This window comes from Phyllostomus hastatus, unplaced genomic scaffold (assembly GCF_019186645.2).
Source record: "Phyllostomus hastatus isolate PE091 unplaced genomic scaffold, TTU_PhHast_1.1 phas_contig_151, whole genome shotgun sequence".
NCBI classification, from domain to species: Eukaryota; Metazoa; Chordata; class Mammalia; order Chiroptera; family Phyllostomidae; genus Phyllostomus; species Phyllostomus hastatus.
In genome coordinates this window covers 317,849-592,268 of record NW_025333616.1, presented here as the reverse complement: position 1 = coordinate 592,268, position 274,420 = coordinate 317,849, and the positions used below count along the sequence as shown (strand labels likewise).

At 52.3% G+C, this 274,420-nt stretch overlaps 17 protein-coding genes and 1 long non-coding RNA gene across 41 annotated transcripts; 6 read left to right on the top strand and 12 right to left on the bottom strand.

The window, feature by feature from the left end:
* Positions 1-12,885: 12,885 nt before the first annotated feature.
* On the top strand, positions 12,886-21,605 carry LOC123813389 (leukocyte immunoglobulin-like receptor subfamily A member 5). The gene is made up of 9 exons (XM_045830381.1): positions 12,886-12,981; positions 13,434-13,469; positions 13,693-13,956; positions 14,186-14,485; positions 14,747-14,794; positions 16,763-16,810; positions 19,733-19,840; positions 20,467-20,519; positions 20,609-21,605. Exons 1-9 carry the CDS (start codon positions 12,948-12,950, stop codon positions 20,735-20,737), a joined length of 1,020 nt encoding a protein of 339 aa, XP_045686337.1. The 5' UTR covers positions 12,886-12,947; the 3' UTR covers positions 20,738-21,605.
* Positions 21,606-36,026: 14,421 nt separating this feature from the next.
* NLRP2 (NLR family pyrin domain containing 2) lies at positions 36,027-55,597 on the top strand. The gene is made up of 10 exons (XM_045830386.1): positions 36,027-36,335; positions 37,788-37,887; positions 38,040-39,618; positions 42,780-42,950; positions 46,168-46,332; positions 47,577-47,747; positions 48,063-48,233; positions 50,386-50,556; positions 52,813-52,983; positions 55,459-55,597. Exons 1-10 carry the CDS (start codon positions 36,027-36,029, stop codon positions 55,595-55,597), a joined length of 3,147 nt encoding a protein of 1,048 aa, XP_045686342.1.
* A 904-nt stretch (positions 55,598-56,501) lies between these two features.
* GP6 (glycoprotein VI platelet) lies at positions 56,502-66,014 on the bottom strand. The gene is given in 9 exon segments (XM_045830385.1): positions 56,502-56,680; positions 57,223-57,276; positions 59,986-60,039; positions 60,384-60,413; positions 61,207-61,491; positions 63,672-63,852; positions 63,855-63,934; positions 64,028-64,063; positions 65,934-66,014. Coding segments are annotated over 9 exon segments (933 nt in total). The 5' UTR covers positions 65,968-66,014.
* A 5,935-nt stretch (positions 66,015-71,949) lies between these two features.
* On the bottom strand, positions 71,950-84,852 carry RDH13 (retinol dehydrogenase 13). Its single transcript, XM_045830318.1, has 7 exons — positions 84,664-84,852; positions 82,467-82,585; positions 80,293-80,448; positions 77,615-77,719; positions 76,419-76,631; positions 75,356-75,457; positions 71,950-73,881 (listed from the first exon to the last, which is right to left on the bottom strand). Exons 1-7 carry the CDS (start codon positions 84,726-84,728, stop codon positions 73,673-73,675), a joined length of 969 nt encoding a protein of 322 aa, XP_045686274.1. The 5' UTR covers positions 84,729-84,852; the 3' UTR covers positions 71,950-73,672.
* Positions 84,853-95,504: 10,652 nt separating this feature from the next.
* Positions 95,505-106,612, top strand: EPS8L1 (EPS8 like 1). 2 transcript variants are annotated; one of them, XM_045830290.1, is made up of 20 exons: positions 95,505-95,591; positions 96,235-96,289; positions 97,990-98,030; positions 98,338-98,396; positions 98,996-99,157; positions 99,430-99,579; positions 100,023-100,105; positions 100,449-100,710; positions 100,961-101,087; positions 101,280-101,368; positions 101,481-101,555; positions 101,662-101,810; positions 102,448-102,589; positions 102,709-102,737; positions 104,651-104,783; positions 104,873-105,004; positions 105,183-105,297; positions 105,449-105,623; positions 105,993-106,125; positions 106,214-106,612. In XM_045830290.1, exons 2-20 carry the CDS (start codon positions 96,273-96,275, stop codon positions 106,298-106,300), a joined length of 2,160 nt encoding a protein of 719 aa, XP_045686246.1. In that variant the 5' UTR covers positions 95,505-95,591; positions 96,235-96,272; the 3' UTR covers positions 106,301-106,612. The 2 variants fall into 2 exon arrangements, with proteins under 2 accessions (XP_045686246.1, XP_045686245.1); XM_045830289.1 differs by having other exon boundaries at positions 97,987-98,030.
* A 2,191-nt stretch (positions 106,613-108,803) lies between these two features.
* PPP1R12C (protein phosphatase 1 regulatory subunit 12C) lies at positions 108,804-126,071 on the bottom strand. Of its 6 annotated transcripts, none has more exons than XM_045830287.1 (22): positions 125,651-126,071; positions 121,987-122,117; positions 121,781-121,899; positions 116,789-116,948; positions 114,313-114,457; positions 114,144-114,218; positions 113,348-113,421; positions 113,138-113,271; positions 112,960-113,033; positions 112,540-112,698; positions 112,397-112,464; positions 111,665-111,799; positions 111,357-111,447; positions 111,159-111,242; positions 111,016-111,076; positions 110,785-110,867; positions 110,625-110,665; positions 110,448-110,541; positions 110,134-110,238; positions 109,768-109,818; positions 109,527-109,577; positions 108,804-109,450 (listed from the first exon to the last, which is right to left on the bottom strand). In XM_045830287.1, the coding sequence occupies exons 1-22, from the start codon at positions 125,969-125,971 to the stop codon at positions 109,364-109,366; spliced, it is 2,343 nt and encodes a 780-aa protein (XP_045686243.1). In that variant the 5' UTR covers positions 125,972-126,071; the 3' UTR covers positions 108,804-109,363. The 6 variants fall into 6 exon arrangements, with proteins under 6 accessions (XP_045686243.1, XP_045686239.1, XP_045686241.1 ...); XM_045830283.1 differs by having other exon boundaries at positions 110,785-110,870; positions 125,651-126,070; XM_045830285.1 differs by having other exon boundaries at positions 112,960-113,036; positions 125,651-126,069.
* A 4,207-nt stretch (positions 126,072-130,278) lies between these two features.
* TNNT1 (troponin T1, slow skeletal type) lies at positions 130,279-139,756 on the bottom strand. Of its 2 annotated transcripts, XM_045830300.1 has the most exons (14): positions 139,717-139,756; positions 138,622-138,664; positions 138,503-138,516; positions 138,134-138,175; positions 137,873-137,917; positions 137,076-137,097; positions 134,966-135,026; positions 134,583-134,699; positions 134,256-134,333; positions 132,194-132,307; positions 131,826-131,935; positions 130,833-130,923; positions 130,682-130,722; positions 130,279-130,419 (listed from the first exon to the last, which is right to left on the bottom strand). In XM_045830300.1, exons 2-14 carry the CDS (start codon positions 138,651-138,653, stop codon positions 130,374-130,376), a joined length of 813 nt encoding a protein of 270 aa, XP_045686256.1. In that variant the 5' UTR covers positions 138,654-138,664; positions 139,717-139,756; the 3' UTR covers positions 130,279-130,373. The 2 variants fall into 2 exon arrangements, with proteins under 2 accessions (XP_045686256.1, XP_045686257.1); XM_045830301.1 differs by lacking the exons at positions 137,873-137,917; positions 139,717-139,756.
* A 1,637-nt stretch (positions 139,757-141,393) lies between these two features.
* TNNI3 (troponin I3, cardiac type) lies at positions 141,394-144,827 on the bottom strand. Its single transcript, XM_045830326.1, has 8 exons — positions 144,671-144,827; positions 144,364-144,376; positions 144,134-144,211; positions 143,639-143,680; positions 143,212-143,343; positions 142,726-142,815; positions 142,017-142,193; positions 141,394-141,518 (listed from the first exon to the last, which is right to left on the bottom strand). The coding sequence occupies exons 1-8, from the start codon at positions 144,679-144,681 to the stop codon at positions 141,435-141,437; spliced, it is 627 nt and encodes a 208-aa protein (XP_045686282.1). The 5' UTR covers positions 144,682-144,827; the 3' UTR covers positions 141,394-141,434.
* Positions 144,828-145,523: 696 nt separating this feature from the next.
* Positions 145,524-151,561, bottom strand: DNAAF3 (dynein axonemal assembly factor 3). 4 transcript variants are annotated; one of them, XM_045830314.1, is made up of 12 exons: positions 151,462-151,549; positions 151,255-151,343; positions 150,806-150,948; positions 150,349-150,442; positions 148,854-149,011; positions 148,358-148,540; positions 148,126-148,251; positions 147,897-148,019; positions 147,517-147,646; positions 146,552-146,666; positions 146,313-146,387; positions 145,524-146,231 (listed from the first exon to the last, which is right to left on the bottom strand). In XM_045830314.1, exons 2-12 carry the CDS (start codon positions 151,337-151,339, stop codon positions 145,814-145,816), a joined length of 1,650 nt encoding a protein of 549 aa, XP_045686270.1. In that variant the 5' UTR covers positions 151,340-151,343; positions 151,462-151,549; the 3' UTR covers positions 145,524-145,813. The 4 variants fall into 4 exon arrangements, with proteins under 4 accessions (XP_045686270.1, XP_045686271.1, XP_045686272.1 ...); XM_045830315.1 differs by having other exon boundaries at positions 146,552-146,663; XM_045830316.1 differs by lacking the exon at positions 150,806-150,948 and having other exon boundaries at positions 151,462-151,545.
* LOC123813334 lies at positions 146,176-147,984 on the top strand. Its single transcript, XR_006784741.1, has 3 exons — positions 146,176-146,227; positions 146,762-146,897; positions 147,927-147,984. It is a non-coding gene; the product is annotated as an uncharacterized LOC123813334 (long non-coding RNA).
* A 1,755-nt stretch (positions 151,562-153,316) lies between the features above and the next one.
* Positions 153,317-159,868, bottom strand: SYT5 (synaptotagmin 5). 2 transcript variants are annotated; one of them, XM_045830331.1, is made up of 9 exons: positions 159,743-159,868; positions 158,511-158,613; positions 157,767-157,939; positions 156,007-156,126; positions 155,749-155,916; positions 155,260-155,427; positions 154,891-155,008; positions 154,453-154,586; positions 153,317-153,888 (listed from the first exon to the last, which is right to left on the bottom strand). In XM_045830331.1, the coding sequence occupies exons 2-9, from the start codon at positions 158,587-158,589 to the stop codon at positions 153,688-153,690; spliced, it is 1,161 nt and encodes a 386-aa protein (XP_045686287.1). In that variant the 5' UTR covers positions 158,590-158,613; positions 159,743-159,868; the 3' UTR covers positions 153,317-153,687. The 2 variants fall into 2 exon arrangements, with proteins under 2 accessions (XP_045686287.1, XP_045686285.1); XM_045830329.1 differs by having other exon boundaries at positions 159,688-159,857.
* Positions 159,869-160,644: 776 nt separating this feature from the next.
* PTPRH (protein tyrosine phosphatase receptor type H) lies at positions 160,645-172,343 on the bottom strand. The gene is made up of 18 exons (XM_045830328.1): positions 172,211-172,343; positions 171,458-171,491; positions 171,050-171,316; positions 170,518-170,781; positions 168,839-169,105; positions 168,301-168,570; positions 167,333-167,632; positions 166,744-167,010; positions 165,374-165,452; positions 165,002-165,034; positions 164,668-164,758; positions 164,186-164,276; positions 163,884-163,960; positions 163,663-163,797; positions 163,225-163,347; positions 162,868-163,028; positions 161,349-161,484; positions 160,645-161,224 (listed from the first exon to the last, which is right to left on the bottom strand). The coding sequence occupies exons 1-18, from the start codon at positions 172,262-172,264 to the stop codon at positions 161,105-161,107; spliced, it is 2,769 nt and encodes a 922-aa protein (XP_045686284.1). The 5' UTR covers positions 172,265-172,343; the 3' UTR covers positions 160,645-161,104.
* A 3,799-nt stretch (positions 172,344-176,142) lies between these two features.
* Positions 176,143-178,608, bottom strand: TMEM86B (transmembrane protein 86B). 2 transcript variants are annotated; one of them, XM_045830280.1, is made up of 3 exons: positions 177,931-178,608; positions 177,467-177,707; positions 176,143-176,898 (listed from the first exon to the last, which is right to left on the bottom strand). In XM_045830280.1, the coding sequence occupies exons 1-3, from the start codon at positions 177,979-177,981 to the stop codon at positions 176,516-176,518; spliced, it is 675 nt and encodes a 224-aa protein (XP_045686236.1). In that variant the 5' UTR covers positions 177,982-178,608; the 3' UTR covers positions 176,143-176,515. The 2 variants fall into 2 exon arrangements, with proteins under 2 accessions (XP_045686236.1, XP_045686237.1); XM_045830281.1 differs by having other exon boundaries at positions 177,467-177,704.
* A 141-nt stretch (positions 178,609-178,749) lies between these two features.
* Positions 178,750-198,367, bottom strand: PPP6R1 (protein phosphatase 6 regulatory subunit 1). 3 transcript variants are annotated; one of them, XM_045830279.1, is made up of 24 exons: positions 197,760-198,367; positions 190,578-190,810; positions 188,795-188,981; positions 188,580-188,717; positions 188,426-188,491; positions 187,146-187,258; positions 186,941-187,054; positions 186,394-186,556; positions 186,149-186,301; positions 185,869-186,003; positions 185,330-185,394; positions 185,127-185,242; positions 184,957-185,042; positions 184,774-184,863; positions 184,578-184,675; positions 183,504-183,561; positions 183,249-183,421; positions 180,976-181,109; positions 180,723-180,891; positions 180,542-180,612; positions 180,355-180,436; positions 179,829-179,939; positions 179,675-179,746; positions 178,750-179,596 (listed from the first exon to the last, which is right to left on the bottom strand). In XM_045830279.1, coding segments are annotated over exons 2-24 (2,622 nt in total). In that variant the 5' UTR covers positions 190,805-190,810; positions 197,760-198,367; the 3' UTR covers positions 178,750-179,595. The 3 variants fall into 3 exon arrangements, with proteins under 3 accessions (XP_045686235.1, XP_045686233.1, XP_045686234.1); XM_045830277.1 differs by lacking the exon at positions 197,760-198,367 and adding an exon at positions 195,715-195,733; XM_045830278.1 differs by lacking the exons at positions 178,750-179,596; positions 197,760-198,367 and adding an exon at positions 195,715-195,734 and having other exon boundaries at positions 179,674-179,746.
* A 1,963-nt stretch (positions 198,368-200,330) lies between these two features.
* On the bottom strand, positions 200,331-212,636 carry HSPBP1 (HSPA (Hsp70) binding protein 1). 3 transcript variants are annotated; one of them, XM_045830321.1, is made up of 8 exons: positions 212,480-212,636; positions 211,847-212,146; positions 208,754-208,958; positions 206,430-206,654; positions 203,383-203,538; positions 203,171-203,267; positions 202,579-202,690; positions 200,331-200,659 (listed from the first exon to the last, which is right to left on the bottom strand). In XM_045830321.1, the coding sequence occupies exons 2-8, from the start codon at positions 212,048-212,050 to the stop codon at positions 200,585-200,587; spliced, it is 1,074 nt and encodes a 357-aa protein (XP_045686277.1). In that variant the 5' UTR covers positions 212,051-212,146; positions 212,480-212,636; the 3' UTR covers positions 200,331-200,584. The 3 variants fall into 3 exon arrangements, with proteins under 3 accessions (XP_045686277.1, XP_045686276.1, XP_045686275.1); XM_045830320.1 differs by having other exon boundaries at positions 211,847-212,053; XM_045830319.1 differs by having other exon boundaries at positions 211,847-212,143; positions 212,480-212,635.
* A 4,114-nt stretch (positions 212,637-216,750) lies between these two features.
* Positions 216,751-232,408, top strand: BRSK1 (BR serine/threonine kinase 1). Its single transcript, XM_045830299.1, has 19 exons — positions 216,751-217,009; positions 219,154-219,248; positions 219,368-219,453; positions 221,410-221,550; positions 223,875-223,991; positions 224,071-224,104; positions 224,190-224,258; positions 224,529-224,675; positions 225,093-225,124; positions 225,417-225,587; positions 226,319-226,416; positions 226,593-226,752; positions 226,972-227,032; positions 227,438-227,807; positions 228,236-228,284; positions 228,383-228,506; positions 229,024-229,225; positions 230,328-230,417; positions 232,094-232,408. Exons 1-19 carry the CDS (start codon positions 216,874-216,876, stop codon positions 232,249-232,251), a joined length of 2,340 nt encoding a protein of 779 aa, XP_045686255.1. The 5' UTR covers positions 216,751-216,873; the 3' UTR covers positions 232,252-232,408.
* Positions 232,409-232,766: 358 nt separating this feature from the next.
* On the bottom strand, positions 232,767-240,228 carry TMEM150B (transmembrane protein 150B). Of its 7 annotated transcripts, none has more exons than XM_045830332.1 (8): positions 240,126-240,228; positions 239,459-239,598; positions 239,039-239,133; positions 238,782-238,841; positions 238,625-238,692; positions 238,290-238,417; positions 236,400-236,586; positions 232,767-233,310 (listed from the first exon to the last, which is right to left on the bottom strand). In XM_045830332.1, exons 1-8 carry the CDS (start codon positions 240,184-240,186, stop codon positions 233,099-233,101), a joined length of 951 nt encoding a protein of 316 aa, XP_045686288.1. In that variant the 5' UTR covers positions 240,187-240,228; the 3' UTR covers positions 232,767-233,098. The 7 variants fall into 7 exon arrangements, with proteins under 7 accessions (XP_045686288.1, XP_045686289.1, XP_045686294.1 ...); XM_045830333.1 differs by having other exon boundaries at positions 238,818-238,841; XM_045830338.1 differs by lacking the exon at positions 240,126-240,228 and adding an exon at positions 239,905-240,046.
* Positions 240,229-263,551: 23,323 nt separating this feature from the next.
* KMT5C (lysine methyltransferase 5C) lies at positions 263,552-270,763 on the top strand. Of its 2 annotated transcripts, none has more exons than XM_045830275.1 (9): positions 263,552-263,624; positions 265,096-265,314; positions 265,459-265,624; positions 265,983-266,092; positions 266,776-266,939; positions 267,050-267,069; positions 268,769-268,905; positions 268,994-269,166; positions 269,366-270,763. In XM_045830275.1, exons 2-9 carry the CDS (start codon positions 265,205-265,207, stop codon positions 269,860-269,862), a joined length of 1,377 nt encoding a protein of 458 aa, XP_045686231.1. In that variant the 5' UTR covers positions 263,552-263,624; positions 265,096-265,204; the 3' UTR covers positions 269,863-270,763. The 2 variants fall into 2 exon arrangements, with proteins under 2 accessions (XP_045686231.1, XP_045686230.1); XM_045830274.1 differs by having other exon boundaries at positions 263,564-263,669; positions 269,366-270,762.
* Positions 270,764-274,420: the final 3,657 nt, after the last annotated feature.

Sequence of the window (274,420 nt, the reverse complement as noted above, 5' to 3'; positions counted from 1 at the left end):
AAGATGGAAATGGAGCACAGAATATACAAATCAGATTAGACTGACAGCAGGCCCTTTTTTTTTTTTTTTGAGCAACAGTGTCAAGGCACACCCTGGCACTTAGAAGCAAGAGCCATGAGCTCACAGAGTATTTCAGAGCTGGTTAGAGAGTCATCCTGCAAAGCAAAAAGTCATTGGTTCAATGCCTGTGTTCAATGCCAATACATCTTGGGAACTACTTCTGACCTACTTTTTATCAGTGCCCCCTGCTCAATGTGCACTTTAAACACAACAATTAAATGCTCCTGCAAAACTGGGGACAGAAAATAGGGACAAAGTTGGACTGGTGATACTCTGAAAGTCAGATAACTATCATCTTCATGACTGAGCTGCATCTGCAAGACTCACCCAGAAGAAGTTGTGACATGTCTTCTTTCACTCTGGGGGTGAGACCCAAGGCCACTGCACCACTTCCTGCTGCCTTGCATTCCTCTTAGAGAAGTCCATGCCTCATAACGCATCATTGCTGGGGCAGGCGGCCAGCCAGAACCCTCGATCATGTCCCTGGTCCTGCCCACTCTGCTCTGTCTCGGTGAGTCTAGACAGAAGGGTCAGGTGCAAACACAAGGCTACAGGGGGCAGGTTGGTGGTTCTATAAGACAGGGCTCTTCTCCATTAAGTGGAAGAAAACAAAACAGAAAGGAACTCATAAGCACAGAGAGCTGACTGATGGCTACCAGAGGGGAGGGAGACTCGGGGGCTGAGGGGAAAAGGAGAAGAGATTGAGAAGTGTAGGTTGGTGGTTATAAAATACTCACTGGATGTGAAGTACAGCACAGGAAATATAGTCAATAATGTAATAACTGTGTGTACAGTACAAGGTGGGTGCTGGAAATATCAAGGAAACCCTTTAAAAAGTATGTGATTGATGGTCTAACCACCATGCTGTACACCTGAAAATGATACGAAATAATATTGAATGTGAACTGTAAATGAAAAAAAAATTGTTTTAAAGACTGGGCTGTTGTCACCTGCTCTTTTCTTCCAGACCTGATTCTGGGTCAGAGCACACAGGCTCAGAAAGGTGAGTATTTGTTTATATTATTTTTTTATTTGTATCTTTTTTCTTATTATGAGGTGAGTATTTTTTTTAATAGTCCAAGGACTGAGTTGGTTTTGGCCAGATATCAGCTCTCCTGGCCACTGGGATGAGGCATCTTTGCCTTAACCTTGTGGCTCTAAGTGTGCAGGCAGTGGGGAATGGCATGAGAAACAAATACACCTGTCCATGTCTCTCCTGTTCTTCTAGGAGCTTTACCCCAACCTAATATCACAGCTCAGCCTGGATTCATAGTTCTGTCTAATGAACCTGTGACCATCCAGTGCCAGGGGCCAGCAGAAGCTGAAGCATACAATATAGTTAAAGAGGGATGACCTGAGCCTAGGGAAGCTGAGACATCCACTTTGCATATCAAAGAGATGAAACCAGACCATACAGGATGGTACCACTGTTCCTACAAGAGTGGAAGACACTGGTCCCCACGCAGTGTCCCCCTGACACTGGTCATGACAGGTGAGTGACACATGGGCAGCAGGGCCAGGTGGGACCCTTTGCAGGGGGAGAAGCAGGCTCTCAGATAGGAAGGCTGAGTCTCTGGGAAGGAACCAGGGTGGTGCAGGGAGGGCTTTCCTCAGGATGGGACAGGGAGCAGCTAGAACCCAGAGCCCCATATCTTGTTGGGAAACAGAAAAGACAATAAATGTACATGACCTCCCTTTGTCACTGAACTTCTCTCTTTCTCAGGAACTTATGCCAAACCCTCACTCAACAGCATGAGTAGCACTGTGGTGGCTTCAGGAGATGAGGTGATGTGGAAGTGTTTCTCAAAATTCAAGTTTGATAGATTTATTCTCATCAAAGAAGATGGATTTCACACCATCCAGAATAAAAGCTCCACATGCCAGGACAATCAATGCCAGGCCATCTTCCACAGGGGTCCTGTCACCCACACACAGGCAGGGACCTATAGGTGCTATGGTGCCTTCAACAACAACAACCCCTATTTGTGGTCTCACCCCAGCAACCCATTAGAACTTGAGGTCAAAGGTAAGGAAGCTCGTTTGTCTTCATGTTCCCATGTGAGGTTGATGATGTCCAGTTAGAGGGGAGGTTGGGGGAAAGAGGGCAGTTAAGGGGGTGGCAGTGATCAGCACCCTGTTCTTGGACAGGAAGCTGTGAGGTCACCCTCACCCCTCACCCACCCTGCAGCCCTCCCACACTGTGCCTGGGCCTGTTTGGGACTGTGGATCATTGCAAGTCTTTGCACAGAGAGCCTGAGAGGAGATAATGAAACCAGCCCATTTTGTCCCCATTTGCAGAATGTCCTGATGGTTCCACCAGACCCACAGACCCCAGACCTACACAGGGTGAGTCACTGGTGTGTGTAAAGAATTCAAAGTACAAGTTTTCATACCTCTTCTCACAGACTTGGAGTAAAAATATTGGGTTGGCCAAAAAGTCCATTTAGTTTTTCTGTAACATAAAAGTCACATTTTTCATTTTCATCAATGACTTTATTAATTTAGATATTTTGAGTATGTCAACACTCTCAGGCTATTGGCTAGTAGTGGGTAGAGGCCAGGGCTGCTACTCAACATGTTCCAATGCATAAGACAGCCCTACAGCAGGGAATTATTTGGCCAAAACGTGAATAGTATGAAGAAACTTCACAAACCACTTTTGACCCATTTGATCAGTCAAAGCACCTTCCCCATACACTGCACAAATCTTTTTCTTTTTTGCATTTCAGCTGCATTTTTACCTTTTTTAAAATAATAAAGTATAATACCCTGGAAATGTTGCATATTTTCTTCTATCTTCAATATTTAAATGGCTGCACAAAAATTCACCAATTTTGGTAAGTTTCTTTTAAATGCATGCTGATATGACAACTGTCACAATACAATCTAACAAAATTGTTTCAAATGACGTTAAAGACAACTAAGCACTACTTAGAGCCATCATGAGGAAAATACTGAAAAAACACTTTGGCCAGCCCAATATTATTTAACAGAGACAGAGTCAGCTTTTTAAGAGGACTTCTGGCCCTGGCTAGTAAGCTCAGTTGGTGGCAGCATTGTCTCAATATACCAAGGTTGCAGGTTCAATCCCTTGTCAGGGCACATAAGAATCCACCAGCCAATGCAAAAAATGATAGAACAACAAATGTTTCTCTATCTCTCTCAATCTCTCTCTCTTTCTCTCTCTTCCTCTTCCTCCCTTTCTCTCTCCCTCTCTCTAAAAGTCAATTAATAAATTTTTATAAACAAAGGTCTTCTGATGGCTGGAGGCAGAGAGCAGATAAAGGAGATGGGCTCTTTTCCATTGGCCAGAGCAGAAGGCTAGACAGTGTGTGGATGGCAAATAACATCTCTAGGGTCCATTGATACCATGTTCAGGGATCCATGTCCAGTACTCCTGAGAGCATCTTAGATTCAGAGCCCTCCTCACCGAGCTCTCCCTACTCCCACAGGGAAGAGACTCATTCAGTCTTCTCCAAGTCATTGAGATCATCAGATAAACTTTTCTCTGCAGGCTCATCCCTGTACTTCACTGAGGACACAAAACTCATGAGAACTATTTCTGCAACTAATTCACAGTGTCCCCTGCTACTCTTTTCCCTCCTCAGAACCTCAATTTCTCCACATACAAGGAAGCAAATTCTGTGTAGAATTAAGAAGGACTACTGAGCCCTGTGTGATGTGGTTCAGTTGGTTGGAACATCCTCCAATAGACTGAAAGTTCACAGGTAGAATTCTTGGTCAGGAAAAATACCTGAGTTACAGGTGGGTCCCCAGTCAGGGGACGTATGAGAAAACTAATCAATGTTTATCTCCCCTTCTCACTCTCCCTCCCTTTCCTTCTCTCTTTAGATTAATAAGCATGTCCTTGGGTAAGGGTAAAAATATTAAAATATAAAGCAGCCTCCCTGTTTTCAAAAAAGTATACACTGGGAAAAATTAAAAGTTGGTTGGGTGATGCAAAAGATCGAATTAATGACTTAGAAGACAAGGTAGAAAAAGAACACCAGATTAAAAGGCAGCAAAAATTTTTTTAAAAGAATTAAAAAGAATGAAGACATTTTAAGGGGAATTTTGGACAACATGAAACATAAGAACATCTGCATCATAGGAGCACTTGATGGAGAAGAGAGTGAGCAAGGGATCCTGTTTGAAGAAATAATGACAGAAAACTTCCCTATAACATGCAGATAAAAACTCACACAAATCCAGAAAGCACACAGATTCCTAATTCATATGAACCAAGAGGCTTACACCAAGACACATCATAATTAAAATGGCAAAAGTTAAAGACCAATAAAAAATTTTAAAAGCTGCAGGAGAAAGGCAGTCAATTACCCACCAGGGAGCTCCCATAAAGCTGCCAGCTGACTTCTCACCAGAAATACTTTAGGACAGAAGGTACTGCCATGAAGTATTCAAAGTAATGAAAAGCAGGTATCTGAAACCAACACTACCATATACAGCAAGGCTATCATTTAAAATTGAAGGAGAAATAAAGAGGTACCCAGACCAAAATAAAAATATATATACTGAAAATGTTCATTACCCCAAAACCAGCATTGCCAAAAAGAAAAAAAAAAGATAAATGGACTACTTTTAAAAAGGAGAAGAAAGAGAAAGAGATAGGTTTTAAAAAATGGTAATAAATAAGTACATATCAATGAGACCCTTAGCTGTAAATGGATTAAATGCTCCAATCAAAAGACATACAGTAGCTGAATGGATAAAAAAACATGACCTATACATATGCTGCCTACAAGAGACCCACCTCAGAACAAAAGATTCACACAGGCTGAAAGTGAAGAAATAAAAAAATACCCCGTGCAAATAAAAACAAATAGCTGGAATAGCAATGCTTACATCTGATGGAAGACTTCAAAACAAAAGCCGTAACAAGAGACAAAGAAGGTCACTACATAATACTACTCAATGACTCTCTAGAATGGATGGATTTAATTGATATTGACATAGCATTTCATCCCAAGACAGGACGTTAAACATTCTTTTCAAGTGCTCATCGAATATTATCAAAGGCAGACTGCATGTCAGGACATGAATAAGTCTTAACAAATCCAAAACGATTAAAATCATATCAAGCATCTTCTTGTATCACAATCACATGAAACTAGGAATTAACTACATTCAAACACAGGAAGGCTAAAACGCATCTTATTAAACAATGAATGGGTTATCAATGAGTTCAAGGAAGAAATCAAAAATTACTCAGAAACAAGTGAAAATGAACACACAACAAACCAAAATCTGTGGGACACAGTGACAGCAGTTTCGAGAGGGAAGTTTACTGCCTTGCTAGCCTGCCTTGGGAAGCAAGAAAATATCAAATAAACCATCTAAAACTACACCTAAAATAACTGGAAGAAGAACAACAAGAAAAGCCCAGAGTAAGTAGAAGAAAGGAAACAATAATTATCAGAGCAAAAATAAATGACATAGAGACAAAAAAAATTACAAAGATCAATGGAACTAAGAGATGCTTCTTTGAAAAGATAAACAAGATAGGTGAACTTTTAGCCAGACTCGTTAAGAAACAAAAAGAGGGAAGACCCAGATAAGTGAAATCAGAAATGAAAGAGGAGAGATACAATCCTTTATATTTCTCTGATATCAAAGAAATACAAGGAATTGTATGAAAATACTGCCAACAAACTGAAAGAGGTAGGCAAAATGGAAAAATTCCTAGAAACATACAATCTCCCAAAACTCAATCAGGAAGAATCAAATAACCTGAATACACTGATAACAACCAATGAAATTGAAGCAGTAATCAAAACACTCCCAGCAAATAAAAGTCCTAAACCAGGTGGCTTTACAGGTGAATTTTACCATTCATATAAAAAGGAACTAACACCTGCTGTCCTGAGACTATTTCAAAAACTCAAGAGGAGGAAAGACTTCCAAGCTTTTTTTATGAAGCCAGAAGCATCCTAATTCCAAAACCAGATAAGCACACTTAAGAAGAACAATTATACACCAGAACATAGATGCTAAAACCCTCAACAAAATATTAGCAAATCAGATCCAGCAATACATTAAAAAGACCATGAGCAACCAGGATTTCCAGGGATGCAACACTGGTAAAATATTTGTAAATCAATAAATAGGACATACCACATAAACTATAGGAACAGTAAAATCACTTCATTATATCAATAGATGCAGAAAAAGCATTTCATCAAATCTAGTGCCCATTTATGATTAAAAAAACACTTAGTGAAGTGGAAGTAGATCAACCATTATACAATATAATAAAGGCCATGTAAGATAAACCCACAGCCAACATCATACTCAAAGGCCAAACACCAAAAGCATTTCCCTTAAGATCAGAAATAAGACAGGGATGTCTGCTTTCACTTTCTTTTCAACATAGGACTGGAAGTCCTAGCTACAGCAATCAGATAAGAAAAAGAAATAAAAGGCAACCAAATTAGAAAGGATGAAGGAAATCTGTCATTATTCTCAGATGACATTATATTATACATAGGAAATCTTAAAGACTCCACCAAAAAACTACTAGACCTACTCAATAAACTTGGCAAAGTAGCAGGATACAAAATTAATATCCATTTTTGTGGGACTAATAAATAAAAAATAAAGTAGCAGGATACAAAATTAATAAATAGGTGGCATGTTTATACACCAATAATGAACTCTCACAAAGAGAAAGCAAGAAAACAATTCCATCTACTATTGCAACAAAAAATATAATGTACCTAGGAACAAACTTAACCAAGGAAGTAAAAGACCTAGACCTCAAAAACTATAGAACACTGAAGACAGAAATTGAGGAAGATATAAGTCGAAGCACATACCATGTTCATGGATCATTAAAAAGTTTATACCACCCAAAGCAATTGTAGATAGAATGCCATTCCTATTAAAATACCAATGGTACATTTCACAGATCTAGAACAAATTCCAAAAATTTAGATCGTTCCAAAAAGGACACCAAATATCTTCATCAATCTTGAGAAAGAAGAACAAAGTGGGGGAGGATCACAATACCTGTTATCAAACTATACTACAAGGCTACTGTAATCAAAACAGCCTGGTACTGGCTAAGAACAGGCATGTACATCAGTGGAACACAACTTGAGAGCCCAGAAATCAGTCCACACCTGTATGGTCTATAAATACTTGACAAAGGAGGCAAAAGCATACAATGGAGTAAAAATCGTCTCTTCAATAAATTATTTTGGGGAAATTTGACAGGTACATGCAAAAAAAATGAAAATACACCACCAACTTACCCCATACAGCAGAATAAACTCAAAGTGAGTAAAAGACTTAAGTGGAATGGAAAAATCAAAATTCTAGAAGAAAACATAGTAAATCTCAGACATCTCTCGTAGCAATATTTTTGCCAATACATCTCCTAGGGTGAGGCAGACAAAGGGAAAAATAAACAAATGGGACTACATCAAGTAAAAAGCTTCTGCACAGAAAAAGAAACCATCAGCAAAATGAAGAGGAACCCACTGAATGGGAGACCATATTTGCCAATAATACATCTGATACAGGAATAATTTCCAAAGCATATGAAGTATGTACTTATACACTTAACACCAAGAAGACAAACAATGCAATTTAAAAATCGTCTGCCCTGCATAGATACACGAAACAAGACTGACAATTGTAAGAGAGAGTGGGGGAAGTGAGGGCGGGGTGAAAGAAAGGGAAGGAATTAGCCAAAGCACATTCACCCATGACCCATAGACACAGGCAGCAATGTGGGGAGGGCCCGCAGAGGGGAACACATTTGCCAGGTGAATGGGGGCAAATGGAGGACATCTGTAATAGTATCAACAATAAAAAATATATACGTGTGTGTGTGTGTATATATATATATATATATATATATATATATATATACACATGTATAAATGAATTTAAAGAAACAGAAATAAGATGGGGGTGCCCTGGTTGGACATCCAGGGTCCTGGGGTAACTTTGGCCTGCTCTGACCTCTGCCCCCTCTTGTCCACATTTTCTAGCTTCGCACCCCCAAGACTACACAGTGGGGAATCTCATCCGCATGGGCGTGGCTGCCTTGGTCCTGGTGGTCCTTGGGGTGCTGCTGTTTCAAGCTCAAGACAGTGAGAGACGTGTCTCTGATGCTCCCAGAACATGAGCACAGAGGGGAGAGGGGGCCTTTCAGAGATGGGGAGCCATGGAGCCCATCTGATGACCCAGGAGGTGGTGAAGGACAGTCTGGACCACAGGTGGGGAGACTGTCTGCTGCTGTGTCCAGGACAGTGAACAAGCTTTGGGTTCAGGGAGTGTCTGAGCGCTCCCTGTGCAGGGCTCTTCCTCCATTAAATGTCTGTTTTCTCTACCTTCTTGTTGACTTTCTGTAATGACCCCCTTGTTTTCCCACCCCTGTGCCATGACGGTCCATCCCACATGGCTGGTTTGTGCCCACACATCTAAAACCTCATGCTCCCTTCCAATTTATGTAATAAAATGTTCTTTATTTCTACTCACTACCTGACCAGGTGGACACTATTGAGTCTTCCTCTCCTCAGTTCACAGGAGTTATCCAGAAATCAATCAAGTAAAAAAAAATGGGCTAAATTAGATGTCACCCTGGAAAGATGAATACATCTCGATGCCACCCCCCTCCAAACCCACCATCCTTCCCATCTGCATCAGATGCCACGTGTCCCATTTCCCCAGAACTGCCCTCACTTGGTGTTTGAAGGGACAGCCTAGTGGAGGGCTGCCTCTGAAAATAATCATTTTTTCATAATAATATGATTTGTACAATTGTCCAGAGTCTGAATACATCAAATGGAATATCATTCAACCTTGAGAAAGAAGGAATTCCTGTCACTTCGGACCACACACAATGACCTCAGGGGCATTTTGTTTAGTGAGATAACTCACACAGAGAAATACTGAATGACCTCAGGTATATGTGGAATCTATAAAAGCCAAGCAGGTAGAAACAGAGAGAGTGGAATGGTGGTGACCATGGGGAGTGTGGGAAAAGGAGAGATGTCAGTCAGAAAGCATCAACGTTCAGTGGTACTAGACCTAATATATATTATGTGGGAGACAAATTTCATATTTCTTCTGAAAACAGTTTTATATAATTAACCAGTGTTATACATCAGCTTGGCCAGGGAATAGTGAATAATATAAACTGAATGATTGATATCACTTTCAATAGCAGCAAGCTATGTGATTGAAGAGCTCAGGAAAACAAAAGGTGACACCTTAGACATCAGGGGTGTTGAGTCATGGGGCTCAGGTCAGTCCCTCAGCACCTGCTATTTTAGGATAAAAAGAAGCTGTTCCTCTTCCTGTGAGAGAGGCCTCTTGTGGACAGTACAAATGTGGTGTGGGAGAATCCCCGCCACCACATCCTGTGAAGTTGTCAGCTTTGCTCAGCCCCTCCTCCTGTTCAACAGAAGAACCATGTTCCCCAAATTCCTCAGCCTTGGGAAGTACAGGCAAAAAGTGGCACCTCATTGGAGCTGACTATGGACATAGTGCTTGTGAATTCTTGCTCCTCGCCTTCTTCTAAGGTGACAACACAAGTGTCACTCTCATAATCATCAGGGAAATAGAAATAAAAGCCACTGTGAGACAGCTCATACCTGTTATAATGGCTGTTTTCAAAGAGACAAGAAACAGCAAGGTTCAAGATTCAAATCGAGGTGCAAAGGTTCTTTTGTGTTGGTGTTTTAGTGTTCTTAGGATATAGTCCCAGCAGTGGAATTGCAGGGTCAAAAGGCAGATCCATTTTTAGTTTTCTAAGCAAAATATAACCAAAGACACTGAAATAGGGGACAGACTGACAGTGACCAGAGGGGAGAGAAGAGGGAATTTCAGAGGAGATTGGGAAGGGTTTACAGGAACAAATATAAAGGACACATGGACAAAAACTAGGGGGAGGGTGGTAATGGGAGGGAAGTGGGGAGGGTTGGGTGGGTGGGCTGGAATGAGAGTAGAAGGAAGAAATCTGTACTTGAACAATGATTAAAATAAAATTTTAAAAAGAAAAAGAAAAAAAAAAGATTCAAATCGAGACCGGACAGCAGACAGTGTCTTGAACTACTAGCGAAACCCAAAAATGAACTCACAGCTAACTAAATGAACCGATCACCAAAGGCATGAATTAAAGTATACAGTGGCTTATTCACACTCGCTCTGCAGCTGGGGAGGGCCAAGGGGCGCTCCATACCAAAGCAGCTCATTCACCCTTGTGCAGTGATCTCAATGCACTGAATCTGGGGAGAGAACGAGGTAGCATTTACTCCTCCCATGGGGGGAAGTGTCATTGTTATAACACAGTGAGAATTTTATGATGAAACTAGCACCAACAAGAAGTAGCTCTCAGATGCTACCAAGTGTTAATAAATCAGACATGAGGAAGATTACCACGAAGGTGCCTCTGTCTTCATAAAGCATTCAAATTTCCTCAGCTTGTCTCCATCTCTCTGACCACAGATCTTTCTTATTATTAAAAAAAAACAAAGATGACCACATTTCTCAATTGAACTTCATGCTGAATAACCATTAATGTTATATATCTGTGATTTAGCCAAGAGGAGTAAGAAAATGATTTACCTAGGGAAGGACTGACCATCATCCACGATGGATAAAAAACCTTTGTCCCTTCTTCCTGGGAAATGATTGGCTTGCATCTCATTGTGTGAACAGGACTGGCATCATGCAAAGTGAGACCATGATTTTGCTGTTGAGGTATGTTTAAAAGACACAAGTTTGCCCTAACGGGTGTGGCTCAGTTGGTTGGAGAGCCTCCCTGTGAACTGAAGGGTTGTGGTTTCAGTCCCAGTCCAGTCACATATGGGAGGCAATCTCTGGATACAAAAATAAAATAAAACAATAAAATAAAATAATAAAATAAAACAATAAAATAAAATAAAATAAAATAAAATAAAATAAAATAAATAAAATAAAATAAAAGTTCCAATGCCAAGTCCACTTGATAAGGAACAGCCATGATGACTTTGCACTAGGTCATTGTAGCTAAGCCTGAACTATGTTTTCTAGAATTTTCCTTTCTGTGGTCCCAGGTGTGGAATGACCACCACAGATACTGGAACAAGACTTAGAAAATGGAAGTGAAACCACAGGTGTGTCTATTGCTAGGCAGCGGGTGTGCAAATGCTGGCTCAGTGACTTGGCATCCCACACACATGACACAGGACCCGCTGTCTCAGCCTTTGTGTAGGACACAGCCATGTCCACAGTGCTTCTTTCCCCTCAGCTCCTCCCTCCACTGGGCTGTCACCTGCACCAGCACAGGTATTTCTGACACTCTGTAGTGAAGACCACCACACATCACTGGGGTGGCAGAGGGTGATAGACACACTGACCCCAGTGTCTCTGGATCTGGCCACATCCTATCCAGCATTTCCTCTCAACACCCATCATGTCCAGCATCATGATGGCAACCACAAGACACCACATGACCTTGCACAGAGTTCTTCAGCTGCCACCACAGCCCCACAAAGTCTGATGCCCTCTGTCATCCTCATCACTCACATGGCCCTGACTTCTGATGGAATCCCATACCAGAAGCATTCAGATCTACAAGAGGATGACCCAGATGACTGTATGTCTTGGGACAATAACCCCAGCTACCACAGTTTTTGTGAAGATTAAGTGCAAACTCCCTCCAAGGACTCTACCTGTCTGGAATAAAATAGAGACTCAGTAATAGCTTAGTTATATGTTGTTTTAGATTTAGAGTTAAGATCACCACATGAAGGTGGAATGCGGGGGGGAAGATTACAAATCAAAGCTACATGTTTACCCAGGAAAAGAGTTGTTGTGAGCATGTAGTAAGCTTCAACCTGCCTGCCAATTTGGGACAATGATGAAGAAGGGTGGGAGTGAGAGAGGATGAAGAAGGTGAAGGGATTCAAAATCACAGTGACACAAGGAAGCCACATGTTGGCTGGTCACCACACAATGCAATATACAGATGATATAACAGAGAATAACACGCTTAAAACCTATGTAATGTTATTCATAGTTAACACCACCCCAGTTAACTTAATTTAGAAAAAGACCAATGTGTGACTACAGCCAATGTGACATCTCCTTTAGGTTCAACATTGACTGATCTCCAGGAACAGAATCCGTGCCAACATGACCTTAAAGAAACACACAGAAACAGGGCAAATGATAGTCCTGCAACAGCCCCTCCAGCGAGGTCCATCTGGAACATTTTGCACACTGGGCAGTTGGCACTTTTCAGAAACTTATTGTCATTCCTGCCACTTTGGATACGAAGAAGGGAACACAGAATTGACAGAAGAGGACCACATGTTCCCATGGTATTTCAGAGCAGACCTCAGGTTGGAAATTATTTATTTCTTCTTCTCTACCCTGTGGTTATCTTACCCCATCCATTGCACAAAAGATGGAAATGGAGCACAGAATATACAAATCAGATTAGACACACAGCAGGCTTTTTTTTTTTTCGAGCAGCAGTGTCAAGGCACACCCTGTCATTTAGAAGCAAGAGCCATAAGCTCACAGAGTATTTCAGAGCACATCTTGGGAACTACTTCTGACCTGCTTTTTCTCTGTGCTCCCTGCTCACTGTGCACTTTAAACAGAAAGATTAAATGCTCCTGTGAAACTGAGGACAGAAAATAGGGACAAAGTTGGACTGGTGATACTCTGAAAGTCAGATAACTATCATCTTCATGACTGAGCTGCATCTGCAAGACTCACCCAGAAGAAGTTGTGAAATGTCTTCTTTCACTCTGGGGGTGAGACTCAAGGCCACTGCACCACTTCCTGCTGCCTGGCATTCCTCTTAGAGAAGTCTGTGCTCATAACGCAGCAACACTGGGGCAGGTGGCCAGCCAGAACCCTCGATCATGTCCCTGGTCCTGCCCACTCTGCTCTGTCTCGGTGAGTCTAGACAGAAGGGTCAGGTGCAAACACAAGGCTACAGGGGGCAGGTTGATGGTTCTATAAGACGGGGCTCTTCTCCATTAAGTGGAAGAAAACAAAACAGAAAGGAACTCATAATCACAGAGAGCTGACTGACATTTGCCAGAGGGGAGGGAGAACAGGGGGCTGGGTGGAAAAGGTGAAGAAATTGAGAAGTGCAGGTTGGTGGTTATAAAATACTCATGGGATGTAAAGGACGGCACAGGAAATATAGTCAATAATATTGTAATAACTGTGTGTACAGTACAAGGTGGGTGCTGGAAATATCAGAGGACACTTTATAAAATACCTGATGGTCTGACCACCATGCTGTACACCTGAAACTGATACAAAATAACATTGAATGTGAACTGTAAATGAAAAATATTGTTTTAAAGACTGAGCTGTTATCACCTGCTCTTTTCTTCTAGCACTGGTTTTGGGTCAGAGCACACAGGCTCAGAAAGGTGAGTATTTGTTTATATTATTTTTTATTTGTATCTTTTTTCTTATTATGAGGTGAGTATTTTTTTAATGTTCCAAGGACTGAGTTGGGTTTGGCCAGATATCAGCTCTCCTGGCCACTGGGATGAGGCATGTTTGCCTTAACCTTGTGTCTGTAAGTGTGCAGGCAGTGGGGAATGGCATGAGAAACAAATACACCTGTCCACTTCTCACCTGTTCTTCTAGGAGCTTTACCCCAACCTAATATCACAGCTCAGCCTGGATTCATAGTTCTATCTAATGAACCTGTGACCATCCAGTGCCAGGGGCTTACAGAAGCTGAAGCATACAAGATATTTAAAGAGGGAGGACCTGAGCCTAGGGAAGCTGAGACGTCCACTTTGCATATCAAAGAGATGAAACCAGACCAGACAGGACTGTACCACTGTTCCTACAAAAGTGGAAAACTCTGGTCCCCATGCAGTGTCCCCCTGACATTGGTCATGACAGGTGAGTGACACATGGGCAGCAGGGCCAGGTAGGACCCTTTGCAGGGGGAGAAGCAGGCTCTCAGATAGGAAGGCTGAGTCTCTGGGAAGGAACCAGGGTGGTGCAGAGAGGGCTTCCCTCAGGGTGGGACAAGATAGCTGGAACCCAGAGCCCCATATCTTGTTGGGAAACAGAAAAGACAATGAATGTACATGACCTCCCTTTGTCACTGAACTTCCCTCTTTCTCAGGAACTTATGCCAAACCCTCACTCAGCAGCATGAGTGACACTGTGGTGGCTTCAGGAGATGAAGTGATGTGGAAGTGTTTTTCAAAACTCAAGTTTGATAGATTTATTCTCATCAAAGAAGATGGATTTCACACCATCCAGAATGAAAGCTCCACATGCCAGGACAATCAATGCCAGGCCATCTTCCACAGGGGTCCTGTCACCCCCACACAGGCAGGGACCTATAGGTGCTACGGTGCCTTCAACTGCTACCCCTATGTGTGGTCTCAGCCCAGCAACCCATTAGAACTTGAGGTCAAAGGTGAGGAAACTCGTTTGTCTTCATGTCCCCACGTGAGGTTGATGATGTCCAGTTAGAGGGGAGGTTGGGGAAAAGAGGGCAGTTAAGGGGGTGGCAGTGTCAGCACCCTGTTCTTGGACAGGAAGCTGTGAGGTCACCCTCACCCCTCACCCACCCTGCAGCCCTCCCACCCTGTGCCCGGGCCTGTGGGTCATTGCAAGTCTTTGCACAGAGAGCCTGAGTGGAGATAATGAAACCAGCCCATTTTGTCCCCATTTGCAGAACTTCCTGATGGTTCCACCAGACCCACAGACCCCAGACCTACACAGGGTGAGTCACTGGTGTGTGTAAAGAATTCAAAGAACAAGTTTTCATACCTCTTCTCACAGACTTGGAGTAAAAATAGTATTTATCAGAAACAGAGTCAGCTTTTCAAGAGGACTCCTGGTCCTGGCTTGGTAGCTCAGTTTGTTAGAGCATCGTCCCGTACGCCAAGGCTGCAGGTTCAATCCCTAGGCACTGTGTATATGAGAATCCACCAACAAATGCATCAATAAGTAGAACAACAAATCATTGTTTCTCGCTCCTCCTCCTCCTCCTCCTTCTCCTCCTCCTCCTCCTCCTTCTTCTTCTCTCCCCCCCCCTCACATATCCTCAGGTGAGAATTTTTTTTAAATGACTCTTGAGCCAAGACCTCTGCAGTTGTGGCCACCATCTCTGCATCCCTACATGCTGAGAAGAATTTAGTATGAATTTGCCTTGCCTGCAGTCCCACAACACATTTCTATCAGTACCTGTGATATGCGTGTGTTGTGGGACCATTCATAGAGAAATAGACACATGCGTTTTCAAAGGCAGATGAGATGAGGTGAGGAGTTCTGTCTTGGACTTGTGCTTCTGAGAAAGCTGTGCATTATCTTACATGCCTTCAAAGTTAGCTTATAAATGTTGAGCTACAAGAGTTCACTGCAGATACAGGTACAGAATTGATGAGCATAAAGATTGCAAAGGACATAGGGGAGAGAAAGAAGAACATCCTAAGGTGAAACATAACGCAAGCAAAAAAAAATCTATTGGATTAAAAACTACATAAGGGATGGGTAGAACAGGGGCTGAAAGGCTATGACCAAGGGCTAAGTCCAGCTCACTGCCCATTTCATTAGAAATCCTTTTACTGTGAGGGTAGGTAGAAGAAGGTAAAGGGAGAATAAATGGTGATGGAAGGACACTTGACTTGGGGTGAACACACAGTACCATATACAGGTGATGTATTATAGAATTGTACCCCTAAGCCCTGCCTGGCATGGCTCAGTGGATTGAGTGCTGGCCTGAGAACCAAAGGGTCTCTGGTTCAATTCCCAGTCACTGCATAGGCCTGGGTTGTGGGCCAGGTCCCCAGTTGGGGGGGTGTGAGAAGCCACCATACATTGATGTTTCTCTCCCTTTCTCCATCCCTCCCTCTCTTTCTAAAAATACATAAATAAAATATATTTTTAAAGAATTTTATATAGATGCCCCTGAAACCTATATAATTTTATTAAGCAATGTCACCCCAAGTAGGGAAGGAGAGAGTAATGGGGAAGGGGAGGAAATGGAGACAACTGTAATTGAACAAAAATAAATAAGTAAATAAATAAGAAATCATTTTTGGGGGCTCTAGCATGCATTAACCATACTTCTATTGGAATCTCACCAACATGTAAAGAATTTTTTATGTGTAGTTTTGGCTGCAGCAAATGCATATTTCCCACAAATTTTGACATAGCAGCTCAATTCTTAGTTCTTGAAGTATGCTCTCCCATTAGCTTTGCTATCTTTACACTCCTTCTAATTTTTCATTCACTCTACTGGAGTCACATTGATTAATAACATTATATGAGTGTCAAGCATACAGTTCTGTGGTATATCATGTGTATATTGCATCATGTGCCCACCACTCCAAGTCAAATCATCTTCCATCACCATGTATTTGACCCCTTCACCCTCTTCCACCTCCCCCAACTCCCCTTCTCTCTAGTAACACCATACTATTATCTGTGTCTATGAGTTTTTGTTTGTTTGTCTTGTTTGTTTGTTGCTTTCAGTTTTATATCCCATTGCTTTCAGTTTTATATTCCACATAGAAGAGAAATCATATGGTTCTTGGCATTTTCTGATTGGCTTAGCCTGATATTCACCCACCATGCAGCCCTGCTACCCTGTGCCCAGGCCTGTGAGGGCATGTGGGTCATTGCAAGTTTGTGCACAGAGAGCCTGAGTGGAGATAATGAAACCAGCCCATTTCGTCCCCATTTGCAGAACGTCCTGATGGTTCCACCAGACTCAGAGACTCTGGACCTACACAGGGTGAGTCACTGGTGTGTGTACAGAATTCAAAGTACAAGTTTTCATGCCTCTTCTCTCAGATTTGGAGTAAAAGTAGTATTTATCAGAGATTTATCTCATCTGGCTCTTCCCTGAGCTGTTCTTTTCTCTACCCCAGGGGTCAGCAAACAATGCCTGTCAGGCACCAGATTGTAAGTGATTTGGGCTTTGTGAGCTGTGGTCACCTTTGCAACTACTCACCTCACAGACAACCTCAGAAGAGAACACAGTCATGTGCTCCCACGAAGCATCACATACAAGCACTGAAATTTGTTTTCAGATGTTTGTACATGTCATGAACTATTCTCCTTCTCTTTTTCTTTCCTCTATTTTTATTGTTGGCACTATTACAGTTGTCCCTATTTGACCCCATCCTCCCAGCCCTCCCCCCACTTCCCTGGGCTTCACCACCCTGTTGTCTGTGTCTATGGGTTATGCATGTACATTCTTTAGCTAATGTCTTCACCTTCTTTCATCCATCCCCCCATTCCCCTCTGACAGTGATGTCCATGCCTCTGTTTCTATTTTGTTTGTCAGTTTACTTTGCTCATTCAGTTCCATGTATGAGTGAGATCATATGTATTTGTCCTTCTCTGACTGTCTTATTTCACTTAGCATAATAATCTCAATTTGTGTCAACAGTTTAAAAATGCAAAAATCCATTCTAAAGGCCAGGTCCACACACACAAAAAAAACAGCTGATCTCTATATTGATACAAATTTCCATATACAAGCTCTCTCTTTTGAATATAAGAACTTTACTGAAGTCAATGCAATTAAATTTATTGAAAGCTTAAAAGGGGGAAACTTGAACACCTCTTTAAGTGCAGGACTAAAGGCAAAGTGGACTCTTCCTGGATGTGGTAGTCAGACAGGTATGTGTCCATCTTCCAGATGTTTCTCTGCAAAGCTCATCCTCTTCTGGTCAGTAGGGATGTTCTCTTTGTCTTGGACCTTGGCCTTGACATTCTCAATCATGTCACTGGGCTCCACCTTCAGTGGAGGCCTTTCTGTTAAGGTCCTCATGAAGATCTGCATCCCACCCTTGAGGTGGACATGCAAAACCAAGAGAACATGCCCGCTGACCAGCAGAGGTTGATCTTTATTGGGATGCAGCTGAAAGATGGCACACCCTGCCTTACTACAATACCCGAGTTCTTTCTTCTTTTCTTTTTTAAATCCTCACCTGAGGCTATATTCATTGAGTTTAGAGAGAGAGGAAGGGAGGGAGAAAGAAAAGAAGAAGGAGCAATGTGAGAGAGAGACATCGATCAGTTGCCTCCTGTACATGCCCTGACCGGGAATCAAGACCTAACCTGCAACCTTTTGGTGTATGGGACAGTGCTCCAACCAACTGAGCCACCTGGCCAGGGCCAAGTTCTTTCTCATCTGTGATTTCATGAATGAAGCAAAGGAGGTGATCAAAGCCATTCCTCTTTCTAAAAAACAGGGTATTAACCTAAAAGGCTTATTAATTAAGGGTATTAATTAAAGGCTTTTCCAAATGAGAGGCAAGTAACATTTATTGAGATCAATAAGAATAGCTGTTTGGGAGTCTTCAATTCAATCAGAAGGCCTAATAGTTTTCCAATGAGGAGACAAAGCCAATGGGCCTTTATGAGAAAGGGAAGGAGAACAATTCATAAAAGGAAGACATTGCTATTGGTGCAGATAACATAATTAGTGATGTTGTCATCATACTAAAGGGTGTCTGTCATTCACCTGCATTCCTCAAAGTCCAATCAAACATGAATGGGAGTTTGCAGCCAAGAAAGTAAAGGTTTATTTTAAGGAAATGGCATGAAATATGGAGCCACAGCTGAACTAATGCTCCAAGACCTGGCTCTTAGATGGCTTCTAGGGGGTGTGTTATACTAAAAAACATCATTAATCATAGTAACTAAGGGTTCTAGTTAGGGTCGTGGTCTCCCCTGATTGGTCTGCACTAGGGCAGGAAGTAGGTGGTCACTGCATCAGGCCCTGATGTCAACCAGGGCATCGCTCCATCTGATTGGTGGGTCTGGAGCTGAAACACAGCTAAGGCCTAGATGTTATCTCTAGTTCAACTGAAACTCTGTCTCAGTGGTTAACAGATCCGAGGCTTTGTCCCCAAGGGTATTTAATGCTGACCAGAACCTCATTGTCTTCAGGGCTTAATGATTAAAGTAGTAGATGTTTCAAGGGAGAGGGAGGGGGGAATGAGTCAGGGTGCCGGAGGAGGCCAGTTTTGAATCAAAAGGACAAAAAGGGAGAAAAGGTCCCATTAAAGAAATGAAGTTTCTGTATGGTTATAATGTTAAAGCTGAACAATGTTTGATGTTTTGTTTTGTTTTGTTTTTAGATTTTATTTATTTGTTTTTAGAAAGAGGAGAAAGAAGGGAGAGAGGGAGAGAAACATCAATGTGTGGTTGCGTCTAGAGTCCCTCCTACTGGGGACCTGGCCTGAAACCCAGGGATAGACCCTGGCTGGAACTCGAACCAGTGACCTTCTGGTTCTCAGGCCAGCACTCAATCCACTGAACCACACCAGCCGGGGCAACAATGTGTTGTTGTTGTTGTTGTTGTTGTTTAATTTTAAGCCAAGGAGTCATCAGCCCAGTAGTCATAATATTGGCCCTCTTCTTGTCTTGCAAACAGTTGTTTGGGACACAGGGCTGCTAAGACCCAATCCAAGGGTTCCTTTGCCCTCTTTTTCACATTCCAGGGTTTGAGCTGTACAATGTGCAAGGCAGCTGCTCTGATCTGGCAGCTCTGGATCCGTGTTAAAGTGACTCCACTCATATTACAGGAATCAGCCCTCAGCAGGCAGTCGGGATGGGGTCTGCAAGAGCACACAGTAACTGCACCTTCTGTGAAGGTCCTTCAGACAGGGCAGCTGCTCCAACACTCTCTTGTCCTTTGCAGGCCCATCCCAAAACCTGCCTCTTCTGATTGGCGTGCCAGTGGCCATCCTGCTGTTTCTTCTCCTCGTCCTCCTTTTCTTATGCATCCGCCATCGCAAAGCCAAAAACAGTACGTCCTAGAGGGAGGGAGGGAGACATGGGCAGAGCCCCCTGTGCTGCAAATCCTATGTGGAAAAGGGGGAGGGGCATTTGCTCAGGGAGGGGTGGTGAGAGAGCCAGCAGTGTGGAGATGTAGGCTGATCTGCTAGCCCCAGCTGTCGGTGTAATTATCTTCTGAGCGCTCCTATCTGTGAAGTCAGAAGACAGGGCCCGGACATCCACAGTGGCCTCTCTGAGAACATGACCACCTGTGTTCTGGCTGTGCTAACAGAAATAGACTGGGAGGCTGAGGCAGCGTTCAGTTCTCACAGTTCTGAGGGCTGGGAGGTCTGCGGTTGAAGGTGCTGGTGGTTTGGGTCCTGGGGGTGGGGAGGGCATTCTCTTGCAGGTAGCCACCTTCCTGCTGGGTCCTCGCAAGGTGGCAGGGAGAGAGCTGGAGTTCTGGCCTGCTGCTACAAGGGCACTAACCCCACTAGGAGAATTCCACCTCTAAGACCCCATCTAAACCCAGCCATCTCTCAGCAGGCGGCACCACTGCCCAATACTGTCCCAGGGCGGGTTAGGGTGTCAGCATATCTACTGGGGGGTGGGGTGGTATCCAGCATGCTGCCCCTAACAACTACCTCTTCCCTCCAGAAGCCACCAAGACAGGGAGACAGGCACAGGCAGCAGAATCAAGGAATAGACAGGTAAGAGTTTCCTCCTCTGCTCTGCCCTCCAACAATTCTCGGGTCCCCAACATCACACCACCATATCATAGTCTCCATTCCTTCCTCAGGCCCCTGAAACTAGAGACCCACAGGATGTCACCTATTTGCAAGTGGCCTTCAATGGCCCTAACCAGGGGACATTTTCAACACTCAGACAGACCCACACCAACGAATATGCAACCATTGTCCCAAAATGAGCTCTGCTTTGGACAGTAAAACATAGAGCTGCCTGTTGGAAGGTTCCTCCTCTGGAGTCACTGTTTCTGTATCTGAGGCTGCTGACCTGGCCAAGGGGACCCACATGACCCCCTGAATCTGGAGACCTGAACACTATCACCCAGTAAGTTCCAGAAGCTCTACTACAATTGTCCAGCAATTTCCAGGACACTGCAAAGTTACTGGGACAATGACAGAGTGGTTTTTGTATGTTTTCATTGATTAAAAAAATAGACTTCAGTACTTTCGGGTGCCAGGTTTTATGTTACAGTCTAGAAGCACAGAAAAGATCCTAAATTCATTCCTCTCGTCAAAAATGTGAGATCTAGTGCAGGGCTCCGGAGATGATCACCCAGAGGCCAGCTCTGGCAAGCCACGTGATTTTTTTATACAGCACCTACATTTTACTTTTTTTTGTATTTTTAGTGTTCATATATATATATAATGTCAATGTAAGAATATATTCACTTTTCTTGTGCGGGGGGCGGCCATGGTGGTGGAGTGAAAATGGAGAGAACTGTACTTGAACAACAATTTTTAAAAATGTAAAAAAAAGAAAAATCCAAATTTGTAGGGAATTTTTGTAAGAGTTTATTTGAGCCAAACTGATGTCATATGCCAGAGGGCTAGATGTCAAATGCTCTGGGAATAATAATTTTGTGGGGTTTTTTATGCATTTGAAATTAAGAAGGGAATAGAAGGAAGATTACACTGAAGTGGGAGAAAACAAGGCAGATATAAGATTACAGGATAGTAAGAGTACGTGCTCTCCCATTTGAACTCACACGCAAAACAGAGACAGACTCAAGGAGAGCAGATGACAGCTGGTCGGGGGATGGGGTGAGGGGGTGGAGGGATTGAGCAAAAAGGAAAAAAGGACTCATGGACAAGGACAATCATGTGATTGCTGGGGGCGGGGGTTATAAGGGAACTACATGGTAGTGGAAAAATATAATAAAGATTAAATTTTTTTTAATCCACAAGACAAAAAAAGATTATGTGCTCTCTCAGGGGTTGTCACAGCTTATTTCAAAGGTATGTTAACCTCTATGCACAGAAACTGCACACAGAGCTTGCTTAAGGCAAAGATAAACCTTTGACTAAAGAACTCATAGGCCTGAGGGGGTAGGTGACTACCCAGTTAGGAATTTATTATCGGATCACCCTGTGAAGTCACTTTCCCTAAAACTCCTTTTTCATTTGCAATAACATAAAATGTACCACTTGAACCATTTTTAAGTACAGGCTTCAGTAACACACTGTTGTACAACCATCACCAACAGTACATCTTATATGGCTGAAAAAAATCAAAAGAAGAATATTTTTAAGACTTTATTCACTTATTCTTAGAGAGGGGAAGGGAGGAAGGAAGAGAGGTAGAAAAACATCAATGTGTGGTTGCCTCTCACACACCCCCCACCAAGAACCTGGCCCGCAACCCAGGCATGTGCCCTGACTGGGAATCAAACTGGCAACCCTTTGCTTTGCAGGCCAGCATGCAATCCACTGAGCCACACCAGCCAGGGTAGAAGAAGAATATTCTTAACAGCTTTATTGAGGTATCATTCATATACAAAGACCTGAATATAATTAATATTTAATATGTACAGCATATTAATGGAATTAATATGCAAACACCCATAAAACCCTCATCACAATCAAGATAATAGATATACCCACATTCACAAAGCCCAAAGGACCCCAAATAGGATAGAAGCATATGAAAAATAAAATAACATCTATAAAAGAGAGTTTAAAGAAAAGTTTTGTTGAAACACAACCACTCATGTTCATTTACATATTACATGTAATGGCAGAATTTAAGTGTTGAAACAGAAGGAGCAGAAGGCGGATGGTCAACAATTGACCCTATGGCTTCTTCACCCAGCCGAGGACAGCACACAGGAAACAGAGTCATTTATAAAATCCTCAGTTAGTTTAATACAATCAAGACACAACAACTTAAGAGGTGTGGCTCTACTACACAATTTTCAAGCTCGGTTGTATAGTCAAGTCAATGAAATTGTTTTTAAACAACCCAAAGATATGAAAGCAACCCAAGTGCCCATCAATAGGCAACTGGACAAAGAAGTTGGGGTGCAGGTATGCAATGGAATATTACTTGGTCATAAAAAAGAATGCCATCTTACCACTGTGGCAGGCTAGATGGACCTAGAGGGTATTGTGTTCAATGAAATAAGTATGGCAGAGAAAGACAAATAACCTGTGGTTCCACTTCTATGCGGAATCTAAAAATCAAATTAAAATAAGTGAACAAATAAAACACAAACTCATAGATACAAAGAGCAAACTGATGGTCTTCAGATGGGGGAGGGGTTGAGGATGGGTGAATAAGGTGAAGGGATTAAGTACAGATTGGCAGTCATAAAAATAGTCACAGGGATGTAAAGTACACCACAGGAAATACAGTCAATAAGATTGTAATAACTGCCCTGGCTGGCGTGGTTCAGTGGATTGAGCACCAGCCTGGGAATCAAAGGGTCAGCAGTTCAATTCCCAGTGAGGGCTCATGCCTGGATTGTGGGGCCAGGTCCCCAGTAAGGGGCATACCAGAGGCAACCACACATTGATGTTTCTCTCCTTCTCTTTCTCCCTCCCTTCCCTCTCTCTGAAAATAAATAAATAACCTTTAAAAATAATATTGTAATAACTATATATGAGGCCAGGTGGGTACTGAAACAATTAGGGGGAACACTTTGAAAGTATATGATTGTCTAACCACTAAGCTGTACACCTGAAACTAATACAAGATACTACTAAATGTCAACTGTCATTGAAAAAAAATTAGAAATAAAGTAAAATGGGAAAAGAAGAAAAGGGGGTTGGGAATCAAGGAGGAGTGTCAGATGGGGTGGTGAGGCTTCAGGATGGGGTCTGAGACAGATTTACCCAGAGACCACAGAGAAGGTGAGACTGAAAGGCAGGCTAATGGAAGAAGTTGTATCAGAGAAGGTCGAGTCTGAGCCTGAACTAGGTCATGGGCATGAAGGGAAAGGGTAGACTTTAGGACTGTGCCAGAAGCTGCATCAACCAGCCAGCCTCCACCATCGAGTGAAAGTGGGGAGTTGTCAGGAGCATCTGTTGTGCAGAATTTCTGGGAAACAGTTTGCAACATGTCTCCAAATAGAAGCCATGGGTCACATTCCGGTGAACAAACCCATTTTTGGGAACTTGTCCTAATGGGGAGAAGTTTCACAATGTAGAATTCTCAAGAAGTCTCAGTTCTGTATTCTTAAAATAGTCACAGACAGGCCCCCATGCACCCACACCCGCACATGGAAAAATATGACCTGTATTTTGCCATGTATAATACACAGGGTTTTTTGCCCCAAATTTTTCAGGGACAAAGAAGGATGCGCATTATACATGGGCATAATGATCACATACCATGCATGTAATAATCCTGTGTATAATGCACACGGCACAGAAATGTCAGTGTGCATTGTACGTGGCAAAATACAGCCTGTAAAAGTAGACCATCACATGATAAAAACAATGGATAGATCAATGGATAAAGTAGATATGGCATATATATACAATGAAATAAGCAACCTAGGTGCCCATCAGTAAATGAATGGATCAAAAACTATGGTACATTTACACAATGGAATTCTATGCAGCAGAAAGAAAGAAGGACCTCCTACCCTTTGCAACAGCAAGGATGGAGCTGGAAAGCATTATGCTAAGTGAAATAAGCCAGGCAGTGAAAGACAAATACCATATGATCTCACCTTTAACAGGAACCTAAACAACAAAACAAAGAAACAAGCAAAATATAGTCAAAGTCACTGAAATAGAGGTCAGGCTGACAGTGACCAGAGGGGAGAGGGGAGGGAATTTCAGGGGAGAATGGGGTTTACAGGAACAAATATAAAGGACACATGGGCAAAAACTAGCGGGGGTGGAAGTGGGAGGCAGGTGGGGAGGGATGGGTGGGTGGGCTGGAATGGGGATAAAGGACAGAAAAATGTACTTGAACAATGATTAAAATTTAAAAAGACAAAAAAATAAAAATTTTTAAATGTTTTAATTTAAAAGTGAAATGTTACCATTTGTAACAACATATCTGTCTGTGCCTTTTACCTTTAGGGTACTTGCTCTCCCAGGACATACCTTGGTCTGTCTATCAGTTATATGTTGTCACATAGCATACTGCCCCCAAAATTCAGTAGTTTAAAAAAATTAAAAATTAGCCCAGGGTGGTGTGGCTCAGTGGATGGAGTCCCAGCCTGCAAACCAAAAGGTCACTTGTTCAGTTCCCAGTCAGGGCACACGCCTGGGTTGTGGGCCAGGTCCCCAGTGGGAGGGTGCTCAAAAGGCAACCACACATTGATGTTTTACTTCTTCTCTTTTCCCTTCCTTCCCCTCTCTAAAAATAAATAATAAAAACTTTTTCAAAAAATAAACAGAAAGGTACTTTAAAAAATTAAGTATCGGTAATGAGAAAGAGAAAATTTAAAATTACAGAGGAGTTTTATAATACATACTTCTTAAATTACTTCATTGTACTAAATTATTTTATTTTATTCACCTTGTGTAGGATTCTGTGTTGGTCTAGACACTTTTCAAGTTTGAGCAGAGAGATGACAGATGTTTAGATATATTCCCTCTAAAACATAAACAGAACTTCTAAATGCAAAACATTACAGTTTTATTTATATACCTACAAAAATTAATGTTGTCAGTATAAAACTGATGAACTTAGCCCTGGTCTGGTAGCTCAATTGGTTGGAGTATGGTCCCATACACCAAGGTTGTGGGTTCAATCCTTGGTCAGGGCATATGCAAGAATCAACCAATGAATGCATTAATAGATGTGTCACAGGTGTGCACAGGTGTGCACAGGTAACCAGGTTCTTAGTGATCGAGGACAAAGAATTGAACCGAACACACAAAGTTTATAGCATAAAGAAAGAGGGGAGGTTTATTAAGTGATAGTACACACCACAGGACACGGGAGTGAGCCAGCTCTGAGCAGAGGAAAAAAAGGGCATGTGGGCTGGGGGATTCTATTCTTATAGAGGCAGAAGCCCCCTGCTAGTCTTTGGCGGGCTTTTTCCTGCGCAGGTACAAGGAGTTGGATTTCAAAGTTACTGCGCATGTGTGGTTTCCCATGACTTTCTTGATTGGCTACTGGAGAAGGGAGTCCCACAATGTTATTTCATTATAATGATATTATAATGAATCAGGGGTAGCGTGCAGGCGCATTCTATGATTCAGAGTTATCCGAGAAAACAGGAACAACCCGTCTTAGGGGGTCTTTGTCATGTATAGGTGTTTTCTACCTCAGCCCTGCGGGGCCTTGGGAGCTTCCTTCCTGACTACCTCCTGCCTCAGATGGAACAACAAATCTTTCTTTCTCCCTCCCTGTCTCTCTCTCTCTCTCAAATCAATAAATAATTTTTTTTATTTTACAAATTAATGAACATGGCTCTTGATGGACTTCTTGTAGTTAATGTGTCACTTGCGTTTAACATGAAATTGCATTTAACATTAACTTGCAGTTAATGTGTCACTTGCATTTAATGTGTAGGTGGGTTTTTAAATACCTGCATGACAGCAGGAGGCTGCTAATCACAGCTGAAGGCACTGAGCCCTGGTTCTCAAGCTTGGCTCCAATTACAATCACCTGGGAATCTTTAACGACCTCCCCCCCACACAGTGTCCGGGCAGCCCCCATGGATCTATATGTCATAATCTCTGGGCACTAGTACTTTGAAATAATGCTCCAGATGGATGAGTTTAACATGCAGCCAAGATCGAGAACACTGAGAATATGATGCTCCCATTCAAGAAATAGTCTCTACCTATCAGTAATCGCACTGGATACAGGAAGTTCTCAACAACGGGATTGGGTCCCAAGGACCAATCACAGAGCTTGGGCAGGAACAGAACCTCTTTTATAGGAGCTTTTCCAAACCAGCAGCACTCGGCCAGAGTAGGTTTAGGTGTTGGACAGGTGAGTAGCATCCCCACATCACCCCTTTTTGCTTATTTAAAATTTTTTTCTTTTTTTCTTTTTTTTATTGTTGTTCAAGTATAGTTGTCTCCATTTTCCCGCCACCACTTTCCCCCACCCCACCCACCTCCATCCCAATCCCCCCTCAATCCTACCCCCCCTTAGCTTTGTCCATGGGTCCTTTCTACAAGTCCCTTAACAACCCTTCCCCCTTTTCCCCCGTGTTATCCCTCTCCCCCTCCTCTCTGGTTACACAGCTTCTTCTTTACCCCACTTGTCTATTTCTTCATTCAACTGTTAAGTCTCTACAATAAAAATTCCTCCTCCCTTTTTCTGAGTGCTTGCATGTTAAACCTTGGAAGGATTACTGAGGTTTCAAGTCAGGGGCTTGTTTGTTTGTTTTGTTGATTAGGGTCCACTTACAGGTAAGATCATATGGTATTTGTCTTTCACCACCTGGCTTATTTCACTTAGCATAATGCTCTCCAGTTCCATCTGTGCTATCTCAAAGAGAAGAAACCTTTCTTTTTGCATCTAATGCCTATAGACATTAAAGTGGTGTCCACCTAAATCAATTAGCAGAGGACTTGAGGTCACAGGTTCTGGAATAAGACTGCTTTGCTTAGACTGTTAGCTTCCACATCCTCTGCGGGGGAAGAGACCATCACTAACCTACCTAAATGTCCTTTCTCTGTTTTTTAAAGGCTCACCTTACAAATGACCTCATTCAACTCTCTCCACAAAAGCTAAAGCTATGCTTCACACTTGTTAAGCATATGAAAGGCACTGGGAATGGAGTACTTGCCACGGTATTTTAAGAAGGGAAGGAATTAGAAATCTGCTGGTAAATGTGACCTGAAGTCAAATTTGAGGAGATCCCAGGCCCAGGGGGAGCTGTGCAAATGCGGGGTGGAGAATCAAGGCATTCAGGATCTTAAGGAGCTGCTCTTCACGATTTTTTTAAACTTCATTTGCATGGTTGACACTATTACAGTTGTCCCCATTCCTACCTCCCTTTGCCCGCCTCCACCCAGCCCCTGCCCCACCTCTCCCATTCCCCCTGGCCCTCACCACACTGCTGTCTGTGTCTGTGGGTCATGCATGTAAATTCTTGGGCTAATCCCTTCACCTTCTTTCATCCAATCCACTCCTCCCCCTTCCCTCTGACAGCTGTCAGTCTGCTTCATGTACCCATGCCCCGGTTCTGTCACAGGTGTGCACAGGTGTGCATAGGTAACCAGGTTCTTAGTGATCGAGGACAAAGAATTGAACCGAACACACAAAGTTTATAGCATAAAGAAAGAGGGGAGGTTTATTAAGTGATAGTACATACCACAGGACACGGGAGTGAGCCAGCTCTGAGCCGAGGAAAAAAGGGACACATGGGCTGGGGGATTCTATTCTTATAGGGGCAGAAGACCCCCTGCTAGTCTTTGGCGGGCTTTTTCTGCGCAGGTACAAGGAGTTGGATTTCAAAGCTACTGCTCATGTGTGGTTTCCCATGACTTTCTTGATTGGCTACTGGAGAAGGGAGTCCCACAATGTTATTTCATTATAATGATATTATAATGAATCAGGGGTAGCGCGCAGGTGCATTCTGTGATTCAGAGTTATCCGAGAAAACAGGAACAACCCGTCTTAGGGGGTCTTTGTCATGTATAGGTGTTTTCTACCTCAGCCCTGCGGGGCCTCTGGAGCTTTCTTCCTGACTACCTCCTGCCTCAACTTCCCCCTGAGAGACATGGTTCTCAAAAAATCTTTTTGGGGGTTGTTGAAGGATGAAGATCCGTCTTCCATAGCTGCTTCAGGCTTAGATTGGACAGTAGACCCTGCCTATTGAGAACCACGGAACTCTCGCCCTATTCTATCTAGGGGTTGAAGAGGAATTTCTGAGGCCACCGCAGATGCTGTCTGTTGGTCAGCTTCGACATCGTTCTCAGGGATTGGTTGGAAACCTTGGAGCGTCATCAGTTTGACGTGGAACTGCTTAAGTCTAGAAGAAACAAATTTAACAAGTAAATTAAATAAGCAAGGTCCTAAAAGTAGTAAAACCAGCAGTATCTTTGGAGATTTCTTCTATAATCTTAGTGAGTTCCCTTAGAGTGACCTCATGATAGGCAAAGCCTCCCCAGGGGGCTGCAGTGGCTATAGTGGCAGCAGCTCCAGCCACTACTAGATCAAAAGCTCGTTTTTTTCTGCTGAGAGATGGACTCCCAGGACCCATGGTTATATTTATAATGGTAAGGTCTTGGGGTGCCCAGGTCCCTAAGGTACAGTCACCCCCACGTTTAGATTTGCTGAGATGAGTATAAGCAATAGCTTCTTGAAGTTCTGAATGATCCATTAGCCAGTTATTGGGAGTCCCACATAGCCAGACGAGCCCCGGGGGTGCTGCAATAACTGTGGCATCAGTGGAGTTATATTTGTTAAGGAGGGCATATGGCAAGGGGGAAAGGCAGTCTTTAAAAGGGCCTAAGTTATTTCCTTGATCTTTCCCCACTGCAGGAGGTGGTAGAAATTTTGCTAATACTCCTTGAAGAGATTGGTTTAATTTCCAAGTAACACATTTAGAAGTATCGTTTGTATCTGCATTGTGAGTTTTGTCAAAGCAACAATGGGTACTATTAGGAATACAGTTAGAATCATAATTCGGGTAGCATACTATATGTGACCAATTTAAAGGTTTGAAAATTTCTTCCTCAGAAAGATTCTCTAGAAAGCTGGAACTTGAAAGAGAAGCCAGGGCTTTAAATGGGTCAATGGCCCTTGTATGAGTATTATTATAACATGGGGTGCATCCCATCGTACTGTCACACTTAAGAGAGGTGCTGGAGTAATCAAATGGCTTTAACTCTAGTGGGGTCATACGGAAACACAAAGGAGGATTTCGCTCCCATCTGACTCTTAAAGAAAAAGAGGAACGTGTGTAATTGGCAGAGGAATTCAAAGCACTGATTAAGGATTCATTAGCTATTGGGTAGGCTTTTATATGAGTATTATATCTGGAAGGAGTTTCTGGGTTAGGATGACATATCCAACATTGGGCCAGGTTTTCTCCTGCTGCTAAGGTTCGAGAAGCATTCACTAGAAAATTTTCATCCCATTCCATTAGACAGGGTACAGGTGAGTAGAGAATGGTTAATAGAAACAACAAAGACATTTTCATTTTAACTGGATTTTAACTGGTAATGCAGTCTTTGCTCTTCCAGGAATCCCTGACTCCCAAACTAGTGGGTTTACTGCATCCAGAACTGAACTTGGGATTTCTTCCTGATTTCGAACACTACTGATTATCATTACCTTACTTAACTCAAATGGCACTTCAGTGAACAACAAGATGGTTCTCATCCGAGCTAAAAGGTCCTGGCCTAACAGAGGAATAGGACACTGAGGAACAATTAAAAAGGAGTGTTTGAATATTCGACTCTCAAATTGGCAAGTGATAGGGAATGTATAAAAATATGCCTTAGGATTTCCTTCGACCCCCCATTACCTTAACTGATTTGGAGGAAAGAGGTCCAGAGTAAGAGTTAAGGACAGAGTAAGTGGCCCCTGTATCAACAAGAAAGTCGATTTTCTTACCTGCCACATCTAGAGTTACCCGGGGCTCCTCGGTAGAGATGGGAATATGAGTATTCCCTGGGGCTGACCTGTTCCCCGGGCACCTTCAGTCCTCAAGAGTAGCCATGGCCTTGGGAGATGACCCCTTTCCACTATGGGAACGGGGGGCAGTCTACCTTCCAGTGCCAGGGATCAGAACTGAAGTTCTTGCATAGAGGACAGGGCCTCGGAGGTGGCTGAGTGCAGTTCTTTGACCAGTGTCCAGGGCACTTGCACTTATAACAGGTCTGATTCTTTTGCCCCTGATTCTTTTGAGGCCTCCCCGAGCTCCCCTGATGGGGCTGGTTTCTGCCAATGGCACTACTAAAGGCTAGTGCAAGGAGCTCTGCTTGCTTCTCCCTTTCCTTCTTTCCCTGTTTTCTTTCCTCCAAATCCCTATTGTTAAAGACTGAAAAGGTTGTATCCATGAGCTGATCTAAGGGGGTCTGTGGGCCCATTTGTAATTTCTGAAGCTTCCTGCGAATATCAGGGGCAGATTGAATTATAAAATGCTGTCCTATCAAGATTCGACCCTCCGGGGATGAAGGGTCCAAGTTTGTATATTTTTGGAAGGCTTCTACTAGCCTGTTTCTGAAGAGAGCTGGGTTCTCTTCCTTGCCCTGAAAGATTTCCCTAACCTTTTCATAATTTACAGGTTTCTTGATGCAGTTTCTCATTCCTGCCAGTAAGCAATCTATCATTGCATCCCTACTCCGGATCCCTGCCTGAGTATTGTATCCCCAGTTAGGTTCCTGGTCCGGGACAGCTTGGGCAGCTGACTGGTTAGTGCCAGGGTTCTGGGTATGCAGCTGATCTGCATACTTACGGGCCTCCTCCCAGATCCGCTGTTTCTCGTCTGGGGAACAGCAGGTGGTCAGAATTATGTACAAATCCCTCCACAACATACTAAATGCTAGAGTAAGAGTCTGGAAATTACTAGTGAAACGTGAAGGGTCCTCTGAAAAACTCCCTAGCCTGTCTTTACATTGTTGTAAATCAGTTATAGAGAATGGCACTTGTACCCTTATAGCACCTTCAGGGCCTGCTACCTCCCTCAAGGGTAGGAGTGCAGGAGTGGTAGGGAGATAAGAAGCGCCACTTCTAGTATGTCCTGCAGGGCTGGGTTTTTCCTCAGCTGGTGGCTTTAGGTTATCCATAGCATAAGGTGGTGGAGAGGTCGCTCCCTCTAAGGTAGGGGCAGAGACTTCAGAACTCTGGGGTTCCCTTAATCTCCCTTGAGAGACAGGTGGGGAGCTAAGGAGGGTATCTTCTAATTGATCAACACTTGGGCCTGTAGGTTTTGTCAAGGTGGAGCTGGAACAAAATGAGGGATCTCGGTACAGAGCCATAAACGCCTGCATGTAAGGAACTTCAGACCATTTGCTTTCCCTCCGGCAGAATAGATCTAGCTGTAGGATAGTATTATAATTTGTGCTCCCATTCTCAGGCCATATCTCTCCACCCCCTAATTTATACTGGGGCCAAACAGTGTTACAAAAGAAAACTAATCTCTTCTTTTTTTTAAACTTTTTGGGTCAAATTTATCCCAGTTGCTAAGAATGCAACCCAATGGTGATTTGGAAGGGATGGAAGATGTAGTTCCCATCTCGACTGCGGTGATCCTAAGAGAAAAGAAACACAAAGATACTCCTTTGCAGACTAGAGGCGTCCCTCTCTTTGCTGCCCTTAGGAGATTCCTAGTGGGCCATGGGTGTCCCCTGGGATCCCACCGAACTACCAGACGTCTCTGGCGAAAGAAATCCTAGTGAGTGTCGGCCGACAGAAATCAAAAAGACTTGAGAGAATCACCACAGTCTACTTTTGTCTCTAACTATTGGGAAGGAACCAGTCCTGCATTCTTGAGCAATTGCCTATAATCCTGAAAATCCCAGACTCTACCCTTGTGGCCCTAGTACATTTCCATTTCTGTGTTCTTCATCTACGGGGACCCTCATTTTCCTGTAAGCTTTAAGATCTGGGGCAAAGGAAGTGTCTTACTAGAAAAATAATTTCTGGCCCTGTAAACCATTCAGAGGAGCACCAAGATGATCTTATTATAAAATGACTCTTTTTCAGATCACAAAGAAGACCCTTAAATATTCCATGTAACTTTCCAGAGCTTTAAGAAATTGTACCTGCGTCTGAAATCTCCCAGAAGGGACCTCAAGCGATGTCTAAAACACCACCCTTCATACTGGAGGCGGATCTCATGGAGGGACAATGAACTGAGAGGGGAAATTAAAATACCCTTATAGAAACAAGTAAACCACCTTAGAATTCCAAATTCAATTGATTAGGTAAGAGTGGCTCTACGCAGCCATTCTAGTAACCAGCGACCAGCAGGCACCTGTTGTGCAGTTCTGAGCGATGTTGCTGCTTACAATGATAGTATACACGTGGCAAACATGGGAGTGGCTCATTCCTGCAACTGTACTTAGCGCTAGCCTAACAATGACCCCAAGGTAGATATCTTAGTACAAAGACAGCAGGAACCCTTCATACATAAAAAGGCAAGTGGGGTGTGAGTGAAGGTATAAAGATCAGAAGTCAGTTGGGGAGGAAAAGCATAAAAGACTGTCCGTGGGCCTGATGAAAAGACTGCAAAAGGAAGTCATAGCGCAGGTGAGGTGGTGACTGATATCCCGCATGGAAGGTCCGACTATGCCTACTGGGGGAGTGGCCGCGGGGGTGGGGGCAGTGTTTTGTGCTTTCCACAGTGTGCCTGACCGTTGTGCAGACATTTTCTTGTACCTGGCGGGGACTAAGGCTAACCCCATTCCGCATCCAAGTTATCCTATCACAGGAGTCTTCAAGTGGCGGGCGCCCTTGTGGCTTTTAACTGCCCGACCTGTGCCCGCAAATTAGCAGCCGACCTTCCATCACGGAACATCAGAGTCACCGAAACAGAATAGGTGATAACGGAAAAGGGCATCCCGGGTGTCAGAGCAGCAAAGGAGGCTTACCACTCCGGTGTCTTCTCCTAAGCTGGCTCGCCAAAAACTCGCACAGGTGTGCACAGGTGTGCACAGGTAACCAGGTTCTTAGTGATCGAGGACAAAGAATTGAACCGAACACACAAAGTTTATAGCATAAAGAAAGATGGGAGGTTTATTAAGTGATAGTACATACCACAGGACACAGGAGTGAGCCAGCTCTGAGCCGAGGAAAAAAGGGACACATGGGCTGGGGGATTCTATTCTTATAGGAGCAGAAGACCCCCTGCTAGTCTTTGGCGGGCTTTTTCTGCGCAGGTACAAGGAGTTGGATTTCAAAGCTACTGCGCATGTGTGGTTTCCCATGACTTTCTTGATTGGCTACTGGAGAAGGGAGTCCCACAATGTTATTTCATTATAATGATATTATAATGAATCAGGGGTAGTGCACAGGTGCATTCTGTGATTCAGAGTTATCCCAGAAAACAGGAACAACCCGTCTTAGGGGGTCTTTGTCATGTATAGGTGTTTTCTACCTCAGCCCTGTGGGGCCTCTGGAGCTTTCTTCCTGACTACCTCCTGCCTCAGTTCTATTTTGTTCTTTAGTTTATTTTGTTGATTAGATTCCACATATAAGTGAGATCATATGGTATTTGTCTTTCTCTGACTGGCTTATTTCACTGAGCATAATATGCACCCACCAGTTCCATCCATACTGTTGCATAGGGTAAGAATTCCTTTTTTTTTTTAACTACCATGTAGTGTTCCATTGTGTGACCATACCACACCTTTTTTATCCACTCATCTACTGATGGGCACCTGGGCTGTTTCCAGATCTTGGCTATTGTAAATAATGCTGCTATAAACATAGAGGCAAATATAGTCTTTTGAACTGGTATTTCAAGTTTCTTCAGATATATCCCCAGAAGTGGGATCACTGGGTCATAAGGCAGTTCCATTCCTAATTTTCTGAGAAAACTCCATACTGTTTTTCTCAGTGGCTGCACAGGTCTGCATTCCCACCCACAGTGCACTAGGGTTCCCTTTTCTCCACATCCTCGCCAGCACTGGTTGTTTGTTGATTTATTGATGAGAGCCTTTCTGGCAGGTGGGAGGGGCTATCTCTTTGCCTTTTGAGGAAGAAAGGGAGATGGGAAGGGAAGATCACAGTTGCCTGTTAATATGAGAGGAAATGCCTGTTAGAAAAATGTCCTTTCTCATAAACCTGCATGAAACTTTAGGCTGCTGTCAAACAAAACAGTAACAGAGGGATAGACATATGGACCAGACTGACAACTGTCAGAAGGGAGAGGAGCTGAATGAAAGAAGGTGAAAGGATTTAGTAAAAAAAAAACATGCATATAAAACACATAGACACAGACAACAGTGTGGTGATGGCCAGAGGGAAAGGGAGTGGGGACAGGTGGAGGGGACAAAAGGGAGGAATATGAGAACAGAAAGAAACGTTATTGGGGTGATGGGCACACCATGCAGTGAGCAGATGATGTTTTGTTGAGTTGTACACTTGAAACCTGAATGGTTTTGTAAACCAATGTTACCCCAATAAATTCAATAATAAATCAGTCAATCAATAAACTTGAGGCAGCTCATGAATACCTTGAAATGTTAGGTAGTTTTTCCTCTCTCACTTAGGTCTTTGGCCCATTTTGAGTTAGTTTTTGTGTAAAATATGAGCCATTGATGTGAAACTTTTAGGATAGAATAATTCACGGAGACAGGTGGTTCCCCAGGGCTGGGAGAGGGGAGAATGGGGAGCTGCTGCTGAATGGATATGGGGTTTCCTTCTGAGGGGAGGTGAAAATGTCTGGAACAAGACGGAGGTGATGGCCACACTGCACTGGGAATGTCACTAAATGTCACTGAAGTGCCAGGCTGCGAAAGACAACCACCATATAATCTCACCTATATCAGGAACCTAATGAGCAAAACAAACAAACAAGAAAAATAGAGCCAGAGGCATGGGAACAAGGAACAGACTGACGGGGACCCGATGAGGGGGAGGGGATAAGGAAGGAAAGAAAAGGAATAGTCAAAGAACACATATGAATGACCCATGGACAGCAGGGTGGGACTGACTATGGGTGCTAGTGGGTGGGGGGTGAGCAGGAGAGAGCAATGGGGGAAAATTAGGATAACTAATAGAACAAGTTTTTTTAAATGGTTAATGGTTAATCTTATGTGAATGGTTTTTTCCTTGTTTCACTCTCTGGGCTGTAATTTTTTATTACATTTATTGGAGTGACATTGGTGAATAAGATGATATAGGTTTTGGCATGCATTTCTACAAGACATGATCAGTTGTGTGAATTTTAAGAAAAACATGTATATCCTTTCATGTGAACAAAAAGCTTGAGTGATCAATAGGGTTTGTTCCAAACCCCAATACAAATAGAACTGTTGCTGGCATTGGGATTCTTGGGTTCCCGAGATGGAAATTGAGAGGGGAAAAACAGAGACACTTCCAGACAGACTTTATGAAGCTTGTGCTCAATCCCAAGGGAGGCAGCACCAAAGACAGAAATGTCCTCTGACCTGCTCTGGGGCTGGCTCTGCTTGGTCAGAAGTCAGGGTTGGGGAGCTGCTTCTTAAAGTACCAGGTTAGGTAGTGAGACTACACCAGTTCCTGGCACAGAGGCAACCAGTGTTTGAGATAAGAGAGCTGATCTGCTGTCTCTTTCCCTATCTTCCCTTGATTCTTCTTTCATGCCAAAGGCTCAGATATCACACTTAGGACAAATGATACCTTCTGCACAGCTGGGTTTCAACCTGCAGCCTCTTCTGGAACAACTCAACCAGGATGAATTGAACAAATTTAAGTCTCTGTTGAGGACCATTTCCCCCCAAGATGAGTTACAGCACATTCCCCAGATGGAGATAGAAGAGGCCAATGGAAAACAACTGGCAGAAATTCTCACCAGCAGCTTTCCCCACTGTTGGGTGGAGAAGGTGACCATCCAGGTCTTTGACAAGATGAATCAGACAGATCTGTCTAAGAGAGCAAAGGATGAACTCCAAGGTGAGCAGACTGTGTCCCAGGAAGAAGGAGTAATAGCATCCAGGGATGAGAAACACAGAAATGACGTTCTGAATTCAACTGTCCTGAACTGCTGCCTGTCCTGAATAGACATGCTAGACCTTCCCAAAGACTGGTGGTGTCTTTTCCGGTTCTTTATTTTTAAAGATTTTATTTATTTTCAGAGAGAGGGGAAGGGAGGGAGAAAGAGAGGGAGAGAAACATCAATGTGTGGTTGCCTCTCAAGCACCCCCTCCTGAGGACCTGGCCCACAACCCAGGCATGTGCCCTGACTGGGAATCAAACTGGCAACCCTTTGGTTCGCAGAACAGCACTACATCCAGTGAGCCACACCAGCCTGGGCTTTCCTGGTTCTTTCTTATATTCTAGCTATTTCCACTCTTTCCGGGTACTGAATACCTACCCTGGACTCCTCACCATGTTACATCCCTTCTCCCATTCCAGAGTGTTTCTGAAATGTATTCATGGTATCCTCTCATATGTCCTCCAAGATGCTGAATTACCACCTACCCTCTGTTTCGTTTGCAGTTCCTACTTATCATGTTTCCTTCCAACACAGAATGTCTATAAACACCCACCCACTCGCACAAAGCCTCACCTCCCTTCAGATTGGCAGCATTTGGAGCTGGGGAATTCCTTTCTGGGGATGCATTATAGGATAGTTAGCAGCAGCCCTGGTACTCCCATGCTAGTGTCCCAATACCTTTACCCTTGACATTTGTAGCCCACTCTCCCCACTGGTGACAACAAAAACTGTCTCTCCACATGGCCAAATGTCCCCCTTTGGGGTTCTCCTGAGTGGAGAACCACATCTTATGTCAGGGGTCACTAACTGCACCTGTCCTTGGCAATATCCTGGGGAACTTTAAATATACTGATATCGAGAAACTATCGCTGGAGATACTGACTTAACTCACTGATCTATGTCTCCCCCTAGGCATGGAATTGTTTTTTCAACTTTATTTTTTAATGATAGTTTACATTCGATGCTACTTGGTATTAGTTTCAGGTGTTCAGCAGTGTGGTAAGATATTCGTATACCTTATGAAGTGATCCCCCTAATAATTCTAGTACCCATCTGACACTATCCATAGTTATTACACTATTATTGACTATATTCCCTGTGCTGTATTTTATATCCCTGTATTTTGTAACTGCCAGTACATACCTCTCAATCCTTTCACCTTTTTTATCCAGTCCCCCAACTTTCCTCCCCTCTGGTGACCATCAGCCCATTCTCTGTATCTGTGAGTCTGTTACTGCTTTATTTGTTTATTTATTTTGTTCATCAACTCCTCCATATAAGTGAAATCCTATGATATTTGTCTTTCTCTGTCTGAATTATTTCCCTTAGCACAATACCCTTTAGGTCCATCCATGTGGTCACAAATGGCAAGATTTCATTCTTTTTTGTGGCTGAGTAATATTCTATTGTGTATATAGTACACCTATTTTGTGTTAAGTTCACTTTAACTTTCTATTTTTCAGGGCTCACACAAGTACAGGGCAAAGGTGCCACACACCCAGAAGAAGTAAAAGAAAGTTTGGAAGGAGAAAAACCAGGTCTGTGTGATATTTTCCTCACTGAGCTGGGTGTCAGGTAGCTATTTATAACCCTCTCCATTTGTTTTTTCCTTTCCTGCTTAACACAAAGCACTTTCTTCCTGATGATTAACCAGCTCCATCTGTCTACCTCCTGTCTCATGTTACTGAAGATGAAGGGGAGGAACACAGAAGTGGAGTGAAGGCAATCGGGCAAACCTTGAAGGAAAACTACTGGCCGGAAGTCAGATCCCATGAATTCACCCAGAGATATGAGAGGCTGAAAACTTTCTGTAACCCGGAGACGCTCCCAGGGCCGTTTCCATACACAGTGGTGCTGCACGGCCCTGCAGGCATTGGGAAGACTACACTGGCCAAGAAGTGGATGCTTGAGTGGACACAGGATGAGCTCCCCAAGACGCTCAAGTTCGCCTTCTATCTCAGATGCAAGGAGATGAACCACCAGGGGACCTGCACATTTGCAGAGCTGCTGTCTAAGACCAGACTGGATGTGCAGGAGGCCAAGATCCCAGACCAAGGCCAGAACATCCTATTTGTCATCGATGGCTTCGATGAGCTAAGGATCCCCTTGGAGTCACTCATCCACTACATCTGTGGTGACTGGAAAAAGCAGAAGCCAGTGCCCATCCTGCTGGCCAGTCTGCTGAAGAGGAAACTGCTCCCCAAGGCCACGTTGCTGGTCACCACACGCCCGGGGTCCCTGAGAGAGCTCCGACTCCTGGCTGAGCAGCCTATCCTCATAGAGGTGGAGGGGTTCTCGGAGCTGAGCAGGAGGGACTACTTCCTGAAGCACTTTGAGCAAGAGGACCAAGCCCTGCGAGCTTTTGAGGCCATGAGGAGCAACCCGGCTTTGTTCCACATGGGCTGCATGCCCCCTGTGTGCTGGGTCACCTGCACGTGCCTGAGCCGGCAGATGGAGCAAGGACAAGACCCTGCCACCACCTGCCAGACCACCACCTCACTCTTCCTGCATTTCCTGTGTAGCCAATTCACGCCAGTCCCTGCCAACTGCCCCCGAGAGCCCCTGGCAGCTGCACTGAGGGCAGTGTGTCTCCTGGCTGCTGGGGGCCTCTGGGCGCAGACATCCGTGTTGGATGGAGAAGATCTCAAGAGGCTGGGGCTCCAGGAGTCCAACCTCCAGCCTTTCCTGGACAAGAACATCCTCCAGGAGGACACACACTGTGAGGGCTGCTACACCTTCGTCCACCTCAGTGTCCAGGAGCTTCTGGCTGCTGTGTTCTACATTCTGGACAGCGAGGAGCAGAAAGATGAGGCCAGCTGCAGGCTGGACATCGGGGACCTGCAGACGGTGCTCTCGAAGGAAGAAAAACTGAAGAACCCCAACCTGGCGCACTTGAGATACTTCTTATTCGGCCTCTCCAATGAGCAGAGAGCCAGGGAGCTGGAGACGACCTTCGGTTGCCCAGTGCGGCCTGGGATCAAGCAGGAGCTACTGACGTCATTGTCTGAAGGGACTGATCCCTTCTCCTCAACCACGGATGTGAAGGAGGTGCTGTACTGTCTCTACGAATCTCAGGAGGAGATGCTTGTGAAGGAGGCCACGGCCCACACCAGGGAAATGTGCCTGCATTTGCAAAACAAAGTGGACCTTGTGCACTCAGCGTTCTGTCTCCAGCACTGTCAGAACTTGGAGACGATTTCGCTGCAGGTGGAGAAGGGGATATTCCTGGAGAATGAGGAAGCCTCAGAATCACACGTGTGGGAGGAGAGGTAAGAACTGCCCCCTCTTACTCTCCTTTTCTCCACCTTTAGCCTCCTCCAGGTTCCATTGGAGAAGACGGTAGCCTGCTCTGTGGGGTTTAAAGTCAGTCTTTTCTTCTTGCTGGAATTTCTTCCCACCAGCTCATCATTCAAGACAGATACTATGGTGTTCAGATTAGGAATGGGGGCTTTGGAACCCAAGTTTGTTTGGCAACCTTTCTTTGAGCAATTTTTTCAAGTCAGTCAACTTGTTTTAGCCTTCCTGTCGGTATGTAGATTTCAGGAGCTGTCTGAAGTGACTGTCCCATTTTTGGAATGACTGCCTGTGAAATAAACAAAGATTTGTCCTCAGGGGTTGAAACAGGGCTCTGAAAGTTACACCTCATCCATAATCAAGGAAGTTCTCTTCCCAGACACCTTGGACAGACTTAGAATGTGAGATAGACAGTCAGTTCTGAGCCTGGTATTCTTTTTTTTTTTTTCAGTTTTTTCTTGTTCAATTACAGTTGTCCCCATTTTTCCCCCATTACTCTCCACTGCCCTACCCACCACCCACCTTCCATTTTCAATCCTCTCCCCCACCCCATTGTCTTTGCCCATGGGTCCTTAATATATGTTCCCTTTTTAAAATATTTTTTAAGATTTTATTTATTTATCTTTAGAAACAAGAGAAGGGAAGTAGAAAGGGGGAGAAAAACATTGATGTCTGGTTGCCTCTTGCATGCCCCCTACTGGAGACCTGGCCTACAACCCACGCATGTGCCCTGACTGGGAATCGAACCAATGATCCTTTGTTTCCCAGGCCCACTCTCAATCCACTGAGCCACACCAGCCAGAGCCCTTTATACATGCTCCTTGACTTGACCCTTCCCCTTCTTTCCCTTGTTATCTCCCTCCCCTGACCTCCACCGTTACTGTCAGTTTGTTCTTTATTTCCATGTTTCTGGTTCTATTTTGCTCACTTGTTTGTTTTGTCGATTAGGTTCCACTTATAGGTGAGATCATATGGGATTTGTCTTATACCACCACCTGGTTTATTTCTTGATTTAGACTCAAGTAACAGCCTCAGAGCTCAGATAGAATTTCCAAACACTGCTTCTAACCTGGCAGCTACTCGAAACATGTAATCTTCCATGTTGAGATGGAGACACTGGCCTCAGAAAAGAGTGCTTGACTTGGATTAAGACTCAAGTCTATTTACTGTCCTGTGACCACAATTCAAAATCAGTACCTCATGGTGCTGGGTAGAGTCCCCCAGCACGATAACATCTTATCGACATCTTATCGACCCACCTCTTCCACACCCTAGGTTGTTATCCAAAATCCTCATGCATAGTTATTGGGCCAGAACAAAATGCCCTCATTTCTTTCCTGGTGCAGGTACCTGTTTTCCATATTTCCTGAACATTCTCTCACATTTCTTCCTCACTCAGCTGAGAGTCATAAACTTGCAGTACCACCAGGGAGCATTAAGACCATGATAGTTTGCCCTGGCTGGGTGGCTCAGTTGGTTGGAGCATCATCTTGTATACCAAAAGGTTGTGATTTTGATCCCTGGTCAGGGCATGTATGGAAGGCAACTGATCCATGTTTCTTTCTCACATTGATGTTTCTCTCTCCCTTCCCTCTTCTCTCAAATCAGTAAACATATCCTCAGGTAAGGATTTTTTAAAAAAGACCTTGATAGCTTGGCACAAATATTTCTCTACTTTATGAATAACCAACCAGCAGTCCACAGACTTTATTTACCCCTCATCCTTATTCTGTTTTTTTTTTCCTTCTCTCATCCAAATGCAGGAGGATTATTTAAGAGAGGCTTTGAATGAAAAAAAATATTGTACCCCTAGCCTTCTCTCTGTCTTCCATCCAAGATCCCAAGCCAAAATACTCTCTATTTTTCTTTTTCTTTAATTTAGTCTTGGTGTGGTTAAAATCTATGAAAGGGCTGGTATTGAAAGGCAGTAACTAAGCTAACTTTGGGTTGCCTGATTCTTACAGCTGCTGTCTGAGAAGAAAAAGATTTCATTGTGATAATTGTGGTCTGTAATGCAAATTCATGCTTTTTATGAATCTGTTTTTCATATGGTCTAGCCACTTCCCCTTGTTCTACACATCACAGCCGGCTCAGAGCATTGCTGGTCTACAGCCCTCACAACAGTGGTTAAATCACTTCCTTCAGGAGCAGGGTTACCAGGGAGGTGCTCCACTTAGTGGCTAGATTTTATCTTATCTTGATAAGACAGTTGCTAACACTAAACCCCACACTGCTTTTTAATTTTTTCCCCAGCACACATTAACCACACTCTTTGAAAAGTTACAGATTCTGTCCTGCCTGGTGTGGCTCAGTGGATTGAGTGCCAGCCTGGGAACCAAAAGGTCACTGGTTCAATTCCCAGTCAGAGCACATGCCTGGGTTGTGGGCCAGGTCCCATGCAGGTGGCCCAGAAAAGGCAACCACACATAGATGTTTCTCTCCCTCTCTTTCTCCCTTCCTTTTTTACCTCTCTAAAAATAAATAAATAAAATCTTTTTTTTTTAAGAAAAGTTGCAGATTCTAAGTGTATAACAACTTGTCCTCCTCAGGTGACCTCAAGATTTATAATAAAGTCATTGATGTTAATTGTGTCTTTGGTCAAGGCAGACACCACTAGTAAAACCAAAGGTATAACCTAGTCTTTTTAATATTTTTTATCAATCACAGCTGACAGACAATATTATATTAGTTTCAGGTGTACACCATAATGGTTGGACACTTATACAACGTATGAAGTGATCCCCACAGTAAGGCTAGGGCCCACTTGGCATTGTACACAGTTATTATAATGTTATTGACTCTATTCCCTATGCCGTACTTTATATCTCCATGACTATTCTGTAACTACTCATTTGTACTTCCTTTTCTTTAAGGTAAAAAAAATACAAAGACTGAACTTATTTACTTATCTTATTTACTTATAGTTCATTTTTATTTTATTTTTTTCCCCATGACCATGTGCATGTCTTAACCCTTCATCCTTCTCCCCCAGCCCTCAATGCCCTCCCCTCTGACAGCTGTCAGTCTGGGCTGTACGTCCACTCATCTGTCCTAAATACTTTCATGATGATGTACAAATGTGAGTTTTCTCTCCGGCACTATTTTGTAAATTCCTTCCTTTGTTGCTTCCCCATAGGTCCCAGAATGATCCGCACATGCTTTCTTTGTGGATGGACCTTTGTTCCGCATTTGACTCAAACAAGAATCTGATCCATCTGGATATCAGTCAGAGTTTCCTCAGCACCTCATCCATTAGGATCCTTTGTGAAAAAATTGCCTCTGATACCTGTCATCTCCAGACAGTGGTGTAAGTAGAAGTGAATCCCAAGACTAAAAACCCTAGGGCATGACTGAGCCTTTTGGTGCAGTATTGGAATTGTTGTCCCAGACTCCACCCAAGTGCTCAAGATGCAAGACAGTGAGGTGGTCCAGTCTTCAAATTTGTCTGCCATGTAAATTTGTCTGTCATGTAATTTTTTCCAGGTTTTATTGTAGCAAAATGTGCCTAACATAAAACTAACTATCTTAGCCATTGTTAAGAGTACAGTTCAGCCCTGGCCCAGTGATCCAGTTGGTTGGAGCATTCTCTCATACACCAAAGTGTTGTGGAATTGATCCCTGGTCAGGGCACATACCTGGTTGTGGGTTTGATCCCTGGTCAGGGTGTATATGGGAGGCAATCAATTGATGTTGCTCTCTCACATCAGTGTTTGTCTCTCTCTGCCTTCTTCTCTCTCTAAAATCAATAAACATATCCCCAAATGGGGATTTTTTAAAAATTTTTATTTATTTTTAGAGAGAGGGGAAGGGAAGGAGAAAGAGAGGGAGAGAAACATCAATGTGTGGTTGCCTCTCTCACACCCCTACTGGGGACCTGGCCCACAACCCAGGCTTGTGCCCTGACTGGGAATCGAACCAGCAACGCTTTGGTTCCCAGGCCCACACTCAATCCACCGAGCTACACCAGCCAGAGCCAGGTGGGAATTTTCTTTAAAAGAGTACAGTTCAGTGGCATTAAGTACATTCATATTATGCAATCACTACCACCATATATCCCTAGAACTCTCTTCATCTTGCAAATACCAAACTTTATACTCATTAAACCGTTACTCCCCATGACCCCTGCTCCCCAGCCCCTGGCAACCACCATCCCACTTATTTAAAAAAGTAACTTGCCTGGCTGGCGTAGCTCAGTGGATTGAGCGTGGGCTGGGAACCAAAGTGTCCCAGGTTCGATTCCCAGCCAGGGTACATTCCTGGGTTGCAGGCCATAACCCCCAGCAACCGCACATTGATGTTTCTCTCTCTCTATCTTCCTCCCTTCCCTCTCTAAAAAATAAATTAAAAAAAATTTAAAAAATAAAATAAATAAAAATAAATAAAAATAAAAAAGTAACTTGGACACAATGTGAAACATAGCTGGATGTCCACAAAACACCCTGAGGACATCATCAAGATTGTGAGAGAAATTTCAATCCTATTATAACAACCCCAGGGCTGCATGCAGAGCACGGTTTTTCAACTTCTTGCTGACATTTCAGGGTGGACATTTCTTTGCTATGAGGGCTGTCCTGTGCCTGGTAGAATGTTGAGCATCATCCTTGGTCTCTAACTTCTGATGCCTGTCATACCCACACACGCCCAATGGTGACAACCAAAAATACCTCCAGACAGTAGGCAAGTGTCCCCAGTGGGTACAAAATCACCCCTGACTGGGAACTTCATGTAGAGAAATGGTCTCAAAGTGCGGAAACAGGTCTGAACATTAAAGTTCACTTGGAGGTGGATGTGTCTGTCTGCAAATCCTCAACAAATGTATGTAATGTCCCGGGCTGGGTGGTTCGGTTGGTCAGAGAGCATTGACTTTTTTTATTAATATTTTGTTGATGTTTTTTGTATGTATTTATGAGGAATTTTAGTCTGTAGTTTTTTTCCTTGTCATAAGGACTCCATCTTTACAAATAAATAATATGGAAGCAACTGGGCCTATGGGGGAGTATATTGAGGTTGGTGGGCTTTTTCATCACTCTGAAATTGTATCAGTATACTTGAAATTGGCAGAGAGATTTGATCTTAAGTGTTCTCACCACAAAATTTAAGGGAATGGTAACTGTGGGAGGTGATGATATGCTAATTAGCTTAATTATGGCCATGATTTCACCAAGTACACCTATATATCAAAACATTAAATCCTATACCTTAAATATGCACAATTTTTATTTGTCTATAATCCCTCAATAAAGGTGAAAATATGAAAAAATAGTGTCTGATTGTTACAGGGTGCAGCCAAGAAGGGGGGTCCCAAATAGGCATTTGAAATGGGGTCGAGAACTCAAGGTATCCAGGAGATTTTAAGGTGTCTTCACCCCTTCCCCCACAGGTGTGAGTTGGGGGAAGGGGCACCCAGAGCAAGAACATGCAGGGCAGCTTTACAGCTAATCCATGGCATGGTCATTTAACATACCTATAGCCTTTGGCTGGTCACTTAGATATGCTAAATAGCTATGGCCATGCTCAAGGCCAGGGGGATGGAAAGGGACCTCCCCCCAAGATGGGACTGGGGGGCAGGTCCCCTGAGTTACAGTGCCTGCGTGGGAGCTCGGAGAAGATTGGCTCCAGGACATGGGGCCACACCTGCCCAGACTCATGATGGCAGCCCAGTAAAGCTGGAAGGGTATGAGTTCTGGCATGTGAGGCCGAGTGTAGGAGGAGTCAGAAATGGGGCTGTAGAGGAAGATTGGCACGGGGATTTAAACCGAGACATGGCAGCCATTGAGGGAGAGAACCACGCGGCTATGGAAGTGCAGAGAAGATCACAGCTATTGAGGAGAGAGAACCACACAACTTTAGCAGAGTGAAAACTCCCTCGGCCCTGAGAGAGAAAACCATGCGGCCTTGACAGAGTGGAGACTCCCGCAGCCCTGAGAGGGAGAACCACGTGGCCTAGACAGAGTGGGGACTCTTCCGTAGCCTTGGTAGAGAGGACTACGTGCCTTTGCCAGAGTGGGGACCCCCGCAGCTTTAGAAGGGGGAACCACCACCTGGTTTTAGCAGAGATCCTGGTGACTCAGCTGAGGGTGCCGGGAACCCAGGGAGGTCTCCCAGTCAAGATGGAGCACTAACTGGGAATAACCAGAGGACTGCCTGAGCCATGGACTTCTATTTCCTTTCCTGAGATATGGTACTCTGGACTGGGCAAAGGGGGAAGGAAGGAAGGACTGTGTCTGTTTGTGGGTGTTTTAAGGGACTTTAGGATTTTTTGATAAAGACATTAGGTCACTACTTTAAGTTTGTATAGCATTAAATAAACATTTCCTTTCCTTTTCACGAATCTCTGGCATTGAGAGACGTCTTTCCTTGGGCGGCAGACACGACGGACCTGGGGGCTTTTTTTCAATAATAGTATATCATCCCAGGCCCCCCTTGTTTGTTCTGTAATATGATGTCTAAATATACTGCAGCCATTTGTTTACACATATATGCAGTAAAGGTACAAAAACTCACCTTTGTTTTCCTTGCTCTAGCCTCAGAAATATTTCCCCCATGGATGCTTATCAGAATATCTGCACCTGTTTTGGCGGTTACGAGACACTAACACATCTGACCCTCGAAGGGAATGATCAGAATGATATGCTTCCCACCCTGTGTGAGATCTTGAGGCACCCAAAATGTAATCTGCAATATCTCAGGTATAGCTCACCATCGCAGACAACCCTCAGCATGCAGAGGTAGCTGTCACAAGCCTCTGGTGCGATTCTGCATCAATTAGAAAAAAATCTCTTATACTGATTGGAAACAGTACCACCAAGGGTACACATCCCAGAACAGAAAATGGGCTGGGCTCTGGGCCAGTGGTTGCATTGGTTGGAGCATCATCCCACACACCAAAATGTTGCAGGTTTGATCCCCGGTAAGAGCTCATACCTAAGTAGCAGGTTTGGTTGTCGGTCAGGGCTGCGTGTGGGAGACAACTGATCTCTCTCTCCCTCTCCCTCTCCCCCTCCCCCTCCCCCTCCCTCTCCCCCCCCCTCTCTCAGCAAAATCAATGAACATAGGCTGGAGTTTAGTTTCCACTTGTGTCGATCACTGAACGCCCTGGACAACTACATAATGGCTCCAAGTCCACATAAACAGCCAGATACCTAAGAGTTATCATCTTCAATCGGAGATCATTTTTTCACGGTTCACATTTCTCATGGTCATGACTCACAATACCAGCTGCCAGACTTATCTTTCCAGGAAAGGATGCCTCAGGAGCACCAGGTTTTCCCCCTGGGACATGCTCCACTTGGTTGCTATAGCAGTGATTATCACTCATCATTGGGTTCCACTGATCCTTATGTGACCCCATTTGAGTAGTAACAGAAACAGAGTTTAATGTGCTGCATTGGTCTTGAAAGACAGCTCTTCCTGTACTTGTAGACTTGTGGGCTATTTAACTAGGTCTTCTCCCCATGAGTAGAATGGAATAAATACATATCTCACAAGGACTTGAGAGAGGATCAAATAAAACCAAGTCCAGGCACATGTAGGGAGCATCATTACTCTCGACTTTCCTTTCTCTCTCCTGTCAGGATTCACCAGGAAAATGCATCGTGTGTGGTTTTGTTTTGTTTTTGGTTTTTGTTGTTTTTTTTTAAACTTTGGGTCACTAATCTGTCTCTCAATGAATAAGTGGATACCCAGCATAGAAGGTAACATAACAGAGTGCAGAGAGGGATGAAACTGGAAACAACAACCCAGTGTCTGGTTCTCAGGAATGATTTCTGCCCTGACCAGGTGGCTCAGTTGGTGGGAGCATAGTCCCGTACACCAGAAGGTTGCCAGTTTGATTCCCAGTCAGGGCACATTACCTAGGTTGTGGGTTCAATTCCCAGTTGGGGCTTGTACAGAAAGCAACTGATGGATGCTTCTCATCCCATTTCTCTTGCAGGTTGGTGTCATGTTCTGCCACCCCTGAGCAATGGGCTGATCTGTCCTCCTCCCTGGAAACCAACCAGTCCCTCACATGTTTGAACCTCACGGCAGATGAGCTCCTGGATGAGGGTGCCAAGTTGCTGTACTTGACTTTGAGAAACCCACAGTGCTTCCTGAGGAGGTTGTCGTAAGTCTATCCTCTTTTCCCATGGAGCCCCTTCATGTTTAGATCTGGGGCTACATAAGGAAGAGCTATGGTAACAGCCCTATTTGCTGGGCAACCTACAATGGGAACACCTGGGAAAAATGGGAACACCTGGTTCCCATGCATCTCATTCTTCTCTGGCTCCTGTTCCTTCATGACTGATCATTCCTTCATGACTGATCATTAGCACATGATCATTGAGAGCGGGTGGGGAATTAACAAGAAGAGTTATCAGTCGAGAAGGCTGGCCTTCAGAAATCTTCTCACCGTCTTACCACAGGTGTGGTGCTTTTGCAGGTTGGAAAACAATCACCTTACAGGAGCCTATTTCAAGGATCTCTCTTCTGCGTTGATTGTCAACCTGAGGCTGACACACCTGTGCTTGGCCAAGAATGACCTTGGGGATAGCGGGGTAAAACTTCTGTGTGAAGGCTTAAGTTACCTTGACTGTCAACTACAGACCTTGGTGTAAGTCCCCATGGGCTGTGTGTGTGTGTGTGTGTGTGTGTGTGTGTGTCTGCTGGATTCCAGTGAGACAGTACTGTGAGCACTTCATAATTTCTCTGAATACCCCAAGTATGATGCTGATGGTCAGATCTGATGAGACCTGGGGAGAGAGTGATAGAAAAAAGAGTTCAAGTGGTGCCCTGACAGGTGTAGTTCAGAGGATTGGGCATCATCCTGCAAAGCAAAAGGTCGCTAATTCAATTCCCAGTCAGGGCACATGCCCAGGTTGTGGGCTAATCCCTGGTTGTGGTGCATACGAGAGACAACCAATCGATGTTTCTCACATCAACATTTCTCTTCCTTCTTTTCTTCCTCCTTTCCTCCTCTAAAGATAAATAAATCAAATCTTTTTATAACGCAGTATTAATATTCTCTAGGAATTTGGAGGATGTAGCTGACTTCTAGGTTTGATTTTTTTTAATGTGTGTTCTTAGAACTATGTAACATGAACTGTAAGTGAAGTTGGGGATAGATGGTGTTATTTACCAAGAAACTCAATAGAATCCTCCTGTAAATACTAAAATCATAGAACGAATTTTTAGACAAATGGGGCTGCACTGTTTCTCTTCAGAAATTCAGGGTTTTTTTAAGATTTTATTTATTTTTAGACAGAGGGGAAGGGAAAGAGAAAGAGAAAGAGAAAGAGAAAGAGAAAGAGAAAGAGAGGGAGAGAAACATCAGTGTGTGGTTGCCTGTCATGTGCCCCCTACTGGGGACCCAGCCCTCAACCCAGGCATGTGCCCTGACTGGGAATCAAACCAGCGATTCTTTGGTTCGCAGGCTGTTGCTCAGTCCACTGAGCTACGGCAGCCAGGGCCAGAGATTCAGTTTTAATATCTCTGTTGTTTTTGCTCTCTGAGAGCTACCTGAGTGCTCACCTCATCTTCCAAAGAGCCCTGAATTCCTTGGTTCATGGCTCTCTCCCTCCTCCTTCAGAACCAACAATGGTGGGTCGAGTCCTCATGTCACCCCTCTATTCACTTCAGCAAGAAAGGACTCATGTGATTAGATTCTGCTCCACTGTATAATCCAGGGTAATCTCCCCACCTCGAGGGCCTTAGTCTTAATCTCATCTGCAAAGACCCCTTGTATAAGGTCACATAGTCACAGTACTGGGGATTAGGTCATGGACTCCTATGAGGGTCATTGCTGTGCCTGTGGCAGCAGCCTATGGTAACATCAGCCATCTCCAGTTTTCTGTTAATATAACCAAGTTTAGGGCTCTATAATAGTAAGGCAGGAAGGAGAAGGCAAAAAGAAAAAGTCAAGATGAAGTGCCAGGGATATGCCATGTAGTTGGATACTTGATACCTAAGATCTAGCACCACACATGTTGAGATCAGAGTAGGTGCCCTTCTCGTCTAAGATACTACTTTTCTGGTAACTGCATTTAGGTAATTGTATCTGAAGTACAATTGGCCACGTCCCCTAATAGAAGGTGGCAGACCAAGGTAAGATTGAAATTCTCTGCCCGTGGTTAGAGTAGAAATCATAGAAACCAGTCATTTTCTTCTGGCTTCTGTAACAAACTGTCACAAATGAAGAAGCTGTAAATTTGTAATCTTAAAATTAGGGAGGACAGAAGCCTATAATGGGTCTCCCCAAACTAAAATCAAGGTGTCGGCAAGGATATATTCCTTCTGGAGGCTGAAGGGGGGAGTCTGTGTCCCCACCTTTTCCAGCTGCTATAAGCTCTCCATCCCTCAGCTCATGGCTTCTCCTTCCATCTTCAAAGCCAGTAGGATGTATCTTCAAATGTCCTTTATCTCCCTCATTGCATCTTTCCCTCTGGTTTTCACTCCATTCCCTCCTTCTTCTAAGGATCCTGTGATGACATTGGGTGCACCTGGTTAACCGCCGAATCTCAAGATCCTTAACTCAGTCCTATCTGCAGAGTACCCTTGTGTGGAATGTGATATGTACTTACAGATACTAGAGATTAGGATGCAGACATCTTCGGTGGGAAGAAGGGAGCATTATCCCGTCTGCCACCCTGCCCCATGCTTTCATGTCCATGTGTCCCTGGTCTAAAACCTGTGGCTTCAAATCGTCAATCATGGTTTGGGTGCATCACTAAAAGAGCTTTTTTCTTCTTCCTGTGATTGGTTCCTAGGCTATACTACTGCAACATAACCTCTGATGGCTGCATTAATCTCTCAATGATCCTGCAACAAAATTCAAGCCTCACACACTTGGACTTGGGGCTGAACCACATTGGAGTCACCGGACTGAAGTTTCTGTGTGAGGCTTTGAAGAAACCATTGTGTAACCTAAGATGTCTATGGTAAATTATGGGGTTTTTTTTTTAACTTTAATCTGCATCTGAAATATCAGTGTAGTGGTATTTCCAACTGTAATACAAAGGGTTGGAATAAATTCAGTTCAGTATTTTTTAAATCCTCCAGAATATCCCTGGCTGTGTAGTTCAGTTGCTTCAAGCATTGTCCCCATACACCAAGGTTGTGGTTTGATCCCAGGTCAGGGCACATACAAGAATCAACCTGTGAATGCATTAATAAGTGGAACAACAAATTGATGTTTCTCTATCTAACTATCTATCTCTATCTCTCTATCTCTCCCTTCCTCTCTATAAAAAAATCAACAAATAAAAAATCTGTTAAATTCTCTAGAATAATATTTTTCACCCACACACACACAAAAAAATCTAAAGCCCAAAATTCATAGGAAACCACAGAAGACCCCACATAGCTAAAAATAACACTGACAGAGTACAGCAAAGCTGAAGGCATCATACTTTCTGATTTCCAACTATAAGGTCAAAACAATATGGTCCTGGCATAAAACCAGATACATAGATCCAAGACCCAAAGTAGAGAGCCCAGAAATAACCCCCCCCCCGCACCATGTATACAGTCCTCTAATTTTTGGGGGGGAGGGTAGAATTTTTTTTATTTTAATCATTGTTCAAGTACAGTTTTCTCCCTTTTACTCCCATTCCAGACCACCCACCCATCCCTCCCCACTTCCCTCCCATTACAACCCTCCCCCTAGTTTTTGTCCATGTGTCATTTAAATTTGTTCCTGTAAACCCTTCCCATTCAGTCCTTGCAGTCCTCTAATCTTTGACAAAGGCACCAAGAATACTCAATGGGGCAAGCAGTCTCTTTAATAAATAATGTGGGAAAACTGGGTAGCCACATGCAGAAGACAAAATTGGACCCTTACACCATACACAAACATGAACTTAAAGCGTATTAAACCATACGCATACGACCTGAAACCACAAAACTCCTAGGAGAAAAGATAGGGCAGAAGGTCCTTGACGCTGGTCTTGACGATGTTTCCGGGAGAGGAACAAGGTACGTGGTGATGGAGGTCTCCTAATCACACACACTGCTGGGGCAGGAAGGATGGCTGCCCTTCATCTGGTCAGCAGCCACTTTCTGGCCATGTAATCTCAGACACTCTAGGAAACAGTTTGTTGCATCTATCAGAAAAGATTATTACGATTATGTATGCATGTCATTTTACCATGTGCCAAGAAGCACACTGAATGTTTGCTATTATATTTAGCCCCTTCTAAGTCCTAGGGTAAACTTAATACATGATCCAGTCCCTGATCTCAAAAGATTGTTTTATTTACTTAAAATCCTTTGTATGTCATCCTTTGTTCCTTTTCCTTTTAAATATCAAGTCTAACCCTGGCTGGTGTGGCTCAGTGGTTGAGCACAGGCCTGAGAACCAAAGGGTCGCTGGTTCAATTCCCAGTCTAAGGCACATGCCTGGGTTGCAGGTCAGGTCCCCAGTAGGGGGCACACAAGAGGCAACCACACATTGATGTTTCTCTCCCTCTCTTCCTCCCTTCCTTCCCCTCTCTAAAAAATAAATAAATAAAATCTTTAAAAACATATCATGTCCAATCCTTGTTGAAATCATGCTACCCCCTTCCAGGTATCTAGAACATGTTCCCTACTCCCACACACATGCTAGTAACATGTGGGCTGTTGCGGAGCTTTCAAATTCATCAGTATCCTGACTCCTTTGTTCCCCTACAGTTTTCAGCCAAGCACAAAACTAACTTCTAAGGAGCAACTTTTCACCCTCCTGATCAGCACCCTCAGTGGTTCCTCATCTCCTTTCAAGTAAAACCCTATGTTTACAACGGCCTAAGGACTTTATTCCAGCTGGGCCCCTCTTCTCGATGACCTCACACTCCAGCTGGCTGCCTCGAGGTTGTTTTACATGCTACTCACATGCAACCTCGTGGCCTTTGCATCATTTATGACCCTGCCTAGAAGGCTCCTACTCCAGCTCTCTCGAGGCTCATTCCCTTCACCCCTTATGTCCTGTCCAGCCAGCTTCTCCCTGTACCCCTTTCCCTTCATAACCCTCCTTTGCATTAAACTTGTATATAGCACACTAGATGTGTCTCTATTTCCTATTCCCAAACTCTGAGAGAAGAGACACGTGTTGTTCACTGTTGGGTGCCCAACACCCAAGACTGTGCCTGGAACAAAGGATGCACCAATAAGCACTGGTTGAATGAATGAATCAGTGAATTTTTGTGTTTCACCTACAGGTTATGGGGATGTGCAATCACCCCTTCTAGTTGCGCCGACCTCTCATCTGCCCTTAGTAGCAACAAGAACCTCGTCACTCTGGACCTGGGCCAGAACTTCCTGGGGTACAGTGGAGTAAAGATGCTGTATGACGTCCTGAAACTTCAAAGTTGCCCTCTCCAGAAGCTCAGGTATGATCCTCCTATGCCCCGCAGAGTTTGCTTCATGATGGTAGGTTTTGGGGGGAGCACCAACAGCAGGATTCCTGGTGGACATGTCTATTGCTAACATTCAGGTTTTTTAAGAAGATTTTACTTTTTTATATTTATTTTTAGAAAGAAGGGAAAGGAGGAAGAGAGGGAGAGAAACATCAATGTGTGGTTGCTTCTCACATGGCCCCCAATGGGGACCTGGCCTGCAACCCAGGCGTGTGCCCTGACTGAGAATCAAACCAGTGACCCTTTGGTTCACAGCCCACGCTCAATCCACTGGGCTACACCAGCCAGGGGATAACATTCAGTTTTTATCCATTGATGTTTGGTCACCAGATAACTCCTCTGCTGCTTTCTGCTGTTGCTTTGGTGGGTGAGATGAGTCCAGAGATAAGACCAAAACTCCCCCTGAAACCAAGAAGCTAGATTCAGGGCTTGTGTAAGTGAAAGACACGTACAGTGGCCAGCCATTGTCTTCTCACAAGGTGCTTTTGGAAAGGGTTGGTTTGTGGCTTTATCAGTTATGGAGGTCTAGAAGGTCAATGTCAGCCCTAGAGGAGTGGTCTCTGGAGTAAGTCTGCAGTCTGATGAGAATGGCCTGGGATAGCAGAAGCAATCACCAGCTGCTGTCCTCCACTTGCTCCTCAGAGCAAGTTGTCGTTGGGTTCTGTTGTGCACTTGCTACCATGGCAACAAAGAGCCATAAAGCTCAGGAAGAATGTGGGAAGTTCCTGTAATTCTCAGATGGAACCTAGGTCCTGAATGTCTTGAAACGATCAGAATTCTGTAGAAGAAACATTATATACTGACTTAACATGAATCTCAGGTCCCAAAGCACATTGCTAGTCAAAAGTTGGGATGTGTGGAAAACACTAAAGCTTTTTTATTTCTTTTTCTAGCCCCTTTCTCAGGGGTTAGTACTCTCACTTTAGATAGTATTGGTCATCTCAGTGAAGATGTAAAGCCCCAGAAAGACAACATTGAATCTGTTTCCTTATACCAACCAGTCAGACATTCTTTCTTGGGTCTTTGAATCTCAAGATGATGATTCATGGTGGAGCCTTCTCCATGAACCATAGATCCTAGAAAGGCACAGATCCCCTAGCCCTGCCCTTCCAGGATTTGGCATTAGTTCTTCAGTTCTCTCAGCTACCCCATATCCTTCTGGTAAGCCCTTTCACATTAAGTATAGTCTCTTTCTCTTGCTCACAGCCAAAAAAAAAAACACCTAACATCACACCTCATTCTCAGAGCAATGATTCTTCACACTCATTTCTGACTTCTTCAACACCTTGCCCACATACGTCTACTACGGGAACTATTTTTATTCTGCCAAAGACCAAGACCAACCTCTGACAATCATGAGTAAACACAATTACATTTGACCTTGAAGGGTCATATTTAAAATAGTTTGGAGCTGGTGGGCCTTTATTTTAGCCAAAGTTATCTTGATGTGAGGCAAGATATCTACTCAAGCTAGCTGAACACTGCATGGGTGTATTAGGCTTTTTTGTTGTTATTTTCCATCTTTATTGAGCTAAAAATGACAAATAGGAATTGTATATATTTAAGGTGCACAATGTGATGCTTTGCTGTATGTGTACATTTTGAAATGATCTTGAAAACCAAGCTAATTAACACATCCATCACGTCACATGGTTACCTTTTGGTGTGTGTGCTAGGACACATGAGACCTACTCTCTTGCCCGTTTTTAAGCAGATGACACAGTATTATTCACGATCGTCACCATGCTGTGAATTAGAGCCTCAGAACCTATTCATCTTATAACTGAAAGTTTGTCACATGGATGTACTGGGAATCTCAAATAGCAAAAATTGACTCATATGCTAGCAAAGCCAGGATTATGATGCTAACAAGAAACAAGGCAACTAATGTCCTTGGTCTCTTATTTTTATACATATTTTTGTTTCATTATCCCCTGTCCCTGACCACCTCATATTTCCACATGCACATGGCTGAATATGGTTACCAACAGGTGACTCTACCATCAGAAGTTAAAGAAAGTGTAGTCATTAAGTAACATCTTGTAGCCAAACTGAGACAGAAAGCTGGTCTGGCTGACTTGGGTCAAGTTTGTGTGTCTCCTCCTGGGTCCACCTAGTAGCAGAAGTTGACAAGGTGATTTATGGAGTAGGTAGATATGAGAGTTATGTTATAGGTATGTTCACCAGTTCCATCTCTCACATCAAGTGTGATAGGATAATCACCCAAGACCACCTGAGCATCCAAATCAATGCAGTGGCTTTATGCACAATATTATATTTTATCCCTATCAAATTGATATGGAACTCTCCTTGGCAGCATAGAATAATACATAAAGGTGGTCCCTGCTCTGAAAATCCCTAAAGCATGAGACTTGCAGGGGCTTGGGGGTCTGGAACAAACCTCCTTGAAGCAACAAGAAACCTTTTGTTCCCCCATTGTACCACCAGGTTGAATATAGATAAATCTGATGCTCAAACTCAGAAGCTGCTGAGCAAAATCAAAGAGAGCAACTCAAAACTGACTATTGAGAGAGATGATCAAGAGCCAAAAAATAACAGACCTTCTTCTCACGACTTTATTTTCTGAATCTCCCTGGAGTTATTTGTTCTCCAATCAAGTCATCCATCTTCAAGGTGATGGTAAACTTCCTGTGAGTTCTCCCAGCGATGTTCATTGCCGGACCAGATGTAATGTTGGCCTTGGTTGTGTCTCCAACTTATATGAGATGCGCACAAGTCACTTAATCCTGTTAGGATGAAATGTCTATATCACAAGTATACCAAGAGAAATAAAGGTGAAAGCATTCATGAAGAAGGTTGTATTTATTTATTTTTATTGATTTTACAGAGAAAGAGGAAGGGAGAGAGAGAAAAAAAAATCATTGACTTGTTCCACTTATTGATGCCTTCATTGGTTGATTCTTGGCAACAAAGAACTATAAAACTCAGGAAGAATGTGGGAAGATATGTGCCCTGACTGGAGATTGAACCCCCAACCTTGGTGTATGGGGATGATGCTCTAGCCAACTGAGCTACCCAGCTGGGGCCAAGGGGGTTGCATTTATTCATGGATTCTGACCAAATACAGAGGTCAAACTGGAGCCTGTCTGAAGGAAAGTTGAAGAAATAGGGAAGTATGGTGTCCAGTGAAGGAGCCATAAGATCCACAGTGTACAAAATATCAGTGAGGAGACTTCGGCATCCATTAGACTCCTTTCATTTCAAACAGAGGGAGTCCTCCAACAGAAAGCTAAATAAATAGACACTGACTCAGCAGCTCCTTGGTGGAGCGCCATCAAGAAGCACCCCCCACCCTCCTGTTCCACAGTGGTAGCTTCTATCATATTCCTTTCATACCCCACACACTCCACACGCACTCTAGGGCCCCTCCCAGCTCTCATGACCTATCTCTTAGATACAACAGAGTCTTGGGATTCTAATGGTGGCAACCATCATTACAGCCATCTAGTCGACCCCCATGCTAATGACTGTCATTTCTGGGTCTGTGGGAGGGGTGGCAGTGGCCTGTGGATAGCTCGGACCTGGTGCTGCAGGGATTTCTTTTGGCTGTACCAGTCTTCTGCCAGGATCCCTACCAGGAGAAGGAGAATCACAGCCCCAAGGCATATCCGGACCAGGTTACCCTTGGTGTAGTACTGGTGGGAGACACCTGAGGAATGAAGACAGGAGCAGGTGATAAGAACCCACCTCCAGGATCTGCTCCAAGCCACATCTCATGTTCCTCATAGCTGAATCCCTCATCTGAGATCTTGTTACTCTCTGCTAGCAAGGATGCCAATCTAGGATGCCTATCTTCTTCCTGAAGGGTTCCTCCCCACTTCACCAGGGTCAGGGCAAGACAATTCCAGCTCCCTAGATATAACCTCTTCCATACACCCCATCACAGGCCTCTGATACAACCTGTCTCATGCACAGACATTACCTGGTTATTCGTCTCATTGTGGAAGAGAAGACTATTATAAGGGGTAGAGAGTGAGAAGGAATTGATCTTTCTATAGAAGATTGCAACCTTCCCACCTGATCTTATTGCCAAGTTCTGGACTCTGTGTATTATCATTTCCCCTCCCCTTAATACTTGATACACCAGGACCCAAAAATCATAGCTATAGCTCTGCATAGGGAAAGCAGTCAGCTTTAGATAAAGACACAGGGAGGGAGAGAAGGAAGGTCCAGAGAAGACTACTTACTCACCAGTTGGAATGCTTGTCCCCTGTGTAGAGATGATGATATTCTTCCTAGAAGGCTCTGGGATCAAAAAGAGTAAGTGTGAAGGGATGGAACCATCTCCTATACCCCTGTCAATGTGAAAATCAAACTAGTAGTGGTCCTGGCCAAGTAGCTCAGTTGGTTAGAGCATCATCCCAATATACCAAGGTTGTGGGTTCAATCCCCGGTCAGGGCACATATGGGAATCAACCAGTGGCCCTGGCTGGTGTGGCTCAGTGGATTGAGCACTGGCCAGTGAACCAAAGTGTCTCTGCTTTGATTAGCAGTCAGGACACATACCTGGGCTGTGGGCCAGGTCCCCAGTCAGGGGGCATGCAAGAAGCAACCACACATTGATGTTTCTCTCCCTCTCTCTCTCCTTTCCCCTCTGTCTAAAAATAAAATCTTTTTTAAAGAAGGAATAGCCTACAAAAAGCTCAAGTCAGGTGGACTCAGGAGACATCTGACCTATCCTCAAGGTTTTCTGTTTTGGGAAAAATGGAGACTTCATTAATTTTTAGAGACAGAAAGAAAGGAAGGGGGGAGAGAGAGACATTGATCTATTGTTCCACATACTGATGCATTCATTGGTTGATTCTTCTACATGCCCTGACTGGGGACTGAACCCACAACCTTGGCATATCAAGATGGGATGATGCTCTAACCAACTGAACCACCCAGCTAGGGAGAAATTGAGACATTTTCCCAGGAAAAGCAAAGGGGAAAAGAACTACAACATGAGGGAAGTGTGTATGCATTGAACTGGGGTGGTAGCAGGGTACACGATATCTAGGCTGCCATGACCCAAGTGGGGCTGAATACATGGGTCAGAGCCAAGTCAGAAGAGCAGTGTGTACGGATGAGTCGTGATCTTCCCATCACAGGCTTGACTCCACCCTCTTTGAAATGGCCACATGACCAGATATATTCCTGTGTCCCCAGGCTCAGAGGCTGCCTCCATCCCATCCCCCACCTTCAAACCAAGGACTTTCCTGGGAAGAGTGAAATGGTTTCATAACACAGATAAAATGCTTGCAAAAGACAGAAAACTGTACTTGAACAATTAAAATAAAATTAAAAAAAAAAACACCTGCAACAGCCTTAGATGATGCAGAAGAGAGCCCAATCCTCATCTTCCTTTCTGCTGAGCTCTGTGCTGGTTATGGGGTTGTTGTTTTTTTGTTTTGTTTTGTTTTTTAATTTTCTGAGGCACATACCTAGGAGCAGAATTGCTGGATCATATGGTAATTCTATGATATGACTATATGGCAATTCTTTTTTTTTTTTTTTTTTGGTTAATCTTCACCCAAGGACACTTTTTCATTGCCTTTAGAAAGAGAGAAAGGGGGTGAGAACAACATTGAGGTGAGAGAGAAACATTGATTAGTTGCCTCTTGTAGGCCCCCTAACTGGGAATCTAACCCACAACCCAGGTACATGCCCTGACCAGGAATCAAACCTGCAGACTTTTGGTGTGCAGGATGATGATCCAACCAACTGAGCCACACTGGCCAGAGCTGGCAATTCCTTTTGAGGAGCCACCAAGCTCTTTTGCACAGCAGCTACACAATTTTTATTCCCACCAGCAATATATGAAGATTCCAGTTTTTCCACATCCTCACCAGCACTTGTTGTTGTGTTGTTGTTACTATTATTGCCATTCTGGTGGATATAATAAAGTTCATAACATGAGACTTTATATCTCAATTTTAAAAATGGGAAGTGTCCTGGCTGGTGTAGCTCAGTGAATTGAGCAAGAGATGTGAACCAAGGGGTCACCAGTTCGATTCCCAGTCAGGGCACCTGCCTGAGTTGTAGGCCAGGTCCCCAGTGGAGGCCACAAGGGAGACAACCACACATTGATGTTTCTCTCCCTCTTTCTCCCTCCCTTCCCCTGTCTCTATAAATAAATAAAACCTTTAAAAAATAAAATAAAAGTAGGAAGCATAGCCCTAGTTGAGTGGCTCAATTAGTTGGAGCTTTGTCCTGGACACCAAAAGGTTGCAGGTTCGATCCCTGGTCAGGGTACATACATGAAGCAACCAATAGGTGTTTCCCTCTCACATCATTGTTTCTCCCTCTCTTTCTCCCTTTCTCTCTCTCTAAAAGCATGAAATGGAGGAGCTCTGTGGTCCCACAGAATTTAGTGCAGTGGCTCTCACAATAACATCACAGAAAAGCAACATCAGCCTCACCTGGGAACTTGTTAGAAATGAAACTTACTATACCCCGCCCCAGACCTTCAAAATCAGAAACTCCACAGGACTAGAAATCTACTCTTTATAAACCCCCCAGGGAATTCTCAGGCCCACAAACATTTGAGAACCACTAACCAAAGATCTCAGAGATTCAGGTATGGGGTCCAGGAACCTACAATTCTCCTTTTTCTTTTTTTTTTTTATTTTGTTGCTGTTCAAGTACAGTTTTCTGCCTTTCCCTTCCCCTGCCACCTTCCTCCCTGCCCCAGGAACCTACAATTCTATAAAACATTTAGATATTCTTGTACACCTTTGACATAAACCAACACCCTGAGGCTGGATACAAGTGGGGACCTAGGCAGCATAATAATATCTATCTACTATGACACTCACCTTTTTTATGGGCAAAAATAAAGAATTTTTATAATAAAGCAAGTGTATGAAAGAGACAAGTGAGTCACATTGAGAAGTCTGGATGAAGAGGAAAAAGAGAAAAAGAGACCCAGGCACCTGGGACCCTGGAGACCAAGGTGAACCCTTCGGGACTTACCTGTGACAGCAGAAGATGCTGCTGTGGGTACCGAGTGGGTTGTCACAGTGGTCTCTGAGAAATCAGAAAAAGAGGGAATTCTGTGCACTGTTAGCTGCGGGTCCTGAGCAAAAAGATAAAACCTTTCTGCCACCCAGATCCCTCACCTGGAAAAATCAACATAAAGCTGACAACACGGGAAGGACTGTCGTGAGAGTTGAGTAGCCTTTGAAAGGAGCCTCAGTCCATTCTGGGGCTAATCCATCATGACAGTCCCCGTCCCTACATGACGAACCTCAGTTCTGCCCAGTCTCTGCATCTCTGTGCCCTACGCCCTGAGCTGGTTCCCAGGAGCCAAACCTGCTCTCATAGGTGGAGGAGGGGACAAGGATGTATATCTATCTGCTTATGATACTCACCTTTTTTAGAGGCAGGAATAAAGGATTTTTCTGTTAAAGCAAATGTGTGAAAGAGTCAAATTTAGAAATCTGGACAAGGAGGGGAAAGAAAAGAAGACCTCTGGGACCCCAGATACCAGGGTGAACCCTTCGGGACTTACCTGTTCCAGATGAAAGGGTGAGCTTGGGCAGAGAGGCAGGTACCCATGTGGGAGGAACAACATGGGCCCTTCCTCATCTCACACCACCCTCCCTCCATGCCAGCCGCACCACGTGGCACCAACCGGCCAACCCCCTTCCTGCCACAATTCCACCACCCTGCAGCCCACCCCACCCCCCAGGTCCACTCTGCCCGAAGGTCCACAGCCAACACTGATGGCTCAGAGAAGCCTCCCCTTCTAGGTGCTAACAGAACTATGTAATTCTTTTTTGTAGATTTTTTAAATTTTTCAGTTTACCATGGGCATTCAATACTACATTCACTTCAGGTGTGCAGCATAGTGGTTAGCCTACATACTTCTCAAGCTTGAGGGTTGTTTTCACAGTCACCATGATACAGGTGTCAGGTGTGTCTTTGAACACCATTTGTTCTGTTAACTACTGTGTGTGTACACGGCGTGTGTGTGTGTGTATGAGAGGACATACTGGACACGGAGTGTCATCATGTAGCCCGGGCTGAGACTAGAGATGGGCTTGGAAAAGGCTCTGGGGACAGAAGGGGCTCTGGTATTGACATAAAGCACATCCTTTGCACCTGTGGTCCCGCCCCCCAGCCCTGCCCCTTGGAACCTGCACCAGGGCCTGCAAAGGCAGAGGCAGAAAGGTCTGGTCTGCACCCCCTCACCTCTGACCACGAGCTCCAAGGGGTCACTGGGGGCCGACCACAGGTAGGGGTTGCTGCTGGAAAAGCTGTAGCACTGGTAGGTCCCACTGTGAGCCGCCGTCACCGTGATGATCGAGAAATCAGCCTGGTACCACATCTCCGTTTGCTTCTTTTGTCCCTTGTCCCCCTTCTTGCACAGAGCATACTGGTCAAAACTGTATTTGCTCTTACACTGCAGAGTCACATCGCCTCCCGGGGATACAGCCGGGCCGGGCTGGGCTGAGAGCGTGGGCTTCTCATAGATTCCTGGGAGCGGAGAGAACTCTGGTGTTAAAGACAGTGGTTGGTATCTCAGCCAGGCATGGGAAGGTTCCCCACCTCCCTGAGAGGTGGAGAACTTCCCAGGCATATCTATTCTGGAGAGACCACTTTCCACCAGCTCACAAAGTGGCTAAGGGAACAAGGCTGGAGTTATATCTCAGTGTTCCAGCTGAACTCCTGGCTCTGCCACTCAGGGACTGTGTGAGACTGGACATGAATTCCCCCTGTGTGTGTGCCTCAGGCTTCTGGGCTACAAAATGGGAATGGCTGAGTGAAGCAATAGATATTAAGCACTGAGCTGAGTACCTAACGCCTTGCCAGCACTCACACTATGGTGGTAGTAACAACATAGCTTGAGCTGATTTTCTATTGTAAGCTTGGGTTACAGTGTGCAACAGTTATATTGGTATTATGTGTTATTGTACCAGCTTCCAGCCCTGGCTGGTGTGGCTCCATGGATTGAGCACCAGCCTGAAAACCAAAAGGTTACTGGTTCGATTCCCAGTCAGGGCACATGCCTGAGTTGCAGGCCAGGTCCCTGGTTGGGGGTGTGTGAGAGGCAATCGATTGATGTATCTCTCACACATAAATGTTTCTCTCCCTCTCTTTCTCTCTCCCTTTCCCTCTCTCTAAAATTAATAAATAAAATCTTCAAAAAATGCAAAAAAAATTTTTCAAACAAAAAATAAAATAAAGTACCAGCTTCCAGATGGTATTCCAAGGCCATGACTCACAAAGACCTATGACTTCATCACCCCTTTTTCATCAACAGAACTAAAGGACCCAATGCTCAATAAAGCATCCATGTTCATAAGATGGGAAGAGGCAGAGCTGAAATTTGCAATCACAGGCCCAGGCTCTAGGCTCTCGGCTCCTGAAAATGAGCTCACACTGCTATAGATATAATGTGATTTAATTATCATCATGGAGCGTGGTGAGCCACACCTGGTGCATGATGGTCCCCACAGAAGCCACATGAGAATTATGGCTTGTTCATTTACACAGTAATTTTTTTTTCCTTAGCAAGTCTCATATGTCCATCTCTGTGCTCAGAAAAAATAAATAATTCCCATCAGGAGGAGAGAAGAGGCAATAACTAAGCTAAGTAAGTAAACGTGTGTTGCCCATCAGAGTGATCAGTGCCATTTCAACCAGGTGCAGTGTTAAATAAGGTGGTGAGGGAAATAGTTAATGAAAACACAGGATTGGGGTTTGTCCCCAAGGTGCATGCAACACCTGATGGACCACTGACCACAGATTGTGAATTAGGGTAAGACAGTGGCCTTTGGGGGCAAATTTAAAAGGTTGGAGACAAAACTCAGTAATCAAGGTAAATTTTACCATCAACATTAATGCAAACACATTATTAAAATCAATTTTAAAATCAAAATTAATGGAAGCACGTCCACAGTGGGCAAAAAAATGTCAACATTGGGGTCACATTGAAGCTGAGGCAAGGACTCCAAACATTCTTACACAGGTTTATTGGTTACTAGAATGTAGAAAAAAACAAATAGTTTTCAAATAAGTTATTGAAATTTGCCACATTATTTCCAGTTTAAACATTTTATGTAGACCAAAAAATGAACAGGATTTATTATCATTCAAGTCTCTGGCTTTCATGGAAGCAAAGTCATCAATGATATTTTTGAAATTTTCTTTGGGAAAATTAAAAAAAAATTTTTTAATGCATTAGAAAGAGCCTGGGCCCGGTGTCTCCGTTGGGTGGAGCATCGTCCCCTGCACCAAAAAGCTGTGGGTTCAGTGCCCAGTCAGGGCACATGCAGGAGACAACTAACTGATGTTTGTCTCTCTTCCTCCTGCCCTCTAAAATCAATGACCACCTCAGGTGATGATTTCTTTTCATTGTGGTTTTTTGTCCATAGTGGAGTGACTGCATCGATTTGGATTTTTGTAAGCAGAAATTGCATTAACGTACTGATCTTGATAGCTGAGTTTGGGGGGGGGTACCTCCCCTAAATTGGGTGCACAAGGCCAGTGCCTCACTTGCCCCCACCCTAATCCCAGCCTCCAGGGGACATTGACATCACCTGTCACCCTCATCCCCATCATCACCCTGGTGGAGCCCAGGACTGAGCACCATATAGCCCCGAGGCCACATATCAAGCCCCACCCAACACTCCCACACACACTTGTCCAGTTACCCGTGATAACCAATGTCAGCGTCTCACTCGGGGGAGACCAGAGGCTCCCATTCTGGTAGGAGCATCGGTACCGTCCCGCATAATCCGGTGTCATGGCTTTGATGATGAGGACCGCCTGCCTCTCATAATACTTCCTGGATTCCAGATTCTCCAGGCGGTACAGGTCCACCCCTGGGGGGCCCCTTGGCAACGCAGGGTCACCAGCGTATGCTGGGACACAAGGGAGCTGGGCTCCGCCCGGAGGGTGGGCTTGGGGAATGGGGCTGGAAGGGAAGCAGAGGGTGGTGGGTGTCAGCTGGGGCCTCGCCCCTCCCGCCCTCTCGCTGGCTGACCCCAGAGGAGGGATCCAGACTCACCCATCTGAGCTTGTATCACTTGCCCCAGACACAGCCCTGAGGAGGGAAGAAAAGGACAAAGGGGGGTGGGGCGGGGAACGGGACAACTGTAATAGCATAATCAATAAAATATATTTTAAATAAATAAAAAAAAGAAAAGGGCTAACACTAGGGCCTCATGTGATCCCACACTTCCTGTGTGCTGGGCACAGTGATAAGACAGTTGCATGCATTATATGTCTTTGGTCATAATTGTTTTGAAAGATACACATGCACATAACTGCAGTGAAAGACACTAACCAGAAAAGGCCACTCTGATAGCCCTGGCCGAGTGGCTCAGTGGGTTGGAGCATCGTTCTGTGCAACAAAATGTCTTGGGCTTGATTCCTGGTTGGGGCGCACACCTAGGTTGCTGGTTGGATCACCTGTCAGAGCCCCTACAGGAGGTGACAGGTGGATCGAGGTTTCTCTCTCTCTCTCTCCCCCACCTTCCTCTGCCTCTCAAAAACATCAATAAAAACAGCCTCGGGCGAGGATTTAAAATAATACTAATAACAAAGGCCACAGTTGTATGATTCCATGTATACGAAATGTCCAGAACAGGTCAGTCTGTCCAGAGACAGAGAGTCAATGGGTGGCTGGCAGGGGCCAGGGGAGGAAAGCTGAGGGCTGAGTGTGGTGGGTCCCGAGTTCCCTTTTGGAAGGGTGACAGTGTGTCGGAACTAGACACGGGCGATGATTGCAAGACCCTGTAAATGTCGTGAATGCCAAGCTTTACGTTAAGTACATTATTTTACCATGCCTTTTTTTTTTTGAAGTGCCAACAGGGATTTCTTACTCAGCCAGCTCCCTCCAGAAACCCTGCCCCATGTGCACACTTTTGACAGCTACATAATTGCCTCTTCTTTGAGAAGGGGCCTGTGAGCTGGGTGAGGTCTCTTTTTTTTTCCCTCAGCTTCATTGAGATGGAATTGGCATATAACATTGTGTAAGTTTAAGGTGTACAGTGTGTTGATTTGGTACAAATACCTGTTGCAAAATGATTTTTACTGTAGCTTTAGCCTACACCTCCATCACGTCACATAATTACCATTTTTTGTGGTGAGAGCCTTTAAGATCTACTCTCTTAGCAACTTTCAAGTAGGTAATACAGTGTATTGTTAACTACAGTCACCATGCTGTATATTAGCTCCCAGAATGTATTCATCTCTTAACTGGAAGTTTCTACACTTCCCTCACCTACCCCCCTAGCCCCTGGTAACCGCCCTTCTACTCTCTGCTTTTGTGTTATTTTTACTTTTTAAAGATTTTATGTATTCTAGAGAAGGGAAGGGAGGGAGAAAAAGAAGAGAAACATCAATATGTGGTTGCCTCTTGCACACCACCACCCCCCAATAGGGACCTGGCCCTCAACCCAGGCATGTGCCCTGACTGGGAATTGAACCAGTGACCCTTTCGTTCACAGGCTTGTGCTCAATCCACTGAACTTGGCCAGGGCTGGGTTTGTTTTTTTAGATTCCACGTATAAATGAGATCATGCAGTACTTTCTTCCTCTGTCTGGCTTATCTCACTTAGCACGACGCCCTCCAGGTTCATCCATGTTCTTCTTTTCCATTAGGGAAACGGACCAACTGAATCGACAACTAGCCCTGATATCACCGAATCCATATTTTATTTTTTTTAAGTGGGGTAGTGGGAGAAAGTTTCAGCCAGTGCCAAAAAACCTATATTCGCTTCCTGAGCCAGCCCGGAACAGACTAGAATAACTCACACCAACACTCTACCTCCCTGAGTCCCGCCCAAGGAAAAGGGACCCTCAGAAGTCACCTCTCACTCCAAAATCCATGGCTCACACTATTTTTTAGAAAATTACTGGTCTCACAGCCTACCGCCTCGGCATTTCCCAGATCAACCCTCAGAACTCACCGAGACAGAAGCAGGCAGACAGGGAAGGGGACATGGTTCCTCAGCCGGTCCTGAATGCTGGTGCCCCAGAGGGAGGCCGTGAGGGGCTGGAGCGGAGGAGACACAGGATGCGATGAGGGTGAGGAACGCTCTGCTCCCTCCCCCAGCCAGCCTGGCTTTTCCTTACTGAGACTTATCAGGCTGGAACGGTCCCCTCAGCAGAGTGACTTGCACACAGACTCCACGGATCCTCGCTTATCTCCGGCCACCAGCCCATTGAGGGACTGTCCATCCCCCCAGGGCTCCCCTGAACTTCCCGACATTCACCGGGACCTGCAAATCAGAACCCAAGTGAGAGAATGTTTCTTTCGCACCCAGGAGGAGGGTAGCTGTCCTCAACAAGACAGATGTTGACAGACGTCGGCAAGGATGTGGAGAAGTGGGAACCCTTGTGCATGGCTGGCGGCCACCTCGGGAAATGGTTTGGTGGTTCCTCAGAATGTCCCATGTGGAAACAGCGTATGATCCTACAATGCCACTTTCATTGTTTGTTTGCTTGTTTGTGTTTAAACTTTTGTTCTTCACATTTTTTATTGTTGTTGAAGTGCAGTTGTCTCCATTTTTCCCCCCACCCCAGCCATCCCCCACTTCCCACCCCTGATCCTACCCCCCTTTGGTTTTGTCCATGTGTCCTTTATACATGTTCCTGGGAACACTTTCCTCTTTTCCCCCCATTATCCCCTCCTACCTCCCCTCTGGTTACTGTCCGTTTGTGGATTGAATGCTGGCGTGTGAACCAAAAGGTCACTGGTTCGATTCCTAGTCAGGGCACATGCCTGGGTTGCGGGCCTGGTCCCCAGTGGGAGCCATGTGAGAGGCAACCACACATTGATGTTTCTCTCCCTCTTTCTTCCTCCCTTCCCCCTGTCTAAAAATAAAGAAATAAAATATTCTTTTAAAAAAAAAAGAAGGTTGCGGGTTCAGTCCCAATTTGGGGTGTGTGCAGGAGGCAACCGATCAATGTTTCTTGCAAGTCAATAAACATAACCCCAGGAGAGGATTTTTTTAAATAAAATGAAAAATTTAAAAAAAACTTAAAAATATATTTGATTGGAAAGAAAAGGAGGAAGCAGATCTCAACATCATGCTGGGGACACAGCTTGACGAAAGTACTCAAAAAAACAGGCAAGGTGGCTTCTTTTTCCTCATTTTCAATGGGGAGAATTCAGCCTCTTTTTTGCTAATTTGCCATTGCCTTCACAGTCTCAGCTCCCCGGTCATGGTGCCAATTCTGTGGCCAGACCAGTAGCTTCCTCAGCTCTCCCACAAACCCCTCCACCCACAACCCCCAAATTCAGGCTGGAGATATTGATGACTATTTTTCCAATCATAGTGCTAATCTCCCCAAATTCACTCCTCCACCCACCTCTCACTCTGGCCCACCAATACGCCTCATTCTGTCTGTCTCAATGAATTTGACTTCTCTGGATGCCTGATATAAGTGGAATCTGACTGTATTTGTCTTTTTGTGTCTGGCCTATTACTCAGCATGATGTCCTCAAGCTTCATCCAGGTTGTAGCAGGTGTCAGAATTTCCTTCCTTTTTTTTAAAGATTTTATTCATTTTTTAGAGAGAGGGTAAGGGAGGGAGAAAGAGAGAGAGAAACATCAGTGTGTGGTTGCCTTTCACCAACCCCCCACTGGGGACGTGGCCGGCAGCCCAGGCCAGTGCCTCGGCTGGGATTCGGACCAGTGACCCCTGGATTAGCAGGCCCGCCCTCAATCACCTGAGCCACACCAGCCGGGGCTCCTTCCTTTTTAAGGCTGCATAATGTTCCACCAGGTGGATGGACCACGTTTTATTATCCATCAATCTGATGATGGACACCTGGATTGCGTCCACCTCTTGGCTGTTGCGAATAGCGAATAGCGCCGCTTTGAGCCCAGTGGAGGAGGGGTGACAGGTCGGCAAAACATTACTGTGTGACCTGCCAATTCCACTCTTAGGCGTCTATCAAGTGAATTTTGGGATTCTCATTATTTTCTGGTTTATATTGGTGGCAGCGTTTGATAACTACTGTTTAGGCCTGTGCATTTCTGTAGTTTGGTGTGATTCCTACATTTTCTTAACCGTGTTCTTAAACAGTTAACGCTCCTTGTTGCTATTGTGAAGATTTTTAGGGCAACAGCGCCATCTACTGGTAGCATGGTGATGTACCGGTTTTTATTAGGCGGAGATATTTCCTTTCCTTTTATTTTTTCCCCCTTCTCTGCAAAACCCTAATTTCCCCCTCTTTCTCCTCTTTCTCTTGACCATACAGAGTCCAAAAGGGGCCCATCCTCTACTTTCTTATGGCTGGAGATTCACTTTTCTGAGACCACAGTTGGTGCTTGATCTGCCTGCATGCTTTTCACCATTTTCACACTTTCCCTTTCTGATGGTGGTTTTCACACATTTGCAGACTTGCCAATAGCACCGTTTTTCAGTTTTTCTCAGACTGGTGTGGGGGCATCCGTATGATACAGCCGTGTAATAAAATCGTGTACAGGTTTTGTCTGTGGTTTGTTGTTGTTGTTGTTTTTAAGAATGTGGTATCCTTAGCCAGTAACTTAATTGATTAGAGCATCGTCCTGATACTCCAAGGTTGTGGCTTTGATTCCCAGTCAGGGCACGTGCAAGAATCAACCAATGAATTCATAAATCAATGTAACAACAGATCAATGTTCCTCTCTCTCTTTCTCTCCCCTCCCCCTTCTCTCTCTCAAAAATCAATAAACATATCCTTAGGTGAGAAGGAAGGAGCTTTTCGTCCATGGATTCTCCGCAGCTGTTCTCCTTTTCCACCCTGAGCCTCATGCCCTGGAGCGAGCCCAAACAGGTGCCCCAGGTTCAACCAATGATGCAATGATCCGGGCAGGTCTTGATGGGAATAAACATCACCTTGGGAGACACATGTTTGAGGAGGGCCCGTGCAGTAAAGGAGAGCTGAATGGGTGGGGGACTGTTCCAGGTTTTCAGGTGTGTCCACACAAAGGCCCCAATCCCAGATCTCAGGCAGCTCCAGAGCTTTCGCAGCTCTGCCCCTGTTACAAACCCCCAGTGTGGCTTCCAGCAGAGCCCACCTGTGAGAGAGGCCCCCTGATTTCATGCCACGTCTCCCCCAGGAATTAACTGCTCCGAGACGGTCACTCTTTCTTGCCTCAGCCTCTCCCATCACTTGCACTGTTTCCGTAACAATACCCAATCCAGAGCATGCATGCTCAGCCCCTGGCCTCCCCTCCACCTGAGCGTCACCTCAATTAACCACAGGTGGAAACCCATGCTTGTGGTCCCCCTGCGTGCCAGTGACTAGGTCCAGCTCACTTGCTGTCCATTTGCAGCTCCTAAAACTCACAGTCCGGGAAATGGATCCCATTCTGTCTGCATGTGGTTCTCCACTGAAGGTGACCTTCCCCTCCCAGGACACACCTGGCAGTGTCTGGAGACAATGTGGGGGTCACACCTGTGGGGCTGGGGAGAGGTGCTACTGGCATCTAGTGTGGAGGCCAGGAACACTGTTTACACCCCACAGTGCACAGGACACCCCACCCCACAGCAGAGATGTGTCCAGCCCCAAATGTTAACAGCTGGTTAACTGGTGTTGGAAAATCCTGCTTGAGGTCCATGAGGTCTCGGCATGTGTGTGGGATGTGTATGGGTTTTTTTAAGATTTTATTTGTTTATTTTTAGAGAGAGGGGAAGGGAGGGAAAAAGGAGAGAAACATCAGTGTGTGGTTACCTCCCCCACACCCCCTACTGGGGACCTGGTCTACAACCCAGGCATGTGCCCTGACTGGGAATCAAACCAGTGACCCTTTGGTTTGGGGGCTGGTGCTCAATCCACTGAGCCACACCAGCCAGGGCGTGCATGGGTTTTAAGATGAGCACATAATGCTATCACATGGAAGAAATTGAAGTGCTTCTCTCTCCCACATCACAGAAACAAGAAAGAAAGTGGCTCTTGTGGGCTCTGGCAGCCTCCTTGTGACCCCAAAGAGACTATATGTGTCCCCTGGCTGTTGTGACAAATTGCCATCCCCTTAGTGGCTTAAAGAAACACATTTATTCTCTCAAAGTTCCAGAGGCCAAAAGCCCAAGGTCAAGGCATCAGAAGGCCCGGCACCCTCAGAGGCTCCCAGGGGGAGGGGTCAGTCTCCAATTTGGGGGTCCGTCATGCCTATCTCTGTCCCCTGTCCCCACATGTCTCCCCTCCTATCTCTTGTAAGGACACTTGTAGTTGGAGTTAGGGCCCAACCAACTCATGTAGGAAGAACTCATCTCGACCCTTAACTTTGTTACAAAGAACCTTTTTTTCCAAACGAGGTCCCATTCACTGATACCAGGACATGGACCTAACTTTGGGGGGACCACCATCAACCCACCACAGATGTCCAGCCTTGAGGTGAAGTTGGACCTAGTGATGGGTCAACAGGCAGATGGAATCATGACAATGTCACCGAACCCAAAGTGTGTTCCAGAACCCTTGGATCTCCCTTCTCCCTTGTGATGGGCGTAAACAGAAGTCCAGCTGATACCCATCAGGTACAGCCCATCACCAGCAGCCCACAGCATCTGGCACAATTTCCAGACCTCCAAAGAGCCCCCTGTACCCCCACTGGTGTCCCTTTACATGAAGCATCTGCCACCCCCCCCACCCCAAGCATTGCCCGACCTCGTTCAAGTCTTTGGTCTGTTTGTGACTTCATCACAATCTGCCATCTGGGTGCCTGTGGTTTTGGAGGGTGTTTTAGATGGGTTTTTATCACCCTTCATTGGTGAAGGTGATAGCTGGGCTTGTGAGCCACCTCAAAGCCTTTGAGGATATACAGAGGGGTGACATCAGTTTGTGGGAGTCCACATCTGTGGTTTTGGGGTTTCTCAGGTTGGAAGGGAAGCGGATGTCAGCCCCGAGGGTTTGTGGTTAGAATTGGCCCCAAGCCAAACCGCAGTGCATGTGGTTATGTAACAGGAAGGACTTCCCCTTTCATCTAAACCCACAACCACCACCTCCCCCAAGAAAGAGAGAGAGAGAGAGAGAGAGAGAGAGAGAGAGAGAGAGAGAGAAAGAAAGAAAGAAAGAAAGAAAGAAAGAAAGAAAGAAAGAAAGAAAGAAAGAAAGAAAGAAAGAAAGAAAAAGAAAGAAAGAAATTCCAGAATCACGTTGAATTCCCGTCCTCTTCTTGCTAAGACACCCCTTGATTTTTCTAAAAGCAGGTAGCGGGCAGTTCATGGTAACATATTTTAGTTGATTTGCTTGCAACACCGGTGAAGCTGATTCTGCTTCGTTGAAGCAGAAAGGAATTGGTGGCAACTGTGTAAGTCAGGTTTTCAGTTGTGAGAAAAGCTAAGAAAGCAGGTTTTGAAAGGGACAGTGGCAGGCAGAACAGTCGCCCCCCGGAGACATCCACATCCTGATCCCTGGAACCTGTCACTTCCCATGGAAAAGGAGGGTGGAGGTGGCACACAGAATTAATGAAATTAATATTTCTAATCAACTATTTACAATAGTCGAGCTCTGGAAGCAGCCCACATGCCCATCAGTAGATGAGTGGATAAAAAAGCTGTGGTGTATTCACACAATGGAATACTACTCATCCATAAAAAAAAGGAGGAAGTCTTACCTTTCACAACAGTATGGATGGACCTGGAAAGTATTGTACTAAGTGAAATGAGCCAGACAGAGAAAGACAAATTACCATATAATCTCACTTATATGTGGAATCTAGTGAACAAATAGAAATAGACTCACGGAGAACAGACTGACAGCTGTCAGAGGGGAGTAGGGTGGGGGCTGGGTGAAAAGGGGGAAGGGATTAAGGAAAAAAAAACTCATAGACACAGACAACAGTATGATTATGACCAAGAGAAGGGGGTGGGGGAGGTAAAAGAGGGTAAAGAGGGGAATAAATGGAAGACTTGACTTGGGGTGGTAAACACGCAATACAATATATGGATGATGTACTGTAAAATTGTACACCTGAAATCTATATAATTTTATTAACCAATGTCACCCCAATAAACTCAGTTTAAAAAAAATAAAATAAATATATAAATAAAGTTACTGATCAGCAGACTCTAAAGGAGGGAAGTGATCGTGGATTTTCTGGAACATGGGGAGATGGGGACCATTGAGGGTGGTGTCAGGCACTGCCTGCCACAGTCACATCATCCAACATATCCTCAGCTACTCTGATGCAATGTGGTGAAAGTAAGAAAACTGACTGCCCTTATAAAGCGTTAGATTGTCTGATTCCGCCCCCACCACTCCCCTCCCCCACACTGCCAGCACCAGGTGTGGGACATTCTGTGCTGTTCAGTGTATTGCAGGATGTGAAGCAGCTCCCCTGGCCTCCATGAGTCCCTCAAAATTTAAATTTTTTAATGTCCAAACATTTATCCTCACTACTGAGCTTTGGGTACTTCTGCCCCTTTATTCTGAGCCCGAGCAGAGTGGCAGCCCTATTTCTGATAGAGAAGACACCCAGACTTCAACAACTGTCCCGAGGTGGGAGGGGACCCTTTCATTTCTTTTTTTTTTTCTTGGAGAAAGAAAGGAAGAGAGAAAGAAACATTGACTTGTTGTTCCACTTATTGATGCATTCATTGATTGATTCTTGTATGTGCCCTGACCAAGGATGGAACCAGCAACCTTGGCATATGGGGCCAATGCTCTAATCAACTGAGCTACTTGGTCAGGGCCACATTTCTAAACGTGTAAACATCTGATTAGGTTACTGGCTTGGTAGTGTTTAAACTGCTGTCTCTGCTACACAAAAGGAAAAAATACATGACTTGTTTTTGTTCAGCTCATTGGCACTTCCCCACGTGCACAGAGGAAGAAAATAAAACCTATGACTCCGCTAGATTTTTTTATTATCCTTAAAGAACAAATTTGAGAGTTCACAGGGCTAGAGAAGGTCATGACCCCAGGCATCTTGGGTACTCAGCAGCAGAAGCTGGTGCGTTGTTCACTTGTCCGGGGCATGGCTTCAGGATACAGGACCCGGTGGTATGGGCCTGTTCTCTGAATAACTATCCCCCAACCCCCACACCTGGCCAGAGTCAGGCACCCTAAGACCCTCAGTAAACTTTCCCTGGCAAGAAATGCTCAGCACACCATCCTATGAGGTAGTCAAGAGATTCTGCACATTTTACAATCAGAGAAACAGAGGCTCAGAAAGGGGTCTGGAGGTGTACAAAGTCCCACAGGGGACCATGAACTTGGCTGTGTCTGCCCAACAATTTATCCTCAACTGTGGCCCACATCAGAGAGAGCTGGCTCCTCCCTCAGTAGTTCCCAGTTTAGATTCTCAAAGCCGGCATCTGATAACCCGGCTCACCTGTGACAGCCAGATACCTCGCCCCAGCCAGCCCCTGGGTCAGGTACCCCACCTGTAGGCCAATCCAGTGGCCAGAAAAAAGGTCAATGCTGCCACCTAGAGGGTGATGTGAGCATGGCAGTCAGCATTTCTTGGTCAATGCTGCCACCTAGTGGTTGTTTCTGGCATGGCAGCCAAGTTCCTTAATCTTTGGGCTTGGCCAATGCTGCCACCTAGAGGGCATAGCAGCCAGGTTTCTCAACCTTGAAGCTCAGTGTCAATACCGCCACCTAGAGGCTGACGTGGACATGGCAGTCAGTGTTGGTCTTGCAACTCCATCCTGAGTCCACCATGCCCGCTCCCAGATGATTTGGGAGGAGCTGTCCCCACACAGAGAATTCCTAGGACATCTCCAAGCCCACAAGGCGGGCACTTTCAGCCCAAAGCCACCGGGCTACCTCCTCATCCTCAGCCTCAGGGGCCGGAGCCTTCTCTTTGAGTCCATCGAAGTACTTTCCAGAAACGCCCTCCAGTTCCTCCGCCACAGCCAGGTAGGTGCTGGGCTGGGCCGCCAGCTCGGGGCTCTTGACCAGCAACCAGAAGATAGGCCCTGCAATCAGCCCACAGAGAGTTCAGACCACACATTCAGGGAGGAGGATGCAAAAAGCCCCCTCCACCCCAGCACACAGAGCCCACGGAGGCTAGAAGTTGGCCTGGAGTCCCACAGAGCCCACCTCCAGACTTTTCCTCCTGTGGTTCCCCCCACCAGAAACTCCCTTCCCTAGCCTATCCCTCCAGATACAGGGACCAGTCCCAAAGCCACCTCCCCCAGGAAGCCTCCCTGGCTTTTCCTGGGCAAATGAAACCTCTCCCTCCTTTCCATCAGCCCCGCATACCCACCATACCTCATCTTGCTTTAAAATAACTTTTATTTATTAAACGTTTCCAGTGCCAGCCTCAGCTCAAGATCCTTGACACCTAGCACCCACTCAGTGAATATTTTCCAAGATTACAAATGCTGTTTATAAAGTTCTAAAAGCCCTGGCAGGGTGGCTCAGTTGGTTAGAGCATTGTTCAGATATGCCAAGGTTCAGATATGGGTTTGATCCCTGGTCAGGGCACATACAAGAATCAACCAATGAATGCATAAATAAGTGGAACAAATCATTGTTTCTTTCTCTCTCTCTCTCTCTCTCTCTCTCTCTCTCTCTCCTCCCCTTCCCCTCCCCCATCTCTCTCTCAAAAAAAAAAATCTGAGCTAAGCCTAAGCACTGTGCTGGACCTTTTACAGGAGGTCACATCTAATGTTCCCAGTAACAGTGACGCAGGTACTATTCTGGTTCTCCCTTAGCATGAGGACACTGAGGCTCAGAGAGGTGAAGTCACTCCCCCGGGGTGGCCCAGCTGGTTCTGGGGTGAAGCTGAGGTGACCCTGAACACAGAGGACTCCAGGAATTGGCTCCATGGGTCCCCCCTTCTGAGATATGGCTTCCTCATCAGTCAAACAGGCTCTGGCCTGTTTCCTGGGGCTATGCTGAGGCTGGCAGGAATAGACATACAAAAATGACCTGTTCTTGGTAGCATAAATGAGACAGAGGAGGGAGCAGTCTCTGAGGGTGATGTTAAGTTTATGTCAACTGGACTGGGCTAACAACCAGAGAGCTGGCAAAGCCTCATTTCTGGTTGTATCTGTGAGGCTGTGACCAGAGAGGTGAGCATTTGAATCGATAGACTGAGTCAAGGAAGCCCATGTGGGCAGCATGAAATCAGTTGGGGGCCAGACTAGGTGAAAAAGGTGAGAAAGGGTAAATTTGCTCTTTGCTTGAGCTGTGACGTCCATCTGCTTCTGTGGTCAGACATGGGTGCTCCCGGCCTGCAGACACAGAGTGTGACTACATCACCCATCAGCTTTCCTGGGCCTCCAACATGCTGAGATCAGACTGTGGGAATTCATAAATTGTGAGCCAATCTCTCCTAATACATCTATCTAAATACCTATATGTATATCCCATTAGGAGGTTTCCGAGCCCCAAGCAGGGAGGGCAGGGGTTCAGCAAGGGGCCCTAGGCCAGGAGGACACTTACCAAGAGTGAAGCTGGAGAAGGCAGATTTATGCATGCCCGTGTGTCTGCCCAGTTCTGTCCTGGCCACACCAGGGTGCAGAGCGTTCACGGTCACACCCGTGCCTGGGGAGAGAAGGGAAGGATGGGGCAAGGGGCTGGCGAGACAGACACCAGATTTACTCCTTACCAGGAAGCCTGATGCTGTCCACCCTGAATTCTGGAGCTCCCCTGTTTTCTGCTTTTGAACCCACATCACCCTCTTGCTCTGAAACCTCCACAGCAGGTGGTTTGATCTTGCGAGGCAGCTCTGTCACATGGCTGCCCTGAGCAGAGCCTCGGAACCTGAGTGTGTGTTGAAATCACATGGAGTGCTTGGGAAACCCAGACCACTGGGCCCCACCCCCAGAGGGTCTGAAGCAGAGGGCCAGGGTGGGTCTGACAAGCTCCCAGGTGAGCTAACACTGCTGGCCCACACACCCTCCATGAGAAGCAAGAGCAAAGGGCAGACTTTTCTACATCAGCACTATGGACACTGAGAATGAATCATTCTTTAACCCATTCACTGGCGATGCCAAGCCATATCACCAGCTTCTGTCCAGCAGCTACAAGTAGCAACACCCACCCCCAAAGTGACAGCCAAAACTGTCTCCAGATATTGCCCAATTTCCACTAGCCTGGAACACCAAAGGCTTAGATGCCAGTCCTGGATGGACAAGGAAAATGTGATTGATTAGTGATGCCTGCTTCAGGTACCAAAGGAGGCTGGTTGTGTGTGATTGATTAGTGATGCCTGCTTCGGGCACTGGCACCAAGCCTAGCAATGTATGTTAATTATGATGTCTGCTTCAGGCACCAGAGGAGCCTAGTAGTGTGTGATTGATTAGTGATGCCTGCCTCAGGCACCAGAGAGGCCTGGTTGTGTGTGATCAATTACTGATGCCTGCTTCAGGCACCAGAGGGGAGCCTGGTAGTGTGTCATGCATTGGCTACTCTGTCCTAGAGCCCATGCTTGACTCCCATTAGCCCAGGGTAACAGCAGAACTGTTCCAGCCTCAGAGCCAAAGGAAAAAGATGACACACACACCTTGCAGCCGCCGGCTCAGCTCCTTGGTGAAGAGGACGAGGGCCAGCTTGCTCTGGCAGTAGGCCGCTTTCGTGTCATACTTCCTCTTCTCCCAGTTCAGGTCATCAAAGTCTATGTGCCCGGCAATGTGGGCCAAGGATGAGAGGTTGATGACCCGCGAAGGGGCTGAGGCCTTCAGCTTGTCCAGCAGTAAGTTTGTCAGAAGAAAGTGACCTGGACGAAAGATGACGAGAAAATAACTGTCCTCAAACTCTGACCTGGGGGTGTGCTGAGAACATTACTGTAGCTCACCATCCCCATAACTAGTGGTTCTCAACCATAAGCAATATGCTCCCCCACTCCCCCGCCCCCAGGGAACAACTGGCAATATCTGGAGACAATTTTGGTCATCTCCACTGCAGAGAGTAGGGACACTACTGCCATCTAGTGGGTGGAGGCCAGGGATGCTGCTCAACATCCTACAACACACAGGACAGTCCCTACAACAAGGAATTAATTATCCAGTCCCAAATGTCAAGCCCTATGAGGTCGGCTAGAGAAGAGATTGCCTTTTACCTCCCAAAATCCTTTCCCCACTTGTTATAAAGTAATAGAATTTTTGCCTTATACCCAAGAGGGCCCAATAAAAGACTACTTTTCCAAGACTCCTTTGCAACCAGCTCGGTCATGTAACTGAGTCCCAGCCAATAGATCGTGAATGATAGTAATGTGTGTTAAGGGTTGAGTTCTGTCTTCCCACTCCCCCCAACCCACAAAAATATTTTGAAGTCCAACCCTCCAGAACCTCAGAATGTGGCCTTATTTAGAGATAGGGTCTTACAAAGATAAGTTAAAGTAAGCTCATTAGGGTGAGCCCTAATTCAGTGTGCCCCATCATCCCCTGGCCCATACTAACAGAACTCCAGGTACATCAGAGTAACAATAAATGGACTAACAGAGTGACTGAAGGGCAGACAGACTGAAAGATGGGCAAAGGGATAAAAGGTCAAGAGATACATAGAGGGTCCCAAAGACTTCCTGAATGTCCAGCAAGGAACAGGCACCTCCCTGAGCTGCCGGGTGACCCCACCAGTGGCCACCCAGCCAATCTGGAGAGTGGAAGAGGGCACCCCCTCCCACAGCCTGTATCTGACCCACTAGGGGGACCCCGCTGATGCCCCAGGTGGACACCGAGAACACACAGCCCACAGCCTCACCCAGGTAGTTCACGCCAAGCTGCATCTCGAAGCCATCCTGGGTGGTCCAGTGTGGGCACCGCATAACGGCTGCATTGTTGACCAGCACATGCACCCTCTCCTCCTCTGGAAGACAAGGGTCAGGGCAAATGTGTCAGCTCCAGGCCTGCGCTGGGCTGAACAATGTCCCCAAACATTCGCATCCACTCAAAACCTGTGGATGTGACCTTTCTTTGGAAACTGAGTCTTTGCAGAAGTAATCAAGTAAAGGTGAGGCCGCAGGGTGGGCCTTCATGCAACGTGACTGGTGTCTTCATAAGAAAGGGAAGTGTGGCCCTGGCTGGTGTGGCTCAGTAGACTGAGCACCAACCTGTGAACAGAATGGTCGCCGGTTCGATTCCCAGTCAGGGCACATGCCTGGGTTGCAGGTTAGGTCCTCAGTAGGGGGCGCACAAGAGGCAACCAATTGATTGCACATCGGTGTTTCTCTCTCTCTCTTTCTCCCTCCCTTCCCCTCTCTCTAAAAAATAAATAAACAAAATCTTTTTTTTTAAAGAAAGGGAAGTTTGGGCACAGATACATGTGCACAGGGAGGCTGTGGTGTGATGATGCAAGGAGAGGGAAGAGACACAGCAACAAGCTGAGGAACATCAGGATGGACGGCCACCACCAGGAGCTGGGGAGACAAGGGAGGATTCAACTCACACAGCCCTGCTGACCCCTGATCTCGGACTCCTGGCCACATGCTGGGCGGCTTGAACAACAGAAATCTACCGCCCCCCCTCCCCAGTTCTGGAGGCTGGAAGTCCAAGACCAAGGTGCCAGGGGCTGGTGTGCTCTGAGACCCTGAGGCAGAATCTGTTCCCTGCCTCTACGCTTGGCGGGTAGACAGCTGTGTCGCTCCTGTGTCCTCACATGGCCGTCCCTCTGTGTGTCTGTGTCCTGATCTCCTAAGGACACCAGTCAGACTGGATCAGGACCTGCCCTAACGACCTCATTTTCACTTGATGACCTCGGTAAAGACCCCATCTCTGAGGTCACATCCGACCCATCTTTTTGGGGATGAAACATGAGCAAATCCATTACATTCCCAAAGCGGTTTTTAGGATCCACAAAAATAACTGGTTGGTCCCCTAGCACCTAATAAACAGTCTCTATCTTGTTCCCTATTTGGGGGGAAGCAGGTGTAATGCAGCTGCCAGGAACACAGGCTCGGGAGCCCATGAGATGGGGGTTCAAATCCCTGCCTCCACCCTGGGCAGATCTCAGCCAAGTCACACAGTGCCTCTGTGACTCAGTTTCCCCCTCTGCCATCCTTCCTGAGTGTTATTAATTTGTGTTGTTAAAACAAAGAACAGTAGCTATGTTTTCACAATGGAAGCCTCACAATATGGGGCAGGGGACAGGGGAGGTTAAAAGTGACTTCCTTGGGGTTGGCATGGAATCGATGGTGTTTAGTTCTTTACTGTTCAGGATTTGATTTCCATAAGGAACGTGTATTTCTTTGCATTAGGAATTTAAAAAAAAGTCCACACATGTTTATTTGTTCACTTCTTCTGAGCAACAGCTCCTGGCTCTCCCAGCCTACTTTCCTGCTTTCATTTAACATGGAGCTGGGTAAAGAGGAAGGGACCATCTCCAAGATCTGCAGACACCGTCGCATGGGATGAAAAACACATACAGGAGAACAGATGTTCACGGCAGCCCCAGAAAGGCTGGAAGCCAAACGGCCAACCTGTCAGAGCCACGCAATGGAACACAATGTAGCCACAAGCAAAGAATAAAGAAATATAATGTAGCCACAAGAACAAGAAAGCTCTGCCTATAAGCCTGTGAGAGGATCAGGGAGAAAGAGCTGGGGCAGCACCAAGTGTACAAGAGGCTCAGTCTGCCCCCAAAGACCAAGGGGCAGCAATACTCCTGCCTGCGTAATAAAGGCATAAAATGCCAGACACACAGGCATTGAGCACGTGAGGAAGGTGGCTGGGAGCTAGGGGCAAGCGTGGCAGGGAGACACTTGGTCGCCTCCTCTTTTGTACTTTCTGAACATTTAATACAGTCAACATTATTCCTATTCAAAAAAATTAATACATGAACAGTTCTGAGAATACCAGGTGGGAAGCAAAATGAGTGAGTCACCAATCAAGGTGACAAGTGCAGAAAAACTCAAGCCCGATCCTTGGATCTGCAAAAAGAAACACCTAGCAAAGAAAGCGGGAGGTCCGGGGACTCGGCACTGTGCCCGTGGGTCCCCCAGTGGTGGAGGGATTGTCACAGCCATGCCCAGGTGCTCCCAGGAGGTGCAGCCTGAATCTGACGCATCTGTGTGTCCCTGGTGTCACCAGAGACAGAAAGCCTCAGGAGACAATGGAGGATGAATCACTGGAGGATGAATCACTGTCTCTGCTCCTTTTGTCTGAAGGGTTTGGTTTTTTTAGAGAAGGGAAGGGAGGGAGAAAGGGAAAGAAACATCAATGTGTGGTTGCCTCTCATGCGCCTCCTACTGGAGACTTGGCCTGCAACCCAGGCATGTGCCCCGACTGGGAATCAAACTGGCGACCCTTTGGTTCGAAGTCCCGTGCTCAATCCACTGAGCCACACCAGCCAGGGCTGAACCAGGCCTGGCTTAATTCCAGACTCCTCAGAGCCTGGCCACCTGAGACCTCACCCCACACAGCCAGCACCCTCCCTCCTCCTACCTTCGATGATTTTCGCAGCAAACTCTCGAATGGACTTCAGGGAGGCCAGGTCCAGGTGGCGTGCATTGACTCGGTGATTCAGGGTCTCCCCTCGGATGTCCTTTGCCGCTGCCTCACACTTCTCCATGTCTCGACAGGCCAGGATGATGTTGCCTCCTGGAAGCCCAGGATAGAAAAAAAAATTTTTTTTAAAGACCCACTCCTAAGTATGTATATACCCCATACAAATGAAAACATAAGCCCACACAAAAATGCAGACACACATGTTCACAGCAGCACTATTTACAACAACCTAGGAGTGGAAACAACTCAAGTGTCCATCAATGGATGAACAGATAAAACATGGCATGTCCATGCTGTGGAATATTATTCAGTCATGAAAAAGGAAGGAAGCCCTGCCTCCTGCTGCAACATGGAACATGATGCTGAGGGAAAGAAGCCATACAGCAGGGGACACATTCCGTATCATTCCATTTCTATGAAATGTCCAGAACAGGCAAATCTATGGAAGGAAGATTCATGGTTTTCTATGGAAGGATGGGGAGTACAGGGGAGAGTAAGGGAAGCAAAGGTACATTAGGGGTGATAAAAATGTTCCAACTGAACGTAGCAACAGTTACACGGCTCTGAATATGCTAAAAATCCTTGAAGTATATACTTTGAACAGGTGAAATGCCTGGTATGTAAATGAAATCTCAATACATCTGTAAAAATAGGTGGTTGGGTTTTTTATTATTTTTTTAGAGTTTATTTATTTGTTTTTAGAGAGAGGGGAAGAGAGGCAGAAAGGGAGAGAAACATCAATGTGTGGTTGCCTCTCATGCGCCCCCTACTGGGGACCTGGTCCGCAACCCAGGCATGTGCCCTAGCCTGGGAATCGAACTGGCAACCCTTTGGTTTGAAGGCCAGCACTCAGTCCACTGAGCCACACCAGTCAGGGCAGTTTTTTGTTGTTGTTGTTTTTTAACTAGACAAGTGAGAACAGGAAACAGGGATTGAGGACCATGCAGATCTGTGTGGCTTATCCCGCCCACAGGGGACTCAGCTGCCCCCTATGCATCCCCCTGTCCCTTCAGGTGGCTCAAAACAGACTCATTGCCCACCACCCAATCTGTGTATCCTCCTAGTGACAGCAGGGTCCCCAGGACGGCTGTGGGTGTGTCTGCCAATTTCCCTTCTCACCTGCTCCTGGGAGGAGCACGTGTCCTCCATTAGGGGAACCTCACGTGGCCGGGGGCTGTCCATCACAGTGCTCCCTCACACTGACCGCAGGGGTGGATGCACAGCTTCCTGACGCACATCAAGGCCTGACCCGTTAAGGACCCGTTCCCCTGGCCGCCAACACTCAACAAACCCAGAGAAAGCTTCCGCTGTCCCCTGGGCCTCTCACCTGCCGCGGCCTTCCCTGGAGGACCAGCCCAGACCTTCCAACTGCTGAAACGGAAATCCCTGACTCCGCCCTTTCTCACATCTGACCCCGTGGGAGGCCCCATTCATTCTAACTTCAAAAGTGATCCTCAAGCAACGAACAGGACCCATAGAATTCCTCCAAAACCCCATTTGGACCTTGAGAAAAACATCGAAGCATCCCAAATCCAAGGGCACCTGGAAGAGCCTGAAGCCAGGGCTTGACCCTGACCTCTGACCCAGGCCCGAGCCAGCCGCTAGGACTGAGCCCGCCTGCAGTAGGAGAGAGTGAGGCCAACACAGGGAAAACCCAAAACCTCCACCCCCGCTGAGAGCCTGAACACCCCACCCTCTCCCAGGGCTGAGGCGGGCGTGAGCTGGGTTCCTGCCGCTCGGAACGCAAAGAATCAAACGACCTGGCCTCCCTCGAAAAGACCCCTCGGCTGCCAGCCTCGCCCCCTGAGCCTCGAGCAGAGAACACAGGGCTTCACCTGTTTTTCTTTTTTCCAAAGGCAGCAGACACCCAATATTACATTAGTCTCAGGTGTACAGCATAGCGGTTAGACATTTCAGCACCTTACGAAGTGATCCCCGGGAAGTCTAGTGCCCGCCTGACGCCATACCTTGTTATTACACTATTATTGACCAGACTCCCTCTGCTGGGCTTTCCATCCCCGTGACTGTGCTGTAACTGCCCATTTGCACTACTCAGACCCTTCCCCTCTTCCCCCCTCCGCCCCCCACGCTTCTGCCACCGAGGTCCTTACCTCTCCGCGCCAGCTCCAAAGCGGTCTGCTTCCCGATGCCGGTGTTGGCGCCCGTCACGATGACCGTCTTCCCCTGAATGGTGGCCTTGCTCGGACAGGTCCCGCCGGCGACATAGTCCCTGAAGGCGAGAAAAATCATGGTCAGTTCCATCTGTCTGTCCACTCGCCACAGGTGGCCCCCGCTGCTTCGATCCTGGGCAAATGACCCCTCCGAGCTTGCGTTCCCCCAGCTGAAAGAAAGAAACGATGTGGCATGAATTCCATGAAGCCGATGTCACGTGGCAGGTGGAGGGTGGGGTGCAGCCTGGTGTGCGGAAGCCTCCAGGCTGTGACAAGAGGTATTTTATGAAGACAGACTGTATTCGCTTCCTGTGGCTGCTGTAACAAATGGTTAAAACCAGGCAAGTGTAGTCCTCTCCAGTTCTGCTGGTCAGGCTCCCCAAATGGGTCTCACGGAGCTAAAACAGAGGTATCAGGCTGCGTTCTTTCTCGGGGCTCTTGGGCAGAATCGGTTCCCTCCCCTTTTCCAGTTTTAGTACCCTTCCCCCATTCCTTGGCTCACAGTCCCTTCCTCCTCTTCAAGATTCTGACTCTGACCCTCCTGCCTCCCTCTCATAAGGACCCCTGTGGTGTAAGTCACAAGGATAACCCAAAGTCATCTCCCATCTCAAGGTCCCTAACTCAATGTCGTCTGATTCTGAGCGTTAGGATGTCCACGACCTTGGGGGCTGTGAAGATGCTACGAGATCCATAATAACCAGAAGCCAAAAACTGGACACCACCAAATGTCGCCCATAGGGGACTAGCCAAATACACAATGCCACCTGCACACACGAGAAGAGCACTGTCCAACCTCGTAGCCACCAGCTACCTGAGGCTGTTTAACTTAAATTAATTAAAAATAAATCGCAAGGCCCTTGGCCAGGTAACTCAGTTGGTTGGAGCATCCTCCCAAAAAGTCAAGGTTTCAGGTTCACTCCCCAGTCAGGGCAGATGCAAGAATCAACCAATGAATGCATCAATAAATGGAACGACAAATCAGTGTTTCTCTCTCTCTCTCCCTCCCTCTCTCTCCCCTTTATCTCTCTCGGGGAAAAAAAAAAAGGAATAAAAAAATTAATAAATAAATAAATAGCCATATTCCCCTCTACCAGGCACTGTTGTTGTTGGGGTTTTTTTTTTTCATTTTTATTATATTGTTTAGCTTTTTTGGAATTGAAAGTCAACAGTATGAATAAAAATAAAAACAGTGACCAATGAATTTTATTATAATTATTTTATATTATTTATTCCATTTTCTAGAGCTTTCCACAAAAAAGCTAGTTCATATTTCAGAGCAGTAGTTTAATGAATGAATAAATATAAAGAACAAGGTACCAGTTAACTAGGTGAAAAAGACAGTATCAGATCAGAAGGAACAAGTCCAAAATGAAGCCTCATCATAGAGCAGATAAATGAACCCAAAGGTAATTATTCAAACAGACTTACAGTCTATCCTCCATGCTCTTTAAAAATAATAATAATTCAATTCCAATTACTTTCTGGTCGAACTCCCAGTCAGTCTCTTTTCTTGTATAACGAATAAAATTACATATGACTAATCCTTTTTTTTGTTAATTGTTGTAAGAACACTTTGCATATTGTTAACTGGAAGCATAACATAAGCACGCTCTTGGTGCTCAGTAGCCACATGTGACACTATGCACAGCACGGACAAAAACACTTCCATTAACACAGAAATCTCTACCGAACAGCGCTGCTATAGAACATTTGCTAGCTGTTTTTTTTAAGTGAATTCACCTAGGAAAGATAAAAACTATGTATACAACCCATGCAACATGAGCTTTACATTTGCCGAGTTGGACAATTCTATTTGTTTCTGTAATTTCGGATAAGAAAGCTTAGGTGGCATATATTTTCCTTGCTCCCGGGCCAGCCGGGGACATAGGGGTAATTTCTCATTAAATATTTGCTGAATGAATTAATTCATCACTTAAAAGGCCGGAAGCAACTAGATCAAAATGTTTACAAGGGCCCGGAACCGCCCCTTCCTCGGGGTGACCTTGGCGGTGACCTGCCATCGCGGGGCTCAGGTTTGTCCTCACGTTCTCTGGGGTGAGCTGGTGGGCGAAGGGTTGGTGGTCTCCACCCGGCCTTGCCTCCCTTGGCTGCCGACCGGGGTCCAGCGCACACTCACCGGAGCAGCACAGCGCCACCCACCGCGGTGCCCAGCAGCGACGCCGGCACAAGGTAGCGGTTCATGACGGGCCGGAGCGGGACCCAGCGGGAGGCCGCCCGCCGATCAGCCGCCCGCAGATCAGCCGCCTTAGTGGCTCCAAGGAACCTGGGGCCTGAGATCCACGTGGGGAAGAGCAATCGCGGTTTAAACAGTGGCTTCCTGAAAGGGGCGGGGCGGTACACTAACGGGGCGGAGCTTCCAGGACCGGACCTATGGGGATGGGTCTTGAGCGCTACTACTTCTGGGAATGGTAGTTTACTGGTCTGGGGGCGTGGCCACATCTAGGGGCGGGGTTGGGGCGGGGCCTACGCGCTGTTGGAATTACGTCACACTAGTTCTGCTGCACCCGGCAACTCAGTTCTGCACTGAAACCAGAATTCCAGTCCTGCAGCGGCCGCTTCGGGACTGTTACTCTAGGGGTCTTTCAACTCTATCAGCCTGTTCCCTCGTCCAAAAATGTGTACACGCCCTGCCCTGTGTGGCTTAGTTGGTTGGAGCGACCTCTGGTAGACTGAAAGGTGGTGGGTTTGATTCCCGGTCAGGGCAGCTGCCTGGGTTGCCTGTTCGCCCCGATCGGGGCGAGTGTGAGAGGCAACAGATCAATGTTTCTCACATCGATGTTTTTCTCCCTCTCCCCCTCCCTTCCCTGCTCTCTAAAAAGAAATAATAATTATTTAAATACTGCCTTCCTCATAGACTTTATGAATGAATTTTAGAATTCCGATGCTCAGAAACCAGACCTACTAGCCTACGGTTCGGCACTCCTGGGTCTGGGAGAGGAGGAGCCGAGGGTCTGGACCCCTGCATCTGAGGGAGGAGGGGCTGGGTGCCTGGACCCCCGGGTATGAGGGAGGAGGGGCTGGGGGCTGGACTCCTGGGTCTGAGGGGGAAGGGACTGGGGGCTGGACGCCTGGGTCTGAGGGAGGAGAGCTGGATGTTTTGACTCAGGGATCGAAGGGACCATGTAGGCAAACAGTAAGGACCAGTGCTGTATGATTCCAATTATATGACACTGCATTAAAGACAATACTATATGAAAGAATGAACATTAGTGGTTGGGGCAGAAGAAATGGGGGAAGTGATTTCTGGAAAGGGAACTTTTGTGGGTTTTGAAAATAGTCTCTGTCTTCATCCTGCTGGTGGTTATATGCCTGACTACATACATTTATCAAATCTCATCAGAGCATTCACTTAAAAATAGTGAATGTTACTCTCACTGGTGTGGCTCAGTAGATTGAGCACTGGCCTGCAAACCAAAAGGTCACTGGTTTGATTCCCAGTCAGGGCACATGCCTGGGTTGCAGGCCAGGTCCCCAGTAGGGGGCATGCAAGAGGCAACCACTCACTGATGTTTCTCTCCCTCTCTTTCTCCCTCCCTTCCCTCTCTCTAAAAATAAAACCTTTTTTTAAATAGTGAGCAAAATCTTTTTAAAAATAAAATAAAATAAAAAATAGTGAATGTTATTGCATGTAAATTGTACTGTGATAAAGCTGACTAAAAAGAAAAACAACACTCTAGAGATTTTTATAATTTTGTTTTGGAAATTATTTGGCCACAATACTTTGTTTAATTTATGATTGATGGTGTTAGTCAGCCACCAACAGGCATACTTGAGAATTCTTTGAAGTGAGAAATATCTAACTGATAAGTTGTTTTTAACCATCCCAAGAGGTTTTTGAATATTGGCTTGGACAATAAAGTTGATGCAGTGTTTTGTTTCCCAGCTATGGGGTGAAATGTGTTCACTTTGGTTCTAGAACTTTTATAGCTTTGAGCTAAAGATTTTTTTTTCTTGGAGAAGTTTGTCTTATTTCTGAGTGCCCTGGAAAGCCCAAAGGGAACACAACAGCCTTGGATCCAGGATCTATAATCAGAAACTCAGCCTAGGAATAAGGGGAGACTTCCCAGAGAAAGGAGAACCTGAATAGGGTTTTGAAGTATGAGTAGGAGTTCCTCAAATGGGCCAAGTAGAGAGGTGGAATAGCATATGCAAAAGCTAGGAGTCATGAGGAATTTGCTTTGGGAGTGACCAGTGTTTGAGATGGTAGAAGGATGGCTCAGACAGGGAGGCAACTGGCAAGACATGTGACTGAAGAGAAAAAAAAAATTTTTAAAGCAAGAATACCAGATCCTATGTATTAACTACCTAGTATGTGTCAAGCATTTAATCTACACAACAAACCAAAGAACAGTTTTGCTGCTGTGGATGTAGGAGGGTGGCTGGGTCTGGCAAGAGGCCTCTCCCCTATCTGGGGCTGTGGGAACTCAGGGATCCTGGGCCATGGAGGGGCAAGACCAAGGAAAGGACAAGGTGCCATGGAGGTTATGCTAAGGAACTCCAGACATGGCCCCTGACCAGGTAGTTCAGTTGGTTAGAGTGTTATCCCCATATGCCAAGGTTGTAGGTTTGATCCCCAGTGAGGGCACCTATGAGAATCAACCAATGAATGCATAAATGAGTGGAAAAACAAACTAATGTTTCTCTCTCTCCTTTCAGCTCTCTCTAAAATCAATAAATTTTTTAAAAAATTAAAACCCCAGACATGGCTAAACAGATCTTGTTTCCAATTACTGATCCACCTCTCCTCAGATGTGTATGTTGATGAGTGACTTCCCTTCTCTCAACTTCTGGCTCCTCTTACCCACCAAAATGACAAAGAGTTGATCTCCTTAATATGTAAAGAGTTTTCATGAATCAATAATAAAAAAAGTTCACCCCCAACAGGGAGAGGGGAGCACAGGCAAAGGGTATGATGGGCAATTTGCAAAGAAAATTAGCAAACATAATGAAACTCCTTCAACTTACTGGCAATCAAAGATACGTTTGTTAAGATAGTAACAACATATTTTTCACCTATCAGATTGGCAGATCGAAACAATAATAATACTGAGTGTGAACAAGGATGTGGAAAAACAGGTACTCGTCCCTGTCAATGGGAGTGTCAACTAGCACAGCCTTCCTAAAAGGCCATTCCAACACAAGGCAACACTATCTGTGTATATCTTTGACCCAGCCTTCCCCTTGGAAGAACTTATGCAACTAATGGGTCATTGGGAAAGAAACAGATAAGAAAATGTTCCTCAGAGCCCTGTCTCTCTGTCATAGAGACATACTAGACGCAGATGCAATCCACTTCATTGTCTGTCAGTAGGAGAGTGGTCCTACTCTCTCCTATTCCCACCCCAATGCTCCTTCTATGACAGATGTTTAATGAGCACCTGCTGTGTCCCAGGCATTGAACTCGGCACTGGGAATTCGGCCTAGAGACACACAGGGTCCTTGTCCTCCTCACAGATCCCCTGATGCAGATGGTAAAAGTTCATGTGTCTGTGTACGTGTTTCAGTAAGGACTCTGTCTACAACTTTATCAGGCTCAAATGTTTAAGAATATTCATAAGTTCCTTCCTTAAGCGCCAATACAGCTGGGGGCAAGGGGAGAAGGCTGACTCTGTTTTTGAAGTTTATATAGTAACATGCATATTTTTATATTTTCTTATAATTTTTTATTGGTTGATTTTAGGGGAAGAGAGAAAGAGATCGATTTGTTCACTTATTATGATTGATGCATTCATTGGTTGATTCTTGGATGTGCCCTGATTGAGGGTGGAACTTGCAACCTTGGTGTATCAGGATGACACTCTAACCAACTGAGATACCCAGCCAGGGAACGTGCATATTTTTAGAGTAAAAGAAGGGACACTGTAATATTATCTGTGGAGTGTCTGCCAGGGCTAAAAACATGGGCACCCACCAGCCAGGGCTAAAAACAAGGACGATTTTTAAAAATAAAAAACCCTGCCCTGGCTGGTGTGGCTCAGTGGACTGAGCACCAGACTGCAAACCTAAGGATAACTAGTTCAATTCCCAGTCAGGGCACATGCCTGGGTTGTGGGCTAAGCCCCCAGTCGGGGGTATGCAAGAGCCAGCCACACATTGATGTTTCTCTTTCTCTCTTTCTCCCTCCCTTCCACTTTCTAAAAATAAATACATAAAGTCTTTTTAAAAATAAGTAAAAATTTAAACCCCAGGTGAAGGGTTCAAATGCTGACTCTCTCAATCTTGAATACAGCATTCACTCTCTGACCATTTTTCTCCTAATAGCACCTCCCTTTCGGGCAGGGCTCAGCAAACGTTCTGTGCAAAGGGCCAGAAAGCAGGAGAGCATCCTCGGACCATAAGCAAACAAACAAGCACGACTGTCTTCCAATAAAACTTTACTCCCGAAAACAAGGGGAGGGCCATGGTCTGCTGGCCCCTGTCACCGAGTTTGGAAGGTTGACATGCAACAAAGACCTAACCCACAGTGAGGGCCAGAGCAGCGCTGGCTGTTCCTGTTATTTTAAGGAGAACAATTCACACTAAGGAACTCCCACCTGATTCCCAGACACACCCAAAATGTTTAGAATCTCTCCTTGGACTCCAGGTAGGCTATGCATGTTTATCATTGCAGATGTGCTTAATAAATTCTTGCCCTGGCTGGTGTGGCTCAGTGGATTGAGTGCCAGCCTGCAAACCCAAAGGTCACTGGTTCAATTCCTGGTCAGGGCATGCATGTGCCTGGGTTGCCCCAATTGGGCCAGGTCCCCAACTGGGGGCATGTGAGAGGCAATGGATCTCTCACACATGGATGAGTCTCTCCCTCTCTCCCTCCCCTCCCCTCTCTCTAAAATAAATAAATAAAGTCTTTTTTAAATAAAACATTAATTCCTAAGTGCCGGGTGCTGTCCCAGGTGCTGAGAGGATTCTCCCACAATGCCCTCTGCTTTCTCCATCTGGAGGCTTAAGGCACCCAATTGTCTGTCTGTCTGTCTGTCTCTCTCTCTCTCTCCCCCTCCCTCCCTCTCTGAAAATCTGTTGTTTTTAGAAAATATATAAAGCTTTTAGAGGTCAAGGGATAGCAAATCTGCAATGACTCAAACAGTTGAGAGAAAAGGAGTGTGTGAGGGAGAGACAGAGACAGAGAGAAGGATAAAGCAAAAGTCGTTATGCTCGCTGCTAACCTCAGGCTAATCTCTGGCTTTAGTACATGGGAATTTTTCTTTGCATTCTTTCGCAACGTTTCTAAAGTCCGAAATGAATTCAAACTTGATCAATGCAACATGTAGGAACCTCGAAAATGCTCCGGCGTCCCCTAGCACACAATTCCATTGGTGTGGAATGTCCAGAATAGGCAAATCCATAGAGGCAGAAAGCAAAGGGTGGTGTCAGGGACCGGGGGCAGGGAGGCCCAGGGAGCCACTGCTAATGGGTAGGGGGCTTTGTTCCGTGTGATGAGAGGGTGTTTTGGAACTAGGTGAAGGTGCTGGGTGCGCTACATCGTGGACGTCCTAGATGCTACTGAGTTGTTCGCTTTGAGATGGGTAAATTCATGCCAGTTTTTCAAAATCTTTGATCAAAACACTTCTACAGCGCCCTCAGCCCCCTCTGGTCCGCATGGAGACCCCGGGAGTCCAGAGTCGCCCTCCTGTCCCATCGCTCACGCCTCACCCCACCCCGCCCCCACCTCCCAGAACAGTGCCTGGTGCAGCGTCCATGCTCCCACAATGTCGGTTGAATGGCTGAGTAAATGTCTCGAATCACTGCATGGTCCTCGGGAACTCAGAGCTAGGGAAACTGAGGCTACCCCTCGCCTGAGGTGTCAGCGGACACCGAAACTCTGAGCTGTGTCTGCAGAACTACCTTGTCCCCTGGGTCATCCAGTCAGAGGTTCCTTCCTCTGTCTGTCTATTCATTGTTCATCCACCAACTAAGCACCTTATGGTGCCAAGTTGGCACCATATGGGCCCTTACGGCCCTCTCACACCTCACCTTCACACCTGCCTCTCTTTTTAGAAAAGAAGAAATGAGAATAAAATGGGTCACCGCTCCGTGGGCCCAGTCCCCCCAGCCTCGGGGCCAGGCCCCTGCGGTTCGCAGAGACCTTCCCTCCTCCGTTCCCTCCCAGAGAGCAAACAGCTCGGCCCCCGGCCTCGCCCTCCACCCTCCGCCTCCCGCCAGGCCGGTTCTCGGCCCCGCCCCCCGGCGCCACTCCCCGCGGGTCTCCGCATCTGGAGGATTCGGGGCACTCCGAGGAAAAACCTGCCCTCATCCTCTTTGCCTGACGAGGACCTCCTCTGAGCTCCACGCTGCCTGAGCCGCCCCCACCATGTCACATTTAAGGCAGCACAACCCCGCCCCCCCCCCGCCCAGCCCCAGCAGCCAGACTGGGAGCTTTTGAAACTGAGGTTTCGGGCAAATCCACTGGAGTTGGACTTTGTCCACCTTCTCATTTGCTGGCGTCACCACCCGTCACCCACGTCACCACGGCTGTCCGAGCTCTGAGTGCCGCCTCGCCCCTCCAGCGAGCCCCGCCTCCCACAGACCTTCCCGGCCCAGCGAACCTGAGGGAGTCAGTCCCTCGCCCCCGAAACCCTCTCATTCTCGAAATTCAGGTCAAAGCTCAATGCCACCTCCTCAGAGAGGCCACCCCTGACCTCCCCACTTGAGGTGACCAGACCTGCCTGTCCCTCGGTCAGTGCATCTCTTATCTCTGTTTCATTTCCTCCATAGCTGGAAGTCTTTTTCACGTGTGTGTTTCCTGCCTGTTTACCTGCCGACTCTTCCCACACCCACTGGGAAGACACAAGGGGAGGGGTTTCCTCTGCTTCCCACTTAGAATGTGCTTGGCACACAGTAGGTGCTTAAGAATGTGCCGCTGCCCGATTTCAGGACTTCCTGCATGCCACTGTTCATGCTTAGAATATCCTTCTTTGTCCCACCGTCCTTGGCGAACTCCTACTCATCCTTCAGAACCCTGTCCAGTTACTGCTTAAGCAGGGAAGGCCTCCTTGACTGCCTCACACACCCCAGCAACAGAGCTGGGATAAAGGCCTCCTCACAAGTCAGGTCTCAGGAACCATTTCTTGAATGAAAAAATTAGCAACAGCTGAGTAAACGGAACTAACTCCCTGACACCCACTTCCATTCTGCTGACACCCCTCCAAGCCGAACTGCCAACCCCCCCCACCCCATTTCCTGGGAATTTGACCTCCTCCCTCATCCTCAGAACTCATCAGCAAACCCTACAGACTCTGGCGGGGTAGCTCAGTTGGTTAGAGCATCGTCCTGATACCTCAAGATTTCCAGTTTGACCCCAGGGCGGGGCACACACAAGAAGCAACCAGTGGCACTGGCTGGTGTGGCTCCATGGATTGGGCACCAGCCTGTGACCCAAAAGATCGCCTGTTCAGTTCCCAGTCAGGGCACGTGCCTGGGTTTCAGGCCGGTCCCGAGTTGGGGATGTGTGAGAGGCAACTAATTGAGATGTTTCTCTCACACATTGATGTGTCTCTCCCTCTCTTTCTCCTCCCCTCCCCTTCTCTCTAGAAATGAATAAAGTCTTTAAAGGGGAAAGAAGCAACCAATGAATGAATAAATGAAGTGGGACAACAAATCAATCTCTCTTTCTCTCTCTCTCTCTCTCCCCTTCTTCTCTCTCTAAAATCAATTTTAAAATATTCTCAGGTGAGGATTTTTTTAATTGAAAAAAAAATGTTTCATCCCACACTTGGGTGGGGGAGGGGTATGCACTGAGAAAAGAGGGGAGGGATGACCTGGGGGTGCTTCCACGTACAACATACAAGGGCTCTTGCCTTATGAAGCCCCCATGGATGATTCTGTCTAGCTCCTGGGCTCCCCGACCCAGAGAATAAATATTAGTCCAGTCCCCCCGATGACAAGTCTGGGGACAGAGGTAAGCTCTGACATGTGGCCCCAGGCTCACTCAACAAAAGGACCTTATGGGCTGGCAGGAAGGGTCAGGTTCTCAGCTGCTGGGGTTTCCCCCTGGAGACTGTCCAAGATGGGGATTTGCTGGCTCCGCCTGAGACTTACTGAGTCAGGCTGTACAAGGGTGGGAGCCCCACTGGAACTTGGGAACCACTTGCCATGGTTTAGAGGGAGGGAGGTACCTCCTCTGCAGCCAGAGAACAAGGAAGGTGTCCCTGGGCCCTGGAACTTGGGTGGAGACTCAGGGTTTCGGTCTCACCTGCTGCTCCAAACTTCTGGGGTGGGAGGTGACTGGGGCATGCCTGCCTGCTCAGAAATCATCTCCTCCCTCAGACCCAGGGGTCCATACCCCCAGCCCCTCCTCCCTCAGACCCAGGAGTCTAAGCCCCCAGCCCCTCCTCCCTCAGACCCAGGGGTCCAGCTCCCCCAGCCCCTCCTCCCTCAGACCCAAGAGTCCAGGCCCCCAGCCCCTCCTCCCTCAGACCCAGGAGTCCAAGCCCCCAGCCCCTCCTCCCTCAGACCCAGGAGTCCAGGCCCCCAGCTCCTCCCCTCTCAGACCCAGGGGTCCAGCTCCCCCAGCCCCTTCTCCCTCAGACCCAGGAGCCCAGGACCCCCAGCCCCTCCTCCCTCAGACCCAGGAGTCTAGGCCCCTAACTCCCACCAAGTGCCTCTAAGAGGACAGTTCCTCCACTGGCATGTGAAGACAGGGACCTGGGCTCAGCAAAATGTGTGTTAGTGGCCCAGCCCCAGAGCACCCTGACCTTGGGCTGGTGGCCTCCCCACTCTGAGCAGAGCTCTATCTGCTCCTCTCTCCGTGCAGTGCCAATCCTGCCTGGTGTGCCTCGAAGCAGGTAAGGGGTCTGCTCCTCCCCTCAGACCCCAACCCAGGCAAGGCCGAGCTCAGAGAGCATTCATGATGTGGATGTGACAGGGACACAGGGTGACAAAAGCTGGAGACGTGACACACTGACCCCCACTCCCTGCAGCACAGCAGGCAGGTGCGCCCAGCTCCCTGGCTCCTGGGCCCTCCCCTCTGAGGCTCAGCAAGTGCCCTGGCCCGGAACACTCCTCCTCCTCCTCCGTAGTCTAGGCCACTTTGGGCTGCCAAACTGGCCCTTCAGGTTCAGCTCTGGCCGCCCCTCCTCCTCCAGGAAGCCTGTCCTGCCCCACTCAGCTGGCCTGCCACAGTCCTTCATTCTACCACAAATGGAAAGAAAGGCTGTCATCTCTGTCATTGTAACAGTCATCTATTGTGTCGTCTTGGCCAATTACTGAGCTGAGAAAGCTTCGGAATCTCCTTTAACCCTCCTGACGCTGTGATCCCCATTTTCAGGGGGGCTGGGGCACAGAGAGGTTAAGCAATCTGCCCAGGGTCACACAGCTAGAAAGGGGCCAGCACCAAAGGATGACAGGTCTATACTGCATGTCCCGGGGTTCAACCAACACATCTCCTTCATGCATGAGCTGTACACAGATGACTTCACTTGTACTGGCCTCCGTTTCCTCACAGATTGTCATGGGGATTATCCGTACACACCTATAACATACTCAGAAGAGGACTGAAGCACACAAAAAAAGTCTGACCGAAATTATGAAATGGCTAAGTCAGGACTCGAACCCACGCCCCTGGGCTCTTGCCATCATCTCTCTTGTCTGTGTTCTTTCATCTCCTTCTCCAGCTTCCGGACTCACTCAGCATAAACTGTGGGGTCCGCATGTGTTAAAGAAAACAGTGAAGCAATAATGCTATGAGCCCCAGCTGGGTGGCTCAGTTGGTTGGAGCATCACCCTATGCACCAAAAGGTTGCAGGTTCAATTCCCAGTCAGGGCATGTACAGAAGGCAACTGATTGATGTTTCTCTCTCACATCTCTCTCTCATTCTCTCTCTCTCTCAAAAAAAAAATCAATGAACATTATCCTTAGGTGAGGATTGAAAAAAATGAACAGGTAATAGGGTGTATTAGGAGGTGATAAACGTTCTGAAGAAAAAAAATCAAGTACAGAGTGGGGGAAGAGATGAAGGACGGGAGAGTAAGAGATGTTGTGATTTTAAACAGGGTGTTCAGGAGGCCCGTCTGAGAAGGTGACATTCAAGGGTGACCCGAAGGAGGTGAGGCTAGCTAAGGGAACTGCATTCCGGAACAGAGAGCAGCAGGGGTAAAGGCCCCGAGGCAGGATGGGGTCTAAGGTGGTCAGGGTGCAGCAAGGAGGCTGGCGTGCCGCCGCAGAGTGATGGAGAGGAAGGGCAGAAATCAGAGGTTAGAATAGTGTCCCTGAACACTGTGCAGACTCAGCTTTTATTCAGAGAAAGGGGAGCCAGTGGAAGATTTTGAGCAGAGATGGGACAGGGGCTGACTTAAGATTCTGTGACTTAGACATTGGGACTAGACAGATGGGGAGAAGGGAGGGAGTGGGGAAACCAGTGAGACAGTGGGTCCGGGTGAGAGATGATGGTGGTGGGAACCAGGTGGGGGTCACTGCTGAGAAAGACTAAATCAGGGCCTGTCCACCTTCCTGCTCTCCGGGGTCTGAGCTCCGACATCTGTGTCTACCTTCTCAATGATTCACGGCACGTGCAACCTTGGGCATTGAGCAAGTTGAGTCTTAGCCATCCTCATCGTGGATTTACGGAGGGAGATTTCCAAAGGAAGCAGGAAGGGGAGGAGTGGGGGTCGAGGGAACAGGTGAAGAGGTGAACTGTGCACAGGTGTGCACACAGAGAGGGACACTAGCCCTGGGGACGAAAGCCCAGCCCCATCCAACAGGTCGACGGTCCCCCTCTGGCACCACGAACAAGTGGACATCAGACTTCCTGACTGCCCAGAGGTATCAGGAGGATCAAAGGGGGTGTCTGAGAGGTGAACCAGTGGTGACTTCAGAGGGCTGATGTTGTTATTGTTTTGTTGTTATAAGGACACAGTCAAGGTTCCTAACCCAGTCCCCGCCCTGGGTCTTCCTGCCAGCCCCGCCCAGGGGCCACTCCAGCCAGGCAGTGCCAGGTGAGTGCTCAGGTATGTGGAGGCGGGACAGCCCGGGGAGGGAGCAGGAAGGAGGGGCCCTGGGTCTGGAAGGGAGAGCAGAGCGGGCCTCTCCTCTGACGGAGTCTGACGGGACAGGTGAGGAGGGGGCCTGGGAGGTTAGCTGGAAGGGGGGCACACCCGGGTGTAGGGGAGGAGAAACAGGGGTCTGGGCTCAGCAAAGGCGGAGGGACCCAAACTCCTGAGTGTGGAAGAGGTAAGGGCTGAAAAGTGGGCCACCCATACCTAAAAGAAGAACACAGATCACAGAGACTGAGGAAGTGAATGAGTGGGTCTCCGAGGAGACCAGTGGTCAGAGGGACCCCGGGTTCTTAGGGATAAGCACCTCGGAGCCTGGACTAGGCCCCTGAGAGGGTAAGGCTGGGAGACAGGGCCCTGGGTAGAGGAGTAAAGTGGGGCACACATAGATTAGGGAATTGAATGCATGGATTTCTGAAGGGTTTGGGAAATGGTACTAGGTATGAAAGAGGAGGGGCTGGGGGCCTGGACTCCTGGGTCTAAGAGGGAGGGTCTGGGGGTCTGGACTCCTGGGTCTGAGGGAGGAGGGGCTGGGGGCCTGGACTCCTGGGTCTAAGAGGGAGGGGCTGGGGGGCTGGACTCCTGGGTCTGAGGGAGGAGGGGCTGGGGGCCTGGACTCCTGGGTCTGAGGGAGGAGGGGCTGAGCCAGGAATCATAGGTTCCACAGAGTAGGTGAGGCCCTCACCTTTTTGCTGCTTCCCAGGGCACCACCCGGTGGCAAGAGCTGCCCACTCTGAAACCATGAGCACCACCATTGGGTAAGTGTCCCCTGCCCACCAGGCCCCCCACCCCAGCACATCGGCCCAACCTCTCACACACCCTCACAGGGCATTTGCAGTAGCCAAGGTCTGGACATTGGGAAGGAAGCCTGGGCTGCCTCCCTCCCAGTCCAACCTGTAGTTAGAGCTCTGCTCCAGAGCAGACAGACCTGGGTTTGAATTCAGGCACTTATACTCAGCAGTGGTGTGACCCTGGCCAAAGGACGTCACCTCTCTGAGCCTCAGTCCCCGCCAAGTTTAAGGGCTTGATGGGATAATGCACATACAAGACTTAGCAGAGAACCTGACTAACAGCAGAGGCTCAACCCACAGAAACTGCTATTGCTATTGTCACTATCTTATTAAATATTGATTGACCTTTTGCTAAGAAGTCAGGGGTGTTTATAATGAAGGCTCAGGTCTCCCGGAGTGAGCAGGGAGAAAAGTCAGACACATGGGAATAGCTGCATGGGAGATGTGAGGTAGTGAGTTCTTCAGCCCGGGGGTAATCAAATTGTGGGGAGAGCTGACTGATAGCAGCAAGATAAGGAATATAGCTTTGACTAAAGTGTTTCTCATCCCTTATTCCTTTTTCTTTATTTTAAAGATTTTATTTATTTTATTTTGGGAGAGAGGGGAAGGGAGGGAGAGAGGGAAAGAAACATCATGTGTGGATCCTCTCATGTGCCCCCCACTGGGGACATGGCATGCAAACCAGGCATGTACCCTGACTGGGAATCGAACCAGTGACTCCTTGGCTTGCAGGCTGGTGCTCAAGCCACTGAGCCACACCAGCGAGGGCTCATCCCTCATTCCTGACCCCACTTGGGTTCTGAGCCTCAGTTATTTCTATGGAAATGGACACTCAAGAATTCTTCTTGGAGCCCTGGTCAGTGCGGTTCAGTTGGTTGGAGCATTGTCCCATAAACTGAAAGGTCGCGGGTTTGATTCCTAGTCAGAGCACATGCCTAGGATGTCATTGGTTCAGTCCCCAGTCAGAGTGTGTGCAAGAGGCAACCAATCGATGTTTCTCCTTCACATGGATGTTTCTCTCCCTCCCTTTCTCCCTCCCTTCCCCTCTCTCTAAAATCAACTATAAAAGAATTCTTCTTGGAGAAGGTGACCTTGAAGAGGTCAAAGGCAGGAGACAGAGGAGGATTTGGCTGGGTAGAGCCTGACCCACGGAGATGGAAGGGGAAGAAGATAACTCTCTATCTCCTCCAAATACTAACGCCATTGTAAAAAAAAAAATTCCATTTATTGAGCAACAACTGTGTACTAAGCCCTTAGCTTTATAATAATGACAGTAACAGTTACTGAGGCTGCAGAACCCTTCAACTGCATCATCTCATTGAATTCACCCAAGAACCCCACCAGATGGAAGCTATAGGTAACTAACCCCTGTGTCACAGAGAGGGAAACTGAAGCAGGAGAGATGAAGTCTCCTACCCTGGGTCTTATGGCAAGGCAGAAGCTAACAGGGGATTTGAACCCAGGTCTGTGTGTCCATAGAAACAACTCTCCCCGATACCATCACCTCACCTGCCCTACTAAAGTCCAGCTCTGCCCTCTCCTCTGCTCAGAACCCGCTATGGCTCCCCAGTGCCCTCAAATGAGGTCACTGCTCTTCTTGGCACTTGATACCCCCATGATGTGCCCCAAATTCTCACAGTCCCTCTCACCCCTTTTTCCTTCAGCAGCCCAGAAGCTGCCTCCAAACCAAGTGCCAAGTCCATTTATGGTGAGTTTATGGGCAAAGAAACCCCAGGCCAAGAGAAACAGTCTGAAGTAAAAAAGAACTAAAGACCTGAGGGGACTCCTGAGGGGTCTGAGGGAAGAGGGGCTGGGGGCCTGGACCCCTGGGTCCAAGGGAAGAGAGACTGGGGGTCTGGACCCCTGGGTCTGAGGGAGGAGGGCTGGGGCCTGGAGTCCTGAGGGGTCTGAGGGAGGAGGGGCTGGGAGCCTGGAGTCCTGAGGGGTCTGAGGGAGGAAGGGACTGCGGACCAAGGCCTCTGATCCATCTCTCTCCCCACCCCCACCACACACAGAACAGAGGAAGCGGTACTCCACTATGGTGATGGCCGATGTGTCCCAGTATCTAGTCAATGTGAGTCTGGGGTCTGTACTGCCACAGGGGATCTTCTGGTACAAAGAGAGATGGGGCTGTTGAAGGCAGTTGGGCTTCCACACAAAAAGAACTTGGGAAATTCAGTTTGCTCACCTGCAAAGTGGACTTTCTCCACCTTGCCTCAGACACGGATATCATGACAGAACTCTGTTCCACTCGAATCTGCCCACTTGCCCTCTGGACCAGCTCTTGAGCTTGACAAAGTGACCACAGGCACAAATCAGAGGCAATCCTGGGTGAGTAGGGTTCAGACAAGGTCCAGAGGTACTGCAAAGAGTGCCTGGTGCTCTGATGCACGTAGAGGTGCATTGAAGGGACTAGATATAATTCAGACCATTTCTTGCCTTCAAGGAGCCTCCAGTCTCCATGGGAAGACAAACCCAGGTGCTCATCACTCTGATTAAAGAGAAACAAAAGGCACTGAGTGGAGGTGCCCATAGGTGGAGCAAGTGATCAGGGAAGGCTTCCTGGAGGAGGTGTGGTTAGTTACAAGCTGTAAGGCAGATTTCAGGGAATTCTGAGTACCAGCCCCCCAGCATTATCCTGGGACTCACTGCTTTCTCCATGGCCTGTGCCAGCACCTAGTGACATTCTGCCTGGGCGAGGAGGATGGCGTGCACACCGTGGAGGATGCCTCGCGCAAACTGTCCGTCATGGACAGCCAGGGCCGTGTCTGGGCCCAGGAGATGCTGCTGCGCATATCTCCTGATCATGTGACATTGCTGGACCCCGTCTCCAAGGTGCCAGGGGGCATGTGGGTGGAAGGCGCAGCTGGACAGAGCAGCTCTGCAGAGCTTGGCCCTAGGGACTTCGGGAACCTCAGTGTGAATCTTGGCTTCTGTGTCTTTCTTCTGGGAACTTTGGCAAGGGACCCGCCTCCTTTGTGAGCCCTATTAAAGCAGGGATATTGCGGGGTTGCCCCGCGCAGTGCTTGCACCTGGTGGCACTGCTGTCTTCATGTAGTCGTGGCATCGCTTCCGAGCCTCAGTTTACCTGCCGTCCCACCCCGCAGGAGGAGCTGGAGTCGTATTCACTGGGCGCCATCGTGCGCTGCGACGTGGTGATGCCGCCGGGCCGGAGCCGCTCGCTGCTGCTGCTGGTGTGCCAGGAGCCCGAGCGCTTGCAGCCCGACGTGCACTTCTTCCAGGGACTCCGTCTCGGGGTGAGCGAGCAGGGTCAGGGGTCACGGGGGAGAAAGGGGCTGGACCCGTTGCAGACACCCGCAGAGCTGGAAGAGGGCGGGGCCTGGAGGACAGCGCCAGCGGAGGGGCGTGGCCTAGAGGAACAGGGAGCGGGCTCTGAGGGCAGGTTGGACTCAAGGTCCAGGGCTCGGACAGAACACGGGAGAGGGTGCCTGGAGGACAGCCAGAACTGGGATGGAGGTGAATACGGTCTAGGGGTAGGGAGCCACCTGAACCGGGCCTCCGTGGGTGGGGGCGTAGCCTAGGTCGGACAGATTTAGGGCGAAGGTGTGAGTCTAGAGCGTGAACGTGCGTGGTCCACATGCATCAACGAGGACGTGGTCTGGGACTGAGCCCATCCCTCTCGCGTCCTGGGGAGGGCAGGGGGTCGGGGGTGGGCGTGGCCTGACGGTGCGATTGGCAGGCGGAGCTGATCCACGAGGACATCCAGGGGGCTCTGCACAGCTACCGCTCTGGCCGTGGGGATCGCAGGGCAGCGGCACTCAAGTAAGGAGGCTGGGCTGGAGACCGGGGAGAAGAGGAGACGGGTGGGGTCTCTATTCTCCTTATCCGAGAAATGGGCTGTCACTACTAGCCTAGAGCAGAACGAATTTTTAATAGGGTCTAACAAAACCCCTTCGCATCATGCATGTACCTTCCAAACAAGTGTGACCTCTCTCCAGGACCCTACTTTTCCTGGTTCTGGTCCCCGCTTTCTCCTCTCTTGGCCTGTTTTCCTCCAGAGAAGTGAGACCCCTTGGGGTAACTGTGTCTGTTTTAAGCCCCGAAATGTTTTCCGTCCATGGACTCCTCGGGGGACCCAGCCTCAGGTTCCCTTCTTCCTCCGCAGGGCCACGCAGGAGGAGCTGCTGCGCCGCCCCTCGCCCACCCCGGAGACCCCGCCCTTGCAGCGCCACCCGTCGGTCCGCGCAGCCATCAGCCCGGTGGAGTCGGCCACGGGCCGCGGGGGACCCCAGAAGGAGCCCATCCCTGACACAGACGCGTCGCCGAGGCCGGGCGGGGCAGAGATCTCCAGGACCACTGACCCGGCCTCCCCGGCCTTGGGTCCCAGAGGCTCAGACCTGGTCACTCTTCAAGCTGAACGGGATGTGGTGAGCGGGGCGGAGCCAGAGGTTCAGGGGCGGGGCTAGACTGGGAGGCGGGACCGACTGTGGGTGTGAGCCAGACGTCGAGGGGCGGGGACACGTGCGGGGGCGTGGCCGGCGGGGACCGACGGAGGAATCGGAAGGTGTGGCCTGGGCTGGGCTCGGGTATCTAAGTCTCCTGGCTGCAGGGCTCTGACTGGAGTGGTGAGGGTCCAGGACCCAGGGGTCTCATGCGTCCCCCGGCTCTGTCCCCCAGGACATCCTGAACCACGTGTTCGACGACGTGGAGAGCTTCGTATCGAAGCTTCAGAAGTCGGCGGAGGCGGCCAGAGTGCTGGAGCACCGAAAGCGCGGCCGCAGAGCCGGGCGCCGAGAGGCCGGGGGTGAGGGACGCCACCGGGTGGGATCCCAAACAACCCCCTCCCCTGGCTACTCCCAAATAGCCTCCCTCCCTCTAGGGTCTCCCCTCGCATCCCCTGCCCATTGGACTCCCCATTACGAGCTCTCTGGGGCTCCCCCTCCCGCTGACGCTGTCTCTGTGTCCCCTGTCCCCTTGCCTACCCCCCTGCCCACAGAGGGCCTCCTGACACTGCGGGCTAAGCCGCCCAGCGAGGCCGAGTACACCGACGTGCTTCAGAAAATCAAGTACGCCTTCAGCCTGCTGGTGAGGACGCGTCCAGCGCGGGGCATCAGGGGCGGGGAGTGGGCGGGGGGCGGGGGGGATGACCAACCTGACCTGTCCGCGCACTAATGCCAGCCCCTTCCCGGCTCCGCAGGCGCGGCTGCGCGGCAACATCGCCAACCCCTCCTCCCCAGAGCTGCTGCACTTCCTCTTCGGACCTCTGCACGTGGTGAGACCATCCCCCTCGGCCCTCTTGTCCCCCCTGCAGCAAGAGGAATCGGGGTTCCACTTCTAGAGGGTGTGATGGCTTGTCCATTTCTGCCCACCCCTGGCAGATTGTGGAGATGTCGGGCGGACCCCAGCTGGCGAGCAGCATACGGCGGCCGCACCTGACGTCTGAGGCCGTAGCATTGCTGAGGGACAATGTCACCCCAAGTGAAAATGTGCTCTGGACCTCGCTGGGGGACTCCTGGACCCGCCCGGGGTAAGGGGCGTGGTTAGTGGGGGCGGGGTTGGGAGAAAGGGGCGTGATGATTGGAGAGCAGAAGAGACTGGGAGGTAGTGATTGGAAAGGTGAGACTGGGAAGGAAGGGTTAGAACGGGGCCTAGATAGGAGGCTGTGGCCAATGAAGAAAGGGTGGGACCTAGGACAAATGCCAGCATTCGATTGGAGGGAAGACCAGAAAGTAGTGTGAGAGGTTTAAAATTGTATCAAATAATCCAGCAGGAAAAAAAAGGTGGGATTACAGGGCGGAGCTGTATCAAGGGGGCGGGGTTTAGGAAAGGTTCGGCCTGTGGTTTGGAAAGGGGGCGGAGTCTGTGTTCTTGGAGGCGGAGAACCTCAAGGGGGTAGGGGCAGAGCTAGGGAGGGATGCGTTTAGCTAGAAACCCGGTTTGGATTCAGAGGCTGTGGCAAGCGTTAGTTGAAATCAGTGTATTTAGAAATAATTGATGTCGTAGGGTGCGGAGCTTAGAGGCAGGGGCAGGGCTTGGCAAAAAGAGGGGAGGATAGAGTAGCTGGGTTAGACTGAGGTTTAAGGAAAGGGGAAAAGTGAAGTTAATGACAAGGCTAAGTCGGGCCAACCAGGGTCCCTGAGCCCTTGGCCTGTCCTTGGCTGCAGGCTGGAGCTGCCCCTGGAGGAGGGACCCCCATACATCCCGGAGTTCTACAGCGGCTGGGAGCCCCCCGCCACTGACCCACAGGGCCGCCCCTGGGAGGACCCAGTAGAGAAGCAGCTGCAGCACGAGAGGCGACGCAGGCAGGTAAGCCTAAGGCCTGGAGGGGGCAGCAGGTTCCCACAGGTGGCACGGCAGGACCAGGCCCAGGAAGGCTGGGAGGAGGCTGCCCTCCCTCTGACCCGCTGCCTTCTTATCTCCTGCAGCAAAGCGCCCCCCAGATTGCTGTCAATGGGTGAGTGTCAGCCCCGGGGCGGGGGGGGGGAGGCATGGGGTACAGGGGGGTGCGTCGTGGGGGCTCCCGGCGCTGACTCTATCCCCCTTTCTCTGTCTTTTTCCTTCTGTCTTCCCGGCTCTTCGCAGGTGGGTGAGGTGGTGACCAGGCCGGGGGTGGGGCTGGGAGAGGGGGGAGGAGCAGGGAGGGAGGGGGCGGGCCCAGACTTCTGGGTCTGAGGGAAGAGGGAGATAGAGGCCCAGATTCTAGTGTCTGAGGGAGGAGGGGGCTGGGTGTGGATAAAGTCTTGAGACCCCAAAGGGCTAGAGGAAGGCATTTTGGTATCCCAGGATCTGGAAAACTCCCTGCCCAGGTCTGTCCTGGGACAGAGCCCTGGGTGTTGGAGGGAAGAGGCTGGGAATTGAACATATGGGTTTTGAAGAGGAGCCCAAGTCTGGTATATGGGACCTTGGACACCTAGAGAAGCAGGCTTGGGACTTCAAGGGCTGAGGGGCAAGTTTCTGGGAAAATTAGGAAGTGGAAGTGCCTCTGGGTCCCTGGAAGAGGTAAAGGCTGAGAGGCCGGGCCATCACTTCCCCGAGGTTTTGCAGCAATTGTCTCAGTCCCTGCTGGGTGTTGGACCTGGAGCCTTTAAGAGTTAAAAAGGCAAAGAAATTACAGCTTAAGTCTTAGACTCCTGGATCTCTGGGGGAGGAAAGAACTGGGGGGGTCCAAGTTCATGATTCCAATAAGCATTGGGGGTGCGGACTCTTGGGTCCTGGAAGAAGAAGGGGATACAAGGGCCAAGACTCTAGGATCCCTGGGCAAGTTGAGGGCAGATGAGAGGGAAGCCACGTGGGATGAGAAGAAACCAAGCAGCAAGGCTGGAGGAGCAGAAGGGGGGTCTGGGTGAGGGCCCGGGCAGAGGATCTCAGCAGGGACAGCATGCTGGGAGCTACCGGCCCCACACGGGGGGCGCCGTGGCCCTGAAGACCCCCCTCTCCCTTGCACAGGTAGGCCTGATCTGACCTGAGGTCCCTCCTTACTGGGGGGTCAGAGCCCAAATCCCACTTCCCTTCCCCCAGCTGCCTGGTCTCGCGGTGCTTCAGACACCCCCAGCTTTAAACTCACTTCTGAGCCTCAAGATTTTTAGAGGAAAAAAATGGGCATAATGATCCCTTCCTGGAGGAGTGAGGAGTCCATGAGTTTGTACAGGTTTTCAGTTAAGGGTTCAAGGCCATGGCAGAGCTCAGGCTCATGTCCAGCTGCATGCATAGGACAGCAAGATTACTCAGGAGGTGGACTCTGGGACCAGCCTGCCTAGGTCCTTGTTCTGAGGACCTAGTTCTGAGGTCCTCTCCTTGTTCTGAGACCTGATGTAAAGTGGGTCACTGCGAGTGGGTCCCTCACAGAGGAACAGCGATGTTCCTTTCTCTTCCCTGGGAGGAGGAGAAAGGGGGATCCAAATTCATGGTTCTTCCAGGGGTTGTCTCAAGAATTATATGTACATAACAGACTTTGAACAACAGTGCCTGGCAGGTAGTAAGTGTTATATCAGTGTTAACTATTGTTTTTATTTTGACTGTGCATTATCATTATGCATGAGCCCAGTACATAGGAGATGCTTGATAAATAGCATCTGTCCCCAGTCGTGTGATTTGGGATATTTTATCTTTCTTAGCCTGACTGTTCTCATCTGTAAAGTGGAGGTGAGGCTAGTACACATAGTATAGGCTTACAGCACATTGCCAGGCCCAAAAAGAAGTAAAATATATTCTAGCAGTTATTCCCATGTTAGGTCTCTATTAACAGTACTAACTTGGCCTCCCGCCTTGGCCTCTGCTTGGCTCTAACTCCAGCTCACACCAACACCCTACAGCCCAGGGCAGTGGGACTGGCTGCCTCCTATCCTCAACCCTCCCCCTTCTCCTTAGTCACCAAGATTCGGAGCCAGAAGCTGAGCCCCAGCAGGAGTCGGAGGCAGCGGGGAAGTGGGTCCTATGTAATTATGACTTCCAAGCCCGCAACAGCAGCGAGCTCTCTGTTAAGCATCGGGACGTGTTAGAGGTTAGAGGGATGCAGGGCTGAAGGACTGGAGTGCACCCAACCCTAACTGCAGGCACAGGCTCTGAACCCTCTCCTCTTACCTCCCTCAGGTCCTGGATGACAAGCGCAAGTGGTGGAAGGTTCGGGACCACCGAGGGCAGGAAGGATATGTGCCTTATAATATCCTGTCACCTCACCCAGGGCCCCAGGGGGACCGCAGCCAGAGCCCCGCCCGCATCCTGGTGAGCCAGGGCAGACTCCCGGGTTTTGGGGGAAGATCCTGGGTCCTGGGAATGAGGGGTATGTCAAGACAAGGGTACTGGCAGAGGCAGTGCTTGAGGGTTCAGAAATGTCCATAAGGAGGGCTGGGACTCGGAGTCCTCTCTCTGATCCAGGTTCTCTTTCCTCGGTCCTCTCTAGGAGAATAGCACTCCTCCTCCTCCACCGGCCCCTGCCCCAGCTGTGGCTCCTGCCCCTGCTCGGCCCCACTGGGACAGCTGCGACAGCCTCAACAACTTGGACCCCAGCGAGAAGGGTGAGTGGTGGGGACACCCACTCAGGAGAACGGTCCCTGGTTTCGCCTTCCAGACAGGGAAACCGAGGCTGAAAAAGAGTAGATGGATTACGGCCCATCACTAGGACCGTTCTCCCTAAGTCCGCCCTTCCTTCGGGTTTCCCGCCTGCAGAGAAATTCTGCCAGATGGTCAGTGTCAACGAGGAGCTGCAGGCGCGCCTGGCTCAGGGCCGCTCGGGCCCCAGCCGCACAACCCCGGGGCCCCGTGCCCCAGAGCCGCAACTCAGCACACGCTCGAACGCCTCGGAGGTCCGCGCCTGGCTGCAGGCCAAGGGCTTCAGCTCTGGGTGAGTAGCTGAGGCCGGCAGGGAAGGCCTGAGATTTGGGCACTAGAGGCGGAGTGTTCTGATTAGCCCAGAGTGGGGTGTAGCGGACCACGGGGAACTGGGATTGGCCCAAAGCGAGGGTCTGTCGGGTTGCAACAATGAATGAGATTGTGACTGGCATGTTTTCCAAGGCTCCAATTGGAGTGTACAGGGAAGTCCCACCTTTCCCAAAATATAGGGTGCCCCGCCCACCCGTGGCACGCTGAGATTGGTAGGTGAATGCTGCTGATTGGACAAAGGGTTGGCCAGGCGTGATGAGATTGGCAGGGTTTCAGGAACTTGAGCTGACTGGCCGGCAGACCTGACCACGCCCCCACTGCCCCTATTCAGGACTGTGGAAGCACTGGGCGTACTGACAGGCGCGCAGATCTTCTCGCTACAGAAGGTGGAGTTCAGAGCAGTGAGCCCGGAGGAGGGTGCCCGTGTGTACAGCCAAGTCATGGTGCAGCGTGCGCTGCTGGAGGTGAGCCTGCCATCCATCCCCGGGACAGGACCGGGAAGGGCATCCAGGGGTCTGATGCCACAGTCCTGACTTCCATCCCGCCCTCCAGGACAAAGAGAAAGTGTCAGAGCTGGAGGCAGTGATGGAGAAGCAAAAGAAGAAGGTGGAAGGCGAGATACAAACAGAGGTCATTTGACCCTTCCCAGCCCTCCGCTGTATCCAGACCACGGTTTTCCCCGTGCCCTGTGGGAGAACGGGCTCTGCAGACCCCCCACCAAGGGAAGTGGACTCCCTCTTGAAGGATCCGGACCTGGTTTTTCCTCATCCCGGTGGATGAAATGGACCATTCTTCCTGGAGTCTCAGCGAGCGCTAGCAGACTGGCAGGGAGCGGGCAGTGTAGAGACTGTGCTCTCACTGGGCCACCTCGTCAGAGGGTACGCCCGGGAGCCCTGAGTATTGTGATGTGCTGCCCAGTCTATAAACAGCCTCCTCTTCAGGCCGTGTCAACTGTTGTCCCTTCTCTACCCACCTACCAGGAGCTCATGAACCTGCCCCTCACCCCACCTACAGCTTCATCTAGGGCACGTCCCCGCCTTCTTTGGTTTCTTTCTCTGAATCCTATTCTTACCTAGAGCCCCACCCCAGGCTTCTTCCTGACCTCCAGTCCTCCAGTTCACTCCAGACGGATCTTCGGAACACTCAGTACCCCAGCCCATCCCTCACTCAAAATCTTTCTGTGGCTCCCCATTGCCCTCTTAGCCCTGTAGCCTGGTATTTGAGGCCCCAAGTGGTTTAGACCCTACCCACCTCTCCAACCTCATCTCTTCCTCATTCTTACATGCATTCTTGTCCTGCCCTTCTCCAAACATTCCCCAAACCTCTTCAACCACTGGGGTTTTGCATTTGCTGGTTCCTGCTGCAGGAACAGCAATTCTCTCTCTGTCTGGTGGCCTGGCCTTCCAGAGCCAGATCCATGACTCAGTTTGGGGAAGCTGCTCTCATCCCAGGGTTAGCCTGCCAGCATCTACTTTCCCACTGCTCCCCACCTCCTGCCAGGGGTCCAGCCATGGAGAAGTGGCAGCCTCCTGAAGGAGCCACAGGCTTCCTGGCCACTCTTCACCCTGAGATGACAGCTCAAAAGGAAGTGCCCTACCTCCTCAATTACAGCCAGCTCCTTTTCCCTCTGGCCAGCCACGTTCAGGCTGGACATTCCTCCAGCTTCGGGCAGACGGCCCATGGCTCCTTCTGCTCCCCTGACACAATTCCTGCCAACGGCTCCCATGGAGCTCAGCTTCTACCTGTGTCACCAGGTGGCCTGTGGTTGGCCAGGTTTACACCTGCTTCTTGGCCCAGGCCTCTGCTTCCCTCTTCCCACCGCCAGGCCCGGTTCACACCATTCTTTCCTCCTGGAAACACCCTCGGCCCTCGTGGGTGTCTAACCCTTGAAACTCTTACCTGGTGCCCCAACCTTCATTTCTAACAGAAGAACCAGAGATGCAAGCAGATCCAACCACAGTTTTCCCCTCCTCGATAAACCCTCACACTGCCATCATCTCGGCTGCTAAATGGAATGACTCTGGAAATACTGGAGGGGATGCTTTCAGGATGTCTAGACAGATGGGGTTGTGATAGGAATGGGGCTTAAGCCAGACAACTAACCTGCATGAGAAAACTGGGCTGGTCTTCCTGTTTCTGTCCCTCACTGCCACCCCACCCCCACCCGTTCTCAATGCAACCAGAGCGTTCTCTTCAAATGCAGGTCCCACCTCACGGCCCAAGTCCTTACCAGGGCCACATCCCTACATGGCCCGCCATTAATCACCTCTCCAACCCCATCCCCTACTACTTCCCACACCAGCCACACCAGCACCCCCGTGTGCTTCAGCATGTCGGGCACACTTCTACCCCAGGGCCCTTACACATGCTGCTCTTCTCAACACCTGGAAGACTCTTTCCTTAAATACCGACAACACAGCTCATTCTCTGACGCCTTCAAGTATCTGCCTGTGCCAGCTTCTCAGTGAGGCCTACTCTGACCACCCCAAACAAAACACACACGTGCACGTACTTCCACACATGCACACACCCACCTCCCTAGCCCCTTCCCCTGCTCTTTCTCCACAGCACTGCCACCTGAAATGCACTCATTTTATTGTCTGATGCCATATGCCTCTCCTCCTAAGACATTTCAGATCTTTGCCTTTTTCATTCACTACTGCATCAGCAACAGGTAGAACAGGGCCTGGCATGTTGGATATGACCAAGAATGAATGAATAAATGGAAGAATGAATACCCTACATTAGAGGAAGACGGCTCCTACCCACTCCCAGCCAGCTGTCACCATGCAGGACTGAAGAGCTCACACCATCACAGCTCCCTATTCTTTTGGAAGTCCAATTCCAGATTTTCCTATGTGAATTACTCAGATTTTAAATGTTGACAACTGACTCTGTTTCAAAAGCAGCGATGACAAGATCCGAGTTCCCCAGCACGACACAGCCACCTTTGCTTATGACCACGTCAGCCCTGGTTGGGGCCTCAGCTCCAGCTGGCTCTTCCTGAAGCCGCTTCCCCCGAGTGTGCGCTCACCTAGCTCCATCAGCATGCCACCCATGAGCTCCTGCACCGTGGCCACGGACACTCACAGCCGAGCACGGGAGCAGTGCCCCGCCTCCAGCCAAGGACGCAGTCACTGGGTGGCAACTTCACGACTTTTATTTGTGGTGCCTGTGCTTTGTCTCGAAAATACCTCCCCCCCCACCCCAGACAGTGTCGGGGCAGGGGCAGCAAAAAATAGAAGACGTCCCCCCCTATTGCACACGGACCCTATCTACAGGCCCGCCCGGCCGAGGCCGGCAGGACGCTTGGCACATTCTCGGATCCCTGTTCAGAAGCGGGAGGGGCGACTGGGTGGCATCACACGTGAGAGGGGACCTCCGGGCGGCCACTCCGGTCTTGGCTACTGGTCCTGGCGCTTTCTGGTCCTCGGTTCCTTCATGGTCCCGCCTCCAGCCCTGGTTCCCCCTCGGCAACGTCCCCCTACCTGGCTCAGCCTCCCGCCTCCATCCCGGCCTCGGGCGGCCCCCCTTGGCTCCTGGGGACTCTGCATTCCCCTCCCAGTCTGGAGCTCCCGAAGGGAGGTTATGGCTTCTCAGAGACTCCCCCAGGAGCCCTGTCACTCGTGTTCACGCAGGGGAAGGGGTGCATGTGGCAGAAGCAGCTGTATAAATGCGGGTGCGGGGGCAAGTCCTCCGGAGTCACTTGGAGAGTTTGCTGATGACGCGGATCAGGGCTGCATTCTCATCCTTGAGTCGCTGGTTGTCAGCCCGGAGGTCAGACAAGGCCTGTGGGATGGGACGGGGTCAGCTGGTGGCCCCGGGCAGGCTGAGCCCACGGCCCTCAGCGCCCATGATCATTCACCTTCAGCTCCTCCTCCAGCTCAGCGGCCTTTCTCTCCAGGGCCCTGCGCTCCTGCAATAAATGGGGGAGGGTGAGGGCAAGGGACTGGGGGTTGGGGAGGGCCAGAGGCTGAGCAGGGCTGAGAAGGGTGGGGAAAGGTCAAAGGACCAGGTTAGAGGGTCAGTGTGGCCTCTCCATTCACACCTGCAAAGGGCTGTAAAGCTGGGGACACGTCTGGCCCCACCCCAGCTGCCCCACTCACGAATCTCTCCAGCTCCAGAAGGGCCGGCCTCTCGGCAAAGCGCTCCTGCCTCTGGTGGGGACAGAGAAAACTCAAGGGTCAGAGAACTCTACAAATGGCAATGGCAAGGAAGGGGAGACTAGCAGGAGATGGGGGAGGGCAGTCCGGGATTCTGGCTGCGCCCCCACCCCCAACCCCCTCCCTTCTCTTACATCAGCTGCCTGCCCAGCCCTCCTTGCTCAGGTCCCACCCACCTGATGATGGAGCCCAGCTCAGACTCCACCCCTCATTGCCCCAGTTCCCCCACTCTTAGATCCTGAGTCCCCCACTCCCACACACCTCAGGGATGCCAGGGCCACCTGCAGAGCCTCACCCCAGAGCCCTCACCTGCGTGGTGCGCTCCAGCTCCACCTTGAGCTGTGCCAGCCTCAGTGTGGTTTCAGTCAGGGCTTCACGAAGTCTCTCGTTTTCACTGCGCAGCTCTGTGTAGAGCTGAGGGCACCGAAACAAAGGACATGCGGTCAGGCCCTCACTGCCTGCCACAGGTTTGTGGGGAGGGACCAGCTGCGCACAGGTGAGGTCAAGTGAAGCAGTGAGGATGCAGTGCGAGGCTGGGCAGGCTGATGGGCAGCAAGGCAGGTGTGTAAAGGCAGGCTTATGGGGCTGGTTAACGGCACCGACCCTGGGGTGGGGTGGCGAACCTTCCTAAAGCCTCCGTCAGGCTCTTCCACTTCAGGCTGGGGTTCTGGCTTGAGGTCCCGCCGCCTACGGGATGAAGGGCCGGCCTGGGGAGCGCTGGGGTGGAGGCAGGGCAGGATGTCAGGGGGTGAGCCCTGTAGCCAAGGGACAGCCCAGACCCTGCCCTGCCCACCCCGTACCTGGACTCTGGGCTGATGTCCGCTGGCTCCGCCTCCTCCCCCTGTAGGCCGGGTGGGGGTCAGCCAGATGCCCCAGGGGGTGTGCCCCTACTCCCCCGCCCCCCACCCGTGCTGAGGCCCACCCGCGGCTTTGGCTCGCCCCCTTGGGCCCACCCCTCACCTCCGCAGGCCCTCTCCGCTCCTTGCCAACTCGGCGGTGCTCCCTGGCGGCCTGTGGTCCCTGACCCTGCCCGTCAGGCGCCTCTACTGGGGGAGGGGCAAGAATCAGGAACCCCCTCTCTGTGGTGTCAGGGTCCCTGGGCCCAAGACTCCAGGTAAATGGGAAGACTGCAGTGGGGTGGGGGAGATCACGTGGGCTCAGGAGGACGACCTCCCAGAGAGCAGACCTCACCTCTCTGGGTAGGGCCGTCGGAGTTCTCCACCCCAGAGACTCGGAGCTGCCAGGGTGGGTCCTATGGGAGAGAGCAGAGGGGTCAGAGGACAAGGGCTTCCTGTAACCCCCAGTGCCCGGTCACCTGGTCTGCTGCCTCTCACCAGGCTCTGTGGGCAGGACTTCTCTGGCTCTGGGGCCTTCCCTGCCACCTTCTCTGCTTCCTTCAGGTCTGTCAGAGTCACACCCTGCAGAGAGAGGGCTTAGTCAAGGCCCCAGGGCTCAGGCCACAGCCCCTCCAGGCACCCATCCCCTCTTCCCTCAGACCCGGCAGTCCAGGCCCCCAGCCCACCCCCCCACACCTGTGTGGACCTCCGAGACTGGCGCATGAGACGAGAGCGAGCTTTCCGCTGAGATTCAGACTCCTCATCGCGCACAGGCATCTGGTAGGACCTGCGTAAAGGGCCCCTGACCTCAGGGAGGGCTCCTTTGGGGCCTGTCCCCATCCCAGGGCTGACACTCTTAGGGGAGGCAAGTTCTGCGAGGGGACTTCAACTCCCAGGAGACCCTGGGACAAACGGTCCCTTGGAAGCTCCCACCCAGAGCCCCGGGGCCTCCTGGGTAACGTAGTTGTTCCAGTGGGGGAGACAATTTCTGGGGGCCTCTTTACCTCCGGCGGTCCCGGGAGTCCACTGTGGGCACTGCAGAGGCTGCAGGGGCGGCTGGCTTCCCTGGGGATCCAGGTTCTGGAGTCCTGGAGGGAGGAGTGCAATTATCCAAGGGAGGAGGCCTGGAGCCCTCACACCTGTGTGGATTCATTCATTCAGCAAAGGTTACTCAGGCTCACGTTAGGCAGCAGGCACCCGAGAGACAGCCGTGAGCAATCGTGACAAATGACCTCTGCTGCGTGAGTCAAGTCTGAGCGGAAAGGATGCAAAATAAACAATAACCATAAAAAGATGTGATGTGATAACCATCACAATACACGTCAGGAGGGGAAAGCACACTGGGAAAGAGAAACCCAGCAAGGAGCGGGGATGGGAGGGGTGGGCATGCAGACAGGGCTGCAATGTGAGCGGTTGCCTCCAGGGGGCCTCCCAGAGAAGGGGATGTGACATGCAGACCAGAGGGAGGGCGAGCCAGAGCAAAGGCCCTGGGGCAGCGGTATGCCGCATTGGAAAAGGGACAGATGGAAGCCAGGTAGAGAGGCAACAGGAGGCCAGGTCACCACGGCCTTGTACATTTCACTGTGCATTTGATGCAACCGAAGGGAAACTGAGGCAGGGTGGTGGGGAGCAGGACCATGCCGGGACAGCAGACGGGGGTGCTTGGGATCACGCTGACAAGGCCAGAAGCCAGACCTGCCTCCCACCCGAGCAGGGCCCAGGCCCTCAGGACTCACAGGACAGAGGGCTCTGGCACCTTCCGGGAAGGGGTGGGGGTAATTCTGGCAAGACGGGGCTCCTTGGCCTGTGGAGAGAGGGACGGAGGAGGGTGTTCTCCTGGACTAGCAGGGCCTGGTCCCCTGCCCCTCACTTCACTCACCTGAGCGGAGGTCCCTTCCACACGTGAGGAGGAAGCTGAGCGCTGCAGCCCAGCCCCAGAGGCTCCCTCAGCCCCCAGCCTGTCTGTGGGGCCCAGGGCACCAGAGCTCCCCGTCTTCCGGAGGCCAAAGCGCCTAGAGAGGGGGGTCTCCTCGGGGGTCTGGGGAAACAGAAAGGTCTCAGTTGTGAAGAAAGGGTCTCTCTTCCCATTCATTTCAAATATTACCCCCAGAAGGACCAAAAAAGAACTACAACTCCCATCAGCCCCTGGGGTGGGTATAACCAGGAAAAGTAGTCAGCTGTACTATAGGATTCTGGGAACTGTAGTTTTCACCCTACCTGCCCAGACAAGAGGTTTACAGGATTCATGGGAGCCCTCCCCACCCTGAGGGTGCACAGCCTCCAGGGCATCCAGACTCACCTCAGGGCCCTTAGGGCTAGAGGGTGGCGGGGAGGAAACTCCATTGAGGGCTCTGGTTTCCGCAGGGGGTGGCTCTACTGGGTAAGAAAACGGGACCCATGAAAAGAATATGCCAGGTGCCTCTGAGACCCAGCACCCCCTCCCTCGGACCCAGGAAACCAGCCCCTCAGCCCCTCACCTGTGGTGCCTTCCTCTCTCTCGTCATCGTCCCTGTCCCCGATGGGGGGCCCCCCCGCCCCACCAGGCCGGCGCTCCTTGGACAAGTCCTGGAGGGAGGTCTTCTCTCGGCTGCTCAGGCGACACACGGAGCTCCTGGCGAGGGAGGGGGGCTGTTGGCGTCCAAGCCCCGGGCACTTCCAGCCACCCGCCCCCGGAGTAACACCCATACCTTCGGTGTTTGCTGCTAGAGGGCACCTGGGACTCCTGGCCCCGGGTCTGGGAGGCCGCCTTCTGGTTCCGCAGCTGCAGGGGAAAGGGGGCTGCTGGGGAGGAGCCAAACTCGGGGATGCCTCCTGGGCCCCACATCCCCAGTCCAGAAAGCTGCCCTGCGCTGCATGCGCTCTGGGAGGCAGGGAGGGACTGGGGACTCGACAGAGGTTTCCTGCAGATGGCCAGCTGTGCAGTGTTCATAGGAGACACCTGGGTCCCCCGTGTGCATACACCATATGCACCTCTGTAACCCTGTTCTCCCTGGGCTTCCTGCTTCCCAGCCTCTGGTCTCATCCCCAGAGGGGTCTCCCAACCTTCCAGGGGCAACCAGCTCAAACTTCTCCCGGCCCCTGAGCACCTGGCCACATGCCTGGCCAGCTCATATCCTCCCTGAGCTCACACAGCAGATTCAGGACAGCTGGAGTCTGAGCCCAGGTCCACCCCTTCACTCTCTACTCCCTGTTTTTCCAGAAACAAGGCCCCGCCCAGAGCTAGGTGGGAGGCACCCCAGGGGTGAGGAGGCCCAGCCTGGGCCTGGGCAGACTACCCACCTGCAGCCCAAGATCCATCTGGACCCAGGTCCCGCCTCCCAGAGCTGCCCAACTGTGCCCTCCTCACGCCCTCCACTGGGTCTCAGTCACCAGTGGGAATGGGCAGGTCCCCAGGGCAGTGGCACTGGGGAATCGAGGGACCCGAGGCCCTCCCTCCCCACCTCTGGAGGAGCTGACGGGAGGGGAGGGGTCCCTGAGACTCACGTCCTCCTGCTTCTGGGCTAGCTCCTCCAACAGGCTCAGCACCTCCTCGTCAGCCAGGTCACAGGGACGCTGCCCCTGTGGGGAAGGGGAGAAGAGGCAGATGGTGAAGGAAGTGTGGAGGTTTTCCCATCACCCCCACACCCGTCCCAAGTGGGACTGAGGCCCTCACCGCATGGGTCAGCGAGTCCATGCCCCCACCGTGCTCGGCCAGCAGGCGGCAGGCGTCCTCCACGCCCCAGTGGGCCGCCGCATGCAGCGGGGTCCAGCCGTCCCCATCCCGGAGCTCAGGGTCATAGCCAGCCTGGAGGAGCAGCCTGGGGGCCAGACAGGCTCAGGGTCAAGGACCAGGAGAGAGGTCTGGGCCAAGGGCTGTGGTGACAGTGCGAGAAAAGCATCCTGGGCCAGGTGGTAGCAGGACCACTGTCCCGAGCCCCTCCCCACAAGGGTCTCCTGTGCCACAGCTCTGACCTCTGCCCTGGCCCGGCAGTGGCCTCTGGTACCCAGCTCCTTGTACCTGTAGGTGGAGGGGGGAGCCCCAAGCCCATGAAAAGGGTGAGACCCCAGAAGCAGCGGCCGGGACTGCAATGTCCCAGGAACCCGGCAGCTGGGAGCACTGGTTCTCAGCCAGAGCCATGCTGTCCCAGAGGCAGCTGGCAGTGTCTGGGGACCATTCTGCCTGTCACAACTTAGGGGTGGGCCCTAGCAGCACCGAGTGGGCTGGTGCTGGGGATGCTGCTCCACTTCCCACAGTGCAGAGCACAGCCCCCCAGCAAAGGACAATCTGGTCCAAGTACCACGAGTGCCGAGGCTGAGGGCTCCGATGTCCTTCTCCAGGAGATATTTGTCCCAAGACCACAAAGTTCAGGGAAAAGCAGGGTTACAAGTCCAGACAGAGCAAGCCTGCAAACTCAGCCTGGGGCAGACAGGCCTGCTTTAGGGAGCTGGAGTGAGGCTCTTTGTCAGTGAGACAGAGCTAAAGCAAGGCAGAAAAACACGGAGAGGAGATGGTTTATAAAAACCTCGTTAAACAGAAGATCCTCTCGGTGGCCCTGCCGACCGGGTCACACACATGCCCCCCAAGCTCTCTCTGCTCCAGCCCTGCTGGGTGTCCTGCTATTTCCCCAGAAGTGCCCCGGCCTCAGGTCCTGCAATTGCTGTTTTCTACCTCGTGGGTGTTCCTGGGGCACCACAGCATTTCACCTGGGGCTTGTAATTTTTATAAGATTTTATTTATTTATTTTTAAAGGGGAACGAAGAGAGAGAAACATCAAATAAATGTGTGGTTGCCTCTCATGCGCCCCCAACTGGGGACCTGGCCCACAACCCAGGCATGTGCCCTGCCTGGGAATCAAACTGACGGCCCTTTGGTTCACAGACCAGCACTCCATCCACTGAGCCACACCAGCCAGGGCAGACTGGGGCTTTTGCTGTAACAGGGATGAGGCACTCGGCTTCAGGAGCAAGTGCTAAGCAGCTGGGGCACACGCCGGGGCTGTCAGGGGTCATCCTAGATGCCTCACCAGAAAACCTGCCTTGGCAGTCTCATGGAGGGGAACAGAGATGACGGGGTTCATCCCGACTCCATTTTTCATGCTAAAAATAAATGTAATGTCACAAAAGAGAGGGGGGATGGAGTGAGCGGGGAGCCTGAGAATACGAACAGGAAGGGCTGCTCCAACAGAAGGGGGTGGGGCGCCGAGTGTGGGCGGGACCAAAGTGAATGACAGACATAGAGAGTTCGCAGTAACAACTTCAACTACACACACCAAACAACCCAGCCTCAAGACACGTAGCAGAAATTCACAGAACCAGGAGGAGGAATGAGCAAAATCCACCATCGTGCAGTGTTTGTTTTTGTTTCTGTTTTTTTTTTTTTAAATCACACTTCTTGTATTAACCAACAGAAGAAGCAGATGGGGGAAGAAAACCACTAGGGACATGGATTTAAATAGCAAGCATGACTGTGAGGTTGACCTAATAACCCACTTACAACACTATGCCTGATGACACAATTCTTTTCCGCCTTACTTATACGAGGGGAAAAATAAAGTAGACTTCACAACAAATTTCAGGAATCTGGACCTACACAGAGCCCCATTCTCTGACCACAGTGCACGTCAGCCAGGAAACACGTAATGAAACAATGACTAGGAAATCCCACATATTTGGAAATGAAGAACGAAATTCTAAATAATCCATGGGTCAAAGAAAAATTACACGTTGGTAAGTGCTTTAACCTGGATGACAATGAAAAAGCCTACCCATCAAGACATGTGGATGCAGCTAAGGCTATATTTGAAAGCAAATACATGGCCTTAAGTACATACATTAAGAAAGAATGGGCCCTGGCTTGTGTAGCTCTGTGGATTGAGTGCTGGCCTACAAACCAAAGGGTCACTGGCTCGATTCCCAGACAGGGCATATTCCTGGGTTGCGGGCCGGGTCCCCAGTACTACACACTGATGTTTCTTTCCCTCTTTCTCCCTCCCTCTCCCTCTCTCTAAAAATAAATAAATAAAACCTTTAAAAAAAAGGAAGAATGAGAATGGTCGAAATCCACAGGAAGGTGTAAGACAATGAGAAAGAGGAGACTGGCCCCACAGAAGGAGCAGGGGAAAGGGAGGGTCCTCGCAAGCCCAGCTCACCTCATCACTTCAATGTAGCCCTTGGCGGCGGCCACATGCAGGGCAGAGGCCCCCGTGCGGGGGTGCCGCGCCTCAGGCATGGCACCCCCATTCAGCCAGCACCTTGTGTCGTGAAGTAGCAATTCCTCTTCGGCCCGTTTGGCTGCCTCCACATCTACACCTGGGAGGATGAGAAGGGGTAACAGGTGAGACTGGCAGCCCAAGGGCCAGGAAGAGTAGCTCACCCTGCGCCCTGCCCTGTCCCTCTCCGTCCATGTGGCTCTCTGGGACTCAGAGGACCTGCACCGGCTCAGCAACTTCCCATGCTCTGTGCAGTCCTGAGTTCCCCTAAGGGTCTCCGGGTCTCAGCGGTGGGCTGGGAGAATGGAAACTGCAGGCATTTTCTAGTTTGAACCAAAATATCACCTTCCTCATTATTTTTAAGTATAAAAACCTGAAGTTTGTTGAGCAAAGCCAGCATCTGACTGCATCGAACTCTTCCTGTCACTGCAGACGCAATCCTTAGCCCACCACTGTCACGCATCTTGCCACCATTATCACTGTGATCACTCATGAGTAGGACAAACCAAGCAAAAAGCCACTGACCAAAGTGTCTGTAGGTGGGGGGCGGGAGAACGGGAACACCTTTCCTCCCCAGGGCTGATCCTTGTTCTCAGCTACGTCAGCACTTAAAACTATCTGGCCCCCTCGTTAGTCAATGCTGTTGCAGCCAATCAGCTCCATGGAAAGCTGGGCTGCACTTCAGGGTGGAAAAGGCAAGGCATGGCTTCAAATAAAATATCAAGTTGATTTTGGATCAAAACAGCCTACTCAGGGCTGTGGATGTTATGGAAAATCTATATTCTTTGGCCTGTGAAACCATTGAGACAGGACTCAAAACTGGTCTCTCCTAGGGAATGCTCTATCTTTTTCCTGGGCAGTTTATTTCTGCCTCTTATTTTCTTCAACTGTGCAAACTTCCCACACTTGTCAAAGTGCCATGTGGGGCTGAGCTGTCCTGCACGGTGGCTGTGGGCCCAAGGGGCCACTGAGCAGCCCCAATGTAGCCAGTCTGGGCTTAGAAGTGTTGTAAACATAAGAAAACACACATGCTGGATTTGGGGGTCTGAAACAAAGTGTGCAGTAATGCATAAATAACTTTCTTTGTATTGATCACATGTTGAAATGATGTTTTGGACATATTGGGTTAAGGAATATAGTAATAAACTTAATTTCACCTGGGTTTATTTTTTTACTTATTTAAATGTACCTACCAATTTGCTTTTAAAAATGTGTATTCTGTTTTAACCGTACTGCAAAGGCTGCAAACTTGGGCCCTGTGAACTCAATCCCCAGCATACCCGGCTGAGGACCAAATCCATCCAAATCCAGGCTTCGCGTTGGCGCCACCTGCTGGCACCTGGACATAACGGCCAAAGGAGGCACCACCTTGGGACTCCCAGCAGGCGGGGCAGACAGTGGCAGCTATTCCAGGAATGTCTAGTTGGTGAGGGCCCATCTCCTGGGCCCGGTCTGGAGTGGAGAGGCCTGGGGTGTGCTGGGGACTCAGGCACCGGCCCTCCCCCTCCCCCTCCGCCACTTCCTTAAAGGGGATCCCCTGCCTCCAAGGCCATCACAGCTGAACGTGCCAGTTGAGGGAGGGGAAAGGCCAAGCTCACCGACTTTAAAATGTTGTTTTTAGCGGAGATCTGCCTGTGTGCACTGACAGAGCTCGTCAAGGGCTGACAAACTACAGCCCGAGAGTACAGGCCACGGGTTTGTGTGTGTGATGGTGTGAAGCAAAGGTAACGCCAAATTTTCACCGATGGCGCTACTTTAAAGCCTACACCTCTGCGGCAGTTAGCACATGCGCAATGGTGCGCCGCCATTGTACTAGCTGGTTACAATACCTCATAACCGGTCAGCGCTCACTCCACGGGCACGGCCCCGCCTGGGCCCCTGCAACCACCAAGCCATTTCCCATCACTGTGGACGTGCCTCTGTTTATAAACAGCCAAAGGAGGCACCACCTTGGGACTCCCAGCAGGCGGGGCAGACAGTGGCAGCTATTCCAGGAATGTCTAAGAAAATTTGGTGTTACCTTTGCTTCACACCACTGGGACACAGCCGCGCTCATGCACTGACACTCAGTCCCTGCTGTGTCCCCCACTGTGACGGCAGGTGGGGAGAGTGCCCCACACCTGACAGGACACCCCACAGAGCCATCCACCTCCAGAACCCTTCGCCTAACACAACTCTGTCCCCATTAAACAATGCCCCCTGACCCCAGTCACCCCTGTTCTGCTTCATCCCTGTGAATCCGGCTACTGGGAACCTCACATAAATGGAGTCACACTCTATCTGCGTTTCTGTGACTGGCTTCTCCCACTCAGCACAATGTCCCGTAAGGTTCATCCATGTCTGACGTCCCCTCCTTTTCAGGCTGAGCAACGTTCCATGGTGTGGCGGGGCCACATCTCGTCCATTCACCCGATGATGGACACTCAGGGTGCATCCACGCAGCTGTGAATGTAGGTGACCTGAGCCGGGCTGTGATGGGATTCGGGTCCTTGAAAAGGGTGATGCCTAATTTGGCACTCAGCCCACTGCACCAGAGGCCTTCACGCTGGACGAGAGCTGTCCTCAGGAAAACTGGCTGAGCGGACCAGCCTCTCTCAGTGACCAGTGACCAGCAGCCTGGTCGTGAGAGACAGACAGCAAGGGAGGCGGGGCAGCAGGGGGGACAGCCATGCTTGAGAAAGAAGCAGCAGCCTCGCTCTGGGCAGCGTCCACACCGCTGACCACACCTTCCTTCCCTGAGTGTTCAGCCTCTGTCCACCTCCGTGTCCTGAGCCTGCTGTGTATGGCTGCCAGGGTCAGACAGCGCCCAGCACCTGTCTGGAGGTGCAGCATGCTGGAGGGCTCTCCGCCTTCCAGGTGTGTCCTCCATGGGGCGAAAGCCGCCACCCTCCTTGCAGCTTCAGTGCAGCCTGAACTCCGGGCTCTGCCAAGGCGTCTGTGTGAGGGCGAGGGTCGAGCAGCCACGCCGGCAGAGGCCTCCAATTTCAGAGAAGCAGCATCCTGCCCCAGCAGCGCGGCCTAGAGTCCTGCCAGCCAACTGTCCCCCCCATTTCTCCTCCCCCCACAGACGCCTCAGGGAGCACAGGCCCTCTGAGAAGCTGACATGCTCGAAGGGTGGTCCTTGCAGCAAAACCCAGGATGTCTGAGAGTTTACAGACGCCCCAGAAGCAACCTCCACACACCGCCCCATGGATCGCCTTCTATCCCAAAGGAAGACGCACCTGGCTGACACCCTGAACGAACACCCCGAATGAAGTTCAAGGTGAACTTCACCAGGCACAGGGCAGACCGACAGGACCTAGTCTCTCAGAGTGACCCTGGGTCCTGAGCCAGATATGGCCCCACGCCCTGCAGATGACAGTGGTTCCCGACGCCGCCCACAGAGCAACCACGTCACACCCCACACGGCTCCTGGGAGAGTGTCCTTGCTCTGGGGAACACTGGCCCCTGTGTCCGGCGGAGGCCTCAGTGTCAGTGACACGTTCTCAGAATGCTTCGGGAAAGACAGGGAGGCAGCCAGGAAGGGAGAGAAAGGAAAAGAGGCAGATCTACCCAGGGGGTGGAGGAGGGGGAGGAGGGCCCACAAAAATGTGCCCGAGAGATACAGAACTGATGAGTCGCTATTCCATCCACATGAAACGTCCCAACCTGGCACACCCACAGACAGAGAAGGCTGGGGGGGTGGCGGTTCCCTGGGGCAAGGGCAGCAGGAATCAGGGTGATGGCTGGAGGGTGCGGGCTGCTCTCCATGGGATCAGAATCACCGGCCCCGAGGCGGCACTGGTGAGCAGCCACTAAGAGGTGAGCTGTGCAGACCGTGAATCGTACCCACATGAATTGTGCTCGAACAGCCCAGCCACAGTACCGGGGAACCTCCGGGAAGGTCGCAACAGCTCTCTGAGTATCAAGTTTACCCAGATGAGACATCAAGGGAGAGGAGGGAGTCCCCCGGCTCTGCCTCTGCTTCCCTCACTCCCCCACCTGAACCACAGCAGGGCTCCTGGGCCCCAGACGCACCCCCCCACTCCCCTACCCCCACCAAGGCCAGGCCCTGACCAGTCCCATTCTGGCCTGCACCAGGGCACCTGGCCGGACCCTGCCCGCCACCCCGGGTGGCACTGCCACGTCCTCCGTCACCCACAGGGCAAGGGTGCTGACCCAAGAAGCCGGACACCGGCAGCTACACTCGCCACCCAGGGCCCCGGCAGGTTTGCCATGGGCATCATCTCGAGCCCGTGTCCTCTCGCCCACCTGCCCTGCACCCTCTGCTTCCAGGGCGGCCAGGCTGCATGGGTCCGCCCTACGAGCCCTCACGTCAACTCCTTCTAGACAGCTATTTTTAGAGGGGTGTGTGTGTGTGTGTGTGTGTGTGTGAACCTTCTAGAAGCAACGCACTCTCTCCTCAGGAAAATGAACATGGCCAGCCACATAGCGGGGTTCTGGGTCCCCTGCAAAGGACCCCTGGGGTTCAGTGATCCTGAGCTTGGGGAGCCAGTCCCCTGGGAAGCTTGCATCCTGCTCCCTGCAGCAGACACCCCTGAACACGCCTGCACTGGAGGGCCCACATCTCTCTCTCCTCACAGAGCTCCGGATGAGCCACCAGCCCCCTTAACCACCGCACCCCCACCCCACCCTGCAACGTCCTCAGTTACTCGGAGGATAAAATGACATTTGGGTCCATGTCAGTCTGAGCTCTAATTCTGTGCCCAGTGGTGGCACAAACTCTTCACATGATCACTCATTTACGGTGTCACGCAACCTTGGGAGTAGGTACTTATACCCCCATTTCCCAGGTATGGACACTGAGGCACACCGAGTCCTAGGAAATGGGGGTGAGGGCCGGCCTCCAAGTCCCAACAGGCTGATTCCCACGCTCTGCACCTGGAGGCCACGGGGAGGAGGACCCCACCCCCAGCAGCAGCCGGGACCCACCTCGGTGGGCGATCTCCGCCTTCAGGAGTCCCTCCATGGTGTCCGACTCAGCCAGGTCCAGGGGCAGGTCCCCATCGCTGTTGACAGCGGCGATGTTGGCCCCGTGGCTCAGCAGATACCTGGGGGTGGGAGGAGTTCAGGGCTCAGGGGTCAGGGTCCGAGGCCCGGCCATTCTGTAAGGCCCTGCCCACCTCCCCCCGCCTCACCTGGCGATGTCCAGGTAGCCGCAGGAGGCGGCCACATGCAGGGGTGTCCAGCCCTCGTTGTCCGCCTGGTTCACCGTGGCGCCCTGCTCCACCAGAAAGCGCACCACCTCCAGGTTCTCGTCAATACAGGCCTGGGGGGAGGGGGCGGGGCCGTCAGCGCTCCCTCAGCCGGACCCCACACGACCGTCAGGCAGGGACCTCTGGGCAGATCCAGGGGCCGAGCAGCCATGAAATCCAAAGAAGCGACCCCACTGGCCCTGGGACATGCCCTGAAAGGCAGCAGCCCAGAGCCTGGAGGCCCCTCCAGCCACCCAGCTGTCTGCAGCACCCCTGGGCTCCCAAAGGTTAGGAGAGCCGGGCATCCGGAGCTCAGTGGAGACCATGAGGACAGGGGGTCTCAGCTTTCTGCAAATCGGAACCAGACAGAGAAGAGAGGGGTGCTTCTAACACACATGCAGGAATCCTGGTTAGAGTCACCTGCCCCACAGTCACCGACAACCGGATGGATGGGGCTTCCACAATGGGTTGAAGGGAAGAGGCCCGGCCCCTCCTCCCTCAGACCCAGCAGGTATGCTCCAGGAACCCACCGTGGCCCTGCCTCGTGCCCTGAGGGGCCCCTGTGGGCAGAGTGAGGGTCCAGGGCAGGACTCCTACAGAGGGACAGGCTGTGTCAGCGTGGGCCCAGGGCCTGGGCTGGAGGAGCTGCAGCTCCCGCGCACCAAGGACCTACTTTGCACAGGGTGCTGGGCCCAGGGGCTGGGTGGGCACCGTCCCACTCCTCCTGCCCTCGGGACTCCATTTCCCAAAGAAGGAATCAAAGCTCCAGAGAGAAAAGCCCCACGGTGCCCACAAACATGGGGTGCGTCCGAGGGAGGCAGTGGACCTGGACCCCTGGGTCCTTGGGGTAAATTAACCCCCTCAAAAGCTGCCCATCGGCAGAAGGGGGAGGAAGCTGCAAGGGCCAAGAACATTAAGTCATGGAAACTCAGGCTGTGAGAGGGGGGCCACACGTGCCCTGGGAACGGGATGAACTCTGGGCTCCGTTTATTTCCACCCGGTTGTCATGGTGACGGGGGAGGGGGGTGAGGAGGGAGATGGGCCTTTCCCTTTCAAGGACCTGGCCCAGCACAGGCATCCGTGTGAAAGATGCCTGGGGCCTGGGCACCAGGGACCCAAGAATCCAGGCCCCAGCCCCTCCTCCCTCAGGCCTGGTCCCCAGAAAAGGTCCCCAGCACCCCCTCATTCTGACCTAAGAATTCTGGCTCCCAGTCCTTCCTACTGACCCAGACCTCAGACCCTCCTGCTAATCCAGACCCCTAGCCACGAAATCACGAAGCAACTTTAGGGAGGAGGAGAGTATACCGACCAGGCTGAGCCTTGAGAATGCCCAGGGACACTAGCAGGGTTGGGGACTGGTGCTTGGGGACCCGCCGGGGCAGGATTCAGAACAGAAACCACGGCCCTAGGCCTCACCTAGACAGAGGGGCAGCCATCCCAGTCTGCCCAGGGCTGGGGGCTTCCAGGGCCCTGGGGCATCTGGTGCTGAAACCAGGCCCATGTTCAGCAAACCAGCATGACCTGGTGACCCCCACTGGCTGGCCACCAGACCTGAGACAGAAACTTCTCCTCCCTGAACCTGGGGTGCCCTAAAACCCTTTGGGCTGCCCGAGAGCCCTGGCAGCAAGTTCACCAAGCGGTGGCTTGAAGTGGGAGAGGGATCCCACCTGAATCACAGCGTGCCAGGCTAGAGGGGCCTTCTGCAGGGTCCAGGCCAAGGGGGCTGCTGGGTAATAGGGCCTGGACTGAAGAGCAGGGCCAGGAGCCCCTTACAGAAGGTCCAGCAGAGCCAGGAGTGGGGAGAGTGGCAGAAGACAGGGAGCACTGAAGCCTGAGGGGACGACCCTCTCATGGTCTGGCCAACCTCTGAGACCCTACATGGCCTCAGGGAAGTGGGATTCTACTCCAGGTGGAAGAAAATGTCCCAGGTGGCACTAGGCCCTCTGCAAGGGACAAGCCTGGGGGTGGGGAAAGAATGCAGAGAGGAGGAACACTCAGCCAGGGGGAGAGACTCCCCACTGACCCCCCAGGCTGCTTCCTGTAGGCAGCTGGCACACACACAACCTCCCCCTTCACCAGCGCCCTGCTGGGGAGGGCCTGGTGACCGACCCCATTTTACAGACTAGAACACTGAGGCACAGAGGGAAAAGATACTAACTCAAGGTCACAGCACTGAGAAGCTGAGATCAGAACTCAGGGATACTCTATTTCCTGAACCGCTCCTCCTCCTAAAAGGTGGACCTCTCCAAGCATTCCCCCTACCCCGTCACCCTGCCAAGCCCCTTCCCAGGGTCCTCTCTGGCTGTGTCAGCAACTAAGCTCCAGGGGTTCTGGCTGGGGCTGGATCAATATCAGAGGAGCAGGGATGGCGGAGGGGATGGAGGCTCTCCTGTGTGGCCAGTCCTGGCCCTGGTGATCCCACTGCAGAGCATTGCGAGGAGAAGAGATAAAATTACCCAGCACCAGAGAGACCCTGGGGCACAAGTGGCCTGGTTTCGGACACTGGAGGCAACAACCAGGGTGGTAGAGAAAAGCACAGGGCCCAGGTTGAGGAGGGAGTGGACGAACAAGCCTCAGGAAGATAACATGACAGAAGGCTAGGAGATGACACAGCCTGTGGGAGGGAGAAGCCGGCCAACTCCACAGAAGGAGAGGCTATCTGGGCAGAGAAAGCAAGATGACCAGAGGATGAGGAGGTGGCTCAAAGCCAGGAAGAGGTGGGTGCTTTGAGGGAGTTCAGAAGAAGGGTGATGATGCAGACCTCGCCTGGGCACAGGGAGAGAGGGGAAAGTCAGGAGGAGGCGCCTGCAGGAGAAACATCCCTAGGAGAGGGCGTCGTGTGGGAGGCAAGAGGTGGCATTAGCCCAGAAGGAGAATTAAGAGGACGTGGGAGTGGAGGGCAACGGGGTGATCCAGGCAAGCGAAGCTTCCACTTCAAAGGTGCAGAGCCTAGAAGGCAGCATGGACATTCGTTCAGAGAAGCGCATCCTTAGTCAGCAACAGATGGCACAGACGAAGGGGGAGAAAGAGTAGGGAAAGGGAGAAACCTGAAAGGCATAAAAGGGTCCGGGCCTCGTCACAGAGGTGGCCCAGGGCAGGGACCAGGGGAGGAGGAAGCAGAGGCACAGGAGGGAGGATGCTCCTCCGTGAAAGTGGTACCTGCCTAGAAGGCAGCAACAGGGGGCAAGCGGCAGTACCAGTGTTGCAGAAGAGATGGCACAGACTCAGGACAGCGTGGCAGCATTTGATGGCAGAGGAGAGGTGGCACCAGTGGGGGTGGCACAGGCGACACTCGTAAAGGGCGCTCAGGGTCGGGCGAGGACACCGCGAAGTGACAAGACCAGGACCAGTGAGATAGAATGGACTGAGGCCGTCAGCGACGGTTGGGGTCCCGGAGAGGGAGGCGAACGACGGTAAAGGCCAGGGCCAGTTCAAGTGGCTCAGGGCTGGAGAGGGGAGCTCGAGGTGCGTGGGGTGGAAAAAGGGGCTCAGACAGGGAGTCAACCCAGGATAGCAAGGTCTGGCATTGCCGGTGCAGACCTGGAGGAGGGAGGGCGGTGGCGCAGAGCGAGGTGACCAAGGCCCGGGGAGGGGCGGGGGCGCTGACCTGGTGCAGGGCGCTGATTCCGTCGGCGTTGGTGGAATCAAGCACGGCGCGGGCGGGCGACGGAGCGGAGGGGTCGAGCTCGGCATCGGGGCTGGGGTCCGCCGCGCGTAGCATCAGACGCGCCTCGTCCAGGTCGCCGCACGCGCAGGCCGCCAGGAACTCGGCAGCGCGCTCAAAACGCACGGTGCGGACGCGCCGCTCCCCGGGGCCCGGTTCCGAGCCCGCCCGCGCCCCCCACTGCCGCAGCTGCTCCCGCCGCCGCTCGCGGGCTGCCGCCGCCCCTGCCCCCGGGCCCGCCCCCGGGCCATCCTCGCCCGACATCGCGTCGCTCGCCCGCTCCGTGAGCGAGGGAGCGAGCGAGCGAGCGCCGAGCCCCAGCCGCCGCCGCCCGCCCCGGGGCCGCCGGGAACTGCCGCTCTCCTCCCACCGCCCGCCAGAGGATCTGCCGGCCCCCGCCCAGCGCTTGGCGTCACCTCGCCACCCCGGGGCTCTCTGGGAAATGCAGTCCGCAGGCCAAAGAGAACCGCAGGGAACGCTGGGCAGTAGAGTCTCTATCAGGTAGACGTTGCTAATGGCTATATTCCAGCCTCTATCTGGCCAAAGGCACCCTGGAAAGTCCGGTGCTCTCAGGAGTCAAATGGAAATCTAATTGAGGGGATGGGCCGGGGAACTCTAGGCAATGGAGTCTGTAGCCCGGAGGTGTGTACCCCAGGGCAAGCTGGGAAATGTAGTTGATAGTATCTGGGGGCCGAAACCTGGTAGGAAAAGGGACTCTACAGCGCGGGAGTCCTAAAAGATAGAGAACAAATTTTTCCATACACCTTATCAGTTTTCTACACCCCAACTAATTTATGTATTATGTGGTCTGTCTGCTCCCTTCAACCAGAAATAAGCTGCAGGAGGACAGCGAATTTGTCCTCTGCGTGCACTCTTTGCTCCCAGTGTCTATAACGGAGCCTCATAGTACGCGATGGAAATGTTTCTGAATGAATGAATGAGTAGATTCCCTAGGTCGTGGGAAACGCAGGGCACCATGGGAAATTGAGTCCGCAACCTCTAAATCTTTCAACACATTTACTGTCCTAGCGTCTGGGGGCGGAGTGGGGGGTGGCCCCCAGGGCATGCTGGGAAATTGAGTTTGTGGTACAAAGTTCAAGGAGGTTGGCCAACAGCCTAGGGTCATGCTGGGAAATGTAGTTCGCAGGACCACGCCCCTAAAGGCTCAGCGAGTCCTAAGCAGATCCCCACAATACTCCAAGATATAAGGCTCAATGGCAAGAAAAGTCAAAAGTCCATGATGATAACTTCCAGATCACATCGGAAAAGGACACCATGAGAGAGGTCCACAATGAGCACCCGCAGAAGCTTCTGACTTGTCCTCCTCTTGGTCTTTCCCAGGGTCGTGGAGCACGTTGGGAAATGTAGTCAAGTCCCTACATCCCGCAAGCCATGCTGGGATTTGTAGTCCATGAAGAGGCCTACAACTAGATTTGAAGGGCAGTGGTTTCACACGTAGCACTATAAAGCACGAAATTATCTTCACCTTAAGTATCCTGCGCCTAAGTCCAAATTGAAAGAGGTGCAGGCACTTTGAAACTGGAATAAAGTCCCATAAAAATCCCCCAGAAAAAGAGCTGAAATCTGGCCAGAAGCAACAGACTCCACCCATTCTGAAGTCCTTCGGCCTGTGCAAAGAAATAAACTACAACTCCCACAAGGCATTGGGATCACCGGCCATAGATACAAAGGGGAAAGCTGTCTCGGTGGCACTTGGGATATGTAGTCTTCAACCCCACATTTCCCCATGCACCTACCCCGCAACCTCCTTCTCCAGGGAGCTTAAAACTCAGGCAGTAAATCATCCGTATGTCGCTGTGTGGGTTTTTGTGCCTATGAGTACTGTAACACATTATAATTGTGTGTACATTCAGTTGTGTCTGTGGCTGGGTGTGTGCTGTTTGTGGGTGCTTCTGTTTATGGTGTTTATAAGCTTTGGTGTAAATACATCTGTATTTTTGTGACTGTGATTGTGTATTTGTGGGAGACAATTTGGGGCATCTGCTCAAGCCACAGAAGGAACTGTGGGTTGTGCTCCCACCATAAGCTCTATTAGCAATGGTTACATTGACTTTAAACTTCTGTTTTTAAAATTCTATGCTATTGCAGTGGTTAAGAATTCCAGCTGTGGTTCAGGCAGTCCTGGGTTCGAATCTTGTCTCTGCCCTCTTTCTAGCTCTGGGACTTTGGGCCAATCTCTTCGTCCCTGGGGTTGTGGAGACAGCAGACATAAGGTATCTAACAGGTAGATGACTTTGGCTGTGTCCAGGCACTTTCATACTCCACTTGTTAAAATTCTCTTCTGCCCTGCTCTTTTCCATGAGGCAGATTTCTTCACTTCTCAGTCCTGTTTTTTTCTGTCAGTGCTAACCCTGGAATTTTGATTCCTGACCTTGGAGCTGCTGACCCTCCTCATGGCTGATGAAAATAACCTCAGAATGATTTTTAGAAAAATGTCCTCTCTTCCCCTGCAACAGGCAGAAAAAACAGAGGCTGGTCTAACATCACAAAGATGGTTCAGATAAAGGGATGAACTGAGAACAATCACAGAGTGCCCCCCCAGTTCACACTCCTGTCCAGTGTGGAAACAGCTAAGAACATTGTAACTCGGTTCTGATTCTGTTGTTTAAACCCTGTCCTTTGTGAGAGCGATTTGTACAAAAAGAGTATTTTACATTTAAGAGGAAAGACACCCATGGCTGACCTGCTTGTGGAGGCTGGTGGAGCACTTACTGTCTCAGTCAACACAGGCTGCCAGGCCAAACACACCATAGACTTCATGACTTAAACAACAGCCATTAATTTCTCACAGTTCTGGAGGCTGGAAGCCTGAGATCTGGGTGCCAGGGTGGCAGGGTTCTGGGGAGAGCCATCTTCCTGGCTTGTAGACAACCACCTTCTCTCTGTGTCTTCACATGGTGGAGAGAAAACTCTGGTCTCTTCCTCTACTTCTAAAAACCCCACCATGAGCCCTGGCTGGTGTGGCTCAGTGGATTGAGCTGCCAGCCAATCCAAAGGGCCATGCGTTCGATTCCTAGTCAGGGCACATGCCTGGGTTTTGGGCCAGGTCCCCAGTAGGGGGCACATGAGAAGCAACCACACACTGATGTTTCTCTCCCTCTCCTTCTCCCCCCAGCTAAAATAAATAAATAACATCTTTTAAAAAATACTTTTAAAAAATAAAAAGTAAAAAATAAATAAATAAAAACCCCACCATGGGGGTCCCACTCTCAGGACCTCATCTAACCCTAACCACCTCCCAAAGGTCCCACCTCCAAACACCATTCTGTTGGAGGGCAGGGCTTTAACATACGAACCTGGGGGTACACAAACATGTAGTCCTAAGTGCCCACCCCCTAGACAAAGGCAACATCCTAGAGATGCCTCACAGATGAAGGACCCTGGTCCCAGACAACTTCACGAAACACAGCCCCGTCTCAAGTCAGACACGTCCATGCCGGAGAAATCCACTCTCTCACTGAAGCCACTCTTATTTGGAATTCGGGGCCCAGTACCCAGACCCATCTGCTCACTAATATAAGTGCCATTCAGAAAGTCACAAAGACAGTGGCAAGGGACAGGCATTAATTCATCACTGATTTGACCATGGGTAACTTTGTAAATTATTTTGTTAGGCTTTGTTTTTTTTTAATCTTCACCCAAGGATACGTTGTTGTTGTTGTTGTTGTTGTTGTTGTTATTGATTTTAGAGAGGAAGAGAGAGAGAGAAACATTGATTGGTTTGCCTCCCATACGTGCCGCAACTGGGGATCAAATGTGCAGCCTAGGTATGTGCTCTGAGTGGGAACTGAACCCACAATCTTTTGGTCTGTGAGACAATGCTCCAGCCAACTGAGCTACCCAGCCAGGGCAGGCTTTGTTTTTGCATTTCTAAAATCAGATACAATGCACATACTAGAAACTTTACCATTTCCAAGTGTCCCATTAAGGTGTTCTTTATTGTATTCACAAGGCTGTGTAACTATCATTAATTCCACAACATTTTCACAACTGTGCTCTTTAAGCCCTCCCCTCCCCACCCCTCTCCCCAGTTCCCGGAAAGCACTAATCTAACCTTTTGTCTCTGTGAGTTTGCCTTCTGGAAATTTCATAGAAATGGAATCATACACTATGTGACCTTTTGGGTCTGGCTTCTCTCCCTCAGCACCATGTTTTCAAGGTTCATCCATGTTGTAGCACGATGAGTGCTTCACTCCTTTTCATGGCTGAGTAATATTCCAGTGTGTCTGCCCATCTGTGTTGGACACCTGGGCTGTCACCGCCTATTGGCTACTGTGAATAATGCAGTGGCCACGTTCACCTGCAAGGTCTTGTGGGGACCTTTGTGTTCCGTTCTCTTGCACAGACGCCTACATGTGGAATTGCTGGGCCAGTAACTCTGTGTTTAACGTTGTAAGGAACTGACAGTTTCCCCAAGTGCTGCCTAATTTGACCTTCCCACCAGCCGTGTGGGAGGGTTTAACTTTATATATCATTGTGATAATATGAGAATTCTCCAAAGACCAGGAGTTGGCGATAAGAATTTAATAATGACAATAACGACAACTCAGCAGGTGACCGCAGGCGCCGTTTATTTCAAGAAACAGATGGGAAGAGCCCTCCAAGGACTCCCGCTGCCTTCTCCAGGCTGGCGGCCACCTCAGCCTCACTTCCAGCGGCCTCCAACGCGGCCCTTCCCTGCCCCCTTGCGGCTGTAGGGGAAGGGAGCAGTGTCAGAAGGGAGGGCTTCGCGGCCAGCTGAGATGGGACCCCCTCCCCCACCCCAGAATACGTGCCCTTGGTGCCCAGAGGAAGAGCCGGGCAAATGCGTTCTCATTTGGGCAGAGGGGAATGATGGAATGAGGGACAAAGCGGAAGGGACAGATGCCAAGACAGAATGAGGGGGATGGAGAAGGAAGGAGAGACCCGGAGAGTCAAAGGGAGGGTGTGGGGCTCAGGCCCAGTCACACTTACAACTTCTGGGCGTGGCTGATGCGATTGTAGAGCACGTTGATCTGTGGAGGGGGGTGGGAAGGAGATGCTGGCACCGCTTGGGGACAGGCTCGTCCACAGCGCCCTGCCCTGTCCCAGCCCAGCCAGGGCCCCCAGCGGAGCTGGGTCTCACCTCGTATTTCTGCTGCTTCATCTTCTCCATCAGGTCAAACTTCTCAGACTCCAGCTGGTGGATCCAGTCCCACAGTTCTTGGGCCTTGTCCCTGGCGGAACAGACAGGCCATCAGGGACTGGGGGCTGGCCACGCCATAGGCTCAGAGACGTTGAGGGTACTGTCCAAAGTCACACAGCGAGTCTCTGAATTTGGTATTATTGGTCCAATTTGGTTAATTTTTGAGGCGATGGGAGATATGCAATGGGAATTGAAGCAAAGGGTTTTTAAATCTCTGCTCACTGTCTCCCCACCCACAATGGAGATACATATTCCCCTAAGTGAGAATGAGGTCACTGCTAAGGACTCAACCAGAGTCAGAAAGCCCTGGTTCAAGTCCCAGCTCTTCCATTCTCTGATTGGTGACTGTGACCAAGTGACTTCCCCTAGGATTGTGTTTCCATCTCAAAAAGAAAAGTAGAAATAAAACTGTGAAAGAGATGGCTGCATGCCCACCCAACATCCCTTATCCCTGTCTTCCTTAGAAACAGAACACTTTGACCCTGGCTGGTGTGGTTCAGTGGACTGAGCGCTGGGTTGTGAACCAAAGGGTTGCTGGTTTGATTCCCAGTCAGGGCACATGCCTGGGTTGTGGGCTGGGTCCCCAGGAGGGGGCGTATGAGAAGCAACCACACATTGATGTTTCTCGCCCTCTCTTTCTCTCTCCTTTCCCCTCTGTCTATAATAATAAATAAAAGTCTATTGCACTGAGCTGTTATACAATGAGATCATGATGTGAAATACTATTATGTCACTGAATTTCACTCAGAGGTCTTGGCACCCAACCAAGAGTGGGTCCCATCTCAGTGACATGTCTCACAGAGGAAGCTACAGGGGCTCAGAGAGGGGGAGGCACTTGCCATAAGTCACACAGCACCAGGGTTTCTGCCCTCACAGATCTGGATGAGGGTCCCTTCATCTCCCTGTCTCACACTCAGGCCCCTCCCCACCTACCGGAGCTGGTCCTCTCCCATACTGTCGATGTTCAGAGGCTTCTTACGATCAGACAGGACTCGAACCTTCATCTCCCGCCCTGTCTGGCGCTTGCCCCGCTTTTGCTCTGCCTGAACATTGGGAAGGAGACATCTTGAGTTGGGGCACGAATCCTCCAGATGGCTCCCCACGTCAGGACCCGGGGGTCCACAATCCAGGACCTCACTGGACTTCTCTCACTGGACCTCGGGCATCTAGACCCCATTCACTCCCCCCTCAGACCCAGGAGCCCAGGCCCCCAGCCCCTACCCTCAGGAACCAGAACTCTGTCCTCTCAGTTGCCTCCTCCCTGGGAACCCAGACTTCAGGTCCCCACCAGCTGAACTCACCTTGACCAGGTAACCCCCATAATGGCCACCCATGTTGGACAGAACCTTCTTCTTTTTGGCGTCATCCTCAGCTCTCTTCTTAGCCTCTTCTTCTTCCTTCCGCATTTTCTCCTCCTGCGGTTGGTGGGGGAAGGTTAGCCCCCAAGGCCTGCCCCACACTGTGGGGGGCTGAGATGAGGATGCAGAAGTGGGGCTCAGACCCAGTGATAGGAGACAAGTAGCATGGGACCAGGCAGACACGCAGACATCCCCCCTGGCCCTTCCAGGCCTGGCTGTGTGACCACCCGCAAGTCCCTCCTCCTCTCTGGGCCTTGGGAATTCCCCCTCCAGCAAAAATTTAAATGGGGGAGAGATGAGCTTGCTGGTCCTGCACCCCTCCAGCCTGAAGCGACCGATGGTGAACCTGGCTGTGTGACCTCAGCACAGACGCTCACCCTCTCTGGGCCTTAGTCTCCCTTCATCTCATGACACAAGAATCACTGTCCTCAGAGGGTCGAGGAGGGTAACTGGTGATGGCAGTGGGGGCCTGAGGCACTAAGAGGCTGACGGCCTTGAGCCGGAGCAAGGGGTCCTGGAATGTCTAGCAAAGGTGGTACCTCGTCCAGAATGTGTGGCCTGCACGTTGCAGGCATAGCGGCATGTCCAGACCAAGACCCTCCCCACTGGAAGGGCCAGCGAGGTGGGCTTGATGGTTTTTGCATGTCCAGCATTTCTTGCCTGAGTTAGTTTCTTAGGACTGCTGCACTCTCCACACTTAGCGGCTTCAAACAAGGCAAATTCACCTCATGGGTACTAGACTTATGGGGGGGGTCACTTTGTAAATTACATAAATGTCTAACCACTATGCTGTACACCTGAAAACTAATATAATATTGAATGTCAACTGTAACTGGGGAGGGGAATCTTTTTTAGTTTTGTTTTAAAGATTTGTATTTATTTATTTTTAGAGAGAGGGTAAGGGAGAGAAAAGACAGGGAGAGAAACATCAGTGTGTGGTTGCCTCTCACGTGCCCCTTACTGGCGATCTGGCCAGCAACCCACGCATGTGTCCTGATTGGGCATCAAACCAGTGACCTTTGGGTTCATAGGCCAGCACTCAATCCACTGAGCCACACTAGTCAGGGTGGGGGAAAATTTTTTTTAAACAACACAAATTTATGCTCTTACAGTTGTGCAGGTCAGAAGTCTAACACAGGTGTGAAGAGAACCCAGGTGTGAATAGGGCTGGTTCTTTCTGGAGGCTCCGGTGAGGATCTAAGTCCTTACCTCCCCCGGGCTTAGGAGCTGCCTGCCTCCTTTTGCTCTGCGCCCCTTCCTCCATCTTCAAAGATCTAAGATCTCTGACCCTCCTGGGGGTCACAAAGCACCTGGTCATGACACTGAGCCCACCTGGATAATCCAAAATCAGTCCCTGTCTCCAGAACCTTAACCACATCTGCAAAGTCCCTTTTGCTGTGTAAGGATCATAATCACAAACTACAGGAATCAGGATGTAAACCTCTTGAGGAGACCCTTATTCTGCCTACCACACCACCCTACTCCTGCTCCTTAAAAGTGGTTCCTTTTTTATTTTATTTTATTTTATTTCTGCCAATTTTATTCAAAAGTGGTTCATTTGATGCCACTTCAGGTCATGTTTCCAAGGCCTAAAATAATGGATGCATTCTGAACACTCTCCCCCAGCTAGGAATGGGTGAACAATTCTAGCTTGCCTGGGACAGACGGGATGCACGAATTTTAGGGCTGAGACCAGAAAAGTCGCAGGCAAACAGGGATGAGTTGGTCACTGCAATGTCCAGAGAAAGATGGGCCAAGGGATAGGAAGAAAAAAGTTGGATCTTTGTGAGGCTCTTTGAGTCCCTTGATCCAGCCATGCCTGAAGCAGGCCACACCCTAGACTTTTGTTTTGGATGAGCCAAAAAAATTCTCCTTCCGCTGAATCCAGCTTGGTTTGCAGTTTCTGTTCCTTTTGACAGAAAGATCCTTGAGTAACACAGCACGAGGACTTTTTCAGGATCACAGAGAATATCATGAATGGAAAATAGACAAAGAAGTCACCCACCGCCAGCTTGGCCTGACGCTCGCGCTCCTTCTCGGTTCTGAAGCGTTGCTGTTGAGCTCTTTCTGCCCGGCGCCGCTCCTGGGGGGTGTGGTGAAGAAGAATTAGGGGTTCAGGGACAACCACCCACCCACACACTACCCCTCCCCAAAAGGATGTCAAGAGCAAAAAAAATGCACAACTTTGAGTGAGGCCAGACTTGGATCCATTTCCGAAAGTTTCAACCTCGGGTCTGACCTGGACTGCAACTCTTGTTCCTTATCCCCCAAGATCCAAAGGATGGCACAGGGTGAGGGAAGAATTTGGGGAGCCCCGCCACCCTCGACTCACAATGCGCTCTTTCAGCGCAATGAGCTCCTCTTCCTCCTTCTTGCGCTGCTCAAAATGCACATCAATGAGCGTCTGCAGCTCCAAGAGGTCCTTCTCCTGCCGCTTCCGGTGGATGTCCTACAGGACAGAAGGTAGAAAAAAAAGGTCACCCAGATCTGACCCTGTGCCTCCTCTGCAATTCTTGCGAAAATCAGTGGATTTGACAGTTCACTAAATTTCCAGCAGGTGGCAGCAAAGACCATCTTTTGATCCTACTTTGGCTTTTAGGACCTAATTCCTAAAGAAGGCCGAATGAGACACACCTGTTCCTATTTCGCACGAAGATACCCTAAGGGCTAGCAGCTGCTGGCTCCCGGGGGCGGGACGGGATGTCTGTTACTTACATCAAAGTCCACGCGTTCCCCTTCCGGGATCTTTGGGGGGATCAGTGGAGCCATGGGGCGGCTGATGGATAGAAGAGAAAGACAGTGAGCAGTGTGAGGTCCCTGGCAGTCCCTGCAGTACTAGCTAGTGCAGCGGTCACCAGCCGTACGTGGTTCTGGGCACCTGCCAAGGGCCTGGTCCCATGGAGAGGGACTGTCAGTGAAATACACATCTGATTTCAAGGGTTTAGTGTAAGAAACATAATCTAAAACATCTCGCCCTGGCTGGTGTGGCTCAGTGGATTGAGCGCCAGCCTGTGAACTAAAAGGTCGCTGGTTTGATTCCCAGTCAGGGCACATGCCTGTGTTGTAGACCAGGTTTCCCGTTGGGGACGTGGGAGGGGCTACAACAGATCGATGTATCACACACATAGATGTCTCCCTCTCTTTCTCCCTCCCTTCCCCTCTCTCCAAAAATATAAGTAAAATCTTTCCAAAAAATCTCATGTTTTGTGTTAATTGCAAGTTGAAAGGTTGAAATTTCACATACCACAGATTGAACAAAGTATGATATTAAGATTAGCTCTACGTGTTTTGTCTTAGTTTTTAAAATGTGGCTAGTAAAGAATTTAAAGTTACATGAATTATATTTGTATTGGGCGGAGCTGCTGGGGCGAGGTGAGCCCTCTGTCCTCTCTCTTTCTTGGGCTTCTGAGAGACAGCAAGCACCTCCTCCTGACTTGCTTCCTGCTCCCCTGGCTGTCCCATCTCTGCCTCCTTGTCCCCCAGTGAGCCATTTTACTCATTCTTAGGATACTCTTGTGATCAATGTCTTTCGCCCCATAACTTCGACTACAACGATCATCAGTTACTGAGGGCTCGCCAACTCTATCTGCAGCCCAAACTCTCTCTCGTAAGCTCTTGGCTCCGCACTCAGACACACACCATGTTGCATTGTTCCCTGGCCGTGTCCCATGCTCTTGCACCCCAGGGCCTTTGCACATGCTGTTCCCTCTGCCAGCAATGCCCTTCCCCTGCTAGCCTTAGTCCCTGAGACCTTTCCTCCTCCACCAAGCCTTCCCTGATGAGATCTCCAGCAGGTGGCAGCAAAGCACTATGTTCTGACCCTGCCGTGTCACATCTGTGCTCTCTCACCCAGATCTGCCCCTGTGCCTCCTCTGCTCAAAATCATTCCATGGCTCCCTAGTGCCCTGGACTTCACGGCTCTGCCTCTTGCTGTACCCTAGCCTCAAGCCACCTTGAAATTTACACCACTGCCCACACAAACCCAGGGAATTTCTGCTTCTAGGTTTTTTCTCACCCTCGGATTGCTGCCTCCTAGCATCTCTAAGCTTTGGCCTCAGTGTCATGCTATCCTGGTCATGAGTTCCCCATACATCCCCTAGTTCAGGCTCTTCCTCATCAGAATGACCTGTGTCTGTGTCTGTCCCTGAAACACTGGCCTAGATCAGCCACTGGACCTTGAGCACACCACACAGCTGTCTCACCTACAATCTCCCATCTACCTCCTTCAGCTAGACAGGCATCACTTCCCCTGAGAAGCCTTCCTTGATTGCCTAGGGCAAACATAGAGCACTGACCTATGCTACTCTAGTACCCTGTTTGGTACAGTGGTACAATCACTATATCTGGGTCTGTTTCAGCAACAGAGCAGATGGGGTCTGACCCACCAACCACCATGGGAAGTTCTCCAGAAATGTTTGCTAAAGAAGGAATCACTGCCCTGGCCGGTGTGGTTCAGTGGATTGAGCACCGGCCTGCAAACGGAAAGGTTGCTGGGTCCGTTCCCAGTCAGGGCACATGCCTGGGTTGTGGGCCAGGTCCCCAGTAGGGGGCGTGCAAGAGGCAACCACACATTGATGTTTCCCTCCCTTCCCCTCTCTCTAAAAATTAATTAATTGGTTAATTTAAAAATCTTTTTTAAAAATAAAGACTAAATTTTTTTGTAAAAAAAAAAAAAAAGAAGGAATCGCTGACTGTGCTTCCCTGTGTTGCAATTGTGCTTCCCTCTGACTTTCATTCTCTGCCTTCCTCACACCCAGTCTCGGGGGAGGTGGGGGACATACTTGGGACGGTGGGATTTGGATCCCCCACGCCCCTGGGATCTCACCTTGGTTTGGGGCGTTCCTCTTCTGGTGGGGGGGATACAAAGAGATAATTAGTCAGAGTTCATGTGGAGTGCTGAAGAGAAAACACCCCAAGCCTTGGCTCCCAGGAGCCCAGTTCCCTTCTCCAGCTGCTCTTGGGGTGGGGGCGAGGGCATGGGGGGAAAGGAGGGAGAAAGGAAGTTAGGGTGGCCGCATCAGATATACATTCAGAACTGGTGTGGGGACCTCCTCCCGCTTGTCTGGAACCCAGAGAGCCAAGCCCCAGACCCTCCCCCTTCGGCATACCCAGACCTCCTCCATCAAGACCTAGAAGTGCAGGGGGCCCCAAGCCCTCTCTTCATTTGGTGATCCAGTTCTGACCCCAGCCCACACCCATGGGGTGGGGGCGGCGGGGGCACAGGAAGGCAGACTCCCAGTGCCAGCCCCTTCTGCAACCCAGGCCCCAACCTTTGAATGTATATGGAGGGGGGAAAAAATGACAGACAGGGTTGGGGGCAAAGATGGGGGAGGGGTGCCTTTCCACAAACATGCAACCCTTCTATTAAGTAGTCCTCCAGGCTGAGGAAGAAGGCTTGGGTGAAGGTCCCTTTAAGAAGGAAGGGAAAGAGTTAATGCCGCTGCGAGGCGATTTCCCTTCGTGGCGACCAGAGGGCGCGCGGGCTCTCTGGGGCTTGAAAGACCCAGTTAGGGGTAGGGATTAGGGGGCTGGAGGGAGTCCCCCAGGAGGTCAGGGTGACGCGGATATCGGGGCGGGGAAGACCCCGAAATCGTTCTCGGGAAGCGAAGCAGACGCGGTTACCTCGCTCTGCCGCCGGCTCCGGCTCTTCGGGGGCTGGGGAGGGTTCTGGGGAGAAGCGCGGATTTGGGGAGAGATGCGGGAAGGGGGGAGCGGCCACGCCCGGGTGCGGGAGGGGAGAGAGGGAAGAGAGTGGAGAGGCTGTTAAAGGAACTGAAAGCCAGGCCATCGGGAGCCCCGACCCCAGCCTCCACCCCTGGGCAGTGCTGGGCACCCCACGCGGTCCCCGCGTCCGGCTCCAGCCAGCGGAGTGCACGGCTTCACCTTCCTCCTCCACTGCAGCCTCCTCCTCGGCAGCCTCCTCTTCTGGAAGGGGCAAAGACAAGAAGCCGTTAGGAGCCCAGGGGCGCCGGGGTGGGGGTGGGGCAGAGGCCAGGGTTCGAGTCTCAGCGGGGACCGGGACCCCTCTGGATCTCAGCGGCAGGTGGGCAGCGCAAGCTTTCTCCACTGGCTGGGCACAGACTGCTCTGGGAAACGCTCAGGAAACCCGGGAGGACGGGGGCGGGGGGGTGGGGTAGGGTGGGAGTCAGGGACAGGTGGAGGGGGCCCACTCGCCTCTCTGCACAGCCCCTCCCAAGAGATCGCGTGGGATACCCGCCACCCCCCCCTAAGGCCAGCGCACACCCCACTCACCTTCGGGCTGCTCCCTGAAGACGGGGATGCAGAGAAAGTGGAGGGAGAGTTAGACACTTGGAGGGTGGGAAGGGTCTCCCCTTCTCCAGGCCCCCAGTCCTCCCGCCAGCAACACTCACTCCTCGCATTCCTGCTCTTCGGCGTCCGACATCCTGGTATGACCTGAGGACCACAGAGAAAAGGGGGAGTGGGGTGGGGCCCCCAAGGAGGTGGGGCTGGGGGCCCGACCCCTGGGTCTGAGGGAGGAGGGAGCCCAATTCCTAAGCCGTGTGAGGACAGGCCTTTGGGAGGTGCTATCCAGGCAGAGCCCCAAAGCTGGGGCTCCTGCATGCCCCACCCCCCACTCCAGCTGTCCTCCTTTGTCTTATGACAGGGCGGTGGGAACCTGATCCGGCGGGATTACGAAAAGGTATTTGGGAACCCGCAGTAGCCCGAAGACAATAGCTGCCCCACCCCCAGGGGCTATTTCGGGGGGATGTCACGGACAGCAAAACAGAGGACATCTCCTAAAAAGGGACTCGAGGAGTGGGGGGGCCTTCTGGGAGAATTAGCCACACCTGTTCCCCTTTCCTGCCCCCAGATGCCCCCCTCCCCTCTGGCTGGGTGTCTCCCCACCTGTCTCCTTTCACCTTCACCCACAGCCAGGGAGGAGGCAGGCCCCATCCTCACTCCTACATAGATCCCCCCAATGTCTGACAGCCCCCAGGCCCCGTACCCCCAAATCCCAATACCCACAGACCTTTAAACCCCCAATTTAAGATGCACCAACGAGTCCTCATGTCGATTCTGAGACACCAGTTGAGACCCCAGGTCTAGACACCCCATAACTTCTGAAACCTCAGGATCGTGAGACCCCAAAACCAGATGCCCAAACTCAGTGGCCCACATCATGATACCCCAAATTGTGGCACTAGAAGTTCTCAAACCTCGAATCACGAGACCACAGATCCTGAGTCCTCAATTCCCCAAACTCCTGATTCTCATCTCCAAGCTCTGAAATCCAGACTATTGGGCATCCAAGTCCAGACACTCCCAATTTTTGAGATTTCCTGATTCTCAGACTTCCAAGGTCCTAAGGTTTCATATATTCTGCAACACCCAAATCCAGACACCCCCATTGCTAGTAACCCCCAAATCCTCACATCCATACCTCTGCTCCACACCCCTCCTGTCTTCCACCCCACCCCCGCAACCCGGGAGATCACGGCCCTTACCTAAGGTTGAGTCTGCAGAGGCGTGAACGTGCTGGGGAGCTGAGGCAGCCCCGGTTTATAGTGGAGTGTGGCCCCGCCCCGGAGGAGAGGGCGGGGGAAAATTCCTTTCCCCAAACACTAGTCCTAGAGCAGAGGGCCCTGCCTCCACTCCAGCTCCACATACATGATCCAGGCAGCTCCTGCCTGCTGCAACCCCCTTCTCCAGCCATCAGTGCCTCCCAGGAGCCCCCAGCTGGGTCAGGCAACCCCCATGCTCCTTCCCTCCCTACAGCATGAGGCACTCTATGCTTGGGAGACCCAGGCTTCACACACAGAGGTCCTTGGATAATGCTTATTGATGACAGGGGGAAAAGAGTTGTTTTCTCTTTCCAAGGGTCCAGCCTTCCTTTCTGTGTCTCTCTGGGTGTCCATCTCTCATACTTTTTCTCTATCTCTCTCTCCTTTGTCTCTGTAGCTCTCCACTGGGTGTCTCTGCACGTGTCTCTCTCTGTCCATCTTTCTGTCACTCTCTCCCCACCCCCCACCCTTTGTCTGCCACCAGGATTCCACCCTGGTGACAACAGGCGCTAAAGCCGGGAAGCAGGTGTGCGTCGGGGGGGAGGAGAGAGGGTGGGGTGTCAGGCCTTCACGACCTTACCCTCCCCACACACACATACACCTCCATCTGACACGGACTTTTTTTGGTATCTCTCTCCTTCTTTCCCTGCCAAGCCACGACCTTGACCTCTGGGGAGCCAGCCCTGGAGAGGAGCTCCTCACCCCTGCATGCCTTCTGGTGTCTCTCTCTTGGTCTCTTTCACCATCTGCCATCTCTCTGTGTCTGTTTCTGTGCATTTCTCTGGGTTTCCATTTTTTGGGTCTCTGATTTGGTCTCTCTCTGTGTTTCTGTTCAGTGTGTCTCTCCTCATGTGTGTGTGTTTTTTATATATAGATTTTATTTACTTACTTTTAGAGAGAGGGGAAGGGAAGGAGACAGAGAGGGAAACATCGTTGTGTGAAAAAGTTACCTCTCACACACCCCCAATGGTGACCTGGCCCACAACCCAGGCATGCGCCCTGACTGGGAATTGAACCAGTGACCTTTTGGTTCACAGGCCGGCACTCAACCCACTGAGCCACACCAGCCAGGGTTATCCGCGTTCTTGTCTGTGCATTTCTGTGTTTCCCTGCATATCTGCATCTGTCGATGCCTATGTCTCGGGTCTCTCATGTGTCTGTGACCCTGTATCTGTCTCTCTTTGGTTCTGCATCTATGTCTCTACCTTTTTAGCTCTTTCTGGCTCTCTCTATGCATCTCTGCAGTTAAGCCTCCACAAGTCCTCATTTCTGTCTCCATTGCCAGCTGTCTCACTGCATGGATAGCTCTCTCTGGTTGGCTTGCTTTGCACTTCTTTCCAGGAATCTGTCCTTTCCCCTCTCCCTCTGGGTCTTTGTGTGTCTCTCTCCCTGGGTGCCTGACTCGGTCTTTGTCTGTGTCACTGGGTGACTCTTTAGGCCTCCATCTCAGCATCCCTGATCCCTGTGCCCCCCACGTAAGGAAGAGGAGCCGAGCATGCCCTATATTGGAGAATCCAGCTCTGCTCCTGAGGTGCAGTGTGACTTTGGGGACCCCGGCTCTCAATCCTTCCACCTCTCACCCCCAAGCCCCCAGATAGTGAACACGCGGCCACTCCCAGCTCAGATAGAAGTTTTATTCCTCAAAGCATGGGAAGGCTGGCTCAGCCCTCAAACTTTTTCTTGCGGCCTTCCATTCCACTCAGTGCATCAATGTTCTTGCGCCAGTCTCCAACCTCCCGGTTTTCCTGCAGAAATGGGGCCCGAAGTTAGAGTGTCTTCCCTCAAATATCCTCCACCCACCTTCCGGCCTGCTGGACTGCTCTGTTCTGGATGTCTGCCCAAAGATCTGGTGTGGGAACACTTCCTGCCCTAGAAACAATCCCGACCAATTTGCCCCATGCGCTTCCTGTCTCCCTCCTGCACTTCCTGTCTTCCTCTTGCACTTCTTGCCTCCCTTCTACACTTCCTGTCTCCCTCCTGCACTTCCTGTCCCCTCTTGCACTTCCTGTAACCTGACTCCAGGCTACTTCCTTTCTCCTAATGTACTTGTAGTCTTCCCCTTCTACTTCCTGTCTTCCTGTTGCACTTCCTGTGCCCCCATCCTATACTTCCCTTTGAGGATTCCTTACCAAATTCTTCTCCCCCAAATTCCAAAAGTCACCTGCCCTGCGGCTAGGCCCTGGGAATGTTGCCCCCACCCGCTCTCCTCTAAGCACTCCCTTTCCTGGCCCAGCCACACTCACCTTCTCCGTGTCCTCCTTCTTCACCTGCTTGAGGTGGGCCCGCAGGTCTAAGGTCTCCTTAGCCCTGGTCCCCAGCAGCGCCTGCATCATGGCATCTGCAGAGATCCGCACCCTCCGCAGGGTGGGCCGCTTGAACTTGCCCCGGAGGTCAAAGATCTTCTGGTTCAGATCTGCAATCTGGGAGAGGAGAGCATAAGGGGAGGAGGAATCCTCTCTCTACACTCCCCCCTTGCCTCTCTCCCCCACCCTCCACTGCCCTCCTGTCCCTACCCAGACCTTGTCCAGGCATTTTCCACCTCAGGCTCCTGCTCCTCATCTGGGACACACTCCAAGCTCCTCCTCCTGAGCTGCCATCCTTCCTCGGTCTGCCCCAGCCTCATCCCTCTGAAAACCACCCACACACCCCTGTCCAGCTAACCTGCATCTCACACTTCCCCATCCATGCCTGAGCTCACTGACCAATGCTCGATGCTCCAGCCACACATTTTCACAGACATATTTCCTGCTGTCCCCCCTCCCTCTGCCTGGCACAGCCTGGCCAGGCATTATGGTAGTCATCCTCCCGCCTGAGCCCTGGCAGACTCACGGAGTTTGATCTGGGTCCCCCGGTATCTTCAACCTCAAACAGCTGCAAGGGGCCAGGCTGAGAGCACAGCCCCAGGCACTGCACCCTACCCTGAAGGGACCCAGAATAGCCTGTGCCTCCCACCTCTGTCACGTTCTTGGTAACTTTAGCCTCCACGTCATATCTCTCCTCATCCACCTTGTCGACGCGGGCATGGAGCTGTCGGCACAAGTCCTGGCAAAGGAAGATGGTGTGGGTGGCAGGGGGAGACCGGGGACCGCACCCATGGGTCTGAGGGAGGAGGGGCTGGGGACCTGGATATCTATCTGGTCCTGAAGTAGACTGAAGCCAGACTCTGGGGAACTGTGAGCAAAGCAGAACTCCAGAGCCCGCAATCCTGAGAACCTACAGAATTAGAAATGGAGAAACCGACCTCTGGGTTTTGAGACTGTAAGCAGCTTGCAGGCCATATTTCTGAGCTCACGAGGGTAAACACTGGGAAACTGGGCCCCAAAGTCCTGAGCAGAAGGGGACGGAGAGTGATGCTACCTGAGACCCAGGGATGCAAGACTGGACATAGGAACCCAGGACACCCCAGACTGGGCAGGAGACACCTATTAGAGCTGGTACCTGTAGCTCCTCGAAGCCCAACCCGGCCAACTCCAGGGGTTGGCACCGCGTGCTCAGAGCGCGCCCCTTCTCTCCACGCCGCTCCTCTGCCTCCCGCTCCAGCTCCTGCTTCGCTCTCTGCAGCATCAGGGTCTGTAGAGGGGAGGCCGGACCGCAGGCCACGTTGGAGAGCGGGATGAAGATGGAATAGGAGGCTGCCCCCGCCCAGGCTGCCTCCTAATCCCAGGCTCGGTTTTAGGTCTTCCAGAGTCCCGGCCCAACAAGGTCCACAATTCCAAGGCCCCGCCCTGCCATTTCGGGACTCCCGCCCCCTCCTCCCTCCCGGCAAAGCCACACCATCAAACCCAACACTCTGGGTCTCACCCACTGGCACAACCTCACCCCTACTTTGAAGCCCCGCCCCGCAAGAACGACTAGGCTCCCTCACCTTCAGTTGCAGTTTTCTCGACGCGGAAATCTTAGACTTTTTCTGCCAGCATGAGATGGAATGAAGAAGTAAGGGGGGTGGGATTCAAAAGTGGGTGGTGGGAAGGGCTTCAGAACCCGCCCCCCTAAGTGTGGTCGAGATCTGAGTCTGCCTCCAACTCCAAACCTCAGTGTATAGGAGGCCACGCCCCTCAGCCCCATCCACCAATCTGGGCGCCTGACTCTGACTAGACACCGCCCACCACCTCGTAAGCAATCGCAAGTCCTCAGAGCATCAATTTCCTGCCTAGGCAGCTCTCACCACTCCCAGCCGGGTCCAGAGCGAAACCCCGCCCCTTAATCCCCCCGCCTTTTGCTTAGACTCCACCCATGACCCAAACCCCGCCCCATTAAGGCCATGGCTCCACCCCTTTCCCCCAAGGTGCTAGGTAAGCTTCAAGGACTCTGAATCCAGGCCTTGCCCGGACCCTGCTCATAGGGCTGGCCCCACCCTCACCTTGGCGTGGGGCTCAGTGGCGTAGGCACGGTAGTTGGCGGAGGACCTGCGTCGAACCGGGGCTGGGCGCGGTTCCCCCTGAGGTTGGAGGAACGGAACCACATCACCACCAGGGCCCTCAGCCCCTGTCCGTGACCTCTTCTAGAGGGGCAGCCTCCGGCCCCAGAGCCCTCCCCGCAGTGCCCCCCCCCCTCCCCGCCCCTTGCCGGCCGGCCCATGCCTGTTCTCACCGCATCGCCGCTCCTGGAGGGAGAGAAACCAGGAAAGGGAGTTAATGCTAGGCCTGTGGCCTGTCCAGTCGGTCTCCAAAGGGACCCCAGAAGCCCCTCTGACCACGAGGTCTGGTCTCCCCATCCTCCCCGTCCAGGGTCCTAGGAGTCTGATTCCAAACCCTTACCCCATCCGGACAACACCCAGGAGTCCTGTCCCACCTCCTTTCTCAGGACAGGGCTCCAGCCTCGCAGCTCTCACCCCTCGAGGAAAACCCACCTCCCACTGCCTCGGGCCCCAGGAGACCCCGTTCCCAGCTTCACTCACTCGTCTGCCATGCTGATATTGCAGACTGGAGATGGAGAAGGGACAAGAAACTCAGCGAGTTAATGAGGGGGCACCCGTCCGGGGTGACCTTGAAAGCCCCAGGGACTTCAGCCTGGTCAGACTGCCGAAGCCTCACTGAGGACACTGATAAGGGACAAGGGCAGAGACTAAATATACTGCTGCCCCCTCCTCCCACCGCCCAGGATGTGAGATAACGGGGCGCGTGAGGGGTGGGGTGGGCCGTGCTCCAGCTGGATCACCCTTCCACAGTGCCGGATGGGGAATCGGGCCCCTTCACTCTGACCCAGGAGTCCAGGGCCCCCAGCCCCTCCTCCCTCAGACCCAGGGGCCCAGGCCCCCCAGCCCCTCCTCCCTCAGACCCAGGGGTCCAGGCCTCCAGCCTCTCCTCCCTCAGACCCAGGAATTCCATCCCCAGCCCCTCCTCCATCAAACCTGGGAGTCCAGGACTCCAGCCCCTCCTCCATCAAACCTGGAAGTCCAGGCCTCCAGCCTCTCCTCCCTCAGACACAGGAGTCTTGGCCCCATCCCCTCACTAAACTGCAATCTCCATGAGAGCTGGAGTTTTGTCTTTTTCATCATCTTATGGTGAGTTTCAGGGCCCCAAACTGGTTATCCATTGAGAAAATTTTGTTGATTTATTTGAAGAACCAGGTGTGGGGGGGGGGGTGACCAGGCACTCAGGTGACAGCACTGGCAAATCCACTCGTAGTCCACTTGGCAAACCAGAAATATGGTCTTGGCTCTCCTCTCTTGACCTCTCCTGGCCCCTCCCCGTTCCCGCTCGGCCCTGGAGACGGACTGAGGACAGGACACAAGGACACAGAGAAGAAGATGCCGCCATCTTTATTTGGACCAGAAGAGGAGACATCCCCCAACACCCAGTGAGGAGGAATGGGACGTCTGGGGACCATTCAGGGGACCTGAGACCTGGGCCGGACCTCTAGTCTGCGTTTAGAGTGTCAGGAGTGGAGCGTAGAAATCTGAGAAACCCACCGAGAATTCTAGGGACAGAATATAGAATCTCAGAAACGGAATGGAAGTCGAGCAACGCCTCTGGGGCAGAGTGAGAACGTGGAGAGTGTTCTGGAGAAGGGTTCTGATTCCAGGACCTGACTTTAGAAGTTAAGAGATGGGGGATGTCATAATCTCTGAAGGTCCAGGCAGACTCTCCGGTTTGGGGGTCTGACTCCCTGTGGGCGGAGCCAAAGCCTCAAGTGAAGCCTGAGACTCTGAGGGCAGTTGGAGGGGTTCAGAGAGTGGGATTTGACCTTGCAGGGGCTGGGCCAGGTCCTCAGAGGGAGAATTTGTTGCTTCAGGGGGCGGGACCAGTAACTCTGGGGGCGGGGCCAGGGTTTCAGCGTGCAGAATCCCGGAATCCACGGCTGCGTCTATGGGAGCAGAGTCCTCACACTTGTAGAAGCGCGCAAAGCTCTCCGAGGGTCCGGTCCCAGGCTGTGGGGCAAATCCAGCTGCCCGAGCCAGTTCCCCAACCCGGTCACAGAACCCCTGAAGCTGCTCCTGCCTCACGTCCACAAGGTACCTGAAATCCAGAAGCGACATGTGAGGGGACCGGGCTTTCGGTCTCCAGCCTGGTTCCCTGCCCTGCGCTCCGCTGGCTCACCGGGCTAATTCCACAATCAGGCGTCCTCCAGGGGCCACGCAGGCCCCGAGCTCAGGACTGAGAAGATGAACCATCCTGCAGAGAGAAACGGGAGGAGTGGGGCTCAGACTTGCAGGTCTTGAGGGAGGAGGAGCTGGAGACTGAAACACTGGTTGAGGAAGGACTGGAGGCCTGGACTTCTGGGTCGGAGGGAGGAGGGGCTGAGGAAGGGAAACCTAGGACACCCCAGGAGCTCTTACCCACAGGCCACGTAGAGAAGCTGGAACCGACCCTTGTAGCAGCTCCTGTGGTGGAGTGTCTGGGTGGAACCGAGGGGCAGAAAGTGGACAGTGAAGGATCCCGGGCTGGGGGCTGCTGGGGAAGACCAGCACAGTTAGTTAGGCAGACTCACAAAGCTTATAGATAATACTGCTTGGCCTCTTGAAGCCCTTTCTCATCCTTTCTTTTAGGTGGATTCCTGGGAAATTCTATGGCAGTCCTCCAGTAGGCAGAAACCCATTTTACAGTCCAGTCAACTGAGACTCGAGAGAGAGAGAGAAACTAGTCCATGGCCGGACACGGCATCCAGACACAGGGGAGGACCAGGTATGGGGATGGTTAGAAAGATGCACGACCAGCCCTGTCTGGTGTGGCTCAGTGGATTGAGCACCATCCTGTGAACCAAAGTGTTGCTGGTTCAATTCCCAGTCAGGGCATATGCCTGGGTTTTGGGCCAGGTCCCCATTAGGGGGTGCACAAGAGGCAACCACGCATTGATGTTTCTCTCCTCTCTTTCTCCCTCCCTTCCCCTCTCTCTAAAATATAAATAAAAAGTAAATTTCAGGGGGAAAAAGAGGGAAGAGGTGTTTTCTTTCCAAAAGTGACCTAGAACCCAGCACCGTGTTAGAATGTTCTTAGCCTCTTAGCCTTCTGCAGATAGGATCAGAATTCTACCACTGGAATTAAGAATGCTAAGAATAGTGTCAGAACTTAGGAAAGGGAGAGATCTACAAAGACAGGAGAGCAAAAGAGACCGACTGTCAGGAAGGGCGCTCACTCGTCCAGGCAGTGGGAAACAAATCGGTCCGCTCTGGTACTTGAAACACCGGGAGCCTGAAGCCAGGGACAGCGTCTGGGTCCCACTCACCCCGGGAGATGATGTGTCCATTTTATTACCCAAGCATGGTCTCCATCTCAACGGGGGAGAGCTGAGTCCCTCGCCTACCAGGCTCCGGAGTTCCGTTTACTTCGCCTGGAACCTCATCAGGGTCTCCTGGGGCGGCGCTCGGGTGCCCCCAGGTGGCCATAGCTCGGAACAGCTCCGTTACATTGTGTTGCGTGATTTCGCCTGCAGTCTGGCGGGGAGGGGCATGGCCAGACGCTGGGTTAAAACCTAGGTGGTAATGCTCGTAATATGCCATCCTTTGCACTCCCAATCCCTAGAGCTTGCATCTGAGGGGCAAACCTGGATTCCCAGGCTTGGGACTCAGTTTAGGAAGTAGAGATGGGAGGGGCCTAACCCGTGGAGGCAAAGCCCAGATGTTTGTGGGAGGGGTCTGGAATGCAGGAGGCGGGGCCTTGCGAACCCAGCCTGGTACAGCACACCTTGACAGGCTGTCCATTGCTGGTCCGCAGGAGGCTCTCATCGTCCGTTTCAATGCCGAAGGCTACGAAGGGCCCCGTGGCGATGTCCCCCCAGTACCCTCGCGCTGCCACGCGCTCCCCATGCTAGAGAAGTAGGGAGAGAGGAGACGGGTGAGATCGACGTTGGAGACCCGAACTCCTGGGTTCCCCGCAAAGAAGGAGATGACCAGGACAGGGAATGGACACGCACGTGGCTCAGAAGGCGCCCGGACGCCAGGGTCCGGTTGGGCAACTGGTAAGCACTGGAATCTCTGAGCTCAAAGGCCACGCCTGTGTCCCTCCAGCGCCTGAACTCGCGGGTGTGGATGACTCGGGCCTGGGGCGGGGTGGGAAGAGAGGACTCTGTGAATACTGTATATGGGCCCCCCCTCTCCGCCCTTCCTCCTTCACACCCAGGACTGGGGGTGTCCCAGCCCGCTCACCCCACGGTCATGAAGCTTCATGTGCAGGTCCCAGTCGCTGACACCGCGCCGGGCGTCGTAGCGGGAGCCCAGGTAGTGGCGCAGCCTCATGTCCCACAGGCGGCTCATGGGGAAGGTCTCGGGCCCCTTCTCCCCGCCGGCCCAGAAGCGGAACACGGCTTCCAGGGCGTCACGCTCACGGAACTGCACATCCAGGCACGAGCGGGGAGAGACCGAGGGAGGTGGGCTGCAGGGAGAGCAGCCTTTCCTGCTGGACCCTCCCTTCCACCCCAGAGTGTGGGCACGATTCTCCCGACTCTCAGGTGAAGAAATAAGGCTCAGAGCGTAGAAGCCACCTCCTAGGCCAAATCCCACAGTGGGAACTGGGAGTTGGGGTTCGAACATCTGCGCCCCCAGCCCTCTTCATCAGCGCAAACCCTTTCGGACCGCCCATCCTCATTCTTCCCGTGGCCACCCAGATCCCAGGCAGTGAGGGACAGAGGCCGGGCGGAGGCACCTTCAGGGCTCCCAGGCTGAGCCAAGGCAGCTGCTCCGCCAAGCGGTCGGGCTCTGGAACCAAGCGTGCGAGGCGTTCGGCCTGGGCGCGCACGAAGGCGGCCACCGAGGGGCGCAGCAGCGCATTCCCCCACACTTCCAGGAAGACCTCGCTCCTCTCTGTGAGGGGGGGGGAAGTATTGGGGGGAAGCAGAGGAGAGAGCCCAGAAATGAGACCAGTGTTTCATACCCTGTTTATAGAATGAGGCATTCTATATGGCGCATACTTTCTTTATAGTCTTATCATTAATTATAATAATGATAAGTCACAATGGACTGGACAAACTCTCCACCCACCTCAATAGCTAGAATGTGAAGCATAACTTACATCTCACCTAGGCCTCCTCGCTTATTTCTTCCCCCCTCCCAGGTAACCCCAATCCTGAATTTCACGTTTCCATTCCCCTTGCCTTCAAGAAAAAAAAAATTAAATGGAGACCACTGTACTTGAACAATTTTAAAAATCTTTTAAAAGAAAGAAAAGGTTATAGATAAAGATGAAGATATATTCGTGTTAAAATGTTATAGTATAAGTTGTTTTATTTTAGTTAAGGTTCTTATAAAAGAAAACTATATTTTACTTGTATACACATATATCTACATCAGTATATTTCTATAAATGGTTTCATCTTATTTGTTTACGGACCTTAGATAAGACAACTCTATTCCTTTAGTTAGATAGACACAGATAGGACTACTTGTATACAAAGTGCACTGTAAATTGTGTGCAGCGTATTATGAATGTCCTGGGCTATTAATGACAGACACCATCCACAATAATGATAACAATCACTAAGATGTACACTATCAGAAGCCGAGAGCTATGCATTTTTGCCTTTCACTGAATCCTTGAAAAGCACAATATTCTGTGGAGCAAAAAGCTTTTAGGATCTCCACTTTATAAATGCAGAAACTGAGGCCCAGAAAGGGGTAGATGCTGGCCCAATGTCACACAGCAAGCAGAGCCAGAATTTGAACGCAGCTTATCCGAGTCCAGACTTTGTTCTACATACTAAGCAGAAATTGTTACTGGGAAATAATCACTTTCTGCCACCTCACCCATCCTCCTTTTCCCACTTCTCCTGTCAGTCTCATTTCTGAGGCTGCCTCCTCCAGGCTGGCTTCCTGGGAGTCACACCTCTCACTGTGGGAGGCCTGGGGCAGGACTGAGCTCAGCTCAGCCAGACCACCCCCCAACACACACACATCTGGGGACTCACTGGCTCTCAGGAAGTCCCCTGATCTCTTTTGGACTCCTGTTGTAGCAGTTTTTGAATGCTGGCACTATTCTGAGAGTTTTGTGTGTATTTTTTCTTGGAATTCTCTCAAGTGAGTGAGCAAATGATAAAATAGGGAACAATGTCCAAAGTCTTTCCATTGCACCAGTGAAAAACCAAAGTTCCTGCAGGGATGAGGAAGGGACTGGGGGCCAGAATGTCCTGGTCCTTGCAGCTGACCTTGCAGCCCCATCTTCTCAGGGTCCTCCAGGGCTAGGCTGAAGAACAGTATGTGCCGGGCCACAGCTTCCAGATTATTCTCCAGCACGTAGAACTGAAAGGATGGTCAGGGCAGAATGACTCTGAGATCTGTGTCTCTGGCTCCTAGGAGACTTGGGAGTGGGAGACAGGACCCACGAGTTCTGTACACCAATCCCCCCCCCACTTCAAACACTGGGTTCTTGGAAGCCTCCTCCCCAACGCTACTCAGGACCGTCCATAAGATTTTTGTCCTCTTCAATCCAGGAACCCCCAACCCCAGACACTTCCTTCATCAGGACACATAAGTGGAAGCTCCCAGCTTCCACCTCCCTCAGACCTAGAGGTTCAAGCCTCCAGATCCCCCTCCCTGAAGGGCTCAGGAATCTGGATTTTCATCTTGATCCTCCTTTTTCCACATCCCAGAATCCCAGCTCACATGGAACTTCCTGGGAGACCAGAGCGCTGCCTGGGCCAGGGTTCGTAGCAGATGGCGCCCATCCACGGAACCCAGCAGCAGCACATCTAGCTCGGGGGTCCCGTGCTCTGTATTGGCCTGCGAGTCTGGGGCCATAGGAGGACCTGACAAGGCGAGAGCAGGCTGAGGTTGGTGGCCTGAAGAACGCCCTCTGCTGCCGCCCCCAGAACAAGGGACTACAACTCCCAGCAAGACTTGCACCTCCGACCTGGGTTCCACAGGGAGCTATGCCTCTAAGCATTCTGGGACTCGTAGTTCTTAGAGAAGCACCCTGAGCTGCCCACTTACGGGGTCCCTCCCGCCGTTGGAGCCTCGGAAAACGTTAGCGCCTCTGAAAACGTTAGCGCACCACCCGTCAGGCTGTGACAGTAGCCGCTGTGACAGATGTGGTCCTGGGGTGGGGGACTCACTCTCAGCTTGCAGGTCGAGCGCCGGAGACAGGCCCCACCAGGACACAGAGCCGAAGCCCGCGCCCGAGCCTGCTGGTGTAGTCATCGCTCTGCGAGACAGACATCCAAGGAATTCCCAAATATCATCTCTGCGTCGCCCACCCATTCCCCTCGCATTGTCCCTGACTTTACCCCCCCCCCCTTCCTCTAGGTAACACACCCTCTCACCTTTATCCTTCCAAATATGCTGGGACTTTCCCTCCTTTCCTCCTAGGTGCGGTGCACTCGCCCCGCACCCGTCCCACAACTGCTATCCATAGACCACGCCCTTTTTATCAATCAGCCAATGGGAATATGTAGGCCGGGACCGACACTATCAATTCACCAATGCGAACGAGCGGAACACGCCCACTTCAAACTTTTGGCCAATGGGAACGCTGAGGAACGAATACCCAGGCCTAGGAGAAAGGAAGGCGTGAGGACGCGGTTGTCAAGACGACGATGCTGGAAGAGGCTGGGGCGGAGCCCTGGGACGTCCAAATTTCTGGGATGGGTGAAGCCTGAGCTGATTCAAAATGAGAAAAACCTGAACGGAATCTTGATCAATCCAAGTTAAAGTGAAGTGGCCTAGACTTTAAACAATAGATGTTTGTGTCTCCTTTCTCCCTTCACACCCTGCCTCTACTACACAGGTCTTCTCACCTGGCAGGAAACAGCTATGTGTTTCCTCCAGCCAGCACTGGCCCCTCGTTGGTAAATTCTCAGGAACTTTGTGACCTGGGTATTACACTTAGTCATTAATAAAAATTAATGCTTTTACTAAATTACTAAAAATTAAATTTCAATTAAATATATTGTATTAAAGGTAATACTCAAAACTCATCAATTATTTTACTATTATGTCTTAAGACTGTACCTGTATGAGGGAAATGCCATTTTAATACAATAGTTAAAAAAATTAAATTGGTAAATTATGACCACAAGCTATTGTGGCAGATAAAGTTTTATTAAAACCAGGGCTGGGATTAGGATGAGGCACAGTGGTCCAAGTGCAAGGTCATTTCCTGTCTTTAAATTTTTGAATATTTTGTTCATTGTAGACTTCATTAAATTTTTTCAAATATGGCATTAAAATATGCCATATTTTATGGCATATTTTATGGCATCAAGATATGCCATCTTGATTATTGGGTGTTTTGGGGGGGATTTGTTTGTTGGTTCTTTGGCTTTGCCTTAAATTTTAGGATCATCATCCTGACCCTTGGAAACACTGTTTGTTGGTATGCTAGTGGGTATCTCTTCTCAATTCCATATTTGATGACTCCACACTGGAGGCTTGAAATCAGCCACGATGGGAGAATTTACACCACGGAAATGGCAAACCACACAAAGTCGGTCACAGCACAACAGAGGAAGTGCTGAAGTCCTCTCCTGGCTCCAGCACTGTATTCTTCGCTTTTAACATCCTCCCCCATACCCTCCTAGAAGAATCCAGCTGATCCTTTCAATTCCCACTGGGGATTGGCCTCTGAGTTCTGCTCCTGCCTTTCCAGCTGAATGGCCACACTGGTCCACCCTGTGATGCCTGCTACTTTACATTTGAGACAGCAGGATGCTTGGCAATGTGGATTTTGGTGTCAGACATGCCTGGGTTTACATGTTGTTTGGTCACTGGCTGGCTGAGTGACCTTGAGAGGCCTTGGCCAGGTGAGAACCTGTCTGTGAGTTCCACAAAGTCAGGTCAGCTCCCACATCCAGCACTGGGTGCAGCACCCAAGGAGCTTGGGCTCTCTGCCTCCTCTCCTCTCCATGACCTTAGACAAGTCATGACAAATTCCCAAACAAGCAAGCAAATTTTCATTGATTCCTCACAGTACTCAGAGGGGTGAGGGAATGAATAAGTGAACAAGTGAATGGATGGATGAGTGAGTGGATGGGAGGGTGTTTCCCTTAGTACATTTTGAAGATGGACAGCACCACCCCTGCCCTTGTGTGATCACACCCCTGGAAGTGAAGCTACCTCTTGGGCTCCAGTCCTTGCCCCTGTCCCCTCCCCCAATAAGGAGAACCCAGCCAAGCCACCAAAGTTGCTGAGTATTTATTTGGCCCCAGGAGCAGTGCTAGAATGAGACTGGGGAGAGGATAGTGATCCTGTGTAGGGCAAAGGGGACAGACTGAGGGGATTACTGATTGTCAAAGCAGAGGGTGGGACCATGGGTGGGTTGGGGGAAGGCCAAACTGCTCCCCTCCCCCAGGGGCCCTGGGGCTTCTGGGTATGTGTGGTGGGGAAGTTGGCAAATTATCATGATTGGTATAATGGGTTGAGGAGGCAGGAATGGGTCCAGTGGTTGCGGTGGAGGGGTGAGGGTGGGGGCTCGTGCTCAGAGAATGTGTAAAGGTGGGTCTGGACAGGGCTTTGGCCAGAAGTCTGGTGTCAGGGGCTTTAGGATGGGATCAGGGCACAGGCAGCGGCCTCACTCGGTCAGGGGGCCGCAGCGAGTGCCACTGGGCAATGGGCCGCCGAGGGTTGGCCAGCATGTCCGCCCAGTGCCGGAGGCCAGCCCCGCCAGCCGCTGCCCCTACAGCCACCCTCCCGATGGCCTCGTTCTTGCTAAGCTTGTCATAGTCCAGCACGGTCAGCTCCACCTGGACCTTCTGGAGTGGGCAGAAGGGGAGACAGGAGAGTGGGGTACAGTGGCACCAGGAGGGACTTAGGTAGCATTGCTAAGAACAGTCCCTCCCTCTGTAAGTCCCAGGGGCCCTCTTAGGGTCCTGGGGCCGGGAGGGACTGAGAACCAGAGAGGGAGAGCCCTGTGGTTAGACAGGGGCTCCATAATCTTTCTTCCTCCCTGATCAGATTCCACAGGCGAGAAATGCTTCGGATCCCACCGCTAAGGGATTGTTAGGAGCCTCCTTAGGTAGCAGCCTCCTAAGGGGGACAAACCTCCAGGACTCTTCAATGAGTAGAGGTTACCTGTCCCTCAAGGGGTGTGGAGAAGTCTCTTTTTCTTAGTAACCAAGGCTCCTGAGGGGGCGGGGCACCCTGGTCTTGCCTAGGGGGTGGGGTAACCTGCTCCTCCCAGAAGGAAATTGGAAACACAGCTTGATAACCCCAGGCCCTGGTTTCTGGATGTTGCTGAAAAGTCTCCTTTCCTCTAGCAAAGGGGTTTTTAAGGGCCTGGGGCTGTCCTGGAGGGGCTCAGGGCAGGTCTAGCTCACCTGAACCTGGTCACAGGGCACCTCGAAGCTGAAGGCTTCGTTGTAATAGGGATTCAGAGTGTTCTTCTTGATGGTCGTTTTCTTCTTCCGCACCTTTTTGCCTCCCTGCAGCAGATGGACCTTGACATACGGATCTGGGAAGAGAGAGGGGCAGCCTTAGAGCTCCCCCGCTGCTTCGTAGGGGGGTCGGATCGAGGGGGATGCATGAGACTTCTTTGGAACAATACAGATATGCCCTGTGCATCCTTCAGGTCTCCTCTCTGTGCTCAAATAGAATCTACAACCTCCCGTGACAGCCTGGGCCTCTCTTCCCCAAGACACCCTCTGGCAGCCTGGACCTCCCACTCCCCCAAGAGACCCTCTGGGCCCAGAGACGGTCGGCCTTAGCCAGAGGACCACCCTGCACCACCGCCACCACCATTTCCCTGCTTTCCACACCTGACAGCCCTCCTACGTCCATCTTCTTCAGGTTTTTAGCCTCCAGGACGATGACGGTGAGTTTTCCAGCAGTGGGGACGTAGCGGAGGGAGAAGCAGATGTCCCCTAGTTTCTCCAGCTAAAAGACAAAGAGGGAACTATTACCCGAGCCCCTGCTGCACATCCATCCCCTCCGCGTCCTTTCTTTCCTCCCCACTCGTTTTGGAATGGAAAGGTCCGAAGTGAACACCAGGAGAGTCCTCGGAGGTTTTACTCTGAAGCAGGTGGAGGGGCTGAAGACCAGGCGGGGTGTCCGGGAGGCCTGTGATCTGATTGGCTCGGGCTTCCGGTGGGAGGGCCCGCCGCAGGAACGCGACCACGCGCGCTCACCTCCTCCCGCGGAGCAGCCTGCAGCTCCCGCCAGGCCAGCACTGGTCTCCCCAGGTCCACTGAGCTCATGGGGATCCGGACCTCCCCGATGGCATCGTTGCGGGAGAAGCGGTCGAAGTCGTACACCGCCATGACCAGTACCCTGCCTCCCAGCTCCACGTAGGGCACCTGAGTGAGGGAGCGCAGAGAGAGCACAGGTGAAGAGTAGAAAGTCAAAAGGAAAGCGAGGCACAGCACATCAGGGTGGAAGGCACGGGGTGGCAGCGAGGGCCCCAGGGAACCCACATGGGACAATCCAGAACCAAGGGGACAGCCTAGGGGTCAGTAGTGCCAAAAGGGACAACTCGGGACCCGTGGAATAGTCTCCAGTTCTGAGAGCTGCCCCCTGAGCTGTGGCTGCCTCTAGCAAAAGCAGAAGGGGTCGGCCCCCAGTGTCCCAGGCACTGGGGGCAGGCTGCCCAGTGCGGGGCCCTGAGGCCAGGCGCTCACCTTGAAGGCAAAGGTCTCCTCAAAGTGTGGGTTCAGTGTCTGCCGATGCACCTTGGTCTCGTGCCGCCTCCGCTTGTCGGGCAGCAGGTAAACCCGCACATAGGGGTCTGAAGAGCCACCCAGATCCAAGGCTGCCAAACCCTCAGCTTGCAGGACGCCCACCAGTAGCTGTACAGTGAAGAGGGGCCCTTAGTCTTAGCTTCCCTTGGACTCTCCTGGGACCTTCCCCTCCAAAGCCTCCCCCTCCTCCACACCCACCTGGCCAGTCTGGAAATCATAATCCAGCGAGTACTGCAGTCTTCCTAGCTCATGCTTCTCTGCCACCTGCTGCCCTGGCCCTGATAGTGTTGGCTCCAGCTCTTCAACTTCCGGTTGCACCTTAGGGAGCCAGGACAAGGGCAGGTGAACTCTTCCCCTGAGAGTGTTATCCTCCAGGCCCAGAAACCAAGGGAAACTCCCACATCTCTAGGTTATACCTGAGCACTTGCAGGCTAAGCAGAGTCAGTGTTCGATTAGTGATGTCTGCCACAGGCAGGGAATCACCATAGCAACACATGGTGTAGTGTTTTCCAGTGTTTGATTAGTGATGTCTGCTATGGTTGGGGGTTAGACAATGGTAAAATAGGCATCGATGGTAGCCTAGAAAAACAAGTGTAAGTGTGTCTCACTGCCTTCAGGAAGGAGGCAGGAGATTTTATTCCACATGCTAATGGATGTATTGGGGTTGCTGCATTGTTTTGATGTTGCAAAATATGGAGGCGAATTGGCACGTATACTGTGTATTTGCCATTCTGAACTAGAACAGCAAAATCAGAAGACTTCTCCTCCACCTAAGCCACCAATTTTCAAAACTCAACATGAGTCAGATTTCCCCTGATGAGTCTTCGCTCTTGCCTTCGCTTCGCTTCGCAAAATGCCTTCGCTTCAGAGATTCTGCCTGAGCAGGTTTGGTGCAAGATTCAGAATTTCCGTTTCGACAAGTACTGAGGGTCATTGTGATGTAATGGGCTCTGGAAGTCACTGGGTTAAGGGATAGGGGCAGAAACTGGCTACCAGCACCCTAAGGGCATCCCTGGGGGGTAAGAATTATAACAGATACTTGTTGAGAAGGGAGGAGGGCAAGGACAGTTATGGACCACAAACTTGAGATTCAGAGAGGGACCGTGATTTCCCCAAGGCCACACAGCTGGTTGGAAACCCAGGGCTCTCTGGCTCCCAGGTGAGCATCATCACATTGTTTTCAGGGTTCTAATGCTCATTCAGGTCCTTGCACCTGTAGCTTTCAGTTTCCATGCCAATGGCTTCTTCCAACTCACGGTTCCTTCGTCCTCTTAGGGCTGCTATGTGACCACCCCCCGGTCTCCTTGCCCCAGGTCTGACTTTCACAGGGATCCCAGGGGGTTTGTCCTAACACCCATCTGACCCCATCCCTGTCCTTCTCCAAACTTTCGTGGCTCCCAATTTACTTCATTATGTGGACTCGGCCTGCCAGGCCTTACAGCTCCCTTGCTCCAGAGCACAATCTATGCCCCACCCACTGTGAAAATGACTCACTGTTCCCTACATACACCTGAGAACCTGGATTTCAGTCCTCAGCATATGCTCCTCCTTTGAGATAGAATGCCCTCTATGCTCTGCAGTAGCTCTGTGTGTCCCCTGGGACTCAGCACAGAAGTCACCTCTGCAGGGAAGCCTTCTGGGACCTTCTACACTGCCAGGTGTTTCCTCTGCACAGCCATACACCCAGTACGGCCTCTGATGTGACACATACCACCTTGCACTGTGAACGTATGAGTCTCTGACTTCCCCACTAAGCTGGAAGGTTCTTGTGAACAGTGATTAGGTCCGGTCCATCGCCAGGTCCCCAGGATCCAGTTTTGCACTGGACACACAGAGGAGATGGGCGAGTAAGGTGGGCATGGGAGGGAAAACCTGGAGCAGGGTCTGAGGCTATTGGGCCACGGAGAGGAGCAAGGGTGCAGGAAGGGGCAGGGTGGTGGAAATGGGCCAAGCCGCACCTTGTCAATGTAACTCTGGCCCAGCTCCTTCACTTCCTGGAGGTGGACCTGCGCTTGGGCCTGGCTTTTCTTGCCCATCCGCCTCCGACAACGCTTCCGGTACAGACAAAAACAGCAGCTGAAGACGAGGAGGACTGAAACCAGCACGATCGTGGCCAGGGCCCAGGGGGGCACTGCAGAAGACATGGACACAACTCACATTGAGGCCCTGAAAAGCAAACTGGCTGTTTCAGCCCCAGTGGCATGCAGAAGCTGTAATCCTAGCCTTATTTTCCCTCCAGCCATTTCCATTCCGTTTTATTCCCATGTTTTCCTTCCAACTCATCTCACCTATAAAGCGACTTGATACCCTATTCCAGCCTGACATCTTTTTTGTTTTGTTTTGTTTTTTCTTTTTTGCCTAACACTTCCACCACCATTCTAATTTTTCTGCTCAACTCCTGATGCTCCTAGAAGCCTTAACGCCTCCCTGGGACTGTTTCCATTTATTTAAAAGAAGGGACAGGTGGACTCTCTAGTTCGCCATTCCAAGATCCCATTCCATTCCCAGTCCCATGCTTTGGTTCCCGTTTTTGTTGCACACCTGTTCTTTTTCCATTTCATTTAGATTCCAGTCCAGGGCTCTGACTACGATCCCACCCGGATTTTCCAGCCCGCCAGTCGAGTACACCCGTCCGAATCTCGCCCTGAAAATCCTGACCGGGCTTTCCTTTTCCCTCATCTCCAGCCCCTGCTCTGGCTCACCGGGGCCGTGGTTGAGGCGACTCGAGTCCGGAGGCGTGTCGGGAGTTGGAGGCCCGGGGATTGAGGGCTCCGGAAACATGGCAGCGGGGTCCTAGGGTCCTTTCTGCGGAGGTATCAAAGCCCCCTAGTCCTCCACGCTCACCCCGTGCAACCATTGAGTCCTCCCAACAACAAAGAACTCTAATTCCCATCGGCCCCCTGGACGACCGGCTGCAAAGGAATCGGCTGACCGCCGCGAGGCATATTGGGGGTTGTAGTTTCAACCTTCCCGTGATGGAGGGAGCGCGCCGAGGCTGCTTTCGAACATCTAGTTCCATCACAAAGGGACACTCCCATGCACCGAGGTCCCCGCTGGAACGCCGCTCATTTTTATCCTATCCTTGCATCTCTCTAGGATCTGAATCGGAGGTGGCCAAATGTGAGCGTGGGAACGAGCGCACTGGGGTGCACATAGCATTGCCATGCTCTGCTGTAGCAGGATGAGAGCCAGGATGGTTGCCCCGGCAACGGCCTGTTGCCACGACAACTGGCTGAGTTTAAGTACCCAAGCCAAGCCTCGGTGGAGCGGTCTGGCTGTGCTCTGTCGAGCGTGGGACCCCAGACCCGGATCCCGGGACCAGAGAGGGTGGGAGGGGTGGCCTTGCCCCTCAGTCCAGGCGCCCACAGCTGGCCCCGCCCCCACAGCTGGCCCTGGGGGCGGCGACTCAGTCTTTTCCTCTCCCATTCTTGCCCGGAATGTGGGGGTCGGGGAGCACCGTGCGGCCTTTGCTGGGCACCCACATCCTCCCGGCCGTTCGTCTGTACCTCGCATCCCGAGCTCTGTCTTCACACCTGTCCTCGTGACCGCCGCGACCCCCTTGCCTCCTTCTGCCCTCCCTACTTCTCCTGTCCGTGCCCCCATAAGCCTGTTGCTGCTCCCCCTTTTGTTCCCTTTGCCCTCTGCCTATTGTCTGGTTTCAGTCTCCTGGGGTCACTCGCTCTCTCCCCCGCCCGGCTCCTGCCTGTTTCTCCGTCCCCTCCGGCTCTTTGTCCCCCACACCTGTCTCCTGGTTCAGGCTCCAGCCCTCCCACGCCCTCTGTTGGTCCCTCCCAGAGTTACCCCATGCCCCAAACACCCTGTCCGTCTATGATGAGGAGGAGGATGGGGCTTAGGGAGGGGATCCCCGCAGCTTCTTACCTATTCAGCGGATGCACAGGACCCTCTCCCAGAGGCTCGGGGGCGTCGGCCCTACCTGACTCGGGCGGTGGCGCTGTCCTCGGTGCTGATAGCGGAGCGCAGTGGGGCGGGGGCACAGCTGGGCGGAGATGGCCGCGCTCGCGCGTGTTTGTGGTGTGTGTGTGTGTGTGTGTGTGAGAGAGAGAGAGAGAGAGAGAGAGAGAGCCCGCGCGTGCGTGTTCCATACTTGGTAAGTGGAGAGCCCGGTCCCGCCCCTCGTCCCGCCCCCAGCCAGGAACCACAGGAATATTCATCCTGGTTCCCAGGGATTTTGTGCGTTCTAGTCCAGCTCACCCTCTTTCGACCTCCTATATCGCCCAAAGAACCCGGGGCAAGGATACCCAGTCTTAGAATCCAGGAGACACTCTTAGTTGTATTCAAATATCCAGACGCCAGACTCAGCATGGAAGTCTCCAGCACACTATGGCCAGATATCACCCCACCTTATACCCTCCCCAATCACCAGGCCCAGGAGACAAGCCCTCATGTTTCTAGCTCCAAGAACTGAGTCCGCATATCGGTGGACACGGAACTCTGTACCTCCAGCCTACTCAACTATCCAACACTCCGTTTTTTCAGGTGCAAAACTGTGGTTTCCTCTAGTTACCTCCCTGGAACTTTCTTTAAAATATATTGTTTGTTTGTTTTTAGAGGGGAAGGGAGAAACAGGCAGAGAAGCATCCACGTGTGGTCGCCTCTCACACGCCCTCTACTGGCGACCGGGCCTGCAACCCAGGCGAGCCCTGATTAGGAATAGAACCTAGAACCCTTTGTTCAGGAGGCCGGCGCTCAATCCACTGAGCCACAACAGCCCGTGCAACCTCACTAGGACTTTTGCCTCAGTATTTAAACATCCCATCCCCGCCATCCACCTCCACCCCAAGAGTATTTGTAGACCCAGAAATCCAAAGGCACAAGTATCTCTGCAGAAAATAGTTATTTAATAAATTACAGGATAGAGGAAAAGTATACAGGCAGTAGGTGCAGCGAGACATGAGATCCTGGAAGATTTGGTTTCTAGAGTAAAACATGGGGAGGTTTCTGTCTAACTTGCTCCTTGGGCAGCCAGAATCCCAGAGCCTTATTCCTTCCTTTCTCAGAATCCAGCTTGTTTCCATGAGACCCTGCAGCCGAGCCACTGGCCTCTCCTCTAAGAACTAGGGCATCTTAGCCCCCATGCCTCCCCTCCTTCAAGGAAACAGGACCCCAGCTCCCACCTGACCTCTCTCCCCCAGGGCTGCCAGCCCTCCTCCCGGCCCAGGAGACTGGGAGCCTAGTCCTCTGCTCTCCCGGGGGTCCAGGAATCGGGGCTGCAGCCTGCATCCAGAGCTTGAGTCTAGCTGGGCTGGGGTCGCAGTGCCCTGCAGCTCAGCTTCCCCTAGTGGGCTGCCTCATTCTTAAACATCAAGTTCTCATAGATGGCCCCCTTCTGGGCTGGTGCTGGGGACGACTGCTGGAGGAACCGCAGGATGCACTGGTGCAGGAACACGTACTGGGCCTGGGGAGGGTGGACAGGGACGGGCAGGTGAGGGGAGCCCTTAGAGCCTTGGCCTGCTCTCCCCAGGGACCCCACCACCACTTATCACCACCCACCCCCTCAGGTGACCAAGGACCCCAGTCACCTCGGTCTGCACCATCAGGGGCCGGCTTTCCCGCATCTTCCTCACGTAGCTGAAGGGCCCCACAGCACCCTCACACTCCAGCTGCCGCAGCAGGACGTCCAGGGCGATGAGTGTGCCCGTGCGGCCCACACCAGCGCTAGGAAGGGACAGGAAGTGTTCAGACTGTGGGAGGGGGTTTTGAGACACATGGCAAGAATCAGTTTTTGGAGCATGCAGAGACTGAGGTAGTATTTGAGTGAGACACAGTTCTGGGGAAACACAACATAAGTTCGGGGGGACCTACCGAAGGGGAAAGTAATGACATAGGACTCTGTGTGGCGTTCTTTCCACCCGCCAGGCCCACGTCACAGGTGGGGAACTGGGGGCTGAGCCAGGTGAAGTCATCTGGCCCAGGTCACTCAGCTAGTAAGTGACAGAGCTGAGGTTCACACATGGGAAGAGGCACTTCCAAAATGATAATTAAATGAAAATAACTCCCCCCCAGGGATATAAAGACAACATGGGGAATATAGTCAATAATATCGTAATAACTATGTATGGTGCATGGTGGGTACTTGAAACATAGGGGGACCCCTTGGTAAAGTACAAGATTATCAGATCAACATGCTGTGTACCTGAATCTATATTTTAAAAAATGTTGAATGTCAACTGTAGCTGAAAGATAAAATTTCAAAATGTCTGAACATTTTTTTAAAATTAAACCTAAAATTCACCTTTTTAATGGAAACAATTGTGTGGCATTAACGACATTTGCCATGTTGTGCAATCACGACCTCTGTTTAGTCTCCACACACTCATCTCCCCCAAAGGAGGCCCCAGGTCCATTAACCACTTCCCCCCCACTCCCTCTCCCTCCAGCTCCTGGCAACCAGCAGCCTGTTTTCTGGTGGATCGCCCTGTTCTGGGTGCTTCACGTAAACAGAATCTTCCACTGTGACCTTCCGAGTCTGTGTCCCTTTACTCAGCCTACTGTCTCTGAGGTTCACCTCGCCATCACATGAATCATTGTGTCATGCCTTTTTATGGCATGACCCTTCTTCTGCATTGGGGGAAAGGGAAGCACAGTGTGCTGCAGCACCTCCAGAGGGCGCTCTCCCAGGCCAGGGCAGGTGTTAGGACACCTTTTGGCGGTTAAGAGAGATTAAGAGCCCCCCTACAAAGGCTGATTGTCCCTCTGAAGCATGCCCCTCCCTCATCCTCCTCCAACTGGCATTCAGTGAAATCTTACCTGGGGGGCGTCATCATCAACGGGAACTCGATGGAGGGCTGAGGCCAGCACAGGAGCCCAGTGAGGGGTTTCCAATGCTCCTCAAAGCCTGTGGTGGTTTGTCCCTTCCGTCCTTCACCCCTCCTTCTTCCTCCTCCTCCTCCTCACTCTGCCTCGCTGCCCTGTCACCTCTGCCTCCCCCACCTTCTCTCCTCTGCCTCCCCTCCAGGGTCCCTTGGACCCAGATAATCCCGTTGTCTGAGTCCCTAGTGGGGTCTCTCTCTCACACGGACAGGGTTGGGAGGTCCTCACCTGCAGTGCACAATGGGGGGGCCTCCCCCGGGATTCTGGTCCAGCCACCGCCTGAGCATCTTCCAGAAGGCCAGCAAGGGGTCTGGGGTGTGGGGGACGCCGTGATCTGGCCAGGCCACGTAGTGGAATTGTCTCACGGACAGAGTCTTCTGCTCCTGTGTCTAGATGGAGGGTGGGTTGGGGGAGGGAGAGCTCTCAGAACGGGGGATGAGGGGGTTGGATTCTGACAGGCAGGGGCATCCCTGGGGCCCACTGTGGTCCCCTGGGGGAGTGACAGCAGATCAGGCTTCCTGGGGTGTCCTGGGGAGGGGACTGTCCATAACGTCCCACGGAGCTGGCAGGGTGGGGGGGACATACATGGCACAGCTTCAGCTTTCGGACTGTCCAGTTCTCCATCTCCTCCTCCCCCTCCAGGGTCACTTGCAGGTGCCCATGGGTGCAGGGCTCAGCATCGAGAGGCCAATAATGCTCGCACTTCACCTGGGGGAGGACGCAGGGTCAGCGAGCGGGAGGCCCAGGGCGCCTGTTCCGAGGCATCTCTGTGGACTGGCCCTCGTAGTCAGGGCCTAGGGAGGGCTGGTGCAGATCCACCCCGGCCAGGGTCGCTGGGGTCAGCCTCACCCCACAGGTGCACAGTGGATGGACGGGGGGTGATGCAGGAGGTTGGGGTCCTCTGGGAGGGAATTCATGGGGTTGGGTCAGGGCAACATTGAGATCAGTGTTGCAGGTGGGGTTGGGGGATGGAGCTCAGGGGTTGATCAGTCCCCTGGACCCCGGAAGAAAGGTTCCTCTCACCCGACCGAACTCCACGCAGTTGGTGAGCATGACCAGGGTGTGGCTTTTCTGCTCCCACACCAGGCGCCAGAAGTCACCCACCGTCTGGGGTAAGGGACCCTGGGTGGCAATGAACTCCTGGGGGCTCCAGAGACCCTGATGGAGGGAAGCAGTCACTTCCTGATGCCCTGAGGCCGCCTTGGGCTCCCTCGGCAGCCTCCCAGGCCCCAGCCCCCACCTACCGGCAAGAAGCTGGCGTTGATGTAGTCGGAGCCTGGCTCCCCCGGCAGGGACTTCAGGGGCACCCGGGACCAGTCATCTAGGGGAAGAGGCCGGCATTGCAGAGCCGAGCGGGGGTGGGGGGGACAGAAGTCACATTGGGGAGCAGGCAGACACTGGGAGCTCTGGGAGGGGCGAGGACCTCCGCTAGGAAGACTGGGCCTGGGGCAGGAGCCCCTGCCTCACAGGGGTAAGGGACGGACCAGGGGTGAGGTGCTGACCAAGTCCCACCCGGGGACAAAGTCAGCAGAAGCTGAAGACTCACAGGGCAGCACATTTCTGTAGCGGTTCTTGGCGCAGTTCTCCGGAGCTGAGGCCACCGTCTGAGGCTGGCCTTGGCTCTCCAGGGCCAGACGCTGGAGGTGGGGGCAGGGATGTCAGGATTCTGCCACCTCCCCTGAAGGACGGCCCAGCTGTTCCCCTCACTTTGTTCAGAGCCCCCCATTTACCCCTGGTGCCCTAGAGATCCGGGTCCCCCGTAGAAAAGGAATGTGTATGCCGCCACACCTGTGGGGCATTTGGGGTGATCTGAGTGGTACAGAGGCTAGAGGCGCAGGCTAGAGATGAGGGTGTCAGGGGAGAAAACCATGCACCTGTCATGCTGTGAGATTCCGCTGACTCAAAAACACAGCCACCCCTGAGAATGTCCACCCCTGAGAGGGACCCTGGTTCTCACCTCGCCTGGTTCCTCTGCCCGTCCGTACTCACCCGACCTGGTCCCCCTCTGCCCCTCTCTCCTCACCCCACCTGGTACTCCTCAGCAAAGCCACAGTTGCTGTCCTTCTCGTTTTTCTTGACGTGGTCAGCAAAGGCACCCGCCGGGATGTCCTCTTGAAAGCTGGGGTGTGGGGGGCAAAGATTTTAACCTCCTTTAATCTTATGCTCTTGGGATAAAAGAAAAGGTGTTTTTATGGTGGTTTGCATACCCCAGAACTTACGGGGCAGGAAGTTTAGGCCCTCGGAGATGGGTGTGTCTGGGGCGGTCACTGATCCTGCCCTCTGACCCATGCCGTGACCCGCAAACACCCCTTGATGTGACCCCACAGTGATGCTTTTGGATGCCCCCCAAATGGCTGCTCACCTGGATGCTGAGTCCTTCCGGCTCTTTCTACGCCTGGGGAAAAGGGGGTTGAGATGAAAGGCTCAGGGAGTGAGGCTGGAACCAGAGGCCGTGCCCACCGCACCCCCCCTGGCCCCCACCTCCAGGTGGAAGGTCAGTCCTGGGCTGAGTCCCACCTCCTCCTTTTTAAAGACATTATTCATTTATTTTTAGAGAGGGGGAGGGAGGGAGAAAGAGAGGGAGAGAAACATCAATGCATGGTTGCCTCTCACATGCCCCCTACTGGGGACCTGGCCCACAACTCAAGTATGTGCCCTGATTGGGAATCGAACCCACCACCCTTTGTTTGCAGGCCGGCACTGGGTCCACTGAGCCACACCAGCCAGGGCTCACCTCTTCCTCAGGAAGAAAATCAGCAGGCACACCAGCACGAGGAACAGAAGGACACCAACGATGGACCCGGCAATGACCCCTGGGGGCAGGAGGCGTGGGGAGTGGTTAGGGCCCAGTCCCTATCTCCCCATGTCTACTCTGTCCTATCTCTGTCCTTACCCCACCGACTGCGATCAGAGGGCCCCCAGGGGCAATGCTGGTGCAGAGAGGGGAAAGGAGAAACCTTTCTCTCGATCTCTCACTGCCCCAGGAGCCTGGTCCAAATGCATCATTTTCTCCAGTGACCCGGCTGCTACAATGACAGACCCCGGCTGTACTTAGACCACCTGTTCTCAGCAAAGGCGACTCTGCCTTGCTGGTGACGTCGGGTACTGTCCAGAGACATTTTAGCTTGTCACAACTGGGGTGCTGGTGCCACAGTGCACAGGACAGCCCCCCACCACAGAGGGATCCCACTCCCACACCAGTAGTGCCCAGGTTGGGAACCCACTCCCCAGGGTGGACATCATCGGTGGGTCTCTCCAGAACTAAGGCTCATTATCTGAGACATATCATTTGCTAGGAGCATGAGTCCCTTGCAATGGGGCCCATAGAGGCTGGTGGTACCCAGCTTCTTCCAGGATCTATCCTTAGATGCCTGGTCTTAGGGTAGACTCAAGCACACGGCCCACCTCCATCAGTCATGGCTGCCCTCGGCTACAATTTCTCTTTTCTCTTTTCTTTTCTTTTCTTTTCTTCCCTCTCTCTCTCTCCCTCTCTCTCTCTCTCTCTCTCTCTCTCTCTCTCTCTCTCTCTCTCTCTTTCTTTCTTTCTTTCTTTCTTTCTTTCGTCTTTTGTAAAAGAATTACATTTCAGCACCAGACTGTGAACCAAAAGGGTCACTGATTCGATTCCCAGTCAGGGCACATGCCTGAGTTGTGGGCCAGGTCCCCAGTAGGGGGCGCTCAAGAGACAACCACACATTCATGTTTCTCTTCTTTTCTTTCTCCCTCCTTTCTCCTCTCTCTAAAAATAAATAAATAACGTTTTATGGGACAATGCACCCACCAACTGAGCCACTCAGCCAGGGTGAGAAGATGCCTTTTCTTTGTAAAGTGAATAACATATTCTAAAGTCAAGACTGATGATGGCTGCACGCTACCGCGTATACACTAAAAGCCATTGGAATGTGTACTTTAAATGAGTAAATTGTATGTCATGGGACTCATATCTCGATAAAACTGTTTGAGAGAGAGCAGAACACAAAACACAAACAAGCAAACAAAAAGGACCCCACGGGTGGGTAAGACTCCCTCACAACAGGGCCCTGATGTGGGGAGTGGGGGAGTCTACAGAGACTGTCCCTGCTTGTCCCCTGGGGCTCTGCTCACCGGCACTCTGGGTGTGGCAGGTCACGGCGGCAGGTGGGGCCCGCATTCCAGCCCAGACGGTGGTGACGGTGGCCGGGTAGGACTGGGCGGGCTGCAGACCGAACACCGACACACCCCTTTCGCAGGAGGATCTGTCCTGGGAGCTCTGCTGCCCGCCCACCTGCAGCTCAAAGGCCTCAAAGCCTCCCAGGGGGCAGGACCAGGTCAGGAGGACCCCATAGCCCCCCGAGGTGCCAACGCAGGAGGTGATGGTGACAGGGTTCGGGTCTGGGTGGAGGGGACAAGAGGAGTCAGTCGGTATGTGCCATCCAAGGTGGTTTTCTATCCCTCCCCCACCTTGCCACCAGCGATGCCAATTCTGCAACAAGCCCATCCATTCCTTCCTCAAACCAAAATACTTCTTCATCCCTCCTTTTCTGTCCTCCCTAAATGGACTAAAAACTACAACTCCCATGAGACCTCTGAACCTCTGTATCACTGTAGCTGATAGTCATGGCCCCATGGCCTGATGGAAATTGTAGTCCACTCACTTGTATGCAATGTTGAACCTGAGCCCTTCACCAGGTAAAAGAAAGAAGCCCCATCTCACCTGTGGACGCACTAAGGCTCTGTGCGGAACTGGCTACATCGCTTCTCTCTGCCCACACGCTGAAGTTGTACAGAGTCCCGGGTTCCAGGCCCTGCACCTCATACGAAGTCTCGTTGGTCCTGCCTGTCTGGTAGGCTCGATATCCTTGGGGATCTCGGTCCCTCTGGGGAAGCCCCGCACTAGCCCACTGGACCACGTACATGTAGAGGTGGAAGCGGGGGTCTGGGGGGGCCTCCCACCGCAGGGTGATGGAGTTGTTGGTCTGAGTTTCCTTCTGCAGAGCTGTGACCTCACTGGGAGCTGAGAATAGAGAGAGACACACATGCAAGGGGCTGGATCCTCGAGGACCCTCAGACCCGAGCCTGCTTCCCTGCCCTTCCCTGCAAAGCTGGGGTGCCCCGGTCATCGAATGAGTCTACTCCCTATGGATAGGGGACCACAGGAATGAGGAGGGTACAGGGTGCCGGGGTCCTCCCTGTCCTGGGTCTGCAGCCTTGGGTCCCACCCGCCACCTTTCTCCACGGGCAGCCTGAGGCAGGGTCCCTTGTCACTTCCAGACACACCAAGATTCTAGACCGAGCTGTTCACTTCCATCTTCTTGGCCCAAATGGCCAAAGCCTAAAGGTTCCTGGTTCCGTCCATGAACATGAACCTTGTCCCTGGGGCACATGGCTCCTCTCACACTCGGGACCTTCCCTGTGCATGCTGGGAGGCGGGCTGTGTTGGTTCGGCTAATGTACCAGGACAAGGTATGGATGACTGTCTAGCTTTGTCCCCAAAGACAGACCTTCACATGGGAACACCCTGGTTGCTGAGGACAGTTCCCCCCTTGGGAAGCATACCTACAAGCTCAAGGTTTGAGTAGGCTGGAAAGGGGTCACCAAGTGCAATTCCTCTCCCCAACACCCCCCATCACCCCCCCTCACCCGTCCCAGTCTTGCTGCCCCCAGAACTAGACTGTGTCTCACCAGTGGCCCCAGTGAGAGTCTCAATGTCACTGTGGACCCCATTCCTCTCCACCCAGATGGTGAAGGTGAACAGGCTCCCAGCCTCCACGTCCTTCAGCGTGAACCTGGTCTTTGTGGTGCTAAGGTTCAGAGCACCAGTCCTGTTCTCCTGGATCCATGACACCCAGTAGGTGTAGGTCTGAGGGTTTGGTCCATCGGGTGCCTCCCAGTGCAGGCTGATGGAGCTGGTGGTCTGACCCTCCACTGTCAGGTTCCTGACTTGGTTGGGGGCTGCGAAGTTAGGAAAAAGGATCCATTTCAGTGGGGAGTGACTGAGAGGGGGCACTCAGTGGGCATTTCTAAACCCTTCAGTTCCCAGGCCAGCCCCCTCCACAGCCCTGGTTGCTAAGCAGAGACCCCGTAGTGTTCTGACCTGCAAGGTCCCTGTCTGGCCCAATGATGCCTGAGGACACGCTGGCCACCGTTCACTGACACCTCCCCCGGAAAAATCTCAGCCACCCCCTACCACCCCTGAGGAACAAAACTGTGAGCTTCTGACCTGTGGATGCCAGGAGGGTCACTGGAGAGCTAGAGACTCCATTCTTCTCCGCCCACACGGAAAACTCATACGAGGATGCCGCTTGAAGTCCCTCCACTGTGTGACTGGTGTCTGTTGTGTTTCGGGTCTCATTTTTGTCACCGTCTCCAGGCCACTGCACCCGATATCTGTAGTTCTGAGGATTTGGTCCATCGGGCGCCTCCCAGCGCAGGCTGATGGAGCTGTTGTTTTGAGCCACCACTGTCAGGTCCCTGACAGGGTTGGGGGCTGAGGATCGGGATGGGAGGGGCAATCAGCTGAGGTCCCTGGTTCCCACATCTCCAGACCTTCCTTCCCCAGGACACTCAGACAATGTGGAAGAGGGGCTGGACCCGAGAGTCCAGCACGGCAGATGTGGCTCCCCGGTGACACTGAGCCCTGGAGGGCGGCTTGTAAAATGCACACAGAGTTCGAGGAATAGGTGTGAAATGATGCCTGAGACATGTCATTGGTGCTCTGACAGTGACTCCACCTCAGCATGATCACATTTTGTCAAACCACACAGACATAGTTGGACAGACTGGTTTTGTTCCTTTCATTTATTTCTTTATTCTTATTTTTTTTCATCCTCGCCCCAGGACATGCTTATTGATTTTAAAGATTTTATTTATTTACCTTTAGAGGGGGAGGGAAGGAGAGAGGGAGAAAAATATCAATGTGTGGTTGCCTCCTGTGTGCCCCCTGCTGGGGGGAACCTGGCCCTGCAACCCAGGCATGTGCCCTGACTGGGAACCGAACTGCGATCCTTTGGTTCGCAGGCCCGCGCTCAATCCACTGAGCCACACCAGCCAGGGATGTTTATTGATTTTAGAGCAGAAAAGGGAAGAAGAGATAGAGGGAGCGAAACATTGATGTGAGGGAGGAACATCCATTGGTTGCCTCCCATATGTGTCCTGACCAGGGACCAAACCACCAACCCAGGAATGTGCTCTGACCTAAATTGAATCTGCAGCTGTTTGGTTTACAGGATCACATTCCAACCAACTAATCCATGCCAGCCAGGGCAGAGTGATGACACTTCAGGTCTACCAGGCTAAAGGAGTGATGTCTTATAATGAATTTCACCTGTACGCTTTTACTCATCTCAGTGGGGCCAACAGAAAACTTGAGTCTAGCCCTGGCTGGTGTGGCTCCGTGTGTTGAGCCCCGGCACGCAAACTGCATGGCCACTGGTCCTACTGTGTCCCAGGGCACATGCCTGGGTGCAGGCCAGGTCCTGGGTTGAGGGCATGGGAGAGGCAGCTGATCAATATTTCTTGCACATTGATGTTTCTCTCCTTCTCTTTCCCCTTCCCTTACCCTCCCTCTAAGAAATAAATAAAATCTTCTGTGAAAAAAGGAGAAAGAAAGAGAGAGAGGGAGAGAGAGAGAGAGAGAGAGAGGGAGAGAAAGAAAGAGAGAAAGAAAGAAAGAAAGAAAGAAAGAAAGAAAGAAAGAAAGAAAGAAAGAAAGAAAGAAAGAAAGAAAGAAAGAAAGAAAGAAAGAAAGAAGAGACTTGAATCTACACGTGTGGCTTCCATTCTATGTCTGTCTACAGAACCTGCTGTATTCTCAGGTGGGTTCTCAAGTACTTCTAGCCATTTCCCTTTAGAAAACAAACAAAAAAACAAAAAAAATCTTAAACAAGGGCTGCTTCTCACCTGTGGTAGCATTGATGGTCTCCTGGGAGCTGTTGAGTCTACCTGCCTCCACCCACACGGAAAATCGGTATGAGGACTCGGGGTCCAATCCCTTTGCTGTGAAACTGGTGTCTGCTGTGTTTTGGGTTCCATTTTTGTCCCCCTCTCCAGTCCACTGGACCCAGTAGGTGTAATTCAGGGCAGGTCCATCGGGTGCCTCCCAGTGCAGGCTGATGGAGCTGGTGGTCTGACCCTCCACTGTCAGGTTCCTGACTTGGTTGGGGGCTGTGAAGTTAGGAAAAAGGATCCATTTCAGTGGGGAGTGACTGAGAGGGGGCACTCAGTGGACATTTCTAAACCCTTCAGTTCCCAGGCCAGCCCCCTCCACAGCCCTGGTTGCTAAGCAGAGACCCCGTAGTGTTCTGGCCTGCAAGGTCCCTGTCTGGGCCAATGATGCCTGAGGACACGCTGGCCACCCTTTGCTGACACCTCCCCCGGAAAAATCTCAGCCACCCCCTACCACCCCTGAGGAACAAAACTGTGAGCTTCTGACCTGTGGATGCCAGGAGGGTCACTGGAGAGCTGGAGACTCCATTCTTCTCCGCCCACACGGAAAACTCATACGAGGATGCCGCTTGAAGTCCCTCCACTGTGTAACTGGTGTCTGTCGTGTTTCGGGTCTCATTTTTGTCACCATCTCCAGGCCACTGCACCCAGTAGGTATAGTTCTGAGGGTTTGGTCCATCGGGGACCTCCCAGCGCAGGCTGATGGAGCTGGTGGTCTGACCCTCCACTGTCAGGTTCCTGACATGGTTGGGGTCTGAGAAGTGGGAAAGAGAGTCCACATCAGCAGGGCAGCCCCCACTCTGCACCCAGCTCCCATCAGCCCCTGGCTGGATCTTTGCCCCCTTCCACAGAGAACCCCAGGAGGACCATGCGGGACTCAGCAGGGGTCACTCACCAGCTGCCTGGGCCCCTGACCAGCTGCACAGGCCCTGGGGAGAGCCCAGAGGTAAGAGTCAGAGCCCGGGCCCCATCCCCTGGCCCAGGTGAGACTGTGGGGCTGGGCGGGGCGGCCTCCCAGCCACGGCCCCACCCAGCCCCTGCTGCAGGTGTCTCCTCCCCCCGGCCGAGCTCTGACAAAGGTCAGCCCCACAGCCTGCTGTCTTCTCTGGGTGTGTCCGTGGCAGGCACGGGATTTCAGGGACCCCAGGGGGGTGGCTCCACAGGATTAAGCCGGGAGATAAACTGAATGGTTTCACTTCCCAAAAAGTATGGTCTGGGAAGACTAGAAGCAGAAAAGTAAGTGACATGTGCCTGGTTAAAAAAATAATCGTAACATGTAAAATAAAAGTAATCTGGGAACGGGGAAGAGACTGAGGCTAGGGACTGGAGGCCACTCGGTCTGACAGAGGAGGCGAAAGGCCTGGACCACAGAGTCTGAGGGAGGAGGGGCTGGGGCCCAGGGCTGCTGGGTCTCAGTAACAAGAATTTATCCTCAACCCAGACACCCATGTCTAAGAGCCCAGGGACAGGACTCCCCAACAGTCTCCCCAACCGAGACGCCTGCTTACTTCTCCCAGGAAGTGGCCGCCCTGACTCCCTCAGGATCTTAGTTCAGGGGCTCGCACCCCCTCCATCCCTCAGACGCAGACCTAGCCGTGGCCCCTCCTGTCCTGCCTGACACCCCAGGCAGCCAGCTGGGAACACTCACCAGCAGCAGCAGCAGGCTCCCCCAGGCCCCGAGGCCCCCACCGGACCCCGTCATGCCTGCAGACGCTCTGAGGGACCCAGGCGTTCCTGTCCCGGCCCTTCCACCTGCTGGACTTTAAATGCCAGCATTTCCCCTTTCCCAGGTGACAAGGACTGAGAGGCCACAGGTCAGGGCGGAGGAGGAAGTGGAGGCTCCAGGGAGATTTCCCATCCCCGCCCCGTCCCTCTGCCTGGCTCACGGCCTCTGGACTGTCCTCTGCGCAGAGAAAAACACGGGGTCAGGGCAGTGCTTCCCCACAGGTGTGTGAACGCACAACACAGGTACCAGCCAGCGTCCCGGCCTTCCTGTAGCCACACAGAGAAGTTTATCTCTTTTGTACGCACCCCTGGCGGTTCAAACACCAGGATCTTTGCACGTGCCATTCCGGCAAGTTCTTCCTCCATCATCAGCCAAGGGCTACGGCCTCTTCCAATTTTAGCTGACCCCAGGTCCTTGACCACTCCCTGCCGAGTGAGCTTACCTAAGCGAACACCTCACCACAATCCTCAGAATATTGCACAAGGCCTTTCGTTGGAGGGTAGAGACCAGTCTAGTGCTCTCTGCCATGGTGACACCTGGGCCCCGAGAGTGGCTCAGGACACAACACTGAGTCTGAACGTGATTCTCTTCGTCACAGTACGGGAGTCCGCCATCTGTGATCCGGTCTCGAGTTCCAATCTGTTCCCATCTCCCCTGACTGCCTGCTGGTGAACCAAGCCCAGACTCTCGGATGTCACCAATCACTGGGTGTCCGTGCCAGCCACGCGGTGGGGAGCCAGGGTTGGGGGACCCCAGGGAAGAACGGAGCTGCCCCCCCATGGTATGAGGATACAGGGACCCTGGCTCCCTTCCGTCATGGACTCAAGCAAGTAATGCAGCAGAACTCAGGGACCCAATGCAAGGGAGCTTCCGGGGGCCTCATGGACCCCCAGCGTGGTTCCCAAAGCTGCCACCACAGTCAGAGGTCCTTGGCCAAACCATGGTTGCTTGTCTCCTGATGTCATCAGCAAAACATTCAGCCAGGATGTCTTTGGAAGACCCTGATATGGATAGACTTCACTGGGCAGGAGGGAGGACGTGGGGATTTTTTCTCCTGGGCCACCCAAGAGCAGACCCGCCTGCCCCACCAGCCAGCGCTGAGTAACAAAAGGGGACTTCCTCTAAGCCCGATCATGATGCTTAACTACATCCTCACTATGGACGGGAGGGGCACACACCCGGAAGCCAGTCTCTGCATCTTACCTCTCACCACCTCCTGAACCCTGCCACCTGCCCACACCCCCAGCCCTGGACGAGCACTCTTCCACGTGTCTTCTGACTCACCTATCCTGGACATCCCCTATAAACAGAGTCCTACAACAAAGGTCTTTTGAAATCAGCATCTTTCACTCACAGTAAGGTTTTTGTCTTTATTTTTTAAAAGATTTTATTTATTTTTAGAGAGAGGGGAAGGGAGGGAGAGAAATGTCAATGTGTGATTGCCTTTTGAGCGCCTCCTACTGGGGACCTGGCCTGCAACCCAGGCATGTTCCCTGACCAGGAATCGAACTGGTGACCCTTTGGTTTGCAGGCTGGTGCTCAATCCACTGAGCCACACCAGCCAGGGCAGGTTTTTATTTTTGTATTATTATTTTTTATCCTCACCTGAGGACATGCTTATTGATTTTAGAGAGAGGGGAAGGAACGGAGAGATGAAACGCCTGTTGGTTGCCTTCTCATACGCGCCTAGACCATGGTCTGAACCCGCAACCCAGGCACGTGTCCTGACTGGGAATCAAACCAGTCACCTTTCAATTGCGCGAGACAACGCTCCAACCCCACTGAGCCACACTGGCCAGGGCGTTTGTGGCAAGGTTTTCAAAGTTGGTGCCTTTGTAGCCTGGAACAGAACTTTATTCCCATTTATAGCCAAGTCACATTTCACAGGCCCATGTTTTTAAGGGGCCGTGACTGACAGGAGGCGGCGGCTGCTCTACAGGACCTGGTGAAGCCAAGGGCTGCCAAAGACCACCAGAGGCTGTGGGGAGGCTCGGAGCCCCGCCCCCACAGGCCTCGGAGGAATCCAACCCCGCCCACACCGTGAGTGATTCGGCTCTGGCTTCAGAAGTAACCTGTATGTGAAAAAATCCCAGCTCCTCAAGCACTTCCTGCTGGGGTGGGACTTAGTCCGTCAGGAGCCTCCCACTCTTGATGACGGACAAGGCTGTGAGGCCTGGGTAGCCTAGCAGGTGGTCACAGCCACCAGGTGCGCGTGGGGCAGGGGCTGAGAGAAGGCTTCCAGGCCAACATCTGAGATTTTGAAGAGCAGGGTGCCCCACCCAGAACACCTGCCTCCCTCCGGCTGTGTCACTGCATTCGTGACTCATTAGGCCCAAGGCTTTTCCTCTGCGCTGAGAGGGGACTCTGGCCTGAAGGTAGAGTGGGGACTAAAAATCAGGGGTCGGCTCAGGGGGGTCCCTATAAGCATGTTATGGATGTAAAGTCTCCTTTCTGCTAAGGTACAGGGAATAAGAAGCGTAATTGGTAGGTACAAAATAGATACGGGGACGTTGAGAACAATATAGGAAATGGAGAAGCCAAAGAACTTAAATGTATGACCCATGGACATGAACTAAGGGGGAGACTGCTGGAGGGAAGGGGGAAACTGGGTAGAGGCAGGGGCCACGGGGGGGGGGAATTAGGACAACTGTAATAGCATAATCAATAAAATATACTTAAAAAAAAGAAGTCCCCTAAAGCATATCATGGATGGAAAATCTCCCCTCTGCTATAAGAGTCCCTTAAAGCACATCATAAAAGTCAGGTGGGGTCTGGAGAGCAGCTCTGACTGCTTCATGTCCTCAGATGCAGACCCTAAGGCCCAGGGAGGGTCAGTGGGCTGCCAAGGTCACAGCCAGGATGAGGGCCACGTCTGGGTTCTCTTCCTCCTTACTCTATTTCCATCCCATTGCTGCCTACCTCTTCCTGCAGGCTCCCCCATCTTTGAGTCTCCTCACCTCCCCAACCTCACCTCTCCTTTTCTTTTTTTTTCAAATAGATTTCTTTTTTTAAAGTGACTTATTTGATTTTTTTTTATTTTTAGAGAGGAAAGGGAGGGAGAAACATCAATGTGCAGTTGCTGGGGGTTATGGCCTGCAACCCAGGCATGTGCCCTGACTGGGAATCGAACCTGCGATGCTTTGGTTCACAGCCCAAGCTCAATCACTGAGCTATGCTAGCCAGGGCACCTCTTTTTTCTGATACTGTATGGGACTGGAGTGGGTTGAACTGTGTCCCCTGAAACAGGTGTCCGAGTCCTAAGCCGACAGTGACATTTTTTTTTTAGAAACAGGGCCTTTGGAGACATCTTGAGATGAGATCATCCTGGATTTAGGGTCCACCCTAAACCCAATGGCCCGTGTCCTCAGGAGAAGAGACACACACAGAAAGCGGGAGAACACCCGCCGTGAGGAGGGACGCCAAGACTGCAGGGACACCGGGGATGGCTAGGCCGCTGTACGCTCAAGAGGCAGGAAAAACCCTCCCCAGAGCCCAGGGTCCGGCCGACACCTTGACTTTGGATGTCCGGCTTCCAGAACTATGAGAGACTAAACTGTGGCTGTCTTCAGCCACCCAGTTGGTGGTGACATGTGATGGCAGCCAGAGGAACCAAACCCACGGACCAGAGCCTCCTCCCAGTCTCAGGTCTGTAACATCGTCCTAGCGCCCGGGAGTCCACGCCCCACAAGCCCCGGGCGGGTGGTGGGCGAGTTTACAGAGAGTGGCAGCAACAAGACTGAACTGCCTGCACCAATTTCATTATGAGGAGAAAAAAAAAGTACAGAAACCCCTTTCACTGACGTGGTGGTCCACAGTCCCCCCCGCCCCTCCCCCTGCCCCAAATAAAGATGATGTCATTTCCACGTCCCCTTTATTCAGACAACACATGAATAACCAGGGCCAGAGGGAAGGGGGCCAGCGGACACAGGAGGCGGCCTGCGGTCACAGAGGCAGGCAGGGGCCTGGGGAGGGCCCGGCGAGGGTCTGGCTGAGGGGCCTGGAACCTGGAACCAAAACTGGGGGAAGGTGTTCGGAACTTGGCGGTGGGTGGACTCGGAATTCTGCCCACAGTTAGGCGTTCGGGTGGGCAGAAGCCCCTGCAGGCGGAGGCTGGGAGGCTGGCTGCGGCCCCCAAGGGTGTTGCCCCACCCGGGTCTGGCTGGGAGGCCCAGGTCCTTCCAGGAGGGGAGTGGGTGGACTCTGCAGCGGGGCTGTGTGGGCCCTCAGTCAACTGGTCTTGAGCCTGGGGCCCTGGAAGGCCGACAGGGTGATGAAGAGCTGTGCAGCGTAGTATGTGGCCATGACCACCAGGTGGCCGTGGGCCAGAGGCTGGATGAAGGTGTCCCAGGCCAGCACCGAGTCTGAGATGGCGAAGAGCACGGCGCCCCAGCAGGCCCTGCCGCCCCTGGCCAGGCCACGCCACAGCATGGTGCTCAGGGCCAGGCCGTAGACCATCAGGGGCAGGACCATATCGGGCTGCAGGTGCGACAGGAGAAAGCCAGAGAACGGGAGGGAGACCAGGAGGACGGGCGGCAGGAGGCCTGGCCGCAGGGGCCTGAGGCCGAAGACCCAGGTGTAGAGCAGCTGGGCCTGGGTGAAGGCGAGGACACCTGAGGGCCAGGAGCGGGGGTTGGGGGGTACCCATTGAGGGCGAGGCCTGCGTCCATGCCCGCCCTGCACCACTGTCCGCCTGGTCTCCTAGGTGGTCGCGCCTCCCCCTGCCCTGGGCCATTCGGTGTCCACCCTCGCCCTGCTCAGAGCTGTCCCAACCCTGCCTCCTGCTTGGCTCCCTGCTTGGCCACTGCACCCTGGTGTTTGGGTGCACACTCCGGGCACACTCCCACCCACCCCAGGGCCTTTGCACTGGCAGGTCCTGTCCTTCCCGCACCCCCACCCAGGTGTCCCCTTCCCTGCAGGGCTGCTCTACTGAACACGGCGCCACCTGAATCCCACACTCCACGTCTGCTGTACCCGCCTCTCGCACCTCCTCAGGTCAGGCCGCAGGCCCTGGGGGCAGGGGTCTGGGTGTGTCAGTCGTGGCCATGCCCCCGTCCCCCTGCAGGCCACCTGCCTCACAGCAGACGCTGCCAGCGACTTGCCGGCCCCTGCCCCCAGGACCCCTTGGCTTGGGGGTCCGAAAGGGACGCTGGACCAATGCACCCGGCTCAGTCGGCTCACCGTAGAGGAAGGCCTGGGGCCAAACAAGACAGACGTCCCCGAGGGTGGAGAAGAGCAGGGCCGCCTGCCGGTGAGTGCTGCAGTCCCCACCGGGGCTCGTCCACAGGAAGCTGGCCAGGGACAGCACAGGCAGGCACTTGACCAGCGCGCCAACCCAGGACGGTGGGTCGTCCGGAACCCAGAGGAGGAAGTAGGCAGCACAGGCGAGGAAGAAGGGGGTCAGGCCGACCAGGCGTGGCTGCTTTGGGGACAAGGGGGCCGCTGAGACCCTGGAGCTCAGGCCAGCCCTCAAGATCCCTGGGGGGAGGGTTCAGAAGCTGCCTGACCTTGGGGTCCCAGTCAGTCCACTGCCCTTGGAGGTCAGACCCCAACTGGCCTGGCCGAGTCAGGTCTAGGGGCTTCTACCCGACTCCAACCAGGGACCCCAGGACATCCACCCCCCTCCCACACTCAGGGGCTCTCACTTGGGCTGAGAAGCGAGCGTTTCGGGGTAGCCCCTCTTTCTGGGCGTCCATGTCAGCCTGTGTCTCCCCCCGGAGTGGCCCGTGTGAGGGCAGGGATGGCTTTGGGGGTGGAGGGGACGGCGTGTGGTTACACGTTAACCCGAGGAGCGTCCTGTGGACTCTGGGCTGATAACAGCCCAGGGAGATGCTGCCCCCACCCGGGGATGGCCCTGCCTGGCACCGGCAGATAAGGTGCCCACCAGGGGGCAGAGGTCCCTCCCCGCCGCAGCCTGTCCCACCCCCGGGGACCCGGCTTCGTGACCCTTTAGTCCCGTGCCCAGGTAGTCACAGCCCCCCTTCACCCGGGGAACAGGGCACTGCCATCCCATCTCCCTGCCAGTGGAAGACCCCCGCCAGAGGGAGGGACAGGGTGAGACAGAGGGACCTGGGGTCCCTCCTGCCCCGTGGCCCCCACCACAAACAATTCCTGATCAAACAAACCCCAGTGATGACTCATCAGGACCCCCAGCCACAGACAGGCAGACCAGGGGCTCCCCACATAGGCTGGACCTGGCCCGCCCTTCAACCTCCCCTGGGGGGCATAGGTCTGCTGGGCGCCCCACCTGGCTTCCATGGCCACCGCCAAACACCCACTGCTCCACCAGGGGATACAGGGCTCAGGGGGTGTGACTCCTACAAGGTCCCTCTGTGGCTAGGGCGGCTGAGGGCCGAGCGGTGAACCCATGAGACTGGGGGAATCGAGCGGACCCCGGAAGATGGCTCCCGAGACCAGGCCACCTCATCCCTACCCCAGAACCCAAGTGCTGAGCAGCAGGAGTCTCACACTGTCTTCCTCTGTTTATTTGTGTTTGCAACATGGAACAGAAGCTCGGCACAGACACACGCACACGCACGCCAGCCTGAGAGGGGCTGGGGCAAGGTCACTTGGCAGCTGGGCTGGAGCCCAGACCCTCAGGCACTGGAGGGGGACCCCAGCCGGACCCCCGCCACACCCCTGGCTCCAGGGTCTGTGGGAAGCGCAGGGGTCTCTGGAGTATGTCAGGGCCTTGTGGGAATGTCACCGGAGGGGCCCCCTGGATTGGGACCCCGGCCCCCAGAGCCGCTGGGCCAGGCGCAGGGTCCTCTGGGCCCCAGCCCAGGGAAAGTGCAGGGTCTGGGGCATGGGTCGGGACAAAGGCACAGCCCCCCTCTCAGACCTGAGCTGAAAGGCCACATGTGGAGTGTGGGTGTGGCATCTGCACCTAGAGGGAGTGGACAGCGCCCAGGAACCCCAGCGCAGCCCCGCTGGGCCCGGGTGAGAGCCCCACCCCCGCCCTACCCAGGCCTGGCTCTCCTCTGGCTCTCCTCCCACCCCCTCCTCCCTCAACACATATATAATATATAATATAGGTTTCTCTCTCTCTCTCCTTTCGCTCTACTCAACTCTGTATCTTTATTCTAGGAGACAAAACTCCATCATTTCTTTTCTCAGTGCAAATAGGGGTGGGTAGGGCCCATCTCTCCAGCATCAGCCTCCTGGGAGTGCAGAGGAGAGAACGTGGGTGGGGGTGGAGATGGGATGGGGTGATGGGGCAACAGGCCACGTGGGACCCACCCTGACCCCGCCTGGGCAGGGTCCACGCACAGGACGAGGATTTGGCCGCCACCACCGGAACCAGGCAGTTATCTGGGAACCGAGAGGGAGACAGGAGTGAGGGGCCTGCCAGCCCATCAGCCACTCCAACCCCCGGCCCCTGCTACTCACTAGGAGCCTGGGGACACCGGCCCTCCCTGGGCAGAGCCGCTGGGCACAGGAGGCGGCTGGAGGGCCTGGGCACTGTTGGGAGAGAGGGACGTGACAGGCCAGGGCCGCCCCACGGGATGACCCCCGCCCCAGCCTCAGGGCCACCCGTGCTCACCTCTGGCTTTCAGGGAGCCCCGAGGGTTTGGGGCTCTTCTCCCCTTCCGTGGTCTGGAACGGCTGGGGGTGCCCAGGGGCTGGGACAGAGGTAGCAGGGTCTCTGGTTGCACTGTGGGGGAACCAGCAGGGCTGTCACCAATGCCCCGCCGGACACCGTCGCCCAGAGCCGACGTGTAGGAAGGAAGAAGGCGCTGAGCCCTCACTGACCCCAGGAGCCAACCCCGGGAGCCGACCCCGGGAGCTGACCCAGGCAGGAGCTCCAGGCCATCTGGGGTCTGGGCTCTGCACCCTCCCTGTCCACTGCTGGCTCCCCCGGACGCCTCCCTCCTGCCCACAGGCGCCCACAGGACGGGACAGGCGGCCGTGGGCTCAGGGCCAGGTGAAACCCCAGGGGGCACAGGCACAGGCGTCCTCCAAGGGCCACCTGGGGTGACTCCGGGGCAGGGCAGCCCCAGGGCCAGGCTCCTGTCACCTCCCTCACAGCACCCCCCCCCACCCCCAGAAGCTGCTCCCTAGCCGGTCACCTGTCCAAGGAGCTGGGGGCAGAGCTTGTCCCTCTGAGGGTGGCCGGGAGGTCCCTGACGCTGACCAAGGCCTGACAGGGGGCTGTGCGGAAGACAGACCAGGCGACATGAGACTTCACACCCCCGCCAGCCCAGAGCACGGCGGGCAGGGGATGTGGGGTGAAGGGTGGCGTGGGCGGTGGCTCACCTGAGGGCTCTGCGACTTTGCTGCCGTTGGAGGCTTCCTGAGGTGCAGAGGCGGGTGCAGGGTCCTGGGACCTGGGAGGCGAGAGAAGCAGAAGCAGCCCGTGGAGGCAGCTGGGGTTGGCCCTGGAGCCTCAGGGTACCAGGATCTGGGGCTGCACCCCAGCAGCGTCTCCCAGCCTCACCTGAGCTGCAGGGGACTGGGGGCCACAGGGCCAGCTGGGCTTGGGGCAGGGATGCCGAGGGGTCCCTGCAGGGCAAGGGGCCCAGAGCACGGCTCTTTCTCCCGGGAGTCCTGGGGGCTGGTCAGGGCATCTGTAGGCACTGGGTCAAAGGTGGCTGTCCAGCTGGGGCCTGGGGCAAGGGCAGGGCAGTGGTGAGCCTGGCAGGCAGACACTGGCCTGGGCCCAACCACGCCCACCCTGCACGTTCACCCACCGGGAGGCTGGGGGTTCGGGCTGGGGTGAGAGGGTGTGGCCTCATCTCTGGCCACCCCGCCATCCTCGTCTTCTTCCTCGTCGTCCTCCTCCTCCTCTTCCTCCTCCTCCTCACTGTCTGTGCTGCCTCCACTCCTGCCCCCAGAACCAGCCATCAACCACTGTGCTGCGGCAGGGACCGAGTGGGAAGGCGCCCTGTCCCCACCCCCAGTGCAGAAGCCGACAGAGGGTAAAAGGGGTGAGGGGGCGGTGGGGACAGGCCAGGCCAGGGCCCCCTGCGCCCAGGATGGCAGGCAGGACGCCAGAGAGTCCCACCCCAGAAGGGGGCGAGCAGCCCTTCACCAGTGCCACGGGCAGGATGGCCCCGCCTACCCTCCCCCACAACCCCCAGACCCCAGCAGTAGCCGCCTCTGACGGGAACACTCCTCCCCAAAGACAGATCTGGGAACACTCTTGTCACCACTGTGTCCTCGGCTGAGAGCAGCTGCTCCGAAAACACTTCGGATTGCTGACCGACATGCGACTTGAGACAGGGGACAAAGTCCTAGTGGACACAGCATCCATCCACAGGAGGTGCTGAGCAGATGCTGGCCACACGCCTCTGTCCACGGTGGGAACGGCTTCATCTGCTCAGCGTTGAGAATAAACTCGAGACTCGGCCCATGGGGGACAAAGGGGAGTGCCCCAAACCCCGAAGGGCAGCTCCCAACCACTCGCCCACAGCCAGCACCCTGAGGCCAGGGACAAGCTGGGGCCACTCCCTGACACGTGCTCACCATCGCCCTGGACAGCGAGGAGGCATGGCAGTGACCCGCAGAGCACCCAGCCCGGGGAAGTGGCAGGGACACCGCAATGACAGACCTGCGTGCGGGATACCAGAGCTGTGGACAAGTCCACTCGAGTCAAATGGAAAAAACAGCCCTGGCTGGCATAGCTCAGTGGATTGAGTGCAGGCTACGAACCAAAGTATTGCAGGTTCAATTCCCAGTCAGGGCACATGCCTGGGTTGCAGGCCACGGCCCCCAACAACCACACATTGATGTTTCTCTCTCTCTTTCTCTCCCCCTTCCCTCTCTGAAAATAAATAAAATCTTAAAAAAAAAAAAAGATTTTCTATTTGTATCTAAAAAAAAAAAAGACAGAAAAGAAAAACAAAACCGAAACACTTAGGAGCGAGTGCAACAGAAGCAGTATGCACTGTGAAGACGCCACAGCACTCCCAATGACAGGAGAGCCCTCCGCTCCTGGGAGACCCCACACTCGGGCCCTGGACAGCCAGCACAGCCTGAACCCAGCGGTAGGCCCCGCACTGCCCCGTGTCCAATACCCCACAACAGAGCAGTGAGGCGGCACCAGGTGGGTGGACCGAGAGGACAGCAGCCGCCTTGAGCACACTGTCTAAGGGCAGTCAATGGGCTGGGCCCGGGGCGGTCAAACCCTAACCCCCATAAGAGAGCAGAACTGCACCCGTCCCGCCGCTCAGAACCGATCAGACCTGCACAAGAGGGCTACCACTGCACACTCTCAGCAAGTCCCCGGTGAACTGCGGTCCTGGGCTGGGCTGGTCCCACAGGGGCACACCCACCCCAGGCAGGGCCTTACACACGCAGGAGCCACAACCCGCCCACAGAGCAAGAGGTCCGGGCAGCACCGGTGGGGGCCCAGGGCCGCCTGACGCTCTGCATGCAGCTGCACACTCGGGACACCTCCACTCGCCCGTGTGCTCCTCACATGCCCACAAAAAAGGTAAGACGCTCTGATCCTCCCATCAGAAACCCCGGGGGCAGAGGCTCGGTGGCAGGCACCCGGTTGTCTGCATGGCAACCTTGTTGGCACAGCCCCTGGCAGGCAGGCCAGCCGGCACGCAGGAAGATCACTTCACCCTGGCACCGAGAGCCAGTCGCAGCTCACAGACATGGGGCTGCATGGAAGGGACCACCGGCATTCTACTGAAACGAGGAAAGACGCCGCGGGGCCAGTGTGCGGCCTCTGTGAAAACACGGGCATGACAGCGAACCGGCTGAGGACGATGCACCTGGATCAAGCCACACCTGAGGGCCCCTGGTGCTCCCGACACACACCAGCTGCCACCCTATTCCTGCAGGGGCCTCACCCAGCAGAATCAGGTTTCCACCACTCAGAACTCAAAGGGCCCCAGCCAACACACATGCCCCAGCCCCCCGAGAGCTTCCTGCACTCGGGCCAACGGGAACTGCTCCCCGTGCAGCCCCTCCCCCGAGCCAGAGCCTGGCAGAGGAGGCAGCAGCGACTCACCGCACACTCACGGGCGGGCCCAGGCGGGCGCCCCTGGCCAGCTGGCGGCCCTGCCAGGCGCTGTCCTCCCCGTCAGACTCCCCAGAGCCCTGGCCCTCCTCCTCCTCCTCCTCGTCGTCATCGAACTGCTGGATCCGGTCCTTGTAGCAAATCTCCAGCAGGTTGGCATTGGGCTGCAGGGGCAGGGGCAGGAGGGTGAGTGGGCAGGCGGCAGTGCCCGCAGCCCCTGCCGCCAGGGGACAGGGCAGCACTCACGTTCTCATCGTCGGCGTTGAGGGAGAAGGTAATGTTGGCGGTCTTGTCAAAAGGTGCACTGGGGGAGAAGCGGGACACTGAGGGCGGCACGGGCCAGGATGGCCCAGGCAGGCTGCCCCCCACTGCTCTCTGCTGACTCCCCTGCTTGCCACCACCTCTCTGCACCCCACGCCCACACTCCCATGCTTTGTGGAGACCGCCGGGCCAAGGGCCCGCCCTCCCGTCCAGCCCTGGACAGAGGCGCCCGAGGGGACTGTGTGGAGCTGGAACCCCATCTCAGCTGTCCCCTCCAGCCTCTCCCTGGGCCCCACCCGCGGGGTGCCCTGGCCTCCACCCTAATGGGCCAGCCAGACCTTTGCCTGCTGCCCCACCAGCCGCTTCAGGGCATCATGCGCTCATTTTCTCAAAAGTGATCTCTTCCACTCAGAGGGCACAGGGTCCACGGCGCCACTCACGGGCACTCCCCTCAGGGCCCCACAGGGTGGGTTCTGCTCAGAACCCCCGGCCCCTCAGTCCACAGTGCACAGGGGAGACCAGACCCACATGGGGGACCTGCCCTGAGATGGGCTGACAGTGGCAGAACCAGGCTCAGAAAGGGGGCCCCTGGGCAGGGGGGCGGGTGGTGAAGAAGCCACTCAGCGCCCTCCAGGTGCCACAGCAGCGCCCCACCCGACCGGCGTCCACTGCACTCGTTTGCAGGCCGCCTGCCCCTTCGCTGTCCACCTGGTGCTGTCACAGAGATGCCTGTGTCGTTTACAAAGTGCTACTCAATTTTGTTCTATTTTCCCTGTGAAAGCAACAGATGCCCGTGACAGGAAATGATAAACAAAGACATTCGTCACCACTTCATTAAAACACTGACACAGCTAACACAGATGAGCAGAACTGGTCACTGAGAAAGGAATCTCACTGCCCCAGGGCCTCTGGAGCGAGGACAGGAGGCCTGGCCTCCGGGCCCACCCAGCCCACACACTGCCAGTGATGCAGGGTGTGGACAAGGCCCCCGGGGCCGTGTGGGGGGCGAGGGATGAGGCTGGGCCCACAGCACGCAGCTGCGCAGAGGGGCGCACTCACTTCACACTCTCCTCCTGCTCCCCAAACTCTTCGTCGTTGAAGCCAAAGTGGTCGATGAAGGCTGAGGTCATGCGCTGCACCTGGAAGTCCACAAAGGCCTGCGGGGGCCAGCAGGGGCGGGTGGCGGTCAGGGCAGGCGGGGTGGGGTGGGGCGGGGTAGGGGTGGGGGGGCAGGACTCTGCGGCCCACGGCCCACCTGCTGCAGCACGGCCTCCTCGGGGAAGCTGAACTCCTTGAGTCGGTCGTCCTCGTCGTCGCTGGAGGAGTGCAGGTGGTGGGTGTTCACCTAGGGGGGTGGGAGGCGGGCATGAGGGGCCATGGCTGTGGGGGCGTTTTGGGGGCCAGGAGGCTGGGACTGCGGGGGCAGCAGGGGCCTCACCAGGTCCACCATGTTCTTCTTGTTGGTCTCGGCCAAGGGTCCCGCCACAAAGGCCTCCCACTGCTCTTGCTGCTCAGCTGGCAGTTCTGCTCGGGGCAGGAACGAGGACGGGAGTGGGACTTGGCCCTCAGCCCCCAAGGACCCCTGCCTCCGGGGAGCGCCCGCCTCACCCTTTAGCAGCTGCCTCAGCTGCTCCGAGTTGGGCCCCTTCTCCGTGTTCTGCACCAGGGCGTTGGCCATTCTCGTCAGGTGGCCCATGTAGCCCTTCCGAGGGCCCCCTGCAGACCTGGGTGAGGGCGGACCGAGGATGGACTCAGGCTGCCTGAGCCCGCCTCCTGCGGCCCGACCCCGGCCCGGAAGGAAGGACACTCACTGCACACGGTCATTCTCCTCCCAGGACGTCAGTATGCGCTCCACCAGCCGGCCCTGCAGCAGCAGCTGTGGGAGGGGCCAGCCAGGGTCACGGGCCAGCTCCACTTGCCGGCGAGGGAGGGGCAGGGGCACGGCCTGGTCTCTACGCAGGTGTGCCACACCCCTGCCAACAGTTTGCACACGTGCACTGCCCTGGCAACCGCACTGCTCCCTGAGGAACACCCTCCGCCTGTCCAGTCCCCCTCAGCCCACACGACACAAGCCCCCGCTGAGCTGCTCCTTCCTGAGCCCCGGGCTACTCCCAGTGCAGCAGCCCCATAGGCCTCAGCCGCTGCCACCCTGGGAGGGTCTTTCCCCGATACCCACTGCCTCCCCGAATGCCACCCTGAGTCTCCCAGAAAGCACCTAAGGACAAGTCTAAGCCCCAACCCCCAGGACGTGAAGTCCCCCACCAAGTCCTGGCTCTAGAACATACCAGGAACAGACGGGGGCAGAGCCCACTCTGGGGAACTGAGGGGGTACCCAGGAGCCCCAGCTCACATGTTTCACGATGGGATTTGCGTCAGGCGTCTCGAGGCTGCTGTCAGAAGGGGGGCCGGTGCTCAGCATGGTGCTCACACACACCTCCACTTGAGTGTGCAGGAAGTTGTTGAACACGTAGTGGAAGAAGAGGTCCTGGAAACAGGGTGCAGGCTCGCACAGAGAGGCCCCAGAGGCCCAGTCACTGTTCTACCTGCCCCCCCACATTCCTGTGCCCCTGCCCTGCCCCCTCCCCTGCCCCACCCCCTCCCCGTGCCCCTGCCCTGCCCCCCCCCCGCACCAGCATGGTGTTGGGCACATCCAGCGCCAGGAGCTCCTGGGTCAGGGCTGCATCATTGGCACTCAGGGCGCTGGCCAACAGCTTGACCACATGCAGCCGCGTGTTGCCCAGCGGCGGGGCCAGGGTGCCCCACGTCGTGCAAAGTGGCTCCAGCTGTAAACACAGAGGAGGCTCGATTCCTGGCCTGCTGCCTGGGACCAAGGTGCAACCTTCCCAGCCACCCCGCCCCAACCTGCCCAGCTCACCTCCGGGGGCTCGAGCAGGAGCTCGTGGAAGCGGCTGAGCCGAGGGCGCAGGGCGTGCAGGGCACCCACGCAGGACACGGCGCTGTCCAGGGTGGCCTGGGCCAGGAGCTCTAGCTGCCCATCCACGGTGCTAAAGAAGTTGTTCACAATCACAGACTCGGACCTGCAGAGGAGACAGGGCGGGGGGCAGAGTGAGCCCGTCCAGGTGGCCCGGTGCGTGCTTGGAGCACATCTGCAGAGGAGTGTGAAGCTGCCGCCAGCCGGGTCAACTGGGGAGGGACCCAGGCAGGCCAGGCTAGAAGTCCTGGTACATCTTAGGTAGGTGGTCTAAGGGACCCTGGATGCCAATGATCAGCTGGAAGCTATGGGCAGTTAACTTGGCCTGTCTCCTCCACTGTCAGGTGAGACAGGAGGACTCCTCTGCAGCACCACAGTGACCACTGTGAGGTGGACACCACATGTGGAAGCCATGTCCTGTGACCTCCACCCCAACCAGGAGGCCATGTCCCCAGGGAGCAGCAGAGCCGCCCAGGAGGCTGGCCCTCACCGTGGCCTCCTGGGCTCCAGCAGGGTCAGTAGCACCTGGATTCCACTGACAAGGACAGACGGGCTCAGCTCCCCCTCCAGCATGTTGCTCAGGAGCTGCTCAATCGTCTCCTGCCTGGGGGGAGGGGGAACCATGGTGAAGGGCCTGGGACCCCAGCCCCAGGATGGCTCCCCTCCCTGGACTGGGGCACAGCCGGCAAACCCACTTCTCCAGGGTGGCCAGCAGCTGGTCGGGCTCCGGGCTGTCCTGCACTTGGATCATCTGCTCCCGGCTCAGGCGGATGATGTCGCACAGGGACTGGGATGCATTGGAATGTTGCTATGGAGGCGGAAAGAGCGCTGAGGGCCCAGCCCAGCCACCGGACCCTCCATGGCCTGGTGTTGGGACCCCCATGAGTTGACTGCCTGGCCCCAGCCCTTGGGGACAGGGGGAGAATGACACAAACACAGGGACACAAGTGCCAAGGGAGGAAGCTCAAGGTACCAAACACTTGGGGGGAGAGACAGCAGAAAGGGAAACCAAGGAAGGCCTCTTAGAAAAGGAGACGAAACAACGCACAGAAACCGGCACCATTCGCAGTAGCCAAAGAAGGGATGTCTACCACTAGCGAACGGTGAGCAGCCATGGTTGGCCCACAGCAGAACGTCCATCGGCCTTAGACAAGGCCAGGCGCCAACGAGCCATAACACAGGTGCATGCAGAACACGGTGCTGGGGCAGTGAGGCCAGCATGGACCATGTGCTGTGGGGCTCCATGTTCACAGGATGCCCAGGGGAAGCAAACCCAGATACAGCAGACCGGTGGCGGCTGCTGGGGCTGGGGTACCACGAGTGGAGTGGGCGTGACAGCTCGTGGGCTCAGGGTTTCCCTTTTGAAGCAATGAGACACACCCCCAGCTAACACGTGGGCGGCTGCAGGGAATGTGCTAGAAGCCACTGAATCCCACAGTGCAAACGAATGGGCTGTGCAGTGCACAACTTACTCTCAGTTAAGCTGCTACCAACAAGAAAAGCAAGAGCCCAGCATGACCAGAGCACTGGGTCTAACCCCACAGGACCCACAGGCATACCCGGGACCCACAGGCTCACAGTGGGCACCCGCATCCCCCTGCCACCAAGGCCTGGATGCTCCCAACCTCCCGGGATGGGCACTGGCTGGGCCCTAAATACGGACTACCTGCATGTGTGGGCAGGGACGAGCTGAGGCCCCACGAGCTGCTGGTAAGGATGGGGCCTCCAGGTGTTCTCTGAAGGACAAGCAGGGCTCACCCAGGCACAGAGCCTGGAGTCTGAGGACCCAGACCTGAACCCCGCACGCAGGGGGATGATGGGCCGGCTCCTGGGCTGCGGCGGCAAGTCTCACGTGTGTGAAGCCCCTTTGCTCTGCCACCGCCTCCGTGAGGGCAAGGGGCACCCACTCGATCCCCGAGCTTCCTTTTCTCACCGACCCTGCTTTGAGAGGAGGCCTCGGGCCTGGGACACTCACATTGTCATCTTTGGACGGGTGGATCTGCTCGATGAGCCGCTGGACAATCTTCTCCTCATTGAGCCACTTGGGGTGGGAAAGAAGGCGCGGCATCACGCACGGACTGGTCTGCAGGCCCCACCCCTCCAGGCCCCACCCCTGCCCCCCAGCTCACGTTGACCACTTCCTGCCGTAGCTGGGGCCGCTCCACGCAGGTGAGGAGGCGCAACAGCAGGTCCATGATGGCCGAGGTGCCAATGTGCTGCAGCAGCAGGTCCACGAAGTCCTCCTTCTTCCGCAGAAAGGACACGAGCTGGGGGCAGGGACATGTCAGACGGTGGTCCCAGGTGCCTACCCCCTCAGCAGCCTCGGGCCCAGGACTGCGGGCACCTGGTCCGTCTTGCGGTTGATGAGGATGCCCATGACCTTGCTGAAGAAGCTGGCTAGCAGTGGGTTGAGGCAGCCACTGCTCTGCAGGAAGCCGTAGAGGCGGTTCAGCAGGGACTCGTCTGCGCCCAGAGCGTCGTTGATCTGGGGCACGTCTGCTGTCAGGATCTCACAGGCCACACTGGGGTACCTGGGAGGGGCGGGCAGGCGGACGGCTGTCACATCCAGAGGGAGAGGCAAACGTGGCAGGGGGCGGGGAGTGGAAGCATTCTCACTTCCTGTCAGAATCACCCCAGTGGAGGTGACAACAGCGTCCTCCCCCCTGACTGCCCGCTCCCGAGCCTGCCACCTCCTGGACATCTGCCTGCCAGCGCCCACGGCCCTGCCCCTGCCACCATCAGAGCTAAGCTTCCCCTATGCAGTCTGCCAAGGTTACCTCTCTGAACCCCACCCTCACCCCTCCCTTCCTTCCCCACCCCGCCCAGCAGGCCACCCAGGCCTGGGTGAGCACAACCTGCTTGAGGCGCCCTGTGAAATGCAGGGACCTGTGTGCCTCCTCCCTCGGGCTCCTCGGAGCAGGGCAGGGACCCCAGGGGCTCGGATGGCATGGGTGTCAACATGGAGGCTTCCTCAGCATCTCCCCGCTCCTGTGAGCCATAGCCCAGTCGCTCCTGTGGCCACCGGACACGCTCAAGGGAGCGGGGGTGGCGGGAGAGGGACAGTGGGCAGAGGCCCGAGCAGAGGGGGAAAAGACACACTTGGGAGCAGGCGCCTGAGGGACAGCTGGACACCAGAAGGCAGAGTGGACTCTGTGGACCCTGCCCGGGGCCCTGCAACCGCCTCCCTGAAGCCCCACTTCACAAAGGCCAAGCTGAGGGGCAGCTCTCACCCACGCACCACCTGGCTCAAAAGACACACAGCCAGGGCAGGGCGAGGTGGGCTGGGCAGAGGGTGGCGCCAGGGAACTGGGAGGAGGGACTGGAAGAGAGCCCACCGCTGGCATGGGCTGTGCAGGACCCCGGAAGGGCAGAGGAGCCCAGGCCAGACCCAAGTCCACAGTTATGGCAACAGTCCCAACTGTGCCCCCAACAGGGTGCTGCTGGATGGCCCAGGGTGCTGTTGGCTGGCCCCCAGCACACCCCAGGGCTCCAAGTCCCCACGAAGTGACTGGGGCAGGTGGAGAGGAGTAGGGGGGCGTTCAGGAGGGGACGGTGGCCACCAGGGCCCATGTCAACCTGGCTCACAGCCATGCCCTGGGCTCCAGCACCATGCTGGGCACCGAGGGAACTCTGCTCCAAAAAGGGAAACATACAAGGGAATGACAGGCAGAACGGCGCTGTCTGGTGTTAGAGGGCTTGCTTTAAACCAACGCAGGGCCTGCGGGCTGTCCAGGGCAGACCCCTGGTTGCAACACTGTGTTGCCTTCTGCAGAACGTCCCCATGGGGCGGGCGGGGGGCAGTCAGTGTACGGGGAACTCTGCATTCCCTCTCACAGTTGCACAGGACTCCACAGTCACCGCGACCAAAACCCGATGGAAAAACCACCAGGAAGAAGATGGGGTGGGGGTGGGAGCCACCTAAATGAGACTGGCCAGACACTGCTCCCCAGGGGCCTCCTCATCCTGCACTGGAGGCCGTCCACAAAACCCCCAACAAAAAGGCATTCCAGTACTGCTGTGCGTGCTCCGGGCACCAGCCTCCCCACCTCGGCTCCCTGTCCCCGCCGGGAGCCCCTGGAACAGGACAGGGGCGGGGGGGTAGAGGGTGGGGGGGGATGGGGGCTTACTTGTAGCGCAGCCGCTCCTCGCCGCTGGCCGGCGGCTCCTGGGTGACCCAGGCCACCATGGCCTGCAGGTGCGGCGGCCGCAGCAAGAAGTCCAGCAGCTTACGGTTGACGACCTTGCACTCCTGTAGGACGTCCTCCTCATCCAGCAGCTCGGGCAGGCTCAGGTCCTCCCGCTCCAGCAGCGTGTCCAGGTGCGAGCTCGTGTGCAGGTCAAACTTCCAAAACATGGCGCCCTGCGGGCAGGGGTGGTAATACGCTGAGCCCCGCTGGCCAGCTGGCCCAGCTAGATCACCAGACCCAGCATCCACTCAACCCCCTCTCGTCCAGAGCCCTGAGGCCCAGGGGGCCACTCTACATCTGAGGCCAACTGTCCTGCCCAACCCTTGGCCCCCAGGCCCAGAAACGGCCCCTGGGTGCCCAGGGCCCTCAAGGCAGAGCCCTGATGCTGTGCATGGAGGGACCATAGCTCCACCCACAAGGGCCTGCGCCCACTGTCCCCCGTCTGGCAGGGACCCCTGGGGCAGGGCCAGAGCTATGCTCATCCTAGAACCCGTTGTCAGGCTCGCCTCAAGCTGCACTTGCAGAGCCAATGCAAGGGCCCCGTAACGGCCGGCACTCAGCCACCATCCAGCCCGACGGACAGCATGTGGTGGAGGGTTTGGGGGTGGGGGTGGGCAGAGGGAAGTCTGTGCCATTGCCTGGATGCCACACACACACACACACACACACACCCTCTTCCCACCCACTGCCCAGGACAGGGAAGAGGGAAATGGGGAGCGGGGGGCTCTGAGAACAGCCACAAACAGGCCCAAAGGAAGCAGGACAGATGGGGTAACTGGCTCAGCAAGGAGGACAGGCTGGCTCCCAGCCCCTGGAGGATGGTGCCCTGGTTCTGACCCTGCATGCCTGGCTGTGGCCCGGTTCACCTGGCACAGGTAGCTGATGACGTCAGGCATCAGGAGCATCTCCTGTGGAGCGCTCTCCAGGTGCTGGGCTGGCCCAAGCTCCTGCTGCACAGGGACTCAGCCGCCCGGGGGAGCCTGCAGGTCCCTCAGCCCAGACCAGCGGCCGTAGACCGTCCTAAGCTCACAGCCAGGCTCCATGCCACTGTCCTCCCTCTGGGCATCCACCACGGCCCAGGTGCTGTCCCCGAGGCCCCATCAGAGAGGCTGTTGTCACTCCATCATACGGTAGGCAACTCAGCTAGGTTGGGGGCTTGCAGCCCAGCCCAGGCACTGACTAAAGGTCACACCTTTCACCTGCCTCATGAGGTCCACCTGCAATGGACAACCAAGAGGCCAGGATACCCCTTCCTGGGTACCCCCAGACCCGCAGATGCCAGTGCCTCTCCTACGACGCCCTCCAAGTCAGCTCGGCCCCACAATACCCTGGCCATGGACAGAGCACCAGCATAAGGAGAATAAGGTTCTGGATGCAGCTGGGCTGAACCAGGGTGGAGCCAGTGTGCACAAGGGACCACCTTCTAGGCCTCTGTCCATTCAAGGCATGGCTACACCCAGTTCTCCTGTCCAGCCTCCACAGCAGCCTCGGTGGCCTCAGCTATCCAGGGACCTCCTGACTGAGACCAGGGACAAGTGGCTCTACATCCACCACAACCCTGACAACAGGACTCGTGTCTGGTCCTCAGCCCTGGCCAACCACACCCGGAGACACAGGGGCTAATCAGCGTCGAGGCCGCCCTTTACCCCGCCCCACACAGGCCACTCTTCTGAGACACCAATCGAGTGTCTTGTGACAGTTCTGGGCCCAAAGCCCGCCGCTGGCCCCTCCAGTCTCCACGTTCAAAGCACCAAGGGCCCCCCACCCCACCCCCCTCTGTCCACCATGTCCTGGTGACGTGTCTCAACCTGCCCTGCACCACCGCCGTCCCAATGACAATGCACGTGCACCACTCACGCCCCGGCTGGAGGTCAGAGCCATGGGACCCTCCTCAGCAGGCTGCTGTCAGCACCCGGACACCACGGTGGGCACAGGACCTGGCACGCAAACCTGAGCTGGGGGGGTGGGACCAGAATCGGCTCAAGGGGCAGCTGTCACCTGGGGCCACAAGAAGCAAGGACCGTGACGTGGTTTCACCTCCCGTTTCTATGTCAGAGACTTTTGGGTAGGAATAGGGGGGCCAGAGAGGCCAAAAGGCTGCCTGAGCAGAGGCAGCGGAGCGAAGCCAAGCCAAGCGAAGCAGGCACAAGGACCCTGCGCAGGAAGGTTCTACGCAGAAACAGACAGCAGCCGAGTGGTTTCCAGGAGCTGGGGGAGGTGACTGCTAACAGGTATAGCGGGGTTTCCCTTTGGGGAAGGGTGTTCAGAAAAAGCCTCCCAGAACATTCTGAAGTCAGTGACACACACGTGCACCCACCAGTCACACCTCCACAAAAATCCCGCTGTGGTGACGGCTGCACGGCGCTGGCTGTACCAGAAGCTGCTGAACCCTGCACTATAAATGGGTGAATTGTAAGGTGTATGAATTACATTGCCACAAAAACCGTTACCAAAACAAACAAACCCAGAGCAGCCCAGTACGCCTGCCGTGCCGTGCCAGGCCAGGCCGAGCTTCCCATCCCAGACACCCGTGCTGCCAGGGTGCCAGCTGCCCAGAGCGGCAAGGTACACAGGGCTCCACCCCAGGGAGCCGGCCGTGGGGGGCCCCCTCCCACCTCACCACCATGCTCCCGAGCTAAGTAGCACCCCCCTTCAGATGGGGAACAGGGCAGGGCCGAACCAACGCTGTATTGAACCCGAGGACCCGCATGGGGCCCCGTGTACTCTGTCATCGAGATGACAAGGTGGAGCACTGTTTTTTATTTGCATCTGACAGAAGCAGGGATGCAGGCCTGCAGGAAGGGGCCCTGGCTGCCGCTGCTAAGGAGCAGAGCCCCCATCCTGGACTCTGCCTGCCCTGCTGTCCCGACTCTAGGCCCACCCACTTCCGGAGCACAGGGTTAGAGGGTTCAGGCTACAGCCCTGCTCCCAAGTCCCCACTCCCAAGTCTCCACTCCAACTGCCTCAGGGGCTTCACAACCCAGGTGGCCCCTTAAACTCTCCAAACGTCAGGAGGCACCTCTGAAAATCAGAGGCTGCCAGCACCAGATGCAACTGAGTGGTGGGTGGTGTCCTGCACACGTCACTTCTCAACGCTACACAGAATGCACATGCAGACACAGAGCGGAAAAGTTTTTTTAAATTAAAAAAGAGACAAAAAATCTCCCCACCACATACTCCCAATTCACTTCAGTCCCAAGCCCTGCAGGCTGACCCCCTCTTCTTGAGTAATAGAACTGGCGGAGGCTGTGGGAACCGTGGGCACCGACTGGGCAGAGGGCAGGAGAGGGGGGCCTCCTCTTCACTCTCTGAGGGCGAGCTGGGGGCCCGCACCTGGCATCCGGGAACCTCGCTTCCTGTCTGTGAGATGCGGGCACTGCCAGCCAGGAAGGGCCGTGCTGTGAGGACAGCCAGGTCAGGAAGGTGACAGGCCAGAGTGTGGCAGGTGCTGCCTCCGTCCTGTCCTGTCTGTCTGTCCCTGTAGCCGCGCTGAGGCCAGGACACTGGTGGTAGGAGGGGAGGAGACTGCCATGCCGCGGGGTGACAGCGATAAAAGGCTCAGCCGGCTGCCTGGATGGCTCAGGTCGTTCAGACACGTCGGCGGGAGCCACACTCCCCGCCACCCCCACCCTCTTCGACTTTCAGCAATCTTCAAGAAAACGGAAGTGACTACCACGGGCTCTTAGCGACCGTTTGAAAACCAAGGCCGACTGCAAACAGAAGAGGGGAAACTGTGCCTGAGAAAGGAAGCCATCAGACACACAGCACCTTTCCCGAGCCTGCTCCGCACCATCACCTCGGTTCCCGCTCCGCTGGCGTTCCTCCCGCCTCCTGCCGGCTCAGCCGGGGCTCCACTGCGGCTCCCACAGAATCACCCCCTGTTGCTGCTGCAGCCACCTGTGTCCAGATGTAGCTCCACCTGCTGGGAGCCCGTGGGCACCCCTTCCTCACCTGCCCTGGCCCCAGAGTACCCGGAAGTGGAGGTCAAGGGGGCAGATGCCTCTGGGAGGGCCTCCAGGGTGGCCACCGGAGCTGCCCAGAGGCTCAGCAGAGGTTTCAGTGTCAGGAGAAGCCACCTGGGACCTGCTGACCGCTGCCACCCTCAGCTATCACAGGCTACCAGCTGCTCTAGGGAGACAGACTAGGTGAGCCCCAGGAGGGGAGAACCCACTGCTGCCCCACCAGCCCCCGGCCCCTTGCAGGCCCAGCAGGTCAGAGGACAGCGAGACTGCTTCCCTCCAGCTCCCCCCAACCCACTGTCAGCTCTCAGCCCAATCCAGAAAGGGGATGGGGAACTTCCAGTGCCAGGGATGGAAAGACAGTAACTGCAGGGCCCTGGCGGGTGCCGCCACAAAACCCAAGACAGACCCTGCGAGGCAGGAAGCAGGACGCCCATCTGGGAGAAGAGGCCAGAGAGGGCCCTGGCCAAGGCCACACGGGATGATGGCCTGGGGCCTTACTGTGGCTCAGGGAGCCTGGGGGGTGCCTCGCCCGCTGACTCCAGAGCAGACTCCCCTAGGGAGGTGGCTGCGCTGGTCCAACCCCAGGGGATGGAGAAATTAAGAAACAGAAGAGACTGGGGAGGGACACCAGGCCAAGCACTGAGGTGGGTTCAGAGAGCTCACATTTAGGACAGTCTCCAGGATGGGTCACGGGTTCAAAGAAAAAAGTATAAACGACAATGAACAGACTTGGGAAACCGGGCGGCAGAGTGAGTGTTGCAAGGTGATGTCAGAAGTCGGAAGGCCTGGGTCCCAGTCCTGCCTGTCTGGACTGAAACCTCAGTGGCCTGAGGCCAGGGACTGAACCCCACAGAGCCTCAGCTCCTCGCCTGCCTGCGAGATACCTCAGAGTGTCTTAGAGTCTCAGAGTGTTAGGGTAAGACCACACTTCCCCCAGGAAGGTCCACGGGGAAAAAACAGGATTGGCCTTGAAAGGAGGGCGTGTCCCCACCCCCAGCTCTGACGAGCCTGCCCAGGGCCTGCCCAGGGCCTGCCCATGAGGAGCCCGGAGTCTGGGCCGCCCAGGCTGCCAGGGAGGCTTCTCACTCTCAGCGGCACTCCCAGGCCTCTCTCACCTCCTCTCTGGCTGCCACCCGCATGGCGCTCAACTCTCCCGCCACACCTGACTGCTCCTCTGCGCCCTCGCCTCTGCCCTGGCCCAGCTGCTCCCTCTGCTCTCCTCCAGCTCTTCGGGCCTGCCCAGCTCCTCCTGGGTCCTTCAGGCTTCAGCGCAGACACCACTTCCTCCAAGAAGCCTCCCCTGACTGCGTGAGGGGCCTGTTCCACACTTTCCACAGCTTCCGTGGTCACCTTGTGACAGCATCTCAGGGCTCTGTGACAGCGTCTGCCTGTTGGGTCACCTGCCTCCCCCCACCAGATGCCTGTTTCCCAGGACCCAGTGTAAGATCAGGCCCACAGCTAAAGGTACTTGTCGAATGAATGAAAACTGAAGGTCACCTGGCCACAGAGCCTGGAAAACAGTAGTTGGGCCTGAGGAGCAGGACGAGCCCCCTCCTCTAATGCAAACAAACAGTGAATGGCCTGACAACAAATGACCAACAATGTGAAAGTGTATCAAAATACACAGCACACAGCCACTATGGAGAAGCAACGGAGCAGACAGGCCGAAAGGACATCACACCCAAGCAAAAGAGCAGGGTGGGGCAAAAGAGCAGGGTGCAGCCCCAGTGGCCCTGCCCACACGCTGCCGTGGGCCCTGTCCGGGGCACCGCAGGGTGTTCCCCAGCACCCCCCGCACTCGGCCTGTCAGACCCCAGCAGCACCCCCTGCCCCAGCTGCTACGAGAAATGTCTCCAACCACCGTCCAAGTGTCCCCAGGGGGACACGATCACCTCCGGGTGAAAACCACTACAGCAAGTCATCCCCAGCCAAGTAATAAACCCTCAACGCTGCCCGGTACCAGCGCCCTGCACTCTGAGACCCCCAGCAACGGAGCACTGAGGGCGGCGCCACTTCACACCCCACTGACGTTGCTATGCAACTCGCAGCCCCATTCCACCCCTGACAACCTCCTTCCTTTGCAGAAACAGCCTGCTTTTGAGGCTGGTGGTAGTGGTGACGTCTGGGCCGCCAGTACAGAGGTGCGGGTATGTCACAGAGCAGCTGGACAGACCCATCCAGGCCACCCTCCAGGCGCCTGAACGAGCAGCCCCCCCTCCACCCAGGCAGTCAGGCCACTCCCTCTCAACACATCTACACCCAGATGGCTCCTGGGGTCCCACCTGCACCTATGTGCATGTCCTGGTCCTTCCACAGGGAAGGCCCTTCTTCCCACCACGGTTTGTCACCTCCTACACACCCTTCCTAGACAGAAAACCCCACCCGCTGAGCCCGTCTCACCAGTGCCTCGCCCCTGGGCCTCCCGTGGCACCCCAAGTGACCTCTATCCCAGGGCTAGTCATAGTGACTGTCCCGCTCTGCCTGAGTCTCCCAGGACTGGTCCCCCTCCCTCGGCACCCAGCACCAGGCTCCCAGACATGCCCTCGGCAGGCCGTGTCTCACAGAATGGGACCCAGGGGTGGCTGCTCCACAGAAGTACCTCCCAAAGCCCAGCTCACAAGTAGTCCAAGCCACAGCGCAGGCGAGCCCAGTCAGGGAGGGAAGCCCCACTCCCTGCTGCAGTCGTCCTGAGCCCAAGGGTGAGAGTCAGATGCCATGGTGTCGATGGCAGGGGACAGGGACCAAGGGAGCATAGGGTGTCCACGAGAAAGGTCTGAGGAAGGAAATATGAGGGTGGGGGTCAGTAGAGGAGTGGGGTTGAGTCTCAGGGCATAGGGGGCGGTAGGGGAACAGAGGGAGAAGAGGCTGGCGAAGGTGGGCTGGAGGAGAGCAAGGCCAAGGGGAACGCACTAAATAAGAGGCTAGAGGTGCGCCCACAAGGAAGGAGGTGGGGTGGGGAAGACCAACCGCGGAAGAAACTGGGGGTGCTGAGAAAAAGAGTCTAAGGAACTGGGGAACCCGACTGAAGGGAGCCCCAAGAGGAAGGAAGGGTCCAAGGAGAAAGGCTGAGAAAACTCGAAGATATCAGGCGGGGCTGCCAGGGACGGGACGCGGAACTCCGGGTGCCCGGCCTGGGGAAGGGCCCCGAGCGGCCGCTTACCTGCGCGGGGGGGCGGCGGCTCCTCGCACTCGGGGCTCATCGGGGCGCCCCCCCCCCGCCCCGCCGCCAGCGGCTCTGGCTCTGTTCGGGAGCCCGGTTCGTGGGGGCGGGGGGCGACGGGGTCTTAGGAGGGCGCAGGCGCTGCGGTCGGGGCCGGGGCTCGCGCACGCGTCCTCGAGCCTACGGAGCGGGGGGCCCTCGGGCGCCCAGTTCCAGAGTTCGGGGGGGCCGCGCCGGCTGGGTGTAAGGCCGTCGGAAATGTGGGCGCGAGTCCGACCGGGGGCTGTGGGAGGTCAGCGGGGTCGAGAGGCCCGCGCAGGCCCTCAGCGGAGGAGCCGCCCCGGTTTCCCAGGTCCAGCGCCCCGCGGCAAAGTCAAGGCCCGTTGGGGAAGACGTCCTCCTCCTCAGTCTGAGTAGGCCGCAGTGCTGAGCAGCGGTCGACGGAACTCGAGGCCCACTTCCTCCACCGCACCTTCCTCACAGAGGCCGGGTGTCCCGGCTTTGCAATCAGCTTCACAGGCTCCGACGCCCGAATCCGTCCGCCACTATCCCACAATTCCCCCAGCGTAGGGGCACGCAGAAGAGCCCGCCCTCCCGCGGTCGTCTCGGTGTGCGGGGGGTGGGGGTGGGGCCGGAGATGACAGTGCGCGTGCGCGTGGAGCCCTCCCGCTCCCCACCCCGCCCACCTAGACGGCCGCCGCCTCAGGTGCGCTTGCGCTGGTTGGCGCCAACGGTTTCTCCTCGAATAAACCCAGGCAACCCAATGCGCAGGCGCCACTGCACGCCCGGTGTTCTTTCTGACTACGTTCCAAAACCCAGAGAAAACTCTGCCCCAGGATTTTCCTCCATTCATACTCCTTTTTTTTTTTTTTTGTCTCCAGGGTCCAGCTCCTGGGAAATTCTTGCCGGATTTCTGTCCAACCAGGGCCAGGAGCATTTATCCGGCCCGGGTTTCTCGACGCCCTCTCTGGCTTCAGGCTGCCTTCAGTCCCCCACCAGGCATTTGCCTGTTGTCTTGACTGTTGTCAGTCGCCGCACAGAGAATCCTCTAACACCATCGACTGGAAAGGTCCTTCCAGACCTTGTATCAATACTCAGTAAGGTCCCGTCTGGCCTGTTTCCCCAACTTTCACAGCCACCCCTTGCCCAAGTCCACTGTAAAGGCAAGACGAGAAAATTCGGGCAAGGACTCAACTTTTACTTATTTTTAACTTGCAGTTACCTTTTTCATTACAGGGACATTTTATTGAATCATATTTAAGTACATTTTCCTGTTCTAGGGGTTCTCTGTTTCAATGACGCCAATTAGGCATTTGTCTTTCACATCTGTTAGCTTCTAATTGCTTTAATCTTTGTCATCTCCTCTTGCACTTGCTGATTTGATTTTCCAGCCATGTCTGGTCTGGCCCTTGCTATTTACAGCGTTATTTATTGCATGTGATGTTTTTCTGGTCCTTGTAGCAGGTGGCAACTGCTGAGTGACAGTCAACCACAACCTCAGTGGCATGTGTCATGTTCACAGCTTGGAGCTGCAGGTGTGAAGGTTGGCAAGCAGAGGTCCGTGCTTGCCCAGTGCTGTCTGTGACCAGATGGACAAGGGTGTCTAACGCTGGGGGGAAGTAGCAGCAAGACTTATAATAGCCACTTTCTCTGACTGGCTTTAACAGTAATAGTTAGCGTCTGACCTCCAGTTCTTGGATCCTGTAACTACCTTTTCCATTTATCCTGAATTTGGGAAGAAGGGTGAAAATAATCGGTTCCTCCAAAATCCCAGGAGTACAAGCTACATCCCACAATAGAGGAATTAGTCTGGCATGCAACAGAGCTAGGCAAGCAGATACAGGGCAGAGGAGCACGGCTTCAGGATTAGCCCAGGTCTGAATCCTGCCGTGTGAATTTGGCCATGGATTAACCACCCTGGGCGCAGCTTCCTCATCTGAAAAACAACAGCCAGGGCTCTTGGTTGCAAACGGCAAGACCTCCTTGGCCTAATCTGAAAATCAGTTTATTAAAGGAGGTAAGGCAGTTCCTCTGTGCCCGCCCACCCCCTACTCCCCCACAAATCTCTGAGAAGGCTGGAGAGAAGGCTCACGTGGTGGGTGCAGTTGGGAATGAACCCACACCCAAGCACAGACCGGCCACCACCATCCGGGCAGCACTGACAGCCTCCAGTGCCCTGTGCACGTGCTCCCAGTTTCTGTCAGTAGCTCCCCAGCAGGCTGCTGGCGGGCTCTGATTGGTGGGGCAGAAGTTACATGATGTACCCCTGCAGGATGCTGGGAAAGAAAATGGCTTCCACCTAAGGACTCAGAGTGTGAAGATCTAAGATAAGGGATTCCTCAAATGGAAGAGAAATCGGAGATGATGGGTGGCCAGGAAGTGAGTGGGTGTGCCCCACGCTCCCTCTTAAGAGGCCGGGAGAATGGGAGGAGACGATGGCTCTGGATTTTAGAGAGCAACACTTTTATTCCCCAGCGCTGTGCACTGCCACCCCCTCCAGTGGCTCCCAAGGTCCCCTAAGACCAAGCCCCTCCTGTCCTCCCAAGGCACCCTCCAAAGGTGACAAAGGCGGAAGAGGAGAAGAAACACCTTTATTGGAAGACAGTGTGGACACATAAGGGGGAATGGAGACATTAGGTGGGGGTCCAAGGGGCTGGTGCCTTTCTCAGCGCTCCTCTGGGGAGGTGAGCAGAGACGGGCTGGCACGTCCTGGCCTGGGACCCACAAGGCCCTGCTCTCCCTTGGGCAGGGGCCTCCCTGCTCTCATAGGAGGGAGGCAAGAGGCCTAGGGTTCCAACGGAGAGGGGGCCAGAAGCCACCAGGTTTCACCGATCCATGCTGTCGTCCGTTGGGCTGGAGAAACAGGTCTGTAACAGCTTTTCGCAGAACTCCAGCTCCTCCTGAATTGGGGGCAAGAGCAGGGGCCCTAAGTGCAGAGGCCGGCCCCTGCCTCCAACACGCCCTGCACCCAGAGCGGCTCCTCTTCCCTCCGTGACCCCTGCCAGCCCCAGAAGCCTCCCAGGGTCCTCCAACCTCTTTTCAGATCTGTGACTCGCTGTCTCTCGTCTCACCTGCATCTGGACTACTGAACTAGACCCTGCTGCCACCCAGCCTCTGACCACACTCTGCTGGTCTGTCCTCACTTCAGTTCCCTCGGGCTCTTTCTAACTCCCAAACATAACTTGCCCTACTTATCCCTCCCTAGAACCCCTTCCACGGATACACACCCCAGAAACCAAGAAAGCAAGCACTGACAGATTGAACCGCATAAACATAAAAGGTATCTGCACAGCAAAAAGATGCCAGAAGCAAAAATGAAAGAAAACCAAGTTGGTGGAAAAAAATAGTGACTCATCACACGAGGATAACAGGGTTCATACTTAAATCAACTGCAGAAACCACCACCCAAGAGCTGACAGGCAAAGGATAGAAAAGAGCAGTTCATAAGGGGGAAAAGGCCCAACCTCACTCGTGGGAGAAATGCAAATATAAAGTGGATTCGCCAATCAACTTGAAAAACAGGTCAAACAGTTTGAAGCCACCCTGTCCTGGCCAGGATGTTGGGCACCCTTGTGGCTGCAAGGTAGACCAGTTCAACCCCTAGGGAGAGCATCTTGGCAGTAGTTAATGACATGGCTCCTAATCCTGTAACTTCACCTTTATCGTACCTTAACTGGGCCTTTCACTTTCTAAAAATGAGTTCTTTTTTTTAATTTAAGATTTCATTTACTTATTTTTAGAGAGAGGAAGGGAAGGAGAAAGAGGGAGAGAAACATCAATGTGTGGTTGCCTCTCATGTGCCCCCTTCTGGGGACCTGGCCTGCAACCCAGGCCTGTGCCCTGACTGGAAATGGAACCAGTGACCCTTTGGTTTGCAGGCGGGTGCTCAATCCACTGAGCCACACCAGCCAGGGCTAGAAATGTGTTCTGTAGACATACTCACACATAGAAAGTAACATATGTGAAAGGTTATTCTTTAACAATGTTGTTAGTGCCCAAGAGTGGAAACAGCCTATGTGTCCATCAAGAAGGGCAGGGGAACGAGAGGCTGTCCCTACCATGTACCAATACAAGGAGAGAGGAAAGAGAGCGCAGCCACGCTCTCCGGAGATGCTAGGAAAGGGGATGTGGCAGGAACCACGGTGGTGGTCAGGGCAGGCTGAGCTGGCAGAACACGGAGGAAGAGGAACAGAATTCACGGGCACATGGGCCTGTTTGTGCAGATTATCTCAGGAAAGCCACAGGAACTGGGAGAGGTACTGGGTGGCTAGGGGACAGGTTGCTGTTTATCACTTATTTGTGATTTGTTATCATTTTGAGTATCTAAGCTATTTACCACTTATTTGTTACTTAATGTCTATATAATTAAATATCTAATGAGTAATGATGGATTTGTTACTTATCTTCCCCACTAGCTAGTGAATTTTATCACTTATCCAATTAAATATCTAATGAGTTGTTATTTATTGCATATTTGCTATTTATTTAATGAAATATTTAGTTGGCTGCTCTTTATCATATATTTGTTATTTATTGGCCTAATATTTAATTTCTAAATATTTGAATCTGATGTAAACGATCTGGATAATAATTAAATAAGTTCGTTAACCCTTTAAGAAACCCAGAGTTCCACCCTCTCCCTGCGGACAGCAGGAGGCACATGGGAGGTGGCAGGCACATTTGCTGAACAGGTGATAAGAGAAACACGTGAATGAAACACACAGCGTGGAGAACAGGCAGAGATGCAGAGGGCAGGGATGGGGCGGGGCCTGCCTGCAGACCTCATGGTGAGTCCCCAGGGTCTGGCCCTGCAGCCCACCTGGTACTCCTCGTGCTGCTGCAGCAGCTGGCAGCGGTGTCGGAGGAGCTCCTCCAGGCCCAGCTCTGGCTCCCGGCACTCCCGCATGCCCTGGGGGAAGTCTGTCACCAGGCTGCAGGGACAGGACAGAAATCCTAGGGACCTCCCTCCACACAACTCCACCCCACAGTGCTACCAGGAAGGTAAGGAAGACAGCTCTCCACACCAGGCCTCAGTTTCCCCATCTGCAACATGGATCTCACACTGCCCTCAGCCCGTCCCAGGGACTTGTGCAAAACAGGACACTGTGTCTGGCCTGAAGCCAAGCCACACTAGGAGGCTGCCTCCCATTCACCGGGCTGCTCCATCCTATCACTTTTTCAGATGCTAATCTGCTTGTGCTGTGTGGGGTTGAGATGTCAAAGAAAGAGAACCTGTCCCCCTCCTCTGTGGGCTGCTGTGTCACTCCCCCTACAGGGGAGGAAACTGAGGCTCAGAAAGGGCCAGTATTCCCCAGGGGGAAGCCCCAGACTCCTCAGTCCCAGGAAAGAGGCCGGAGCCTAGTGGTGCCATTCCCACCCCCAGGACTCATTCCCTTGGGGCCCCAGCACACCTGCACAGGGCTCCCAGCACATGCTCGTGGAAGGGGCTGTGTTCTGTCCGGACGAGGGCTACTAGCTGCTGGACCATCCCCATGGAGCACAGGGTCTCTGAGGGAAGAGCCTCGGGGGTCAGAGAGGTGTTCCCCAGCCCTCTTCTGTGCACTCCCTCCCTCCACCCACCCATCCTCCAGGACCACCCCAGGCCCCGTCCCAGCGGCCCCACCTTTGTGTTCTGGGTGGCCCACAAGCAGGTTCTGCAGCAGGAATGCTGACTTCACCTTGAGCTTTTGCACCTGCTGCTGCATGGCCCGCATCAACACAGAGAAGCCGTCCAGCCGGAGGAACTGTAACAGCCCAGCCTCCTGCTCCCGGACCAGGCCTGAGGGAGGGGAGAGATGGTATGCCTAAAGGTCATGGTCACCATCCCCACCATCATCACCACCATCAATTTTTATGGGCCTGTGCTTCACAAGCATTATTATTTATTTAATTTTTTTGGAGGGAGAGGGAGGGAACCATCAGTGTGCGAGAGATACACTGGTCGGCTGCCTCTCGCACACCCCTAATCAGGGACCTGGCCCACAACTCAGGCATGTGCACTGACTGGGAATTGAACCAGCAAGCTTTTGGTCGGCAGGCCAGCACTCAATCCACTGAGCCATACCAACCCAGAGCTCATTATCTTTTTTTTTTAAGTGTATTTTTATTGAGATACAATTAATGCAAGCTATTGGAAGAAAACTCTGCCCCATCCCTCCCCGACCCAGCTCCGGCTCTTGGCACCTCTGGAGCAACCAATCCCTCTGTCTGCCCTTTGTGGCCAAGTTGCACTCCTTCCCTCACCCATGCCAGAAAGTCCTCCCTCCCTCCCAGAATCTCCTCCTATTCAACCCCTCCCCATTCTCCACCCAGGGGACATGATAAATATTTGGTCTCCTTTCCCCACTCCTGATACTTGGAAATTCTTGCACATCCTGGTGATAGGATCATCCTTTCTTCTAATGAGGAAGCTCTGGGTGGGCTCCTGGGTGGGGACTAGTCACTAGAAAGACCAATCCACGATCAGCAACTAAACTTTTTCAGCCCCGCCCCACATCTTCCAGAGAAGGGAGAGGGGTTGCAAATGGAATCAGAGACCCATCCTGCCTGCCTGCGTGAGGAAGCCTCCACAAAATCCCTCCAAGATGGGGTCCCAAGACCTTCCGGGTTGGCGCACATGCCCTCGTGCCCGGAAGGTGACACAAAAACCCCATGGGGACAGAGGCTCCTGCACTCAGGACCCCTCCAGACCTGGCCCTGCATACCTCTTCATCTGACCGTTCATCTGTGTCCTTTGTCACATCCTTCCTTAATCAACCAGCAAACGTAAGCCACTGTTTCCCAGATCTCTGTGAGGCATTCTAGCAAATTATGGAACCCGAGGAGGGGGGTTGTGGGCCCCTTGGAAGTATGGGAGGCCCAGGCATGCCACTGGTATCTGAAGTAGGCGCTGCCTCGTGGGGCAGACCTCAGCTGGAGAGGTCTGCGCTGACTCCGGAGTTAGTGCCAGAACGCAGCTGCAGAACATGCCACGTGACCGGTGTCGCAGTGCAAGGAGCAGAGGAGACGGGTGTTCCTCAAGCTTCAAACAAATACGGAGCTGCCACATGGCCCAGCAATCCTATCCCCAGGTGTATACACCCCAGAGAAAATCAAAACAAATGTCCATCCGGAAACTGGTCTGCACCTGTTCACAGCAGCCTGACTTACAAGGGCCAAAACGTAGATAGAAACCACCCCAATATTCAGCTGGAGAACGGATGAACTAAATGTGGTCCATCTGTGAGTGGAATATGATTCGGCCATAAGAAGGCATGAGCCCTGGGACCTGCTATAAACTCGGATGATCCTTGGAAACTGAGGCCGAGTGAGAGGAGCCAGTCGCACAAGGCACATGTCATGTGCTTCCGTTTACAGGACACGTCCAGACCCCTCGAGTCCACAGAGACAACAAGCAATCAGTGATGCCTAGAGGATAGTGGGAGGGGCGTGTGGAGGGATTGCTAGTAGGTACAAGGTTTCTTTTGGGGGTGAGGAAACCTTCTGTAATCAGGCAGTGCTGATGGCTGCATAACCTTGTAAATATACTGAAAGTACTAAATTGTACACTAAAAAAAGATAAATTGGCCATGGCTGCTGTGGCTCAGTGGAGTAAGTGCAGGTGTGTGCACCAAAGGGTCACGGGTTCAATTCCCAGTCAGGGCACATGCCTGGGTTGCCGGCCAGGTCCCCACTAGGAGGTGCATGAGAGGCAACTGCACACTGATGTTTCTCTCTCTCTTCTTCTTTTCCTCTCTCTCTAAAAATAAAGAAATAAAATCTTTCTTTAAAAAAGGATAAATTGCCCTGGCTGGTGTAGCTCAGTAGATTGAGTGCGGGCTGCAAACCAAAGCATCGCAGGTTCGATTCCCAGTCAGGGCACATGCTTGGGTTGCAGGCCACAGCCCCCAGCAACCGCACACTGATGTTTCTCTCTCTCTCTTCCTCCCTTCCTCTCTAAAAATAAATAAATAAAATCTTTAAAAAATTTTTTTAAATTTTAAAAAAGGATAAATTGTATGGCCTGTGAATTTATCTCAATAAAGCTGTCAATGAAGAAAAAAAGAGAGAGGACAGTCAAACAGGGGCTCTCAGCATGGCACACGCAGATAGAGGAGGGCCCAGCACTCGGTGATCTTGGCGTGGCTCACACCCCAGCTCCATGGGGTGCCCTGGGCTGGCACTTAGGCTCCGGGCCTGGCCTTTTCTGTACATGGGAGAATCAGCGGGTGTGTGTGAGGACTAAACACATTAAGCTCTGCACAGGGCCTGGCCCAGAGCGGATGCCCGTGGATCCTGGCATCCTGCCCTCGCTCCCCTGGCACCCGTGTCCCAGGAGGCAGCATGGGGGACAGCTGCCGGCATCTCTAACGGGCTCAGCAACGGCCTGGCCTCCCCATGACCAGTAATGCCAGCAGGGCTGAGGCAGAGGACCCTGATGGGCACCGAGCGCTCGAGCTGAGTGACGCTCCTGTGTCGTCAGGATCTGGTTCTCTGGCAAGCAGGGGGTTGGTGAGCTCAGCACCCTGTTCTCTGCACCCAGCAAGGATCTCCCACAGGAACTGGAGGTAAATGAACAAATGAGGCCCCTCTCCCTCTGCCCCCAAGCAAATCCCCACAGCGCCCACCTCTGTGGCCAGCTCCAGCCCCTGGGAACCCAGGCCCCTCCCTGGCAGCCCCCAGGACACTCACAGGAGATGGCAAAGAGGGCCTTGACGCGCACCGTGTCACAGGGGTCCCGGTCCAGCAGCCGCAGCAGCTTGCGCAGGGCGCCCAGGCCCAGCACCTGCTCCTGGATGGCCGCCACGTTCTGGCTGCACGTGCCGATGAGCTGTGCTGCCCGCCACCGCAGCTCCGCAGGCCCCGCCTCCAGGTACCGGCCCACCAGCAGGTGCATGCCCGACAGCTGGCAGAAGTCTGTGCCACAGAGAGGGGTGGGGAGAGCCAGTGTTATGGGCTGAGCTGTGTGCCCTCAAACTCGTATGTTGAAGCCCTGACCCCTCAGTGCTACAGAATGTGCTGTGTCTAGAGATGGGGGCCTTAAAATAGGCAATTGCCCTGGATGGCGTAGCTCAGTGGATTGAGCGCGGGCTGCGAACCAGGCATCGCAGGTTCGATTCCCAGTCAGGGCACATGACTGGGTTGCAGGCCATGGCCCCCAGCAACCGCACATTGATGTTTCTCTCTCTCTTTCTCGCTCCCTTCCCCCTCTAAAAATAAATAAATAATTTAAAAAAAAATAGGCAATTAAGGTGACACAGCATCACAAGATTGGCCCCAACTCAACCACTGGTGCACTGATAAGGAGGGATTAGGACACAGAGAGATATAGAGGGATGACCATGTGAGGACACAGGGAGGGGACAGCCATGTAAAAGCCACGGAGAGAGGCCTCAGAAGCAGCCAGCCTGGCTGACACCTTCATCTTGGACTTCCAGCCTCCGGGTCTGGGGGAAAATTGGTGCCTGTTGTTTAAGCTGCCCAGTCCATGGTCCTTTGTAATGGCGGCGAGAGCAGACTGACTCCTGGGGGAACCTGCCAACAGGAGCTGGCTCTCTCTAACACCCAGCCAGGGGTTCCTCCAAGGTCAGCGCATCTCAACAATGTTAGCATTTGGGGGGGTAGGGTGCCAGGCTCCAGCCTATGACATGCCAGCACGGACCCTACAGTCTTTGTGACAATCAGCACTACTCCCATGGGAGAACCACACACTGCACCGCAGTCAGCAAATCCCGGCTCACCGCCTGTTTGTGCAAGTAAAGTGGTGGTTTTGGTGAAACAGTTTAAGGCAGAGTCACCAAATGACCACTCCTACACGTATACCCAGCAGCACCAAAAGCAGGGACTCAGACACATTTGCACCCCCATGTTCGGAGCAGCATCACTCAGAACAGCCAAAGGGGGACACGGCCCAGATGCCTGTCAGCTGGAGAATGCACACAGTGTGTGCTCTATGCGTACACTGGAGACTCAGCCACAAAAGGAATAAAGTTTGAAAGGCCCTGGCTGGTGTGGCTCAGTGGATTTAGCGTAGGCCGAAAACCAAAGCATCACCAGTTCGATTCCCAGTCAGGGTACAGGCCTCAGTTGCAGGCCAGGTCCCCAGTAGGGGGCGTGCGAGAGGCAACCACACGTTGATGTTTCTCTCCTTCTCTTTCTCCTTTCCTTCCCCTCTCTAAAAATAAATAAATAAAATCTTAAAAAAAAAAAAAAGGAGTTCGACATGGGCCACAACACGGAAGGAACTTGAAAACCTCACACTCGGTGAAGCAGGTCACGTGTTCTGCGATTCCATGTACATTAGCAACCAGAAGAGACAGACCCATGCCCTCAGTGACCACACGACACCCCTCCAAATGCAAGTGCCATCTCCTTCTTCTCCAGGCTCTATGGGCTCTGTGGCATTCAATGTGGGACCACCCCCCCAGTGCCCACCCCAGACTGCAAGGCCCTGCACGCCCAGGGCTGCTTCCCGCCCCTCGCCCCCACCCACTCGTGCTGCTGGGCTTGCCTCACAGCTGCTCCTGAACCTGCCAGGCACGCTCCCACTTCAGGGCCTTTGCATTGGCCACTCCCGCCAGAGCTAATCCCACAACTCGGGTCCTCACTCTGGGTCTCTGATCAAAGGACACCCCTTGAGGAGGCCTCCTCTCTCTCACTCTAGGGAGAGACGGTGGACTGCCAGCAGACCAAGGGGAAATGGCCAGCTTGCGGGTGTATCAAGCAGGCAGTGGACTGAGCTTGTCACCAGACTGGCTGTGTGGGGTGAGAGAAGGTGCCGTCACTGCTCCTGATGGCAAGGGGACCAAACAGGGAGGGACAGGGCAGTCCCACCTGGGACCAGAGTCAGAGCCAGACTCGGAGAGGGGACCAGCTGGAGGCTGGGATGCTGGAGAGAGGAAGCAAAGGATGAGGGTGGAGCTGCACAGGGCATGGGCCGAGAAGAAGGCCGGAGAGAGGGAGCCCGGGAGGCAGCAGGGGCAGGCCCCGGTGGCCGGGGGGCAGCCAGGCTGTACCTGCAGCGTTGTCCATGTTCTCACACAAGTCGGCCAGCAGCTCCAGGGCCGCCTCGCGTTCCTGCTGGTCCACAGCCAGGTCAGCTTCCCCGGCTGGGGAGGGCGCAGGCTGGGACAGCACTCGGAGGCAGTTCTTCATCTGCTCCACCTCCTCCCGCTGGCCCCGGCAGGCGGCCGACATGGCCTCCTGCAGCCACTGGCGCCTCTGGGGGACAAGGGAGGGTGGATTAATCAATCACGCATGGATGTTAGTCAAAAAATTAATTTATGAGTAAGTCACTTTTTCTTCCTTTCAACAGTCAGTAATAACTGTCAGTATCTGAGAGCTGATTATTCCTTCCATCAACACACATCTGTTGAGCTTCACTTCTACTGTCAGACTCAAGTCCAGTCACTAGATCCACGGCAAGAGAGGCTATGGGGCAGGGGGTGGAGAGCGAGGACTCCTTGGTTTTCGTCACTAGAAGGAGATAGGGATGATGACGGCAGAGAAGCAGGTGTGGGGCAGCAGGAGATTAGAGCTTGTTTTTCAATGTGTTATTTTTAAGGGTATACTATACACCCAAAGGAACATATGGACATCAGGCTGCCTGAAGCTCAGAGAGGAGGTCCGGCCTACACCTGCATTTCTTAGTCTCGGCTCTGCTGACATGCTGAGCAGGCAGTTCTGTGGTGGGGGCTGTCCCAGGCCCTGTCAGAGGTGGATCAGCGTCCCTGATGGGCACCTGCTAAATACCAGTAGCACCGCCCACCCCCATGGGCAATAACCAAGAACATCTCCGCACCCTGGCCAACGAATGTCTCCTGGTGCATAAAACCACCCCCAGTGGAGAACCGCTGACCTAGAGATACAGGTTTGCAAGTCGCCCGAGGGAAGGCTCAATAGGACATGAGGTCACACAGGACGTGAGCACAAACAAGAAAAGAGTCCTGGGGCCTCCACCATTCAGAGGCTGGGCAACAAGGAAGGGCCAGTGAAGAGATGAGGACCAGGACACTGGGTTGCTCTAGAAGCTCAATGAAGAAAGAGATCAAGGAGGGGGAAGTCATCAAATGCTGTTATTCCGTCAAATACGGTGAGAGCTCGGAACTGGCCGCTGGAATTCTCTTTCTTTCTTTTTTAATTTTTTGGGGCCAGTCCTTGTGTTAACTGCTCACATGAGAGCTCTATAGTCATAGTCTGGGATAAATTTGGGCAAGAAGTTAATCTTTCTATGCCTGTTTTCTTTCTTTCTTTCTTTTTAAGATTTTATTTATTTATTTTTAGAGGGATGAGGGAGAAAGAGAGGGAGAGAAACGTCAATGTGTGAGAGAAACATCAACTGGTTGCTTCTCCCATGCCCCCGGCTGGGGACCTGGCTGACAACCCAGGCATGTGTGCCCTGATTGGGAATTGAACCAGTGACCTTTTAGTTCTTAGGCTGATGCTCAATCCACTGAGCCGCACCAGCCAGAGCTCTATGCCTGTTTTTCTTCTCATTGTCCTATAGACATGTGTTAACTGTCTTCCCTCAGACGACTTGTAAACCTGTATCTCTAGGTCAGCGGTTCTCCACTGGGGGTGGTTTTATGCACCAGGAGACATTCGTTGGCCAGGGTGCGGAGATGTTCTTGGTTATTGCCCATGCGGGGGGGGGGGGGGCGGTACTACTGGCATTTAGCAGGTGCCCATCAGGGACGCTGATCCACCTCTGACAGGGCCTGGGACAGCCCCCACCACAGAACTGCCTGCTCAGCATGTCAGCAGAGCCGAGACTAAGAAATGCAGGTGTATTATAGCCTACTGAGCCCTCACACCCGGACTCCCACCGCCCACCTAGGACAACTCCAGCTTCTAGTCCCCCAAACCATGCTTCCCAAGATTTAGCTGTCCCCACATCCCTCACCCAGCTTCTTGCGCCCCACGCCAGACCTGCTCTCTGAGCTTCAGGCAGCCTGATATCCATATGTTCCTTTGGGTGTATAATATACCCTTAAAAATAACACATTGAACTACATGAACATACGTTTTTGTACACAGTCAGACCTCAGAGACTGTGGGTATGGGTCCAGACCACAGCGATAGAGCAAGTATCGCAATAAAGTGAGTCCTAATCTTTTTGCCGGGCAGGGAAGTCTTGCCTTCAGTTTGTAAAAAAGGCAACATCCATGAAGCACCATACAACGAGGTATGCCTCTACTGTAATCACTATCATTAACGAAATGTCATTTATAACAAATATTGCTATTATCCTGCAAAACCACCCTATATAGTATTATTGTTATGCACTTCACAGATGGGAAACTGAGGCACAGAAAGGTGGTGACTTGTCCAAGATCACACAGTCAGCCATCGCAAAGCCTATGGTCAGACCTAAGCAATCTGTCCGCAGTCTATGCTCTTAAGGAGAATGAACACCCAACTGCCTTCAGGAGCACTGCCTATGTGCCGGATGCTGTGTGGAGCCCTACCTAAATTAGAATTTCAGAACTACCCTAGGAAGTACTGTTATTATTCTTTTTAAAAAAATATTTTTATTTATTTATTTTTAGAGAGAGGGGAGGGAGAAAGAGTGAGAGAGAAACACTCATGTGTGGTTGCCTCTTGTGCACCCCCCACTGGGGACCTGGCCTGCAACGCAGTCATGTGCCCTAACTGGGAAGTGAACCTATGACCCTTTGGTTTGCAGGCCGGCGCTCAAACCACTGACCTACACCAGCCAGGGAGCTGTTATTATTCTTATCATCAACTTGCAAATGAGGAACTTCAGGTTTGGAAAGACTACGTGATACACCCAAGGTCACACAGCTGGACAACACGGAATTCGATCTTGTCTGTCTCTAGAAAGCTCTAGCTTTTCTTTCTACCATGGGGCTATCCTGCTTCCCACAGAAAGGGACCCAGGGATCTGCCCCCTCAGACAGTTCTGAGATTTGACCTTCATTGCCTCTACAATAATCCCACCTGGCACAAATTATAGCCTACTGAGCCCTCACACCCGGACTCCCACCGCCCACCTAGGACAACTCCAGCTTCTAGTCCCCCAAACCATGCTTCCCAAGATGTAGCTGTCCCCACACTCCTCACCCAGCTTCTTGCGCCCCACCCTTTACCTCCTCACTCATGGGTTCTGGGGGGGGGTCTGGATCCTCAGAGCCCGCCGTGATGGCCATCTGCAGCAGGCCTTGGAGGTTGCGCGGAGGCGGGGGATTGCCCGAGCCCCCCGCGGAGGAGCCGCTGCCCCCCGAAGAACAGCTCTGGGAGGCTGAGGGCAGAGCCAGCGGGAGGCGGCTGCCCCCCGAGCCTTGGTCCGCCATGGGCTGTTTGTGAAGAAGGGGAGAATGTGTTGGGGGTACGAGGTGGTCACCGCGGAAGTAGCTCTGGCGTCCTGGAGGGTCGATTCTGGGGTTCTGCTGAGAAGGTGGCGTTTTAGGGGAGTTCGGCACCCCACCATGACACCGAACCACTCTGCCCACACCCACCTTAACCAGGACCCCCTTTCTTTCCTTCAAACCAACGGGACCCTTCCCCAAAGTCACAAGCCCCGCCTTCCTCCCTAGCAACGGGCCCCACCCACCCTCCCTAGCAACCCAGCAACCCCTCCCTCTCCTAGCTCTAGTGCTTGCATCCCCGTCTCTTAGCAACACCACTGTCCGGCCTCAAAGCAACAAGCCCCTCCTTGGATCACATCAACGAATCCCCTCCCTCCAGTCCGAAAAAGTGAGCCAGAGCGGGGCGGACCTCACCTCCCCCGGCCTCCAGTCGCCGGAGCTAATGAAGACAGAGTCGTCCGCACCTGACTCTACTGGGCGCCGCCATCTTTACCGGAAATACGCACGTCTCTCCCGGAAATTTCCGGCGCACCCATCCAATTTCGTAGCTGGGGTTAAGGGGTTTGCCCGACTCTTAAACCAGATTCTTAAGCCCTGCCCACCCTGCGGGATACCGCGGTCGGCCCCGCCCCTCACGTGCGCCCCTCCCATCCCCGGTCTTGCCCCGCCTCCCAAGGACCCTCCCACACCCATGTTTCCCGCCCTCTTCAACACTATGCGCCTTTCCGCCACGTTACGCTCCGCCCCTATTCTAGGCCTTTCGGCCTCTCCCAGCTAAGCCCCGCCCCTAGGCCCTGGCGCCAGCCGCTCCCAATTAGGCCCCTCCCCTTATGTGGCCCCGCTCGCTTCTGGTCCCGCCCCGACACGGTTGCAAGTTGTGCTAGCTGGTCCCTCACCTGCCGGACTTTTCCCCTTCATCTGAGCCTCCATCCCATCGTTTACTGGAACCCTAGGTTCTCATTCCTAATATCCGACCTACACAGCCTTTAGCCCACAGCACCCCTTCCCTTAGCCTCGGTTTCCGCATTTATCCGTTCCACACGCTCCTGTGCTCACCTCTCTCATCACCCCACTTTCTTTCCTAGAATCTTCCTTTGGTCCTACCAGGTGCAGAGGAGGGAGATTCTTAAAGCATAATGCCCAGGCAAGGTTGTTGGGGAAGCTCGCAGCCTCCGCACACCAGATTCGAAGCTAAGGGCTGGGAATGTGTTCCTGCAGGCCTGGTCTGCAGAGGTGTTTGGGCTAGGCTTAAGGAACCCTAGTTCCAGTCTTCTATGAGCGCCCTCCTCCAGGAAAAGGTTGTAGTCAGCTTTAGTTGGGGCCACAGTCCCAGATGTATTCAGCTGCTGGGCCTGGGGTGTGTAGAGTGATATTTTGGGCAAAGATGGGAAAACAAACATATAAGCTCTGTGTGTGAGTGTGTGTGTTTGTAGCACTGCAGAGGATAACCATCAGACAGGGATCTGGGCCCAAGGGTATCCTATTGTATTCATTTTCTACGCCTTCTATGAACAAATTACCAAAAAAACTTGGTGGCTTAAAACAATGCAGATTTATTATTTTATAGTTCTGGAGGTCAGAAGTCCTAAATGGGGTTTGGACTTGTGGATTTGTACTGGGCTAAAATCAAGCTGTCAGCAGGATTTTGTTCCTTCTGGAGGCTCCAGGAGAGAATCTCTCTTTTTTTTTTTTTTAAGATTGTATTTATTTATTTTTAGACAGAGGGGAAAGGAAGGAGAAAGAGAGGGAGAGAAACATCAATGTGTGGTTGCCTCTTGAACACCTCCCACCAGGGACCTGGCCCTCAGCCCAGACATGGGCCCTGACTGGGAATTGAACTGGCAACCCTTTGGTTCACAGACCAGCACTCCATCCACTGAGCTACACAAGCCAGGGTGATAATCTGTTTCTTGCCTTGTCCAGCTTGTAGAGACCCCATGCATCCCTCAGACTGTGGCCACATCACTTTGGCTTCTGCTTCCATAGTCCCACCTCCTCCGACGCTGAACCTCCTACCTCCCTCTCCTAAGGGCTCTTGTGATTACATTTAGGGCCCACTGAGGTAACCAGGATCATCTCAACTCAGATCATAGCTGCAAAGTCTCTTTTCCATGCAAGGTGATGTGTTCACAGGTTCTGGGAATGTGGATGTGACATCTTTGGGAAAGATGTTCAGCCTACCATAGCTACATATATCTATGCACAAGTCTATCTATAATATATATTTATATGTAAAATTATACATAATGTTCTATAGTATATGTGCACATGTAACATGTAGTTGTATATAACATTATAAATATATAAATATAGGTATAATATGATGGTGCCCTAAATGGTGGTCCCAGGTACTGTATAAAAACCATAGGCTTGATGCTTGACTGGTGTGTCTCAGTGTGTTTGGCATCATGCCTCGAACTGAGAGGTCACTGGTTCAATTCCCAGTCAGGGCACTTGCCTGGGCTGCGGGCCAGGTCCCCGGTTGGGGGCATGGGAGAGGCAACAGATTGATGTTTCTCTCCCTCTCTTTCTCCCTCCCTTCCCCTCTCTCTCTCTGAAAAGAAATAAAATCTTTAAAAATAAATAAATAAAATAAAAGCCATAGCCTTTACAATGACCTCTGAGGAGGGCGATCAGATAATTCTAACCCAAGAATGAAAATGGACCCTATTCATAGTCACAGAATACCAGGAGTAAACCAGGACTTCTGAGATCCTGTAAGATCGGTTTCCTTACCTCTTTCTGTCTCACTCCCCACCCCCACTCCCCTTCAGCCACACTGACCCCTTCCATGTTCCTACAACCCAGCCAGTACAATTCCAACCGGAGCCTTCACACTTCCTGTTTCCTGTTAGCACTGTATCTAAAATACCACACTCAGCAGACGCTTCCTGTCCCCCTTCCCTGCTTCAGTCTCGTCAACAGTGATCATGACCATCTAACAGACCACATATTTTGCTTGTTCATCTTTTTTTTAATTTTTAGTTAAAGATTTTATTTATTTGTTCTCAGAGGAGGAGAAGGGAGGGAGAAAGAGAGGGAGAGAAACATCAGTTGGTTGCCTGTTGTTCACCCCTAAATGGGCAGAGGAGGCTGGCCCTCAACCCAGACATGTGCCCTGACAGGGAATTGAACCAGTGACCCTTCAGTTTGCAGGCTGGCGCTCCATCCACTGAGCCACACCAGCCAGGGCTACATTGCTTGTTTATCTTGTTTTATCATTTGCCTCATCCGTTAGAATGGGAGCACCCTAGGGCAAGGGGTCTTTGTTGGCACATATAACCTTGCCTGGGTCAGACCTAGCACTCAGTGGTGCTTCATGGAATGAAGGTGCCCGACTAGGAGACTGGAGGCACCTGGGTACACTCTGCAGGGGACTTGGGGGTTACATGGGTGCCTCACAGCTTTGGGTACCTGATAGGGGGGAGTCCTGAATGGCGTGGAAATCCAGCTGAGCAGATCCACGGATGTGCTACAGTGAGGACATACAATTATACTGGGGCCCATGTGAGGATCTAGGGGACCCTGTGGTGGGCACAGAGAATACACACAGGTCTAAAAAAATACACAGGACCCTCAGGGGGTTCTGGAAAATTCTCTGTAGGAATATAGAGGATCCTAAATGGAGGTATTGGAACCAAGCTGATTTGAAAACACCTGCCCTGGGCTGTGGGTGGATTTGGGTCAGAAAGGAGAACCCGGTGGGTGGGCTTGGGGGGCCTGGGGAAACAGAGATGAGTCTGGTAGGCAGCTCTCCAAATACCTCCCTTCTCCCTGCCTCTGCCCCTCTGTCTACCCCCATGTTCCCCAGCATCTGGCCCTGCACCTGTTTACCTGTCCACCCCTGTCTTTGTTCCCCTCTCTCTGCAGCCCTTTCTACACATCCCTCTTTCTCTCCAGCTGTTTTCCGAGCCTCTCCCTCCACCTGTCCATTTCTGGGTCCCCTCTCAGGTTGGCTGGCTCTCTCCCACCTCTCTGTCTCTCCACATCTCTGACTGTCCACCTGGTCCTTTCTCCGCTTTCCTACAACTCCCCATCCTCCCGCTTCTCTGCTCTCCATTCCTTCCTTCTCCGTTTCTGCCCATCCCTGCCGGTCTCCGTCCTGCCCCAGGCCGGCCCCGGTGGTGCCCAGCCCTGTCGCTGCCATCTCTGTCTCTGAGTGCGACTTCATCACCCTTTGTGCAATTACATGCCTGCCCGTCTCGGCTCGGCATCTCTCCATCCTCTCTGCTCCTGCATCCCTCCCTCCCTCCCTGCATCCTCCTACCTCCTCGCCCTCCCTCCGGCTCCCAGGCCCGCCCCCTGCCCCGCTTCCCCCCCCCTCCGAAAGGGTTAACTTTGGGGAAGGGCCCGGAGTCCCCGGATGGTGATGTCAGCTTGCCGGAGAGAAAGGACGAGGTGGCGGGGGGAGGCGGAGAGGAGGAGGAGGCGGAGGAGAGAGGGCGCGTGGGGGGGCGGGGGGGACCTCGGCCTGCAGCATCAGCCGGCCCGCACCTCAGACCCCCCCGGCAGGGGGAGGCGCAGGAAGGGGGGGCCGGCCAAGGAAGGGCTGGGGAGGGGGGGCCACGCAGCCCCCCCGGGCCATGCTGACTCCCGGGGCCTGACCCCCCCGGGCCCGCCCCCCCTCCCCCAGCTCTGCGGCCCGCCGACTGGGGGGGGCCCAGCCCAGCCCCCTGGGGACCCCCGGAGAAGTGGGGGGCAGCCGGGGGGGCCGGGACGGAGCGGTCGCCGGCCCCCACCGGAGAGACGGGGCGACCGGCCGTAGGGGGGGCGGCCGGGGGGCCGGTCGGGCCGGGACCAAGGGCACCATGTCGTCCGGGGCCAAGGAGGGAGGCGGGGGCTCCCCCGCCTACCACCTCCCGCACCCACACCCACACCCACCCCAGCACGCCCAGTATGTGGGCCCCTATCGGCTGGAGAAGACGCTGGGCAAAGGACAGACAGGTGAGCCAGGGGAGGGGACACTTGGGGCGGGGGCAGGGGGAGCTGGGGGCAGAGGGCGGGACTCGGGTGTTCAAAGGGCAGGGGCTGGTTACCCAGACTCCTGGGTCTCTCTACACAGAAGGGACTTGGGGGTCCAGCCTGCCTGGTCCCCAGGATGGAGGGTGGAGAGCTGTCTCAGACTCTGGGGTCCTGGGGAGAAGGGGGCTAGGAGCTTGGACTCCCGGAGGGTGCCGCTGCCCGAGGGCTCCCTCCCAGCTGGGGCAGAGTTGGAGGGGCTGTGGCCGCTGTGGGGAAGGGAGGCCGGCCTGCAGCAGCGACCGCGGTATTGGGAGCGGAGGGACTTGGTGCAGTACAGCCGCAGGCTGCGGTGTCCTGCCGGTCGGGGGTGCACCCGCGGAAGCTGGTGCCCTTTGGCCTCAGAAGGCCTCGGGGTGACAGAGAGTGAGGCTGGGCTGATGGTGTGCACAGAATCCTCCCCCTTCTCCAGCATGCTGGCTCTGTGGGGGGGACCAGGGACAGAGAGGTGGAAGGTGGAGGTGAGAGGCAAAGCGCCCAGCAGTGCTGTGGAGGGGTCATCCTTTGCTGTTGCTAAACCTTGGCCACCAGCCGTGGCCTCCTTCCTTCCGGTGGGGGTGGGAGCTGAACACCTGTGTCTGGGGGATGGGTCCAGGGTGTCTGCAAAACTGAGGGACAGGAAGGGTGTGAGAGTCAGGCCTCCAGATCCTAGTTATCAGAGTGTGAAGGTGTTGCTGACCTGAATTCCAGAGTTATGGGGAAGAAGGGGCCCTGGACCTGGGGTCTGACAGAGGAGGGTCTAGGGGCCTGGACCCCTGGCCCTGAGGGAGGAGGGGCTGGGGGCCTGGACCCCAGGACGTGAGGGAGGAGGGGCCAGGGACAGACTCCTGGGCCTGAGGGGGGGCTGGGGGCCTGCACTCCTGGGTCTGAGGGCAGAGGGGCCGGTGGCTAGAGTCCTGGGTCTGAGGGAGGGGGGGCTGGGGGCCTGGACCACTGGGTCTGAGGGAGGAGGGGCTGGGGGCCTGGACCCCTGGACCTGAGGGAGGAGGGGCCAGGGATGGGACTCCTGGGTCCGAGGGTGGGCTGGGGGCCTGGACCCCTGGGTCTGAAGGAGGAGGGGCCGGTGACAGGACTCCTGGGTTTGTGGTTCTGGGGTTTCCTTGAGGAGTGGGCATGACCTTTCTCATGCTCCCAGCTACAGCTGCAATGAACAGTAGATCAAAGGAGGAGATTGGAAGGTTGAGGGTTCGGGAGAAAGTGGAGACAACAGTATGGAAAGGGAGCAAACGTGAAATTCTACTCCCGGGGAGACATGGAGTCTCCAGAAGACTGACACGCAGAGAGTTCAAGGCAGTGACGGGTGGAAGGAGGGAGAGAGGGTTGAGGAGGCCGATGAGGGAGACCAAACTATGGCGGCACCATGGAGAGATGCACTTACACAGAGAATTGGGGTGAGAATCAAAGGCAGCTGTGGGTGGAAGGACAGTCCAGAGGGTCAGAATTGGGCACCGGGGAGTGGGGAGAGAGCTCTGATGTGGGCATGGCAGCTGTTGGCCCGTAGGCGTTGAGGTAAGGGTGGTCCAGGCTTCTGTGGAGCAGCCATCAAGGGAAGAGGGAAAGGTGTCAAGGGGGCCTTAGGAGCCAGAACCAGGAGGCTGCTCTGGGAGCACACCCCACATTTCTTAAAAAGATTCTATTTATGTCCTGGCCAGTGCGGCTCAGTGGATTGAGTGCCGGTCTGCGAACCAAAGGGTTGCTGGTTCGATTCCTGGTCAGGGTACATGCCTGGGTTGTGGGCCTGGTCACCTGTAGGCGGCACACGAGAGTCAAACACGCATTAATGTTTCTCTCTCTTTCTCCCTTCCCCTCCCTCTAAAAAATAAATAAATCTTTTTTTCTTAAAGATTTTATTTATATTTTTAGAGAGAGGAAAGGGGAGGGAGAAAAGGGGAAAGAAACATCAGTGTGTGGTTGCCTCTCACACGCTCCCTTCCGGGAACTAAACCTGCAGCCCAGGCATATGCCCTGACTGGGAATCCAACCGGTGACACTTGGGTTCGCAGGCTGGCACTCCACCCAGTGAGCCACACCATCAGGGAACATCCCACATTTTAAATTCTGCTCCCCAGGGCTGGTTAAACTTGGGGTCCACTGCATCACGGGCCAGAAGGTGGCCATCAAGATCGTGAACCGGGAGAAGCTGTCAGAATCGGTGCTGATGAAGGTGTGTGTGTTTCAGGGGAGGGAAGCCGTTTGGGAATGGGCTGGGAGGGAGAGAGAGGCCTTTCTGACCCCCATTTCTCTGTCACCATTGCTATTGCCACCATCCCCTCTACCCCCCAGGTGGAGCGGGAGATCGCCATCCTGAAGCTCATCGAGCACCCTCACGTCCTCAAGCTCCACGACGTCTACGAGAACAAGAAATATTTGTAGGTATTTATAGACACCCAGCCCTCCCATGCGCCCTCCCCAAGTTCCTTGGGTGGGACCCTTCTGGGAATGAGGCCTGGAGGGGCCTGGGGAAGCTTGAGGTCTCTTGGCTGGGCCACTGGAGGCCCAGTCCATTCCCTATTGCACAGGGACACCCCCCTGCACATTGAACCCTCATTGTTCCCACACTGACCTGGCTGGATGGGGAGGGTCGAGTATGCCCCGGCAACGGGACTGCCAAGCCTGAGACGCCCTGAGTGGGGGACAGAGGCTGATCCTACCCAGCTGCAGGGGACACTCTCTTCTGGATAATGTGGAAGCACTCAGCCAGACCCAACTTGCCAAGAGTTGATTCCCCCCGTTTGCTAAGGCAATGGGATCCAGGGACCCCTGCCTCCTCCCAAACCCCTGCTCGGCAGCATTGGTGGCCCCCTCCACCCCCAACGTGATTCTGAGTGCTGTGACTGAACACCCCAACAATGGGACTCCTTAGGCATTTGGAGTCCCCATCTCAAAGTCAATTACCCCCCAGGAAGGGGAGGTGGGGTCCAGCTGTCCAGGCTCCAGACAACAGCCCTTTGTCTGGACTCTGGTGACCCAAGGGACAGCTGGGCTGCAGGAGGACAGCCCCACTGCCCACCCCTTCCCCCGCCCCACCACATAGTCCCCAGGATGAACTGGCTCCAACACCCATCAGATGCAGGGGTGGGTTTCCCAGGCTGGAAGCTGCTGTGGCCCCAGGTGCTCATGAGAATGGTAGTCCTGGGGCTTCCCCAGGTGTTGGCTGTGACTGCAGGTGCAATCACTCCCACTCAGTGGGAGTTCTGCTTTCCACTGGATGTTCATCCTTCCAAGGGCGCATAGAAATTGTGCTTTTGTTTCACAGGAACTGATGGGAGTGACAGGTTTACACTCCCAGAGCCTCATGGGACTTGGAGTTTTTAGAATCCAGGTGGCTGATGGGAGGTAGAGTCTAGGTCCCAGAGCCCTATGGGAGTTGGGAGTTTTTTTCCACTTGGGACTAATGGGAGTTGTAGTCTTTTCCTTCACAGGTGCTGACTTAGATTGTTGCACACTGTCATCATATTGCCAAGAATTAGTGAAAATTTGAGTTTCTACATCCCAGAGGCTTCCAGGAGTAACAGACTTGGCTTCCCAGGGGCTATTGGGTGTGGAGGGGTGAAGGGGTCTTTATTTCTCCAAATCCTATGATAATTGGGGGGAACTTTGCCCTCTTGGTGTGAAAGCAGTTGCCTTAACTCCTGAAACGACTAGGAGTCAGAGTGTTAATGCTCCTCAGGGTGGCATAGGAGGATCTGCTGCCCAAGGCTGATGGCAACTGAATGTTGGCTTCCCAAAGGCTGATGGGAATTAGGGTCTTTTCCTCTTAAAGGCTGATGGGAATTGTAGTCTCTACCTCCCAGGGGCTAATGGCAGCCTTTGCCTCAGGGATGTTGACAGTTGAAGTGGTGCCTGAGAATAGAGGAGAATTCCACTCTCTATAGCTCAGGAACTAATGAGAACCAGAACTTCAGCTTTCCAAAGGCTCATAGAAATAGGGTCTTTATTTCCTAGGGGTCTAGGAGAATTGTGGTCTCTGACTGCCTTATTTTCTTAGAACAACTCTAAGTCAAAGTGTTGATCACTCAAGTTGACTTGGGTGTCTCTCTGCTACTCGGGGCTCATGGGAATTGCATTTCTACTTCCCAGTGGCTCATGGGAATTGGTGTCTCTACCCAGGGTTGATGGGAATTGGAATCCCTTCCTCCCAGGGACTCATGGAAATTGGAGTTTCCTCCCAGGGACTCATGGGAATCGGGGTTCTCTGCCTCCAGGGGCCAGTAGGATTGAAGTCTTGTGCTGGGGTCAAGGGACTGATGGAAGACGGAGACCAGGCAGGCTCTTTGGTCCTCCACATGCCCCTTCCAGCCCTCTGCCTCCTCTGTGTCCCTCAGGTACCTGGTTCTGGAGCACGTCTCTGGGGGTGAGTTGTTCGACTACCTGGTCAAGAAGGGAAGACTAACCCCCAAGGAGGCCCGGAAGTTCTTCCGCCAGATCGTGTCTGCGCTGGACTTCTGCCACAGCTACTCCATCTGGTGAGGGCCACACTCACTCATCTGTTTCCAGCCTCTATGGATTCACCTTTTGGGGCATTTCATAGAAATAGAATCCTACTGTGTGCAGCCTTTTGAGACTGTGGCTTTTCTCACTTAGCAAAAGGTTTTCAAGGTTCATCCATGTTGTAGCAGGTGGCAGTGCTTCGTTCCTTTTCGTGGCTGAGTAATATTCCATAGTGTGGATTGACCATGTTTGTTTATCCATTCACCACTTGATGGACATTTTGGTGCTTTCTCCTTTGGGACTATTGTAAATAATGTTGGGTAGTCATGTACAGGTTTTGGTGTGTACCTGTGTTTTCAGTTCTCATGGGTATGTACCTAGGAGTGGAATTATTGGGTAACATGCTGACTCTGTGTTTAGCCTTTTGAGGAGGTACCAGACCATTTTTCAAAGTGACTGCACCATTCAACATCCCCACCAGCAGCTGATGAGGGTTCCGATCTCTCCACATCCTTGCCAACATTTGTTCTTATTTGACTTTTTGACAATGTCATCCTAGTAGGTATGAAGTGGGATCTCATTGTGTTTTTAATTTTTTCATTTTTTATTTATTGATTTTTTTAGACAGAGAGGAAGGGAGAGAGAGAGAGAAATATTGATTTATTGTTCCACTTATTCATTCATTCATTGGTCGATTTTTGCCATGTACCCTGACTAGGGATTGAACCTGCAACCTTGGTGTATTGCTATCCAACTGACCTACCTAGCCAGGGCTCACTGTTGTTTTGACTTACATTCCCTGGAGAGCTGATGATGTAGAACATTTTTCCATGTGCTTATTGGCCATTTCAGAAAAATGTCTATGCAGATTCTTTGCCCATTATTAACTGAGTTTTCTGTCTTTTTATTATTGAGTTGTAAGAGTTATTTATTTTAGGGACAAACCTGTTATCAGATATATATTTTTCAAGTATTTCTTCCTATCTGTGACATACTTTTGCATTTTTATAACAATGTCTTGTAAAAAACAGTATTTTAAATTTTGACGAACTCCAGTTTGTTGATTTTTTCTTCTATTATGGTTGATGCTTTTTCTGTCCCGTTTGAGACATCTTTACCCAGCTCAACATTGCTAAGTTTTTCACCTATGTTTTCTTCTAGAAATTATATTGGTTTAGCTCTTGCAACTAGGCCTGGGATCCATTTCCACGATTAGTGTTTGTATTGGTGTGAGGTAAGGGTTGAGGTGCATTTTTTGGCCTATGAACTCACATATGAAAAGATTCTTCTTTCTTCACTGAATTGCCTTCAGCTCTCAAAACAGAATATTAGATACGCAGCATTTTTATGGTTAATTCCAGTGCAAAATGGGTGCCTTCACCTTGTCTTTCTACATCATCTGTTTGCACCTCACCTTCTCTGGGGTGGGGATTGGAGGTGGGGCAGAGAGCAGGGTGGAGGGGTTCAAATTTGGGGGTAAAGCTGAGTGACTTGAAGTGAGCCCATTTAAATTGTCAACACACCTCCTTGTTGGCAAGACTGTGTCAAAACCCTGACATTAAAAACACTGACCTCTAGGGGGCGATAATCCGTATATTTAACAATCAGTATGACCCAGTTACTGACCATTTCCAACAAAAGCTGTGGAATCCTTGGGCGTCACCTCCCCTCAGACATTAACCCTTAAATCCTAAAGAGCTTGGCCCCTGGAATATGAGGAGTGGGTCCCAAGGGAGGAATCAGTGATGAGCTTGGGATGGCAATACTTTTTTTTTATTCAGTAAGGAAATATTTTAATATTTAAAGAGCCAGCTCAGTATCAGCCCTGCTTACCTCAAAAAATCTCACTTCATACATATTCAAATACTTGTGGGTAAAATAACATGACATATGGGCTCTCCTGCAAAATAGTCCAGTGGGAGAAGGAGAGTGTGTCCATAGAGGTATGGAGGAGAGATGTGCCCTGAGCTGATAATGTGAAAAGCCAGGGCATGTGTAAGTGCAGGGGGCTTCCCTATATTCTTTTTTTTTTCTTTAAGATTTTATTTATTTATTTTTAGGGGGAGAGGAAGAGGGAGAGAAACATCAATGTGTGATTGCTTCTTGTACGCCCCTTACTGGGGACCTGGCCTGCAACCCAGGCATGTGCCCTGACTGGGAATTGAACCTGCAACCCTTTGGGTCACAGGCCGGTGCTGTCTACTGAGCCACACCAGCCAGGGTGGTTTCCCTGTATTCTTCTCTCTACTTCGGGCATGTGTGAAACTATCATCAAAGTTTCCAGATGTGTTTCCCTCTGAAAGATGGTGAATGGGGGCCTAGGCCTCCTGGAGGCCTGATCCTCTCCTGCCTGTCTCAGCCACAGAGACCTGAAGCCCGAAAACCTGCTTTTGGATGAGAAGAACAACATCCGCATTGCAGACTTCGGCATGGCGTCCCTGCAGGTGGGAGACAGCCTCCTGGAGACCAGCTGTGGGTGAGTCCAGCCCCCATCTCCTGAGTCCCCGGGAAGGGTGAGAAGCCTGTCAGAGGTTCACGCCATGTCTCTCCCTCAGGTCTCCCCACTATGCGTGTCCAGAGGTGATTAAGGTGAGTGTGGAGCAGGTAGAGGAGAGCGGGGTGGAGTCAACCTGGTGGAGAGGTGAAGGTCACGTCTGGCCCTGCTCCCTTCCAGGGGGAAAAGTATGACGGGCGCCGAGCTGATATGTGGAGCTGTGGTGTCATCCTCTTTGCCCTGCTGGTGGTAAGTCGCCCCTCCCTTCTGCCCCATTTCGAGAACAATCCTGCCTGGTGGGAGCAGAGCACAGGACGTTCCATCTTCACCCCAGGGCTTGTCTCCCCAATACTTAACTGGTATCAGGAAGGTGTATGGAGCATTCACTAGTGGACCAAGATCCTGGAGCTAACTATTTGGCCCCAGAATAGTGAGATGGTCCAGGGGGTGCCCGAATGGGATGGGCAGCCAGGAGCCCTTAGGAGGGCTTGGGACAGTGGCTGGTCATTTGTCCCCCAGGGGGCTCTGCCCTTTGATGATGACAACCTCCGCCAGCTGCTGGAGAAGGTGAAACGGGGTGTCTTCCACATGCCCCACTTCATTCCTCCAGACTGCCAGAGCCTGCTGAGGGGCATGATCGAAGTGGAGCCTGAGAAAAGGCTCAGTGTGAGTGGGAAGGACCGGGATGGGGACAGGGAAGGGACACTGGGTGATGAGGGCAGAGCCCTTGGGGAGGCTTGAGGATGGGTTTCCAGGAAGGGGCTGTCAGTCCCTGGGGTGACAGCTAGGAGGGGAGCCCCCGGATGAACCCACTATCTTGGAAATGCACTGCGCCAAAATGGGGGGAGCGCATGCGCAGGCTTGCCTGCCCTGCCCAGATGCCACTGCGCTGGTGGGTCCTCAGTATTCGTATTGCGCGATTGTAAGGCAATACGCTCAATGGCCACTTGGGGGAGACATGAACCGTCATTCAGCCCGTAGGGACCACCTCCACACCCCCAACATCACCCCATCAACTTTTATTGCTGCCAACTGTGATCCTATGACCTCACTTCTGCTTCTCTATGACCTACCCCCTTACAGCTGGAGCAAATTCAGAAACATCCCTGGTATCTGTGAGTATAGGGGAACTGGACACCTGGGTGCCTGGGGGAGGAAGAGAGAGAGAGGCCCAAATATCAAAGGCCCCCAAAGCAGGAGAGCCAGAGCTCGCTAAGGGGTGGGATGCCGAAGTTTCTGAATGAGGCTGGGTTAGGTACTTTGATGTCTGGATCTGAGGGAGGGTGGCGGCGGCCTAGACTCCTGGTTTCCCCAGAAAGGTGCAGGCTGAGACCCAGGACCCCTGAGGCTCAGATGAAGGCTAGGGTTCGAGTCTGGGTCCCCTGTGATATTTCTTCCTCTCCCCAGGGGCGGGAAACATGAGCCAGACCCATGCTTGGAGCCAGCCCCAGGCCGCCGTGTGGCCATGCGGAGCCTGCCATCAAATGGAGAGCTGGACCCCGATGTCCTAGAGAGCATGGCTTCCCTGGGCTGTTTCAGGGACCGGGAGCGGCTGCACCGCGAGCTGCGGAGCGAAGAGTAAGACACCCCGCCGCTAACACACTCCCTGCCCATGAGAAGAGAACTGCAGTTTTCCGAGCACAACCAGCAGGAGTGGTGCCTAGCTTCAAACACGCGCAGACTCTCAGGACGCAGTAGCTTAACACTCTCCCCTGGAGCTGTTTCCGGAGGAACCACAAGGGGGCAGTAGGACCAGGAGAGAAAAGGCAGAAACCATGCAGAAAAGTATAATAGATGTTGATTGAGACAGACTTATTCTTTTTTTTTTAGGTTTTATTTATTTATTTTTAGAGAGAGAGGAAGGAAGGAAGAGAGGAAGAGAAACGTCGATGTGAGAGAGGTCAATCAGTTGCTTTTCACACACCTCCAACTCATCATCAACAGGGTAGCACAGGCATGTGCCCTGACTGGGAATCGAACCTGCAACCTTTTGGTTTCTGGAGAATGCTCAACCCACTGAGCCACACCAGTCAGGGATGCTGAGACAGATTTAGACGGTGTCTCCCCTAGTACTTACATAGAGTAAGTGTTCAAATGTTAGATATTCAAATGTTAGATATTATATTTTAGTAAAGTGAGACTGAGATGCACACCAAGACCAAGGCCATTTTGATACCTAGGAATATGGAACTGTATATAGAGATACTGGATGGACCAAGCAATCCCCCAGAGAGCCACAGCTGCAAGGTGGGGATGAGCCCACCTCTGGGACCTGACCTCTGACCCCCACCATCTCCTACCCTCCATAGGGAGAACCAAGAAAAGATGATATATTACCTGCTTTTGGATCGGAAGGAGCGATACCCCAGCTGTGAGGACCAGGACCTGCCTCCCCGGAATGATGTTGGTGAGAAGGCAGGGATGGGGTCCAGGCCCTGGATTCCCGAGGTGGGGGTAGGAGGGGGCACTGCAGGACCTGACTTGCTCTGTGACCTTTATGTCAAAATCTCTCTTTACTTGGGCCTCAGTTTCCTCATCTGTCTGAGTGCAGCTGTACAAATCAGTCTTTTGATCTGCCCCCAGACCCCCCTCGGAAGCGTGTGGATTCCCCCATGCTGAGCCGTCATGGGAAACGGCGGCCAGAGCGGAAGTCCATGGAAGTCCTGAGCATCACCGATGCCGGTGGTGGCGGCTCCCCTGTACCCACCCGACGGGCCCTGGAGATGGCCCAGCACAGTCAGAGGTGGGAACCCTGCCCCTGTAGTGGGATCCCCAGGCCTGGGTGTGGAGGAAGTTCAAGGTTTTAACCCCAGAGCCACCTCCACTGTGCTGTGAGACTGGGCCACGCCACCTGCCCTCTCTGGGCCTCATTTCCTCATTTTGAAGGGGTGTGTAAGGGAGAGGACCCCTGAGCCTTTTGAAACCATCCCTCCTGATTTTTAAACATTTATCCTGGAAACAGATCCCGGAGTGTCAGTGGAGCCTCCACCGGCCTGTCCTCCAGCCCTCTGAGCAGCCCGAGGGTAAGGCCAGACTCCCAATGAATGGAGAAAGGGTAAAGGGAGCAAAGACGCTGGGCAGCAAAGATTGAGCAGCAGAAACTCCAATTTCCGTCAAAACCCAAGGCCATATTAGTATTTTAGTACATTGGCCATTTCCACCTCCATAGGGTTGGGTATTCAGTGTGTCTGAAGGGTTTACTCATTTAACAGACGCTAATTGAGCGCCTACAATGCACCAGTCACTGCTGGTTACAGCGATAAGCAGGATGGGAAAAGTCCCTGCTTCCCTAACTATAGCGGTGGGGGTAATAGGACCTACAAGGTCCAGCATGCCTCGGGGTTCACCTGCCTAAGTGTGTGCATGTGGGGCACCTAGAGCCTCCTGGGAGTTGTAGTCCATCCTCACCTTACTCCACTCCTCTGCAGAGTCCGGTCTTTTCCTTCTCACCGGAGCCCGGTGCTGGAGATGAGGCTCGGGGAGGGGGCTCCCCGACTTCCAAAACGCAGACGCTGCCTTCTCGGGGCCCCAGAGGTGGGGGCGCCGGGGAGCAGCCCCCGCCTCCCAGTGCCCGCTCCACGCCCCTGCCTGGCCCTCCAGGCTCCCCGCGCTCCTCCGGGGGCACCCCCTTGCATTCGCCTCTGCACACACCCCGGGCCAGCCCCACTGGGACCCCGGGGACAACGCCGCCCCCAAGCCCTGGCGGTGGCGTCGGGGGAGCGGCCTGGAGGAGTCGTCTCAATTCCATCCGCAACAGCTTCCTGGGCTCCCCTCGCTTTCACCGGCGCAAGATGCAGGGTACGGGGTCCATGGTGGCGCAGGGGCTGGGAGGTAGACTCCTGGGCCCTAATGGAGGAAGGCGTTTGGGAGCTAAAATCTGGGATCCCAGAGCAAGGGGCAGGGTCCCGCATTCCCACATCCTAGGATAAGATGGGGTCATGAGCAGAGATGCAGGTGTTTGGTAGACAAAGTGGGCTCTAAAGGGCACGCCCATTCAGATTTTGACTCACCTGCGTATTGGCTCATGCCAGGCCCCCCAGAGGGCGTGGCATAATGGGCTGGTAGCATCCCCACGGAGACTACTAGGCTGCTTGCCCTTTGGGGTTTAGCTCCTGGGCTGGGTGAATAGGCACTGGGTCCGGACCCCCTGGTCGGATGCAACTGCTGACCTGTGTGCTGCTGACGAGGATGAAGGACTAGTGTTGACCATGCTCTCCCCTCCCCAGTCCCCACCGCCGAGGAGATGTCCAGCTTGACACCGGAGTCCTCTCCAGAGTGAGTGCCACAGAAAAAGGAAAAGAAGGGATGGAGAGGGGTTTTCATTCTCTTAGCCCCCTCCTGACCCTCCTCCCCAACCATTCCCTCCTGATCAGGCTGGCAAAACGCTCCTGGTTCGGAAACTTCATCTCCCTGGACAAAGAAGAACAAATATTCCTCGTGCTAAAGGACAAACCGCTCAGTAGTATCAAAGCGGACATCGTCCATGCCTTCCTGTCGGTAAGGGGCCTGGGTCCGCACGCCCCCCCTGGCCACCACAGAAAGGCAGTTATCAGGAGCCCCTAGGATTCACCGCTTTGGCACGGGCCTGACTTCCTCTCGGGATTCATGGGATTAGTAGTTTTCCTGCCAGAATTTGGGTTTGGTCATTGCAATGGCAGGGAGGCAGGAGAGATTTGTTGTGCCTTGGGGCCTGGAAGTGGTAAAATAGGATCCTGAGTTACATTTCCCCACATACTAGTGTCCTCTGAGGACTGGTGAGGTGACACCTCCCTACAATTACTTTGGGAATCAGTTGCTCAGCCACTTATCCTATACAACCTGTTCGTAGTATGATGGGGAAACTACAAATCCCAGCGGGCAATGGGGCATTCCGCTGCCTTGGCTTCTACTTTGCCCCAGTGGCTGATGGGACTTGTAGTTCATTGAGCAAAGGCAGCTGTAAGGTTGACTATCCGTTCCCCCTGCAGCCAGGTCACTGGAGTCACCCACTCTTTGTGTTCCCTGCCTCTCTCAGATCCCCAGCCTGAGTCACAGTGTGCTGTCACAGACCAGCTTCAGGGCCGAGTACAAGGCCAGTGGCGGCCCCTCCGTCTTCCAGAAGCCTGTCCGCTTCCAGGTGGACATCAGCTCCTCCGAGGGGCCAGAGCCCTCCCCGCGAAGGGATGGCGGTGGCGGCAGCGGAGGCATCTACTCTGTCACCTTTACTCTCATCTCTGGTAAGTTTCCCGAACTAGACTGGCCCCCAGCCCGGTGTTTAGGATGCTCACGACGGCTGCAATCGGATCACAGCCCAGCAGTGCTGCATGGAGGAGGAGGAGAGAGAGCTCAGCTGGGCTTGACCGTGTGAGCTCCCTCCTCACTTAGACCCCCGCATCTTCTCCTTCCCCCTTTTCTCATCCACATTTAACTTCATAGCACAGTGTTTACAACGTGCTTAGTGCTTTCCCCCCACTATTTCCTTTGGTGTGTTAGCAATCACCCACTGGAGAGGAAAACTGTGTTCTAAAGAGGTAAATGGACTCTGTCACACTGCACACCGTGACAGAGGTGGGCTCAGCGTAGGCCTCCTAACCTCGCAGTGCAGAGCTCTTCCTCCAACTTTAAGTTGTATATAACAAGAGCAAAGACTGGGGGCTGCTACCAGGCCACACCCCCCACCTCTGCACCCAGAGCAGACAATCACCAATCAATCACAGCACTTCCTGCAAGCTCAGCCACAGTCTCAAACTCGAAGCAGCCTCGACCAATCAAGAGTTGGCACAAGAGATGAGAACCACAGAAATGTATCATTTCTGATTCTACTTGGCTTTTGAGTTCTGATAACAAGAGTTTGTAGAAGGAGGGACACTTCTGTTTGCTGTCCTTGTCACCAGTCTCATTGTGTCACAACTGGGAGTTGCTCCTAGAGGTTCTAAGCCAGGCTGTAGTGGGACATGGGAGTGTTACATCACCAAAAGGAATTATGTCTCTTGCTTTACTTCCTTAGAGACTAATAGGCAGAAGGCTCTTCATTTTAAGATCTTTTTTTCCTTTCCTTATTTTTTCTTACATTTCTGGCTCTTCAGGGGCTCCACTACAAACTAGCAAGTAACAGAATGTATTTAAATAGAAAACAACACCCATTGTAATTGTCAATCCAACATTTCTTAGCTCCATCTGCAAACCATGGATTGATGTGTGGTCCCAACAGAGGTGGGGACGTTGAGACCAGGAGAATGAGAGTCCTTTGCTGCATGGAGGGACCGGGTTCCACAGGGCGGGAGGTCCTTCCCCGTTCCTGTGAGTCCCCAAGTCCTTCTGCTTCCCTGCCCCTTCCAGGTCCCAGCCGGCGATTCAAGCGCGTCGTGGAGACCATCCAGGCACAGCTACTGAGCACTCACGACCAGCCCTCCGTGCAGGCCCTGGCAGGTGGGAGGCAGGGCGTACTGGATGTGGGGCTGTCTCACCTTCTGTCCTGTGGGGTGGAGGGGAGACTTCCTGCTGACCAAGTGCTGCAGCGTTTGGCTTGCAGGTGAGGCTGTGGCTGTGGGGTAGCAAGGCCCGCCTGTTGTTGCTTTGAGGCTTCACCTGCAGAGCTGAGAGCAGGTCCCTGCAGAAGCTGGGGCCCTTTCTTGCCCTGCTGGGCTGCCTGTCAAGGATGTAGCCTCACCTGGGAGTGTGTGCTCTGTGCTTCAAGGGATGGTGCTTCCTGGATGCTAGCCTTGTCATCAGGGAGCAGGCTTCCCTAGCAACCAGGGATAACCAGAACTCCTAAGTGAAAGGAGTCCTGCTCAGCCCTGCTCCCAAGATAGGGTGGGAAATAGAATGAATCTGTTTCGTTCGCCCAGGGGAAACAGAGCAGGCAAATAGGACTGAGCCAGGAGGGCAGGAGGAGCCTGGGTGGCCTTGTCCCTGGAGAAGACCCACTCCCAGGGTCAAGTCTGCTCAGAAGCAGTGGGCCCTGTTCCAGACTTGTGGCCCATTCCACCAAGGTTAGAAATGACAAGGCTAGTATCCAGGTGTCCAGAGGGCCAGATCACGCTCCCTCCTGGAGGCTGGGGCATGGGCGTGTCCGCTGCTGCCTTCCCAGAGGCCTCAGGCCCACATTCCTTTGCTTATCTCCCATCTTCACAACCAGCTACCCGGTGCCTCCTTGAAGGTCACCTCCTTCCGACTCTGACCTCACCTGGGAAGGGTTCTTTTAGCGACCCACCCAGATAACCTTGTTCCTGTGTGTCTCCCCCCTAGCACAACCAGACTTCAAGTTTGGTCCCCTGAACATTTCTAGACCCAGTTGCCAAAGAAGGTTGGCCTTAGCAACCAGGGCTCCCAAAAGGGCACACCCTGGGCGATGTAGGACCAACAGGCACCTGGGGCCTTAACCACAGGCTTTAGGGGGCAGGGGGCCACCTCCAGTTCTGCCTAAAGAGGGGAGGGGAGAGCCGAGAGCCATGCAGTATTGGTTGCTAAGAAACAAGGACTCTAGCAATCAGTGACTCTTAAGGGGGCCAGTTCCTGTTAGGGGACCTCCCAGACAGTTCCGGGCCCTATGGAGATTGCTACATGAACACTGCAGTCCCCTAGTCTAGGGAAGTGTGGCCCCACACAGAGATGACTCCAGTCAGGCAGGCCCAACCGGGAGGGCCTGAGACCCCCAAATGACCTGTGGTAGGCACTCCTTGGCCCCATGGCCAAGAGGTAGCCCCCGAGCCACCCGGGTAGTGAAAGCGAAAGAGGGACCCTTCTGGCTGTGACCTGGGGTCCTCGAATCTCACATGTCGCCACACAAGCTGTCCCTTAGCAAACAGTGTCATAACCAGAGTCTCTGGGAATGTCTCCTGAAGTCATAGGACCAGGTCTGACTCTGACAAACTTGGTCTGGTTTCCAGAGCCACCAGGGCCAGAGGGGGCTAGGATGTGTGGCCTGGTGGCGAGCGTGTGTCTCCCTGGCAACTGTGTGGGGGGCCGGGGCCTCAGCATGCTGCTGGAGTATGTTCCTCCCTGGGGCTCGGCGGTCTTGGGGCTCCTAGGGCCACTGGCTAGCGGGAACCTTCACGCTGCCTCCGAGGCCCCGGAGCCCATGCCAGACCGCTTCCTCCTCACAGACGAGAAGAACGGGGCCCAGACCCGGACGGCTGGTACCCCACCCCGAAGCCTGCAGCCCCCGCCCGGCCGCCCAGACCCAGAGCTGACCGGCTCTCCCCGCCGAGGCCCCCCTAAGGACAAGAAACTCCTGGCTACCAATGGGACCCCTCTGCCCTGACCCCAGGGGGCCAGGGAAGGAGGGGAGCCCCCTCCACCCCCCTTTCCTGCCCCCCAACTGTGAATCTGTAAATAGGGCCCAAGGATTACATAGGGAGGGGGAGACACAACAAACCTAGCCTCACCCTGCAGGGATGGGGCTCCAGGGGCCGTGCCCGATGGGGTTGGGGAGGGTGGTTCTAGGGGGGACTAGGGGTGGGAGCTCTTTCTATTTTATTTATTGATTAATTTATTATTTTATTTATTGATCAATCTCTCTGCGGGATGGGGTGGGGGAGGGACGGGGTCTGGTTGGGGTGGCTTAGCAGATCCGGACGGACAGGGCCATCTGTCCTTGTATCATCCCCAGCCCCCCCTTCTGGGGCCCCCCTACCCTGGTCCTCCCCCTCCCCCACAGCCTTCTGTACGGATTTGCTCTCCGGAAGGAATTCTGGTTTCGCGTGATCCTGCCTGCGTCCTTGTCTCTGATTCCGCCAGCGGCAAAAAACAAACAAACAAACAACAACAAAACATTAATAATAACAAAAATAAATATCCTTGATCAGGGATGGATGGCTGGCCGTGGCCTCTCGCTTCCTGGGTGGCCCTGAGTGCAGGGGGTGGGGCCAGATGGCAGCGGCTGAAAGACACAAAAGATGCCAGTGGACCAGGTTTCAGCCCCGCCACACTGCACTAGGTTCCCGGTGGGGCAGAGAGGGCATGTTCTTCAGTGTTCATCCCTGACGGTTTGTTCTCGACAGTTCATCCCCGAAGGCCTGTCCCCAAAGGTTCATCCCCATCTTGGGGAGTCGTGGAGGGATCCGGAGGGTTGGCTTCTTTTCCCTCTGCTCCCGAGGGCAAGACCTGGGTCAGAAGAGCTGGGACGATGACTGGGCCTCAGGGGAGACCGGGGAGGTGGGCGCAAGGCTGAGGCTGGGGCCCGACTGGAGGCACAGGGTGCAGCGGTGTAGCTCGGAAAAGTCCACAGCCAAGAGGCCGAAGAGCACAAAGAGCAGCATGGCGACGGCCCACTCGCAGACGGCAGCAGCAGAGCGTCGGCGGCTGGTGTGGAGGATGACCACTGGACGCCAAGGTCAAGGGTGCACCAGCACGAGAAGGATCTGGGAGCCCACCGTGTGCCCTATGGATGGGCTTGTCTGGGGACTCTCCTGGGATATGCTCCCCCCTGCCCTGACTGGTGTGACCTCTAAATCTGGTCCCCCCCCATGGCTCCCCGACACAGTCAAAGGCAAAAAAGTAATCCTGTCTGCGTCTCACACAGTTTCCCAAACAATTTCCCCAGCATGTGCCCTCTGTTCATGTGGCTTCCCCCAACAACCTGGCACATGGTTCTTACCCTCCCATCAGCCTCCCCTGACCTTGTGAAGGCTCCAACACGTCCCCATTGGCCCAGGCCACACAACCAGGCACCTTGCTTCTACCTCCTAACATAACACTCAGGGGTTCCTGAGAATATACCCTGCCCCCTCGCCCTGGCTGGTGTGGCTCAGGGGATTGAGTGTTGGCTTGCGAGCCAAAGGGTCACCAATTCCATTCCTGATCAGGGCACATGCCTGGGGTGTGGGCCAGGTCCCCAGTAGGGAGTATACAAGAGGCAACCACACATTGATGTTTCTCACCCTCTCTTTCTCTCTCCCTTCCCCTCTCTAAAAATAAATAACTTGAACAATTAAAATCTTAAAAATGTAAGAAAATTATAAATAAATAAATAAAATATTTTAAAAAGAAAGAGAATACACCCTACCCCCAGCCCCACACCAGTCTCAGGCCCATAGCTTCCTCCTGCTCACTCCCACACAAAATTGAATCTTTCCCTTCAAATATCTTCCTCTTTCTAGGTACCCCTACCTCCATGTCAGCCCTCCTATCCACTCATGTTCCTCAAACCACCCTGGCCACCGCTGTCATATCCATGGCCAGCTGGGCACTCCAAGTCTTGTCCTATCTGCCTTGCTCGTCTCTTTCTGGCCTTGCACCTTGGCAGGCCTGCCCTGTTCCCTCTTCAGCTCCCTGGGGCCATCCAGCTCCTTAACACCATCACCTGACTACTGGTGAATACATATTCCAAGCTCCAGCCTAGCAGAGACACCTCTCTTTTTTTTCTGGAACCCTCCTCACAAGTACACTCTTCCTCCTCTGCTCAGCTAAGCTGGCTTCAGTTCAGTCCTCCTAGATCAGATCAGACTTTATTTCATTCATTCAAAAATTTGGTGGCAGCCCTGGCTGGTGCGGCTCAGTGGATTGAGCTCCAACCTGAAAACCAAAGAGTCGCCGGTATGATTCCCAGTCAGGGCACATGCCTGGATTGTAGGCCAGGTCCCCAGTAGGGGGTGCATGAGAGGCAACCACACCTTGATGTTTCTCACCCTCTCTTTCTCCTTCCCTCTGTCTAAAAATAAATAAATAAAATCTTTTTTTAAGGGATTTGGAGGCAGTCCCTAAGTCCAACACCATCCCTGGCCCCATGGATCTTTGAGCAAAAGAGATATGTGGGCACCCAAACAAACCGCTTATCCCCAGGACTGGCCTTCTTGCTCCCCCGCTCACAAGCTTTCCATAGCTCCCTATTGCCCCAAGGCAGAAGCCCAAACCTCTCACCTCTCACCTTCATGCCAGAGATCATTTGGGGGCCTGCCAGGAACCTCCTCCCTCAAGCTGATTATTGCAACCTTTGCATGCACACACCCACAGTGTCCTCAAACCTCCCAATCTAGGCCCAAAACAGCTGATTCTGCAAGACCAGCTCAGAGACCCATCTTTGTGACCATCTTTATGGTCTGCCCCCTTTCCCTGCAGCGAAGGGACATTTGAGCCCCACAGAATGAGGACTCTGCAAATTATCAGCCCGTGGGGACATTAGAAAGGGATGGGCTGGATCTCATCACCAACAGGGCCCAGCTGAGGAGAGAGGCTGGTTTGCAGATGCAGTAGCCCTTCCCACCTACTCCATGCAAACCAGGTTGCTGCTCTGGAAAACGAACCAGACCCACCTGATGCAGCCAGCACAGGATACCTGCTTGGTTTCCTCCCGCCCCGAGAATGCCAGTGTCTTCTCAGCCTCCCTTCCATCAGCCTCCGCACAGAGGCCCACAGTCCCCAAGGCCAAGTCTACAGCCCCTCCTCTCTCTCAGAGCCCTGGACCTAGCAGTGACAATCATCAATATGAAAAAAAGCCACTCCATTTTCCAGACATGGAAACTGAGGCTCAGACGGTGAGGTGACTCACTCAGAGGTGTGCCTGGCTGGGTTGTGGGCTGACTCAGACTCAAGTGCCACCCAGTGGTGTGCTGACAGATGTTCCACAACCAGCTCTGGTTTGTAGCCTTTGTCACTTCTTGTGATATAATTACTCCCACCACGCCCATTTCAAGCTACAAATCATCACACGTGGAGGTGAAAAGAGATACACACAGACAGCCCTTGAGAGCCTGTGAGAAGGGTCTGAAGCCCACCCCTAGCCCTGCCATTGAACTCCATGGTGGGTGGGTATAGGCCAAGAGATTACCCCTGTCTGAACCTCAGTTTCCAGTCTTAGCAAGCATGATGCCTGGCACAGAGTGGGAACCCCCAATGATTAGTTCAGCATCCTCCCGATACATACTGATCACTCACTATGTGCCAGGCACCCATCTAAGCACTTCACATGTGTTATCTGCATTCCTCACAACCCCAGGCTGGCTCTGTTATTACCTGCATTTGACAGATGAGGAATCTGAGGCAACAAGAAGTTTTAAAAGAAAGCCAGCAGAGCCCTCACTGGTGTGGCTCAGTGGATTGAGTGCTGGCCTATGAACCAAGGGGTCGCCGGTTCGATTCCTAGTCAGGGCACGTGCCTGAGTTGCTGGCCAGGTCCCCACTGAGGGGCATGCAAGAGGCAACCACCCATTGATGTTTCTCTCCCTCTCTTTCCCTCTGTAAAAATAAATAAGTAAAATCTTTTTTAAAAACCCAAAAAACAAAAAACAGGGGAGCTTCCCCCAGCTATCATGTGAATAAGGTGGGATTCCAACCCAGGCAGCATGGCCCCAGGGTAGCGCTCTCTGATGACTGTCGGAATGAGGCCAGGAAAGGGGGGAGGGGCCTTCACACTAGCACAGAGCTACCGACTCCAACGAAGAACCACTCCCACCTCTACCCACATAAGGATACTGGTCACCATGAGGATGGTGCAGAGGCTGCAGAGGACCAAGCGGAGTGGCCTGATCCAAGGGGTCCCGGGCTGGGGCAGGCTCTTCTTCATCCTCCAGGAGAGAAGGAGCTGCAGCCAGAAGTAGGCATGGCCCACGAAGAAGGCAAAGAAGGCCCCTGTCAGGTGGGTGGCCTGCTGATTCTTTTGCTGGAAGGAGGAATGGGGAGAGTTGAGGGGAAGACCTGTGGGGAGGCCAGGGCCAGGAGGGGAGGACGGGCCGCTGACCAACCCCGTGGACAGTAACTGACAACTGCCGTGCCCAGGCATCAGCTCACGGATCACATGTGTTGGCTGTTGTCAGCTCTGTGAGGACGGGCATTTAAATCTGTTGTCCACTGCTGGGGCCTCAGCCCCCTAACACAGCGCCTGACACAGGGCGGACGCTCACAAAAACTGGCGCAATAAATCTTTCATTCTCATCCCAGGTGTGGAAGAGCAGATTTTGTTGCCAACGGGATAAAAACTGGTTTTCAGATAACAAAATGTTCTGAAATAACAGCGGTTTGTGGTTTACTGGTATAATGTACATGCTAGGGTAATATTCTATTTCATTTTTTGTAATGTTTTAAAATATTAAAAATTTCAGTCTTGCCCCGGCTGGTGTGGCTCAGTGGATTGAGTGCCGGCCTGTGAACCAAAGGGTCACTGGTTCCATTCCCAGTGGGGGCATATGTCTGGGTTGTGGGCCAGGTCCCCAGTAGGGGACATTTGAGAGGCAACCACACACTGATGTTTCTCTCCCTCTCTCCTTCCCTTCTCCTCTCTCTAAAAAATTGAAATCTTTAAAAATAAATAAATAAATAGATAAAATAAAATCTTTAAAAGTTTTTTTCAGTCCTGGCCAGGCAGCTCAGTGGTTACAACCGCATCCTAATTTGCCAAGTTTGTGCGTTCAATGCCCAGTCAGAGCATGTGCAAGAAGCAACTAATGAATGCATGAAGAAGTGAAAAAATAAATCAATGTCTCTTTCTCGCTCTCTCCCTTTCTCTCCCTAAAACTCAATACGTTGAATAATGAATTAATTAAACATTTCTCCTCAAGAGGGATGTCATGAAGAAAGAGAAAGGCTGAGCCCAGGGGTAAGTGAATGAGTGAATGAATGGACACGCAGGCATGATAGGGGGTGTCTGCTGGCAAGTTGGGGGCAGCTGCTGCTCTGAAACCCCTGAGGTTTTGCCTGCCTCCAGTCTTTCACTAGGAGAGGTTTGGGATCAGAGTCATCATTGTGAAATGAAATAACATAGAATAAATCAGGGAGATTTCTCCTATCACGCGGGCATTTGTTTATTCTGCCAAGATCTACTGAGCTTCATGGTTAAGGATGTGGGTTCTGGAGTCAGTGACTCTGGGCTCGTATCTGACCACCACGGACCAGCTGATGAAAATGCCTCTCTGTGGGACTGGGCCAGGAAGGGCCCACGAAGAGTTCTTGTTCAGATGAGTAAAAATAGGGCAGAACGTATAACCTAGTGCAACTCAACCAATGTGGCAAACGTAAGAATGTATGAATCTGATTCATTTCATCATTAAAGGTGTGGAGGATGACAAAGAATTGTCCAACTTTCTAGTGTGCAAGTCAACCAACAGGGAAGAAAATGAAAATACATTCCTCCTGCCGGGGGCGCGTGGGGGAGAAGAGTTTCCCCCGCGGCGTTCCCTTCACATCCTAAGAAGTCACTCCGCACCCCTACCGGTGGAGAGCCACAAAGAAATACAGATCCCAGGAGGCTATGCGGGATCCAGACTACGAAACAAGTAGCCAGAGGCCCCGAAGGGTCCTGGGAATTGTAGTCCCAGACTCTGCCTGGCAAAATCCCGGGCTGGGTTCCCGAGGCCCACTCGGTCTCACCTGAAAATTGCCCACCACGGAGGTGCCCAGGGCACAGAGGAGTCCCGACCACAGGATCACCTGGTTAAGCCACTTTTTGACGCCCCAATCCCGGAGCTGGTGGTAGCGGAGAATGCAGATCCAGGCAGCTGGGAGGAGGAGAAAGTGAGCGGGAGATCCGGGCTGGACCCGGGTAGGGGAAAGGTGGTGAAGTGGGAGAGACTGGGGACCCAGGGGTGGAGGACAAATACACGACTTAGGGGAGAAGGGGCTGGGGCCTGGGCTCCTGGGTCTGAGTAGGGATTGGGGGGACGCGCCCAGCCCTTCATGAAGGGGCAAGTCTGAGGCAAAGTTACCCATAGCAGCTCCCATGTTTAGCAGCTGGCTGAAGATGCAGCTCTGAGGGGGGTACGATCCACAGAGACTGGGGAAGATAAGGGGTCATTCTGTGGCTCCATTGCGCCAGCACCCCCTTTCCTGTCTCTGGAACCCCCCTCCAAACGCACTCACTACCTGATATAGGGGACGCCTTCCGTAAGGTTCACAGACCTGTTGGCCACGGCGATCGCAAAACTGAAGGAGGGGAAGACATCAAATAAGCAGCGGCTTTCAAGAGAACTTTTCTTTTTGTTACTCATAGAAACCAGACTGCTACCTCCCTCGGACTCAGGAGTCCAGGCCTCCAGCCCCTCCCGGCTCAGACCCTGGGGTCCAGGCCCCCAGCCCCCTCCCCCCCACCTCCTGGGCATCATCTTGCCTATAACACTTACACGGTCCAGATGCTAACAGCAGCCCAGATGGCCAGGAAGACAGGTAGCAGGAAGAGGTAGCCCCTCATGCCAGGCTCTGCACATGAAGCATAGGGCTACTAATCAATCAGTCTCTCTCTCTCTCTCTCTCTCTCTCTCTCTCTCTCTCACTCTGTCAGGTGAGGAACCAGCCCTGAGGGTCCAGGTGCATCACATCTGGGCTGCCTGCCTCCAAGGCCCCCACTGGCTCCCAGGCAGAAGTATGGGCCCATGGAGAGGCAGGGGAATCTGGTCTGATGAGGTCAGCTCTCAGTCCAGGGCACTTCCCTATCTTTCAAATGTCCTCGAACCCTCATCTTGAAATTTCTCCCAGCTGCCCTCCCCTCACCCATCCTCAGGGTCTCTCCACTGCCAGGTTCTGGGCTCCCCCAGGAGGCTCACCTGCCGGTCTTGAACTCTCTTAGTCCCAGGACTGGGCTGACGGCAGCTGTGTGAGAGGTTCGGAGACGAAATGCTGGGAGATGGGGTGGGGTTGGGGCGGGCAAAAGCTTTCTGAAGAGCCAAAGTCCAGGACTGCACACCTGAAGGACAGTAAGCACCAACCGTCTGACTACCACTTTACAGGGACCTCACCCCCGAACTTCCACTTCCTGGTCTGCTCGGAACCAGGCAGCACCTTAGTTCATGGGTCCCCAACTTCCTTCCTCTCACTTTATAGGTTCAACGTGCTAACCCCCAGCACTTATCCTCCCCAGGACCCACAAATCAGAGCCTCCAGCTTTCTCCAGGCTTCCTCCTCGGGGGACCCAGGAATCCAAGCCCCCAGGCCCTTCTAGAACACACACACTCCTTGCTAGCCCCCAGATATCGACATTCCCAGCTCCTACCTCCTCGGGTTGAACAGGCAAGCCTGCAGGCCCACCCCCTTTCTGACTGCACTTTCTGTTCAGGCTGCTGGGTGTGGGGCCCCCGGCGACTCCGCCTCCTCCCGCAACTTGCGGTCCCCTCACTGTGCTCTCCCTTCCTCTCTTTCTCAGACCTAGTAGATCTGAGATTAGGTCTGAGTTCCCCAGCTAGCAGGGCAGGCGTGGGTGGGAGGGAGGGAGACCTTGGCGATGACATCTCCATCTGACAGCCTTCCCAGAAACCGTTTCCTCCAGCAGAACCATTTATGTTCTCTCCCATGGCAGTCCTCCACTTTCCGGCTCCCCGCCCCGGGTACTGGGGCTTTTCGGCCCCAGTCTCCACCTGCTTCCTCAAACCCATGAGCCAAGGTCCCCCGCCCCTCCTCCCTCAGACCCAGGAGTCCAGGCTCCCAGCCCCTCCTCCCTCAGACCCAGGGGTCCAGGCCCTCAGCCCCTCCTCCCTCAGACCTGGGGGTCCAGGCCCCCAAGGGGTGTCCCCTCCCTCAGTACCCTGCCTGTTTTTTTTTAATTGAAGCAAAATTCACAAAATGTAAAATTAACTACTTAAAAATATGCAAGTCAGTGGTGTTCAGCAGGTTCACAATGTTGTGCCTCTGCAAACTCCTGTCTAATCCCAGAGCTTTTTCGTCTCCTCAGAAGGAAACTTGGCACCCATTAAACACTGCCCCTCCCCACTGCTCCTTCCCTGGCCCCTGACCACACCTCAGCTGCTCTCTGTGTCTGCGGCTTTGTCCACTCTGGTCATTTCATAGGGATGGAGTCATACACTCTGGCCTTTTGTGTCTGGCTTCTCTTACTCAGCATCATGTCTCCAAGGTTCATCGGGTTGTAGCACATGTCAGTGCCCTGTCCCTGTTCAGGGCTGAGTAATATTCCATTGAACCCACCTCTTTTGGGGACACAGGCGTCTGAAGCCCAGCTTCTCTTCCTCTGTGCAGCAGGATTTCCAGGGCTCCCTGCATCCAAGACTTCAGGCTCTCAGCCTCCTTGAGAGTGAAGATGAGGAAACAGAGAAACAGAGATAAATGGGCACTACACACATTTCTGGGATCAGCCAAGAGTGAGATCTCACCTCTGCCCTCAGTGGGCTCCCAGGCTCCAGGGCAGATGCACTTGAATCCAACCAGCAGCTGCAACCAAGATGAAACAGGGCATGGTGGCACCCAGAAGAAGAAGGGGCTGACAAGCAATGGTGGCCAGTGTGCACGTGGTTGTAGAGGAAGGTCAGGAGAAGATGTACGTGAGTTTGCAAACTGCAGGAAGGCTTTCCAGTAAAGTCCAGGTGGCTTCCAAAACCTGACCCATAAGGGGCCAGTGCCTTTATCTGCTGGGTTACTGAGTGTGGGGCCCACTAGCAGAACTGAACCAGGACCCAAAGAGCTCAATCACCATAAAGAGCTACTGTAACAACGCACCACAAACTTAGTGGCTTAAAACAATATACATTGAGCCCTGACTGGTGTGGCTCAGTGGATTGAGCACTGACCTGGGAACTAAAGGGTCACTGGTTCAATTCCTGGTCAGGGCACATGTCTAGGTTGCAGGCCAGGTCCCCAGTAGGGGGGCATGTGAGAGGCAACCTCACACTGATGTTTCTCCCTCTCTTTCTCTCTCCCCTCCCCTCTCTCCAGAAAAAGAAAAGAAAATCTTTAAAAACAACACTTATTTGTCAGCTCACAGGGCTGGAGGTCACAGTCTGAAATGGGCCTTAGGGGCTGAAATGAAGAGGTCAACTGTCGCTGGGCTGGTCCCTCCTGGAGGTTCCAGGTGAGAATCAAACACTGCTGGCCTTTTCCAGCTTCTAGGTGCCCCTGTCCCTCAGTGTGTGGCCCCTTCCTCTGAGTGCAGAGTGCCTCCCTCGGACATCTGCCTCTGTTGGCACAACCCCTCCTCTGATAGTGACCCCCTCTTTCACTGCTAAGGACCCTACAATGAAATTGGGCTCACCCACATAATAGGGTCTTAACGGAATCACATCTGCAAAGTCTCTTTTGCCACATGAGATGCCAGGGCCACAGGTCCCAGACTTTGGGATGTGGACATCTTTGGGGAACCAGTGCTCTGCCTCCCACAGTCCCCCTGGGCAGGAGGCTTCAGCTCCTTCCATCTTTAAAGACAGAGTGTATCCCTGGCCAGCCTGGCTCAGTTGTTTGGGCATCTTCCCACAAATCGAAAGGTCACTGGTTTGATTCCTAGTCAAGGCAGAAGCCTGGGTTGTAGGCTGTGCTCTGCCCTGTTCGGGGCACTCAATGTCTCTCTCTTTCTCTCTCTCTCTCTCTCTCTCTCTCTCTCTCTCTCTCTCTCTGTCTCTCTCCCTCTCAACATCAACATTCCTGTCCCTCTCTTCCTCCCTTCCCCTTCTCTAAAATACGTTTTTGGAAGACAGTGCATAACGTTACTTGGGGTGGGGCCAGACTGCCTGGCTTTGCCGCTCAGCCTCTGCCTCGCACCGGCAGTATGAGCTGGGGCAAGCAGCCTGCTCTGTCTGTGCCTTGGTTTCCTCATCTGTGAAATGGGGATAACAAGAGTCACTGCCTGAGAGGGCCATGGGGTAGAATGGAGGAGCCGATCCGTATAACATGCTCAGAACAGTGTCTGACACAGATGTGCGTTTAAGAAGTAGCTATTGTTAGAGTGTGTTTATCTGGGGGTCAAGTAAAAAAAAAAAAGGACGTGGTCTGCCTTGGATGCCTGCCTGGCACATAGTAATTGCTCAATATGGGACTTTTTCCTTCTAAGGGGTGTTTTTTTAGCAGCTGGTGACTGAACAGGATAAAATCTCCTGGGTTTTGTCTTTGTGTGTGTCTGTGTGTGGACCGAAGACCCACTGTGTGCTAGCCTTGTTCCAGACCCTGAGACACAGCAGGGAACAACAGACAAAGAGTGTCCTGGAGGTGTGAAGCTCTAGCAAGTTCCCCTCCCACGCCTCCACCCTCGGGTATCCTCCTCCCCCGACCCAGCCCCAGCGCCAACTCTCTTCCTCCCCAACTCCTCCTTCTCTGGAGGGGCTTTGGCCTGATGGGCCCGGTTCATTTTGCAAACTGGGATCTACCCACTGTCCACTTGCTCCCACTGTCTACTGGGGGCCTGGCCTCTTTTGGATCCTTCCACATACCACTGGCCTGGCTCAGCTTCAAGGAAAAGGCTGTGGTCTTCCTCTGGGCGAGATGAAGTGGCAGTTCCGAGCTTAGGAAAGCACTTCCGGTTGGGGGTGGGGGCTGTTTTTTCCAAGAGTGGGGCTGTGTGTGGACAGGGGATGTCCGCTCGTCCAGGGATCACGGTTTTGCTATCTGCTGGTTCCACAGCGAGTCCACGTGACAACTTCCCCCTGCGCCTGGCCTACGGGAAATGCCATGTAAAGCAGGAATAGCCATCCTTGGGTCCTCTGGGTGACACTGATTATGGCTAAAGAGCCACCTGAGGGCCTAGAGGTTGGGCTGGTCCAGCCTAGATGGCTGGACTTCCCAGTCTTGCTGTGTCATTAAGTCCTCCAGGAAGCACAAAGGGCCACAGTGTCAGAAATGCTAAGAATTCATTGGGAATGATGCCAGTGAGAGATGAAGCGGAGAGGAATAGGCAGTGAAAGCCTCAGGGCTAGGATGTCGGACCGCCACCTATGAGAGGAGATAAGGAAGGAACACCTGGGTGGGAAGAGCTTCAGCCCATGACTCAGCCCTGAGAATGCCCACCCAGCCCTGAGAATGCCCACCCAACCCAGTGGGCAGATGAAGCGAAGATTTCCCACATAAACAAGTCCAAGGAAACAGAAAGTAGGTTGGTGGCTGCCAGGGGCTGGGGGATGTGGGCTGTGATTGCTTAATCACTTCCTCTGGGGAGATAGAACAGTTTTAGAACGAGATAGAGGTGACGGGTGGTTGCACAACAGTGAGTCTGACTGTGCGAAAGGCCACTAAGTTATACACCTTCAAAGGGTCGACATGGTGAATTTGGTGTTATGGGCATGTGGTCCCAATTTTATTCTTTAAGTTTTTATGTATTGATTTGAGAGGCAGAAAAAGAGTGAGAGACAGCAACATTGATTTGTTGTTCCACTTATTTACACACTCATTGATTGCTTCTTGAACGGGCCCTGACTGGGAATGGAACCGGCAATGTTGGCATTTCTGGGGCGATGCTCCAACCAACTGAGCTATCCATCCAGGGCTGGTCTCAATTTTTTTTTTAAAGATTTTTATTTATTTCTTTTTAGAGACAGTGGAAGGGAGAAACAAAGAGAGGTAGACAAACATCAATGTGTGAGAGAAACATTGATGGGTTGCCTCTTGGCCAGCAACCCAGGTGTGTGCCCTGACCTGGAATCAAACCAGCAACCATTTGGTTTGCAGGCCAGCACTCAATCCACTGAGCCACACTGGCCAGGGCTAATTTAAAAAAAAAATCTTCACCAGAGGTTATATTTATTGAGCTTACAGAGAGAGAAGAAGGCGGAGAGAGATAGAGAGAGATTAGTTGCCTCCTGTATGCACCATGACCAGGGATTGAACCAGTAACCTAGGTATGTGCCCTGACCAGGGATTGAACCCAGTCTTTTGGTGTAAGGGACAATGCTCTAACCAACTGAGCTGGCCAGGGCTGGTCTCAGATTTTTTTTTTTTAAGATGGCCTTTGGAGCAGTCCCAGATTGGGTGGAAATGACCATGACTTTACCCTGCTGCCACCACCATGCTTAGTCGTTGGTTGGGGGCTGCCCAGAAAGAACACAACCTCAATCCAAATAAATAGTAGTTGCAGGTATTACACCTGGGGACTGTCAGCCAAATGCACTCTTCCCAGTGATCAGTTCTTTCTTGAAGGGAGCACCCCAATTGCCATCGTATTTGTCACTTAGGTATTAAGTGGAGAAGCTGAGGTCAGAACCCAGGTCTGCATGATTTTATTTTTTTTAAAGATTTTGTTTATTTATTTTTACAGAGAGGGGAAGGGAAGGAGAAAGAGAGGGACAGAAACATCATGTGTGGTTGCCTCTTGCATGCCCCCATGCTGGGGACCTGGCCCACAACCCAAGCATTTGGCCTGACTAGGAATCAAACCAGCGACCCTTTGGTTCACAGTCCAGAGCTCAGTTCACTGAGCTACACCAGCCAGGGTTGCATGATTTTAAAATCTGGTGTTTTTCAACCTGCCATGATTCCTCCCCCAGTACCCATTCATCCTTCCACCCAACCATCCATTCATGTGGGCATGTGTTCTTGCCTGTGTGCATCTCATCCGTCTGTCCACCCACCTGCCTCTTTATCCAGTCATCATTAATTGAGATCATCCTCCAGTTATCCAATGCTCTTTCCATCCATTTAACCATTCTCTCATCCACCCACATTCTTTCATTCATTCTAATCAGTTCTCTCTTCCCAAATACCCTACAATCCATTGGTCAGCTCCATCATCCACTTTCCATTGATCCAATCCACTTAATCAACCAACTGTATGAGCTTCCTTTAGCTGCTATAACAAGCTCCCACAAATCTAGTGGCTGAAAAACAACATAAATCTGTCCCCTTACAGTTCTGGCCACCAGGATTTCAATATCAGTTTTGCTATGCTGAAATCAAGAGGTGGATGGGGCTGTGCTCCCTCTGGAGGCTGTAAAGGGGGATCCTTCCTGCCTGTTCCAGCTGCTGGTGGCCCCCCAGCATGCCTTGGCTTAGGGCCCCATAACTTCAGTTTCTCTGCTTTCTCCTCTCTATGGGTCTCTGTATCTAATCACCTTTTACCTCCCTCCCATAAGGCACATGATGGCATTTAGGGATAGTCCAGGGTAAGGTCCTCCTCTCAGAGTCCTTACTTAACCACATCTTTTGCCACATGAAGTAATATTCACAGGTCCCAGGGATTGGGAGGTAAGGTTTGTCTTTGAGGGTGATGTTATTCTGCCTACCACATCACCCAACGTTACATACACACACATGTACCTCACTTTCTCTCTCTCTCCCTGTGTGTGTGTGTGTGTGTGTGCGCGTGCGCATGCGTATACTTGCATGTGCACCTATTCACCCAAATTCTAGAAGCTAAAAATGCACAATGGAGCCCTGAAAAGGTTTTGATCTCTGGAAAAATAGCAAACCTGTAAGGAGACAGTTACGATGGCTGACATAGTAGAGATTAAGTACATTCAACAAATAAGTAGATATATTGAGCTGGCTATGTCTGCTACCCACCACCCCTGTGTTCCCACCCTTTACCACCTCCAGACTGGGAAGGGAAAGGAAGATGGGAAGAACATGGCCCAAACAGTTTTCATTGTCCTTAAATCTTCCATCCCACCATCTCCCTTCTCACTGCCAATCCATGAACATGGTATATGTAGTCATTTATTTAAATCTGCTTTAAGTTCTTTTAATGTTTTACAGGTTTTTTTTCTTGAAGAAATCTTGCCCATATTTTCTTGGATGTATTCCTTGGTGCTGGATATTTATTAATGCTACTCTAAGCCATATTTGCTTAAGTGTTTATTTTAGAACTTTGATGATGGCTGTACAGAAAGGGTTAACATAACAGACCTGAATCATCAAAACTGCTTGCAAGGTTGACCTTCTGTTGACGTCTGGGGATTTGGTTGTCAAAGCATTCTGAGGGGCTCACTGTGCCTGGATAATCTGTGTGAACCATTATGGTTTATGCTGAACTCCTGCTTTCCCCCTGGGCGACTGGAATTTTGGTAGGCATAGGGTGCCTGCATGCTAATTAGCCAATAAAAACCTGGAGCTCTGAGACTCTACTACACCCGCTTGGGCAGAAACATGACACACATGTTGTGCACTTTTGTTTCTGGGGAAGAGTGAGTTCTGTGTAACCCGCGTGGAAGGGAGAAAGCATCAGGAAGCCAGCTCTGGGATCCCTCCAGTCTCTGCCTAGGACTTTTCCCCTTAGGATCCTGAATCATTGTAATAAATCTTAGCCGTGAGTACAACTCTGTGTTGAGTCCAATTAGTCCTCCTAGAGAATGTCCAATAATGAGATGGTCTTGGGACCCTGACACACAGAGATAAAATGACATTCAATTGATGTTCACATGTTACTTTGGTATCCAGCAACCTTGCTAAATTCTGTCAGTTCTGATATTTTACCAAGAGCTTCTTTGGGCCCTGGCCCAGTAGCTCATTTGGTTAGAGCATTGTCCTGATAGGCCAAGGTTGTGGGTTCAATTACCAGTCGGGGCACATATAAGACTCAGCCAATGAATGTATAAATAAGTGGAACAACAAATTAATGTTTCTCTCTCTCTCTCTCTGTCTCCATTTCTCTATCAAAAAATCCATAAAAATACATAAATAAATCCAGATTTATTTACATAAGAAATTCTTGTAAAAAGAGTTTATTTGGGATTACACAATCATATCTATGAATCATATCATGTCTATGACTCATAAGAGTTTTGTCCTCTTTTCTTTTTTTTAAAGATTTTATTTATTTAATTATTTTTAGAGAGGGAAGGGAGGGAAAAAGAGAGAGAGAGAAACATCAATGTGCGGTTGCTGGGGGTCATGGCCTGCAACCCAGGCATGTACCCTGACTGGGAATTGAACCTGCGACACTTTGGTTCGCAGCCCGCGCTCAATCCACTGAGCTACACCAGCCAGGGCTGTCCTCTTTTCTTAAAAAATGTTTTATTAATTTATTTTTAGAGAGAGGGGAAGGGAGGGAAAAAGACAAAGAGAATCATTAATGCAAGAGAGAAATACTGATAGGTTACCTCTCATTTGCACCCTGACCTGCAACCAACCCTCATAACCCAGGCATGTGCCCTGACAGAGAATCAAACCGATGATCCTTTGGTTCGCAGCCTGCACTCAATCTACTGAGCTATACCAGCCAGGGCTCTTTTATTTTTATACCTTTTATTTATTTTTCTTGCCTTATGACACTGGCTATACATTCAGTTGAAAGCTGAAAGCAATGGTTAAGGAGCATCTGTGTCTGGTTCTTGATTTAAAGGAAAAGGTTTCAATGTTTCACAATTGAATATGAACATACTTCAGATTTTTTTTATTGTGGTAAAATGTATGTAATATAGATTTTACTCTTTTAACCATTTTAAGTGTGGAATTCACACTGTTGTATAATCATCACCACCATCCATCTCCAGAACTTTTTCATTTTCCTCAAACTGAAAGTCTATACTCATTAATAATAACCCATCATTTTCCCTTCCTCTCAACCTTGGGCACTCACCATTCTACTTTCTGTCTCTATGAATTTGACTATTCTAGGTACCATGTGTATGTGATATCATATCGTACTTGTGTGTGTGTGTGTGTGTGTGTGTGTGTCTGGATTATTTTACTTAGGAAAATGTTTTCAAGGTTCAACTATGCTGTGGCAGGTGTTGGAATTTCCTTTCCACATTTTGTTTATTCACTTGGGAGTTGATGGATATTTGGGTTAATTCCACCTTTTGGCCATTATGAATAATGCTGCAATGAACATTCAGGTACAAGTGCTTGTGTGGACATGTATTTTCATTTCATTTCTTTTTTTTACTTATTTATTTTTAGACAGAGGGGAAGAGAGGGAGAGAAACATCAGTGTGAGGTTGCCTCTTATGCTCCCCCTGCTGGGAATCTGGCTCGAAACCCAGGCATGTGCCCTGACTAGGAACTGAACCAGCGGGCCTTTGGTTTGCAGACCCCTATTCAATCGACTCTGCCACCCCAGCCAAGGCTATATTTCCATATTTGCTAGGTAGGTACCTAGGAATAGAATTGCTGAGTCACCTGGTAACATTTTGAGGAACCACTAGGTAGTTTTTCACAGTGCCCCACCATTTCACATTCCCACCAGCAATACACGAGGGGACCAATTTCTCAACGTTTTCCACAAGGCTTGTTATTATCTGCCTTTTTGATTATAGCTATCTTAGCAGGTATGGACTAGTATCTCATTGTGGTGTTATTTTTTTTAAAGATTTTATTTACTTGTTTTTTTAATAGATTTTATTTATTTATTTAGAGAGAGGGGGAGGGAGAGAGAAAGAGAGGGAGAGAAATACCAATGTGTGTTTGCCTCCCATGTGGCCCCCACTGGGGACCTGGTCTGCAACCCAGGCATGTGCCCCAATTGGGAATCCAACTGGTAACCCTTTGGTTTGCAGCCTGCAGTCAATCCACTGAGCTACACCAGCCAGGGCTATTTACTGATTTTTAGAGAGAGGAGAACGAAGGGAAAAAGAGAGGGAGTGAAACATTGACATATGAGAGAAACATCAAATGGTTGCCTCTTGGGCCCTGGCCCACAACCCAGGCATATGTCCTGACCAGAACACAACCAGCAGCCTTTTGGTTTGCAGACCTGCACTCAGCCAGCCCACCGAGTCGCACCAGCCAGGGCTCATCACGGTTTTGATTTGCACTTGCCTACTGACTAAGGATGTTGAGCTTCTTTGCATGTCCTTCTTGGCTGTGTGTATATCTTCTTTGCAGACCCGTCTACTCAAGTCCTTGGCCCATTTTGCGAGTGTCTTTTTATTACTAAGCTAGAAGCATCCTTGCCCTGGCCAGTGTGTCTCAGTGGGTTGGGTGTGGCAAGGACAAAGTCAGCTCCGTTTGCTATTGTGGCACTGTTTGCCTCGCAGGCCTGTGACCTCATCAAACATGACTGCATTTTGACTGTTCTGAGGGCTGGAAATTACTGGAAAGCAGGGACAGAACTAACAGGCTCCTTACAGCCACAGGTGGAAGATAACGTTGGAAGAGACTGTATGCGGGGGCCACACAACAGCGCACCCCCCCCCTTTTAAATCCAGTTACAGTGCAATAAAACCTCAAAGCCCCCACCCTTGAAAGCTGGTGTCTCTCTCCACATCAGCCCCTCTCCTTTCTTGGTGTGTGAGTAAAAACTTGATTCTCTACACTTTCTTCTCCTTGTGAAATCTTTCACAACCTATGTCACCAGCCGCCTTAACATTTTGGTGGCCCGCACAGTGACATTTTCTATTTCTTCCTCTCCTCCTGCCTCCTGAGACTTGGGACTAGGGGAGCAGTGGGCAGCGGACGCTCGGCCCGGGCTAACTCCCGAACCCTGTCTAACTCCCGAACCCTGTCTCTGTGAGGTTTGGAATGATGATTCTAATCCTGCTCCATCTCTCGGGACTCTGCAGACAGGTTCCTTCTCACCCATCTTCCCTGCCACTGATCTGTAAATCTCTCTCAGGACGAAAACGTCCTATCAGAAGTGAGAGCTGATGCCCATGCCTCACTGTCGTTGCTGTAAATCACAGTACTGGGTCTATCACGTTGACAGGGTTTCAGCTGGGGGGATGCCTCCAGTCATCTCCCTGCTGATTCCGTCTGCTCTCAGGGCCCAAGGACGCCTGGCTCTGAGGCAGAACCTCGTGTTCCGTCAGCCCTCAGGCTTGAGGATGCTGAGTTCTGGCTGCAGAACTCTAGGTAGGTCGTTTGAGTTGGGGACTCCCTTCTCAAACTTTCCACCCACCCCCATTTGTTCTCTTCCCTGAGATCTCCTTCCCTTTTATTATTATTATTTTTTAAGATTTTATTAATTTATTTTTAGAGAGAGGGGAAGGGAGGGAAAAAGAGAGGGAGAGAAACATCAGTATGTGGTTACCACTAGCACGCCCCCTACTGGGGACCTGTTCGACAACCCAAGCATGTGCCCTGACTGGGAATCGACCAGCAACCTTTTGGTTCGCAGGGTAGCACTCAATCCACTGAGCCACGCCAGCTAGGTCTCTTCACCTTTTAAAATGGGCAATACTCAATCAACCCTACCCAAAGGCTCTCCATTGGGGTATAACTTGAAGGCTGTGGGATTTAGAGACCTCAAACTCAAACGCTTGCTTTTCTATTACCCCACGGCCTGGCCTCAATCCAAACTGGGTGAGCAGGAAGTCTGGCCCGTGTATGGGTCTCTTTAACTCTAATACTGTCCTCCAACTTGACCTTTACTGTCTTCATCTGGATCCCTTCCTTAGGTTTAGTTCTAGAGAGGAGGAGACGAGATTTCAATTTAACTTTCAGCGGGGATTCCAGGCCTCTTTCTCCTAACTACACCTCTTGATTCAAATTTGCCTCACTTTATCACCCCTCCCCCACAATGCCTGCTTATCTTGCTACACAGTAATTTCCGTGTGTGTTTTCCCAACACTGTTACCCAGCAGGGGGTGACACTATTCCTTACCTGCCTAACCCACGTCCTGCATTTGATTCTTGTCTGGAATTAGGCTTGGCTCCACTGTGCCCACACTGAGTAAAAACAAGGGTAGAAAGAGGACAAAATCTCATCCCCTCCCAGACTGTAAAACACTCTTAATTCTCTTCCTGGAGACATAGAAACTGCTGAATCCTGGGGAAAATTGGGCCTGCTTCTCCATGCAGAGAAAAAAGTGGCATTTTAAACTCAAGCTGATTTTCTGTCCCTTCTGATGAAACAAAAGTCCTTCTAAAAGAAGCTTGCTTTTTCTTTCCCCATATTTTGAAGTGCAAACATCTGGTCTTTTTCAGAAGTCTTGTCTAATCTCTGGCTGGTGTAGCTCAGTGGATTGAGCATGGGCTGTGAACCAAAGAGTCGTCGGTTTGATTCTCAGTCGGGACACATGCCTGGGTTGTGAGTCAGGTCCCCAGTGTGGGCCACGTGAGAGGCAACCACACATTGATGGTTCTCTCCTTCTCTTTCTCCCTCCCTTCCCCTCTCTCTAAAAAAATAAATAAATAAATAAAACCTTTAAGAAAAAAGTGACCAAAGTAAAAAAAAAAAAATAAGAATAATAAAGAACCCTTCTCTAGGCCATCTTTTTTCAGAGAGAGGGGAAGGGAGGGAGAAAGAGAGGGAGAGGAACATCCATGTATGAGACATCAATAGGTTACCTCCCAGACACCCCCAGTCAGGACCTGGCCCACAACCCCGGCATGAGCCCTGACTGGGAATTGAGCCAGCAACCTTTGGGTTCGCAGGCCAGCACTCAGTCCACTGAGCCACACCAAGCCAGGACAGACCATCTTTTAAAATACAGATTTGAGGTAGATAATTCTTATGAAAAAAGGGGAAAAGCTTAGCTATATCTGAGCAAATCAATTTAATTTATTTCAGCTCCTCCTCTCTAAATTAGTAAATTCTGATAAAGGTTATCTACTCTCTAGTTATTTTGAAATAATATGAAACACTGACACACAGATTGCTAGACTTGCTTTTGGCTTTTTATTACAAAGAGACTGTAGAGTGGATTTGGGGCTGTAGACAAATGTCTCCTGCTTTGCTGCAGGTGTATTTCTTGAAAGTGAGAACGTATTTGTCAAAAGAGGAACCTGTGTTTCTAAAGATTGTGAAATGTGTTTATAAAAGTCATTCTAGGGGATGCCAGTTGCTTGCTTTGCATCACTGGAAACTGAGGTTTCTAAAAGTTAAGTTCAGCCCTGACCAGTGTGGCTCACTTGGTTGGGCACTGTCTCGCAATTGAAAGGTGGCTGGTTCGATTCCCAGTCAGGGCCCCTGCCTAGGTTGTGGGCCTGGTCCTCTGTTGGGGCACTTGGAAGAGGCAACTGATTGATAATTCTCTTCTCTTTCCCCCTACCTTCTCCTCTCTCTAAAATAAATACATAAAATCTTCCTTTAAAAAAATTAAGTTCAAATAAAGTTGGAAAGAAATTGTATGGTTTTAATAATAGAAGACATAAGGCTTAGAGATGTGATTTTGAAAGACAAGGATTGAAAGTGAGTTATTCCAAAGATGGTTATTCTAAAGATGGTTATTTCTAAAGGGATAAGAATGTTGTGAACGTTGCAGGGAGTTTTGTGAAGTTTGTGCAAGTTTTAAGTTTGTGAAGAAAAAAACCTCAGACTCCAGTACACCTTACTCTACCTAGTTTCCTTCTGGTGACATTCTGTCATGAATCTGGTGGTACCTGGAGTTGTTTTCATCACACTTTATCTCGCCCTCTTTGGAGTGGGGAAATCTGCCTGTCAGCTGTGGAATAAATCCTTCATCAATGTGTGTTTTATCACCCCAGCTGGTGTGGCTCAATGGATTGAGCGCTGGCCTACAAACCAAAGGGTCGCTGGTTCAATTCCCAGTCAGGGCACATGCCTGGGTTGCCAGCCAGGTCCCCAGTGGGGGGCTTGGAAGAAGCATTGATGTTTGTCTCCCTCTCTTTCTTCCTCTGTTCTCCTCTCTCTAAAAATAAATAAAATAAAATCTTTAAAAATGCATTTTGTCAACTTCTGAGATAGAAGATATGGCTGCCCTCTGGACACAGAGTCACCCTACAGGACTGTCCTCAGTGACACCTCAGACATGGGGTCCAGTGAGTCAGGAGCCAATCACTCCTGATGTTCCAAGGGACCTATTCTTTTCCCTTTGTTTGGTGCTCCGGTCATTAGTAAGGAAGGCCACCCTCAGGGCACAGCATAAACACATCCCTCACTCAGTCAAAGGTCAACGGGCTTTCTCCTTCAAACAGGCATATTCTCTCTCTCTCTCTCTCTTTCTCTCTCTCTCTCCTTGTGTGGCTCTCTCAAGTGGACTTTCTACTGAGTCCCCCATCAGTGTGGCTTAAATCCACTCCCAGGGCATCTGGCTGGTGCTCTCATCATTGGTAAGGTCACACTCAGGCACAGGGTAGGCACACCCACCTCCTTGTATTTCTCAGTCGGTATGGACTGTAACTCCCCGTCCTCCATCTACAGCGCCTATCTTCTGTGTCAGACCTTTCAGGGGGCTGAGGCAGCCCCGCCCAGGCTCTTCCCTGCTGCTAGACTCCTTGGAGCCGAGACTTCATTTCCACCACTCATTAACAGTCCTTAAAGCTTTTATTGAGAGTCTCAACAGGTCTTCTTGCTTGGTATTTAGGACCTTCCACTCCCCCTTCCAGTCCTCTTAAAAGTTGCCCAAAGCAAATCAGAGAAATCTTATGCTTTCTCTACAAAAATTAGCAGTTCAAATGATGTGTATGGTCTTTACAGGTTCAGTCTTCGTGTGTGTGGTCTTCACGTCATATGTGTTTGTTCATGTGTTACATGTGGTGTGTTTTCTGCCTGTGGATGGCATAATTAAGATGTAATATTTTATTGGCCTGGAGATATTAAGTACTTATATAAATTAGGCAGGATCCTATGTTCTGGACAAAATGTTTGATATTAAAACTGGTTTAAGTTTGATTAATGTCTTTTAGAGTTATTACGAAAAATGTGTGTTTTATAGAAAGTTTATATTATAATCTTTTGGTTAAGTATATTTGACAACGTTCCAAAAGTTTAAATTTTAATCAACAAAAGAAAAAAGCAAGCAAAATATAACCAGAGACATTGAAATTAAGAATAATCTGACAGTAACCAGAGGGGAGGTGGGAGGGGATAATGGGGGTAAGGGTTTTCAGGAACAACTACAAAGGACTCAGGGACAAAACCAAGGGGGGTGGGGTGGAAGCAAGGGTGGGAGGTGGGTTTGGCTGGGGTGGGGGGGAGTGGTAAGGTGTAAATGTAGACAACTGTAATTGAACAACAATAAAATAGTTTTCTTAAAAAAAGTTTGAATTCAAAAAAACTGAGAAATGACTTTGAGTTATTCCAATGGGCCCCTAGAATATCCTAAGGATTTATTCTCCCCCCTTATGAACAAAAACTTTTTGTACGAATTAGGCCTATTTGATATGCTCAAAACTGCCTGGGAAACTTTGCCAGACAGAATAATGATAGGTATTTTATTTGTTCACATATATTTTTATCGAAATAGATTTTCTAGAAATTTGAACCTGCCCCAGGGGGAAACTTCCAAAGATTCAAGATCCAGTTCAACAGGAAGCTCTCAGGGGGAATAGTAGATTCCTACTGTGACACTGGACAAGCCAAAGGTGATGGTTCCCCATGGGGACATCAAGCTGTGGTGCCCTGGGCATTTGTAATCCACATATTGGGAATTGGTGAATTGTTTCCAATGCTCAATGCATACTTCCAGTATGTCCTGTGCAGTGTGTTAAAACCTTGCATACTGTTTGGTCTTTATCTATACTAAGATTATGTGTTACATCAAAGAATATGGGCTTTATATTGTTCTTTTGTGTCATTTCATAGTACTTATTATATACCAAGAAATTGCTATTTTGGAATGTCATATGTTACAGAAAAGCAAAATTCTTTTTTTTTTTTTAAGATTTTATTTATTTATTTTTAGAGAGGGAAGGGAGGGAGATAGAGAGAGAGAGAAACATCAATGTGCGGTTGCTGGGGGTCATGGCCTGCAACCCAGGCATGTACCCTGACTGGGAATCGAACTTGTGACACTTTGGTTCGCAGCCCGTGCTCAATCCACTGAGCTATGCCATCCAGGGCCAGAAAAGGAAAATTCTTTTTTTTTTTTTCTTTTTTATTTATTTATTTATTTATTTATTTTTAGGGAGGGAAGGGAGAGAGAGAGAGAGAGAGAGAGAGAGAGACAGACAGACAGACAGACAGACATCAATGTGCGGTTGCTGGGGGTTATGGCCTGCAACCCAGGAATGTACCCTGGCTGGGAATCGAACCTGGGACACTTTGGTTCCCAGCCCGCGCTCAATCCACTGAGCTACGCCAGCCAGGGCAGGAAAATTCTTTACCAATTACATTATAATCAAATCTATAACCATGTCGTTTTAAATTTGGTCATTTATAAACTGTCACTGTGTAATATATTTGCAAATGTATCTTTGTATTGGTTCATGAAGATGACTCTGACTTACTCTAAATTACAGGTATCTAAGCAGGTCATACCTTCAAAGTAAATGAAGATTTATAGAACCCTAAGGACTAATTGGATTTTTGGGAATACTGGCAAATAATCAAGAGAAACAAAATTGGTTATAAGGAACTGAGTGACCTGAAGATAATTGTTATTCTTATGACTTTGTTCAAAATGTTGCCAATTTTAAATCTTTTTGTTTTCCAGTTATAAGAAGACTTTTTTTCCCCTAGAACAATCTGTAAATTATACCCTCATAAGCAATAACAAAACATTTATATTTTTCCTGCTATCCAATCCCTCCAGAATTCAGCAACTCTTAATGAGTGAGTATTATTTTCATGGTGATAAGTTTGTTTGCATAAATGCAATAAGAATCTACTCTGTATATAATAGCATCAGTTTCCAACTGTGGTTTTATAACCAAGTCTTTGTCTGGAATGTCAAGATTGAAAGAGTCATGCCTGGACTCTGGATATCACCAGAAAGTCTTAATGAATTAAGATGGACTTTCAAAGCCAATAAGAGCCCCTTGGAGAAATAGCCTCCAAGCCTGGTACCTTGCTTGGTCACATGGTTCCTGGCAGTCTTTCCAGGTAAGGAATGAAGGTTGCTTTCCTGAAAGATGGCAAGGAAAGAACCTCAAGAAATTTTGGGGACCTCAAGTACCTGTAAAATTCACCCAAACCTAAAGGTATTGCAGGCAAAGCCAGGTGGCAACTGTGTGGCTTGACTTCTTTGCCCTGAGAGGCTGACAAAAGCTCAGTCTGAAGGTTCCTTGTAAAATTCCAGCAAGGCAGATCTGAAAGAGCCTAGATGATCAACTACTATTCTTGTTCTGTTCATGCAAATAATCAGGCCAAATTGAAACTGGACTTATATGCAATGTCTTTAATAAAATGAGTGTGATTTTAGAGAGAGGAATTGTGTTCCAGTGAAAATCAAAATGTCCAATTGTGACCCCAAAAATGATTGAATCCTAGTTTTTCTAGTTTTCTTCCAAGCTAATGTTTCATTTTTTATTTTCACCTTTTGACTTGGAATTATTGAGAAATACTGATGCGATGTCAGCCACACAGAATTTACCTACTACTCCATCTCTCCCTTTTGGGGGGATCTTAAGGCCAATATCTGGTCCTGGTTTTCCTGGCTAACTCTCTTCCTAGGACCTATAGCAGCCTTTTTCTTTATTCTTGTTTTTAGGCCATGTCTCCTCAAATACCTCATATCCTTTATTTAATGGAGCAACCAGGCTCTGGAAGATTCTCTCTACAAATGGCCTCCAACCACAGCTCTTGCTTTTTGGGCTGTCCAATCCCACCTTCTTCCCTTAATGACCCATAGTTGGACCCACAAACAGGGATAGCTTTACACCCCTAGCCCTTCAGAAGTAGTTACAGAAAAAGATAACTTTGTTCCTACTCCCCAAAACTAAAACCAGACCAGGTCATGAAGAATAAATCCATTTTAAAACCAGAGGAGGGAATAAAAGGATAAAGTCTGAGCCATTTGCTGTCTGTTGTGGCACCATTTGCTGAGCAGGCCTGTGACCTTGCCAAACGTGACTGCCATTTGACTCTCTGAGCTTCTGTCCCCAGGACTGAAAATTACTGGAAACAGAAAAACAGAACTAACCACTCCCTACAACCACAGGCGGAAGATAAGGTTGGAATAAACTGCAGTCTCCTATTACCATGCCCCAACAGCCAGGGGCCACACAACAGCAAACTCCTACCCTTGTTTTTAAGATCATTTATTTATTTATTTTTAGGCAGAGGGTGAAAGAGAGGGAGAAAGAGAGGGAGAGAGACATCAATGTGTGGTTGCCTCTCACATGCCCCCCACTGGGGACCTGGCCTGCAACCCAGGCACGTGCCCTGACTGGGAACTGAAACAGCGTCCCTGTGGTTTTTAGGCTGGCGTTCAATCCACTGAGCCACGCCAGCCAGGGCAAACCCCTACCCTTTTTCAATCCAGTTATAATGCAATAAAAACCCAATGCCACCACCCCTCATTGCTGGTGTATCTTTCCACACCAGGCCCCTCTCCTTTCTTGGAGAGTGGATAAAAACTTTACTCTGTACACTTTCTTCTCTTTGTAAATTCTTTCATAGCCCACCGAGTACCCCAACAGGCATCATCCTACAAATCAGAAAGTATTGGGTTCAGTTGTGGGTCAGGGCGCTTGTGCAGAAAGCAACTGACCAATGTTTCTCTCTCACATTAGTGTTTCTCTCCTTCTTTCTCTCTTTTTCCCTTCCCCTCTCTGTAAAATCGGTGAGCAATACCTCTAGTGAGGATTAAAAAAATGTAAGTATCCTTTATATCTTTGAATCACTAATTCCCTATGCTTGGCAAAGATTTTCTCCCATTCTGTGAAGTAACAGCCTTGTTTTGAGGGCATGTTCTCTCCTTCAGGACCAGACTTTTGATTTATTTTTTTATTATTACATTTTTCTTTTTTTTTTCTTTTCATTGCTTTTAGAGAGAGAGAGGAAGGGAGAAAGAAAACCACGGATACAAAAAACACTGCTTGGTTGCCTTCAGGATGGGACACACCCTAACCAGGCATCTAGAATCAAGCTGCAACCAAGGTGTGTGCCCCGACAAGGAATCGAACCCACAACACTTTGGTCACGGGGCTACGCTCCAACCAACTGCGCCTCATCAGCCAGGACAAACTTCTTAGTGCATTCAGAACAAGGGACTCTGCATTTTCGTTTTGCTCAGGGACACACAAATTACTATGCAGTGGGTCCTGGGGCTATGAAGCAATAGCAGAATAAGGGAATGGTTGGGGCAGGTGGGCTCCTCCAATCAGGACCATCAGGGAAGGCTCTCCCTGAGGAGGTGACATTGGGGCAAAGATCTGAAGGAGGTGAGACAGGAGCTTTCAGGCAGAGATAACAGCAGGGAAACACCTTGAGGGGAGGAAAGATCAGCCTCTAGCAATAAGACCAATGAGACTGTATTAGAGTGACCAGTCATGGGGACAATAGGTAAGGATAAGATCAGAGAAATCAGCCCTGGCTGGTGTGACTAAGTGGATTGAGCAAGGGCCTGCAAACCAAAGGGTCACTGGTTCAATTCCCAGTCAGGGCACATGCCGGGGTTGCAGGCCAGGACCCCAGGAGGGGACTTGTGAGGGACAACCACACATTGATGTTTCTCTCCCTCTCTTTCTCCCTTACCCTCTCTCTGAAAATAAATAAATAAAATCTTAAAAAAATAAAAGATCAGAGAAGTCATGGGGGACATGGTAAGAACATTGGATTTTAGTGTAGATGTGTATCAATTAACTACAGCCACCTAAAGCAACAATAAACATCTGTTGTCTCCCTTGGTTTCTGTGGGTCAAAAATTCACAAGCAGCTTAAGCTGGGTGGGGAGAAAAAGGGTCAATGGGGGCCTAGTCATCCAAGGGCTTGGCAGAGACAGGAAGATTGTCCCAGGCTGACTCACTCACATGACAGTCAATTTAGTGGCAGGAAGTGTCAGTTCCTCTCTGGCTGTTGGCACGAGGCCTCAGTCCCTTGACTTGTGGACTTCTCCATGGGGTGGTTTCGATGACCTCTTGAGTACCACCGGTTTCCCCCGGGGGTACTGATCCCAGAAAGAGCAAGGAGGAAGCCATGTGTCTCTGATGAACTAGCCTCGAACAGGCCCTCATGTTTGCCGTTGGTTGCACCGCACAGCCCTGTTGAAGGTGGCAGAAGCAACGTGAGGGTGGGAATTCTAGAATAGATTCCCCTGGGGTCCCCTTGGAGGCTGGCTACTAAGGTGTGAATTCATTGCAGAGGTTTGTGCATGATGATGATGATGATGATAGTGATAGTGATAATGGTAATGGTGGTGGTGAATGATGGAGTTGATGGTGACGATGATGATGGTGATGATTCATTTTAATGGTGATAGTAATATTAGTAATGGCGGAGATGATGATGATGGTAATGGTGACAGTACTGATAAGATAGATATGTATAAGTGTGTATATGCATATGTATGGGTATATATAGATGGAGATATATGTATATCAGCATGTAGTATGTAATACCTGTCTTATTCTATTACCATATACATTTTGTTATTATACAAGTAACACATGAAAACAGAGAGACAACTCTCCCCAACCCCTTATATTTTCCCCCACTTGATTGAGGTATGATTGTCAGTAAAAAAATCATATATATTACTGGTATAGCTCAGTAGATTGAGTGTGGGCTTGCAAACTAAAATGTTGCAGGTTTGATTCCCAGTCAGGGCACATGCCTGGGTTGTGGGCCAGGTCCCCAGTAGGAGGCTCATGAGAGGCAACCACACATTGCTGTTTCTTTCCCTCTCTTTCTCCTTCCCTTCCCCTCTCTCTAAAAAATAATAAATAAAATCTTTTTAAAAATTATATATATTTAGGGTGTACAATAAGATGATTTGGTATATGTATACACTGTGAAGTGATCGCCACAATCAAGCTAATTAACACATCCATCATGTCACATGGTTACCCTTTTTTAGTGTGCGCAGTGAGAAAACTGAAGATCTACTCTCTCAGCAAATTTGAAATACATAATATGCTATTATTTAGCTGTGATCACCATGCTGTACATTACCTCCCCACAACTTACTCATTCAATAGCTAGAAGTCTGTGCCCTTTGACCAATATTTCCCCGTTGTCCCCGCCTCCAGCCTCTGATAACCACCTTTCCACTCTCTGTTTCTACAACTTCAATTTTTTTTATTCCACATATAAGTGATATTGTACAGTATTTGTCTTTCTCTGTCTGACTTATTTTACTCAACACAATGCCTGCTAGGTTTCGCCCATGTTGTTGCAAATGGCAGTATTTTCTTCTCCTCATAGCCGAGCAAGATTTCATTGTGTGATAAACCATATTGTCTTTATCCATTCATCGGCTGAGGGACACTTAGGTTGTTTCCATGTCTTGGGTATGATGAATAATGTTGCAATCAACATGGGGGTGCAGGTATCTATGGTAGTGATTTAATTTTCTTTGCATATATACACAGAAGTGGAACCACTGGATCATATAGTAGCTCCATTTTTAATTTTTAAAAAGAGTCTGTGCCCTGGCTGATGTGGCTCAGTGGATTGAGCACCGATGGTGATCCAAAGAGTCACAGACTCGATTCCCAGCCCAGGGCCCATGCCTGGGCTACAGGCCAGGTCTCCAGGAGGGGAGCGTGTGAAAAGCAACCACACATTGATGTTTCTCTCCCTCTCTTTCTCCCTTCCTTCCCTTCTCTCTAAATAAGTTTAAAAAATCTAAAACAATGCTTTAAAAAAATCAATGGCATTATGTACATGCATAGTTCCTGAACTTAAAAATATGTATATATATACATATATTATTGATTCTGCTATTACAGTTGTCCCGTGCATACCCATTATGACCTCCCCCCAGCTTCTGGGCATCACGAAGCTGCCCTCCCTCTCCATGGATTTGCCTATTCTGGATATTTCCTAGAAACAAAATCATCCATATGTGACTTTCAGTGTCTGGCTCCTTTTACCTCGCATGACCTCTTCCAGGTTCATCACTGCTGCGCTCTTCTTCTGAGGTGCCTCTTACCCACTGTCTGAAGGTGGAGAACCAGAGTGCGCAATGTAGCCCAGAAGCTGACAGTCTGATGGCCAGTTACAGCCCTTCTGTCAGCCTCTCTTTGCTCATCTGTAAAATGGGGTAAAAGCCCCTCCCTCATAGGGCCATTTGCAAAGTGACTGGCATGTGCAAAGAGCTCAGTGACTGTTAGTAATTGTCATTCCACCTGGTGGATATGCTGTAGTTGATCCAACTAACGTCTATTGTTGGATGTTAAGGCTTTTCCTATTTTTCCATTTTTTTAAACAATGCCAAGACCCACATCTTCATAAATATTTTAACACTTATCCAGTTATTTCCTTAGAATAAAAGCCCGGAAGTGGAATTGGGGGTCAAACTTTTATTTGTGTTGTACGATGAAGTATTTCTGATGTGCAGAAAAAGACCCGATTGTGAATATATTGACGTCATGGTTCCCACCTCCTGGCTCAACAAACAAATAAAAAAAAGACAAATAACATTGTCCTGATTGCATGCCTTCTGCCCCACTCCTGGGGGTGGCCACAAGGGCCCTCTCACCTTTGTCACACCCTTGTACATTTGTGCAGTTACATGTATCCTCACACAACGACTGTTGTCTGGGTTTTAAAACTTCTGCATTGGCCCTGACTGGTGTGGCTCAGTGGATCAAGCGCCTGCCTGCCAACCAAAGGGTTGCTGGTTGACTTCCAGTCAGGGCACATGCCTGGGTTGTGGGCCCGGTCCCCAGTTGGGGGCGCGTGAGAGGCAACCACATACTGATGTTTCTCTCCCTCTTTTTCTCCCTCCCTTCCCTCTCAAAATAAACAAACATACAACAACAACAAAAACTTCTGCATTGGACTCCACAGCCTTCTCCCCAGCAGCGCGTGCTGTGGGTGGTCCAAGTTGGTCTATGCAGTGACTGTGCATCCTTTCACTGCTCTATGGTGTCCCCTGCTGTATGTGCCACAATCGACCAATCTGTTCTTCAGTCATTTCCAGCGTTTACAAACGCTGCTGTCCGGAGCAGTCTTGGGCTTATCTTTTTCACATTTGTGAGAATATCTCTGCGGTGCACACCCGCGAGTCGAAGGGGTAAATCCTTTAAGATTCACGCTTGCTGATAGGACTTTTCGAGACCCCTCAGCTTTGTGGAGAGTCCTTTCTCCTGGTCGGCTCCTTTTACTTGCCTGGGGCTGCTTCTCTCCTCTGGAGCTGCAGCCATTTTTCCCTGTGGCTGGGGCTGGGATTCCTGTGTTTGTGTGTGTCTGAGAGCCGGGGGAAGTCCCCGTTGAGAAAGGAACAGAACAAACAGAGGGTGGGAGGCTGGAAGCTGGGATGAAGGACACCTGGGGAGGTGTTCTTAGGGGACCTCAGAGGGAGCAATGTCTTTGTTTTACAGTTGCACGCCTGAAGAGCAGAGAGGGCAAGCCACTTCCCCAATGTCACAGAGCGAGGGCACAGAGACACCCCCTACTCTGTTCAGGATATATAGCGGCCAAGCAAACAAAGACCGCCTGCTCCAAGTGCGGAGCTTATTATTCTGGGAGTAATTATGATGCATTGCTAATTATATTTGCCTCTCAGATTGGAGCCGGGAGGAAGGGTGATACTAATTGGGGAGGGGTTGCCCCATGGGAAAGTCTCATGAGTCAGGGCTTTTTCTAAAGCTTCTATCTCCCTCTTCCCGATCCGTTTACCCACAATTAAACGGGGTACTCCCGAAATTACATAGGGTATTTCGGGGAGAGGTCGTCCAAGAGGAAGAATGAGAGCCCATTGTATCCAGGCTGGGTTGTCAATAAAGTTTCGTCGCCTTGGCAACCGCAGGCCTCTCTGGGCGGGGCACGGAGGTGCGCGCGCATTCACCCAGCCTGTCCTCCCTTGCTTTCTGTCTCTGGTGGCTGAAGATTTCACCAGAGTAAAAGAATAGGGTGGTCGCGACTTGTGGTGACAGGCGGAGGCTTCAGCCAATAGGAGCATGATCTTGTCCAAGGCAAACCAACCACACACAAGTCCTGGCCCGCCTTTCCACTTGGACCCGAATAACCTGACCCAAACCCGAGTTACGGCGCTTTCCGCCAATGACCGCGCCGACTAGGGCCCGTGGGTGGGGATACATCTCCATGGTAGCGTCGGAAGGACATCGGCGGGAACCAACCGCAGCTGTCGGCGGTGCTGAGAGGCAGCGAGGGCGTGGCGGGGTTTTGTGGGGGCAATTGATGGGGTTTTAGGGGGGATAGGCGGGGAGGCAAAGTGCAGTTCAGCCAATGGGAGAGATGAAAAAGCCGCCGCAATTGAGGAGTGGCGGCGGCGCTGGCCAATAGAAGGCCGTGATGGCCGTGGCGGGGCGGGCCCGGTGGGGCAGACGGGAGGCGCGGCGACCAAGACTGAGGATTGCTGGAAGAGGCAGTGGGAGGTAGTACCGGAGGCAGCGGCGCGGGCGCCTGAGGAGGAGAAGCGGGTGAGGGGCGGCGCGGGGCCCGACGTCTGAGCCCCCTCTCGGCCCCCGCCCCGCGCTGCCTTTGCTCCCGGTCGCCCCCAGCCCTGACTGTCCCCCGCCCATTCCGGCCCCTCGTGTCCTGGCGCCCAAGTCTCCCGGCCCCTCCGCGAGCGTCCTGTGGCTGTCGGCGCGCAGCCGTCCCTGTGCCTCCTCGCCAGGCCCTTCCTGCACCCTGTGCCTTCCCCGAGCCCCCTCACTCTCCAGGCCCTTCCCCTGCACGCTCACCGCAAACTCAGGTCACTGGAGCCCCGAACCTGCCCCAGACCCCTGTCTGCTTCCCCCAGTTCCTTCCTGGACCTTCTCTGCCTACCCACGGTCATGCTCGGGCTTCGGGCTCTGTCCTCCCAGCCTTCCCACGCTCCTCCTGGGATGCTCAGGACTTTGTCTGCCCCAGTGTTTCTCCAAGCCCCTAGGCTCCTCTCTACCTTCTCAAGATCCTCCCTGGACCCCCACGCCCTACTCCGCTTCCTCTCCCCGCACCCCAGTTCTCTCGACTGGCTTTCCTGGCGCCTCCTTGGATCCCCGCAGCTCCCTCTGTCCCCCCTTGCCCCTGCCCCAGCTCCCCTCCGCGCGGCCTATATTTGGTCTTTACCCACTTGCCCCTCTGCTTCCGCTCTTCCCAGCGCTCTCCCGCAGTGCGCCCTCCTCATTTACCCCCAGTCTGCCAGGCTTTGCCAGACCCATCTCAGCCGCTCAGCTCCCAATCTCTCTTCGGCTCCCCCTTCCTTGTTACCCCGCGCTGACTCTCCCTGAAGCCCCAGCAGGGCACCCACACCATGAATCCAGAACAAGGGTTAGGGGTCTTGTTTTGTTTCGTTTCGCTAATCCCCTTCTTTCTCCTCTTTTTATGGATTTGTCTTGCCTCCCCATACCGTTCCTTCTAACCGCCCCCCCCCCCGCCCCCGCTTTGTCCTTTGAGCCCTCCCTCCCCCGGAATCCTTGGAGAGGGAGCAGGTGCTGGGATCCCTCCTCCACTTCCCTCCCCAACCCCCCTCCCTGCTGCCTGGGGCTTCACCCAGGGCCTCATGACGACTCCCAGGGCTGCTGGGGAGGGCAGGTGGGGACTGTGGGTGGATGGAAGAGCAACCTGTGTGTTGGGGGAGTGGGGACCAGAGGTGGAGCCGAGCGTCTTGACTCCAGGCTCCCGCAGGGCTAAGACTTTGGGGTCATCCCAGACTCGCAGTCAATCATAATCAGCCTTCCCCTCGTGTGAGTGTGTGTTGGGGGCTTTGTGTCTGCACTCCAGAGCATGGGGAGAAAGAGAGACCAGGGGAGGGGGCTGGCACTTGTTTGGGGGGGGGGGCTTCTCCACTGCCAGAAGAACTTGTTGAATTTCACCTGCCCTGAGAGCGGCCAAGTGAGTGTTGCCTCTCTTCCCGACGTGTAGATGAGGAGGCTGAAGGGCCTGGCAGAGCCCCACACAGCTCCTAGGTGGCTCAGAGCAAGCACAGACCCTCCCCGCACCCAGCTGGAGGCAGCATGGTCTGGGGGGCACCATGGGGCCTGACAGAGTGACAGCCAGGGAACTGTGTGAGAACGACGATCTCGCCACCAGCCTGGTCCTGGACCCCTACCTGGGCTTCCGCACCCATAAGATGAACGTCAGGTGAGGCTGCCTGGGGGAGGGTGGACTGAGGGCTGGGATTCCTTCCCTTTGCCCCGCAGCCCCCCCTGTGGGTGGGGGCGGGGCCCGGGACGGCCCGGAGGGATAGGCCAAGGCCCTGGGACCCAGGCATGCCCTCTCCCCCAGCCCTGTGCCCCCCCTGCGGCGACAGCACCACCTGCGCTCAGCGCTGGAGGCTTTCCTGAGGCAGCGGGACCTGGAGGCTGCGTACCGGGCCCTGACGCTGGGAGGCTGGATGACCCACTACTTCCAGAGCCGGGGCCCGCGGCAGGAGGCTGCCCTCAAGACCCACGTGAGGGCGCCCTTCCCTTCCCCACTCACCCGCGTGTCCTCTCCCCTCACCTCGGAGCCCCTGGCACTGTGCCCCTCAGCGCAGCCCTCCGGGGCTCTCTGACTTCCTAGCTATTGATTGGGACCGTCTAAGACGGGGCTCAGAGAATTCTAGCAGAGGAGAGTTGGCGGGCCCTCTGAGATGGAGTCCAACCTCTTCATTTGACAGATGAAGAAACTGAGGCCCCAAGAGGGGAAGTGAGTTCCCCGGGGACCACACAGAGAGTCAGTGGCAGAACAGGACTAGAGCCCAGGAGAGAGAGAGGGCCAAGGAGGACCCTGCCCCCCACCTCACCCTGCCCACCCCCTCCCTCCCCCAGATCTATCGCTACCTCCGAGCCTTCCTGCCTGAAAGTGGCTTTACCATCCTGCCCTGTACCCGCTATTCCATGGAGAGAAACGGAGCCAAGATTGTGTCCACCCGAGCTTGGTAAGAGGACAGAACTGATGGGGGCTTCACGGCGCTGCTGGGAGAGACTTGAGAGACCTGTGTCCCTTCCAGGGGAGGAAGTGGAGGAGGAGAGCTGGCTAGTGTACCTGCCAAGAAGGAGGTGGGGTCTGGTCTGGAACACACAGCCCTGATGGGGGATGAGACACACCCCTCCCCCTGCCAAGGAGCCCCTGGGTTCGTGGGGCTGACTGCCCCAAAGATAAGACCTTGGGCCCCGGACTGTGCCATCCTTTCTTTACTTTGACCCAAGCCCTGGCACCGTAGCGGGTGCTCCTGGGAAGGTATGGGTCAGGACAGTGAGCTGGCCAGGCCATGATGGCGCTCATTGTAGACGAGTGGACCCGCAGATAGTGACCACAGAGCTTCAGGAGCCAGCCAAGGGATTTTGAGTGTTTGGGGGACCAGGCTTTAAGCTGGAGCCCAGAACATGAGCTGGAGAGGCTGGCGAAGAGGGACTGCCAATGGCTGCCCTGGTCCAGGCAGGAGACCAGGGCTGCCTGAGGCAAAAGGGAGTCCTGGAGAAGCCGAGAGGCAGGGAGAGGGTGCCCTCGTCGGCAGTGTCTGGATGACTTGCAGCAGCCGGGCAGGTGTAGCGATATTGGAGGCAGTCTGCACAGTCTTGGCAATGGTGGTCATGGCGGCGCGGCCTGGCTTCTTGGTAGGAAGAAGAACGAGAAGCTGGAGCTGCTGGTGGGTTGCATCGCCGAGCTGAGGGAGGCCGACGAGGGACTGCTGCGGGCTGGTGAGAACGACTTCAGCATCATGTACTCCACCCGTAAGCGCAGCGCGCAGCTGTGGCTGGGCCCCGCCGCCTTTATCAACCATGGTGCGTGGGGCGTGGTCTGGGGGGGAGTGGCCTGGGAGGGGTGAGGCTCCTCCTTGTGGCTCATTCACCGTCTCCTCTCTTCCCATGCCCCTGCCCTCTGCTGTCTCCAGACTGCAAACCCAACTGCAAGGTGAGACTTGGAACCCCGGGAGGAGTGGCCATGTGGGAAATGAGGGGAGGGCTTTCTGGTCAGTGAATAACCAGAAACTGTCCACGGTCTCCCTACCTGACAAATCCCGTTAGCACCCCCCCAGGTGGCGGTGTGCTAGTGGCTGATAGAGGAGGGAGGGAGGAAGGGGTTTTGGCTACAGTCACATTGGAACACGGGTTGCCATCTGCTGGAGGTATTCTTTGCTCTCTGAACTTCGGTGCTGCTGGCTGGGCCAGTTGTACGGGGGCGGAGCGTGTGGTGATAGGGAGTCAGAAAGTGACCCTGAGTCTGGGCCCTGGGCTTCATGGGGAGATGCTTCTGGGCCACACTGGTGCGGTCATGGTGGCAGGATCAGGGGGCTGAGTGGCAGGACCCTGCAGGTTCGTGCCCTCTCGGGGGAGGCCAGAGAGCCCTGGAGGAAGAGGACAGGGATCTCTGAGAGGCGTGGTTGGTGGCTGCCCCTGCTGTGGGGGAGCCCGGGGGAGAGGGAATGGAGAGGAGATAGTCTTGTGGGTGCTGCCTGCCGAGTGTGGGGCCTAGTCCTATGTCTGGGGGAGCCCCGAGGCGTGGCAGGGGGTCTGGGGCTCTACATTTTGAGCTAGACTTGAGTCCTGGCTCAGTCCGTCTGGGCACTGGTTTCTCAGATGGGAGACAGCAAGAACCTGCCTCCCAGCTGGTCTCGAAGGTCGGGTACACGGTGCACACTGATGTTTGTGGAACGTGTCTTTGTGATTAGGGAGACCTCCTGAGGTGCTTTTGGTGTGGCCTGTGCATAGACACTGAGCTGGACAGAAAACAAGGCAAGGCCCCGTGAGAGGCTCCATGCCGAGGCAGGCAACAGCCACCAGGGGCACGGGGGCAGGCAGTGAAGGAGGAGTAGGATTTTCCTGGGTGTTTTAGGAAAACGGGGACGTGTCGTTACCCTGGAGGGTCAGGAGGTGTGACAGGCAAGAGGACTCCAGGATGTTATGCTGCGTGAGCTCGGGTCTGCCCCGCGGGAGGCCCCGCTCAGTGCATCAGGGAGCTGGGCTTTTAGGTGTCCTGGCAGCTGGTGAGCTGGAGGCCCGGCAGGAAGGGGAGGGGCTGGAGGCAGGGTGGCCTTGGCGAGGCTGGTGTGTAACCTAGTTTGTAACTGAGCAAGAGGTGACCAGTGCTGGCTGCAGACAGGGTCTTAAGGATGGAGAAAGCTAGGACGCAAGACACCGTGCACTCCGGAGGCACTGGCCAGTTGGCCTGGGGTCAGGTGGGTGGCAAGGGCCACGCCCAGGCTTGTGTCAGTCTAGCATGGATGGATGGACGGATGGATGGATAGGTGGGCGGGAGTCACGCCTCTCCCCACCTCCCCAGCGGGCATCTCAGAGGAAGGAGCAGGCAGGTGGAGGCCGTGGGGCAGCAGCCAGGAAGAGGGAGGCGGCTGCAAGGGTGCAGGCTGGCAGGTAGTGGGTTACAGGGCCCGAGGGGCAAGGCTTGGCTATAGGAGGGCGAGGTCACACCACCCTGCCAGGGTGGGGTCAGATCATCCCCCTGTAGGAGGGGAGGAGATTGGGTGAGGGGGGCAGGCCCTGGGCAGGGTTGCCACCCCCCCCCCAGGGGCTCCTGGACCCTGCCCGCCACGGGGGAGGACCTTGGGGACCAGGGTGCCCAGGTGGGCCAGGGCGCTGAGCGGCCCGGCTCCCAGTTTGTGCCTGCAGACGGGAACGCAGCCTGCGTGAAGGTGCTCCGGGACATCGAGCCGGGGGACGAGGTGACCTGCTTCTATGGCGAAGGCTTTTTTGGTGAAAAGAATGAGCACTGTGAATGCTACACCTGCGAGAGGTGGGCATGGGGGTGCAGGTGGGAGGGCGGGAGGGAAGCGGATATTCTGTGAACCCAAAAATGCAACCTCAGGGCTGACATCCCTTAGGAAAGGGGAGGGGGCTTTCCGCCTGCGGCCCCGGGAGCCCTTGCCACCGCGGCCCCTGGACAAGTACCAGCTCCGGGAGACCAAGCGGAGGCTGCTGCAGAGGTTGGGCGGTGGCCGACTGAGCCCGAGGGCCTGTGCCCACCGGTTCCCTCTGCGCCAGGACCCATTCTGCGGTGAGCAAAAGCCAGGGACCCCATCCTGTCAGCCTCTCTCACCTGTTCCCGGGTCCTTGGGTCCTCAACCCTTGTCTGCCCTCTGTCCTGCTCCTGGGCGTCCCAGTGGGGTTGGGGGTGGTCTGAACAAAAGCTGTCCCACTTTCCGGAGGGCCTGCTCACAGGGTTATTCTTTCTCTCCTCTCCCCCACCTCCACAGCGGCCTGCCAGCCCCTGCGACCCCCGCCCTGCAGCACCAGCCCCGATGCCCCACCTCTCTGGCTCCAGTGGCTGCCACAGCCCCAGCTCTGGGTGCGTCCTCGGAGACGCCGTCGCCCCCAGCCCCGGCGGGCCCCCATGGTCCCCCTTCTCCGTACTGCTCGAGTCTCCCTGCACCGGTGGGGAGGCTGCAGCCCCCACTGCTGCCTGCAGGCAGAGGCTGCAGTGGCCCTGGACCAGGCCCCCCGTGCCCGCTGGACACCCCAGCAGGACTGGCGCTGGGCCCGGCGTTATGGGCTGCCTTACGTGTTGCGTGTCGATCTGAGCCGCGTGGTCCCAGCCCCACTTGCCACTCCCACCCCCACCCTCGCCCCTGCCAGGACCCCAGGCCCCGTCTCCATCCCCAAGCAGGCCCTTGCCTTTGTGCCCTTCTCCCCACCCAAGCGCCTGAGGCTGGTGGTCAGCCATGGCTCCATCGACCTGGATGTCAACAGTTAGGGGCTGTGTTGGCCTGGATAGGGCGCCCATCTTGTACCCCTAGCCCCGAGTGTTCGGGGGACTCACTGACCTCCAGAAGGAGCTCTTGGACCTCTAAGAGGGAGATGACCCTTGACCCCAGCACAGCTCTGACCTGGGGGGGGTTGCTTTGGACATCCCCAGGGATCGGACCCCTGACCCTTTGTGACTGCTGACCCCTGAGCCACCCCAACCCCAGCAGGGAGCCCTGGCCATTGCTGCCCTCCGCACCCCCAGCCCCAGCCTCAGGACTGAAGAAGCCAGTCCCTTTCCCGCCATCTTCTCCTGCCCAGGGAGCAAAGCCATAGGGAGTGGAGGCCACCCCTGGCATCTCCCCAGAAGCCCAGGCCTTGGGAGGAAGGGAACTGACTTGGGGGCTGGGGGCAGCAGTTTCCGCAGACTGCCCCGTGGAGGGGAGTGAGTGTGCTCTCAGCTCTGCGACTGTCTGAGGTGGGGGGTGGGGTGGGGGGACGTCCACATGTCCTCACCACCCTGCAGGTCTCAGGGAGGCCGGGTGTGACCTCATCTTTCTCATGGTGCTATCCCTGGTGCTACTGGGGTGTGGGGGCTCCCTCCCCCCACACTGGAATGGGGTATGTTGGGGGATTGGAAGCACTTGAACTTTTTATTTTATTAAAACCTTGTCATAAGCATAACCGTGGGACACCATTCGTTTCGATTCATGTTTGGAGGGGATGTCCATCAGAAGGGTGAGACCCTCGGCCTGGCTGAGGATGCCAGGCCCAGAGGAGGCTGCCAGGCCTTGGGCCCTGAAGGCTCTGGGAGCACGAAGGGGTGATGACTCTGAGGGCAGAGCTGCCGAGTCCAGAGGCACATCCCCCTCTAAACGGGGCTGAGGAAGAATGCTGCCAGACCACCCTCCCAGCAGGAGGGGGTTGTCCCCAGTTCTCCAGATGAGCCCACGGGTCCAGCAAGCAGGGTCAGACACCCCTCCCCCACCTCACCTATGCCCTCCTGGTTGGCCTGGCTTTGTGGGACCATGTGGATCTCAGGTGTCTTCAGATCCAGTTCAGTATCTTGAATTCCCCCGTTGTCTCTTAATTACAGAGGGAAATACAAACAGCTGACAATAGAGAGGGTCCCTGGCCTCACAGAGGGCAGGCCGCAGACTGCTGAGGCCGGGGGTGGGCTGCAGGCCCCCCATCTATGTCCTCCAAGGTGGCTGGCCTTGCAGAAATTCACCCTGGAGGTGGTGGAGGCCAGGCCATGTGACTGAGGTGGTGAGACCACAGGGAGACCCTGGTGGTTCAGGGCAGCTGTCTTTTTTTACTTTATAATGCATTTCATTTATATGCAACCTGTTTTGTGCTTTTCAGGGTGAGAAAATATCTTTCTTCCATGAAAATTCTATTGAACCATGTTAGTTTTCTCAGTGATGTTAAAAATAAGGACCGCCTTGCCTTGGCTGGTGTGGCTCAGTGAATAGTGTGCTGACGAGAATCAAAGGGTCGCTGGTTTGATTCCCAGTCAGAACACGTGCCTGGGTTGCTGGCCAGATCCCCAGTTTGGGGTGTGCAAGAGGCAGCTGATCAATATTTCTCTCACACATCAATGTTTCTTTCCCTGTCTTTCTCCTTCCCCCTCTAAAAATAAATAAATGTATTTTTTAAAATGAGCCCTGGCTGGTGTAGCTCAGTGGATTGACCACCAGCCTGTGACCCAGGGGGTCGCCAGTTCAATTCCTACTGAGGGCATACACCTGGGTTGCAGGCCAGATTCCCCAGTAGTGGTCATGCAAGAGGCAACCACACATTAATGTTCCTCTCCCTCTCTCCCTCCCTCTCCCTCTGTCTAAAAATAAATAAAATCTTAAAAGTGAGAGGGGCCTCCTGGTCAGCAAGCAGGGGAGGAGAATGAGGAGAGGTGGTCGAGGGGACAGTTGCTGAAGAACTTGTCCCTCTCAATAAGCTGAAGTTCAAGCTGTCACCATGGCGTCTAGACAAAGGCGACAACACAGAAGGCAGCCTTGGCCTGGAAGGGTAGGAGGCTCTCACGAGCCCCTGGAATCCTATGTTACAGGTAGTCACTGCAGATTCCCGTGCACGTTCTGGAAGGAGAGGGTGTAGAGCTTTCGCCCAACCCTCAAAAGTGGCTGGGACCTCAAAACCACAGGTTAGAAGCCACGCTTAGGGCCTCCCGCTGTGGCGAGGGGCTGCCACTGTGAGGGGCTCATTCTACAGTGAGGAGCAGCCTGCCTGGCCTCCACCCATTAGAGGCCAGTTGCATCCCCTCCATTGTGATAAAAATATCTCCGGACACTGCCCACTGTCCCGCTGTGGGCCACGGCCAGCTCCCAGTGGAGAAGCCCTGGGCCAGAATGAGAGGGTGACCGGAGGGAAGACCTCCAGGATGTTACAGCTGGCAGTGATCCTGGCCGCGTGCTTCCTGGTATATCTCCAGGATGGTGACAGTCCTACCAGGATTGCCCCCTTACGAACAGCGCCTGCCCAGGGTCCCACAGCTTGTATGTGGATGGCGCCCAAATGCAATCGGTGCCAGGAGTTTGCATCAAATCCCTTGAGCTGGCAGGACCTGGGGGCATCCAGGTGAAGCTAGGCTTGGCATCAGGAGCCCACCTTGGTGGCCCAAGTCCAGGGAAGGGTGGGGGTCAAAGTCATCGAGAACCCACCATACACGTGGAGACCGGAGCAAGGTCACCGAGGAAGGTGGCTGGGAGGCAAAGGCAAGAGGGAGCCAAAAGAAACAAAGTAATGACAGCGACAGGACAACCCAAGCCTGGACCCTGTGTCTCCTCTTGGAGGGCTCTCTGCCTGGCCTCCACCCACGCTCCACCCAAGGCTCTCTGACCCTTTTACACCTGTGCCTCGTCCAGGAGCTCCAGGACCTAGTTGATGGGGTCAGTCACCCTGGGGCTGCCATCTGGGTGACCCCTACTATCTAGTGCCGTATTGGGCACCAGAACTGGTCACATGGATGCTGAGTGCCTCAGATTGTTTGCATAGACAGAGACCCCACATACCCGGCGAGACTGGACACTCACAGCACCACCCTCTCCCCCACCCACCCCAGTGCCTGGGAAACCCATTTTACATGAATGGACCATGGGACACGGGCTTAGAAACTCCGACTGGGGTCACATGGCTGGTAAGCTGCAGAGCTAGGACTTGAACCCCCTCCCAGAGATCATCCAGGCTCTGGAGTCCTCAGGCTGGGAAAGGGGCAGACACCAGGAAGGCTGGAGCAGCGCCCACTGGGAACCAAGGGACAGCTAGCTGGTGGGTGGAAGAAGAGAGGGCGAGCAGGTGCCTGGGAGGTGCGAGGGTTTGTGGAACAAAGGGCAGAGGGCATCTGAGTGGGTTCATGGTTCCAACAGGGAAGCACCTGGAGGCACCAGCGTCTAGACTAAGAGGAAGGAGCTGGTTCTGAGGGAGGGAGGGATGGAGGGAGGTGGGGGATGGGCTCTGAGGGAGGGGGAGGAGGTGGGAAGGAGAGCAGAGATGCAGGGTAGGTGGGATGGGGAGCAAATTGCTTGCCCTTTTGTTTCCTCTGACCTGGGGGGCTGCTGGGGCGCAGAGGCTGATATTGGAGGCTCAGCATGTGGTAGGCAGAGCTGGCCAAGGAGCTGTGGAGGGGTGTTCAGAGCCAGAGACCAGGGCTGGGAGTTTGCAGTCATGTTGGTCCAGCCGGCTGGAGGCTAGGCTGGGGGCTGGGTGGGTCTGGCCCAGGTTCAGGTATCCATAAGACAGTGGTGGCCACAGGGAAAACAGGAGTGTAAAAATGCCCCCAAAGTGGCCAAGTGGTCGAGGGATGGTGGTGGGAGGATCCCCAGCCCAAGAAAGAAAGAAGGAAGAAGGCTGGGAGGGGCTGCTGGCCAACGGGGTGAAATGAGCTCTAGACAGGTGCTCTGGTGAGGTCAGCAGGCTGGCCATGGCTGCATAGGAGTCAGCCCTGTGCCTGGACGCTACCTGAGTGACCTCACCGAGTGCTCAGACACCGTCACCCCGTTCTGTGACTCAGAGCTGCCTGGCCTGTGGGGTATGGTACCACCGTTTGCTTCCTTCCTGTGGCAGTGCAGCAGCCTCTGTGTGGGGGGGCCTCCAGGGAGGACCCCTCCTGTAGTGTCCAGGTCTGCTTGGGCCAGGGCACACCTCGTGCCCTCCCTCTTCCCCTGCCTTTCAGAGGCAGGGTCCCAGAGAGGATCCTTGAGGGGCCGAGGCCTTGGGGTGGAGCCATCCTGGAGAGGGCACGTCTGGGTCATGCCCTGGGTGGGGTGGTGAGAACGCCCAGGGGACGAGGGGACCGGATGGAGCCTGCTGTCCCCTGAGTTCACCTAGCCTTTCCCACGGTCCCTCTGCGGGATCATGGGACTGCACTATCTGGTTTACAGCGAGAAAACTAAGGTGTATGTAGGTCAACAGGCTTGTGTCCAGGGTTACCCAGAAAGTTGTCATGATTCCTAACAGCTACCTTTGAACTCCAGGGTGGACCGGGTCTTCCTGAGACAGCCTCAGGCTGGGGGCCCAGGATGCCTGAGGAAGGAGACAGCTTTAGGCAGAAA

Excerpts from the sequence above, each read along its gene's own strand:
- KMT5C (XM_045830275.1), top strand. The coding sequence starts at position 265,205 with ATGGGGCCTGACAGAGTGACAGCCAGGGAACTGTGTGAGAACGACGAT. Across the intron at positions 265,625-265,982 it reads AGGCTGCCCTCAAGACCCAC|ATCTATCGCTACCTCCGAGC; the intron begins GTGAGGGCGCCC and ends TCCCTCCCCCAG. Across the intron at positions 266,093-266,775 it reads ATTGTGTCCACCCGAGCTTG|GAAGAAGAACGAGAAGCTGG; the intron begins GTAAGAGGACAG and ends GCTTCTTGGTAG.
- TMEM150B (XM_045830332.1), bottom strand. The coding sequence starts at position 240,186 with ATGGTTCTGCTGGAGGAAACGGTTTCTGGGAAGGCTGTCAGATGGAGA. Across the intron at positions 238,693-238,781 it reads GAAGGCGTCCCCTATATCAG|TCTCTGTGGATCGTACCCCC; the intron begins GTAGTGAGTGCG and ends TATCTTCCCCAG. Across the intron at positions 236,587-238,289 it reads CCGTGGTGGGCAATTTTCAG|CAAAAGAATCAGCAGGCCAC; the intron begins GTGAGACCGAGT and ends TCCTCCTTCCAG.
- NLRP2 (XM_045830386.1), top strand. The coding sequence starts at position 36,027 with ATGATACCTTCTGCACAGCTGGGTTTCAACCTGCAGCCTCTTCTGGAA. Across the intron at positions 42,951-46,167 it reads TGTCATCTCCAGACAGTGGT|CCTCAGAAATATTTCCCCCA; the intron begins GTAAGTAGAAGT and ends TCCTTGCTCTAG. Across the intron at positions 50,557-52,812 it reads TGTAACCTAAGATGTCTATG|GTTATGGGGATGTGCAATCA; the intron begins GTAAATTATGGG and ends TTTCACCTACAG.
- RDH13 (XM_045830318.1), bottom strand. The coding sequence starts at position 84,728 with ATGAACCGCTACCTTGTGCCGGCGTCGCTGCTGGGCACCGCGGTGGGT. Across the intron at positions 75,458-76,418 it reads GCTGAGCCGGCGGCTGCAAG|GCACGGGTGTGACCGTGAAC; the intron begins GTGTGTGTGTCA and ends TTCTCTCCCCAG. Across the intron at positions 73,882-75,355 it reads CTTCTCCAGCTTCACTCTTG|GGCCTATCTTCTGGTTGCTG; the intron begins GTAAGTGTCCTC and ends GGCTGATTGCAG.
- LOC123813389 (XM_045830381.1), top strand. The coding sequence starts at position 12,948 with ATGTCCCTGGTCCTGCCCACTCTGCTCTGTCTCG. Across the intron at positions 14,486-14,746 it reads ATTAGAACTTGAGGTCAAAG|AACTTCCTGATGGTTCCACC; the intron begins GTGAGGAAACTC and ends CCCCATTTGCAG. Across the intron at positions 20,520-20,608 it reads CAGAATCAAGGAATAGACAG|GCCCCTGAAACTAGAGACCC; the intron begins GTAAGAGTTTCC and ends TTCCTTCCTCAG.
- HSPBP1 (XM_045830321.1), bottom strand. The coding sequence starts at position 212,050 with ATGGCGGACCAAGGCTCGGGGGGCAGCCGCCTCCCGCTGGCTCTGCCC. Across the intron at positions 206,655-208,753 it reads GAACATGGACAACGCTGCAG|ACTTCTGCCAGCTGTCGGGC; the intron begins GTACAGCCTGGC and ends TCTGTGGCACAG. Across the intron at positions 200,660-202,578 it reads AGCAGCACGAGGAGTACCAG|GAGGAGCTGGAGTTCTGCGA; the intron begins GTGGGCTGCAGG and ends CCCCCAATTCAG.
- TMEM86B (XM_045830280.1), bottom strand. The coding sequence starts at position 177,981 with ATGGACGCCCAGAAAGAGGGGCTACCCCGAAACGCTCGCTTCTCAGCC. Across the intron at positions 177,708-177,930 it reads ACGCTCGCTTCTCAGCCCAA|CAGCCACGCCTGGTCGGCCT; the intron begins GTGAGAGCCCCT and ends TTGTCCCCAAAG. Across the intron at positions 176,899-177,466 it reads GCCCCAGGCCTTCCTCTACG|GTGTCCTCGCCTTCACCCAG; the intron begins GTGAGCCGACTG and ends CCTGGCCCTCAG.
- EPS8L1 (XM_045830289.1), top strand. Across the intron at positions 101,369-101,480 it reads AGTACGCCTTCAGCCTGCTG|GCGCGGCTGCGCGGCAACAT; the intron begins GTGAGGACGCGT and ends CCGGCTCCGCAG. Across the intron at positions 105,298-105,448 it reads CTTGGACCCCAGCGAGAAGG|AGAAATTCTGCCAGATGGTC; the intron begins GTGAGTGGTGGG and ends TCCCGCCTGCAG.
- PTPRH (XM_045830328.1), bottom strand. The coding sequence starts at position 172,264 with ATGACGGGGTCCGGTGGGGGCCTCGGGGCCTGGGGGAGCCTGCTGCTG. Across the intron at positions 165,035-165,373 it reads ATTTTCTTCCTGAGGAAGAG|GCGTAGAAAGAGCCGGAAGG; the intron begins GTGAGCCCTGGC and ends CCTTTTCCCCAG. Across the intron at positions 163,798-163,883 it reads TCAACGCCAGCTTCTTGCCG|GGTCTCTGGAGCCCCCAGGA; the intron begins GTAGGTGGGGGC and ends TCCCTCCATCAG.
- BRSK1 (XM_045830299.1), top strand. The coding sequence starts at position 216,874 with ATGTCGTCCGGGGCCAAGGAGGGAGGCGGGGGCTCCCCCGCCTACCAC. Across the intron at positions 224,676-225,092 it reads AGCCTGAGAAAAGGCTCAGT|CTGGAGCAAATTCAGAAACA; the intron begins GTGAGTGGGAAG and ends ACCCCCTTACAG. Across the intron at positions 227,033-227,437 it reads GCCCTCTGAGCAGCCCGAGG|AGTCCGGTCTTTTCCTTCTC; the intron begins GTAAGGCCAGAC and ends ACTCCTCTGCAG.
- TNNT1 (XM_045830300.1), bottom strand. The coding sequence starts at position 138,653 with ATGTCGGACGCCGAAGAGCAGGAATGCGAGGA. Across the intron at positions 137,098-137,872 it reads GGAGCCGGCGGCAGAGCGAG|AAGAGGAACGCCCCAAACCA; the intron begins GTAACCGCGTCT and ends CCCCCCCACCAG. Across the intron at positions 130,723-130,832 it reads TGAAGCAGCAGAAATACGAG|ATCAACGTGCTCTACAATCG; the intron begins GTGAGACCCAGC and ends CCCCCTCCACAG.
- PPP1R12C (XM_045830282.1), bottom strand. The coding sequence starts at position 125,971 with ATGTCGGGCGAGGATGGCCCGGGGGCGGGCCCGGGGGCAGGGGCGGCG. Across the intron at positions 116,949-121,780 it reads GGCGGAGATCGCCCACCGAG|GTGTAGATGTGGAGGCAGCC; the intron begins GTGGGTCCCGGC and ends TCATCCTCCCAG. Across the intron at positions 114,219-114,312 it reads TGGACTCGCTGACCCATGCG|GGGCAGCGTCCCTGTGACCT; the intron begins GTGAGGGCCTCA and ends CCTTCCCCACAG.
- SYT5 (XM_045830331.1), bottom strand. The coding sequence starts at position 158,589 with ATGTTTCCGGAGCCCTCAATCCCCGGGCCTCCAACTCCCGACACGCCT. Across the intron at positions 155,428-155,748 it reads AGGAGACCTTTGCCTTCAAG|GTGCCCTACGTGGAGCTGGG; the intron begins GTGAGCGCCTGG and ends TCCCTCACTCAG. Across the intron at positions 154,587-154,890 it reads GGACGTAGGAGGGCTGTCAG|ATCCGTATGTCAAGGTCCAT; the intron begins GTGTGGAAAGCA and ends CTCTCTTCCCAG.
- DNAAF3 (XM_045830314.1), bottom strand. The coding sequence starts at position 151,339 with ATGACTACACCAGCAGGCTCGGGCGCGGGCTTCGGCTCTGTGTCCTGG. Across the intron at positions 148,541-148,853 it reads TCAGCCTGGGAGCCCTGAAG|TTCCGTGAGCGTGACGCCCT; the intron begins GTGCCTCCGCCC and ends CTGGATGTGCAG. Across the intron at positions 146,388-146,551 it reads CTTCTCTACGTGGCCTGTGG|GATGGTTCATCTTCTCAGTC; the intron begins GTAAGAGCTCCT and ends TTCTCTCTGCAG.
- PPP6R1 (XM_045830279.1), bottom strand. The coding sequence starts at position 190,804 with ATGTTTTGGAAGTTTGACCTGCACACGAGCTCGCACCTGGACACGCTG. Across the intron at positions 183,562-184,577 it reads GAGCAGGAGGAGAGTGTGAA|TGCACCTTTTGACAAGACCG; the intron begins GTGAGTGCGCCC and ends CTTCTCCCCCAG. Across the intron at positions 180,437-180,541 it reads CAAAGTCGCAGAGCCCTCAG|CCCCCTGTCAGGCCTTGGTC; the intron begins GTGAGCCACCGC and ends TCTTCCGCACAG.
- TNNI3 (XM_045830326.1), bottom strand. Across the intron at positions 142,194-142,725 it reads TTACCAAGAACGTGACAGAG|ATTGCAGATCTGAACCAGAA; the intron begins GTGGGAGGCACA and ends CTCCTCTCCCAG. Across the intron at positions 141,519-142,016 it reads AGAAGGAGGACACGGAGAAG|GAAAACCGGGAGGTTGGAGA; the intron begins GTGAGTGTGGCT and ends CCATTTCTGCAG.